General features: G+C 40.7%; 1 protein-coding gene across 4 annotated transcripts; it reads left to right on the plus strand.

The window, feature by feature from the left end:
- The first annotated feature begins 525 nt into the window (after nucleotides 1–525).
- Nucleotides 526–200,090, plus strand: lmbrd1 (LMBR1 domain containing 1). 4 transcript variants are annotated; one of them, XM_072250485.1, is made up of 17 exons: nucleotides 526–624; nucleotides 25,545–25,570; nucleotides 25,725–25,901; nucleotides 30,614–30,677; nucleotides 79,234–79,331; nucleotides 87,980–88,047; nucleotides 105,159–105,247; nucleotides 114,713–114,786; nucleotides 147,816–147,941; nucleotides 155,210–155,362; nucleotides 160,730–160,794; nucleotides 161,751–161,853; nucleotides 163,838–163,942; nucleotides 164,622–164,771; nucleotides 174,456–174,540; nucleotides 192,094–192,185; nucleotides 193,604–200,090. In XM_072250485.1, the coding sequence occupies exons 1-17, from the start codon at nucleotides 597–599 to the stop codon at nucleotides 193,724–193,726; spliced, it is 1,626 nt and encodes a 541-aa protein (XP_072106586.1). In that variant the 5' UTR covers nucleotides 526–596; the 3' UTR covers nucleotides 193,727–200,090. The 4 variants fall into 4 exon arrangements, with proteins under 4 accessions (XP_072106586.1, XP_072106582.1, XP_072106595.1 ...); XM_072250481.1 differs by lacking the exon at nucleotides 25,545–25,570; XM_072250494.1 differs by lacking the exons at nucleotides 25,545–25,570; nucleotides 25,725–25,901.
- The last annotated feature ends 25,098 nt before the right edge of the window (nucleotides 200,091–225,188 follow it).

Below are 225,188 nucleotides of genomic sequence, written 5' to 3' on the forward strand. Positions count from 1 at the left end.
GCCGTCTTGATGAATTGATGCCAGGTTCTTAATGTCATCGCCAATATTTCTTCATTTGGAGCGTTCATGCAGGGATGTTGCATTTTTTGCAAGGAGATTTTGAGAATATCCTTGAACTTTTTCTTCTATCTTATAACCTCTTATTATAAAACTCATACGAGAATAACTCTTCTAGGAGTTTAACGTCGGGCACATGAACCAGATTGCTCATTGGAGTGGATGTCATACAACTAGGACTTCGGTGCTGGGATTGTCAGTGTGGGAGAGATCCCTTTACATTTATTTACTTCATCTTCCAGTAAATTCGAAGGATTTTTCTCTGCTGAGAATAGGTCTCACTCCATGAGTTTTGTTATTGGTTTGAAGCTTCAATCTTCAAACACCACCTCCTCGTGTCGGTAGTGAGGGAGCAACCTCCGAGAGTTGCCGGCGCCACTGAGCGCGTGCACCTTTGAGGGCCGTGACGCATACACGCACATAGCTCGTCGCCGGTGCGCGAGTACGTAGAGGAGCGGTTGCGTATACACGTCGCGGTCGTTGGCAGGCGGCTGAGATTGTTTGGAAATGGGGTCGGTGCTCACCGAGGCCGTGTGGGGATGGTCCATATTCACCCTCGTCTTGCTGGTAGGCGGAGGTTTTGAGCGACGCCTTACCACGGCTGGCATGGCCTCGTTGCGCGGCTCTCCCTGTAGACTTCAGTCCAGTTCAGAGAGCGGAGGGAAGGCTCAGTCAGGGAGGCCCGGGTCTGGATCATTCTGCAGTTTTAGGTACCCGGCCCGGTGCTGAGTGTCGGCTGGCAATGGGAGGAAAAGTTTACTGAGGAAAGTAAACAGTAGTTACTCGTGGTTCTGTATATCAGTGTACTCACACTGCTAACTCTATTCTTCAAACTTCTGGGTGATGTCACTTTCAGAACCAGAAGAGTAACATTAATTAAGCAGAACCTTCCAGAAACGAGAAATTTGAGGTTAGGTGTAACTGGTAATGGTTCTTTCATTCCATTTGCCTGCGGTGGAACGAATTAGCTATAGTCGACTGAATGGGGAGCAATTCACATTGTTGAATTGATTGCACTTACACTTACAACAAATTTTCCTTTAGTTTGTTGCAAGTTAATTAGACAGTATTGAGACTAATCGAGAGAAAGAAATTGTTGTGAAGGAAGAAGACAACAACATAAATATTGTCTACTTCTAAATTAAGAGAATAGCAATCAGTTTGTGCAGAGAAACTCCTATTAGGCAGTTGTAATTACCCAGTAGGTTCTTGGGGATGTGGTTAAGGGATAATTGATGCAGAAACTTTGGAGAGGGTGTAGAAATTTACTAAGATGCTACCCGAAGGAGAGGACATGTGCTATAAAGAGAGGTTGGACAATGTTAGGTTCTTTTAGTTGGAGCACAGGAGGCTGATAGTAGACGTGATGGAGGTTTACAAGATTGTTCAGAGGCATGGATGGAGTAGACAGCTGGTATCTTTTTTGCCCCAAGGTTGAAATTTATCAGAATCAGGTTTATTGTCACTGACTTGTGTCCTGAAATTTGTTGCTTTGCATTGCCTGACTTTTTAAAAAAAAAATCACTACCAGTTATGAAATAGTGGACAATGTGAATAATGAGGTAGCTAGCATGGGTTCATGGATCACTGAGAATTTGATGGCAGAGGGGAAGACATTGTTCCTAAAATGTTGAATGTGGGTCTACAGGCTCCTGCGTCTTCTCCCTCATAGTTGTAATGCAAAGATCCCCCCCCCCCCCACAGAAGGTGAGGGTCCTTAATGACTCCTCCTTCAGGCACTGCCCTTTAAAGATGTTCTGGATGGTGGGGAGGGTTGTACAGTTTGATTCTACAGTCCTCTGTGACCTCTTGCAATTCTGTGCATTGGAGGCTCTATACCAGTCAGGATGCTTTCCACCATACAATAGAAATTTGCAAGAGTCTTTGATGACCTACCAAATCTCCTGAAACTCTTAATGAATTCGAGCTGTTCATGGCTGCCTTCCTGACTGCCTCAACATGTTGGGCCCAGAATAGATCCACTGACATTTATTTATTGAGGTACAGCATTGAATCAGTCCTTTGAGCCACACTACCGAGCATCACCTGATTTAACCCTTGCTTAATCATGGCACAATTTATTAATTTATCAATTAATCTACCGATATGTCTTTGGAATGTGGGAGGAAACCAGAGCACTGAGAGAAAACCCATGCATTAAATGCGCAGAAATGAGAAGCTGCTCACCCTTTCCATCACTGACCCCTCAAAAGGGACCAATGAGTGTTCTCCCAACATTCTGTTCTTGAAGTTCTCAATTCCTTGATTCTGTTAAATGTGAGGTTGTTACAATGCCACTCAACCAACTGATTAATCTCACTCAATTATGCTGCTATCTGAGATTCTACCAACAGTAATGTCATTGAATTTATAGGTGGTGTTTGAGCATGAGTGTCAGAGTGTAGAGAGAATAGAGCAGTAGGCTAAGCATGCATCCTTGAGCTACACCTATGTTGATTGTCAGCAAAGAAATTTTTTTAACTAATCTGCACTGAGATGGTCTGATGAGGAAGTCAAGGATCCAATTGCAAAAGGAGGTACAGAGTCTTGAAAACCTGTTGACTAATACTGGGGGGATGATGGTGTTGAACATCAAGCTGTAATCAATAAGTGGCAGATTGACATGGGTCTTGTCAAGGAATTCCAAAGCCAAGTGGAGAGCCAATGAGATTGCATCCAGCATAGACTTGTTTTAGCCTCAGCCAAATTGTCAGGGGTTCAGCTCTTTGCTGAGGCAGGAATTAATTCTAGTTATAACCAATCTCTGAAAGCATTTCATAGTAGATGTGAGTGCTACTGGGTGTAGTTGTTGAGGCAGCTCACCCTGCTGTTCTTGGGACTGGTATGATTAACGCAGATTTGAAGCCTACTGGACCTCCGACTGCAGCAGTGAGGCTGAAGATATCCTTGAATACACCAGCCAGGTGGTCAGCACAGTTTTTCAGTATCTGCCTGATACACCATCAAGGCCTGCTGCGTTGTGAGGCTTCATTCTCTTGAAGGCTGTTTTGATGTTTCTGAGATGGAGATCACAGGGTTGCAAGAGGTTGTGGGGATTCATATAGGTGTAGTGTTATTCTCCCTTTCGAAGCATATATAAAAGGCATTGAGCTTATTGCGGAGTGAAGCACTGCTGCCATTTATGCTGTTAGGTTTTGCTTTGTCAGAAGTAATGGTGTGCAAATCTTGCCATAGCTATCGTGCATCTGATGATCACTCTAACTTCACATAGCATTGCCTTTTTGCTTTCATGTCTGGGTGTTTAGAGTTCTGGATTGCCAGTCTTAAATGCCACAGATCTAGCCCTCAGTAAACTGCATTCCTGCAGATCTTCTGGTTCGCGAAGACCTGGTATATTCCAGAAGGGCCATTTGTCAACATTTCTAATGTTTAATACTAGAAGGCATGCATTTTAGGTGAGAGAGATTAAGTTCAAAGGAGATGTGCAGAGCAGGTTTTGCTTTCACAGAGTGGTGAATCCCTGGAATGTGCAGCCATAGTGGTAGTGGAAGCAAACATAATAGGGACGTTTAAGGGGTTCTTGCGTAGGTACCTGAATATGCAAAGAATAGAGGTACATTAGACGTTGTGTAGGCAGAAGGGATTTGTTTAGTTAAGAATTTAAACACTCGTTTAATGAGTTCGCCACAACGCTATGGGCCAAAGGACCTATTCTTGTGCCGTTTTATGTTCTAAATATCTGGGGCTAACCTAGCTTAGGTTTTATTGAACTAGATTGCTGTTATCACTGATTGTTTCCATGTAGTAAATTGTGTCACTCTTAGAATAGTAAAGAGTTGCACCAGAAATGCAAGTGGTTTTACTTGTGGAATGTTGTAACCTCTTGGTAAGTTTTATCACTTAGTTTTTAATTAAAATATGCATCCTTTAAAATTGGGGATATTTTTGCAAATACTAACGAAATAATATTCAGAGGCTTCTCATGAAATACTTTGTTGGGTAAACCATACTTTGCTAAACTAATGCACTGGAAATTTCCCTGCAGTGCCCAGGGGCGCTCAGGGCATTGAATAGCTTATTAGTGTAATTCAAATATAAAGTGTATTCGGAAGAAAGGATAGTGCCTGATTGTGTGAGACATTACTGAGATGAGCAATTATTTTGTTCAAAGCTGAGCAACTGATTCATACTTGAATGTTTTAGTAATGCAGTTAGCAGAAGCACTGGGGCTATATTATAGACCACCTAACAGTTCATGGTGTTTTGAAGAACAAAATCGTAGAGAGATTACATTCTGTTTCAAGAAAAATAATGTTACTGTAGGTGATTTTTAAATTTCCACATATTGGGTTCTCATACTGTAAAAGGAGTAGATGGGATTGAGTTTGTCAAGTGTGTTCAGGGAAGTTTAATCAATACAGCGAAGTCCCATTGAGAGTGCAGGAGTTGATCTGCAATTAGATAATGAGTCAGGGCAGGTGACAGAAGTTTGTAAGGGAACACTTTGCATCTAGTGATCATAATGCCACTAGTTTTAAAGTAAATATGAAAAACAATGTTTGGTCTGTGGTTCGAGATTCTACATTGGAGAAAGGCAAATTTTGATGGTATCAGAAAGAATCTGGCAAATGTGGATTGGGACAGGCTGTTTTCTGGCAAAGGCGTACTTGGTAAGTGAGAGGCTTTCAAAAGTGAAATTTTGAGTGTACAAAGCTTGTATGTGCCTGTCAGAATAAAAAGTAAAGATAACATGTTTAGGGAACCTTGATTTTCAGAAGAGATTGAAGCCTTGCTTAAGAGAAAATAAAATAAGGTGCATAGCAGATATAGACAGGTAGGAGCAAATGTGGTGCTTAAAAGAAGACATGAGGTTGCCCTGGTAGTTGAGGTGAAGGAGAATCCTAAAAGATTCTACAGATATGTTAAAGGGAAAAGGATTGCAGGGGATAAAGTTGGTTCTGTGGAGGATGAGAATGGTAATCTCTGCATGGAGTCAAGAGTTGCAGGAGATCTTAAATGTTTTTGCGTTTGTATGTACTCGGGAGACGGACACAATCTATAAAAGTGAGGTGAAGCAGCAGCGAGGTCATGGACCCTATACAGGTTACAGAAGAGAAGCTGTTTGCTGTCCTGAGGCAAGTCAGGGTCTGACAAGGTGTTCCCTTGGACCCTGTAGGGGGCAACAGCAAAACTTGCAGTGGCCCTAGCAGAGATATTTAAATCATCTTTAGCAACAGCTGAGATACTGGAGGATTGGAGGATAGCTAATGTTCTCAAGCTGTTTAAGAAAGGCTCTAAAAATAAACCAGGAAATTATAGGCCAGTGAGCTTGACATCAGTAGTGGGAAAGTTATTAGGTATTCTAAGGGACCGGATATGAGCATTTGGATAGATGGACTGATTAGAAATAGTCAACTTAGCTTTTTATGTGTTAGGTCATGTCCTGTCTAACCAAGCTTAAGAGTTTTTTGAGGAAGTTACCAGGCAAGTTGATGAAAGCAAGGCAGTGGATGTTGTCTGTATGGACTTCAGTAAGGCATTTGACAGGATCCTGTATGGCAGGTTGGTCAGGCAGGTTCAGTCACCTGGCTTCCAAGATGAGGTAGTAAATTGAATTAGATATTGGCTTTGTGGGAGAAGCCAGAGAGTGGTCATTAGGTAGATATTTTATGGATCCCAAAGGCAATTGCTGTGTCACAGTAGCATTATAAGTGCACAGATATACAAATATCAGAAGAGGAGTAGAAAGAAAAAATAAGTTGCCTCAAACAGCTTAACAGGAGTGGGTCATCACTTCCTTGGCCAAAGGTTGACTCATTATAGAGCCCAATGGTCAAGGGTAAGAATGACCTCAGAGAGAGCTCTTCGGAGCAGTGCAGTTGTCTTAGTCTATTACTAAAAGTGCTCCTCTGTTCAGCCATGAGAGCATGCAGAGGGTGTGAAACATTCTCCAGAATTGCCAGGATTTCTGTATGGTTCTTTGTTCTATCACAGCCTCCAGTGTGTCCAGTGTGACTCCTATAACAAAGCCAGCCTTTCTGATCAGTTTATTGAGCCTGTTGGCATCACTCGTGTGGATGCTATTGCCTCAGCACACCATTGTACTGGTGACAACAGACTGGTAGAGCATGTGAAGGAGAGGCCTGCATACTCTAAAGGACCTCAGTTTCCTCAAGTAGTAGAGGCGACTCTGGCCCTTCTTGTACACAGCCTTTGTGTTGGTGCTGCACTCAAGTCTGTCATCCAGGTGCACCCCCAGATACTTGTAGGTCCTTGCTAAATCCATGTCCTCACCATCAAAGGTAAGTGGGAGTAGTGCAGATTTAGTCTTCCTAAAGTCCATTACCATCTTCTTTGTCTTGCTGACACTGAACTACAGACGATTCAACTTGCACCATTTGACAAAGTCCACCAGGGCTCTGTATTTATTCTCCCATCCTCCCTTTATATACCCAGCTATTGCTGAGTCATAAGGGAGTTTCTGCAGATGACATGACTCAGTGTTTTATCTAAAGACAGAGGTATACAGTGTAGACAGCTCTGAAGCCACACAAACTGTGGCCTGCCAGTCAGGTAGTCAATTATCTAGGATATAATGGAAGTGGCAATCTGCATTGAATGGAGCTTTTCCCCCCAGCAATGAGGGCTGTAGGATATGAAGGCACTTGAGAAATCAAAAACATGATTCTCACTGTGTTGCCCTACTTATCCAATGGGAGAATGTAAAAGATTTCTGCCCCTCTGACTGGAGGCCTGTGACAAATGGAGTGCCTTAGGGATCAGTGCTGGGTTCATTTTTCTTTGTCATCTTTATCCATGATCTGGATGATAATGTGATTAACTGGATCAGCAAGTATGTGGATGGCACCAAGAATGGGGATGTAGTGGACAAGGTAGAAGACTATCAGAGCTTGCAGGATCTGGACCAACTGAAAAATGGCAAATAGAATTTAGTGCAGACAAGTGTGAGGTGTTGCACTTCGGTTAGGACCAACCAGGGTGGGTATTATACAGTGAATGGTAGGACATTGAGGAATGTGGTAGAACAGAAAGATCTGGGAATACTGGTCCATAATTCACTGAAAGTAGAGGCATAGGTAGGTAGGGTTGTAAAGAAAGCTTTTGGCACATTGGCCTTCATAAATCAGTGTGTTGAGGACAGGAGATGGGAAGTTGTGTTAAAATTGTATAAAATGTAGGTGAAGCCTAATTTGGAATCTAGTGTGCAGTTTTGGTCACATACCTACAGGAAAGATGTAAATAAGTTTTAGAGTACAGAGAAAAATTACAAGGATGTTGTTAGGGCTGGAGAACCTGAGTTATAAGGAAAGATTGAATAGGTTAGGACTTTATTCCTTGGAATGTAGAAGATTGAAGGGAGATTTGATAGAAGTAGACAAAATTGAGGGGTATAGATAGGGTAGATGCGGGCAGCCTTGATCCACAGAGGTTGGGTCTGACTACAACTGGAGTTCAGGGGTTAAGGGTGAAAGGTGAAATGTTTAAAGGGAACCTGAGGGGGAACCTGTTCACTCAGAGGGTCATAAGAGTGTTAACGAAGTGGTGCATGTGAGCTCAATTTCAACATTTAAGAGAAGTTTGGATAGGTACATGTATAGTAGTGGTATGGATGTGTATGGTCCAGGAGCAGGTTGATGGGACTGGGCAGTTTAAGTGGTTTAGCATGGACTCGATGGATCAAATAGTCTATTTCTGAGTTGGCTGTACTTTTCTCTGACTCACTCACTGCTACACAGCATCAGCAATCTTGCAATGCTGTCTGTGTGGAATTTGCATGCTAGTTTTGGTTTTTACCTACATTCAAAAACAAGGATATAATATTGACACTTCCCAAAGCACTGATGAATCTTCACTTGGAGTATTGTGAGCAATTTTGGGTCCTTTATCAAAGAAATGATGTGCTGACTTTGGAGAGGGTTCAAAGGGGGTTCACAAAATGATTCTGTGTTTGAAATGTTTATCATGTTGAGAGCGTTTGATGGCTCTGGACCTGTACTTACTGAATTCAGAAGGGGGGTGGGTGACCTCGTTATCGGATGTTGGAATACCTTGATGGAGTGGTTGTAAAGAGGATGTTTCTGATGGTGGGGGATTATTAAGACCATCTTCAGAATAGAGGGGCATCCTTTTAGAGTGGAGATGATCTTACTTAGCCTGAGTGGTGAATCTGTGGAATTCATTGCCACCGGTGGCTGTGTACGCCAGTCTTTATGTATATTTAACGCAAAGGTTGACAGATTTTTGATTAGTTAGTGCATTAAGCAATACAGAGAGAAGGCAGGAGATTGGGGCTGAGAGGAGAAATGGATCAACCATGATGAAATGGCAGAGCAGGCTTGATGGGCCATATGGCCTAATTCTGCTTCTGTATCTTACTGTCTTATTCCAAACACACAGGTTTGAAAGTTATTTGGCCATTAAGTTTTCCCTGGTGTAGTAGAATCTGGACAGAATTGATTAGAATGTAGAGAAGTACCAGAGAATGGTATTGCTCTGAAAACTGATGTGAACTTAATGGGCTGAATGGCCTTCTATGGCAAAAGGAAATCTAAGTGTTTATTTAAAGATGTTTTGTATGTATTTTAGTATAAACAATAAACGTGTTTGTGTGGTTAATATTGGTAAGGAGGAGGTACTCAATTCTGTGATTATTTACCAGGCGAGCAACACAAGGGCAACGAATGGATATGGCATCACATGGGTGTTGAATTGGAAAACATGTCTGAGTAGGGAGGAATAACCTCAGCTTATTGATTTACTTGTTAGTTTACTTAACGATTTACTGTGCATTCACAATCTGTGGAAAGAATATACTAAAATGAGCTTTTCATCATTATGGTACTGTACTGTTGTAGAATATTGTACTCTTGCTTACTATGCTGCGAGTGATTTATGTCTTTCAGTTCAATATATTTGTGTGAAGTAGGATTCTCTGCCCTAACTCATTTTAACAAACAAAGCGGGAATAAAATGACACCTTCTGACTGCAAAATGGATAATTAAATCAAACTAATAAATTTGTTAAAAAAAAAGTCGCCAGCTTGCTTGGTTTCTCATTTCATGGAGCTGAGAAGCAACCAAGTGTTAAGGATAATATTTGGCTATATATTTAACGTATCATTGGCCAATATAGAGAAACTTTCAATTTTTGTAGTAATTAAAAGTCTTAGAAATAATGGAGGGCTCCATGTTTTTACTGCTTTTCATATTTTGTTACAGTTGATGTATAAATTGACTGCTTAAACAATTAAGCTGCTGTAACTTGTCTATATACTACTAAAACTCTCATGCTCTGTCTGCCTGTTTGTGACCTCCAATTAGTGCAAACGGTGCATTACAGCGGCACTTTTTTTTGGCTAAATCGAATTAAAATGTGCTAACTTACAGAATGCAGGCAAAGTTCAGGGTTATATATTCATATAAAATTGCTCATTCGCCAAAATCAACAGGCTCCCTTTTAACCTGAGAGCCGATCAGCCATCATGGAAATCGGGACGCGACAGCCCGACACATGCGCACAACCAGCCTCAGCAGTGACACCTACCAGAGCAAAAGGGCAGGTCAGCTCTATTTCGAGGGGTCACATTCTGCTAATCACCATCAGCATGTGCAGGATTGGGACAGATCTAATTGCCTTCCATCAATAAGAGATAATTAAATTTATTGTAATGATGTACTTCGAGACACCCATAAAACCCTTCGCTGCAGTCAAAAGACAGTGGTGACTATATCACGTCCATTTAGGGGAGCGCCAACCACATCAAGAATAATTAGCATCCTTTGGTGTTACTGCTTCGTATCTTCTATCCAGCATTAGGGTAAAAAAAAAATGGTCAGCCTAATTATGCCGCATGGAAAGGGAAGGGGGACATTATGGTCAAGAGATGACGCCAGACGTCGTCGGGAAGCGGCAAGGAGAGGGAGAGAACAAGAATCGGATGAGGCCAGGGCCGCACGATTCCAGGATCAAAGAATCAGGACAAAAAAAGATTAATGTTCATTCTGGTCACATCAGACTGCACTACCCTTCTCTCAATGGGTGCCCCAATGGGTCACCCTGTTGCCTATTTGTAATAAATATCTTGGAGTGAAGCATTTCTGTGTTCTTTGTTATTCCATTAAACTATTTATGGAAGCAAAACTGGCTATTGATGTTACCATAGGCTGTATTTTAAAAATGGATGAAAACTACCTGATTTGGTATGCATGTGACTGCAGTTAAACACTGGAAAGGGGAAGGTCCCTCCCCCTTTCTTTCTCCCTTGGCCTCCTGTCCCATGATCCTCTCATATCCCTTTTTCCAATCAACTTTCCAGCTCTTAGCTTCATCCCTCCCTCTCCTGTTTTCTCCTATCTTTTCGGATCTCCCACTTTCAAATCTCTTACTATCTCTTCTTTCAGTTAGTCCTGACGAAGGGTCTTGGCCTGAAATGTCGACTGTACCTCTTCCTATAGATGCTGCCTGGTCTGCTGCATTCACCAGCATTTTTTAGGTGTGTTGCTTGAAATTCCAGCATCTGCAGATTTCCTCGTGTTTGCGTTTTTAAAAACACTGGTTAGTACTGTCTTTTGTTCCCTATAAAGTGGCTGAGCAAGCTGCTCAGCTACATAAGCAAACACTTTGACATGGAAGGTTCACAAAGTTTTCTATGCAACACAGCTGGTAGGAATAGAGAATAACTACTCTTGACAGACTGATGTATCCTCAAACAATAAAAAAAAGGTTTTCAAAGTTCCAGGCCCAGTATTTGGTGTTCAGTGGATCATGGTGTTGACACCAAAGATCAAAGCCTGAAGAATGATCAAAAGTCTGGAAGTCGAGGTCTGATGGCCGGAGCTCTGAGTTTGTGAGTGTGAGTCTAAAGGTGGCCTGTTCTAGGGTTGGAGGACTGTGTGGGTGGGTAGGAGGGAGGAACATGGCTTGTTTTGTTGTTGTTGTTTTGTCACTTGTTTTTTTTTGTTCTGCCAAGCATTGTGGGTGGCTTGCTTTCTTGGTGTTGGAATGCGTGATGACATTTGCGGGCTGCCCCAGCACACCCTTGGGTGTGTTGGTTGTCAATGCAAATGCACATTTCACTGTATGCTTTGATAAATTAAATCTGAATCTTGGTTTTGAAGTATTGTCTTCTGCCTTATTACAGAAAGGATGTGGGAGCTTTACAATGGTTGCTGAGGTGATTTACCAGCACGTTGCCTGGTTTAGTGAACATGTCTTATGAGCAGAGGTTGAATGAGATAGGGTTTTTCTCTTTGGAGCAATAGAGGATGAGAGGAAACTTGATAGAGGCGTATATGATTAAGAAGCATAGATATAATGGACAGCCTGAAAAAGGGTTCCGGTCTGAAACATTGACTCATTGTTTCCACGGATGCTGCCTGACCTGCTGAGTTCCTCCAGCATGTTGTGAGTGTTGCTTTGACTCCAGCATCTGCAGAGTATTTTGTGTGTAATGGATAGCCAGGCTGGCACCGGCCAATACCAAAGGATATGTATTCAAGATGAGTAGAGGAAAGTTCAGGGGAGATGGCAGAGGTAGGCGCTTGGAACATATTGCTGGAATTGTGGTAAAGGATGATAAAATAGGGACATTTAAGAGGATTCTGAGATTATTACGTTGATGTAAGAAATATTGAGTTGTTTTAGCTTTGTTGGAAGTAAGGATTAGATTGATTGTCGAGTAGGTTTATATAAACTGGCATAACATCTTGGGTTGATGGGCCTCCACTGTCCTGTCCTGTTTTATGTATAATTATCTTTGAAATGTTCTGTTGTTGCTTCTGAATTGGATTCTAGTGAATTCCTCGATGAGTGTAAGGCTGCTGGTCTATTTTGCTGCTTTTTTCTCATTGAATAGACTCATTGGTCAAGTTCTAATTTCCTAGAAAAGTTATAAATACTAGGAAATTTTAGAGGAAAATAACTACTGTCCATTACCTCTGCGTTACCTCTTTTAAACAATAGGAATGCAAATCATCAGGTCTCAGTGATCTGGCTGTCTTTTACTCAGTAGTTTACTTTTTCCTTGTGAATATTGATTATTTAAAGTTCTTTCTTCCCATTTGCTTCCAGATTTTATACTAATATTGGAATGCTTTCAGTATTTTCTACAACGAAAACATAAAATATTTTTTCAGAGTCTCTGCCATTCCCTTACTTTTTATTGACTCTTCTGTCATATCTACTGAAAAGAGCTGCTAAAAAACCTGGTCTTATTCATCCACCAATCATTACTGCGTTTGCTGATCTGACAGTGCATTTTAAAAAATTTAGCCTTTTTTAAACTTGTCATGGCGCGCTCCTTCCTTACAATCCTGCCAGTTATTTGAGCTTTTTCAATTTTTAGCTTCAAATTGTTTTCATCACTACATTGGTGGTTGTTTGGGGCCTAACACTTTGTCTCTTAAGAAAGTAACAATCTGCTGCGGGAACTCAGCAGGTCAAACAGCAACTGTTGGAGGAAAGGAGTAGTCAGCGTGGTGGATCACCACTCTGCTTCAGGTCCTGAAACATCAACAATTCCTTTCCTCCCATAAATGTCTCTCAACCTGCTGAGTTCTTCCAGCAAACAACAGGAATTCTGCAGATGCTGGAAATTCAAGCAACACACATCAAAGTTGCTGGTGAACACAGCAGGCCAGGCAGCATCTGTAGGAAGAGGTGCAGTCGACGTTTCAGGCCGAGACCCTTTTAGAGAAGGGGTCATCGGTTGGGGTGGAAGAGTCCTCCCCCCTCCTTCAGTTAGTCCTGACGAAGGGTCTCAGCCTGAAACGTCGACTGCACCTCTTCCTACAGATGCTGCCTGGCCTGCTGAGTTCTTCCAGCAGATTGTTTGTCACCCTAGATTCCAGCATCTGTAATCTCTTGTTTTCACAGTATCTCTTAATTTTAGAAAGTAGAGTAACAGACTAATTTTATGATCAATCATATCATATATTTCAACTTTATCACTTTTTAAAGCACAGAATGAGATAAATTGACCTATCAAATCTATGCCTACTCTTGGCAATCTCATTAACCCTAGCCCTGTGATCCTCTTATTCACTTACAGTAGTGATAATTTACAGTGGACATTGAACCTACCAACCAAGGATGTGGGAGGAAACCAGAACACAAGAAGGAAGAAGATTCAAACGACATATAGACAGCATCAGGATTTAACCCATGTCACTGGAGCGTGAGACAGCTGCACCACTGTTCTGAAAGTAGAGAAGTGTATTGAATGTGGTTTTTCACTATGAAAGCCATGTACATCAAAGTACTTTGAAATCAACCTTTAGTTCCTTAAATTAGTTGATTTACTGGGGAAATGGATATTAATCGGACAAGTATCGGAGTTTTTAAATGAATTAAGCTTATTAGGAAGAGAGAAGAAAATGGAGTCATTAGTATTTTTTGTATCATGAAACTTCCTAAGGATAACTATTGTATTTTAGCAATTACTTGGGTGGTGAAAGATTGAAATTAATGACATTTTGGTATTGTTGAATAGAATTCTTTGTAGCAGTTGTTTTAAATCTTAAAGTTAGATGTTTGCATTAGATGAAAACAAAAAAAAAATAGAATAACTCAGTGGGTCAGAAATATTGTGAAGAGAGGGGTTTCAGGTCAGTAACTTTTTGAGAAGTTTGAATATTAAATTACCTATTACAATATCAATTAATGAGGGGTTTTGCATGTGAGGAAGAGGTGTTGGAGGAGGGGAGTGGGTGGAGGCCTGGAGAAAAGAAATACTTATACCCATATACACATGGTAGTCACTTTATTAGGTACACTTGTATACCTGCAAGTTAATGTAAAAAATCTAATCAGCCAATCATGTGACAGCAGCTCAATGTATGAAAGCATGCAGATGTAGTCAAGAAGTTCATTTGTTGTTCAGATCTAATATGAGATCTAAGTGAGTTTGACTGTAGAATGAACATTGGTGTGGTGGTTTGAGTATCCCAGAAACTGCTAATCTCCTGGGATTTTCACTCATTGTAGTTTCTAGAGTTTACAGTCAATGGTGCAAACAAACAAAAAAGAACATCGAGTGAGCAGCAGTTCTTCAGGTGAAAATGTCTTGTTAATGAGAGAGGTCAGAGGAGAATGACAAGACTGGTTCGTTGATAGAGCTGCTCGTGTACACCTTCCACTTTCTTGCCTTTGTCTGCCGACCAGATACGCCTTAGTGGAACGTGTTACCATCTGGCAGTGGAGGAGGTCCCCAGTGGAAGTCTCTTTACTGGGGTGCTTCCCCTGTACATTGGGGACCTGGGGTGGCAGGTGTCTGAATAACAGGTACCTGAGCAGATTCACCGACACCCCATCCAGCTGGCCGTTCTGTGGGCGGGAGGAGTCGGTGCACCATGCATATACGGAATGCAAGAGGTTGCAGCCGCTCTGAATTCCTCAGAGAGCTGCTTTGCCATTCTGGCTGCGGTTTAGTCCCATGCTACTCATCTACAGGAACCCAGTCGGAAGGGGGCGGGTCAAGAGGAGTATCTCCTGGTGGGCTTGGTCCTGGGCCTGGCCAAGATGACCATTCACAGGTCTAGGCGATGGAAGGTGGAGGGCGCTGCCCAGGCTGACTGCAAGCCCCTTTTCTGAAGGTATGTCCGTGACTAGCTGTGCTTGGAGAGGGAGCACATTGCGGGATTTCTGTGAGCAGTGGTCTCCCTGCGGTATAGACTGTTTTAATAGATGGTAGTGACCATAGAGTAATTTAAGTATAATTGTAAATATTGATTGTCTTATGTCTATGTGTTGTTAATAAACTTTTATAGTTTTGATACAAAAAGAAAGCTGAGAGGAAAGAAACAGTAATTCAAATAACCATGTGTTACAACAGTGGTGCCTGTAAGTGTATCTCTGAATGCACAACATGTCAAACCTTGAAGTAGATTGACTACAGCTGCAGAGTCCGCAAACACACTGAGTGGCCACTCTGTGAGGTACAGATGGTACCTAATTACACTGTGGCCACTTTATTGTGTTGTTGTGGTTTTAAAAAAAAGGAGCAAGAACATTTGTTAGTATTGCAACCTTGAATCTATTTTGTGGCACATCAATTCTTATAAGTTTGTTCTGTTACACTGAGTTATGTAGTTTTAATTTGTATGTTGATGTCTAAGGGTATTGTTTAGTATGATTACTATGCAAAAAACCTGACGAAGTAAATTAATCAGCTGAAGAATATGTGATGAAGATGCAATCAGATCTTATTTCAGTACATGGTAAAAACATTCCAAGATGTTTTATGACCCTTGTACTGTATTTTAATGATTCAGCTCTGAAATGTTGATTGGAAAAAAAGTTTAATTTTTGATTTTAATTGAAAACTCAAAATATCTTATTGCTGACTGCACCTTTGTGTTAAATTGGACAAATATTTAAGGTAACTGAATATACAATGGTATGTGTCTGGCGGGAGGAGTGGGATAGCTTTGTTTTTTTTAGATGAATTGACACTTATGTAATTAATTACTGTTCTGTGCTTTGAATGGTTTGCATTCATGTGTATCCCCTGATTCATAGAAGATCATCAATTATAGTGTAAGTTCCTTTTTGAAGAGAGTCTAAATGGAAGGGCTTAATTTGGCCAAAGGTTGAGTCATAAGAGCAGCAAATATTGGAGCAGCAAAGGAAGAGGCCAAGTAATTTGCCACCTCTGGCTTGATTCCTATCCTCTCATTTGAAAACAATTCATCCTCCCCACTCCACCCTTAACCAAGAAGATACGGTGCAGCATCATATCAGAAGTAACAGGGAAACGGGCCCTGTGGCCCATCAAGTACACACCACTGATCAACCATCCATTTTACATCAACCTTGACCTCCGGGATGCTCGCCAACTTGTACACCATGTCAACTTGAATGTCCTGTATACAAGTTTCATTTGTTATTTAGTTAGCTTTGTCAGCATTCAAACAATACCATTGTGGGGCCATTACTGAAGAGGAATCCCCGCTGCACCCAGTCACCCTGTGATTCCTGTCTCAGAGGCCGATGTCGGGCTGTCTTTCAGGAGGGTGAACCCCTTGCAAAGTAGCAGGCCCCAATGGAATACCAGGGAAGGCTTTGAAAACTTGTGCCAACCAACTGGTGGGAGAAAAAGGACATTTTCAACCTCTCACTTCCCAGCTTCTTACTTCATCTGCCACCTTCTTCTGGAAGAAGATGGTGCCAGTGAACAATGCATCCAAGGGTGACATCCTCCAGATATTTCATGAAGCTACTTTCATTTTTATATCTTGCTCTTTCAAATGTGGTCCTGCTACTGTTGGGACTCTGGATCTACACTTTGGTGTGTTTTCAGGCCTATTGAGTAATCTGGTGCTTTGTTGTCTCCGAGAGTCTCCTGTGAGGTTTTGAGTGTGTGAGGGGATCCAGGAGTACGCCTATTAACTGTTTGGAGAGAGACATTTATCATTGATGATTTGTTTGAAAAGGAGAGAGAGACAGAGTTATTTACCACTGATATGTTGCTTTTGAAAAGAGGGAGAGAGACGAAGATTAATGGTTGGACTGTCACTTTAAGGCATTGGAAGTAACTTTGGATTTTTACTGAGTTTGGAGTTGGAGACAGCACCGAGCAGCTCAAAGGTTGCTATGGTGACCGAAGGCGGTGGACACTCGATGTTATGATTTTCAGCTGGTTATTGATGTTACTTCCAAGGACAGGCTGCCTGCTTGTGCTCTCCTTTACAGACAAAGGAAGGAGGGACTCTTTGAGTGACAGGTGATGCTCAGCCTGGTGAAATAAATGGGAGGTGAGATGATACAGACCTCAGGACACAGGACACATGATCTGGACACTGAATGAGCATTGTTGTGCCCGCAGAAAAAGTGGGTTTTGGAGGATCGATCAGGCGGATCGATCCAAATTGCTATTCCAGTTTGAGGAGAAGGGGTTGACTGGTGGGGAGTTGTCTGTGTCCACCCTCACCTGGGTGATAGCTCCACCACAGAAGACCGGTCCCCCTGGTTAAAGTCACAGTGGGTGACTTGTAAAGGATTTCGGAGGATGACGAGAAGATCGACAGTATCAGCTCACCTGAAGACCCTTCCCCCCCTCCCCCCCCTCCCCCCTCCCCCCTCCCCCCTCCCCCTCCCCCTCCCCCCTCCCCCCTCCCCCCTCCCCCCCTCCCCCCCTCCCCCCCTCCCCCCCCTCCCCCCCCTCCCCCCCTCCCCCCCCTCCCCCCCCTCTCCCCCCCTCCCCCCCCTCTCCCCCCCTCCCCCCCTCCCCCCCCTCCCCCCCCTCCCCCCCCTCCCCCCCCTCCCCCCCCTCCCCCCCCTCCCCCCCTCCCCCCCTCCCCCCCCTCCCCCCTCCCCCCCCTCCCCCCCTCCCCCCCTCCCCCCCCTCCCCCCCTCCCCCCCCTCCCCCCTCTCCCCCCCTCTCCCCCCCTCAACTAAATACCACAAACTGAACTGAACTTTACTGAACATCGTAAGACTGTATCTTTTTACCCCTAGACTTAAAGAAGCTTGGTTTTTCATACATATATATTCCACACACTTACTTTTATATATAATCATTGCTAACTTGTTCCCTGATTTATTTACATTTATATTACTGTATTGCGTAGTTACTAATAAATATTAGTAGTTTATAGCAATACGAGACTCCAAAGTGGTTTCAATTTCTGCTGGTTCTTTATTCCCGTCACGGGGTCTGTGACAAGTGAAACTTGTGGCTTTGAGGCCAAGAAGCCAGGAGGCAGGTCATGAGCTTACGATTGATTTTATTTCTCAGTGATTAAAGAGCTGAGGAAGATTGAAATCATTGAGGTGAGATGTGAAGGCAAGTGGCTGTTCAGTACTGTCTACCAGCTTCTTGCCGGAGGAAGATCCCTGTGTCCAACTGTTCTCCCTCTTCCCCGATGGTGCCTGATTCCATGGTTGTGGTTTGTGGGTTGGACTCTGTAGTTCATGTTGTGATGTGTTTCTGGTTTCTCATTGCCCTTTTTTTTAATATATTGCTTTTTGGGGAAATTTGATCAGGGTGCCCTGCAGCTATTGAACAACACAACCTTGGATTGGCCTGAACTGCATTGACCTGAATATGTCTGACAACACACATAAAATGCTGGAAGAACTCAACAGGATAGGCAATATCTCTGAAAAATAGTGAACAGTCGCCATTTTGTGCCAAGACCCTTCATCTTGTGTTCGTGAATATGACTGGACTCTTTTGATTTTGTTTTATATTCTGTTTTTTCTCACTCTTTTTTGCCATTTGTGCTATTTGACATTTCTTTGCACGTTGGGAGGGGATTTAATTGGCTCCATGGTTTTCTTTGTTTTGTGACTGTCTCTAGGAAGACAAATCTCGTTGGTAATAAATGTACTTTGAATCTTGATTCTGGCTTCTTTTCCCCCCTCCTTTCCAGCCCTGATGAAGGGTCTCGGACCGAAATTTTGACTGTTGTTCATTTCCATAGTTGATGCCTGACCTCCTGAGTTCCTCCAGCATTTTCTGTGTTACTCTGGATTTCCAGCACCTACTTGTGTTTGTGTTGTTAATAAACCTGATTCTGATTCTAAAGCTATGTCTAGTTCGTACTAGCACAAGAATAAAAAAAAGTTATCTTGCAGTATAAATTGCTTTGGGATTAGGCATTGAAGCAACGTGGATGACAGTGGGGAAGAAAGTATACTTTATTGCCTTTCTGATGTTTCAGTCTGAGAAGTTCAAGGTGTAAAAAAAATTGAGAATTTGCCCTTGGGTATTTGGGATTTAGGCATGCGTTACCATATCGGTGGTTCCTTGATTCCTATTCTTGTACCCAGTCAGGAGAGGATTGCTTTTATAACAAGTCCACGCTGCTATGAACAGTAATGTGATCTCATAAGCCGAACAATTTACCATGTAGTGTGAACAATGACCATTTAAACGACACATTCACAGGAAACAAAATTGTTCCCTGACTACAAATGGTACTTTAATAAGCCTTATTGTATCTCAAGCTGCAATTGTGAATCTGCTGTAACAGAAAAGAGCTGGTATAGCAGATTCCACTTGATTTAGTGTAGTTGTCCTTGATCTTTAATATTTTAATGCACTTTTCTGTTCAATAGTTCTTAACTGGTAATGCATTACTAAAAAAAATGCTAATGTTTGAAATATTTATTGCAGGTTTCCACTATTTGTTCTGCTGCTCAGTAGAGCACAGATCATAAAATTCTTTAATAAAGGGCAATAATTACAGAGATACTTCACTTTAAACTGTGATCTAAACAAAAGTCTATCAAATAATCTTGGATAGTTACTCAAATTGGGATACAAATAGGCAATCATTACTTGCAATTCAACCTAATGTTCTGTAAAGCACTCCTTGTTGGATTAAATTAAATCTGGCACAATAGATGAATGACAGTGGTCCCATTAAGATTATAATAGCTGAATGATCCAGTATTAAGTATAACTGTTCCTAAAGTAGGGTTGACTACCGCTTTTTAAAATGGTCCAGCTAAGGAAAATTTGAATAAATCATTGGGATATTAATAATGAATTCTCCATTGCAGCGACTGAAGCTGGAGCTTGAGTTAGTATATTTAGTAATTTAGAAAGTAAGAGAAGAAACTGCTGGTGCTCTGGCAGAGATTTTTTTGTATCTTAACCATAGCTGAGGCAGCAGAAGGCTGGAAGGTGGCGAATGATGTTGTGCCTTAAGGATTGCAAGACCAAGACAGAACTACAGATTTAAAGAAAATATTAACTCTGTTTGCAGTGAACCTAACATTGGTAGTGAGGATATTTGCTGAAGGTGATTCTGAGAGACAGGATCCATCTGGATTTGGAAAGGCAAGGACTTGTTGAGGATAGTGTGCATGGGAAATTGTCTCATGAATTTGATTGATTTTTTTTTATTACCAAGAAGAATGATGAAGGCAGGGCAGGAGATGTTGTGTATGTGGATTTCATCGAAGGCTTCTGATGAGGTCCTACATGTTAGGCTGGTTTAGAGTTTAGATCAAGTGAGAACCAGGGTGACTAGACTAATAGGATCCAAAATTGACCTAGTAGTGGAATGTTGCTTTTCAGACTGGAGGCCTGTGATCTGTCATGTTTCACAGGGATCAGTGCTGGGATCGCTGTTGTTTGCTATGTACGCTCAGGTTACATCCACACTACACCGGCTAATTTTAAAAACGAAGCTTTTTCTCTTGTTTTTGACCCTCCATCCACATTGAAAAGGCGTTTTCATCCCCCAAAAAAGGAGCTTTTCTAAAACACTCTCCAGAGTGTGTAAATTTGATAATGATTGTTGCGCTTTGCAGTGTGGACAGGGTAAACGGAGATATTTAAAAATGCTGTCATGACAACACCACAACAACAATGGCTTTTCTGCTTCTGCTTGGTGCTGCGCAGGTACTGCCGGATGGCTGTTATAACGCGCAGTCGGTGTGAACGGCTTGAGAGTTAAATTGTAAAGTGAGCTTTTTTGACTAGATCCCCTAAATTGATTTGATTGAGTCTATCTTTAAAAATATTAATGCCAGAAATTCTGCGCAGGTCTGGCAGCAGAAGATTCCACTCTCTTGTTGATCTTGGGTAGAGGACGGCTTGATGCGCATGTTGTTTACTTTATTGTCTACGTTTATAGCTTGTTTGGAGTTAAACATCTCCACGTTCTCCACTGCTTTGCTGACTTTGTAGTCGTTTGTAACTCGCAGAAACAGCTGGACTTCATTGTCTGTCTAAATGAAGAAGTCTGGTCTGCTTTTTTCAACTGAGGTTTTCTTTGTATTCCTCGAAGACATTGTTGAAAACTTTCTTTCGCTGTTGTTGGTACTCTAGTTTTTGGCCAATGGAACTAGCACAATGCCGCCGCGGAAACGTAAGTATTATACCGTTTCCTCTTTGCTTGTTTTCTGTAGATGTGTCTGCGCATGCCCAGTCGGAGTAGATTTGCCCAAATATCCATTTTAATGTGGACAGAGATATTTTGAAAAACGTGTGGATGCCTGTTGTTTTACTCAAAACCGGCATTTTCAAAGTTATCCGGTCTAGTGTGGACGTAGCCTCAGAGGCCGCTTCATATGTTACACATGAACACCTGCTCGATTATGTAAGTATCTAATCAGTGAATCTTGCAGCAGCAACTGGATGCTTAAAAGCATGCAGACATTGTCAAGAGGTTCAATTGTTGTTCAGACTGGAGAAGAAATGAGATTTAAGTGAATTTGACTGTGGAATGATTGATGCCTGGCAGAGTGGTTTGAGAATCTCAGAAACTGCTTATCTGGTATTTTCACACATTACTGTCTCTAGAGTTTATAGAGAATGGTGTGGAAAAACAACAAAAAAAACCCATTGTGTGTCAGTTTTGTGGGTGAAGTGCCTTGCTAAGACAGGTCAGAGGAAAATAGCCAGACTGATTCAAGCTGACAGGAAGGTGACAGTAACTCAAGTAACCAGGCGTTACAACAGTGCTGTGCAGAAGAGCATCTATGAATCTTGAAGTGATGGGCTACAGCAGCAGAAGACCACGAACATGAAGAAATACACTTGGCTCTCATTGCTATAGTTCGAAGTTCCCACATACTTCAAAAGGGCAAGAATTATACCAGTGCCCAAGAAGAGCAGGGTGAGCTGCCTTAAAGACTAGTAGCACTCTCATCTATGGTGATGAAGTGCTCTGAGAGGTTGGTTATGGCTGGAAGAATCCTGTCTCAGCAAGAACCTGGACGTACTGCAATTTGTCTATCGCTACAATAGGTCTACAGCAGATGTGATCTCATTGGCTCTTGACCCAGCACTGGATCACCTGGACAATACAAATACTTAAGTCAGGATGTTTGTTGACTGCAGCTCAGCCTTTAACACAATTATTCCTATATTTCTGATCAAAAAGCTCCAGAACCTAGGCCTCTGTACCTCTCTTTGCAACTGGGTTCTTGACTTCCCAACCAGAAGACCACAATGTTTGCTGATTGGAAATGATATCTCCACCTTGCTGACAGTCAACACTGGCTCTCCTCAGGGATGTGTGCTTAGCCCACTGCTCTACTCTCTACACCAGTGACTGTGTGACTAGGCACAGCTTACATGTCATTTATAACTATGATGCAACTAATGGCAGAGGTTCAGATGGTGATGAGAGAGCATACAGGAGTGAGATATATCAGCTAGTTGAATGGTGTTGCAGCAACAACCTTGAACTCATGTCAGTAAGACCAAAAGAACTGATTGTGGACTTCAGAAAGGGTAAGATGAGGGAACACAGGCCAGTTCTCATAGGGTGATCAGAAGTGGAAGGTGAACAATTTCGGGTTCCTGGGTGTCAATATCTCTGAGGTTCCAAGCATATTGCTGGCACAACACAAAGATGGCATGATAGTGGCTAAATTTTATTAGGAGTTCGAGGAGGTTTGGTATGTTACCAAAGATGCGCGCAAATTTCTACAGATGTACCATGGAGAGGATTATAACTGGCTGCATCATCGTCTGGTATGGGGGAATGGAGGGTACTGCACAGGATTGAAATAAGCCACAGAGAGTTGTAAACTTAATCAGCTCCATCAGGGGCACTTGCCTCCATAATATCCAGGACATCTTCAAGGAGTGATGCCTCAAAAGAACGTCTTACATCATTAAAGACCCTTATCACCCAAGTCATGCCTTGTTCTCATTGTTACCATCAGGAAGGAGGTACAGAAGCCTGAAGGCACACACTTAACGATTTAGGAGCCGCTTCTTCCCCTCTGCCATCGATTCCTGAATGGACATTGAACCCATGAACTCAACCTCAATACTTTTAATTCCTATTTTTGCACAACTTATTTAACTATTTAAAATGTATATTACTGTACTTCAGTTTTTTCTGTTATACATTGTACTGCTGCTGCAAAGAAAACAAATTTCACTACATATGCTGCTGATATTAAGCCAGATTGCGATTAGTCGCTACTTTATTGTGTATCTCCTGTATCTAATAAAGTGGTCACAGAGTATATGTTGAGTTGGACGAGAATGTAGTTTGCTTGATTCATACCTTTTTGTGGATGATATCAAAATTGCTGCTGTAGTAGATGGTGGAGAAGGTTGACTTGGATTTAAATCAACTGGGAAAGGAGGTAAAGAAATAGCGGATGGAATTTAATTGAGACAAATCTGAAGTGATGTATTTTGAGATGGTAAACTGGGACAGGACATACATAGAGAATGCCAGGGCCCTGATGAGTTTTGTAGAACACAGATCCCAGTGTTGGAAGTTAATATTTTCCTGAAAGTGGCAACACAGGTGGACAGGTAGTGAAGAAGGGGCATCAAGTACAAGAGATGCAGTATCATGTTATAGCACACAAGATATTGATGAGGCTGCATTTGGAACATTGTGTAATTCTGGTCACCATTCCATAAGGATGTGATTAAGCTCGAGGATGCAGCGAAGATTGACATGGGTATTGCTGGAAGTAGCGCACTTGAGTTTTAAGGAGAGACTGGATAGGCTAGCAGTGTGTTCCTTGGAGCAAAGAAACTGAGAGATGACCTTGTAGAGGTTTATGAAATCGTGAGGGGCATAGATAAGATAAATGGTTGGAGTATTTTTTACCCAGGATACAGGAGTCTAAATGTAGAGGACATTGGTTTAAGGTGATGGGAAATAGGTTTGAACAGAAGGGGCAAGATTTTGACGCAGAGAGTGGTGGTTGGAATATTTAGAAAATATTTTGGACAGGTACATGGATAGGAAAGGTTGGAGGGATATAGGCGAAACTAAGCAAATTGGTCTAGCAGAGGAAGGCACCTTTATTAGCATGAATTAATTGGACTGAAGAATGTGTTTCAATATTGTATAACTATGACTATGCAGTATGTGATTTTTTCCCCAATGCAGCCAATTGGAATAAAGTTAAAGATAGAACAAATGCTGATACATTGTAGATTGATAATGTATTGGACAGATGGATTACTTGTTCCTTTAAACCCAGGCATCTTGAAGTTTGAAATCCTGTATTTTTTTTCGCAAAAGATGCTGCATTTGGTGATTATTCTTTGTGTTTCCCATTTTTGTGTTCTGGATTCTTACATCTTTAGATTTTGCTTATTTATGTTGTTTAATCAGCCCTTTTGTAGTTGTGATTGGGACAAGAACATATAGCTGGTGCTGATTTGGGGTGTGAATTTGCTCTTTTAAGTTTGATTTTGTAATAATAACATCCCTTTTGGATGAATAAACTCTTTTCAGGCTTTCAGCCGGGTACAAGGATGAAGATGAAAGAGTTTATCATTGAAAAATAGGTTATAATTGATACTTATACCTGGCTGGAAGTTCGAGAAGTTTATTCATTATATACTCCAGGAAAGCACCAGATCCTTTTAAATCCCTTTGTATTTACATCTTAATGCAAAAAGGAGGCTATTTTGCATTGACAGCTGTTATACTTTTAGAATCAGAATCATGTTTATTATTACGACATTTTTCATGACATTTGTTGTTTGCTAACAACTAACGAATAACTGACCAAAGTCATATTCAAAAGTACTATTTTACACAAATAGACTGTTAGTAATACTTCCTTTTGTTTTAAAAATGTATTAACATTTTGATACTGTGCATCAGCTTATCAGCTACAGACCATAGGCACATAATATGCAGGAAAACCCTGCAGTTTGGGCAAACGAAATTCACCCCTGCAGATTTGACAAATTACTACCCAAAAATTTGAGATATGAATTGAAATTTGCTATAACAGAATTTATGTGAAGGAGAACAAGTAATTAAATACATTTTTTTTAAAAAAAACTCTCATTTCTTGATGCATACATGGACGATGCAGCTTTGAATTATGGAAATTTGCGATACAGATTCCTTTCTAGGAATCTAACACCCCAGAATGCAAGGGTTGCAAGTACTAGGTAGTGAAGTGGTTAGGTAGCTTGGTGGTTTAAAAATAACAGATCAGCAAAAGTGCTCCAAGCAAGTCTTTGAGATGTAGAAGGAGATTGGAACACCTAGAGGAAAACCTCCAGGATTTGCACTATGACTGGTAGGGCACTATGGAGAGTAATGGAATAGAGGATCCAAAGAGTACAAGAGGACAGCTTGTTGAAAGCGGCATCATAGCTGAACAGGGTATTTGAGAAGGTGTTGAAGCCTTTATCAATCAGGATTTGGGACATTATGCTATAGTTCTAAAAGTAATTTTTGTGGCTGCACTTGGAGTACTGTATCGTTTTGGTTGCCCTGTTATTGAAGAGGCATATTTAATAGGCAAAAGCCAGAATAAGAAGGTTGGGGGGAAGGGGAAGGGGAGGAGTACAAGTGGGCAGGTAATAAGTGAGACTAGATGAGGAAGAAGGTCCATGCTGGAGCGGGGGAAAAGAAATCAGAAGCTAAGAGGTGATGTGGAAGAGGTAAAGGACTGACGAAGGAGGAATCTAATAAGACAGTGGATCATAGAAGAAAGGGAGGGAAGGAAACCAGGAGTTGATGGACAGAGGAGGAGAAGGGAAGGGATAAACAAAATGATTATCTTGGTTATCTGAAATTGTTCATTTCGATGCTGAGTCCAGAAAGCTGCAATGTGCCAAGATGGAAGGTAAGGACACAAAAAAAAAGTCCGGAATTGTCAGCCAACTTGACGCTCAAGATCAAATTTGTTTTACAGCCTACATTTGGTTTCTCCAGTGTTGAGATCTCTTCATTTCCAGTGTTGAGATCTCTTCATTTCCAGTGATACTTGTGTCTTGCAGGCAATTCTAGTATTCTGCTGGATATATATCCGCCGATACCAGAGTCAACAAGAAAGTGAGGTTGTCTCCACCATAACTGCAATATGTGCACTTGCTCTTGCACTGATCACTTCATCGTTGTTACCAGTTGATATATTCCTTGTATCTTACATGAAGGACTCCAAAGGATCTTACAAGGTACATTACTTCTATTAAACTTGCTCAATAGATAAATTTAATTAGTATATAGAGACATTGAAAATGTACAGTAATTGAAATATACTTCTGGAATTATAACATCTATGGTGAAATTACTATTTCCAAAACTCAACTTAGTATTAAAATAAAACAATTACATAGAAACATAGAAAATAGGTGCAGGAGTAGGCCATTCGGCCCTTCGAGCCTGCACCACCATTTATTATGATCATGGCTGATCATCCAACTCAGAACCCCGCCCCAGCCTTCCCTCCATACCCCCTGACCCCCGTAGCCACAAGGACCATATCTAACTCCCTCTTAAATATAGCCAGTGAACTGGCCTCAACTGTTTCCTGTGGCAGAGAATTCCACAGATTCACCACTCTCTGTGTGAAGAAGTTTTTCCTAATCTCGGTCCTAAAAGGCTTCCCCTCTATCCTCAAACTGTGGCCCCTCGTTCTGGACTTCCCCAACATCGGGAACAATCTTCCTGCATCTAGCCTGTCCAATCCCTTTAGGATCTTATACGTTTCAATCAGATCCCCCCTCAATCTTCTAAATTCCAACGAGTACAAGCCCAGTTCATCCAGTCTTTCTTTATATGAAAGTCCTGCCATCCCAGGAATCAATCTGGTGAACCTTCTTTGTACTCCCTCTATGGCAAGGATGTCTTTCCTCAGATTAGGGGACCAAAACTGCACACAATACTCCAGGTGTGGTCTCACCAAGGCCTTGTACAACTGCAGTAGTACCTCCCTGCTCCTGTACTCGAATCCTTTCGCTATAAATGCCAGCATACCATTCGTCTTTTTCACCACCTGCCGTACCTGCATGCCCACTTTCAATGACTGGTGTATAATGACACCCAGGTCTCGTTGCACCTCCCCTTTTCCTAATCGGCCACCATTCAGATAATAATCTGTTTTCCTATTTTTGCCACGAAAGTGGATAACTTCACATTTATCCACATTAAATTGCATCTGCCATGAATTTGCCCACTCACCTAACCTATCCAAGTCACCCTGCATCCTCTTAGCATCCTCCTCACAGCTAACACTGCCACCCAGCTTCGTGTCATCCGCAAACTTGGAGATGCTGCATTTAATTCCCTCATCCAAGTCATTAATATATATTGTAAACAACTGGGGTCCCAGCACTGAGCCTTGCGGTACCCCACTAGTCACCGCCTGCCATTCTGAAAAGGTCCCGTTTATTCCCACTCTTTGCTTCCTGTCTGCTAACCAACTCTCCACCCACACCAATACCTTACCCCCAATACCATGTGCTTTAAGTTTGCACACTAATCTCCTGTGTGGGACCTTGTCAAAAGCCTTCTGAAAATCCAAATATACCACATCCACTGGTTCTCCCCTATCCACTCTACTAGTTACATCCTCAAAAAATTCTATGAGATTCGTCAGACATGATTTTCCTTTCACAAATCCATGCTGACTTTGTCCGATCATTTCACCGCTTTCCAAATGTGCTGTTATCACATCCTTGATAACTGACTCCAGCAGTTTCCCCACCACCGACGTTAGGCTAACCGGTCTATAATTCCCCGGTTTCTCTCTCCCTCCTTTTTTAAAAAGTGGAGTTACATTAGCCACCCTCCAATCCTCAGGAACTAGTCCAGAATCTAACGAGTTTTGAAAAATTATCACTAATGCATCCACTATTTCTTGGGCTACTTCCTTAAGCACCCTGGGATGCAGACCATCTGGCCCTGGGGATTTATCTGCCTTCAATCCCTTCAATTTACCTAACACCACTTCCCTACTAACATGTATTTCCCTCAGTTCCTCCATCTCACTGGACCCTCTCTCCCCTACTATTTCTGGAAGATTATTTATGTCCTCCTTAGTGAAGACAGAACCAAAGTAATTATTCAATTGGTCTGCCATGTCCTTGCTCCCCATAATCAATTCTTTCATTACAAATGGAAACTTACTCAGTCCGTGTAATATGTTGACTCCTGGTAAGTAATCTGGGTGGTCCCATGCCTCACAGCACGACATTTATTTTGTTTATGGTTACTTAATTCCTTGAGGCCCTGTTTCTATTACTTTTGCATTCAGTGAATTTCCCAGAGTATAACCACTGTCTGGTTTTACTCATAATTTATCTTCAGCTGGAAATTTTATAAAGGTATCTTACATTCTCTTTTGCGAATACCTTCCCCCTTTCTAAACCAGTTGTGATGTTGTATATGTCTTTTTCAAATTGCTTCTCAAGTTTTTTTTATTGCAGGATGAGCAGTTCTATGGAGAGGAATAAACAGTGCCCAACTTTGTTAAGTGCTGCATCTGGTGCATCTTCATTTGCTTTTTCTGTTAATTCCTTCTAGAGCTTGCAGGCAGCAGATTTTCTTTCCAGATTTACCCAATAGGTTGATGGATTTCATTTTTAGAATTTACAGGTTTGAGTTTGACTTATGAATTTGTATCATCCCTTTCACCCCTCTTCCCAATTTCTGGAATATTATGAGATTCATTTTTTCTTTTGTATTTAATCATATTTAGCACTGATAGTGGCATAATTTGATAACTAAAATATCTGGTTTACGAAGAGTATGGAGTATCAAATATGTTAAGCGTTGGTATAGATTCAATTATGTGTTTGGAATTCAGCAAGATATATCGTAATTGACTTTGTCATGATCTAGTTGTTACAGGCTTGGTGTTTATAATTAGAGACAACCCCAAATTTGGGGCAGTGGTAATTTGCCCTTTTGGAATTTAAAAGTCACAGCCAAAAATCTGAGATATGGAATAAAATTTGCACTTGTGAAATTTCTGGGAAACAAAGTGAATAAATAAAGTCAAGATGCAAACCATCTGCTGAGAATACAGCTCCACCCCTCTGTAACATGGGTCACCTGTACAAGACAATTTTATAAGAGGTTTGGAAGTCATCATCAGGATAAAACAGCATCACCTTTTGAGTACACACCCATCTCCCTCGTCTGCTAAACTGGCAATTTATTAGTTGTACTTAACACCACTGAGAATCATCATGTATGTAATTTGCAGAGCAGCTGAGCTTAATTAATTGGCAGAGAACATCTTATCAAGAGCACGCAACATGCTTTTGAGCTGCTGAAATATTCTGAGATACAATACTAAATGTATTATTTAGGTACTCTGCTTGTACAGATTGCAATATCTTAATTGGCTTTTAGAAGTTGCACTCAGCAGTTTACATTATTTTAACCGTCAATCAGTAAGATTCAGAGATTAAGAAGAAAATTAAAGCAAATGTATGAATGTACAAATAGCTGATTTCACCTAAACAAAGAGTCAGCAGTTAGATCTACCAGGAAGATGATGATGTTAATTTTCTAGTTTTGGTATACCATCATGAAATCACATCTGAATGTGAACCACTGAGTCAGTATGTTAACTATGGGCATGATAAAATATCTGTCCTTTTATTTTATTGTGTTTAATTTTTGTTACTGGCTTTGAGTCATTTCTTTAAAATTCAATTTCTTGTATTTTTAACGATTCAAGTTCTCCCAGGATTCCAGGCTGGTTTTAGTGTGAGGTGATAATGAGCTGTTCACTACAATGAGTCACTTTCTGTGGTGATATTCGGGTAACAATGGCAATGTGTTTTCCACATGAATATGTGAACATGTGGAAAAAGTCAGCTTTCTGTTTGTATCTGGCATGGTGTTCCAGCTGTATCACTATCTTTAGAATAACACCTCCTCCTCCTCCCTGTCATAGTGTTGTGGTAGTTTCTCTTAGTGGTGGAAAGAAAAACATCACCTAACATAAGGGAAATAAAAACACCTAAAATATTCCTGCAACAAACTGCTGGAGGAACTCAGCTCATACTCCACACCTGAAAATTCTTCTCTACCTTCATCCAAAAAAAAATTAATGATGTAAAGTAGACTTTGCAAAACAGTGAAGTTCCTACATTCTGTGTAATGCTGAGGAACTCGTCCACTGTTAATTTTCAGCAATTTATATTTTTAAATATGCCAGATTCTAGAGAGTTAATTTCAGAACATAGTTTGTGCACTCTGTGTTTCCATAACTTGTATCTGTATTCACAAGTTCTGTTTAAGTTACCCATCATTGAGAGCTGTGTGTGCACTAATCCTATTATCCTGTCCTTGGCATTTCAAATGTTAATCTGAACACAAACAGTATGAGAGTACTTGCTTCTCCAGCTCTTCAGGCATTTAATTTCAGATTCCAGTCACCCTCTGGATGAAAAAAATATCTTCCTTAAAAACCCCTCAACTTTCATTAACCGACATGATCCAGATAATTTGTTAACTGACTCTACTCGTGCAATAAGTTAAACAACTTGACTCTGGCGCTTCATGTACTATTATGCCACTTTGTTATGGAAACCTCTGTTAGGGGGAAATGTTTCTTATTAATTATCTTGTCTTTGGCTTTTATAATTTTTTAATATCTCAATTATACACACCCTTGATCTTCACTGCTCCAACTAAAACAAGCCTAGTTTATCTAGGTAGGCACATACAGCACGCCAGATATGGAATGCGTCATTCAGTATGTTTTTTCTGAGAAAATCTTTGTAATCTTGGATATCACATGAGCTTCTCTGACAATGTTGGAGATTTAACCATTATTATTGGATTCTGAGTGTGTTGGTATTTGAATAAAATAAATTTTACTGGACCAATTTGTTTCTCCTAATAACCCCAACTATTTTTTTCCTTAAAGGAATGGGCAGCAGATAATATCACGAGGAAGAATATTGAAGACACTGTCTTGTATGGATATTACAGTATGTTATTTTTTACAATATTTTTTTTACTAAATTTAACTTGTATTCTTTGAGTTCAGCACAATTGCCTTTTGTAGCACTTGTTCCGCTTACAAGGATAAGTGCCAGGAGGGAGATCAGTGGGGAGGGATGGGGGGGACGAATGGACAAGGGAGTCGCGTAGGGAGCAATCCCTGCGGAAAGCAGAGAGCTGGGGGGAGGGAAAGATGTGCTTAGTGGTGGGATCCCGTTGGAGGTGGCGGAAGTTACGGAGAATAATATGTTGGACCCGGAGGCTGGTGGGGTGGTAGGTGAGGACCAGGGGAACCCTATTCCTAGTGGAGTGGCGGGAGGGTGGAGTGAGTGCAGATGTACGTGAAATGGGGGAGATGCGTTTGAGAGCAGAGTTGATAGTGGAGGAAGGGGAGCCCCTTTCTTTAAAAAAGGAGGACATCTCCCTCATCCTGGAATGAAAAGCCTCATCCTGAGAGCAGATGCGGCGGAGACGGAAGAATTGCGAGAAGGGGATGGCATTTTTGCAAGAGACAGGGTGAGAAGAGGAATAGTCCAGATAGCTGTGAGAGTCAGTAGGCTTATAGTAGACATCAGTGGATAAGCTGTCTCCAGAGGCAGAGACAGAAAGAGCTAGAAAGGGGAGGGAGGTGTTGGAAATGAACCGGTAAACTTGAGGGCAGGGTGAAAGTTGGAGGCAAAGTTAATAAAGTCAACGAGCTCAGCATGTGTGCAGGAAGCAGCGCCAATGCAGTCGTCGATGTAGCGAAGGAAAGGTGGGGGACAGATACCAGAATAGGCACGGAACATAGATTGTTCCACAAAGCCAACAAAAAGTCAGGCATAGCTAGGACCCATACAGGTGCCCATAGCTACACCTTTAGTTTGGAGGAAGTGGGAGGAGCCAAAGGAGAAATTATTAAGAGTAAGGACTAATTCCGCTAGACGGAGCAGAGTGGTGGTAGAGGGAACTGATTAGGTCTGGAATCCAAAAAGAAGCAGAGAGCTTTGAGACCTTCCTGATGGGGGATGGAAGTATATAGGGACTGGATATCCATGGTGAAAATAAAGTGGTGGGGGCCAGGGAACTTAAAATCATCGAAAAGTTTAAGAGCGTGAGAAGTGTCACGAACATAGGAAGGGATTGAACAAGGGGGGATAAAACCGTGTCGAGGTATGCAGAAACGAGTTCGGTGGGGCAGGAGCAAGCTGAGACAATAGGTCTACCAGGACAGGCAGGTTTGTGGATCTTGGGTAGGAGGTAGAAACGGGAAGTGTAAGGTGTGGGAACTATAAGGTTAGTAGCAGTGGATGGGAGATCCCCTGAGCGGATGAAGTCAGTGATGGTGTGGGAGACAATGGCCTGGTGCTCCTTAGTGGGGTCACGATCGAGGGGTAAGTAAGAGGAGGTATCCGCGAGTTGTCGCTGTGCCTCGGCAAGGTAGAGGTCAGTACGCCAGACTACAACAGCACCCCCCTTATCGGCGGGTTTAATAATAAGGTTAGGATTAGTGCGGAGGGAGTGGAGAGCAGAGCGTTCTGAAGGAGTGAGGTTGGAATGAGAGCAAGGTGCGGTGAAGTCGAGACGGTTGATGTCCCGTCGGCAGTTAGCGATAAAGAGATCCAGAGCAGGCAGAAGACCAGAGTGGGGTGTCCATGAAGAAGAGGAGGGTTGAAGACGGGAGAAGGGGTCATCGGTGGGGGTGGAAGAGTCCTTGCTGAAGAAGTAGGCTCGGAGACGGAGACGGCAGAAGAAGAGTTCTGCATCGTGGCGAACACGGAATTCGCTGAGGTGTGGGTGAAGGGGGACAAAGATGAGGCCCTTACTGAGGACAGAGCGTTCTGCCTCCGACAGTTGAAGGTTGGAGGGGATGGTAAAGACCCGGCATGGATAAGAGCTGGGATCAGAGCGGGGAGAGGGGAGGCTGGGGGTGTCAATGGAGAGGGGAGGACAACTTAGGTACTTGACTTTGTCATTCATTCACAAGATGTGGGCATTAGTGGATGAGCCTTTTTTTTTCTTTTTTCATATACATATTTCATTAACATAATTTTATGATGAGAGCTACCAGAGTGACTCCTTCAATTTGATGTGATTTAATAATGTATTACCAGTGAGGTAAATATTATTGTTAAATCTTTGAGAACATTTAGATTTATCAGTAGTAAATGGAAGGAAAATCCTTGATTCTTGATATTGTCTTGTAGACATCTTGCCTTAGAGACCATTTGGTGGAAAAGAAGACTTTTGATGCATCTTTTATAGATAGTATGCCATTTCTTATCTATTTTCTGAATTTCTTCCTAAGGAACTAGTATGGATTGTAAATGAGAGAGTTCCTGCCACAATCTTCATTATTTGTTCTTGTTGGAAATTCACCTTACACAGTTGATGTTTCAATGTATGCAAGTTTGAAAAATGCAATGGAAGGCTAAAAATGCAGAAAAAATTAAGCTGAACCACAGAAAACCAAATGTGAAAGACTATAGCCATCAAACCAGGTTAAATTCCTTCCAGTGACATTGAATTCTTGGAGTTTCATTAATGTTAAAGGGCACTTCCCACTTTTAGAGTCATAGAAAAGTACAGCACAGAAATGGGCTGTTCAGCTAATCTAGTCTGTATCAAACAATTTAAACTGCCTTCTCCTATCGACCTGCACCTGGACAATAGTCCTCCATACATACCCCTAAGGTCCATGTACCTATCCAAAATTCTCTTAAGTGTTGAAATGGAGCTTGCATATACCGCTTGTGCTTGGTAGCTCATGACCCTTTGAGTGTAGAAGTTTCACCTCATGATCCCCTAAAGTTTTCACCTTTCACCCGTTATCCATGACCTCTGGTTCCAACCTCAGTGGAAAAAGCCTGCTTGCATTTACCCTATCTATACTTCTCATAATTTTGTATACCTCTATCAAATCTCCTCTCCATCTTCTACGTTCCACGGAATAAAGTCCTAACCTGTTCAGTCTTTCCTTATAACTCAGGTCCTCCAGAACTGGCAATGTCCTTGTAATTTTTTCCTGTACTCTTTCAACCTTATTTACATCTTTACTGTAGGTAAGTTACCAAAAGTGCACACAATACAAATTAGGCCTCACCAATGTCTTGTACAACTTCAACATAACATCCCATCCCCTGTATTCAATACTTTGATTTTTCTCGATTGTGTTTTCCTCTGTTAGTTTGAATCCAGTAGGTTTTAAAAATGGGCCTTTTGGCCCACCGTGCCCATGTTGCCCTTTGTGACTACTTCTAATCTCATTTACTAGTGAGATCCCCTTTTACTGGTTATCTCTGGAAACATGGCTCGTTTGCCCCTTGCTAACAGCGGCTGGATTCTGCAGCATTTCTCAGGCTTCGCATGTCTAGGGTGGATATGACTTTGGTCCTGCCAGATTTGTGAGTTTGGGTGTCTTGTCCACCCAAACCCCGTCCTTGTAAATGCTGTATAATTTACTAAACCCCCTCCCCCAGCAATTGCATATCAGCAAGAAATAAAAGATCTGTCCTCATTGGTATACACAATCCCAGTGAATCTCCACTCCACCCTCTCCAGCACAATCACACCCTTTTGTGTGGTGATTAGAACTCGCAAGATGTGGTCTAACTTTAATAAAACTGTGTTATGACATCCCATCTCTTACATTCTATGCCAAGACTAGTGAAGACAATAATTCCTTGCACCACCTTCACCTTTTTCAACTGTGCTTCGAATGTTATTGATCTATGGACCTGTACCCAAAACCCTTCTGTTCATCTGTGCCCTACCATTTACTGTGTATGTCCTCCCCTTGTTTACCTTCCTAAAATGTATTACATTTCAATTTTCAGGATAAAATGACATTTGTGATTGCTCTGCTCAACCTTCTGCTGAACTGTATCATTTTGTAGCCTTTTGCAACCTTCCTCACAATCTACTGCACTACCCCTGAACTCTTAATTTGTAAAATACCCATTTGTTGTATTTTTTTAACCTGAAAGGCAGCTGCTGTCAAACTACATTTGTCAAATCCTACTTTGTTTTTGAAATAATCTCTTTCTCTCAATTTAGGACCTCAACTTGTGAACCATCCTTATCCCCCTCTGTGACTACCTTGAAACTTAAAGAATTATGATCACTTTTTGCAAAATGCCCACTGACATTTCTACCATTTGTTAGCTTCATTTCCCAATATTAAATGCAGCAGAATCATTTTGGTTAAAACAAACTCTTGGATAAACTTTATAAATTCTTTCCTATCTAATCCCTTTGCATTCAGGAACTTCCAGTCACTATTAGGGAAGTTAAAATCCACAGCTGCAGCTTACTGCCATCATTTGACTTTGTGATTTGTCAATATAATTGCTCCTGTTTCTCTTGCTGATTGTTGGGGGAGTCCTGTATATAGCCTTAGCAGTTGATAGCCCATTCTTATTCTGTTTTTTCCATGGAGCTTCATTGGAAAAGTTTTTCAAGATGACCTCCCTGCAGTAATGTTCTTCCTAATCAATATTGCACTTCTTCTTTTAGCACCTTGTCTTTCATGTCTGAAGCCTCTATTGCCTGAAATGCTGAGCTGGTGTCCTGGCCTTCTTTCATTGTTGTTTCTGCGATTGTAATTACATATTTCTGTGCTGATTAATGCTCAAAGTTCATCAGTTTTGCCATCTGATTCCTTGCATTAAGTAAATACAGTTTAACCTATTTGCTTAAATATCCCAATGTATTCTTTCTACTAATCCTCAGTTGGTTTATATTCAGTATTTTACTCTCACTTTCCACCTGCAGTATTACTGTTTTGCATACCATCCCCTTGGCATTTGAGTTTCAGCTCTCCACAGCTGCATAAGCAACCTTGTTTTAATGTTGTGCACCATCTCAGTTTGGGTGCAATCTGTCCTGTTGTAACAACCTTCTGTTTTGCTCTATTAACCTACCTAACTAAGTTCACTTTGCAAGATCTGATCTCCCTTTGTATCTATGCTTACCAATGGCTGGTCTCCATTCCATCTGAGAATGTCTTGCAGCATCAAATGGCTACTCCAAGGAGGCAATATACCATTAAGAGGTCTTATGCACTGCAGAAAGGCCTTTCGCTTCCACTCACCAGTGAGTTCCCTCCCACTGCAGTTTTCGTAGTCTTTTTTTCCTCTCCTGCTGTACAATACTGTGGTGCCACAAATTTGGCCAGTGCTTCTTTCCCCAAAGGGGACCCCACCCCCCAGAACAATATCTGAAATGCTATACCTGTTTGCAAGGTGAATGGTCACCAGGTATTCTTGTTTGCCTTATGTTTGGTGATCACCCATTGCCTGTACCTAAGGTGTGACCAAATTGCAAAATGGTGCTATCCACAATGCTCCCAGTGGTGCAGACACTCTGCAGAGTCCATCCACAGTCTCAGCTGTGCTGTGATTTATTCGTCACATGCACATCAAAACAGTGAAATGCATCAACATATAGTGAAATGTGGTCAGTCAGGAGCTGCAGCTGGACACATTTTCTACACGTGTGCTTACCACCTGCTCTGAAAGTTTTCCTGATATCCCATATTCCTGGGAGCATATCATGGCCCTGACTGTTCCTGCTTGAATTCCTTAATAGATAGTGTATTAAAAGCAGAGATTTATAGGTTCGTGATTGGTAAGGGTGTTAGAGTAATGAGAATGTGGAAGGATGGAGTTGGGGGAAAAAAAATCAACCAAGATTGAATGGTGGAAGAGATTTAGAGCTGAATTGTTAATTCAGCTCCTGTATTTTATGTGGTCTATCCGATCAGCAGCATCAACAGAGCTTTACCAAGAGGGATTTCTCGCAGGTCAGCTGTGGTTATTTAAAGAGGTTGCATCGAGAGCGTTTGTCCATTGTACATAGCCTATCAGTGGCGTCAACAGAACTCAAGGAACTAAATAAAAGTTCAAAAGGGATAATTGGGGCGGCCATTGTACAGGAGTAGACCAGTGGCGAGAGTAGAAGCGACAGGCTTTGCCTCAAAGGAGGCTTCGGCTCAGAAGAGGCATCGGCTCTATGTAAAGCATCTGTTAAGGTGTCCTTTTAGTTTTTTTCCCCCTCTTACTGTACCATTTAAATGGCTGTGGTGTACTCTTCGTGCCAGATGTTGGAGAACTGGGAGACCCAGAGTCTTCCGGGGAACTACATCTGCGTGAAGTGCACTCAGCTGCAGCTCCTTGAAGACCATGTTAGGGATCTGGAGCAGCAACTGGATGACCTTTGGCTTGTATGGGAGAGTGAGGATATAATTGATTAAAGTTACAGGGAGGTAGTCATCCTGAAGTTGCAGGAGACAAGTAGCTGGGTGACTGTCAGGAAAAATGGAAATGGGCAGTAAGAGCAGACCACCCCTGTGGACATTCCCCTCAAATACAAGTATACCACTTTGGATCCTTTTGCAGGGGATGACCTTCGGAAGAATGCCATGGCGACTGGGTTACAGGCACTGAGCATGGGTTCGTAGTGCAGAAGGGAAAGAGAGTGAAGAAGGGAGCGGTAGTGATAGGGGACTTGATAGTGAGGGGATCAGACAGGAGATTCTGTAGTCATGAACGGGACACCACAATAATATGTTGCCTCCCAGGTGCCAGGATCTGGGACGTCTCAGATCGTGTTCACAACATTTTGGAGAGGGAGGTGGAGCAGCCAGATGTCTTGGTACATATTGGTACCAATGACAGAGGAAGGAAAAGTAATGAGGTCCTGAAAAAGGAATTTAGAGAACCAGGGAGAAAGCTGAGAAGCAGGACCTCCCAGATAGTAATTTCTGGATTGCTATCTGTGCCATGTGCCAGTGAAGGTAGAAATAGGATGATCTGGCAGATGAATGTATGGCTGAGGTGGTGCAGGGGCCAGGGCTTCAGGTTGTGGATAATTGGGATCTCTTCTGGGGGAGGTATGATCTCAAAATTGACGAGTTGCGTCTGAACCCGAGGGGGACCAATATTCTCATGGGCAGGTTTGTTAGAGCTGTTGGGGAGGGTTTAAACTAACTTGGCAGTGCGGTGGGAACTGGAGTGAAGGTACTAAGGAAAGGACGGATGGTAAAAAAGTAAAGATAGCGTGTAGTCACATTGTCAGGAAGGGCAGGCAGGTGATGGAGCTTAGTTGCAGCCAACTGGCTGAGTATCAAATCATTAGGGATGCAGAGTCAGAAAGGACAGCAAATACGGTACTCAAGGTGTTGTATCTAAATGCATGTATAAGAAATAAGGTGGATGATCTTGTTGCAGTATTACTGATTGCCAGGTATGATATTGTGGCCATCACTGAATTGCGGCTGAAGGAAGGTTGTGGTTGGGAGCTGAATGTCCAAGGTTACATGTTGTATCTGAGGGATAGCAAGGTAGACAGAGGGGGTGGTGTGGCTCTACTGGTAAAGAATGGCATCAAATCAGTAAAAAGATGTGACATAGGATCGGAAGATGTTGAATCCTTGTGGGTTGAGTTAAACTGAAAGGGTAAAAAGACGTTGATGGTAATTGTATACAGACCTCCCAACGTGGCTGGGAGATGGACCACGGGTTACAGCAGGAAATAGAAAAGACCAGTCAATAGGGCAATGTTATGGTAGTCATGGGAGATTTTAACATGCAGGTCATTTGCGAAAATCAGGTGGGTAATGTATCTCAAGAGAGTGAATGCCTAAGAGATAGCTTTTTGAGCAGTTTGTTGTTGAGCCTACTAGGGGATCAGCTATACTGGATTGGATGTTATGTAATGAACCAGAGGGGATTAGGGAGCTTAAGGTAAGTTTTTTACGCGGAGAGTGGTGAGTGCGTGGAATGAGCTGCTGGTGACGGTGGTGGAAGCGGATACGAGAGGGTCCTTTAAGAGACTCCTGGACAGGTACATGGAGCTCAGAAAAATAGAGGGCTATGGGTAACCCCAGGTAATTTCTATGGTAAGGACATGTTTGGCACAGCTTTGTGGGCCGAAGTGTCTGTATTGTGCTGTTTGCGTTTTCTTTGTTTCTGTGAACCAGTGATAACAATATGATTTTGTTCAATTTGAAATTTGATAGAGAGAAGGTAAAATCTGATGTAGCAGTATTTCAGTGGAGCAAGGGAAATTACAGTGGCATGAGAGAGGAGTTGGCCAAAGTAAATTAGAAGGAGCTGCTGGCAGGGATGTCAGCAGAGCAGCAATGGAGTTTGTTTCTGGGAAAAATGAGGAAGGTGCAGGACATGTGTATTCCAAACATGAAGAAATACTGAACTGGTAAAATAGTACAACCGTGGCTGACAAGGGAAGTCAAAGTGATTGGAAAAACAAAAGAAAGGGCTTACGATAATGCAAAAATTAGTGGGAAGGTAGAGGATTGGGAAGTTTTTAAAAAAAAGAACCTACAGAGAGCAACTAAAAAGTCATTAGAAAGGAAAAGATGAAATATGAAAGCAAGCTAGCAAATAATATCAAAAGTGAATAGTAGAAGTTTCTTTAAGTTTGTTAAAAATAAGAGAAATGAGAGTGGATATAGCGCTACTAGAAAATGAGGCAGGAGAAATAATAATGGGACAAGGAGATAGCTGATGAACTAAATTAGTAATTTGCATCAGTCTTCACTGTGGAAGACACTAGCAGTATATCTGATGTAGTGTGTGAAGACACTAGTAGTATGCCATATGAATAATCAGGTCATTATGAATACCTACTTTCAAAACCATCCAAGATGCTTGTGGACCTGGAAAAGTCCAGGTGACAACACTAGAAATCAAATTGACTTTATACTGTAAACCAAAGATTTAGAAACTCAGTGACTCAATGCAAAACATATCCAGGTGCAGATTGTAATAGTGACCATAACCCAGCAGTATATCATGTAAAAGTAAAACTTAAAAAACTAAAGAAGCAAATACCTGAACAATCCCTTGACTACTTGCAATTAATTAAAGAGGAAAACTTAAGACAAAAATTTACAATTGAGGTAAGGAATAGAATTCAAAGTCTAGAAATTCTATTTAAGATGATAGCAATCATGATAGCAATTTTCTTCAGTATTCACTAAGGAGAAGGATATTGAATTGTGTAAGGGAAACAAGTAGGGTAGTTATGGAAACTATGATGATTAAAGTAGAGGGAGTACTGGCGCTTTTAAGGAATATAAATGTTCTTCGAAATGGGAATGGTGCTGGAGGATTGGCATATTGCTCATGTGGTTCCGTTGTTTAAAAGGGTTCTAAGAGTAAACTTAGAAATTATCGGCCTATAAGTTTGACGTCAGTGGTGGGTAAGTTAATGGAAAGTATTCTTAGTCATGGTGTATATAATTCTCTGGATAGACGGTCTGATTAGGAGCAGTCAACATGGATTTGTACGTGGAAGGTCATGTTTGACAAATCTTGCTGAATTTTTTGAAGAGGTTACTAGGAAAATTGACGAGGGTAAAGCGGTGGATATTGTCTGTATGGACTTCAGTAAGGCCTTTGACATGGTTCCACATGGAAGGTTAGTCAGGAAGGTTCAATTGTTAGGTATTAATATTGAAGTAGTAAAATGGATTCAACAGTGGCTGGATGGGAGATGCCAGAGAGTAAGTGGTGGATAACTGTGTGTCAGATTGGAGGCCGGTGACTAATGGTGTGCCTCAGGGATCTATACTGGGTCCAATGTTGTTTGTCATATGCATTAATGATCTGGATGATGGGGTGGTAAATTGGATGAGTAAGTATGCAGATGATACTGTGACGGAGTCCTGAATTACCCTTATTAACTGTGCTTTTGAAAAGAGAGGGAGAGAGTTATTTAACACTGACAATTTGTTTGTAAAAGAGAGAGAGAGATGAAGACTAACTGTTGGACTGTCACTTTAAGAACTGGTTAACTTTTGGATTCCTGCTGAATTGGTGAGAGGTGGCACCGAGCAGCTGGAAAGTTGCTATGGTGACCGAAGACAGGTTGTTGATACTTCTTCAAGGACTTTTGCCCTGCTTGCATTTCTTTCACAGAGAGGAAGGAGGGATTATTTGAATGACAGTTGATGCTCAGCACGGGAAGATAAAATAGGAGGTCAGATGATACAGACCTCAGACTCATGTTTGGACACTGAATGAACATTGTTGTGCCCGCAGGAATAGTAGGTTTTGGAGGATCAATCAGGCGGATCGATCCGTCCTTTTTGCAGTGGAAGGAGGAAAAGGGTTGACTGGTGGGGTGTTGTCCATGTGTCCACCCTCGCCTGGGGGATAGCTCCACCACAGAAAACTGGTCCCCTTTGTTAAAGTCACAGTCAGTGACTTTTAAATGATTTCGGAGGACAACGAGAAGATCAATGGCATCAGCTCACTTGAAGACTCAAATCAATCTCTCTCTTTCTCTCTATCTCTCTCTATCTCTCTCTATCTCTCTCTATCTCTCTCTATCTCTCTCTATCTCTCTCTATCTCTCTCTATCTCTCTCTATCTCTCTCTATCTCTCTCTATCTCTCTCTATCTCTCTCTATCTCTCTCTATCTCTCTCTATCTCTCTCTATCTCTCTCTATCTCTCTCTATCTCTCTCTATCTCTCTCTATCTCTCTCTATCTATCTATCTATCTATCTATCTATCTCTCTCTCTCCTCTCTCTCTCTCTATCTATCTATCTCTCTCTCTCTCCTCTCTCTCTCTCCTCTCTCTCTCTCCTCTCTCTCTCCTCTCTCTCTCCTCTCTCTCTCCTCTCTCTCTCCTCTCTCTCTCCTCTCTCTCTCCTCTCTCTCTCCTCTCTCTCTCTCCTCTCTCTCTCCTCTCTCTCCTCTCTCTCTCTTCTCTCTCTCTCTCCTCTCTCTCTCTCTCCTCTCTCTCTCTCCTCTCTCTCTCTCCTCTCTCTCTCTCCTCTCTCTCTCCTCTCTCTCTCTCCTCTCTCTCTCTCCTCTCTCCCCCTCTCTCTCCCCCTCTCTCTCCCCCTCTCTCTCCCCCTCTCTCTCCCCCTCTCTCTCCCCCTCTCTCTCCCCCTCTCTCTCCCCCCCCTCTCACCCCCCCCTCTCACCCCCCCCCTCTCACCCCCCCCTCTCACCCCCCCCTCTCACCCCCCCCTCCCCCATCACTACTCAACTAAATACCACGAACTGAACTGAACTTTACTCAACATCGGAAGACTGTCTCTTTTTACCCCTAGACTTAAAGAAGCTTGGTTTTTCATACATATATATTCCACACACTTACTTTTATATATAATCATTGCTAACCTGTTCCCTGATTTATTTACATTTATATTACTGTATTGCGTAGTTACTAATAAATATTATTAGTTTATAGCAATACTGGACTCCAAAGTGTTTCTATCTCTGCTGGTTCTTTATTCCTGTCACGGGGTTTGTTTAAAATTATGAGGGGGATAGATGGAGTTGACGTGGATAGGCTTTTTCCATTGAGAGTAGGAGAGATTCAAACAAAAGGACATGAGTTGAGAGTTAAGGGGCAAAATTTTAGGGGTAACACGAGGGGGGCTTCTTTACTCAGAGAGTGGTAGCTGTGTGGAACGAGCTACCAGTAGAAGTGGTGAAGGCAGGTTCAATTTTGTCATATTAAAAAAAATTGGTTAGGTATATGGACAGGAAAGGAATGGAGGGTTTTGGGCTGAGTGCAGGTAGATGGGACTAGCTGAGAGTAAGTATTCGGCACGGACTAGAAGGGCTGAGGTGGCCTGTTTCCGTGCTGTAATTGTTATATGGTTATATGTAGAAATGAAATTTAACTCTCTAAAGGATGCCTTGGTAGAATCAGCAAAGTCAGTGGTTCCTAAAAAAGGAAAAAGCACAAACAATAAATGGATGACAGATGAAATAAAAAAAAATCTAATGGAAGAAAGGAGACAGAAGAAAGCAAATCTTATAGAATATAAGTCCTTAGGTAAAAAAGTTAAAAGCTTCTGTCAAAAAACCAAAGAAGAATGGTTAAACCAGGAATGTGAGCAAATAGAAAGAATTCCTATTACTGATCCAAAAAGGTTACATCAACAAATCAAGAATATCACTGGTAAAAAGCTCCTCCAATCGCTCCTTCCCCTCACTCCTCAGAAATAAAAGAACCCTGTCTTTGAAATCTCTGCCCTCAGCTATGGGAACCTCAACTTGTGATTTGGCCCACTCTGCTACATTCTCCTCCTCCCTGACAGTATGGACAGGCCATGGCCCCACCTCACCTGGGGCCCCAATAGTATCAGGCAGTTCCACTGCTGTTACGTCAATGCTAGTCTGAACTAAAACAAGGTCTGTGCCTGCCATTTTATCAAACCTCCGCCCCACAATCGTAACTTTGCCGACAGCTTTAACAGTGCTGAATTAACAGTTCATCCAGAGTACAAATATCTACCCCACACAATACATACACATTCATTATCAGTAACCCCGTGGATGCACACCACCACTCAACCCCGGCAGCATCCATACTCGCACAGACTTAAACACATGACCCACTGGTTCATGCTTGGGGCAATCACACAGCATCCAACGAAATCAATCCCGGATGAACCCCCACAATTGTAACTTTCAGATTTGGCTGGCGGGTTTAGTCCAGGGAAGACAAAAGTGTGAAATCTGAGGTGCACAACCTCTTGTTTGTGTGGATGCTGTGTGATCTGTTCCTGTTACAAATCAGTACCACGAAATAACAAAGTACACCATATGAAATTAAATGATTTAGCTCTTTAATTCTTATTTTGTTGAAAGGGTTAGTAAAGAAAAACAAAAAGAAAAGGGCCCATTTTAATGAAACAATCTAATATGCACGTTGGAGCACACGGTCTCCCTTCCGTTGGTCCTCCATCGATTTCTCTTCGTCAACTCCCGGCCCCACTCCAAGTCCACTCGGTCCTGCTGTTTACGACCTCTCCTTTCTGGTGTCTTCTTTCATCATCTCTCGCTGAACAGAAGACCCAGATCACCTCGTTCTCAGGCACACAACAGGAACACTCCCTTCATTGGATAGTGCACATTCCAAAACCCCAGTTATCTTTAGCCATAACCCAAACACTGCTGCTATAGAAAAACCATTACATTAGCAGTGCTTCTACAGAAAAACTATTACATTAGCAGTGAAGCCTTTCCCAGGGCTTTACAAGTACTTGGTGACACAGGACGAGATGGTACAAAGTCAGCATGGTTTCCTTCTGGGAAATTCCTGCCTGACAAACCTGTTGGAATTCTTTGAACAGATTACAAGTAGTGCAGGTAAAGGGGATGTAGTGGATGTGTACTTGGACTTTCAGAAGGCCTTTGACAAGGTGCCACACATGAGGCTGCTTACCAAGTTAAGAGCCCATGGTATTACAGAAAGTTACTAACCTGATTAGGGCATTGGCTGATTGGTAGGAGGCAGTGAGTGGGAATAAAAGGATACTTTCTCGGTTGGCTGCCAGTGACTAATGGTGTTCCACTGGGGTTGGTGTTGGGACCACTTCTTTTTATGCTGTATATAATTGATTTAGATGATGGAATAGATGGCTTTATTGCCAAGTTTGCAGATGATTGATGGAGGGGTAGGTAGTGTTGAGATGGGTAGGATGCACAAGGACTTAGATTGGGAGTACGGGCAAGAAAGTGGCAAATTTTATACAATGTTGGAAAATTCATGGTCACGCATTAGAAATAAATCTACGGAGTATTTTCTAAACGGGGATAAAATCCAGGAATCTGAGATGCAGAGGGACTTGGGAGTCCTTGTGCAGAACCCCCTGAAGGTTAACTTGCAGGTTGAGTTGGTGATGAGGAAGGCACATGCCATGTTCGCATTCATTTCAAGAGATATAGAATACAAGAGCAAGGATGTGACGCTGAGGTTTTATAAGGCACTGGTGAGGCCTCACCTTGAGTATTGTGAACAGTTTTGGGCCCCTCATCTCAGAAAGGATGTTTTGGCATTGGAGAGGGTACAGAGGAGGTTCACAATGATGATTACAGGAATGAAAGGGTTATCATACAAGAAATGTTTGATGGCTCTGGGCCTGTACTTGCTGCAATTCAGAAGGATGAGGGGGGATCTCATTGAAACCTTTCGAATGTTGAAAGGCCAAGACAGAGCAGATGTGGAAAGGATGTTTCCTATGGTGGGAGAGTGGAGAGTCGAGGACAAAAGGGCACAACCTTAGGATATAGGGGCGCTCTTTCAAAACAGGGGTCCGGAGAAATTTCTTTAGCCAAAGGATGGTGAATTTGTGGAATTTGTTGCCACATGCAGCTGTGGTTGGGTGTATTTAAGGAAGAGATTGATAGGTTCTTGATTGGACATGGCAATAAAGGTTATGGGGAGAAGGCCAGGAACTGAGGTTGAGGAGGAGATAGAAAAAAGGATCAGCCATGATTGAATGGCGGAGTAGACTCTATGGGCCAAATGGCCTAATTCTGCTTCGATGTCTTATAGTCTTTATGATTTTACAGATTACCAATGCAGTAACTTATAATTTGGAGTAAAAAATTAGTGACATTTCCCTGTTTCAGATCAAGTACAGTTACTCTGTTGACCTTTCCATGTTTTTAAACTCTAAAGTACTATTATTTAAGTAACCTTTCTGAAGGCAAACAAAATATTCTGATGACAGATTATAAACATGAAAAAGTTTTTTTTTCTGTTGCTCCCTCCATAGATACTTCAAAACCTGAGTATTTGCATATTTTATTTGAAGTTTTCTTTCTTTACAACAATTTATATGTTACCCCAAGAAATGCAGATAAAAGTAACAGTGCAAAATCAATTGTTGAAATATATTGGATGATAGGAAGACAAATGATGCATTTAGCATATATTTGTAAAAACTGTCCATTTCGTTCAATTTTCTGACTTCCTAGTATTCAACCAATTCCATTTTGGAAGTTATCATTGACCTCCTTCCACAACATAAAATTAGAAGTTTTTTGACACACTCTGAGTTTGTCATTATAGATCCCTGGTAAAACATCAATGGGAATTGAGGGATAAACTCTTCAAATAACTGGAGTAATACAATCATAAAGTAAAATAATTATGGTGGTACATCAAGCTCAGGACACTGTTCAGTCAAGGAATGTCCTTGATTCATCTGTCTTCAACTGGTCCAGTGTATGATTGTTGTCCAACATTCCTGAATGTTCTGTAATTCGTTTCAGCCACAACTGTTTAGGTGATGAAACAGTCCATTCTCCTCTGCAGTGTGGCTTGGATAACATTCTGACATACATTGATTGGTGACAAATGCAATGCAATAACGAACTGCAACAATAAAATGTAAAACTGCCTCTTCCTGAGTTTTAGTTGTATTATCATCGCCGAAATTCCTCATAATCCAAATCCTGTGTGGGAGTCACTCTTGTCCCAAAATTAACTGGACCAGCCAAATAAATATTGTAGCCGCAAGATCAGATCAGATAATGACTTGTCTCTGATGATTGATTCAGTGTTGACAGCCAGAAGTATTTCTATGATCTGCAAAGCATATGTGAGTCTAAAAGAAAATTCTCCAAATTCCTGGATAAGTATTTTTCTGACAATATTTGAGAAGCTTGTGATCTTCCAGGACAAAGTGGCCTGCTTAACTAAAGTTATTTCTACCTCTCTTAACATTTATTTCCTCTTCCACTAGTACACAGCAGATTCAATACAGGTGTCCCCCGCTTTTTGAACGTTCGCTTTATGAAACCTCACTATTACGAAAGACCTACATTAGTACCCTGTTTTCGCTTTCAGAGGGTGTTTTCACTGTTACGAAGAAAGGCAGCGCACGATAAAAAAATCAGCGCGCGATAAAAGGCAGCGCGCACCCCGAGCAGCCGCTCTTCCCCGGATTCTTGCCAATATTGCTTAAACACGTTGCATTGAGCAGCCATTAGCAAGATGAGTTCTAAGGTGTCAGAAAAGCCTGAAAGAGTAAAGGTGTTACACTTAGCGTGAAACTAGACATAATTAAGCGTTTCGATCATGGTGAACAAAGCAAGGACAAAGTGAGTTTGGCTTGTGGAAGCTGTTGAAGATGATGTTGAAGAGGTTTTGGCATCCCATGACCAAGAACTAATAGATGAAGAGCTGAAGCAATTGGAAGAGGAATAGATAACAATCAAAACAGAATGCAGTAGCGAAAGTGAAGTCGTCCAGGAACTGAACGTGAAGCAACTGCGTGAGATTTTCACTGCAATGATAAAGTACGACTTTAATTTTGAAAGGGTATGTAGGTTTAGGGGATATTTGCAGGATTTTTTGAGTCCTTACAAAGAACTGTGTGATATAAAAATGCTCGAGGCTCAGCAGTCAAACAAGCCTTCCACATCAGCCACAGCAGACGACGAACCTCGACCTTCAACATTGAGGCAGGCAGACATAGGAGAAGATGAGCTGCCTGCCCTGATCGACGATGAGATGACACCCCCGTGTCCCATCACCCCAACCCCCGGGCCCCGGACAGATACTGTACCGATTCACAGAGAATGCAGCGGTAGCCGGGAGGCACACACCACATCTTTAAGAAAAAAGCCGAAATAAACATGCTAATTAATTAGGTGCTGCCTAACATGTAATTGTCAGCGCAGATCAGTGCTGATGCAATCGCCTCTGGTCTGCGCCGACATTTACGTGCTGGGCAACACCTAATTAATTAGCATGTTTATTTTGGCTTTTTTCTTAAAAGATGTGCTATGTGCCTCCCGGCTACCCCTGCATGCTTCACAGCAATATATCAGTCGGCGGCCCGGAGGATGGGGGCCACTGCACCACCCCAGCCTGCGACGACTCAGTCTAACACATCATTATCAGTGTGCTCGGTGCTGTTTTCCCAATTCCCGTAAGTGATACTACACTGTACATACATTATTTCTACTTTATATAGGCTGCGTATTTTTACATGTTATTTGGTAGATTTGGCAGCTTCATAGTTTAAAGGTTACTGGAGAGCACGTTTATGCCAGCAGCGCTTGCGTGAGATTTTCGCTACTGAGATCTGTGCAGGCAATCGTTGTAGAGAAGTATTTCTACTTTATATGGGTTGTGTATTTATCATATCATTCCTGTTTTTACTATATGTTACTGTTATTTTAGGTTTTATGTGTTATTGGGCATGATTTGGTAGGTTATTTTTGGGTCTGTGAACACTCACAAAATTTTCCCATATAAATAAATAGTAATTGCTTCTTCGCTTTACGACATTTCGGCTTGCGAACCGTTTCGTAGGAATGCTCTACCTTTGGATGGCAGGGGAAACCTGTATTTGAAGAAAGTTTTAACTTGCTGAGACTTAAGCAAAAATTCCTTGACATGTAACCTTCACTACTTGGATAAGAGCAGCTTGTGCATGGTAATGTCATCTTAAAACAATTTTCCTCATGTGACTCTATAGTGACTTCAAAATATAATGCTATTTCTTCAGTGTTGGAGGCTTAGAATTCCAGAACACCTTGCTTCAGAGCTTTGGACATAAGTTCACATATAGATTGCAATGACTCCAGAGAAATGCTCAGCACACCTTCTGAAAAGTAAGGGCATTAAATGGTGGTCTTTCCAGTAACATCCACGTCTCATGATGGAATAATATGAAATTTATTTTCTTTACTGGTGTATTCCTCATTTATGAATTAGTTCTTGCAGCTGTTGTATAAATTATTTCCTAATTTATTTTAGTATTTCAAAATCTAAAATAAATTCCAAACCTATGAACTGCATGCTTAGGTACTCATTGCTTTTAGTTTTTGAGTCTATCTGAAAATTTTTGTGCTAACTGCATTTTTTTATTACCTGACTTCGTTAAAAATTAAAGAAGCCGCACAAAAATGTTTCTTCAAAGGTGGAAAAGAATTGGAAGTAATTTTGATTGGCCACTGGTATAAAATGTGTTGATTCAGCCACATGTTTGTACACCTTGGCCCAAATTTCCATTGCAGCCCATGGTATCTGATATTGATCAAAAGTATGAATTATTTTCACATGGTTTAAAGGAACAATCTCAATAACACTTAGCTTTTTTTTTTATTTCAGAACACTTGAAAAGTAGGTAACTTTTCAGCATGGCAGCATTAACAGTACACTGTTACATCAGATTACCTTCTGTTCCTTAATCCATTTAATGTTTTAGATAATACCTTGCTTTTCCCTTGGAAAAGATTGAATACAAATATTTCCCTGATGTATTTGTAGTACATTCTGTAAATAAATAAATAAAATGTTAACGGTCCCATAGTAGTAAGATTACTGGACTCTAACATCCAGAAACCTGACTAGCTTGATGAATAGACAATAGTTCAAATTCAACAACAGGAGCTGAAAGTTTAAGTTAGTCTAACTAAATTATAGGTAATAGTGAACAGGATGCTGCTGGTTGTCATAAAAATAGCCCATCTTGTTCACTCATGTTCTTCTGGGGAGGAAATATGGTGTCATTGTGACCCCAGACACACATTAGTTGACTCTAACTGGTTTCTGATGATGCTAAACAGGCTATCTAGGAGCACTTTAAAGACGGTCAATAAATATTGATCTTACCAGTAGTACCAATATCCTGTGAATGAATAATAACCAAAAATATAGCACACATTGACTCTACAAAGAAAGTACAGAGGAATTGTTAAAGAATTTACTGTCGTTAAATGTTAATAACCAAAGCTTGTCAGAGTTGGACTGTCCTGCCATGACCTTAGCAGCAATAACATTTTGCTGTTGGTCTGTACATTGAATATCACAATGTTTCTGTGCTGATACAAACTAAATTCCCAGCAGTTACTTGAGGTAAATAATTACAAATGTAAATATTGTATCAGGTGCTAATTAAGGAATTTAAACTGCGCACAAAAGATTGTCACCCTCTCTTTGTTGGCATGTTAAGTATGTTTCACGATTATACACAATCACATTTCCTTGTACGGTTTCTGTGGACAGTGTAGACAACATGGAATTTGTGATATGTCTGCCAATTTTAGAACTAGCTTATTTATACTGATCTTATTGAATACATTATTGATTCACTATGTTGAATTCCAAAGAAACTAAGAACTACTTGTTCATTTAAAGTGGAATGACATAATGATACAGTAGAAGCTCATGAGGTCAGGAATGTGCAGTTACGAAAAATATTTATGTACAATACGGAAACTGCTGTTACCTGCATGTATTGTCACGATAGAAAAGTTGCTGGAGAATTTGCAAGTGGGAAGGAGAGATATTTGGAAACTTGACTTTTTAAGACATCATTTAGCAAGCAAGTCACATATGGACAGTGTGCAAAAACTCTGGCGAGAAAATACTTCATTACCTGCTACAGGCCTGTTTTATGAGAATGCAGATGAATGAGAGCGAAAACAATCAAACCCAGAGGAGATCAAAGTTCTTATTGACAGTGTTTTGTGAGCTGTTAAAATGAACACAGGTTTCCCCCGCCATCCGAAAGTAGAGCATTCCCATGAAACGGTTCTTAAGCCGAAATGTCGTAAAGTGAAGAAGCAATTACCATTTATTGATATGGGGAAATTTTGTGAGCGTTTGCAGACCCAAAAATAACCTACCAAATCATGCCAAATAGCACAAAGCCTAAAATAACAGTAACATATAGTAAAAGCAGGAATGATATGATAAATACACAGCCTATATAAAGTAGAAATACTTTTCCACAATCATTACTCTACTGTTCTCCGTAGTGAAAACCTCACGCAAGCACCGTCGGCAGAAAATCTCACGCAAGCGCTGTTGGCAGAAACACGGCGCAAGCGCTCTCCAGTAATCTTTAAGCTATGAAGCTGCCGAATCATACCAAATAACACGTAAAAATAAACAGCCTACATAAAGTAGAAATAATGTATGTACAGTGTAGTATCACTTACCAGAATCGGGACAGCGCGGAGCACACTGATGGTGGTGTGTTAGGCTGAATTGTCGCAGGTTGGGGTGGTGCAGTGGCCCCCACTCTCTAAGCCACCGACTGATACTAATCCACGAAGCATGCAGGGGTGCAGCGGTAGCCGATTTCCGATTGTGTCATCTCTGATCTGGGCTGACAATTACGTGTCGGGGGCACCTAATTAATTAGCATGTTTATTTCGGCTTTTTTCTTAAAGATGTGCTGTGTGCCTCCGGGCTACCGCTGCATTCTCCGCGAATCGGTATCTGTCCGTGGCCTGGGGGTTGGGGTGGTGGGACACTGGGATGTCATCTTGTCATTGTCTGTTTCCATTAGGGCAGGCAGGTCATCTTCGATCTCTGCCTGCCTCGATGTCGAAGGTCCAGGTTCGTCGTCTGCTGTGGCTGATGTGGAAGGCTTGCTTGACTGCTGAGCCTCGCGCATTTTTCTATCACACAGTTCTTTGTAAGGACTCAAACCATCTTGCAAATATTCCCTAAACCTACGTGCCCTTTCAAAATTGAACTTGTACTTTATCATTGCAGTGAAAATCTCACGCAGTTGCTTCATGTTCAGTTCGCTACTGCGTTTGGTTTTGATTGTTATCCTTTTTTCTTCCAATTGCATCAGCTCTTCATCTATCAGATCTTGGTCATGGGATGCCAAAAACTCTTCAACATCATGTTCGTCAGCTTCCACAAGCCAAACTCACTTTGTCCTTACTTTGTTCACCACAGTCGAAACGGTTAATTATGTCTAGTTTTACGCTAAGTGTAACATCCTTACGAGCTCTTTTAGGCTTTTCCGATACCATAGAACTCGTCTTGCAAACGACTGATCACAGGCATGTGTTTAAGCAATGCCGGCTAGAATGCCGTTCCGAATCCGGGGAGAGCGGCTGCTCGGGGTGCGCGCTGATTTTATCGCGTGCTGATTTTTTTATCGTGCGCTGCTCTTTTTTCATAACAATGAAAACACCTTCTGAAAGCGAAAACAGGGTACTAATATAGGTCTTTCGTAACAATGAGGTTTCGTAAAGTGAACGTTCGAAAAGTGGGGGACACCTGTACCTCTGTATATAAAATTCAGTGTGCACGTATTGTCGTCACGAGGCAAAAAATTGCACAACACAATTTTTGCACACACTGGTCATTACAAATTAGAGTGAACATGGTTATGAGGTTGAACCAGTTCTAAAGATCAACTTTTGGGAATCTCTCAGATAAATGGCATCCATTTTAAGATATTCTTGATTATGTATTGGAAAAAAATAGCATCTTATTCTTTCATTCATTAAACTTTGTATAGAAGCATAAGTATAGTTCACTTTTGTCTAAATTTGAACATCTTTCATTTAATATAGGTTCATCACTTCTAATTGTTAATATCTGCATCACCTGCCATCTATGGTGGGTACAGAGTTCATCAGACAACTGTACCTGGGTTATCATTGCATTTGTCTGTCTATCATAGGGTCACTATCTAATATGTTGCTGTTGCCACCTGCATCAGCCATCATTTATGTTGGCTACAGAATTCATCAGAGAATTGTTCCAGGATCCTGCTATTATTTGCTCATCTGGAGTACATGAGATCATTTGGCCTTGTAATGCTGAGATCTAAACGAACCAAGAAATTAAGGCTAAATCCACAAACAACATTTTCCAGATATTAGATGTCTGAAAGATTATGTTGAACTACTAAATATTTTCATAATTTTTAATTTTTTTTTTGCATTTTCCATTTTTATTACTGAGTCTAAAGGTTCTTTTCAAAGGAAAACAGAAAATTCAAGTGATTACTGTATTACAGAAGGGTTATATTCCTAGATAAGTCTGCAGCATAATTTCTTTAATATGAAGCCAAATTATCAGCATGTGCAGCATGAAATACACATTGTATTTACTTATTTTTCTTCACATAAATTTCTTGAGTGAATTTTTATTCAGTGTCCTAGATTTTTTGGCAGTGACTTGTGAATTCTGAGGGGTGAATTGACCTGAACTTTTGTAACAAAGGTTGTCAATAGTAGAAGCACTCCACACATCAGGCACTATTTGTTGTTTTCAGTTATTTTCAGATCAAAGACCCTTCAACAGAACTGACAAGGAAAGAAAATATATTATGTTGCAGAAGGGATATGGAAAGGATGGATAGGACAGAGGGACTATCCATCCCTTCGAGGGTTGGTACCAGGGTCATCATGCTTTAAGTGGGGACAGAATGAAGGAGAACATGGTCCATAGATCATAAATGCAATAAAATTAGGGCAGTTAAAGAGTGAGAGTCAGTTAAAGGAATACAAGGGTTGTGAAATTCATGGCTATAGTAAAAGCCCAACTGGTCAGGCTGTGTGAATGGTGAGAGAAGAACTGAGTCAATATCACAGATAGATGACCTGGCTTCTTTTGATATGCACGGAGAAGGCTAGTTACCTGATGCTGTAGAATTTATTGTTGAGTCCCGGATGCTGTAATGTGCCCAGCTTGAAGATGATTTGCTGCTTCTCAGGCATATATTGGACTTCTTTATAACAATGCAGCATACCACGGACAGATTAGAATGGGAATGGGACAGAGCATGAAACTAACAGTCTGCAGGAGTTACTGTGAGCTTGCACCTGCCTGAACCTCAGTTCTAGAAGGATAGTTAATGTTAGACAGTCTGTTGTGTGTCTGAGTTGTTTGAGAAGCTTGAAGTGAATGTTGTTACAATGTAACCAATGGTAGTGACCCCAGAGAGAACACACTGAAATGTAGAAAATTTGGAAAGCTATAGAAGAAGGCTATTTGACCCTAGCTTCTTGTTCCACTACTTAATGTGATCAAGGCTGCTGATCAAAATGTAATGCTCTGTTTCTCAATTTCTTCCCATGTCTCTTGTTACTATGAGAATTATATCTACCATCTTGAACATATTAAATGTTTTGACACTAACTGTGTTCTGGTAGAGAATTCTCCAAATTCAGTAATATTTGGGTGATGAAGTTTCTCCTGGTCTCAATCATGTTGCACAGGGACAGGTTTATCAGCCCATTATGCTCATGCTGACCATCCCATACCCAGTCTCTCCGCCCATGCCCATCATAATTTTTTATATCAGGTCATCCATCTTCCTCCTCAGCTCCAAAGAAAACATACTCAGCATATCTATACTGAAATATTATACCCCAGGCATTACCCTGGTAAATTTCCTGCACCAGCTCCTGTGAATTCATGTCCTTTTCTGTAAAGTGGTGCCTTGAACTGCATATGCCTAACTGCCCAACACTTTTTATGAAGTTGTATTCTGATATCTAAGTTCTTCTGTTCTCTGACTTGGTTCACAAAATCCAGCACCCTGTTTGTCTTCTATGTTACTTTATCTGTGCTGCCACCTTCAGGAATCTATAAACATGTATTTTGAGGTCCCTGCATTTCTCAATGCTCTCTGGGGCCGTACCATTTATGGTTTAGGTACTACTTTTTTAGATATTCCAAAATGCATCACTTAATATTGTTTAAGATTAAATTCCATTTGCCATTGTTCTGCTCAGTCTTCCAGTTGATCATTATTGTTTTCAATTTAAGATGGTGTTCACTTATCAACAACATTTTGATTCTCATGTCATCTGTAAGCTTATTCATCATGCCTACTGCATTCGTTAAAATTAGTCACCTCTATGACAAGCAGTAAGGATCCGAGCCTTGATCCCTAGCTATAGACTCCCTGTCTCAAACCTAACTCTCTACCATAATCATCTGTCTCCTATTACCAAGATAACCAGATTCATTTGGGAAACTTGGATGTCAAGGGGTCTAACCATTTGGATAGGCCTTTTGTATTCGATCCTGTCGGGGCCTTGGTGGTATCCCAAATGACTTGACTTCTATCTTTTGACAGTGATTGTGCTTCTGGTGATTACCACCATTAGGAGCATCTTCTGGTTTGCAAGTAGTCCGTACGTTCCTATCAGATTTTTCAAGTTTCATTGAGATCTCCTTTCAATCTTCTGGTGAATGCTTGCCCAGTATTCCAATCTCCCTTCATACTCAGTCCTGTCATCTGAGGAATCAGTCCAGTGAACCTTTACTGCACTCCATCCACAGAACAACCTCCCTCAAATAAGGGATCCAAAATAGCATTAGGTGTTTATGGTGTGGTCTAACCACGACCTTGTGCAATTACATTAAGACACCTCTGCTTTTGTACTTAAATCCTTTTGCTGTAAGGGTCAACGGACCACTTGACTTGAACTGCCTGCTTCATCTTCATGTTTACTGTCATTGGCTGGTATACAAGGACCCCAGGTCTCCTTTCCAAATCTATTACCATTCAGATAATCTGTCTCCCTGTTATTGCCACCAAAGAGGATAATCTCAGACCAGTCGAATATATTGCATCTGCCTTGTGTTTATCCATTCACATCAGAGTTTCCTGCATCTTTCTGACTTTCCCACCCAGCTTTCTGAAGGAAATAATAATAAATAAATATCAAGAACATGAAATGAACAGTCCTTGAAAGTGAGTCCACTGGTTGTGGTAATATTTCAATGATGGAGCAAGTGAAGTTATTGCCTTTGATTCAAGAGCCGGATGGTTGAGGGGTAATAACTATTTCTGAACCTGGTGGTGTGAGTCCTGTGCTCCTGTACCTTCTTGTGATGACAGAAGCAAGAAGAGAGCATGACCTGGGTGGTGAGGGGGTCTCTGAAGATAAATGCAGCTTTCCTGCGACAAAATTTCATGTAGATATGTGGAGAGGGCTTTACCTATGAAGGACTGGGCCATATCCATTACTTTATGAAGTATTTTTCTTTCAAGGCATTTGTGTCCATGCCAGGCTGTGATTCAACTGATCATTAAATTCTCCACTGCACATCTATAGAAGTTTGTCAAAGTTTTGGATGTTATGCCAAATCTTCGCAAACTCCTAAGGAAGTAGAGGCACTGCCGTGCTTTCTTCATAATTGCATTTATTTGCTCAGCTTAGGACAGGTCCTCTGAAATAATAACACCAAGGAATTTAAAGTTGCTGAGCCTCTCCATCTCTGATCCTGATGAGGGGGGACTGGGTTATTTTCCTCTGGTTTCTTTCTCCTGAAGTCAATAATTAGCTCCTGGGTCTTGCTGACATTGAGTAAGAGGTTGTTCTTATGGCACCAATTTTTCGATTTCCCTCTATATGCTGATTCATCACCACCTTTGATTCGGTCTATGACATTGATGTCGTCAGTAAACTTGAATATGGCATTGGAGCTGTGCCTGGCCTCATTGTTGAAAGTGTATGGTGAGTAGAGCAATGGGCTAAGCACGCAGCATTGTGGTGCACCTGTGTTGGTGGAGATAGTCGAGGAGATGGTGTTGCAATTTGAACTGACTGAGAATAATTTATATTGTCTATGTGTACTTAAAAAAAAATTTAATTGACATGCTACTGAGTGATTCATCTTTATTATCAGAACCATTGTCTGGTAAAACATTTGCAAGTGATGGTCCTTGGTTTGTGGTTATGAGATGAAAACTAGATTTATTTCTCAAACTTTTTATCAACAGACTTTATCTTTTCCTTAGCTGTATAGTTTACAGTTTAATTAAATTCTGGTTCCTAAGTAAGACAATTAGTTGGTTTTTGTTGCAAGGTCATTCTGTCTTGTAAGCAATTCCCTGATTTGAATTTGAGAAAAACGCGTTTGCCTTTCTGCTCAGTTTTGTAACTTGCTGTTCCTTGCAAAAGAATAATTGTACAGTGCTTTCATGTTCTCTTTCATGCCAGCTATTTTTTCTGTTTTTTTTCCTTGAGTAACACTTCAAAGAATATGACATTTGGTCACAGGTGTTAATAATATCTGCTTGATCTCTCTTGATGACTTATTGCCAAACTCAATGATGGAATGTAAATAGAAAACTAACAAATCTGTGCCCTGTTCACTAATCCCAAAATACTAATTTGATAAAACATGTCTTTTATTTGTATAAGTATTGCTTCCGAATGGTGGATTAAATTTCATGTGCTGGAGTTAGTGTATTGTTTCCATATGTTACATGTTCCACCAGTAGATGGAGCCAAAGTGCTGTTTAAAAATTACATGTAACTTATGTAAACACTGAAAAAAGTAAGCACTCCAAACAGTGTTTATAAATAAAAGTGGGCTACCTTGTATGCAAAAGTACGCCGATCCTAATTGTGATTTTCTTTCTGACTACTTTTTCCTGGTGTGAATCATAACGCTCCTTAGTAATCACAGAAATAACCTGCCACTGTGTCTGCAGTGCTGCTAGTGAAATGCTGCAGATCATCAGTGAAGGAGACTCTAGACGGATAACCTTGAAAGATTACATCGCAGATCTGAAGTAGTGCTGAATTGTAGCATGGGTAACACAGCCATCAGCAAGAATAACAGTAGAAAGGTAGGTGTGCCTCATCCAAGGAACAGCTTCTCAACAATTCCCTGGACCAAATTAAGGCCACATTATAGAAAGAGGTAGAATCAGGGAAGAGTAGATTAGAATATTGAGAGAATCAAATGGAATTAATAAATGACTGCTTGATGGTTGGCATGGATTTGTTGGACCTAAAGGCCTGTTTCTATGATCACTAACTCTTGACTTCAAGCTTCCAAAGAAGCAGTCCTGGTTGCTCCTGTACCATTTTAGATGTCAAATGGTGCATCATGGTTGGGAATCCTGATTGTGTGGACAAAGTGGATCACCAATTTGCTACTTAAAAGATTGGACACCAGGTTCTACAAAATGCCCTGTACCAATTTTGTTCTGGACACTTCCATGGTCACTCACTGCAGGCTTCAGTCTAAAGGCTGCCTCTCTGAAACCACCTTCTTCAGCAGAAGCTGTATGAGCCTTCAGTTTTCAACATGTCAGCATCTGTGTTTTTCTTGATCCTTATCATGGGTGGAAGCTGTTGTGCAGTGTTGCATCAAATATCTACGAGAGGTGATTGATAAGTTTGTGGCCTAAGGTAGAAGGAGTCAATTTTAGGAAACCTAGCACATTTATTTTTCAACATAGGCCCCTCCTACATGTAACATACATCAAAGTTGCTGGTGAACGCAGCAGGCCGGGCAGCATCTCTAGGAAGAGGTACAGTCGATGTTTCAGGCCGAGACCCTTCGTCAGGACTAACTGAAGGAAGGGTTAGTAAGAGATTTGAAAGTGGGAGGGGGAGATCCAAAATGATAGGAGAAGACAAGAGGGGGAGGGAGGGAGCCAAGAGCTGGTCAGGTGATCGGCAAAGGAGATATGAGAGGATCATGGGACAGGAGGCCCAGGGAGAAGGAAGGGGGGGGAACCCAGAGGATGGGCAAGGGGTATAGTCAGAGGGAGAAAAAGGAGAGTGAGAGAAAGAATGTGTGTATAAAAATAAATAACGGATGGGGTACAAGGGGGAGGTGGGGCATGAGCAGAAGCTGGACAAGTCAATGTTCATGCCATCAGGTTGGAGGCTACCCAGACGGAATATAAGGTGTTGTTCCTCCAACCTGAGTGTGGCTTCATCTTTACAGTAGAGGAGGCCGTGGATAGACATATCAGAATGGGAATGGGATGTGGAATTAAAATGTGTGGCCACTGGGGGATCCTGCTTTCTCTGGCGGACAGAGCGTAGGTGTTCACCAAAACGGTCTCCCAGTCTGCGTCGGGTCTCGCCAATGTATAGAAGGCCACATCGGGAGCACCGGATGCAGTATATCACCCCAGCTGATTCACAGGTGAAGTGTCACCTCACCTGGAAGGACTGTCTGGGGCCCTGAATGGTGGTAAGGGAGGAAGTGTAAGGGCAGGTGTAGCACTTGTTCCGCTTACAAGGATAAGTGCCAGGAGGGAGATCAGTGGGGAGGGATGGGGGGGACGAATGGACAAGGGAGTCGCGTAGGGAGCGATCCCTGCGGAAAGCAGAGAGAGGGGGGAGGGAAAGATGTGCTGAGTGGTGGGATCCCATTGGAGGTGGCGGAAGTTACGTGTACCCCTCCTACATGTACACACTTAGTCCAATGGTCGTGGAGCATACAGATCCCTTTGTAGAAGTGGTCCACAGCAGGGGTCATATTTGTTTGTGGTTTTTGTATTGCTATATTTATACTCTATTCTTGATTGCTGCGGCTGTAACGAAACCCAATTTCCCTCGGGATCAATAAAGTATATCTATCTATCTATCGACAAATTTGTGGCCTGAGGTAGAAGGGGATGAGTTTATTAACTTCAAACTTTCTGCATTATCACTCAAAGAGTTGAACTGCACGCGCATGTAACGAGAGCGTCTTGGACCTCCAGGTGGTCCACAGCAAGGGTGATTGATAAGTTCATGGCCTAAGGTAAAAGGAGATGAGTTATACAGCTCTCGTTGCATGCACATGCAGTTCAACTCCTTGAGTGAAAATGCAGAAAGTTTGAAGTTAATAACTCATCTCCTTCTACCTTAGGTCATGAACTTATCAATCACCCTTGCTGTGGACCACTTTCTGGAGGTCCAAGACTTCAACTTCTACAAAGAAGGGATCCATATGCTCCATGACTGCTGGACTAAGTGTGTAAATGTAGGAAAAATAAATGTGCTAGGTTTTCTAAAATTGACTCTTTCTACCTTAGGCCATGAACTTAGCAATCATCCCTCGTATTTTGTGTTTATCCTTTAAGATGCATGGTAATGACAACTTTACACTTGTTGATAGATATGTAGTCAGATGATACTTCGTTTTCAGTGTTGTTCTCTTGGTGGTTCTTCCCTAATGAGTCCAGCTTGCCCCTCCAAATATCTGGAGTATAGAAGGCATACAATGTTTTTTGCTTAGTTCACCTGCAGGTTGCAATTCTGAAGGAGGTATGGGGACAAGTAAAAGGAGAATAATTAGCTATTAGAAAAGTGGTATTATTAAAAGTTGCAACACACTGCTGGCTATCTCAATAGTGGCAAACTAAGAGCTAGGGAAGACTAGTCTATCTCTCTCCTCATGTATGAATGCTGCACCTTTTTTCTGTTTGTACATGGCCTTGAAAGACAGAGACATGCACTCAGTGGCCACTTTTTTGGGAAAGCTCATGCTCATGGTCTTCTGCTTTAGCCAGTGTTTGACATGTGCATTCAGGAATGCTTTTCTGCATATCACTGTTGTAATGTGCCATCAGCTTGAACCAGTCTGGCCATTTTCCTCTGACTTCTCATTAGCAAGGCATTCCCCCACAAAGCTGCCATTCACTGGATGTTTTTCGCATCATTCTCTGTCAACTCTAGAGATTATTATGTGCGAAAATCCCTGGAGATCAGCAGTTTCTGAGATACTCAAACCATGCTGTCCAGCACTAAGGATCGTTCCACGGTCAAAAGTCACTAAGATTAGATTATGTTTGAATGCAGCTGAACGCCTTGACCATGTTGACATGCTTTTATGCATTGAGTTGCTGCCACATTATTGGCTCATTAAATATTTTCATTAATGAGCAAGTGTAGCTATAAAGTGGCCACTGAGTGTATGCTGATAAACGTTGCAATTTGTTTATTTTAACTCCAAGAGCAGTAGTGGGGGGGAGATTAGCTTTAGATAGTGTTTGCTATCCACCATTCTTTCACAAGTTAGTAATCGTCATCAGCAAAATACAATTCCTAGCTCATGCCTAAAGTTAGTCAATAATATTCAAAAACAGCACAGAAATTCATTAAGCATATTTTGTCACCTTCCCTACTCTAAATGAGAAACTGTAGAATTTTGCGTATTTTGTCTGAAGACTGGTGTGTCAAATTCTGTTGCACAAAAGCACTTTGATTGGCATCATTGTCGTACTTTTGTGATTTCCTGCGTCACGCCTGTGCCATCCGTACAAGTCTTGATATTTTTAAAACAAATTGTACAACTGTTCTGTTAAACGTATGACTTTATTCATAAGATGTAGTCATCACTGGGAACAGCAACATGTACTTTCTATACTTAATTTTTCCTGAAATAAAGGTGGCATTTAAGTCAACCACGTGGTGAATGTGGTGTTGAAAGTTGGTCAGTAAGGCTGGCAGATATCCTTTCCTGAGGAACATCGGTGAACCAGCTCGATTTACGTAATTAAATAGTTTGATGCTAACCTTGACTGAGACTAGGTGTGTTTTAAATTCGATTTATTTAATGACTTGAAGTTAAATTTTCCAGCTGTCATCATTGGAATTGCTCTCATGTCTTTGGGTCAAAGGTCCAGAGCTCTGGCCTATGGTCCAGTAAACATAATCAATGTTTTACTGCATGTAGCAATCAGTTAATGCTGAATAATTGTGCATTACAATTTCGCTGTCTGATTTGGAGTTTGTGCGGATTAGACGTTAGATTGAGTTGGAACCACCATGGTTCTGTAGCAGTATTAAATATTCCTATAAATTAGTGGCATTGGGTGTTGAACTTGAAATTCTCTTCCCATTCTAGGATCTTAGTAATGTTCTGTTTAGTATAGCTGTTTCACCACAGTGTCTGTGAGCTGGGGAAGGAAAAATCAATCAGTGTTCCTGGTATCACGCAGTATGCGGTGAATTTCAATTGAAGTGCAAATGATTGTAGATATTGATGTGTGGTATGGTGGAATGGAATGTTATGGGGATGGAGGCTCCTATGGGACCTTAATGGTATTAAAGGGGAATTAGAGAGAATGACTTGTTTTTGTGATGCATAATTTATATAAAAGTAGTTGAATTTGGTTTAGGAGGTGTTTTGTGTAAAATGCTGTACTAGTGAGGGACAAATGCAGTTGAAGTCTGGCAATAATGGCACAAAACTGCATGGAAACAAAATGATAATACTTTGGTCATAACGATTTTAGGTGATATAATCTGTTATCAATCAATTCTTTTCTTTCACCTCATTGCAGAAAGCCTGTCAAATTTAATTTATGCATTACATTGTGGTTCAAAAGAGTTGGTGATGTAGGTTCCCACACTGCTGACACTGGGAACATTTGACGTTAGACATAGACAAACAATGTTATTGCTGCTCATTATTTCCCGTTGGGTGCATTCCTCTGGTGGGCTGATTTTGTAGGTTAGAATCAGTCATTCAGTCATTTTAATAATTATGAATTAGATAAGTTCATGTTGATTGTAGGTTAAGGTGATCAGCATGAAATATCTACCTATTTTCATACATTGAGTTATCCCATTATAACTTTTATATGCTGTTTGATTGCTAACAGATGCATATGCAGACTGACATAACATCACTGATCAGTGTCAGGCCTTCATTTTCATGAAAGGCTGATGTTTTATTAATCAAGCCAATTGAAACCCCAGTGAACTCCTCTATGAAAATGTGTCAGTAACTCTTCACAACAGCTCATCCATCATTTAATTCAATTTACGATACTGAATTTTGATCATATTTTTAAATTAGGTGAAGGATTCTGTTCTGCACTTAATGATAACTCCACTGGTCTTTTAAGTAAAACTGCCTTTATGAGCATGGAAGCAGTGGGATCTTTTCAGATAGTTCATTCAGAATAGGTAGCAAGTGAAGTTTCCATTATGCTGAATAACTTGTATTTCTGATCTAATTTCTTCATTAGCTCTTTACATGGGTAGTAAACTTCTTTCATTAAAACTAGAAATTACATCTCCTCTTAAATCTGTTATCTGCACCACAAGCCAACCAATTCTAGATCGAACTGAACATTCAAGTGCTGATTTTTGATTGAATTTTTTGGTTATAATTTTTCCCATCGAGACAAAGGGCTTGAAGGTTTTAAACCGATTACTTTCTTTGATATTTTGTTGATGATGTACACATTATTAATGGATATTTTGCAAAACTCAAAAGTTAGCGTTGAATCTCTGAGAGAACAATTATAATTTAATGCCTTTGGCCTTGAAAGTGAATTTTTGGCTTGGGTTCCTGCAATTACCAATAATTTGGCATTTGTGTGTATGTACACACGTGTTTACAGTGGCATGCAAAAGTTTGGGCATCCCTGGTCAAAATTTCTGTTACTGTGAAAAGTTAAGTGAGTAGATGAACTGATCTCCAAAAGTCATAAAGATGAAACATTCTTTTCAACATTTTAAGCAAGATTAGTGTATTATTTTTGTTTTGTACAATTTTAGAGTGAAAAAAGGAAAAAAGGAGTGCAAAAGTTTGGGCACTCCAAGAAATTTGAGCTCTCAAATAACTTTTACTAAGGTCTCAGACCTTAATTAGCTTGTTACGGCTATGGCTTGTTCACAATCATCGTTAGGAAAAGTCAGGTGATGCAAATTTCTAAGCTTTATAAATACCCTGACTCCTCAAACCTTGTCAAATCAGCAGCCATGGGCTCCTCAAAGCAGCTGCCTAGCACTCTGAAAATTAAAATAAATGATGCCCACAAAGCAGGAGAAGGCTACGAGAAGATAGTAAAGCGCTTTCAGGTAGCTGTTTCCTCAGTTTGTAATGTAATTAAGAAATTGCAGTTAACAGGAACGTTGGAGGTCAAGTTGAAGTCTGGAAGACCAAGAAAACTTTCCAAGAGAACTGCTCATAGGATTGCTAGAAAGGCAAACCGAAACCCCCGTTTGACTGCAAAAGACCTTCAGGAAGATTTAGTGGACTCTGGAGTGGGGGGTGCACTGTTCTACTGTGCAGCGACACCTGCGCATATATGACCTTCATGGAAGAGTCATCAGAAGAAAACCTTTCCTGCGTCCTCACCACAAAATTCAGCGTCAGAAGTTTGCAAAAGAACACCTAAACAAGCCTGATGCATTTTGGAAACAAGTCCTGTGGACTGAGGAAGTTAAAATAGAACTTTTTGGCTGCAATGAGCAAAGGTATGTTTGGAGTAAAAAAGGTGTAGAATTTCATGAAAAGAACACCTCTTCGACTGTTAAGCACAGGGGTGGATCGATCATGCTTTGGGCTTGTGTTGCATCCAGTGACACAGGGAACATTTTACTGGTAGAGGGAAAAATGAATTCAATTAAATACCAGCAAATTCTGGAAGCAAACATAACACCGTCTGTAAAAAAGCTGAAGATGAAAAGAGGATGGCTTCTACAACAGGATAATAATCCTAAACACACCTCAAAATCCACAATGGACTACCTCAAGAGGCGCAAGCTGAAGGTTTTGCCATGGCCCTCACAGTCCCCCGACCTAAAAATCATCGAAAATTTGTGGATAGACCTCAAGAGCAGTGCATGCAAGACATCCCAAGAATCTCGCAGAACTAGAAGCCTTTTGCAAGGAGGAATGGCTGAAAATCCCCAAACAATAATTGAAAGACTTTTAGCTGACTACAGAAAGCATTTACAAGCTGTGATACTTGCCAAAGGGGGTGTTACTAAGTACTGACTGTGCAGGGTGCCCAAACTTTTGCTTTGGGCCCTTTTCCTTTTTTGTTATTTTGAAATTGTAAAAGATGGAAATAAAAAAATAATCTTGCTTAAAATATTAAAGAAATGTGTCGTCTTTAACTTTATGCCTTTTGGAAATCAGGTCATCTTTTACTTAGCTACTCACAGTAACAGAAATTTTGACCAGGGGTGGCCAAACTTTTGCATGCCACTGTAAGCTCGGTTAAGTTGGGCACAGCTCCATTGTATGCCATTGATGAGTAAACTGCCAAGGCTCATTTGCCTCAGTATGAGTATCTGATTTTAGAAGACCAGTAACACCCAATGAACCGAGGTAACATCTCTGATAATGTGTGTCAATGTATCCTGGGATGGATCTCATCAGTGCCTTCCCTCACTTGCTATAATTATCAATGCATGAAATAAGCCCTTTGAGTTGCAACTAGCCATGAACCACAAAGATCAGGAGGAAGTGGGGATGTCTGAGGGAATGTTTTTTTTATTTACAACTTTATCTAATGTTGGCTTTGGCTGTAAATTCCGGACATAATTATGTTTTCAAGTTTTTATTTTAAAAAGGATTTGTGATTATTATCCTGAGGAAATATCAGAAGAGTTGTAATATTATCTGAAATATTGGCCTGTTGCAAATACACCTTCAATCTTCAGAAACATTTTTGAATTGCCACACCACCAGAATTGCCATATCACTGTCATTTTTAATTTTTAGGTTGGTGTATTTGTATTCAAATATGCATTGGATTGAAATTAACGTGTCAATTCTGTTGATCCAAAATCCAAAAGCGATGTTTTCAGTGAAATTGCATAATCATATTTCACAAATGTCATTTTATTTTGCTGTGAATGTTGTCCAGCTATTGGGATACTTTTTGCTGTAATTATTCATATGAACTCATGCTGATATTGAAATGTTGATTACGAAGATTTTCAGAAACCAATCCTATAAAAAGAAATGGTACTTGAATTCCAGATTAACTGATCAGGAGTACAAATGTTTAGAAATAAATTACTGAATTGTTTTAAAATTTTTGTTAGTTCCTTGGAGAGAGTAATTTTAAATACATTATTTCAGCTCTCACCAGTTTGAAGTGAAGTCTAGGAGCTTTTACAAGAATTTTGGAGCAAGTATTATTGGAAAACAACGTGGAAATATAACATTCCCATATTTCCAATTCCACTTTGAATGGTGATCCTACTAGGGTAGAAATTTGAAGGAGACTTGAGGAAATCATTAATGTAAAGGTTGAAATGAGCTGCCAGGGGAGATGGTAGAAGTAAATACAGTTATAATATTTAAAGGGTATTTGGAGAGGAAGTGAAATAGAAGACAGAAGGATACGGGCCTAATGCAGGAAAATGGATTTAGCTAGGTTGGTATCGCTGTCAGCATATTTAAACTGGGCAGAAAGGGCTTGTTTCTGTACTGTACTATAATTCTCACATTGATCTTTTGACATGTTCTGAAGCTGTTTATAAGACCATAAGATGCAGGCGGAGAAATAGGCCATTTGGCTCATCGATACTGCTTTGCCATTTTATCATGGCTAATCCAATTTCCTCTCGACCCCCAATCTCCTGCCTGTCCCCTGTATCCCCTCATGCCCTGACCAATCAAGAAGCTATCAATCTCTTCCTTAAATATACAAAAAGACTTGACCTCCACAGTATACCACAGAATCACCAACCTCTGGCTAAAGAGATTGCTCCTTATCTCCGTTGTAAAAGGATGTTCCACTATTCTGCGGCTGTGTCCTCTGATCTTAGACTCTCCCACCATAGGAAACATCTTCTGCACATCCACTCTATCAAGGCCTTTCACCATTTGATAGGTTTCAATGAGGTCACCCCTCATTCTTCTGAATTCCAGTGAATATAGACTCCGAGCCATCAGACATTCTTCATATGATAAGCCAGGAACCTTTTTTGTGAACTTCCTTTGAACCCTCTCCAGCTTCAGCACATCCTTTCTCAGATGAGGGGCACAAATCTGCTCAGAATAGTCCAAGTGAGGCCTCGCCAGTGTTTTATAAAGTTTTAGCATTACATCCTTGCTTTTGTATTCTAGTCCTCTTGAAATGATTGCTAACATTGTATTTGCCTTCCTCACCACATACTCAACCTGCAAATTAACCTTGAGGGAATCATATACAAGGACTCTCAAGTCCCTTTGCATCTCAGTTTTTTGTATTTTCTCTCCACTTCCTTTTTTCTGCCTTTCTCCCTTCTTGAATTGTGAAGTGACATTTGAAATTTTGCAGTTTTCTGGAACCATTCCAGAATCTAGTGATTCTTAAAAGCATCATTACTAATGCCTCCACGATCTCTTCAGCTCTTTCAGAACTCTGGGGTGTATACCATCTGGCCCAGGTGACTGATCTACCTTCAGACCTTTCAGTTTCCCAAGAACCTTCTCTCTAGTAATGGTAACTTCATACACTTCATGCCCCCTGACATCTGGAACTTCCACTATACTACTATTGTCTTCCACAGTGAAGACTGATGCAAAATACTTAATGAGTTTGTTCGCTATTTCATTGTCCCCATTATTACCTCCCCAGTATAATTTTCCAGTGGTCTAATATCCACTCTTGCCTCTTTTGGCTAGTTGACTTTCGTTTTTCATCTTTGCCTTAATAACTTTTTTAGTTGTCTTCTCTTGGTTTTTAAAAGCTTCCCAATCCTCTAGCTTCCCACTAATCTATGTTCTATTATATGCCCTTTTTTGGCTTTTATGTTAGCTTTGACTTCTTGTTAGTCATGATAGTGTCATCTTTCCTTTCGAATATGACATTTTTTGAGATGTATATACCCTGTGCCTTCCAAATTGCTTCTAGAAATTCTAGCCATTGTATCCCTGTCAGTGTTCTTTTTCAATCAATTCCGGCTAACTCCTCTCACATACCTCTGTAGTTCCCTTTAGTCTATTATAATACTGATACATCTGACTCTAGCTTCTCCTCCTTAAGTATCTGAGTGAATTTGGTCACATTGTGATCACTTGCCCCTTAGGGTTCTTTTACTTTAAGCTCTCTGATCAATTCAAGTTCATTGCACAACAGCTAATCCAGAATAGTTGATCCTCCAGTGGGCTTAACCATGAGCTGCTCTAAAAAGCCATCCCATAGGCACTCTAGAAATTCCCCAAATTATTTTGGGTTTGGAAAGACCAGAGCAATATGACTGAGTGACCATAGGTATTTAAGTGGAGTGAATGTATGTGGCAAAATGTACGTTGAATGTCTGTTGGATATGAAGTGCCAGTGCACACATACAAGCCACGAATATGGAGATGTAGTCATGCATTCTTCATTGTGTTTATATAGAGCAGCGAGTCATTATTTTTTAAGGTCTGAAAGCAGGAGCTGTTCATGACAGAAATGCTGAGAAAATGTTGGACTGCGAAAAATCTTTAATAACTCAAATTTTTATTTCTATTTAATATTTAAGTTTCTGAAGTTGTGAATGATAGTCCATTAAACCATGTTCATAAAGCTAATAGGCATTCATGGTGTGTCATCTCTGTAATAATAGTTAAATATGTAGTCTCATCTCTAGACTTAATGTGAAGTATTCCCATTTGTAATAAAGCAGTTCAGCATGATATCTGGATTGCAAAATTGATGCCATTGATTTCAGCCAAGAAATTAAGATACATGATCAATATTATGTGGATACAGTGTTAGTATTATTCCTCCATTTGCTATTTTCCATATGAATTGATTAAAGATGCACTGCAAATGAAATTGCCTTTTTGAATACAGTCTAAAATCTATGTAGGTTTGACTGCTATGTACACAGACAATCTTATGCTCCTATTTTGTTAAGACCAGCAACATTTAAGGTGATTTCCAAGTAACAACTGGAGTGCCGCAGTAAATGATAAATGTATTTGAAAAGTGTGCTCTGCATTATGAATTTTGAGTCTCACGTTGCCTAGGGAATTAATTAGATACTTTTTTTTGGTCAGATGTGGTCTCCCAGGCTTTTGTTGTTGTTTTGGTGTATTGGATAAAACAGGATTTCATGCTGTTTCATGCATTCCCATTGAGCCTAAATATTCATACTTGCATGATGAATATCATCTGTTAGACTTCCCCAGCCATATGCTGGTAGTGCGTTGTGTGGCATTTTAGTATCCCATTTGTTTTCAGATGAGTCAGCTGGGATTGGAAAGGTTATTAACAGTGGAGAACAAGTTTTCTCCGTAGAATGCTGAATGTCAGTTTATTTAATATCCAGCATGTTGTTTAGAAGGCTTAGTGCTATGACAGATGTTATGGAATATGTATTAGGGCTGCCTCGACCTCCATAGTGGTTTGTCCATAAAATTTGTGAGCTGTGAGTATAATATCTCAGTAACCTAACTTAGATTTTTTAAATTAAAACTTAATTTCTTTTGAATTGCTTATAAGATGCTTTATTTACAGATTAAAAAGAATATTTAATTTGATAAAATTGCCTGGAAAAACAGCTTTAATTTATATCATCAACCTAATCGCTTTTAAAAGAAAATTGGAAACAAAATGCAAATGCTGGAAATATAAAATAAAAAAGACAATATTATGAAGTACTCAACTCAAGGCAACATATATGAAAAGACAAATAGTTTCTTCAACCTGAAATGTTAACTTGTTTCTGTCTACTGAGATGTTGTCAGAATTTGTGACAATTTCCATTTGTTCCAGTTTGTATCCCAGTACATTTGCAATGAACATGACAGAGTAGTTGGGTTCAGTAGTGGTTTACAGACATTGAGAATAAGTGAGGACACAGAATAATGACTTGAATGTTTAAAGCTGTAAATATGTGTATCTGGTTACGTTTCAGAGATTACATTTAATATTACATAATGGCTGATGGAAATTTGTTCTTCCAGAATTTGTAAAAACACTTCTCAAAAATTTGAGAGAATTACATTTATAGAATTTATATGGGGAAACAAAAAGTAAATGGAAATTTGTTTTCTTTTCAACTCTCATCTCCTGACAGCTGCACAGATGACACACTTTTGTGTTATGGAAAATTGCTATATAGACTGTTTTTTGGCAAAACGTGCAGTATGCCTGTTTGATTTGTATTCATCATCTGATCTGTTTGACCTGGCAACCTTTTCTACTTTGTTTCTTTAAACACTTTGCACAGGACTCATGCAGCTGATTTATTGTCTCTTGTTCATGAAGTAGTTGGTGATAATTTTAACCAGTTGTAATGCAAGAAATCGCATGCAGATGAATTGTATTTCAAGCAGAAGAACTTGTGTTTAAAATTTTTGGTTAAAGTCATGCTGTGTAGATAAAATTAATTTTCTATAAGTACTACTATTACGTAGACTCAGGCCTAGGGGGCTGGCGTCGGGCAAATCGTAAGACATTTCTGTAAGTAATCTTGGAATAGTTGGCATAATCCTTTAAGATTTAGAATGCCCTTTTCAGAGACGTGCAGCATGGAAACAAGCCCTTTACTCTATTGAGTCTGTGCCATTTGTCATACATCCATTTTACACTAATCCTAAATTAATTCCATTTTTCTTCTTGCTTTCACTCTACGTTACTGAGATTCTACCACTCACTCATACACAAGGGACAAATTACAGAGTGGGCAATTAACCAACGAACCAACACTTCTGTAGATAGTGGGAGGAAATTGGACCATCTGGAAGAAATCCATGCAGGACAGGGAGAATGTGCAAACTTTTACGTTGTCAGAATTAAAACAGGGTTGGTGGTGCTGAACGCAGCATCTCCACCAGCTCCGTCACTGTCCACTGGTTATTCACACTCTGTGAAAGTGAACCTTTCTGCCATAAATTATGTTTCCTTGCATGTTCTCACAATTTAATTTTGATTGATTTCTCAGTTCCCTAATTATTTTCTGTGACCGGACTTCAGAAGCTTCTTTTCCATACTTGAAAGATCAAAGTCTTTCCAGTTTATCATAAGAATTCAGGTTATGCACCTGACTATATGTTCATTGTTTAAGGAGCTCACTATTTTTGATGATACCCGATGCATAACGCAACATATATTTTGATTATTGATTTATGATTTTCTCTGACTTGAATGTCTACCTTAGCATTCAGTTCAGTTTTCCTGGACTGCTTTGGTAGCAAAGTTGGTCTTTTATCTTCAGATTTTGTTCATTGTATTTTCCTCTCCACATTGCAGTGTTTTACGATTACTTTAGTTAAATTCAATCCATATACATTTATTTAATGTATTCTGTCGCTTTGGGATTACAAAGTAAAGAATCAAGATCTGTATGGATAAAATCAGTTCATTGTTGTTCCTTGGTTTTGTATTGCCCCCGAATGGCTAATTTCCACTGAATTTGCAAAAATTGATATAGTTAGAGCAGATAGATTTTATACCATTTAGTAATAAACAGTGAACATTGATGGGCTGGTTGCCACCCTGAAAATTACCTTTTTTTCCCAGACAAATTAAAATTGTCATAGTGATTATATTCAAAGGCTTTAAAGGTACATATATTGTCAGAGAAATGTATACAATATACAGACTGAAATGCTTTTTCTTCGTAACCATCTGTGAAAACAGAGGAGTGCCCCCAAAGAATGACGGACAGTTAAATGTTATTTCCCCAAAGTCCACCCCCCCCCCAAGCTTCTCTTCCTTTCGTGTGTAAGCAGCAGCAAGCAACAATTCCCCCCACCAGTTTAAAAAAAAGCATTGGCACCCGCCACCAAGCACTCAAGTGTGAGCAAAGCAACAGCAAAGACGCAGACTTGCGGTACTCCAAACGCTATTTGTTCACCTGGTATTCAACGTACCGGCTCTGATAACTGAACTTGGTTCCAAAAAGTTTATCAAGCATGGTTGATACATTCTTGCAGTCTCCTATATATTTGATATTCACATTTCTTGTGATGGGAATGAGTTATTCCCTGCTATTTAAGAACTTGGTTTGACCATTTATTTCTCTGAGTATTGTACAGTTAATATTAAGATATTTTAATGGTGACCATGTTTTATGGATTCATTATTACTAGTGATATTTTGTCTGACTAAGGTTTTCATAAAATGCCACTTGTAGATTTTCAATTTTTTTGCACTCATTTTATAATTGTATTTAGAATGAGGCTCAGATGTTACTCAAATATTAAATGTCATGTTGCCATTTAAAAAAAATTGTTTCTATCTGTTTTCTTGGATTGTGCGTAATTAATTTACAAGATATGCAAACAGCTCATAGAGATCGATTAAGTAACTGTAAAATGTTGGAAAATGGATTATTATGTAGGAAAATAGGAAGTTGTTCACTTTGGAAGGAGAATGACAGAACAGGTAATTTAACAGAAGAAATACTGCAGAAAGTTGCAGCACGTATTAGGAGATATTTATATATAAAACACAAGTTTATATCTAGATGTCACATATAATTAGGGAAGCTAATGGAAAGCTAGCTTTTATTTCAAGAGGATGGAATGTTAAAGTTGGGAAAACTTGTACAACTGCACTAGGCACTAGTGAGGATATATCTTGTGTAATGCAAACATTTTGGTCTCCTTAAGGAAAGATGTTATTTTTGGATAATCAGTAGAATGATCTTGGGAGGGAAAGGGCTGCCTTATGAACGAGTTCGGTCTGTATTCATTGGCGCTGAGAAGAATGAGAGGTGAATAACTGAAACATTAAAATTCTTATGCAGTTGTACAGGGAAATGTTGGGAACATTGTCATTTTCCACTTGGAAAAGTCTAGGACCAAAGGGTACGGTCTCTGAGTAAGGCAGAGGGAGATAATCGAAGACTAAGACTATGAAGTCTTCCTTTTATAGAGTCTCAGCAATTCCTTGCCCCAGGAAGTTGTGTTAGCTGAAATACTGAATGTATAGAAAGTTGAGATTTTTGTTCAAGATTATGGGGATAGGGGCAAGAAAACTGAACTTGAAGGAAGTTGTATCAACTCAGATGTCAATGAATGGGAGAGTAGATTGAAGGACTGAATCAATATAACCCGCTTTGTATCTTAGTCAATTTTATATCCATTTCCCAGTTCTGCAGTTTTAGTAATCGGTCTTTGATGTGCTATTTTATCAAGTGGTTTTGAAAATCCATGAACACAGTGATGTCATCTGCTTTCTCTGTAACATCATCAAAATAAGCTCAATTTGGTGAAGTATGATTTGTCTTTAAAAATAAGTACTTTCTGCTTCTCAATTAGTAATCAGTGCAGCTGTTCTTTTTCTCTATATTCTTGTTTCCAAATCCTTCACCCGTAACAGTAAATATCCTGACGTGAAAGTTTCATGTCCCTAAACATTTATTTCAAGTTCAAGTTTAATGCCAACTGACTGTTTATACAATGAAATGAAACAATGTTTCTCAGACTACGGTGCATCCACATGACATGTATCACATACAAATAAACCAAAATATTGTACTATAAATTAATAAAATATAATTCAAAATGCAGGTAATAAAGTGCAGATCAGGCAAACAGTAAATAGCTCACTGTCCTAATGACAAGACCTTATGGCAGGGTATTTATTAGTCTGTCAGCCTGAGGGGAAAAAGCTGTTACACTGTCTGACAGTCCTACTCCTGACGCTTCATCCTAAAGGCTGATTTATACTTGTTCGTCAAATGTACGTCGTAGAGATGGCGTAGCCACGAACCCTACGCTGTAACCTAACGAACACCTCTCCCAAAATGTAACCGCGTCACGGCGTCGCAGACCACAACAACTGTGATTGGTCCGCTTAGTAGCATCACATTTCCTCCTACGCTGCAATAGCTTGCCATTGGGCTACTGAAGGGCAGAGAAGGAACTCTGGCTGCAATGCTTTCCATAAAGCTTTACAGACCTCCGTAATTATGGAGGATCCTGTGCTTGACGCCAGTTTGTAGCTAGCTGCTACAGCCTGTTGACTTCCACCTGAAGCTAAAACTCAAATAGTGATTGCCAGTCTCTGAGTATACTGTGTGTACACTGATGCAAAATAAACGGTTGGAGATGAACCAAATCATCAAATCTACTTGCCGACATCTGAAAATATTTGAAATGCATTTCCTCGTCCATGTCTCTCAGTGGCCGGACAAGCACAGAAAATTCACCCTCCTTCCGTTTCAGTCACCATTGTTTGAAGTTTGAGTTTCTTCGTGTTGAGTCTCAATATGAAGAAACTCAATACAGTGGCATAGAAACCCCACCGCCAACTAGCGTTTTGGTGGTGAATTGCAGAGCAGCGCAGGCACACCAATGCACAAGTATAAATGCTCACAATGGGGTAGGCCACTTGAGTAGGCTGCGGCGTAAGCTCGTACGTGCAAGTATAAATCAGCCTTAACGGTAGTGGATCAAAAAATTTGTAAGATAGGTGGCAGTAATCCTCAGCAATGGTTTGGGCCCTTTGCAGCGATCCTGGTAAATGGCCCAAATATTTAAATATTTCCTGTCATCCTGCCCTTTGGTATTATTGGTTTAATTAAAAACAGAAGAGCATACTTGGCACCTCTGCAGTTTCTATATTTTACCTAGGATGGTGCCATTAATTTTTATCTAATTTTCTCAGTAATATTCTCTTCTGCATATTGTGTACATAATGCCTACCAAATGACAACAGTCCCTATTGTTGTGTTTTTAAAGGAGGTATTTCTTATGCAAGTTTTTTTTCCTATTAAGAAATATTTGTTTTGAAGAGTAGTGTAACGAAGTAAAATCTGGTTTAAGGTGGCACTGTTGAAGCACAGCGACAGCTTGCTGGCAGCAAAAACAACTAACTATTATTAATCAAATTTTTCTTTTAAGTGATCACTGCAATCAATAGCCTATAACTTACATTTTGGAGTTGAGCTTTTGAATAGCTTATTTGAACTGAAGTCTCAAAGTTGCAGGATAGTTACAGTATGGTGAGTATGGGCCAAATCTAGGTGCCGGGGCTCAACCCCGAGAGCAAGAAACGAACCAATGTTTAGTTATTGCTGGACTACGAGGCGATTCGAAGTGGCAGAACCAAGGCAACGCAGACTCAAGGCAGTGGGGCCCGGGGTCAAGAGCAAGAATTGACCGAAGATTTAACCAGCTTAAGCACCTGGCCAGATTGGAAAGGTCAAGGTTTCGGAGCTGGAGGTGAGGGATGGCTGGTGTTCAGCTTGCTGTTCAGCGCTGAACTGAGGCTGTGGCTTGCAACTAACAGTCCCCTGGATTGGCTTTGTGGCTGTGGACTCACTTTTGTGAACTTGAGTTCTGAATGTTATTTACTTACTTTAATTGTTTGCACAATTTTTTTTCTTGCAGTTTGGGTGTTTGTCAATTTTTTTTAAATGGTTTCTGTTGGGTTTCTTTGTGTCTGCCTGTAAAGTATACATACTTTGATAATAAATGTACTTTGAACTTTAAAAATCACTGCATTTTTTTAATGTGTCGATATCAAAGATGAAAAATAGACATAGTGTTCTAGGGCTCAGAAACAACTTTGGATTTCAGTTCAGATGTATCCATCATGGATGGTATTGGAGGTAAGTTATGCCGCCACTGTTATAATACAGTTCAGCAGACAAGACACTGGCGGAACTTGATAGATTAGGCAGCATCTGCAGAGGAAAATAGTTAACGATTTGGGGCAGGACCCTTCATCTGGACTGAAAAATGGAGAGGAGATGGCTTTTATGAAAAGATAAATTGAAGGGATGCAGCATCAGCTAGTGAGTGACAGGTAGATCCAGGTGAGGAGGAGCCATAGGCAGATGAAAGAAGGAAGAGTCTAACCTCCTCCATCAGCTTATCACCTTTTTATTGCTTAAGCTTCAGAGTTGTATGTGGCTTTCCTTTTGAATAATCTAAGTGAAAAGGCATGAAAGAAAACTTACTCTCATACCATCTACATATCTCTCACAAAGATTCAGTACTCATTCAGTATTTCACATTGCCTTCAATGCTGCACTGCAATACTTCCTCCAAAGCGAAACCCAACAGCATGAATGGCAGCGGTGCTTCACTACCAGTTGAGCACAACTCTTATGTGCCTGCTTTGAAAGGGAGAAAAGCACTACAGCTGTGAAAGTCCCTGCTGCACCCAGTGATCCAGCGATCTCTGTCTCGGAGGCCAGCATCAGGCTGCTTTCACAAGGGTGAACGCCTGCAACGCAGGACCCGATTGAGTACCAGGTAAGGCTGTGAAAACTTTTGCCATCCAACTAGCGGGAGTATTCAAGGACATTTTCAACCTCTCACTACTGCAGTTGGAAGTTCCCACATGCTTCAAAAGGGCAGCAATTATACAAGTGCCCAAAAAGAGTAGTGTGAGCTGCCTTAATGGTTATCATCCAGTGGCACTCAGATCTCCAGTGATGAAATGCTTTGAGAGGTTGGTCATCACTGGAATGAACTGCTGCTTCAGCAAGGACCTGGGCCAATTGCATTGTGCCTATCGCCACACAAGTCCACGGCAAATGCAGTCTCAATAGCTATTCACACAGCCTTAGATCACCTGGACAATACAAATACTTATGTCAGGATGCTGTTCATTGACTATAGCTCAGCATTTAATTCCATGATTTCCCCAGTCCTGATCGATGAGCCTCAGAACCTGGGCCTTTGGACCTCCCTCTGCAATTAGATCCCCAACCTCCTAACCGGAAGACCACGATCTGTGCATATTGGTAATATCTCCTCCTTGCTGCTGATCAGCACTGGCACACCTAAAGGATGTGTGCTAAGCCCAGTGCTCCACTCTCCCTATACCCATGACTGTGTGGTTTGGTTTAACTCAAATGCCATCAACACATTTGCTGAGGAAACAGCCATTGTTGATAGATTTTCAAATGGAGATGAAAGGCCATACAGGAGCAAGATGTACCAGCTAGTTGAGAGGTGTTGCAGCAATAACGTTGCGTTCAATGTCAGTAAGACCAAAGAGCTGATTGAGAAAGAGTAAGACAAGGGAATATGATCCAATCCTCACTGAGGGATTAGAAGTGGAGAGTGAGCAATTTCACGTTCCTGGGCCTCAAGACCTCTGAGGACCTAACCTGGTCCCAACATATCGATGCAGCTATTGATACATACCTCGTGGGTATCTTGTGACTGTCTTATGACCATGATGTAATTGAGTATCTTGTGAGCATGATGTAATGGTCTTGTGATGGTGGGGTGAGGTAATTTTCCCACCGGTGTGAGGTCATGTGATGACATGTTCTCAATAGGTATATAACTGGAAACTCCTGTAGTTACGCATTTGATTCGTTATTTAATTCATCAGTTACTCCGTTATGCTGCGTATCCGTCTTATGACGCAGTTTCGTTTTAAAGTGGAGTTTTACTTCCTATTATACGGTAAAATTGTTGTGCCGGCAGTTTCACCAATCACTGCCTGTTTTGTTTGGGGTATCTTTGATTTACCTTTACAGTCTAGTATTGGAGAGTGAAGACCTTACTAAAATATAGGAACCCGAAGGATTGAGTAAAGTTGGTGTCGTTTGGCGGTTTCATAGAGGATCAACTGATTGAGTCTTCGTTCAGAAATAGTGACCTGCATCTGAGATAACCCCTGTAATATCAGGAAGGTTTGTGCAGTGTTCATTTGCCAGGAAAAGGTCAGTTCCTTTAAGCCGTTTTATTTCCTTCGTCGTGAATCCTTACTAACTGTGTAAATCATTTGGACTTCCGAATTTACCACTTTAAGAACTGTTTTCGAATTTACCACTTTAAGAACTGTTTCAGGCTACGTCCACACTAGACCGCATAAATTTGTAACCGAAGCTTTTTCTCTTTGTTTTGACCCTCCGTCCACACTGAAACAGCGTTTTCCTATCCCGAAAACGGAGATTTTCTAAATGCCCTCCAGAGTGTGTAAATTTGAAAATGCTGATTGTGCAGAGCAGTGTGGACGGGGTAAACGGTTATTTTTAAAAATGCTGTCATGACGTGCTGGAACAGATGGCGGCAGCGCAGCATTTCATTGTTTTCTTGAACCCAACCCCCCACACAATCTAACAATTTCAGAACAGACGGCAATGAGACTGAAGCCAGAAGAGTTAGAAATGTACTCACCAAACACTTTGACCCATAGTTTACTGAATAAATAAGTATACTCACTTTGCCCGTTTTCTGTCCTTGCTTATATGAAGGTGGTGTACCTATTTATGCAAGTACTTCTCTGACAATAGATGTGTAACAGCCTAATGTAACATTGTATGGAAATACAAGATAACACTGATGTAGACATGTTTTAGACATTTAACAAGGTGCTTTATTCACGCAACAGAGTTAGTCAGTTTTTCAATGTTCGTCGTCAGCCAGGTCATACTGTCCGTGATCTCCCTGTCGGTTGCCTCCATACACTCCAGTATTTGTTTCTTTTTTAGTTTTAAGTCCTCCTGCATGAGAGCCAACAGCAATTCCTTTTAAGTTTTTCTAGTCTGTAACTGGACAAACGCGCACCAAGTATACCGTTTCCTCTTCGCTTGTTTTCTATGTGTCCTGTGCATGCCCAGTAGAAGGAGATTTGCCCAAATATCCTTCTAACGTGAATGGAGATATTTTTAAAAACGCCTGGTGTGGACGCCTATTGTTTTTATGCAAAACAGGCGCTTTCAAAATAATCCGGTCAAGTGTGGACGTAGCCTCAGAGTTGCCGTATAGCAGTTAACTTCCAGTTAAGTTAGTCGTTTGAATACTTTTTGCTATTATTGAGCAGAGTTTAATAAATGTTTGTTTGTTTTTAAAACCTGGCTCAATTATATATTCATTGTTGCTGGTCACGTGGCACTATAAAGAAGGCAGCTATATTTCATTCGGAGTTTGAAGAGATTTGGTTTGTCACCTAAGACATTCAAACTTCTACAGATGTACCGTGGATAGCATTCTGACAGGCTGCAGCACTGTTTGCTATGGGGTGGGGGGTGGCACAGGATCGAACAAGGCTACAGAAAGTTGTAAAATAAGTCAGCTCCATCTTGGGTACTAGCCTCCATAGTATCGAAGACATCCTCAAAAAGTGGTGTCTCAGAAAGGCGGCATTCATCATTAAGGACCTCCATCAACCCTCATCTCATTGTTACTGTCAGGAAGGAGGTACTGAAGCCTGAAAGCACAAACTCAGTGATTCAGGAGCAGCTTCTTCCCCTCTGCCATCTGATTCCTAAATGGACATTGAACCCATGAACACTACTTCACTGTTTTCTTAAAAATATTATTTCTGTTTTTCCACTTTTTAAAATTTAACTATTTAATATACAAACACTGTAATTGATTTACTTTTTCTACGTTATCATGTAATGGATTGTACTGCTGCTGTGAAGTTAACAAATTTCATGACATATGCCCGTGATATTAAACCTGATTCTGAGGAGTGTGTCTGTATTATATGCTTTGATCTCAGGAGAGACTTCCGGCACTCAAAAATTTTTTTTTGGTGCCTGCCCACAAATAATTTGTAAATTCAACTCGCCATGCAAGATTTTAAGGTGTTTATGGATGCATTATCAAAAGACATACATTAGGTACTTCTAAGTGACTTCAGTATGCATTTTCAGATTCTAGGTCTCTAAGATGGTAAACCCTGTGTTCAAAATGACTTAATTTTTAAGTTAGCATTTTGCTGTAGGTTGTTGTACTATATGCTTTGTTGCATTGGTATCATCCATGTTGCTGAATACCAATGACAAGTCTTTACATTGACCTGTTAGCCTGCTCCATACATTCGACTGTACACAGAATTTATTGTGTTGTACTCAGTGGAATTTCTTCAGCATTCTCCACAATTGTGGAGAACATAGATCACAAACAAAATGTTGTGGAGAAGATTGCAGAAGTGTATTGTGGAAACTGGTTGGAAGGAATTTAGAGACAGTATTAAATCCATGCGGGTTGGGGGAGCTGTGGGTTGGAGTGATGCAGGAGTGGACAGAACCTGTGTGGTAATTGAATGAATTACTACAGAGTTGCTATTGGTAGAGCATTCTTGTCAGTCCCATTCTCATGCTCTTATTCCATATCTCTGAAAATCATTATCTCTAATGTTGATCCAATTCCCTTTCAAAGGTGCAATTTCCACACTCTTCTATGTAGTCAATTCCAGTGTTTATCCCTCTGATCCAGTTTTTTTTCTTTAAATTTCATTTTTAATCAGTATATTAAAATCAGTTTTTTTTCTGCAGCATATTTGAAGTCTTTTTAGTCAGTAAGGTTAGTGTAAGATCAGTGTAAGTACATTCTTAATGGTAGGTGTGGACTCAATGAGCCAAAGTGTGTTTTCATGCTGAATGACTATCTTACTTAAAAACAGTTAAGTGGGCAAAAAGGAAGGTGAAGTTATTGATTGTGCCACTGGGTCAAGTGTCTTGTGCCTATTAATTGAGAAAAATTGTGTCTTTGACATTTTGCTCAAGCAGTATCAATGGAATCTGCTTTATAAAAATCTGGGCTGGATTAATTGCCAAATAATATTTGTGTGACATTCAAAAGGCAGCCTCTGTAACATGCAAATGATTTTTTTTGCAGTTTATCTGAAGTTATTTTGTATCTTGTTTCTCATTACAGCCTTGTACTCCATCATCCTTTTCTGTGTCTTCCTGTGGATTCCATTTGTTTACTTCTACTATGAAGAGAAGGAGGATGTTGAACCTAACAAATGCTCAGTAAGTCTTCCTAATTGCTTATGAATTGTACATGGTGTCATCAGTATAGACTACCATTCTGTGGAATATAAATAATTAAGGATAGTTAGATTAAAGATTTAAGCTTTGTAATGTGCTATAGGATCAACAATGAGAAAGATTTTTTTGTTGATCAACAAAGCCGAAACTGGAGCTATCCCCTGGTGTCAGTCTCAAGCCATTTAAGACAACTGAGAAACAATTTTCCATTCAAAATATGGTAAGATGTGGATCACTCTTCAACAAAATTCTAACTTGAAAATGGTTTGTTTGATATTTGCTAGATGAAGGAATGATTGGATAGGAAGTCAATGTGTGAGTGAATGGAGTTATATTACAAAATAAGAGGAACAGGCTCGTTAGGATCAACTTTACCATAATATAAAATCATAGTTCACCTTCCTACCTCTGCTTGACATTCAAAGATTGCTTTTAGCATCCTTTGGTTAATATTTTACCAACAGGCTTCATTCTGGCATAAACTGGTATCTTTTGGTTTTCATAATATCATAAAACCTTTTCGGAATAAGCTCATCTATTAAGCACAAAGTCATAGAAAACTACAGCACAGAAAGAGGCCGTACAGTCTATATGACCTGTGCCAAACCATTGAAACTCCCTACTCCCAGCGACCTGTACAGGGACCATAGCCTGCTTGCATTTACCCTATTTAAACCCTCATAATTTTGTATACCTCTAAGAAATCTTCTGCACTCTAAACTATTCAATCTTTCCTCATAATTCAGATCCTCCAGACCTAGCAACATCCTTGTAAATTTTCAAACTTATCCGTGTACTCTTTCCTGTGGGTAGGTGACCAAAACTGCACACAGTACTCCAATTTAGGCCTCACTATTGTCGCATACAACGGCAGCATAATATCCCGTCTTCTGCACTCATAGTTTGATTTATGAAGGCCAATGTTCCAGAAGTTTCTTTACACTCTATCTACCTGTGACGCCACTTTCAACAAATTATGGATTGATATTCCCAATCCCTTTTTTACCACACTCTTCAGTGCCCCACCATTCACTGACCTATCCTGGTTGGTCCAACTGAAGTGCAACACCTTGCACTTGTCTGCATTCAATTTGATCTGCCATTTATTACCCATTTTTCCAGTGGATGCAGATTCCTCTGCAAGCCATGATAGCTTTTCCCACTGTCCACTACACCCCCAATCCTGGTGTCATCCACAAATTTGCTGTTCCAGTTAACCACATTATCATCCAAATCATTGATATAGATGACAAACAACAAGCCCAGCACTGATCCCTGCAGAACTTCACTAGTCCCAATCTTCCAGTCAGAGAGGCAACCATCTACTACCACTCTTCCTCCCCCAAAGCCAAAGTCTAATTGAATTTACTACCTCATGTTAAATGCCAAGTGACTGAGCTTTCTTGACTAATCTCCCATATGTGACCTTGTCAAAGGCCTTGCTAAAGTCCATGTAGATAACATATACTGCCTTGCCTTCATCAATTTTCCTGGTAGCTTCTTCGAAAAACTCTTAAGATTAGACATAACCTACCACGCATGAAGCCATGCCGACTATTCTTAATCAGTTCATGTCTATCTAAATACTAAAATGTATGGTCCCTCAGCATAGCTTCTAATGACCTTCCCACTACTGAAGTCAGCCTCACTGGCCTATAATTTACTGGTTTATTTTTGGAGCTAACATTGACAATCCTCTGATACCTCGCCTGTCACTAAAGATGATTTAAATATATCTGCTAGGGCAATGGTCCCCAACCACCGGGCCGCGGACCGGTACTGGGCCGCAAAGCATGTGCTACCGGGCCGTGCGGAAACGATATGATTTGGCAATATGAAACAATATGAGTCAGCTGCACCTTTCCTCATTCCCTGTCACGCACTGTTAAATTTAAACACAGGATTGCCAACTGTCCCGTATTAGGCGGGACATCCCGTATACAGAGAATGGTAGCTGTGTGGAACGAGCTTCCAGCAGAAGTGGTTGAGGCAGATTCGATGTTGTCGTTTAAAGTTAAATTGGATAGATATCTGGACAGGAAAGGAATGGAGGGTTATGGGCTGAGTGCAGGTCGGTGGGACTAGGTGAGAGTATGAGTTTGGCATGGACAAGAAGGGCCAAGATGGCCTTTTTCCGTGCTGTAATGGTTATATGGTTATATTGGGCTAAATTGGTTTGTCCCATATGGGACTGCTCTTGTCCCATATTCCCCCCCCCGGAGGTAGAGCATTCCTATGAAACCGTAAGCCAAAATGACGTAAAGCGAAGAATCAATTACCATTAATTTATATGGGAAAAAATTTTTGAGCGTTCCCAGACCCAAAAAATAACCTACCAAATCATACCAAATAACACATAAAACCTAAAATAACACTAATATATAGTAAAAGCAGGAATGATATGGTAAATATACAGCCTATATAAATGATATGGTAAATATACAACCTATATAAAGTAGAAATAATGTACGTACAGTGTAGTTTCACTTAACCCAAATTGGGAAGATTAAGCCAAAACCAATTAGTAAGAAACAAATCGGCACGTACATGCATGCGCACACAGGTGCCCGCGCAAGGTTTCATGGTCACAGTAGTCTTTCTCAGGGTAAATACAGGTATCCTGTATTTGGTTGCTACTTTTCTCCCTTATTTAGGAGTGAGAAAATTGGCAACCCTACTTGAACACCACCGCACCCCCCCCCCCCCCCGCCCCAGTCAGCCAGTCTGCAAGAATATTGTCAATATTAAAATCGGTCTGCGGTGCAAAAAAAGGTTGGGGACCCCTCTGCTAGGGCCCTGGCAATTTCTGCACTTGCCTTTTGCAGGGTCCAGGGTAATATCTTGTCAGACCCTGGGGATTTACCCACCCTAATTTGCCTCAGGACAGCAAACACCTCCTCCCCTGTAATCTGTATAGGGTACATAAAATTGATGCTGCTTTGCCTCACTTCTATAGACTCTGTGTTCGTCTTCTGAGTAAATACAGATACAAAAGTTTTATGTAAGACACCCCCCATATCTTTTGGCTTGACACATGGATTATCATTCCGAACTTTCAGAGGACCAATTTAGTCTCATGTAATCATTTTGCTCCTAACATATCTGTGGATCTCTTTGGATTCTCTTTCACCTTGTCTGGTGGGGCAATTTCGTGCCTTCTTTTAGCCCTCCTGATTTCTTTCTTTGGTAATTTCTTGTATTTCTTAAACTCCATAATCACCCATTTGTTCCTACCTGCCGATATCTACTCTGCACCTCCTTTTTTTTTAACTTAATCAAAGTCTCGATATCTCTTGAAAATCAAGGTTCCCTACATCTGTTAACTTTACCTTTTATTCTGACAGGCCTTGTTCTCTCAAAATATCACTTTTGAAGGTCTCCCACTTAGCAAGTACACCTTTGCCAGAAAACACCCTGTCCCAGTCGACACTTGCCAGATCCTTTCTGATAACATCAAAATTGGCTTTTCTTCAATCTCAGATCAGACCTATCTTTTTGCATTTTTAATTTTAGACTAATGACACTATGATCACTAGATGCAAAGTGTTCCCCTGCGCAAACTTCTGTCACCTGTCCTATCTTATTGCCTAATAGCAGATCAAGTATCGCACACAGGATTTCTACGTACTGATTAAGGAAACTTGCCTGAACATGTTTGACAAACTCTATCCCATCTATTCATTTTACAGTATGGGAGTCCCAGTCAATACTATAACAACCTCGGGTTTCTTGCAGCAGTCTACAATCTCTGCACGTTTATTCCTCTAAATCCCTTGGACTATTGGGTGGTCTGTAATGTTGCCCCATTAACATGGTCACACCTTTTTTATTTCTGATTTCCACCCTGAACGCCTCATTTGAGGAGTTCTCCCGTCTATGCTGATGAAGCACTGCCATGGCATTTTCCCTGACTAGCAGGCAGCCCTCCTCCTTTAATCCTTCCCTCTAAAACAAGTGAACCCCGGAATATTGAGCTGCCGGTTCTGCCCTTCCTGCAACCACATGGCTACAATATCATAATTCCAGGTGTTCATCCATGCCCTGAGCTTATCTGCCTTTTCTACGATACTTCTTGCATTGAAGTATACAGAGCTCAGCTCATTAGGCACACCACGGCCTGCCTTTTGGTTCCTGACTTTGCCTGAGGACTTAACAATATCTGTCTCCACAACCTCTCCACTAACTGTTTTGGCACTCTGGTTCCCATCTGCCTGCAATTCTAATTTAAACCCCACTCTGCAGCACTAGTACTCCTTCCTGCTGTGGTCCCCTACCCATTCAAGTGCAAACTGTCCTGTATGGGTCCCACCTTCTCTGTAAGAGAGCTCAATGATCCAAAAAATCTTAACACATTCCCTCCTACACCAACTCCTTAGCCATGTATTAAACTGAATAATCTTCCCATTTCTGGCTTCACTGGCACATGGTACAGGTAGCAATCGTGAGATCACAACTGTGGAGGTTCTGCCCTTTAGCTTAGAGCCTAACTCCCTGAACTCTCTTAGTCATCTTTCCTACCTATATAATTGGTACCTACATGGACCACAACCTCTGGCTGTTCACACTCCTGCTTAAGAATGCTGATGACTTGATCTGAGATGTCCAGTATCTGGGAATTTTGTTCTTGTCCACAGAACTTCCTTTCTGTTCCCCAGCTAATGAATCCCTTGTCACCACAGCTTGCCTCTTCTCCCCCTTCCTTTCTAAGTCCCAGAGTCAGATACAGTGCCACAAACCTGACCGCCTTGACTTTCCTCTGCTAGGTCATCCACCCCCTTCCCCCAACAGAATACCTGATGTTAAGGGGAGCGGCCACAGAAGTACTCTGCACCAGCTGTTTGACCCCTTTCCCCTTCCTGACTCACGAAATTTCCTGTATCCTGCATCTTGAGTATAACTACCTCTCTATATGTCCTATCCATCATCCTCGCAGCCTCCCAAATAACCAGTTCATCCAGTTCCAGCTTCAACTTCAGCTCCTTAACATGGAGTTTTACAAACTGCAGCTGGATGCACTTCTCATAGGTGTATTCGTCAGGGACACTGGAGGTCTCCCTGCTTTTCCATATCCCACAAGAGGAGCTTTCCACTGTCCTGCCTGGTATCTCTACTGTACTGATTGAGAAAATATAAAGGATATAAATCTCTACCTACAGCTTTTTTGTCTTTTCTGACTGAAACCTTGAAGAGCAAAAGCCTCAGAACCTCCATCTAACTCTGTCCACTCCAATGATGGCCACTATAACAATAGCTGCTTTGCATGGCCCTGCCTTACTTTGATTTGTTCTTGCAAATCAATCTCGAACACTGGTTGGCTGCTCCTCAACGCTCCAAACTGCTGCAAGTTGCTGCCTCTTCTACTCAATCAGTGAACCTGAGTGAACTGTGTCTTAGGCTTCCGATTTCTCTGATTGATTGATGCTCAAAGTTCTTCTGGGCAAAAAATTCCACAAGTTCTTCACCATTCTTCTTAGCTCTATGCATAATTGTAAAATTTTGAAACAGGTACATGAATTTAGGCAGCCCAGCTAGTAACATCAACCCTGCATAAATCCTTTTAAGTGCCTTAATTTTTTGTAATGTTCAGTGGGATCACTTCTCATTCTTTTAAATTGCGAATTTTGACCCAATCTGCTAAATCTCTTCTTGTAGGGCATGCTACCATCAGAGAAGTCGGATTCCGTTGTGACGCATGTTACTTGACTTGATGGGTATTTCAGCCTCTCATTTTTAAACAGTTACACCTTTTTTTCTAGATTCTCCCATGCAAGAAATATCTCCACGTGTACCTGCTAAGACCTCTTTGAATTTTGTATGTTTCCATCAAGCCTCCTTTCATTCTTACAGTAAATACAAACTTGATCTGTCCAGCCATTCTTTCTAAAATTAGTAATTGAGATGTACAGCACAGAAATAGGTCCTTCGGCCCATTACATCTGTGTCAACTGATATGCCTATCTGTATAAATCTCACCTACCTGCATTAATTCCATATCCCTCTATATAACCATATAATCATGTAACAATTACATCACGGAAACAGGCCATCTCGGCCCTTCTAGTCCGTGCCGATCACTTACTCTCACCTAGTCCCACTGACCTGCACTCAGCCCATGACCCCCCATTCCTTTCCTGTCCATATAGCTATCCAATTTTACTTTAAATGACAAATGGAAGCTAGTTCCACACAGCAACCACTCTCTGAGTAATGAAGTTCCTCCTCATGTTACCCTAAACTTTTGTCCCCTAACTCTCAAATCATGTCCTCCTGTTTAAATTTCCCCTACTCTCAATGGAAAAAGCTTATCCATATCAACTCTATCTATCCCCCTCATAATTTTAAATACCTCTATCAAGTCCCCCCTCAACTTTCTACGCTCCAAAGAATAAAGACCCAACTTGTTCAACCTTTCTCTGTAACTTAGGTGCTGAAACCCAGGTAACATTCTAGTAAATCTTCTATTTTGTTGACATCTTTCCTATAATTCGGTGACTAGAACTGTACACAATACTCCAAATTTGGCCTGTACAATTTCAACATTACATTCCAACTCCTATACTCAATGCTCTGATTTCTAAAGGCCAGCATACCAAAAGCTTTCTTCACCACCCTATCCACATGAGATTCCACCTTCAGGGAACTGTGCACCATTATTCCTAGATCTCTCTGTTCTACTGGATTCTTCAATGCCCTACCATTTACCATGACTAGTCCTGACGAAGGGTCTCAGCCTGAAACGTCGACTGTTAGAGATGCTGCCTGGCCTGCTGCGTTCATCAGCAACTTTGATGTGTGTTGCTTATCTTGTTTGAATAATTTACCAGTCAGATTCATAAGACCATAAGACATAAGAGCAGAATTAAGCCATTCAGCCTATTGAGTCTGCTCCGCCATTTCATTAAGGCTGATCCTGGATCCCACTCAACCCCATATCTTCTCGACATTTCCTTTGATGCCCTTAACAATCAGAAAGCTATCAACTTCCGCCTTAAATATACCCATGGACTTGGCCTCCTCCGCAGCCTGTGGCAGAGCATTCCACAGATTCACCACACTGGTTTAAAAAAAAAATTCCTCCTTCTGTTCTAAAAGGTTGCTGCTCAATTTTGAGGCTGTGCCCTCTAGTTCTGGATACCCCCACCTGAGAAACATCCTTTCCACATCCATCATATCTAGTCTTTTCAGCATTTAGTAGGTTATCAGGTTCTGTGCTGTCAACATACTTTGATAATAAATGATCCTCTATAAACATTTTTCCATCTCACTTTAAACCTATGTAGCCTTGTTTTAGACACCCCTACAATGGTAAGTGGTCCTCTGCTTCAGTCCCCTTTGCTCCAGAAAACGAAGATCTAGCCTTTTCATGGTCTCCTGAAAACACAAGCCTCCAATCCAGGTAACATCCTTGTGAATCTTTTCCGTGTCCTCTCGCGTTTAATCACATCCTTCCTGTAATCCACACGTGAGTTATTACTTGAGTAAACTTTCACTGAACTGTTTCTAATATATTAATATTCTGCTTTAAATGTAGAGACTTAGTACTGCACTCCAGAAAACATGTAGATCCTCCCTTGGGTGGGGACATTAGACCTGTGCACAATACTCCTGATGTGGTCTCACATTGCTGGGTATGATTAGAACAAGATGTTTCAACTCTTGTATTCAAGTCCTCTTCCAATTAAGGTCAGCTATTGTTTTCCTAATTGCTCACTGTACCTAGATGTTTACTTTTAGTGATTTGCATACAGGGACAGCCAGATCCCCCTGAACATTAACGCCTTTTACTTAACCCATTTAAAAAAAAGTATCTTTCTAAACTTTTCTACCAATGTTGAAGATTTCACATTTTAACCCATTGTACTCCATCTTCCATTTCCTTGACCATTTACTCAACCTGTTTATATCCCCATGAAGCATCTGCAATCTCTTCATATTCCATGCTGCCACATAATTTTGTATCTTACAAGCTTGGACAAATGATCTATCATAATAATTGATTTAGATTGTGAGCAGCTGGGTCCCCAGCAATGATCAGTGTGGCACCATACAGGTCACAGCCTCTCAATTGTGCTACTTAGCTACTGTGAAACTAGTGAGAGCTGAGTAGTGTGATCATGCTGTTGGAAAAAAGTTTCCTCCTTTGAAAATTGAATATAGTACTCCTGGATTGTTATGTGATATTCATATCACCAACTGTTACCGATAAGTGTTTTATTATCCTATGCATTAGTATGAGTTCTTTTGGGTATTTGAAGAAAACAATCTTTCATTTGAGAAAGGAAATAACATTCCTATCATTCCTTCACTCAAAAAATCTGAGCTCTTGGAATGTTGATTTCTGCAGTTAGCTACATTCTTAATATGTAATGTGATGAGGAATTGAATGGAAATCAAAAATGTATATCTGAAGTACTGGAAATCTGAAATTGAAAACAGTTTGGAACCACTTAGCAAGTCTGGCAGTTTAGTAAAAAAGGGAAGACATAACATTGCACATGGATATTCTTGTCAGAACTGAAATAGAATGCTTTTAGACAAAATGTTAGGTTTAAGGAAGCTGTGTGTTATCTGTAATAAAATTGGATGTATGCAACTCTATTATTTGCTTATTTTCACTTTGTTTCTTAAAGCAAGTGAAGAATGCATTGATGTATACCATGGGATTTGTGTTTGTCTGCTCCATTCTTCTCTTAATTGGGTAAGTTTTTCAGAATAAGATGCAGTTTTGGAGCAGTGTTTGGAATGATAAAATGTTACTTAAATAGTTAGAGTCCCAGTGAAACTGCACAGAAACAGGTCCTTCACCCTTTGTGGCTGTGTTGGCTATCAAAAATGTATGTAATTTTCATTTTCTAGCACTTAGCCCATAGAGTTTTAAACAATAATATTTATGTGTTCATCTAACTACTACTTAAATTAGTCTCTATTACCCCCTTGAGCCTCTGAATGAAAATTTTTTCCTTAATTACTGTCTTAATATCCTGTTCTTTATTTGAAATTGACTACTTCTGGTTATAGACACCTCTGCCAAACGAGAATAATTCTCATTGTTTACTCTGTTCCTTTATAATTGTGATACTTAAGGAGACAGGTCAGGTTTTCCTTAGCTGCCTCTGCTCTTAGAAAAACAACTCCAACAAAACATAGTTTTTCCTAATTGTTTAATCACTTAATTCTAGCCAACATGTCCTTTCTAGTGTGTTCTATCATTATCCATTTAACCTCATTCCACGAATCAAATTCAGTGTCCAGTCATAGCACCCTCTAGGCAAAATATTGTTATTTATGCACGGTCTTTTTGTGTATTTGGTATTGCATGTGTCCATATTTGAAATGCAGTCTCTTGTGCTGACAGTTTTAGCTGCAAAAATATCTGCAGCAAAATTCAAGGGAGGGAGGTCTGTTAGGCAAAATTTAAAGAAAAGTCAGTGCACCTTTACAAACCTTAATGTTGAGTAAGCAATAGGAACCTCTTAGTTTAATTCCTCACATGACATATACCTTTTATAATGCTTTATTCACCATTGTTGAGTTACATACTTAACTCCATCACAAGGATGAAAGTTGGTGGTTTTCAGTGATGAAAATACCAAATAACTACATGATCAGCCATCAGTCCTGAAAAGTAAAGGAAATCAGCAATATAAGTGTCCATCTGCTGCTTATCAGTTGCAGCTTGGCTTTCAAATACATCTACCCTTCACTACTTATCAACAAGCTTCAAATCCTGGACCACAGTACTTCCACCTGCAACTGGATTTGTAATTTGTATTTGCCCGGCAGAAGACGAGCTCTGTTGTGGTTGACTGGAGATTTCGATGGACTAGAGGCTTTGGACTATATTCATGTATATTTGTGTGGTTGTATTTTAAGAATATTCTATATGGGCTTGTCTTGTAAATGTGGGGACTGAGCCTCAAGCTGCGGTGTTGCTGCTGGGGGAGGAGGGGTGAGTTTGCTTTGGGGATGGTGTGCACCACTTGGGGCAATGTTGTGTGGCGTCCAGGCTGAAGTTGGTGCCCCCCCCCCCCCCCCCCCACCATCAGTGTTCACTCAACAGGAGACGGGCTCTATTGTGGTCAACTGGATTGATGGCATGAGTTTTAGTCTCTTTTATTGTGTGATTGTAATAGTCATACTTTATTGATCCCGAGGGAAATTGGTTTTCGTTACAGTTGCACCATAAATAATTAAATAGTAATAAGACCATAAATAGTTAAATAGTAATATGTAAATTATGCCAGGAAATAAGTCCAGGACCAGCCTATTGGCTCAGGGTGTCTGAACCTCCAAGGGAGGAGTTGTAAAGTTTGATGGCCACAGGCAGGAATGACTTCCTATGACACTCTGTGTTGCATCTCGGTGGAATGAGCCTCTGGCTGAATGTACTCCTGTGCCCAACCAGTACATTATGCAGTGGATGGGAGACATTGTCCAAGATGGCGTGCAACTTGGACAGCATCCTCTTCTCTCTGGTCAGAGAGTCCAGTTCCATCCCTATTTATGCTTGCTACCTTGGGTGTGCTTTGTGCAGTGTGTAACTGTTGATACTGTGTTTTGTACCTTGGCCCTGGAAAACGCTGTTTTGTTTGCTATTTTCATGAGTATGGTAGAATGACAAATTTGATTTGAATAGTGATTACTGTCAGTGCAGGTCAGTAGTAACATCTCTTAGCTGACAATTGACACAGGCAATCTCAAAGATACATACTTAGCCCATTGCTTTACTCTCTTTGCACTCATGACTGTGGGGCTAGATGGAGCTCAAATGCCATCTGTGAATTCGATGATGACACCACCGTTGTTGACAGAATCTCAGATGGCAATGTCACTTCATATAAGGTATTGACAATAAGCCAGATTCTGAAGTTAAATTATGTTTGACATATTTACTCAAATTCTTTGAGGATGTGACACAGTGTTTATAGAGGAGAATTTGTAGGTCCAGTATATTTAGATTTTGGGTTCAACACAAACAGTAAAGTTGGAATGTTACATTAGGGGAATGAAAATTATGGTGAATGCTGTATAAATACTGCTCTGTGCAAAAGTTATTGTTCTCCATGAAATAACAGAACTTATGCTGGCATAAACTTAAAGTAGAAGTATATCTGGAAATATTTCAGCTTTAACAGACAGTTAACAGATAAAGGTTCATTACAGTTAAGCCCATCTATAATGTGCCCACAAATGTTGGAGCTGTGTAGTTGTGCACTTCACTTCAATTACTTTTGGCGCTGAACCCACGTATGGTATTTTGACGGTTGACCATGATGAAATTAAATCTTTTCAAGAATTTTATACCAATCAGAATTTCCTGATGATTCTACCATAATACATGAATTTTTAAGGTAATTGAATATCCCGAAATTACCAGTTGATGAACGTTTAGCACTAGACGCACCCATTACTGAAGAGGAAATAAAGAAAGCAATTTTTTCGATGAACTCTGGTAAAGCACCTGGTCCGGATGGGTATACAGCTGAACTTTTAAAATCTTTTTCAGATTTACTTTCTCCTTGGTTATGTAGAAATTTTAAAGATGCCTTATTTGTAGGTAAATTAGCACAATCCTTTTATGAAGCATCTATTTCTTTAATTCCTAAAAAAGATAAAGATCCCACTGAATGTGCATCATACAGACCTATATCTTTGTTGAATGTGGATCCTAAAATCTTTTCCAAAATATTAGCAATTAGATTGGAGAAGGCATTGCCACAAATTGTCTCTGAGAATCAGACAGGATTTATTAAAAATCATTATTCACATTTTAATGTTAGGAGGTTAAGGAACATTGTATACACTACTTCATCTAATATTTCAGAGTGTGTTATTTCGCTTGACGCCGAGAACGCGTTTGACAGACTTAAATGGGAATATTTATTTAATATACTTGAGAAATTTAATTTTAGCCCAAAATTTATATCTAGGATCCAATTGCTATATCATACACCTTTGGCTTCTGTATTTACCAATAATCAGAGATCCCCCTTTTTTAGGCTTTTTTGAGGTACTAGACAGGGCTGTCCTTTAAGCCCTTTACTATTTGATATTGCCCTGGAGCTCTTGGCAATCGCTCTTCGTGATTCACCCAATATATTTGGCATTATTCGTGGGAATGGGACGCATAAAGTATCACTATATGCAGATGACCTGTTCCTATATATCTTGAACCCAGAGAAATGCATTCCTGCAGTAATAACACTACTTGCTCAGTTTAGTAGTTTTTCTGGTTATAAATTGAATCTTAATAAGAGTGTGCTTTTTTCATTAAGTATGCAGGTTCCAATTTATAGACAATCGCCATTTAGATTGGTTACTGATTATTTTATTTATTTGGGTGTTAAAATTACTAAGAAGCATAAGGATCTATTTAAAGTTAATTTTTTTTACACTTAATTGATTGTTAAACAACTGTTTACTAAATGGTCCCCATTATCCTTATCTTTGATTGGTCAAATTAATGCTATTAAGATGATTATTTTACCTAAATTTCTGTATCTATTTCAGGCGGTATCAATTTTTATCCCTAAATCTTTTGAACAATTGTCTAATAAACATAATTTGCCTCAATCACACTTTTTCCAGATATTTATAGATTAGAAACTTTCTGAATGTTATTTTACCTACCTTTCGGATATCACATCAAATTGAAGTTACAGAAAAATTTTTAAGTTTAAACTCCTATCAGAAGAGTTTAATAGCATTTATTTATGATTTAATTATGAAAATATGCTTAGGTACTTCTGATAAAATTAAGAATGAGTGGGAAAGAGAACTTCAGGTATCTTTACCTACAGAGAAATGGGAGAAAATTCTTCAACTAGTTAATACTACTTCATTGTGTGCCAGACACGCTTTGATACAGTTTAAGGTGGTTCATAGGGCTCATATGTCCAAGGGTAAGTTGACTTGCTTTTACTGCCATATAAATCCTGTTTGTGATAGATGTAATTCTGTTAGCTTCCTTGACACATATGTTCTGGTCTTGCCCTCTTCTAGAAAAATATTGGAAAGGTATTTTTGATATTATTTCAGTAGTTCTGCATATTGATTTACAAACCTCATCCTATTACTGCAATTTTTGGACTACCAGTGATAGACTCCAGTCATTTATCCTCATCAGCTTGTCATCTAATTGCATTTGTTACATTAATAGCCAGAAGATCCATTTTACTTAAATGGAAAGATTCCAATCTCCCTATTACATTTCAATGGTTTTCCCAAACAATAGCATGTTTAAACTTGGAAAAAATTAGGAGCAGTACTATGGATCCTTCGGTTAATTTTGAAGGAACTTGGAGGCCATTCATTCAATATTTTCATATGATGTAAGTTCACCCTTTCTGAATCCTTTGTAGTAATTTTTTGTTCGTGTATAGAGGAGCGGAGTTAATGACAAATAATAATTTTAGCCGATGAAATATGGCAGCCCAATCTTTGTTTGTTTTTTTTAGTTTAGGGTTTTTTTCTCTTAATAAAACATCTTTTTCATGGTTAGTTACTAAGAGATTGGGAGGCTAAACTACATTTGTTACTTGAAATCTGTGCTTGTACATGTTAACCATTATTAATGTAATCCCGATCTCTTTGCATCATTATTATGTTTATTAATTTGAAACTTAATAATAAGATTGAAAATGAAAAAGATGTTGGTGAGGCCATTCCTGGAATTTGATCTACAGTTTTGATCATCTTATTGAAGAAAAGGATATGGTAGCTTGGGGAAATCAATAAGATTCATCAGGATAGTTCCTGACATGAGAGGGTAGGCAGGGGTTCATTTATTATCAGAGTATTCAACTTTGTAATTCTTCAGTTCTCTGTGTAGCTGTGAAATCAAGAAAGAAAAGAAAGGCAGCACAATCATCAACCCCCAAATCCCTCCTCCTGCCCAAAAACTGAGCAAAACAGATCAGGCACATTAACTCCCAAACCCTATTTCAAGCAGTTTAATTCTGTATACTGTAGAGCTTAGAAGACTGAGGTATAAGCTAATAGAAATATGTAAGATCCTAAGGAAGTTTAACAGGATGGATACTGAGATGTTTTCACTAGTTGGAGAGTCACAAAGTGGGCATAGCCATGAAATACGTGGAAATTATTTACAACTGATTAGAAAATATCTTCTGTCAAAAGGTAGTGAATCTCTCTACCCTGAAGGTGGTAGAGGCCAGATCATTAGATGTATTTAAGGTGGTGGTTGATATATATTTGAAAGAGGGATAAAAAGAACTGGGACTGATGAGTTGGGATCAGCATATAAGCTGATTATATCAAGTTGCACAGCATGCTGATAGGGCACTGTGGTCTGTTCCTGTTCGTATTTTTATCTGTTTCTTGTGCTTGGTAATGACAAGCATGAAGATTGTTTTGAAAGTCTCTTTCCTGGTGACTGTCCTGTCATTTGCAGCTCAGAGTGATTGGTTAATAGCTTCAACCAATACTTTCATTGCTGAATAGCTCTAGTGGAGAACTGAGCATAAAGCGAAGCAGAAGTCAGGTTTTGTTTTTGGTCTGCTTCAATAATGCTGGCTTAGCTCTGCCCAGCAACTGTGGAGCTTGAGGTAGAGGGAAGAAGGAAGATAGATGATGACATAAACAGCTGTCTAACCTGTACTTTGAATGAACAAGATACCAATTCTCATCAACAATAACTGTTGCATTGCCTTCCCTCTTTATCAGGATGTTTGCTAAGAAAGAATAAAAAAACAGCCACTTGTCAATGTTCTAAACCATTTGTACACATTCAGTTATTAGTAAAGAAATGTAAGAACATCAGAACATTGCCCTTTTATACCCCTTGGTGTCAGTCTTTGTCTACCCCAATGCTGCTTTATGACATGTTAATTTTTCAGCATATGAACATAGCTGGCATAGCCTGCATTTATTATTTAACCCTTAATCACACCTTGGGGAAGTGATGGTGAGCTATCTTGAACTGCTGTAGTCCTGCTGGCAAAGGTTATCACTAAATTCTGGTCATAACAACAATGTAGGAGCAGCTATATGTTTCTAGGTTGGGATGTTGTGTGACTTGGAAGGGAACCTGTTGTAGTAATATTACTGTAAGCTGGCAACAGAGTTTAAAACTTTGCAGGTGACAGCAGTGCATAAAGTCCATGTCGACCACAGTGCCCACCAGTGCAGAGTCCATGTCGACTACAGTGCCCACCAGTGCAGAGTCCACGTCGACCACAGTGCCCACCAGTGCACAGAGTCCATGTCGACCACAGTGCCCACCAGTGCAGAGTCCATGTCGACCACAGTGCCCACCAGTGCAGAGTCCACGTCGACCACAGTGCCCACCAGTGCAGAGTCCATGTCGACCACAGTGCCCACCAGTGCAGAGTCCATGTCGACCACAGCGCCCACCAGTGCATAGAGTCCATGTCGACCACAGTGCCTACCAGTGCACAAAGTTCATGTCGACCACAGTGCCTACCAGTGCAGAGAGTCCATGTCGACTACAGTGCCCACCAGTGCACAAAGTTCATGTCGACCACAGCGCCTACCAGTGCAGAGTCCATGTCGACTACAGCGCCCACCAGTGCAGAGTCCATGTCGACCACAGTGCCCACCAGTGCAGAGTCCATGTCGACCACAGTGCCCACCAGTGCAGAGTCCATGTCGACCACAGTGCCCACCAGTGCAGAGTCCATGTCGACCACAGTGCCCACCAGTGCAGAGTCCATGTCGACCACAGTGCCTACCAGTGCAGTCCATGTCGACCACAGCGCCCACCAGTGCATAGTCCATGTCGACTACAGTGCCTACCAGTGCACAGAGTCCATGTCGACTATAGTGCCCACCAGTGCAGAGTCCATGTCGACCACAGTGCCCACCAGTGCAGAGTCCATGTCGACCACAGTGCCCACCAGTGCAGAGTCCATGTCGACCACAGTGCCCACCAGTGCAGAGTCCATGTCGACCACAGTGCCCACCAGTGCAGAGTCCATGTCGACCACAGCGCCCACCAGTGCCGAGTCCACGTCGACCACAGCGCCCACCAGTGCAGAGTCCACGTCGACCACAGCGCCCACCAGTGCAGAGAGTCCACGTCGACCACAGCGCCCACCAGTGCAGAGTCCATGTTGACCACAGCGCCCACCAGTGCAGAGAGTCCATGTCGACCACAGTGCCCACCAGTGCAGAGTCCACGTCGACCACAGCGCCCACCAGTGCAGAGTCCACGTCGACCACAGCGCCCACCAGTGCAGAGTCCACGTCGACCACAGCGCCCACCAGTGCAGAGTCCACGTCGACCACAGCGCCCACCAGTGCAGAGTCCACGTCGACCACAGCGCCCACCAGTGCAGAGTCCACGTCGACCACAGCGCCCACCAGTGCAGAGTCCACGTCGACCACAGCGCCCACCAGTGCAGAGAGTCCACGTCGACCACAGCGCCCACCAGTGCAGAGAGTCCATGTCGACCACAGCGCCCACCAGTGCAGAGAGTCTATGTTGTCCATAGTGCCCACCCAGCTAGTTCCAGTTTCATGTATTTGGCCTATATCCGTCCAAGCCCTGCCCCTCCATGTGCTTACCCAAGTGCTTCTTTAGTGATGCTGTTGTTTCTGTCTCAACAAGTTCCTGTGTCAGTTTGTTCAGTATACTCACTGCTTTGCTTGGAAAAAGTTGGCCCTCAAGTCCCTTTTAAGATTTTCCCTTCTCACCCTAAGGTTATGCTCCTCTCCCCTCCTCCCAGTTTTCATCCATTATGCTGCTGGTGTTTAGGACAACAATGAAGGTCTTCCATCTCTGGTGGTGTTCAGGGAAGCCAGTAGCTTCTTCCCCTTGGTTTTCACCGCTGTCAGCCATGCAAGTCCCGGGTGGAGACTCAGAAATACTGTAAAAGGATTCTTCGTTGCTGTTTCTGTAACAGTTTTGTTGAGCTGAACCCCCAGGATCAGTGTTTGATCAGAGCCCAAAACTGCTCACAATACTCCCAAGTGAGGCTTCACCAGTGCTTTATAAAATCTCAACATTACATCCTTGCATTTATATTCTAGTCCTCTCGAAATGAATACTAATATCACATTCGCTTTCCTCACCATTGACTCAATCTGCAAATAAACATTTAGGAAATCCTGCACAAGGAGTTCCTAATCCCTTTGCACCTCAGATTTTTGAAATTTGTCTCCATTCAGAAAGTAGTCAACCCTTTCATTTCTTCTCCCGAAGTGCATGACCATACACCACCCGACACCATATTCCATCTGCCACTTATTTGCCCATTGTTCTTATCTGTCAGTCCTTCTGTAGTATTTTTACTTCCTCAAAACTAACTGCCTCTCCAGCTACCTTTGTATCAACTACAAACTTTGCAGCAAAGCCATCAATTCCATCATCCAAATCACTGATATATAAAATAAAAAGAAGTACTCCTAGCACAGAGTGCTGTGAAACACCACTAGTCACCAGCAGCAACTGCTTTATCCATGCTAGTATCTTTCCTGTAATACCATGGGCTCCTAACTTGTTAAGCAGCCTCATGTTTGGCATCTTGTCAAAGGCCTTCTGAAAAGCCAAGTATAAAACATCTACCAAATCTCCTTTGTCTATCCTGCTTGTTATTTCTTCAAAGAATTGGGAAAGATTTATCAGGCCAGATTTCCCCTGAAGGAAACCATTTTGTACAATTTTATCATGTGCCATCAATTACCCTGAAACCACTGTTGATTTTTCATCAACAGAACAAGGTTAGGAAATTTACTACGCGACTCATAATTAATTAGCTCCCACTTTATTTTCTCAGTACAAACAACAACGTAACTATGTTGATCCCGAGCCAACAGCTTAGAACATGAATTCTTCTGTTCCCACCGTGCCAGTACTTTCTAAAACTACTTTTCCAATTTTATAACACTGAAATAGGGGATCTCTTTTGGCTGGATGATCGATCCTTTCTTCACCCAGCCACTGGCATGGGCAGTTCTTCCTTACGATGGTGGGTCTCTTGAGAGAGTTATCGCTGATAGCACACTCGAAGTGTCCACTTTTATACTTGTTTCTTACTAATTCAAATATTGCATTCCAGCGTCATTGGCTGTAGGTAATCTGATTGACCTTCAACACCTTTTTATTGGCTCTGCTCCAGGCCAGCATCCATTTACAGGTGGCCCCCGTTTTCCGAATGTTTGCTTTACGAAACCTCGCTGTTACGAAAGACCTACATTAGTTACCTGTTTTCGCTAACAGAAGGTGTTTTCACGTTACGAAAAAAGGCAGCGTGTGAAAAAAGGCGCCGCGCGCACGGACAGCCAAGCTCCTCCCCCGGAACGACGTTCTAACCGGCATTGCTTAAACACATGCTTTAGCTCGATTTATTTTGTGCATCCATTAGCAGGATGAGTTCTAAGGTATCGGAAAAGCCTAAAAGAGCTTGTAAGAGTGTTGCACTTAGTGTAAAACTAGCCATAATTAAGCATTTCGATCGTGGTGAACGGACATTCTCCACGCGTTGAACTTGCCTGTGTCCACCATTCGCACTATTTATATGCAGAGAGAAAGAATTTTGAAAGCTGCCGATGTTACTGTTCTGCTCGTAGCAAGGTGGTCTCTTAGTCGGCATCCAATAATGGATAAAATGGAAAGTCTGTTGTTTGAGTGGATTGATGGGTGTACAAAGCGTGGCGTTCCGTTAAGTTTTCTTATACTCAAGGAGAAATCAGTCAGTCTTTTTAATAAACTGAAACAGAAAGCACTGGATGATGGTGGTGAAAATGCAATTTAAAGGTAGTCATGGGTGGTTTGATCGGTTTCTGAGGCGAGGGCAGCTTCATAGTTTTAAGCAGTTGTCCCCAACCTTCAGGCTGCTGACCGATACATTGCTGTGATGAATGCAGTGGTGCAGCGGTAGTTGGAACGCACCCAACACATCTTTAAGAAAAAAGCTGAAATAAGCAAGCTAATTAATTAGGTGCCGCCCAGCATGTAAATGTCGGCCCAGATCAGAGGCGTTTGCCGATTGCGTCAGGTGGTTATTCGTATAAGCAAGTGTTTAACTGTGACGAAGCTGCAATTTATTGGAGTCTTCCTGATTCCAGTAAGTGAAACTACACTGTGCATACATTATTTCTACCTTACGTAGGCTGTGTATTTTTGTTATTTGGTATGATTTGGCAGCTTCATAGCTTAAAGGTTACTGGAGGGAATGTTTCTACTGAGAGCGCTTGCGCTGTGTTTTTGCCGAGAGTGCATCCACGAGATTTTTGCTGTGCTAGACAGTGCTGCAGAAAAGTATTTCTACTTTATATAGGCTGTGTGTTTTATCATATCATTCCTGCCATTACTATATGTTACTGTTATTTTAGGTTTTATGTGTTATTTGGCATGATTTTGTACGTCATATTTTGGGTCTGTGAACGCTCAGAATTTTTTCGCATATTGATAAATGGTAATTGCTTATTCACTTTATGACATTCCAGCTTACAAACCATTTCATAGGAACGCTCTACCTTCGGATAGCGGGGAAAACCTCTATTGCCCTCTTCCCAGCAAGTGACAATCGGTAACTTATGGCTCTTTGTTCTCTTCAGAAACCAGCTCAAATCACTCCACGCAGGCACCAACCCTGACATTCACAACCCTGCATGTTTTGTATCAAAGAACACCTCACAAGTAACTTCTTTGGAAATGATCTCTATTTCAGCAGATTACCTGAAACATCATAGTCATACTTTATTGATCCCGAGGGAAGTTGGGTTTCATTACAGTTGCACCAACCAAGAATAGAGTATAGATATAGCAATATAAAACCATAAATAATTAAATAGTAATATGTAAATTATGCCAGGAAATAAGTCCAGGACCAGCCTATTGACTCAGGGTGTCTGACCCTCCAAGGGAGGAGTTGTAAAGTTTGATGGCCACAGGCAGGTCCTATGACGCTCTGTGTTGCATCTCGGTGGAATGAGTCTCTGGCTAATGTACTCCTGTGCCCAACCAGTACATTATGTAGTGGATATTGTGTCTACTTTAAAACACAGAAAGGAAAACAACTTCATCTCGCGAAATGGAGGATGTAAAGCAGTTCCACAAAATGACAGCCTTCATCTCCAAGCACATGACAGGAACTAAGACAAGTGATTTGTCTGCTTCCACTATCCTTGACCCATTCGAGTTCGACATTTTCTTACATATTTTAAATTCTCCATGGCCAACACCACATCCTTCCTGAACAATCAACTCCCAACATCTTCTCAACCACTGAAATCAGACCAACTGACCTATAATTTATTTTCTTTGGCTGGTCTCCTTTCTTCAAGAGTGGAGTGACATTTGCAATTTCTCATTTCTCTGGAACCATTCTAGAATTGAGTGATTCTTGAAAGTATCATTGCTAATGCCTCCACAATCTCTGCAGCCACTTTTTTCAGAATCCTTTAAGGCATTGATCATGTGGATAGTCAGAGGCTCTTTTCCAGGGCTGAAATTGCTAGCACGAGAGGGCACAGTTTTAAGGTGCTTGGAAGTAGATACAGAGGAGATGTCAGGGGTAAGTTTTTTTACGCAGAGAGTGGTGAGTGCGTGGAATGGGCTGCTGCTGATGGTGGTGGAGGTGGATACGATAGGGTCTTTTAAGAGACTCCTGGATAGGTACATGGAGCTTGGAAAGATAGAGGGCTATGGGTAACCCCAGGTAAATTCTAAAGTAAGTACGTGTTTGGCATAGCGTTGTGGGCCAAAGAGCCTGTATTTTGCTGTAGGTTTTCTATGTTTCTATGTTTGTCTGTTATACCATCTGCTCCAGGTGACTCATCTACCTTCAGACCTTTCAGTTTCCCAAGAATCTTCTCTTGTCATGACAAATTCACACACTTCTACCCCCGACTTCTCGAACTTCCACCATACTACTATTGTCTTCCACGGTGAAAACTGGTACAAAATACTACTTCAGTTCATCCACTATTTCCTTGTCCCCCATTACTACCTCACCAGCATCATTTTCCAGCACTCCAATATCTCCTCTCGCCTCTCTTTACACTTTGTATATTGGAAAAAACTTTTGGTATCCTCAATATTATTGCCTTCGTATTCTATCTTTTCCTCCTTAATGACTTTATTTAGTTGCCTTCTGTTGGTTTTTAAAAGCTTCCCAATCTTCTAACTTCTGACTAATATTTGCTCTATGATATGTCCTCTCTTCAGCTTTTATTTGGGATTTGACTTCTCTTGTCAGCTATGGTTGTATCGTCTTGCCTTTAGAATACTACTTCCTCTTTGGGATGTATACGTCCTGCACTTTCAGAATTGCTTCCAGATTTCCCAGCCTTGCTGCTCTGCTGGTATACTGTTCCAATCACTCTTGGCCAGCTTCTCTTTCATGCCTCTGATTCCGTTTACTCCACTGTAATACTGAAACATCTGACTTCTTCTCAAGTTGCAGGGTGAATTCTATCATATTATGATCAATGGCCCCAAAAGTTCCCTTTACCTTAAGCTCTCTTGTCAATTTCGGTTCATTACACAACACCCAATCTAGAGTAGCTGATCTCCTGGTGCTCTCAACCACGAGCTACTCTAAAAAGCCATCTTGTTGGCATTCGAGAAATTCCCCCTTTTGGGATCCAACACCAACCTGATTTTCCTAATCTACCTGCATATTGAAATCCCCCACGACTATTGTAACATTGCCCTTTTAATATGCATTGTTTGTCTCCCATTATAGTTTGTAGCCCATGTCTTGCTACTGTTTGGGGTCTTGGCATAACTCCCATCAGAGTCTTTTTGCAGTTTTTTAGCTCTACCCATAACGATTCAACACCTTCAGATCTTATGTCATCTTCTCTAATGATTTGATTTCATTTTTTACCAACAGAGCCACACCACCTCCTCTGCCTACCTGGCCATCCTTTCAACACAATGTGCATCCTTGGATATTAAGCTCCCAGCTATAATCTTTTTTCAGCCTCAATTCGGTGATGCCCACAAAGTCATACTATCTGTAACTGTACTGCAAGTTCATTGACCTTATTCTTTACACCGCATGTGTTCACATCATATCATAGCTTCGGTCCTGTATTCATTACCCTCTTTGATTTTTGTCTGCTTTTAGATTGCAACTCATCTTGTTGACTGCAATTTCAGAATCAGAATCAAGTTTATTATCACCGGCATGTGTTGTGAAATTTGTCAATTTAGCAACAGCAGTTCATTGTAGTACATAATATAGAAGGATAAAAGATAGTAATAAATAAATAATTAAATGAATTACAGTATATGTATATTGAATAGATTAAAATCGTGCAAAAAACAAACAATACTGGTCGACCTTCACTAATCCGACTACCTGTAATCCGGTTCCTTCGATAATCCGGCACTGATTATGCTTAATGTGATCCTTCTTTAATCTGGCATTTTTCACTAATCCGGCACTCCTCATGTCCCAATGGTGCCAGTTTATTAAAGGTTAGCTATTGCTTAATGCGATCCTTCTGTAATTCGGCATTTTCACTAATCCGTCACTCCTCAGGTCCCAATGGTGCCAGATTAGTGAAGGTTGACCTGAATATATTTAAAAAGTAAGGTAGTGTCCAAGGATTCATTGTCCATTTGGGAATCGGATGGCAGAGGGGAAGAAGCTGTTCCTGAATCACTGAGTGTGTGCCTTTAGGCTTCTGTACCTCCTATATGGAAACAGGGCATGCCCTGGGTGCTAGAGGACCTTAATAATGGAAGCTGACTTTTTGAGACACCTCTCCCTGAAGATGTTCTGGATACTTTGTAGACTAATACACAAGTTGGAGCTGACTAAATTTGCAACCCTCTGCAGCTGCTTTGGGTCCTGTGTAGTAGTACCCCTCCCCCCACCCGCATACCAGACAATGATGCAGCCTGTCAGAATGCTCTTCACAATACATCTACAGAAGTTTTTGTGTATTTGTTGATATACCAAATCTATTCAAACTCGTAATGAAGTATAGTCACTGTCTTGCCTTCTTTATAACTGCATCGATATGTTGGGACCAGGTTAGATCCGCAGAGATCTTGAAACTGCTCACTCACTCCACTTCTGATTCCTTCATCTTACCCTTCCTGAAGTCCACAATCAACTGTTTTGTCTTACTGATATTGAGTGCCAGGTTGTTGTTGCGATACACTCCACTAGTTGGCATATCTCGCTCCTGTACGCCCTCTCATCACCATCTGAGATTTTGCCAACAATGGTTGTATCATCAGTAAATTTATAGGTGGTATTTGAGGCTGGTGGCATAGTGGCATCTGTGCCGGACTTCGGGATAAAAGGTCCCGAGTTCGAACCCAGCCGGCTCCTATGCATGCTTTCCATCCGAGCTGGGTTACGAGCTGGTGATCTCTTTGGAAACTCACCCGGCAGAAGGCAATGGCAAACTACTACTGTAACTTGCTTCATACGCGGTTTCCCACTATGTCAGAGAGGCGTGGAGGGAAATCGTCCGCTAACCGGAGAAACTCCGGATGCAACATACCTTTCCTTTTCCTAGCCACACAGTCTTGGTTATAGAGAGAGAGTAGAGCAGTGGGCTAAGCACACATCCCTGAGGTGCACCAGTGTTGATCATCAGTGAGGAGGAGATGTTATCACCAATCTGCACAGATCCAATTGCAGAGGGAGGTACAGAGGCCCAGGTTCTGCAACTTCTCAATCAGGATTGTGGGAATGATGGTATTAAATGCTGAGCTACAGTTGATGAACAGCATCCTGACATAGGTGTTTGTGTTGTCCAGGTGGTCTAAAGCCGTGTGAAGAGCCATTGAGATTGCATCTGCCGTTGACCTATTGCGGCGATAAGCAAATTGCAATGGGTCCAGGTCCTGGCTAAGGCAGGAATTCAGTCTAGTCATGACCAACCTCTCAATGCACTTCATCTCTGTAGATGTAAGTGCTACCAGGCGATTGTCATCAAGGTAGCTCACATTATGGGTTCAGCTACAAAACCCATCCATTTTGTATAGGTCGTATCCCCAGAGGAGATTCCATTGATACATATATTTGAGCCCCTAAACCATTTGCCAGTTTTTCAGCTATGTATTCATCTGCCAAATTGTCCTGTAGGGTAACATAATTGGTGGAAGTGTACAGTACATAATTCAAAACTACTGGCATTGAGTTGGGGTTTCTTTTTAAGAGGCTGCTCTGACGTGATGACGCAATTACGTAAAGGGTTTATAGCGTGCTTTGTGTTCAAAAATGTGCTGCCATGGCTTTTCTGAAACATAAAACACCTCCACAATTTTATTCGTGAAAATCACATTCTTATCTTCACTGCACGTGACACGGGCAGCAAGCCAGAGATTACTACTACCCAGAAGATCCTGTTTTTTTCAGCTTTCTACGTAGTTCCCTAAAATCTCTCTTTGAACTTCCTCACCTTTCTGACTTATATAATTGGTGCCAATATGTTCCAAGACTGCAGGCTGCTCACCCTCCCCCTTGAGAATGCCGTGGACCTGATTCAAGATATCTCTGACCCTGGCACCTGTGAGGCAACATACCATCCAGATGTCTCTATCACACCCATGGAATCTCGTTTCTGTTCCTCTGACTATGGAATCTCCTATCACCTCTGAAGTTCTCTTCACTTCTCTTCTGAGCTGTCACAGAAAAGTAGTATCCATTATCTGATATCCCCACCACCCAGGTCACGGTCTGTTCTCACTGTCATCAGGTAGAAGATAGAAGGGCCTCGGGACTGGCACCACCAGGTTCAAGAGCAGTTGTTATCCCTCAACCATCAGGCTCTTGAATAAAAGGGGCCAATTACATTCACTTACCCCATAATTGTGATTTTTTTCAACAACCAGTGATTTCCTTTTGAGGACTCTATTTCATTACCTCACATTTTTGTTATTTATTCCTATTAATTTATATTTACATTTGCATAGCTTGTCTTCTGCATTCTGATCTTTCATTGTTCATGTCCACAAGAAAATAAATGTTACAGTTTTATAAGGTGATGTATATGTACTTTGGTAACATAATTTACTTTGAACTTTGAAGATGCCTGAGTTTCTCCTTTCAAAAACTATCCAAGTGTTGAACACCTCTACAACTCTATTGTGATAATTTCTGTGAGAAGGTTGAAGATCAGTTGCCCCAAGATTGTGTAATGAATGACACTAACAAGGTTTATCAATGGGCATAGTTGCGGACTGAATAATTGGGGAGTGTTCTCCTTTGTGTTTGAAGATTTGAAAAACCACTCCAATAGCCCTGAAATAAATAAAAGGAAAAGTGAGCAAAGTACTACAATGAATGACTTGAATTCAGGAAATTAAATATTCTCTTGAATATAAATCAAATTTGATATTTTTTAAGTTTTTATTTAAATGTACACTGTATTCTCATATTCATCCTTGTCTGATGAAATGCATTAGATTTCAATTGATCCAATGGATGTAAAGAATTACCACTGAGTTCTTTTATTTCACACTACTTAGAAAATGTTATGGATAGCACTGGGTTAAATTTAAATGGTTTCCTTTTAATAACGTACAAATTATTTTGCGGTAGTACAGGGTAGATTTTTCAAAAGCTGAGATCACTACAGTTTTTTCTGTTGAAATGTAATTTTAAAATTTGATGCCATGTAGGTTTCTGTACAATTAGTTACTGTTAATTATTTTCCCAAACACTTTTAAGTTGTGTGATTGAAGGAATGAAATTGAAAAATTAAAGATAAATTTTAAATCCATTATCCATAGCACTTTGAGGCACTTTTATTTATATTAATAAAATGTACGTTTGTTTTAGAATAGTCCATACGGTGTTCATTATGTAAAGTAAGTAAAGTGTCTGAAATTAATCTTCTTTTCTATTGTAGTGCTTTTGTTCCTTTGAATATTCCAGCAAATCAAAACTCTACAGAATGGGAAAAGGTGAAATTTCTTTTTGAAGAGCTAGGAAGCAGTCGTAAGTAGAACACTCATTTTGTATTGATAATTGATGGTCATAGAGTTTTATTGCATAGAGACATGTCTTTTGACCCACCACATTTATGACATCCAGCATGTTTATTATTTTAAAAAAAGCACAAGACCGTGGGAGTAACAATGGTTGATAGGTTACATTATGTTCATTCCACTCTTAGGATGTTGCCATTCATCATGATCTTCCTCCTTGCAGACTAGGTGTACAAAATTAATTCTACAGGTCAGGCTTGATAACAGAAATGTTTACTTCCATCTCTTTCAAAACAAAAATAATAATAAGGAATGTAATGCTTCAATAATCACTAATTCCTTAATAATTACCAATTTAGATCAGGATCTGGAAAAAACAATCCAGATTCAGATTCATTTATTTATCGCATGTGCATTAAAATATACAGTGAATGAGTCATTTGCATTGACAACCAATACAACCTAAGGATATCCTGCGTGTTGCCCGTAGGTGTCACCACCTGTTCTGCTGCCAACATAGCATCAATACTGATTTACACAACCGATGGACTCACTTTCAAGAACTCCACAATGCATGTTCTCAATCTTATTTACTTTTTGTATTTTCGCTGTCTTCTTTTGCTCATTGTCAGTCTTTGTGTGTAATTTTTCGTTGATTTTATTCTTCTTTGTTCTACTGTGAATGCCTGCAAGTAAACGAATCTCATTGTGTATATGGTGACATGGATAATAAATTTACTTTGAACTTTGTAGGATTTGGACTTTGTTAATGTTCAAACTGCGAGTGGAGGTACAATCCAACAACGCACGACATTACAAATTCAAGACAGATAATGAAATTAAATACTACGTGCTGAAAATTTCTGCGGGAGAACAGAGAGGCAGAGATCTTCCATGAAAATTGGGTCAATAAATATTGTTAATGGAGCAAATATGTAAATATTTAAATGAATAAAAGTCAGTAGCTGAGTAACATAGGTGTCATTAAATCACAGAGTACAACATAACTACACACACCAAAAAATGCTGGTGAACGCAGCAGGCCAGGCAGCATCTACAGGAAGAGGTACAGTCGACGTTTCAGGTTGAGACCCTTCGTCAGGACCAACTGAAAGAAGAGATAGTAAGAGATTTGAAAGTGGGAGGTGGAGGGGGAGATCCGAAATAATAGGAGAAGACAGGAGGGGGAGGGATGGAGTTAAGAGCTGGAAAGTTGATTGGCAAAAGGGATACAAGGCTGGACAAGGGAGAGGATCATGGGATGGGAGGCCTAGGGAGAAAGAAAGGGGGAGGGGAGCCCAGAGGATGGGCACGGAGTATTAGTGAGAGGGAGAAAGAAGAGAGAGGAATAAATAAATAAATAAATAAGGGATATAGGGTACGAAGGGGAGGTGGGGCATTAACGGAAGTTAGAGACGTCAGTGTTCATGCCATCAGGTTGGAGGCTTCCCAGATGGAATGTAAGGTGTTGTTCCTCCAACCTGAGTGTGGCTTCATCTTGACAGTAGAGGAGGCCGTGGATAGACATATCAGAATGGGAATGAGACGTGGAATTAAAATGTGTGGCCACTGGGAGATCCTGCTTTCTCTGGTGGACAGAGCGTAGGTGTTCAGCGTAACGGTCTCCCAGTCTGCGTCGGGTCTCGCCAATATATAGAAGGCCACATCGGGAGCACTGGACGCAGTATATCTCCCGAGCCAACTCACAGGTGAAGTGTCGCCTCACCTGGAAGGACTGTCTGGGGCCCTGAATGGTGGTGAGGGAGGAAGTGTAAGGGCATGTGTAGCACTTGTTCCGCTTACAAGGATAAGTGCTGGGAGGGAGATCGGTGGGAAGGGATGGGGGGGACGAATGGACAAGGGAGTCACATAGGGAGCGATCCTTGCGGAAAGCAGAAGTGGGGGGAGGGAAAGATGTACTTGGTTGTGGGATCTCTTTGGAGGTGGCGGAAGTTAGGAGAATAATATGTTGGACCTGGAGGCTGGTGAGGTAGTAGGTGAGGACAAGGGGAACCCTATTCCTAGTGGGGTGGCAGGAGGATGGGGTGAGAGCAAATGTGCGTGAAGTGGGAGAGATGTGTTTGAGAGCAGAGGAAGGGAAGCCCCTTTCTTTAAAAAAGGAAGACATCTCCTTCATCCTGGAAAGAAAAGCCTCATCCTGAGAGCAGATGCGATGGAGGCGGAGGAATTGCGAGAAGGGGATGGCGTTTTTGCAAGAGACAGGGTGGGAAGAGGAATAGTCCAGGTAGCTGTTAGAGTCCGTAGGCTTATAGTAGACATCACTAGATAAGCTGTCTCCAGAGAGAGAGATAGAAAGATCCAGAAAGGGGGAGGGAGGTGTCAGAAATGGACCAGGTAAACTTGAGGGCAGGGTGAAAGTTGGAGGCAAAGTTAATGAAGTCAACGAGCTCAGCATGCGTGCAGGAAGCAGTGCCAATGCAGTCGTCGATGTAGCGAAGGAAAAATGGGGGACAGATACCAGTTTTGGCTTGGAACATGGATTGTTCCACAAAGCCAACAAAAAGGCAGGCATAGCTGGGGCCCATACTGGTGCCCATGGCTACACCTATAGTTTGGAGCAAGTGGGAGGAGCCAAAGGAGAAATTATTAAGAGTACGGGCTAATTCCGCTAAATGGAGGAGAGTGGTGGTAGAGGGGAACTGGTTAGGTCTGGAATCCAAAAAGAAGTGGGCAGCTTTGAGACCTTCCTGGTGAGGGATGGAAGTATATAGGGACTGGACATCCATGGTGAAAATAAAGTGGTGGGGGCCAGGGAACTTAAAATCATTGAAAAAATTCTTTAGATTCTGGACTAGTTTCTGAGGATTGGAGGGTGGCTAATGTAACCCCACTTTTTAAAAAAAAGGAGGGAGAGAGAAACCAGGGAATTATAGATTGGTTAACCTAACATCGGTGGTGGGGAAAATGCTAGGGTCAGTTATCAAAGATGTGATAACAGCACATTTGGAAAGCGGTGAAATCATCGGACAAAGTCAGCATGGATTTGTGAAACGAAAATCATGTCTGACGAATCTCATAGAATTTTTTGAGGATGCAACTAGTAGAATGGATAGGGGAGAACCAGTGGATGTGATATATTTGGATTTTCAAAAGGCTTTTGACAAGGTCCCACACAGGAGATTAGTGTGCAAACTTAAAGCACACGGTATTGGGGGTATGGTATTGATGTGGATAGAGAATTGGTTGACAGACAGGAAGCAAAGAGGAATAAACGGGACCTTTTCAGAATGGCAGGCAGTGACTAGTGGGGTACCGCAAGGCTCAGTGCTGGGACCCCAGTTGTTTACAATATAAATGACTTAGATGAGGGAATTAAATGCAGCATCTCCAAGTTTGCGGATGACACAAAGCTGGGCAGCAGTGTTTCCGTGAGGAGGATGCTAAGAGGATGCAGGGTGACTTGGATAGGTTAGGTGAGTGGGCAAATTCATGGCAGATGCAATTTAATGTGGATAAATGTGAGGTTATCCACCTTGGTGGCAAAAACATTAAAACAGATTATTATTTGAATGGTGGCCGATTAGGAAAAGGGGAGGTGCAGCGAGACCTGGGTGTCATTATATACCAGTCATTGAAAGTGGGCATGCAGGTACAGCAGGCGGTGAAAAAGGCGAATGGTATGCTGGCATTCATAGCAAGAGGATTCGAGTACAGGAGCAGGGAGGTACTACTGCAGTTGTACAAGGCCTTGGTGAGACCACACCTGGAGTATTGTGTGCAGTTTTGGTCCCCTAATCTGAGGAATGACATCCTTGCCATAGAGGGAGTACAAAGAAGGTTCACCAGATTGATTCCTGGGATGGCAGGACTTTTATATGATGAAAGACTGGATTGACTAGGCTTCTACTCATTGGACTTTAGAAGATTGAGGGAGGATCTTATTGAAACGTATAAAATCCTAAAGGGATTAGACAGGCTAGATGCAGGAAGATTGTTCCCGATGTTGGGGAAGTCCAGAACGAGGGGTCACAGGGGAAGCCTTTTAGGACCGAGATGAGGAAAAACTTCTTCACACAGAGTGGTGAATCTGTGGAATTCTCTGCCACAGGAAACAGTTGAGGCCAGTTCATTGACTATATTTAAGAGGGAGTTAGATATGGCCCTTGTGGCTAAAGGGATCAGGGGGTATGGAGGGAAGGCTGGTACAGGGTTCTGAGTTGGATGATCAGCCATGATCAAACTGAATGGCGGTGCAGGCTCGAAGGGCCGAATGGCCTACTCTTGCACCTATTTTCTGTGTTAGTCACCGGTTCCCCACAACCTACCCTTTATTCCACTGTACATCCTGGCAGATTCCTCCTTCAGCCCCTTACCTCTTGCATCTATTATCTCCCAGCCCCTCACATTATTGCTCTGCCCCACCTACCCACCTTCCCCTTCACTTGGTCTCAACTATCACCTGCGAGTTTGTATCCTTCCACTTCTCCTTGCATTATTTTGGCTTCTGCCCCCTTCCTTTCCAGTCCTGATGAAGGGGCCCACCTTGAAATGCAGCAACTGTTTATTTCCCTCCACAGATGGTGCTGACTTGCGGAGTTCCCCCAGCATATTGTGTGCTGGCCAACACAGGCTCTTCAGCCCACTGTTGCAGATGGTGTGCTGAAAAATGACAATTAGTGTAGCTAAGCATTCAAGACTGGCAATTGTTATGCCATCTGTTAACTACTTATCTGTACTAATACCATTTTTCATCACTCTGCTTGTAGTTTTCTTTGCCTTGATGTTTCATTTTTTCATCCAGATATAGTAAGCCCTTGTACATGAAACCATATTACCAAGAAGGAAGTGAAAATGCAATGTACAGTGCCTATAAAAAATATTCACCCTCTTGGAAGCTGTCATGTTTTATTGTTTTACAACACTTAATTACAGTGGTTTTAATTTGGCTTTTTGACGCTGATCAACTTAAAAAGACTCTTATGTGTCGATAAGTGAAAACAGATCTCTACTAAGTCATCTAAATTAATTACAAATATAAAACACAAAATAATTGATTGCGTAAGTATTCACCCCCCCCCCCCCCCAATATGACACACCAAATCATCACTGGTGCAGCCAATTGGTTTTAGAAGTCACACAATTAGTTAAACTGTGGTCTGTTTTGGGAGACTTGTGTGCAGTTGAGGTGTTTCAGTTGATTGTAGTAAAAGTACACCTGTATCTGGAGCATCCAACTACTGGGCAGTCAGTATCCTGGCAAAAACTACACCATGAAGACAAAAGAACACTCCAAGCAACGTCGTGAAAAGGTTATTGAAAAGTACGAGTCAGGAGATGGATACAAGAAAATTTCCAAGTCACTGAGTATCCCTTGGAGTACACTTAAGTGAATCATCAGGAAATGTAAAGAAAATGGCACAGCTGTAAATCTGCCTCGGGCAGGCCTTCCTGAGTGACAGTACAAGAAGGGGACTAGTGAAGGAGGCCAACAAGTGACCAATGACAACTCTGGAGGAGTTACAAGCTTCAGTGGCTTAGATTAGAGAGACTGTGCATACGATAATTGTTGACCAGGTGTATCAGCTTTACGAGAGAGTGGCAAAGAGAATGCCACTGGAAAAAGAACTCACATGAAATCTCAGCTAGGGTTTGCTAGAAGGCATATGGGATACAGCTGAAGTTAGCTGGAAGAAGGTTCTATGGTCTGATGAGACCAAAATTGAGCTTTTTGGCCATCAGACTAAACACTATATTTGGTGTAAGCCAATCACTGCAGATCACCAAAAATACATCGTCACTACTGTGAAGCATGGTGGTAGCTGCATCATACTGTGGGGGTGCTTTACTGCAGCAGGCCCTTGAAGGCTTGTGAAGGTAGAGGGTGAAGTGAATGCAGCAAAATACAGGGAAATCCTAGAGGAAAATCTGGTGCAGTCTGCAAGAGAACTGCAACGTGAGAGAAGAATTTTTTTCCAGCAAGACAGTGATCCCAAGGATAAAGCCAAAACTACACAAGAATAGCTTAGATACAACGAAGTTAATGTCCTGGAGTGGCGAAGCCAGAGACCAAACCTCAATCCAATCGAGAATTTGTGGCTGATCCCCATGTAGTCTGACAGAGTTTAAGCAGTTTCTGAAAAAGAATAGAAAAAAATTGCACTGTCCAGATGTGCAAAGCTGTTAGAGACCTATCCACACAGACTCAAGGATGTAATTGCTGCCAAAGATGCATCTACTAAATACTGACTTGAAGGGAGGTGAATACTTAAGCAATAAATTATTTTGTAATTTATTTAGATCACTTTGTAGAGATCTGTTTTCACTTTTTGACACGAAGGAGTCTTTTCCTCTTGATCAGTGTCAAAAAACGCCAAATTAAATCCACTGTGATTCAATGTTGTAAAACAATAAAACATGGAAACTTCCAAGGGTGGGTGAATACTTTTTATAAGCACTGTAATAACTTGACAATGAAACATGAAAGGGTGGATTGTGCACAGGATTTGGAATTTAAGATTTGTGGTCAACATTAGATGATTATTCACAGTTACTAAACAATCAAATGAAGACCAATATTGGTGTATAAAATTTGGCTAATCTTTTATGTATTTAATTCATCTGGATCCGTACTCTTTTTGGATAAAGTAATACGTTAGTATGAATTGCAGTTAAGGCTGATGCAAGATTCTAAATTCATGTGACTGAGGGGAGGGGCTGAGGTCTTTGGGCCAACATATGATGGAAGAGGATTTTAATGAAGAAAAATGATTAACCAAATGAAGCATGTATTTCAATGAGGCATACAATGTATGGCAGATTTATTCACAACGCATCATTCTCCACGACTTCCACCATCTCCAAAGGAAACTTGCCACCATACATATCTTTACCTCCCCCACCCTGCTCCACTTAGCACGAGAATTGCTCTTCCCTTGTCCATTTGTCCCTCCCCACTGATCTCCCTCCCAGCACTTTTATCACTGCAAGCAGCCACTTCACCTGCTCATTCATCTCCCCCCTTACCTCCATTTAGGGCCCCAAACAGTCCTTCCAGGTGAGGCAGCACTTCACCTGTGAATCTGCTTGGGTTGTCTGTTGTGCTCAGTGCTCCAGAAATGGCCTCCTGTCCATTGATGAGACCCGTCATAAATTGGGGAATGCTCCATTGAGCACCTCTGCTCTGTTGGCCAAAAGTGGAACTTCCCAGTGGCCAAATTTTTTAATTCCCTTTCCTGTTCCGACTTGTTGACCCTTGGCCTCTTCTTCTGCCTTGATAACGCCACCCTCACGGCAGAGAAGCAACACATGTTGGGTAGACTCCAACCTGATCTGCTGAATATTGATTTCTCCTTCCAGTTTGGGGAAAAAAGATTTCCCTTCCCTCCCCTCTTCTATTCATCACTCTGGACCTTTACCCCTTCTCACTGCCTGTCACCTCCCCTCGATCCCCCTCCTCCTTCCCTTTCTCCTATGGTTCACTCTCCTCTCCTGTCAGATTCTGTCCTCTTCACCCTTTACCTTTTCTACCCCCTTGGCTTCCCCTATCACCTTTTAGCTATCCTCCTTCCCATTCTCTCACCTTTTTATTTTGTCATTTTCGCCCTTTCTTTCCAGTCCTGAAAAAGAGTCTTGGCCTGAAACATCGACTGTTTAGTCATGTCCATAGATTCTGCTTGACCTGCTGAGTTCCTCTAGCATTTTGTGTGTGTTGCTTTGGATATCCAGCATTTGCAGAATTTCTCATTTATTAAAACCAGATTAATTTCATGCCCTTATTTCAAAATTTTGGTGTCCTATTATCTGTTTTTGAAGTGCAATCCAATCCTTCACAATTGCCAAAAATCCACCTGCAGATGATTTACTGTCACATTAAGTTTGCATGGAAATGTACTTAACACCACTGTGGCATTTTTGATGCAGTAAACATTAATTTTGTAGTCTTTGTAATTTTTCTTGTTAATTGCTAATAGAATATGCTAATTGCTACTATTTCCTGACTAATACATACAATGAAAAATTTTTAACCTTAATGTATTTTCAAGAATTTTTATTTACCTGCATTGAATTTGCAAATCTAATTATGGAACTGTGTGTATCACCTCCTTTACCCCATGAAATCAACAGCATCCTCAGCCATCGTCATGTGCCTAGCTGCAGGAATAAATCACAAATTGTTTTTAGTGATGACACAGAAGATCCTCCTTCATCCGGTAAATGTATATTAAATCATGAAGGATTCAGTGTACTTAACTCACACTAATCTCATTTTATCATTTGTGGGATGTGTGAGGAAGCCAGAGCACATGGAGGAAACACTTGCAGACACAGGAAGAACATGTAATCTTCACATTGGCAGAACCAGATGTCAGAATACCTGACTTCCCTATTGGTAAATTTATTCAGATTTTGCAGTGGATGCAGGGCAGCATCTAGATTCAGTGAATGTACACTATCCTTGCTATAAATGGCAAGTTTTGTTGATTGAGTTTTTAATGATATATTAAGTCACAGATGCAACCTTTCAAATTCTGACAGTTGTTTCTTTGCATTTGAATTGTTACTCCCTCAGTACAATATTGTAGTGCTCATGATTTTTAAAGTTTTGGTTTTCCTTGTTGTTTAATACTTTGCAGAATTTCCCCAGATTACGAATGCCCTTCTTATGGACCGCCTGTATGTTTGATTTGAGTGCTTGGACCGCCAGCAGGATGGATTTGCTAGATGTTGCAGGGCTGCAGGCATCTTTTGCTGGGTGGGAACTGGGCACTTCTGTGAGCAGAGCTGGGAGTGCTGAGCTGAGCAGACTAACTCACTTGCCCACTGAATCAATGAAGCCAGCTGTTCTTCCCTCATCTTGCTCTCTTCTCACAGTTGTTTCTGCAGTCCTCTTCCACATACTGTTTTTGTTCATTTTCAATTTACAAACAGTTCAGGTTACAGGCAGTTCTCAGGAACAGAACCATGTCTTAACTGGGGACTGTCCATATCCCAAAATTCTTATGTATAATCTTACCTTTATTTCACCTTCTGCAAAATGGTTAATGAAAGATAAAAGTTGGTGCTTCTTACATGGCTGCTTGTCTCTTAAGGATTCTTTAATATGATGGGATGCTCAGCTTCTTGTTAAATACTAATGATCCTTAGTAAAGGCAGTTGACAAATGTAATACGATAAAGGAGGAAGCGTGTGCCTCAGGGGCTACTAAATCATTATGGATGTTTGCTTCAAGGTCAGCTGTGAGTCCAGTTCCTCAGAAATAAAAACAGAACATACTGGAAACATTCAGCAAAGTGGCATGTGTGGGAAAAGAAACAATGAATGTTTCATAGAACAGACCCTTTGTCAGAACAATTTCAGATTTTCAGCCTTGTTCTATTGAGCAGAAAACCTGGATTAATGTTTAAGCCAGCTGACCCTTAATATAATACTAATTGATATACTACACATTTTAATGATCTCATCAAGAAACTAGCTGCTGCTAATAAACTTGTGTTTTTGTGTCTTTTGCTCACAGATGGTCTGGCTGCCTTGTCTTTTTCCGTAAGCACACTGACCTTGATTGGGATGCTAGCGGTTATAACATACACAGTATGTACTTACCGTCTCATTAACATTGAATTACATTCAGTTCAGTGAAATGTTAGATTCAACAACTTTGTGCTCACATACAGACTTAAGCATAGCAAAAAATATTTACTTACATTGTGGAAGAGTTAGCAAAAAAAAATTGAAACCAAGCTTGGATATATGAGGGCATATAATTTAAAACGAAAACAAATCTTGAAGGTTGTAAAGTGAGGTGGAACAGCAGTGAGATTTAAAGGATGAGATTCCAGAGCCTAATGTTAGGTACCTGAAGTCATGGACATTTCATTGGGCACTATAATGAGAGCAGGAGAAGAGGGTTACAGATCACTTGGAGGGTAATAGGTTTGGCAGAATTTTCAGTCAAGGGGCATGATAATGGAGAAATTGAAAACATGAAGAGTTAGATTTTGAAGTAATTGAGTAAAAAGTTTTAACTCAAATTTAGACATGGCAGCAGAATTGCAGAAGACATCAAATGTGCAGAGTATAGATTGGAGGGTGGGTTAAATAGTTTATTGGAATACAACAGTACATGGATGAGGGCTTGAAGACAGTTAATCATATAAAGGCAGACTGAGTAATAGTCTAAAGCTCACCTCAGTGTCGAGCATGATACAAGTTGCCAACAACCTGATTCAGCTCTGCATAATTGTTAGCGAGAGCAAAGAAGTCGCTGCCTCAAGTCAAAAACTCAGTTTTATTTTTCCAACAGTTAGTTATGATGTTTGATAAGTTGCTTTTAGATGATGGTGCCAAAGAGCAGCATGCAAATAAGAAAAATGAGGAAGATGCAAGGAGCAGCCCTTGAGTGACATCAAGAATAATGTCTGTTTGTGGAAAGAGATGCCTCAAGTTCAAATTCAATTTTATTGTCATTCAACCATATTTATGCATACACCAAATGGAAGTCCATTCCTCTGGACCAAGGTGCACAATACAGTACATATAACTCACACATAACACATAATGTAATATTACCACAAATAAATTAACAAATAATAAAATGTATTCCAGGTGATTGACGTTTAGCATAAGGTGCATTTACAACACAAGTTAAAAAAATAAACCATATAATACTACTGTCGCTTTGTAAGTGATGGGACCTGGTTTGTGGCAGGGTGTTAAGTAGTCTCATGACCTGGGGAGGAGGCCTAGCAGAAGGATTTCTAAGGACAGAAAATGGAAACTGATGGGCACAGTTCCACTGCCCTAAATGATGATGGAGAGGTTTTAAAGGTGCATGACATGCTTTATGTTGTAGACAAGTTAAGCATGAGGAGGAGTAGATTACTTTCATCAGAATGACAGAAAAGGATGTCAAGCAATTCATAGTGTTCCTGAGGTAGAATCAGAAGGTTGTAGTTGAAACTGCAAGATTTGAGTGCATGATTAGATACACACTTCACTAATCTCAACAATGTGCTGAATCTACTGAAAATCACGATCCTAAACAGTAAGCAATTTGACTAACTGGTTGTTACTGTTGATAGTACACTTGCGCTCTCTCTTGGTCTCACAGTGTTTTATGAATGATGTTGAATCAGTGTTCTCATTAAGACTGGGAAAGAACTTGAATATTTAATAAAGTGAGATGATTAATTAGAAAACCCCAAATTTATGATGCCAATAATTAGTGTGAGAAATATAACTGAATTTTCAATTTGTTTGGCACAGCTTTAGGATACACATGATAATTAGCTTGCCTTGACTTGGGTGCCAAGCCAATTATGTTAAGAAAAATTCTTTTCGTAACTTGAGTAGGACGTACAGTGGTTGAAAACCATTATTCTTTCTCTTGAGAGTAAGGCGTGGTTGTCTAAATAGAAAAGGACTTCGTAAACACAAGAGATTCTGCAGATGCTGGAAATCCATAGCAACACACCCAAAATATCGGAGGAACTCAGCAACTCAGGCAGCATCGATGGAGTGGAATAACAAGTTGACATTTTGGACCAAGACCCTTCATCAAGACTGGAAAGGAAGGGGTAGAAGACTGAATAAATGATGGAGGGAGGAGAACCAGGGCTTGATTTCATGGCAAAGATCGAATATTTCTAATACTGTTTAGCATAATATATTGGCTTAGCTATTCCTGGTTATGGTGCATCTTGAAGAATGCCACATGTTCACTCTTGAATCCTTTAGCTTGTAATGTTTTTGGTGAGCATTTTTTTTGAGGTGAATTATGAGCTGATACTCAGATGGCAAGGTCTTTGGTTCATCTAACATGATGGGAAAGTTTGGAGTAATGAAATTTAAAGATTGGAAAGTGTTCCTCCAAAGTCTCCCCCATTATTCTTGTAACTATTCAGCACAACAGTGTTCAGATCTTTGCCTTTATGGCTGTGGCTTTCATCTGCAAAAGGTGACTTCTGGAAAATCTTTACTAATCCTTTACTGTTCTTGGCTCCTTTTAAGAAGCTCAGTAAAATCTTCTCTTTCACTAAGATGTTGATTATCTGAAAATCAGTGTTTTTGAATCTCTCCTGTGCAACATCTCAGGACATGCTAATCAACTTAAAGTGTTGTAGTAATGGAAGTTGACCTTGCAGGTTGGAAATTATAAGGATTGATATCTATATCAGGGGTAAACTGTGGAGGAGTAAAAATAGAGAGTAAGGTGAAAACATTCTTAAAAATTACCTTTATTTCACAATTCAGACTGAAACTTCGACCATCAATTATCAGACATTGCCATAAACATTTGCAGGCAATAAACAATATTTCATCAGGGTTAATTATGTTTTAATGTTTTTCAGTGGCTAGTTTCATATCTTGTTACTCAGAGAAAAGTGGCGTTTTAATTTCACAAGGTTAAGGGTGTTCATGAGAACTGAGATTTCAGAAATTTAGCATCTTAATACCTCTAGTAATTCTATATCACTAAACAGGCATTTCAGACAAAGAACAAACCTGTTCAGAAGTACCTTGTTCAAGCAACATCTTGTACATCAGAATCAAACAATCTTTTCACGATACACAAAGAGAAAATGTTGTAAATTTGCAACAGGTCAGGCAGTATCTGTGGAACAAGAAACATTGGTAACATTTTATTTCTAATGAATTACAAAATCTTGCATTGGCTTACTTCTATGTAAAAAAAAAAAAATACGTACAGGTGTCCCCCGCTTTTCGAACGTTCGCTTTATGACACCTCGCTGTTACGAAAGACCTACGTTAGTTACCTGTTTTCTAACAGAAGGTGTTTTCACTGTCACAAAAAAAGGCAGCGCACGCCCCGAGCAGGCACTCCTCCCCCGGAACAGCATTCTCACCGGCATTGCTTAAACACGTGCCTGTGATGAGATAAGTTCTAAGGTATCGGAAAAGCCTAAAAGAGCTCGTAAGGGTGTTACACTTAGCGTAAAACTAGACATAATTTAAGCGTTTTGATCATGGTGAACAAAGTAAGGACAAAGTGAGTTTGGCTTGTGGAAGTTGACAAAGATTATGAACAAGAACTGATAGATGAAGAGCTGATGCAATTGGAAGAGGAAAGGATAACAATCAAAACCGAATGCAGTAGCGAATGGACCGAAAGTGAAGTCATCCAGGAACTGACGGTGAAGCAACTGCATGAGATGATAGAAAAGTGCGTGAGGCTAAGCAGTTAAGCATATTGGCGTTTTTCAAGCCTTCTACATCAGCCACAGCAGACGACGAACCTTGACCTTCGACATCAAGGCAGGCAAACATAGAAGAAGATGACCTGCCTGCCCTGATGACATCCCAGTGTCCCACCACCCCAACCCCTGGGCCGTAGACCGATGCATTGCCGCGGAGAATGCAGCGGTAGCCGGGATGCACCCAGCAAGCACATCTTTAAGAAAAAAGACGAAATAACCAAGTTAATTAATTAGGTGCCGCCCGGCACGTAAATGTCGGCCCAGATCAGAGGCGATTGCCGATTACCTGGCCTCTCATCTGGGCTGACATTTACGTGCCAGGTGGCAGCTAATTAATTAGCTTGTTTATTTCGGCTTTTTTCTTAAAAATGTGCTGGGTGCGTTCCGGCCGCCGCTGTACCACTGCATGCTTCGCGGATCGGTATCGGTCGGCAGCCTGCAGGGTGGGAGCCACTGCATTACCCCAACCTCCGACGACTCAGCCTAACACACCATCATCAGTGTGCTCCGCGCTGTCTTCCCAATTCCGGTAAGCGATACTACACTGTACATAACATTATTTCTACTTTATATAGGCTGTGTATTTTTATGTGTTATTTGGTATGGTTTGGCAGCTTCATAGCTTAAAGGTTACTGGACAGAGTGTTTCTGCCGAGAGCGCTTCTGTGAGATTTTCGCTACGGAGAACAGTGCGGCAATGATTGTAGAAAAGTATTTCTGCTTTATATAGGCTATATATTTATCATATCATTCCTGCTTTTACTATATGCTACTGTTATTTTAGGTTTTATGTGTTATTTGGCATGATTTGGTAGGTTATTTTTTGGGTCTGCGAACGCTCACAAATTTTTCCCATATAAATGAATGGTAATTGCTTCTTCACTTTACGACATTCCGGCTTACAAACCATTTCATAGGAACGCTCTACCTTTGGATGGCGGGGAAACCTGAATTACCATCAATGGTATCATTCTTTACGGTCTTGAATACCATATACTCTGTCTTTTTAGCGTTTAGGTGAAGTCCAACTTTATTGCACTGAATTGCTATGGTTTCTATTATAAATATAGTTTTATTTTAAAACAGCAATGTAGTCTTTGGCTGTTTGCAACTTGATGAATGATCACTTATTTGCACTAGGACATATGGAATCTATAGTCCTACTTCAGATTATTCAGTTTCCAAGTCTTTTCATTTAATACTAGTTTAAAAAATAGACACCAAGACTTTTTCCTGTAAAGCTTTCGCAGTCCTCTTTTATTCTAAAGATAATTTATAAAGTAAATATACTAATAATTCATTCATAGCTCCCTTTATCCAGAATAGAAAGCTGGTTGATTGAAAGAGTGAAATGTGTTGTTTGCATCAAATGTTTACACACCAGCTGTGTGGTGGAAAAGGCACAGTAGTGCCTCTTTCACCTCAGACAGTTGAGGAAGTTTGGTATGGGCCCCCAAATCCTAAGAACTTTCTAAAGGGGCACAATTGAGAACATCCTGACCTGCATCACTGCCTGGTATGGGAACTGTACCTCCCTTAATTGCAAGACTCTACAGAGAGTGGTGCAGACAGCCTAGTGCATCTGCAGTTGTGAATTTCCCATGATTCAGGGCATTTACAAGGACAGGTGTGTAAAAAGGGCCCGCAGAATCATTAGGGATCCAAGTCATCCCAATCACAATCTATTCCAGTTGCTACCATCCAGGAAACAGTACCGCAGCATAAAAGCCAGAACCACCAGGCTCCAGGACAGCCCCTTCCACCAGGCCATCAGACTGATGAACTCACGCTGATTTGTGTGTACTCTATATTACATTGGCTGTTCTATTTATTATAAATTACTATGATTGTATATTGCACATTTAGATGGAGATGTAAAGATTTTTACTCATGTATGTGAAGGTTGTAAGAAAGTCAATTCAAATCCAATCAGCGAGGACAGCCCATAAGTGTTGCCACACTTCCGACACCGACGTAGCTTGCCTGCAGCTCATTAACCCAAACCTGTATGTGTTTGGAATGTGTGGGGAAACTGGAGCACATGGAGGAAACCCACCCAGTCATGGGGAGAATGTACAGACTCCTTGCAGGCAGTGATAGAAATTGAACTCCAATCGTTGTAAAGCAATGTGCTAATTGCTACACTACCATGGCACCCCCTCACCTTCCTGCTTAAACTGGTGTACTTTATCGTAAGCACTGATCACTTCCCAACATGTGCCACTACCTCAGTCCTTCCCTTCACTGGCAAATAGTCAACACCTCCTCAGCTGGTTCCACCTGTCACTTGCCAGCTCTTGCCTTGGCCCTCCTCCTCACCTCTTCATACTGGCTATCTTCCCTCTACTCTTCCAGTCAATATTAAAGGTCTCATCCTAAAACATTGACTTGTCCATTTCTCTTTACAGATGCTGCCTGACACACTAAGTTCCTTCAGCAGCTCATTTATTGTTGATTATAGTCTGGTTAGCCCAATATCTAATATTGGGAAAATGTTAGAAACTTCTTTTTTTCCAAGAGATAACAGAACATTTGATCAATGTTCATATATTCTAACAAAAGTTGTATTCTGATCAATTGATATTTTATTGTCAAATTTTGCAGATGAGGCAAAAGTAAGAGTAAGGCTATGAGGACGATACAACCAATTTACAGAGAATCAAAGAATAAATGTGTGTGTTGGCAAATAGAGTATAATGTGGAAAAAGGTCTTTTGTTAGGAAGAGTGATATAGCAAATTATTTATTGAACAAAGATTGCAGAAGTGGATTTTCAGGGACTTTGTACATAAAACAGAGAAAGTTATGTGCAGCTACAATAGTAATTGTGTTGGCGCGTGGCCAAGTGGTTAAGGCATTGGTCTAGTGATCTGAGGGTCACTAGTTCGAGCCTCAGCTGAGGCAGCATGTTGTGTCCTTGAGCAACGCCGTTAACCACACGTTGCTCTGCGACGACACCTAGTGCCCTTCCCTTGGACAACATTGGTGGTGTGGAGAGGGGAGACTTGCAGCATGGGCAACTGGCGGTCTTCCATACTGCCGGTTTTTACTTCAAGGGGTTGGGATATAATATCGGGAGGTCTTTCTGTATCAGTACAAGATAGTAGTGAAGTCACATTTGGGGTATTCTTCACAGCCTTGATTCCCTGATTTAAGGAAAGATAAATTATTGCTGGAGGCAGTTTAATAAAGTTTAAGGAGGATGATCCTACATAAGAGGAAATTCTCTTATGAGAAGGAACAAGTTAGTACTGCATTCACTTAAAGTTGAGAGGCAGCTGTATTTAAACATAAAATCCTGGGAAGGGATGGGGATTGGGAATTGAACAGATTAAAATTTGGAAGGAACTTCTCCCCTCATGGGGAGAGTCTGGGGATAGATAACATATTCTCGGAATAAGGGGAGCTATTTAGGAAGAATTTCTTCTCTTAGTTTAGTATTTGGAATTCTCGACCCAAGTAGCTGTGGAGGAAGCTAAGGTAGAGGGATTTTTAATCAGTACAAGAATTGAGAGTTATGCGGAGAGGAGATAAATGTGGACAGCAAATTGTATTAGCAGTAATCTTGTAGGATGGTGGAGGGATGATCAAGGGACCAAATGACCCATTCTGCTCTCATATTTATAGTCAGTGTTTTCTTAGAACAATCATATTGAAGAATACTTTCCATTTGAATACAAATAGTGCAGAAAGTCTATGAGTTCCTTCAATTTGGTTAATGTAATTTTTTTCAACTGCTGAAAAGGTTTTTTATTCATGTGTTTTATTCTTCATGGTTTGTAAATGTGTTGTTCCAATAAAGCTTCCATGAAATTATTTGGGCTGCATGAGCATCTTTTAACTTTAATTATTTTGGCAGTGCTTCATTTCATTAGGCACCATACAGTTATAAAACTTTATTGAAAAACTTTAGTCATCAGTAGTGTGTTTTTCAGATGGGGAAATGCAAGATTTTATTCAACTATAATGTCAGTCCTTGGAGAGCAATACTGTAATTGTTTGAAAAGAAATCATGTTTAGTTTCATGTAAAAGTACTTCTTGCTTTTTGTTGATCTGGAGATGGACATAATCATAGAATATTATGGCACGGAAAGTAGGCTGTTTGGCTCAACTCTTCCAAGCTGACCATTGGGCACCCTCTATATTATTATCTTCAAAATTAATCCATAATCTTATATGCCTGAATTATTCAAGTATTCATTTGGACACCTCTTAAGTGCTATTAGCAGCCCAAATTCAACCATACTCTTTGACCATGTATTCTCAATACTTATTCTTTGATAATATATCCTTCAAAATCTCCCCCTCCATCTGTTATACCTACCTATGACCATCAAGTAGCGTATGTCATTATATCTCCCAAAAATACCTAAATATGAAGAGCGTTTCTAAGTAAGTTGTTGATGTATTTATAAAATTTGCTTGAAAGCACTTGCAGTCGGCTTAACTACTGTTGAAAACTTATGCCATATCCTTATTACTTACAGATTATTGGCTGTTTTACAGTTATAGCGAATTGACCTTGTCTGTTGTTGGGGAAGATACATTGACATAGTCTGTTCCCCAGAAACTTCACATCTCGGTATTTTCTTCCTGTTACATTTTCTTTCACATTCGATCCTCTTATTAGTCAACGGGAATTTTGATGTGAAGAGTTTATTTCACTTTGCTCATCTAAGTGACTATACCAAAGCCTACTTAGGATGAGCCAGTTAATTGGTGTGGGATTTCAGTGTGTTGCTTGAAATTTTGTCTTGCTTCCCCTACTAATATGCATCATTATTATTATTGAGTAGCATACTAAAAGTGGTTTTTGATATTTGATTGTAGTTTGCAATACTTTACAAACTATCATAAAGATGAGGATCAAAGCTTGCTCTGGCTTCCTTTGACTTGCTGTTGACAGCTGTCTCAGTCGAAAATGGCAAGGATTTATGTGGCAGCAGTGTATTGAGTAACATGACTACATTACCTAGTTAACAGTGAGAGTGATAGGTTGGGAAGTTGGGCTGGGAAGCTGAGATGCTAATGTAAGACCACTTCACAAAGAGTAAGTTTGGCTCAGTCATTCCTGCTTGTTGCAAACTTTGAAAACTTCTGAATGTCGTGAATTATCATTCTGTCTATCTTCTGGTCAGGTTCGACTTCCAGATTTCCTTCATGTCGTTCATAATCCTCCACGCCAGTGCCTTCCGTATCTTTGTCCTTCTCTGAACTCATCATTCTTGGCCCGAGGTACTTGAAGTCAAAGACTTTCTTAATGGTATCATTCTTCACGGTCTTGAATGCCATGTACTCTGTCTTTTTAGCGTTTAGGTGAAGTCCAACTTTATTGCACTCAAGTTCCACTTTTGTCAGTAGCTGCTGTGCTTCCTCCATCTGGTCAGAGAGCAGATGTCATCTGCAAAATTGAGATCTGTGAGCATAACTGGTCTGACCCTTTTGGTTCTTCCTGGTTTTATGGTAAAACCAAGCTTGTCATGATCTTTGGTAGCTTGATGTAGAGCGTAATCAAGGATGATTATAAAGAACCGCAAGGCCATAGTGTCTCTTTGCAGCACACCAGATGGAGCTCGAACACTGCTGTTTCTCCATCTGGTGATACAACTTTCGCCATGGTTTTGGTATAGCTGGACTCTATTGCTCTCAGTAGACGGTCTGGTACTCCGTAAGCTTTCTGGATCTTCAGTATTTTACCTCTTTGAATGGAGTCAAAAGCTTTGCGAAAATCGATGAAAGTAAGCACGGCTGGTAGGTTGTTCTTCTTGACTCCCTGGGTGATTCTATGGAGAGCAAGTATTTGCATTACTGTTGTGCACTTCTACCGAAAATGATTCTGATTGAGTTTTGGCTTAGGATCAGTGGCGGTGCGAATCCTGTTCAAGATCATCTGATTGTATAGCTTTGCTAAGATGCAGGTCAAGCTGATACCGTGGTAGTTATCTGTCTTTGTGAGGGATCCAGACTTGGGGACTGGGATAATGTTTGAGAGTGACCACTGTTCTGTTTTGTCGCTTTTCATCAGTGCGTATTACATATGTCCAGCAAGATGTCGTCCAGGTCGCAGTTCTTCAGGACATCTGGTGGTATCCCATCTGGTCCAGCACTCCTGCCTTGTTTGAGTGCATATTTGGCCGCCTTCAGTTCCTTAATGGTGAATAGGCCGTCATCGATGTCGACTTGCGTTAGTATCCTGGGTATGTCCTCTTCTTCTTTTGTGATCATTGGAGGACTTCCCAGCAGGTTCTTAAAGTGGGTAAACCATGTCTGGACATGGTTTACTACTGCTGTTTTACCACTTATTTGACCTGATGGGGACGACTTCTTTCTGCTGATCTCGTTGACTAGGCCCCATGCTTCTCCATGCATCTAGTCTTCATTAGCAGCCTCAACCTCTCTAATCCTCTCAGCTAGTTCCTCTTCCTTTAGTTGGTCATAGGAGGCAAAGGGATTCTTCTTTGCTGTCTTGAACTTTTAGCCCTTCTGTTTCGCTCCTTCTTAGTTCGGCATGACAAGCATTGACCACACTTCTTGCTGTGACGACGTTAGGGTGTTTCGAGATCTGGCTCTTCTTGATTCGCTTCACAGTAGGCAAACTCTTTGTTGCATCTGTGTGTGCGTCTATGACCCGTTGATAGCGGTCAGTGGCAGTCTCTTCTTCCCCCCTTTCCAGGGGGCTGAAGAGATTTCTCACCTCCACTGTGTACTGGGCTTGAAGAACAGGTTGTGAGGAGAATTCCTTCCAGTCAATCTTCTTGGGACCTGTGGCTTTGGGTTGCCACAGGCTCAGTCTCACTTGCATTGACACTACTCTGTGGTCAGAACTGATCAAGTTGAAGGTGCTGTAGGCTTCTGTGTTGATCACGCAATTATGCCATTTTGTTCTTACAAGGATGTAGTCGAGCTGTTTCCTGTAGAGAGAGGCTTTGTCTGCAAGAGAGTTTACCAGCTCGCTTCTTGAATTGTGTGTTGGCAATGAGACTTGTGTTCCTGGATGAAATCAACTAGATATTGTCCATTTCTGTTGGTGAAGTCTTGGTATGAGTATGGAACATCTTCGAGTCCGACCTGGGCATGAAAATCGCCGAGCACAGCCAGGAAGTTATGTGCCAGTATTAAAGTGACAGTTTTGTGAAGTTTACTATAGAAGGCCTCCACCTCCTTTTCCTCGCTGCAGTTGTGCCGGAGTAACAGATGATGACAGAAGTTGCCGGGTTGCCATCGAATTCCGCAGTAAGGATTCTGTCACTGACTGAGACTACGCCCCTCAGTGCCTTCTTCGCCTTGCAGTTCAACATCAGCCCAACTCCACCTTGTGCCGACATCGTTGTCGGCTCTCTCCATGCGGATGAGGTGCATTCCCTCTACCTCTGTGAACCTTATCTCTTCATCAGGGTGTACATGACGGTGTTCTTGGATCCCCAGGATGAAGATCTCGTCGCTGCTTGTCTGTGATGCCAGCTCTGTGCATCGAGATGAGAGGCGGATGGTGTTTGCATTGAAGGTTGAGATGATCGTTTTTACCTTACAGTGCAAAAGAGGCACAGTTCGCCCAGCCCCCTCGTCGGACTTAACCCTCCCCGTGGGGTTTGAAGTTGCATCTTCATACTGCCTGTCTCGGCCAGGGTCTGGGCGTTCCACAGAGTTCCTGAGCACTCCCAGCTCTGGAAGTATAGGGTTTGTTGGGTTATCTGTCATCATAATGCCTTACAAGGATTTTCATAGCAGTCATAGAGTCCATTCTCATGTATGGATGCGAGACGTGGACACTCATTAAGACTATGTGAAAGTCTCTAGATGGTTACTTTACACGAATGCTCCGGATTGCTCTTGACGTGAGTTGGCAACAGCACATGACGAACGTCGAGCTCTATGACGACTGACCGATGCTCACCACTAAAATTGAGGCCAGAAGACTGCAACTAGCGGGGCACCGTCTACACCAGCCCGAGCTACCTGCCAGCCTTGTCATCATATGGGAGCCCAAGCATGGGAGGATGAACCCTGGGCGCCCTCCCAAGACTATGGTCAACATGCTCCTAGAAGATAGCGGCGTGGCTAATGTAGATGAACTGAACACACTGATGAGGGAGAGGGAGAAGTGGAAAGTCTGTCATCGTGCCAGATGCTGGCCCCCTAGGCCTGAATCAACGAAGTAGTAGTAGTGTCTATCTTCTGTATTTCTTTAAGATAATTTTGAAAAATGCAGTATCTTTTAGCTGTTGATGAAAAATGAGAATCAATTAAATTGAATCTCAGATTCATCTTGGGCTCAAAAGGGGAATCTCTGAAATACATTGTTACGTACCCTGTAACTGGGTTGCCAAACCAGCAGAAATGGACCACTTAGTTGGAGTCTGGTTTAACAGAAACTAATAAAGTTTTATTAAAGAAATAAGTAACACAGTACTCTAATCGTAAGGATATAAATGCAACAGGTTAGCGATGATAAAACACACATGTACACAGAACTAGGGTAATAGGAATCAACCAAGCTCTAGGGGTAGAATGATCAGTCTCAAGTGACGCAGAGTTCAGTTCAGCTTAGTACAGTTCGCAGTAATCGCTGTTGTGCCGTTGGAGAGAGAGAGATAGAGATATGTAAATCTGATTCAGCAGACCTTTGAGGTTCTTTGCAGTTAGCTTTCGGGCGGACCCTTTTTTATGTCTTCTGTGGTCACTGACTGTGACCCCTCCGCTCCGGATACGACCGTTCTTCCACGGTGAACCCGGCACCCAGGCAAGGGTGGACACACACACCAGGCTCCCACCGATTGTACCCTTCTCACCCTGTGCGTCTATGGTCAGTTCCCGCAACCAGACCTCCAAACTCCCACCAAATTGTGGGGGCACACCGCTCTTCCAGGGTCTCGTTATCTCGTGATCTCGTGGTGTGTGTCGTGCCTTAGCGAACCTGTTCTTTTTATCCCCCTGCTGGGGTATCGCCTGTCCATCAAACTTCAAACAGTTCAGGTTCAAAGCAATCGGTCTGTCAATATTTTGAAGTGTGTTTCCTTCTCGTTAATCTCTCTCTTCACTCTTATTAGCCTTTTGAATGTTTCTCCATTGTCTCTCTTATGTCTCTCATCAGCATCAATCTTCTGATAATTTGGTTTGTCATCACAACATGAAAAGACCAATTAAATTACTCTTACGTGAAGCTAGTACAAACTCGGTGTACTGAATGGCCTTCTACTTATTAATATATGGAAACAGCCCACCCAAATCTATTCTGTTTATAAAGCATCCATTTACAGTAATCTACATTAATCCCATTTTAGTTTTGCATTTTTCTCAGCTCTTAGATTTCACGACTCACCTGCATTCTTGCTGGGGGGGGAGAATTGTGAGCAGTCAGCTAGCAAATCTTTGAAATATAGGACAAAACTTACATGGAAACAAACAGAACATATCAACTACATTGACAGCACTGGAAGTGAGGATTTTACCTGAGTCACTGCAGCTCCAATAGCTTGAGGCACTGTCCCACCTTGTACTGTAACCTTCCTTTAATTCTGTCAGAAGATTGGGTCAATGTATGTCATCCCTGAAAGGCATCAGCTCCAAAATATGCTCTGAAATAACTATTAAAATGGTGTACTTTTTTGTTTTGTATAAAGATGTGATAAATGATTCGGTACATCTGGATAAATGTCTCTACATATATATGGCAACCAGAATACATCCTGTTCCTTTTAGCAGCACCATGGGGCTGAACAGATGTAATTATTTTCAAGGTTGATAGATCTTTACTTACAAAGCTTCAACTGAGGCCAGTAGCAAATCAGAAGCAAGTGGGCAGCAATTTCAGAATCAGAATAAGGTTTATTATCACCGGCATGCGACGTGAAATTTGTTAACTTAGCAGCAGCAGTTCAATGCAATACATGATCTAGCAGAGAAAAAAATGTAAAATAAAAATAATAATCAATAAACAAGTAAATCAAATATGTATAATGAATAGATTTTAAAATGTGCAAAAATGGAAATAATGTATATCTTTTTAAAAAGTGAGCTAGTGTCCAAAGATTCATTTAGGAATCTTTGATTCTTCATTTAGGAATCTTTGATTCTTCATTTAGGATGTCTATTTAGGAATCGGATGGCAGAGGGGAAGAAGCTGTTCCTGAATCACAGAGTGTGTGCATTCAGACTTCTGTATCTCCTATCTATCTGATGGTAACAGTGAGAAAAGGGCATGGCCTGGGTGCTGGAGGTCTTTAATAATGGACGCTGCCTTTCTGAGACACCACTCCCTGAAGATGTCCTGGGTACTTTGTAGGCTCATACCCAAGATGGAGCTGACTAGATTTACAACCTTCTGCAGCTTCTTTCGGTCCTGTGCAGTAGCCCCTCCATACCAGACAGTGATGCATCCTGTCAGAATGCTCTCCACGGTACAACTATAGAAGTTTCTGAGTGTATTTGTTGACATGCCAAATCTATTCAAACTCCAAATAAAGTATAGCCACTGTCTTGCCTTCTTTATAACTGCATCGATATGTTGGGACCAGGTTAGATCCTCAGAGATCCTGACACCCAGGAACTTGAAGCTGCTCAGTCTCTCCCCTTCTGATCCCTCTGAGGATTGGTATGTGTTCCTTCATCTTGCCCTTCCTGAAGTCCACAATCAGCTCTTTCGTCTTACTGATGTTGAGTGCCAGGTTGTTGCTGCGGCACCATTCCACTAGTTGGCATATCTCACTCCTGTGCACTCTCTCGTCACCACCTGATATTCTACCAACAATGGTTGTATCGCCAGCAAATTTGTAGATGGTATTTGAGCTATGGCTAGCCACACAGTTATGTGTATACAGAGAGTAGAGCACCCCTGAGCTGCGCCAGGTTTGATTGTCAGCGAAGAGGATTTGTTATCACCAATCCGCACAGACTATGGTCTTCTGGTTAGTGTTATGTACCCCGTAACTGGGTTGCCAAACCAGCAGAAATGGAACGCTCGTTGGAGTCTGTGATTACTAGGAACTAATAAAGTTTTATTAAAGGAATAAGTAATACAGTACACTAATCATAAGGATATAAATGTAACAGTTTAGCAATGATAATACACGCATATACACAGAACTAGAGTAATAAGAATCAACCAAGCTGTCTCGCAGTCTAGGGGTGAAATGATCGGTCTTAAGTGAAACAGAGTTCAGTTCAGTTTAGTGCAGTTTGAAGTAATTGCTGTTGTTGTACCGTTGGGGGTGGGGGGAGAGAGAGAGTGAGAGATGCAGTTGGTTTTGGGCAGACCTTTTGATCTCTTCTGATCCTGCTGCGGTCACTGACTGTGACCCTTCCGTTCTGGATACGATCGTTCTTCCGCAGTGAACCCGGCACCCAGGCAAGGGCACACACACACCCCAGGTTCCCACCGATCCTACCTTTACACCCTGTGAGCCTTTGACCAATTTCCCACGAACCGGTCCTCCAAACTCCCACCAACTTGTGGCGGCACACTGCTCTTTCCAGGGTCTCGTGGCATGTCTCGTGCCTTTTCAAACCTGCTCTTTTTATCCCCCTGCTGGGGTATCACCTGTCCATCAAACTTCAAACAGTTCAGGTTCAAAGCAAACGGTCTGTCAATATCTGAACTGTGTTTCTTTCTTGTTAATCGCGGTCTTCTCTCTTATTAGCATTTTGAATGTTTCTCCATTATCTTCCGTTATCTCTCTCATTAGCATCATTTGTCCGGTAGCTCTGCTTGGCGTCACACATGACATTAGGAAGTCGAGGATCCAATTACGGAGGGAGGTACAGAGGCCCAGGTTCTGCAACTTCTCAATCAGGATTGTGGGAATGATGGCATTAAATGCTGAGCTACAATCGATGAACAGCATCCTGACATAGCGTTTGTGTTGTCTAGGTTGTCTGAAGCCGTGTGAAGAGCCATGGAGATTGCGTCTGCTGTTGGCCTATTGTGACGATAGGCAAATTGCAGTGGCGTCAGGTTCTTGTTGAAGCAGGAGTTCAGTCTAGTTATAACCAACCTCTCAAAGCATTGCATCACTGTTGATGTGCGTGCTACTGGGCGATAGTCGTTAAAGCAGCTCATATTATTCTTCGGCACTGGTATAATTGTTACCTTTTTGAAGCAAGTGGGAACTTCTGCCTGTAGCAGTGAGTGGTTGAAAATGTCCTTGAATACTCCCACTAGTTGGTTGGCACATGTTTTCAGAGCCTTACCAGGCACTCCATCGGGCCCTTCCGCCTTGCGAGGGTTTTCTCTCTCTAAAGACAGCCTAACAGCGACCCCTGAGACAGAGATCACAGGGTCATCAGGTGCAGCAGGGATCTTCACAGTTGTAGTTGTGTTCTCCCTTTCAAAGCGTGCATAGAAGGCGTTGAGTTGATCTGGTATTGAAGTATCGTTGCCATTCATACTACTGGGTTTGGCTTTGTAGGAAGTAATGTCTTGCAGTCCCTGCGAGAGTTGCCATGCATCTGATATCACCTCCAACCTAGTTCGAAATTGTCCCTTCGCCCTTGAAATAGCCCTCCACAAATCATACCTGTTTTTCTGATACGGGCCTGGGTAATCAGACTTGAATGCCACATATCTCAACTTCGGTAGACTACGTACCTCCTGGTTCATTTTATTTATACATGTGCACTGCAACAACACACCAAAGTTCCTAAGGCAGCACCTTCCAGATCCACAGCCACTACCATCCAAAAGGAAAAGAACAGCAGACACCTGGGAACACCACCACTTGGAACTCCCCCTCCATCTCACTCACCATCTTGATTTGGAAAAATATCGCCATTCCTTCATTGTCACTGGGTCAAAATCATGAAATTCCCTCCCTAACAGCACTGTGGTTGTGCCTACACCTCAGGGACTGCAGTGGTTCATGAAGGCAGCTTATCACCAGCTCCTCAAGGGCTACTAGGGATGGGCAATAAAAGCTGGCTTAGATATCGATGCCTACATCCTGTAAATGAATAAATAAAAAATGGACAATCAGTATGCAAAAGGCAACAAACTGTGCAAGTATAAAAGAAAGAAAATTAAACAAATAGACAATAAATATTGAGAATATGAAATAAAGAGTCCTTGCAAGTGACTCCATAGGTTATGGGAACAGTTCAGTGATAGGCTTATTCAGAAAGTCAGAAAGCATGGGATCCATGAAAGTTTGGCCAGGTGGATTCAGAATTGGCTTGCCTGCAGAAGGTAGAGCGTTGTGGTGGAGGGAGTACATTCAGATTGAAGGATTGTGACTAGTGGTGTCCCACAAGGATCTGTTCTGGGATTTTTTTATTAACGACCTGAATGTGGGGGTAGAAGGGTGGGTTGGCAAGTTTGCAGATGACACAAAGGTTGATGGTGTTGTAGATAGTGTAGAGGATTGTCAAAGATTGCAGAGAGACATTGATAGGATGCAGAAGTGGGCTGAGAAGTGGCAGATGGAGTTCAACCCGGAGAAGTGAGAGGTAGTACACTTTGGAAGGACAAACTCCAAGGCAGAGTACAAAGTAAATGGCAGGATACTTGGTAGTGTGGAGGAGCAGAGGGATCTGAGGGTACATGTCCATAGATCCCTGAAAGTTGCCTCACAGGTAAATAGGGTAGTTAAGAAAGTTTATGGGGTACTAGCTTTCATAAATCGAGGGATAGAGTTTAAGAGTCGCGATGTAATGATGCAGCTCTATAAAACTCTGGTTAGGCCACACTTGGAGTACTGTGTCCAGTTCTGGTCGCCTCACTATAGGAAGGATGTGGAAGCATTGGAAAGGGTACAGAGGAGATTTACCAGGATGCTGCCTGGTTTAGAGAGTATGCATTATGATCAGAGATTAAGGGAGCTAGGGCTTTACTCTTTGGAGAGGAGGAGGATGAGAGGAGACATGATAGAGGTGTACAAGATAATAAGAGGAATAGATAGAGTGGATAGCCAGCGCCTCTTCCCCAGGGCACCACAGCTCAATACAAAAGGACATGGCTTTATAAGGTAAGGGGTGGGAAGTTCAGGGGGGTTATTAGAGGAAGGTGTTTTACTCAGAGAGTGGTTGGTGTGTGGAATGCACTGCCTGAGTCAGTGATGGAGGCAGATACACTAGTGAAGTTTAAGAGACTACTGGACAGGTATATGGAAGAATTTAAGTTGGGGGCTTATATGGGAGGCAGGGTTTGAGGGTTGGCACAATGTGGGCCGAAGGGCCTGTACTGTGCTGTACTATTCTATGTTCTATAGGGCAAGTGGAGTTATCCCCACTGGTTTAAGAACCTGATGGTGAGGATCCTGAGGCTCCTGTACTTCCTCCCTGAAGGCAATAGTGTGAAAAGAGCATTGCTTGGATGGTGGAGGTCCTTGATCGTCAATGCTGCTTTCCTGTGTAGATGTGCTCAATGGCTCAAAGGATTTACCTGTGATGGACAGGGCCATATCCAGTACTCTTTGTAGGCTTTTCCATTCAAAGGCAATTGTGTTGATCTGTGATGCAACCAATCAGTATATTCTCCTCCATACATCAATAGAAGATTGTCAGAGTTTTCGGTGTTGTGCCAAATCTTAGGAAAATTTTAAGAAAGTAGAGGCACTACGGTGCTTTCTTCATAATAGCACTTATGTGCTGGATGCAGGACAGATCCTCTGAAATAATAACACTGAGGAATTTAAAGTTGCTCAGCCTCTTCACCTCTGATCTCCTGCTGGAGAATTGCTTCTTGCTGAAGTCAATAATCATCTCCTGGGCTTGCTAACTTGAGTGAGAGGTTGTTGATGTGTACCACTCAGCCAGATTTTCAATTTCCCTCCTGTGGTGTCATCAGCAGACTTGCATTGGTGCTGTGCTTAGACTCACAGGGATAGGTATAAAGAGAGTAGAGCAGGTGGCTAAGCATACAACCTTGTGGTGCAATGGAAACCCTGTGCTGATGGAAATTGTGGAGATGTTGCCAATCTGAACTGATCAGGTTCTGCAAGTGAGAAAATCCAAGATCCAATTGCACGAAGGTATTCAGGCCAAGGTCTTGAAGCTTATTGATTAGTTTTCAGGGGATGATGGTTTTGAATGCTGAGCTGTAGTGAATAGAGTATCCAGACATATGCAACGTTACTGTCCAGATGTTCCAGGGTTGAGTGAAGACCCAGTGAGATGGTATCTGCTGTAGAGCTGTTATGCTGGTAGACAAATAGGGGCAGATCCAAGTCGCTTCTCAGGCAGGAGTTGATATGTTTCATCATCAACCCCTCACTCTATATTTAATTGCTACTGAATGATGGTCATTGAGGTAGATTACCATGTTCTTCTTAGGCTTTGCTATAATTGAAGCCTGCTAGTAGAAGTTGGGTTCCTAAGACTGCTGAATTGAGAGACTGAAGTTATCAGTAAATACTCTGTCCAGTTAATCAGCACAGGTCTTTAGTATTCAGGCCAGATACCCCATCTTTCCATGGATTCACCCTCCTGAAGGATTCATGGACTGCAATATGGTCTCTGATGAAGTAAAATGAAATTGCCATTTAACGATGTTACGTTTGTCCTTTGGAGTTTGTGTTCTAACATTTCCTTTTCTGTCAAGCTGGTATTGGATGCATGTTTTTCCTATTATACCACTTTTTTTTTCCAGAGCTACCTTTGTGGCCACTAACTCTCTTTTTACCAGATGCCAAACTATTATCAGGTAGCTGATACAGAACTTGCATTATTCTCATGAAGGCTTCAATTTGATATAAATTGGAACTGATCCTTGGACAATTTTAATTTTATTATTGGTCTGTAGAAAATTGTGTACAAACTTCACCTGAAGGAATTGCTTATCTATACAATAGATTTTAAAGTTCTATTTGGTGTACAAGAGGTGAAAGGCTTTTGCCTTTCAGAATCAGGTTTAATATCACTGGCATATGTCATGAAATTAGTTGTTATGCAGCAGCAGTACATTGCAGTAGATTAATAAATGTTAAATGGTGCAAAAAGTGAAAAGCAAGTTGTGAGGTAGTATTCATGGGTTCAGTATCTATTCAGAAATCTGATGGCAGAAGGGAAGAAGCTATTCCTGAATCATTAACTGTGTGCCTTCAGGCTCATGTACCTCCTCCCTGATAGTAGCTATGAGAAGACGGCATGTCGGGGGGTGATGGAGGTCCTTAATGGACGCTGCCTTTCTGAGACACCGCTCCCTGAAGATGTCCTGGATGCTGGGGAGGCTACTGCCCATGATGGAGCTGGCTGAGTTCACAACTTTCTGCAGCTTATTTCAATCCTGTGCACTGTCCCACCCCCTGATGGTGATGTAGCCTGTTTGAATGCTCTCCATGGTACATCTGTAGAAATTTGCAAATGTCTTTGGTGACTCAAACGCCTAATATACCTGCTGCCGTGCCTTCTTTGTAACTGCATCAATATGCTTGGCCCTGGGTAGATCCTCAGAGATGATGGCAACTGGGAACTTGAAATTTCTCACCCTTTCTACTTCTGATCCCTCTGAGGACTGGTGTGTGTGCCCTTGTCTTATCTTTCCTGAAGTTCACGGTCAGATCTGTGCTTATAAGTTTATGGAAGCAGGCCATCCAAAGATATTATCTTTATAAAGCATCCATTTACAATAATCTGCACTAATCTCATTTTAGTCTCACATTCTTACCTGTCTTGCTCTTGTATGCCTTTTCATCACCATCTAAAATTTTGCCAACAAGAGTTGTGTTGTCAACAAATTTTTAGATGGTACTTGAGTTGTGCCTAGCAAAACAGTGATGTGCGTTGAGAGAGTAGAGCAGTGGGTTAAGCACTCATCCTTGATTATCAGCAAAGTGGAGATGTTATTTCTGATCCCAACATACCGTGGTCTTCCAGTAAAGAAGTTGAACTTCCAGTTGCAGAGGGAGGTACAAGAATCCCAATTTTTGGAGCTTTTTGATCAGAACTGTAGGAATGATTGTTTTAAATGCTGAGCTGTAGTCAATGAACAGCAGCCTGATATAGGTGTTTGTATTGTCCAGGTGATGCAAGGCCCCATGAAAAGCCGAGATCACATCTATCGTAGACCTATTGTGGTGATAGGCAAATGCAGTGCTTCCAGGTCCTTGCTTAAGCAGGAGTTGATTCTAGCCATAACCAACTTCTCAAAGCAGTTCAGTGCCATAGGTGTAAATGCTACTGGATGATAGTCATTAAGGCAGCTCACCCTGTTCTTGGGCACTGGTATGATTGTTGCCCTTTTAAAGCAGCTAGGAACTTCCAGTTGTAGCAAAAAGTGATTGAAAATGTCTTTGAATCCACCCACCAGTTGTTTGGCACAGGTTTTCAGAATCCTACCAGGTATACAGTCAGTATCTGTCAACTTGTGAGGGTTCACCCTCTTGAAAGACATTCTAATGTGAACCAACAAGTCATAAATCACAGGGTCAATGGATGCTGGAGGGATCCTCATAGCAGGAGGTTCACTGTCCCTTTAAAAGTGTGTATAAAAGGCGTTGAGCTCATCTGGGAGTAAAGCATCACTGCCATTCATGATGTTAGGTTTCACTTGTGGGAAGTAACAGCCTGCGAACCCTGCCAGAGTTGACGTGCATCTGATTCCACCTCTAACCTCAATTAGAATTGTTCTTTTGCTCTTGAAATAGCCCTCCTTCAGTTATACTTGGCCTTCTTGTACAGTCCTGGAATACCATACTTGAATGCCTCACATCAGCCCTCAGCAGATTTTGAATCTCCTGGTTCATCCACAGCTTTTGATTTGGGTATGCACTGTTCTGGGTCTGACTGAAAGACACATTATTAAGAGTGCATGATATACAGTGGTTTACTAGTTTAGGGATATTAATCTTGTACATTTGCAGCAATAGTGGTTATATTTTTATAATCATTTTATCACTCTTTAATCTGACAGTTTTAAATATCTTTTAAATGAAAAGTTAGTTCTGTACAAGAAAGCTTTGTAGAACTTGTATTGTGTGCACCTTCTATGATATCCCTGTGTACTTTTTATTAAATCAGAGATCAGCTCTGTTACTTTATTTAAAGTAAAGGAAATGGATTTAAATCGGAATAAAAAATCTGAAAATAATCGGTACATTAAATAAATGAATTTTCCAGATTTGTGATCAGAAATAAACAGCAGATAGAAACCTTACTAAATTAAAGCAGAAAATTAGTGCATTTATTAAGTAGTACAGAAATGGGAATAACAGCATTGTGCAAGAATGAGGAGAAACTTGTACTTAGAAAAAAATCGTAATTCAAAGCAAAAATTGTAGATGTGATTCTGATGTTTGCTGAAATGAAGTCAATTAACTTGATGGTATTGAAATTTTAAAAAGGCATGTATCACCGTAAGTCTTTGCATCTTGTCCATTGCTTAATCAATGGCAGTCACGTATCAAGAAGCTTGGAGTTTTAAAGGACAGAATGTATAGTTTTTTAATAAATAGACAAAACATCTCCATATGCCCTCCTGAAAAAAAGTGTTACTTTGATAGGACTCTCTGAACCCCAGTAAATGCTTATATTAGAAATTACTTTTCTATCCATTATGTTTCAAGAATTCCAGACCTCGCTTTACAGACTAATCCCTCCTGGTAATGTTGTCCAGTGATATCGCAGTGTAGATCAAGTGAAAAGAACCAGAAAAGTAGAAGTATGTCAGAGAATAAAAATTTGTTGTAATCATTTGGAAGAAAATGGAAAGAAAAACAGGTTGGAAATCCTGTCAAAACCTGTAACTTTAACTTATCCTTGTAAGCGGAACAAGTGCTAACTTATCCTTGTAAGTGGAACAAGTGCTACATATGCCCTTACACTTCCTCCCTTACCACCATTCAGGGCCCCAGACAGTCCTTCCAGGTGAGGTGACACTCCACCTGTGAGTCGGCTGAGGTGATATACTGCGTCCAGTGCTCCCGATGTGGCCTTCTATATATTGGCGAGACCCGACGCAGACTGGGAGACCGCTTTGCTGAACACCTACGCTCTGTCCGCCAGAGAAAGCAGGATCTCCCAGTGGCCACACATTTTAATTCCACATCCCATTCCCATTCTGACATGTCTATCCATGGCCTCCTCTACTGTAAAGATGAAGCCACACTCAGGTTGGAGGAACAACACCTTATATTCCGTCTGGGTAGCCTCCAACCTGATGGCATGAACATTGACTTCTCTAACTTCCGCTAATGCCCCACCACCCCTTTGTACCCCATCCATTATTTATTTTTATACACACATTCTTTCTCTCACTTTCCTTTTTCTCCCTCTGACTATACCCCTTGCCCATCCTCTGGGTTCACCCTTCCTTGTCTTTCTCCCCGGGCCTCCTGTCCCATGATCCTCTCATATCCCCTTTGCCAATCACCTGTCCAGCTCTTGGCTCCATCCCTCCCCTTCCTGTCTTCTCCTATCATTTTGGATCTCCCCCTCCCCCTCCCACTTTCAAATTTCTTACTAACTCGTCCTTCAGTTAGTTCTGACGAAGGGTCTCGGCCTGAAACGTCAACTGTACCTCTTCCTCGAGATGCTGCCTGTCCTGCTGCGTTCACCAGCAACTTTGATGTGTGTTGCTTGAATTTCCAGCATCTGCAGAATTCCTGTTGTTTGAACTTTAACTTTATTTCTTTTTCCTGATGTGCTGTATATCCTCAGTGCTTTCTGCTTTTGTTACAGATTTCCTGCATCTGCTGTCTTGGTTTTTCACTCTGCTTTTGTGCATTCTTTCGTGGTTCAAGCTTCCTCTATTCACTTCACAAATGTGATTAGAGATTTCGGTTCCTGTCACTTTAAATCTTTGTCTTACTCTGACCTCTCTGTACCTTGCCTCCTACGCTATTTCAGTAAAACTCAAAAGTAAGCTCATTTTCTGAACTAGCAATTTGCAGCCTTCTGGACTTGATGTTGAATTCACCATTTTGCATAACATGCTTTTCAAACTGCATTATTCCATATTTCATAGAGTGTAGTTATTAATTCACTAAGCATGGAAAGAAGCTATTTGGCCAACTGCATCCATGCTGTATTAATCCCATCTTCCAGCACTCGGCTCATAGTCTTTAATACCAGGATGATTCATGTGTTCATCTTTACACCACTTAAATGCAGAGTAGATTTTGGAGTGCAATGATCATTGCCATGGGAAAGGTACATTATAAACAATAAAGGTATAGGAAGGCAACATGATATCGATCTATCTGTCACCAAATCAAATCAGTGAGGAATGTACTGGGTGCAGATGCAAGTGTTGCTGCGCTTCGAATGCCAACATAGCCTGCCCACAATTTACTAAACCTAACCATATATCTCTGGAACGCAAGGGGAAAAAAAAGTTGCAGATGAATTGGTGGTTCAATAGAGCAAAGGAATTGAGGATGACAATTTTTGAGATAACATTTCCAGAGGAGAGGAAGGCACTTAAAAGGTTAGTTAGAACAGAAATGGATGAGGAAGTTGGATGGGTGAAAAATTAGATGAAGACTCAAGGCAATGATGGGAAATGGCCAAACAAGAGGTTTGGCTTCACAGGCAAGGGGAGTTCAATTACAACTCAGCTATTCAATCAGCAGTAGTATAAGATAACGAGTGATACGGTAGTGTGGCGACTAATGCAATTGCTTGACAGTACTAGTAATCACCAATCTGGGATTGATTCCCACCGTATGTAAGGAATTTGTATGTATGAGTTTTCACTGGGGGCTCTGGTTTCCTTCCACATTCCAAAGATGTATGGTTAGGGTTAGTAAATTGTCGGCATGCTATGTTGACATTTGAAATACAGCAACACTTGCAGCTGCCCTCAGCACAATCCTGGGTGATTTGACTTGGCGCAAACAACACATTTCACTGTGTTTCGATGTACATGTGACAAATGAAGTAAATCTCTGAAATTTCTGTCTTTGTTACAAATGTAGCACAAGCAAAAAAAAGGAAATGCATATGAGCATTTGAGACGGAAGACACCAGATAAATACACAAATCATAGAGGAGACTAATGTAGCAACTTCTTATTAGAGAGGCAAGTACAGGTGTGCCCCGCTTTTCGAACGTTCGCTTTACGAAACCTCACTGTTACAAAAAAAAAGCAGCGCGTGGTAAAAATTCAGTGCGCGATAAAAGGCAGCTCTCCCCCGGATTCGGAACTGCATTCTAGCCGGCATTGCTTAAACACATCTCTGTGAGCAGCCGTTTGCAAGATGAGTTCTATGTATCGGAAAAACCTAAAAGAGCTTGTAAAGGTGTAACACTTAGCGCAAAACTAAACATAATTAAGCGTTTCGATCGTGGTGAACGAAGCAAGGACAAAGTGAGTTTGACTTGTGGAAACTGACGAAGGTGATGTTGAAGAGGTTTTGGCATCCCATGACCAAGATCTGATAGATGAAGAGCTGATGCAATTGGAAGAAAAAAGGATAACAATTGAAACCGAATGCAATAGCGAACTGAACATGAAGCAACTGCGTGAGATTTTCGCTGCAATGATAAAGTATGGCTTTAATTTTGAAAGAGTACGTAGGTTTAGGGGATATTTGCAAGATAGTTTGAGTCCTTACAAAGAACTGTGTGATAGAAAAATGCGCGAGGCTCAGCAGTCAAGCAAGCCTTCCACATCAGCCACAGCAGACAACGAACCTCGACCTTCGACATCAAGGCGGGCAGTCATAGGAGAAGATGAGCCGCCTGCTCTAATGGAAACAGACGATGATGAGATGACACCCCAGTGTCCCACCACCCCAACCCCCAGGCCACGAACAGATACCGATTCGTGGAGAATGCAGCGCTAGCCGGGAGGCACACAGCACATCTTTAAGAAAAAAGCCGAAATAAACATGCTAATTAATTAGGTGCCGCCCGGCACGTAATTGTCGGCCCAGATCAGAGATGACGCACTCGGAAATCAGCACTGATCTGGGCCGACAATTACGTGCTGGGCGGCGCCTAATTAATTAGCATGTTTATTTCGGCTTTTTTCTTAAAGATGTGCTGTGTGCCTCCCAGCTACCGCTGCACTCCTGCATGCTTCATGGCAATGTATCGCTTGGTGGCCTGGAGGGTGGGGGCCACTGCACCACCCAACCTGCGACGACTCGGTCTAACACACCATCATCAGCGTGCTCGGCGCTGAACCAATTCCGGTAAGTGATACTACACTGTACATACATTATTTCTACTTTATATAGGCTGTGTATTTTTACATGCTATTTGGTATGATTTGGCAGCTTCATAGCTTAAAGGTTACTGGGCGCTTGCTTGAGATTTTCTGCCAACTGCGCTTGCGTGAGATTTTCGGTACAGAGAACAGTGCAGTAAAGATTGTGGAAAAGTATTTCTACTTTATATAGGCTGTGTATTTATCATATCGTTCCTGCTTTTACTATATGTTACTGTTGTTTTAGGTTTTATGTGTTATTTGGCATGATTTGGTAGGTTATTTTTGGGTCTGCGAACGCTCACAAAATTTTCCCATATAAATAAATGGTAATTGCTTCTTCGCTTTACGACATTTCGGCTTACAAACTGTTTCATAGGAACACTCTACCTTCGGATGGCGGGGGAAACCTGTATTTGTTAAATGATCACATCAGTGAGATGAAAATAAGATCATTCTTTCCAAATTCAGTTGCATTTCATTCCTCGATGATGGTTGTGATCTTGATTTATTGTCCTGATTCATCATGTGCTGACAATTGTAATGGCATGCAACATTTGACAAATTGTGAAGAGATGCACATAATGACCTGTCAGCTAAGGGAAGACCTTTACACCGATTAACCACATAAGCCCAGGTCTGTATTTTCAACCTTCGCCTGTACAACATTTAATCAACAGATGTTTGCAATTTACCTCTAACAATAAACACAAGGAGTTCATTTTTTTCCAACTGGAATTTGCTGGTATTTTATGAAATTTCTCTATATAACACTTCAAACAGGATTATGTTGCTCTCAAAGCTAAAAAGGTGTCTACATGTACTGTAGAACTACCAGACCACAGTTAAATCCATTTGTAAGTTGTAACAAATTTACTGTTCAGAACCCTTGAATTTTAGTGAAATGGTTATAACTGATTAAGTTTCCGGAGTCTTTCCAAGATTGCTGCCAGTGCCAATTTAAGGAAGTAACTTTGGATTAGGCAAGGCACAAGAGAGCCCATTCTGAAGATGGCACAACTTAGAAGCCATCAGCCTCGGGGTTATCAGTATTATCAGTACATGCATCCAAAGCAAAATAGGCTATGATTGAACTTAGTGATTCAAGTGTTGTAAAGAAAAATGATGTGAATCATGTAGTGTTTAAATTAGATTCTATTTAAATTGTAACTGATTTATGCACTGTTTGCATTAATTTCTGCCACGAGAGGGGGCTGTAAGGCAGCTACGTTCAGAGTGATTTTCAGCTGGCACACACAACACTTCATTGTGCTAAACTTTATTTTGCTATGGAGCTATTTCTTTGCTCTTAGTGGTGTATTATTCATCCTTATCTAAAGTTTATATCCATTACATTCTTTTCATATTAAAACAATTAGTTCACAGTACACTTACTGTATTTCAGTAAACATATCCTTTGTGAAACAGCCACAAACCTTGAATTCTGCTCCCAAATCTGTATGCTTTGCTATTTCAGTGTGTGAATTCTTCACAGTGCTACATTCTAAAAACTTAATTCATAACGCTGATTAATTCTGAAAGCCAGTGGCTATTTATTTACAATCACAAAAACACAGATTCTTTGAGACACTTGCTGCTCCATGTTTATTATATGGATATTCCTACTGCCTTGATTACAAGTAATTATTTAAAAGATACATGGGATCTAAACTTACTTAAAATGCAACTGAGATCTTAAAATAGTCCCAATCTTTTTGACAAATAAAATGCAAAAAAGTGTTTGCTTCAAGACTCCTTGAGATATTTTGCTTGGATACAGATGTTCTTTAAAGAAGCAGGTTTGGCATATGTTTGTCTTCCTTATTTTAATTATTCATTTATCTAATTTGGTTGATATGTTTGTATCTTTATGTAGGACTTTATGAAATGTTTAATGTTTTGTTTTAAGTAGTTGGTGTAAGTAATTTGATTTAATTTTAGCCTAAGTAATTGTTTTCTGTTTTGTTAGTTGTCAGTGAATGACTCAGTGAAACTAATTATATTTATAGCACCAGGTTTAATTTGCAGCATCCTTAACATTATGGTGCAATTCAATGGAAAGAGGAGAATAACAGTTCACACAGACTAGATGGGCTGAAGTGCCTGTTTCTTTGCCGCAGTTTTAATTGAAGAGGCTGCTGCATATGTCAGTTGGTGACCCTTGCTGGCTTTGAGTTTCTAATTTACTTCAGATGTTGGGTGATGCGGGAAGTAGGATTTAAGTTGCTGAATGTTGGTAAATCTATTTGGCAACTAGAAGAACATTGCTTAAGCTTCCTTGAATAGATCTTCAAATGTAGTATTGTGTATATGTGCACTTCTCCTGAATAATATGCTCACTTGGAAACAATGCAGCTTTCTTACTGTGACGAGAATACACATAAATTAAGATGTTTGCTGGCCTGGGCTAGCACCAGTGGCATCAGCAGTTGGTCTGCCACCTGTCCTCAGGGGAGGGAGAGATAAGGAACACAATGAAGCAGCATTTGGGGATGTTAATGATGGAGCCATCAGTCTGGGTATTGGCAAGATCGGCTCCCCCTTTGAACCCTGAACTGTCTGAAGTGATGGACAGGCGATACCCCAGCAGGGGGATAAAAAGGGACAGGTTCACTAAGGCAGGATACACACGACACCCTGAGGTAACGAGACCCTGGAAGTCGGTGGGAAGCTCTTGGACGGCTGATCGCGGGATCAGCCTTAGACGCACAGGGTGGAAAGGTACGATCAGCGGGAACCCGGTGTGTGTCTGCCCTTGCTTGGGTGCCGGGTTCACTGCAGAGGATCGACCGCATCTGGAGGAGGGGTCACAGTCGGTGACCTCAGGTGACATCACAAAGGACTCGCCCGAAAGCTGCTTGTGAGCAATATCACAGGTCTGTGTGTGGAAGCCGTTTTGAATGATCATTCGTTCTTGTTCTCTCTCTCCTTCCCCCCACATTGTCCATTGCCATGGCAACGATTACTGTGAACTGAACTAAATTGAACTGGACTTTGTGTCACTTTGAAATTGGTCATTTACCCCTAGACAACGATAGAGCTTGATTGATCCTGTTATCTTAATTCTGTGCACATGTGTGTTTATCATTACTGAACTGTTGCATTTATTATCCTTTCGATTACTGTGTTGCTTGTTTCTTTAATAAAACTTTCTTAGTTCTAGTAATCCAGACTCCAACTGAGTGATCCATTTCTGCTGGTTTGGCAACCCAGTTACGGGGTACGTAACATTACCATGTAACTACTGGATGGAATGTTGGATGAATGGCCATACTGAGAGCTAATTACAAGCAAAAAGATTCAATTGTATCACTAATATTCCTTGAAATACAAAACCTGCTTGAAGGCCTTTTCTGTATTATCAAATTGCTGGTTCAGGAATATCTGGATAAATTGAGTGTAATTATAAATCTTTAGTGCATCAACCAAGCCCAAACTGTAAGCTCTTTTGTAACTCTAGAAAATATAAAGTTACCTCATTGAAAAAACTGAAGATTTGAGTGCAGAAATATGACATAACACAATTGAAGCAAAAATGAATAGCTGTAATCAATGTTTTTGTCAGACTGGGAGAGAAAGATTTGTGTTTAGTTGACAAGGTAGAACATGTAAAATGCTTCAATAAAAAAAATTGATTCATTTAGTTTGAGAATTCATATTTGCACAACCAAACATAAGATGTTGTACACAATCTAAAGTACCTTCCTTCTAGATGATAACAATGTGTTCAATATCTTAGAGGTGACTCTACAGTTTTGCTTAGTACTGTCAGTGTCGCTTGTGCCACAGAACAGATTTTCAGAGAGAAGGAAATCCAGATAGATTACCCATGTTATCCAATAAGCATGTTATCCATATGTGAAGTGCTTCATAGGTAGTTTATCTAGATCTAAATGAAAGTTAACTAAATGAGGGAATGGGCTTTGGAGGTAGGATTTTACCGGTTATCTGTTTATGGTTGAAATGTGTATCTTGAAGTAGTACCTCCACCCTTCAGTATTTGATCAATTTGACTCATACTTGTGATTCCTTGGAAAAAAAAATCCAAAGAATGAGCTGCTGACTTTAGGCCATGTGATAGATATACCAGCATGCTTTTATTTTTATTGTACTGTATATGTTAATCCCCATAAAAATTCCTTTACTTTCTTCATGGTTCCCAACAACAAAATTTTCTTAAACACTAGGAATTCTGCAGATGCTGGAAATTCAAGCAACACACATCAAAGTTGCTGGTGACTGCAGCAGGTCAGGCAGCATCTCTAGGAAGAGGTACAGTCAATGTTTCAGGGTCCCGGCATTGACTTGGCATGGAGGATGAGCATTCCAGCTTGTGAACAGTCGTGAGCATCATCAGTCAATAGAGAGAGATGGTTAGGTCGTCTTGTGATCAAGCTTTGATGTTTTTATAGGTTTTCCAGGTACATGGTGTGACCAAACCAGTTATCAGAAGATTGATGCCAATTAGAGGACAATGGAGGAATCTTCAGAAATGTTAATGAGAGACGAGAGGGATTAACGGAAAGGAGACACGGTTCCGAGTATTGTCAGAGACCGGGGCTTTGAACCCTGAACTGTTTGAAGTGTAATGGACAGGCGATACCCCAGCAGGGGGATAAAAAGGGACAGGTTCGCTAAGGCAAGGGACACACGACTCCACGAGGTAACGGGACCCTGGAAGCGGTGTGCCCCCCCACAAGGTGGTGGGAGTTTGTGGAGGTCTGTTTGCGGGACCAGCCATAGACGCACAGGGTAGAAAGGTACGGATCGGCGGGAACCTGGTGTGTGTGTCCACCCTTGCCTGGGTGCCAGGTTCACCGCAGAAGAACGATCGTATCTGGAACGGAGGGGTCACAGTCGGTGACCTCAGAAGACATTACCAAGAGCTCGCCCGAAAGCTAACTGCGAGGAATATCGAAGGTCTGTGTGGAATCCGTTTTGAATATTCATTCGCTTTCGCTCTCTCTCTTTTCCCCGCCCCAACGGCACAACAGTGATTACTGTGAACTGAACTGAACTCAATTGAACTGAACTTGGCGTCACTTGAAACTGGTCATTTACCCCTAGACTGCAATAGAGCTTGATTGATCCTATTATCCTAGTTCTGTGTACATGTGTGTTTTATCATTGCTAAACTGTTGCATTTATATCCTTTTGTTTAGAGTACTGTGTTACTTATTTCTTTAATAAAACTTTGTCTCTGCCACATCTGTTCTCAGGATTAGGCTTTCCTTTCCAGGAAATTAGCGATGTCCTCTTTCTTCAAAGAATATTGTCTCCCTTCCTCCACCATTGGTGGTACCCGTACCTGCATCTCTTCCATTTCCCAAACATCCATATTCACCCCATTTTCCCACTGCCTTAACAGTGATAGAGTTCCTCTTGTCCTTACCAACCACCCCAAGAGCTTCCACATCCAACACATCATTCTGCGCAACTTCCGCCATCTCCAAGGAATCCCTCAAACATATCTTTACCTCCCCCTTTCTCTCCCTAGTATTTCTCTGTCCATCAACAGCTTTATTCCCTTGTCCATTCATCTGTCCCCACTAATCTCCCTCCGGCACATCCCTGCAAGCTGCTAAGGTTCTACACCTTCCCGTTTACCTCCTCCCTCACCTCCATTCAGGGCTTCATGCAGTCCTTCCAGATGAGCCAACACTTCACCTGCAAATCTGCTACAGTCATCTATTATGTCTGGTGCTCCTGATGCGGCCTCCTCTACATCGATGAGACCCATCGTAAATTGGGTGACCACCTCATCTCTGCTGCATCTGCCAAAAGAGGAACTTTCCAATGGCCTAATATTTTAATTCCCATTCCTGTTCCAACATGTTGATCCATGGCCTCCTTGTGTGCCGTGATGAAGCCACCCTCAGGGTGCAGGAACAACACCTTATATTCTATCTGGATAGCTTCCAACCTGATGGCATGAATATCAGTTTCTCCTTCCGGTATAAATAAATTTACCTCCCCCTCCCCTCTTCTTCTATTCCCCACTCTGGCCTCTTACTTCATCTGCCTGTCACCTCCCCCTGGGTCACCACCTTCCCTTCCTCCTATGGTCTGCTCTCCTCTCATCAGATTCCTTCCTCTCCAGCCCTTTACTTTTCCTCTCCACCCCTTTACTTTTCCTCTCCACCTGGCTTCACTTATCACTTTCCAGCTATCCTTCTTCCCCTCCCTCTACCTTTTTTATCTAGCATCTTCCCTCCTTCCTTTCCAGTCCTGAAGAAGGGTCTCAGCCTGAAATGTTGACTGTTCATTTCTGTAGATGCTGCCTGACCTGCAGATTTCCTCCAGCATTTTTGTGTGCGTTGCTTTGGCTTTCCAGCATCTGCAGAATTTCTCATGATGATGAAATGTACAGATCGTCTCTGTTGGGCATAAAACAAAATGCCATGGGGGAAGAGGCAAAAGATCTATTGAAGACTTCTATTTTCCAGAAGATGCCTGGTCTGCATTTGCTGGAGTTTAGAGGAATGAAGGGAAATTTCATTATAAGCCACTAGATATTGAAAGGCCTTAATAGTGTTGACATGCAGAAGATGCTTCCAGTAGTGGGAGAGTTTCGGACTAGAAAGCATGGTCTCAGAAGAGAAGGATGTCCTTTTAGAACAGAGATAAGCAAGAGTTTCCTTAGCCAGAAGGTGGTGAATATGTGGAATTCATTGCCACAGATGGAAGTGGAGGCCATGTAATTGGGTGCATTTAAAGTGGAAATTGATATGATTTAATTAAGGTTATGGGGAAAAGGCTGGAGATGAGATTGAAAGGAAAAGTAAATCAACCAGTGCAGTAACTCATGGGCTGAATGGCCTAATTCACCTCCTTTGTCTTAATGGTCATCTGTAATTGACGCTAAAAGATTTTTTGTCCAAATCTTTGCAAAGAAGGTACTTATGCAATGAAGAGATAAGAAATTTCTTTGATCTCTTAATAAAATCTTTATTATTTATCTACAACATTATATTGTTGTGATTTCCAATAAGAACCAGTTTAGAGCTGCATTTCTTAATGGTGAATTATTTCTTACGATTATTCATCAGGATAATGAATTACTCTGTGACTTCCCTAATTTAATCTATAAATAATCTGAAATTATGTTTTGCCAAGTGAAAAGCAAGTCATACTGCATTGCTTCTAGGTATTTCTATTCTGTATTAGTGATGTCATATGTTGTTAATCACGTGAATTTCCAGTGTTGGTATCTGCTTTCAAATTATATTAAAATTAAACATTATTAAAGTACTTTACAAGTCCTTCAGAAAAGGACTTTACATGTGTTCCTTTTGTATACTCATCCTGTGCATTTTGTTTTCCAGGCTTACGGCATGTCTGCATTGCCACTAAATCTGATTAGAGGTACAAAGAACGTGGTGTATGAACGATTGCAAAATACTGAAGACCTTGAAGAAGTGGAACAGCAAATGGAGAAAATTAAATCCAAGGTTAAAATGTTAAATGTCAATAAGAAAACTTTTTGGATCTTTTCAAGATTTTGGCTGAACATTGATTAAAACCAAAAAAATTCTAGAAATACTCAGCAGGTCGGCAGCATCTGTACATAGAAAAACAGATAGTGTTTTGGGTCAATTACCATGCATTGGATTTTTCGGCTGGTTCTGGTGAAAGGCCAGTTACCAAAAATAATCTCTCTTTCACCATTTGCAGCATGACCTGCTCAGCATTTCTTTCCATTTTTATTTGGAGTACAAATTGCTAGCTTTCTAAAAGCTGAACAATTAAAACAGTGGTAAATTGAATTGTAAACTGAATTGAATTTCCTGTATTTTGTTAATATTAACATGAAATGAGATCCTAACAAAATTCTACATTATTTTTAATCTTGCCCATACTTTGCAGCAGCCTAACTCTCAGAGCTAAAACACTTCAGGTGAAAGTACAAAAAAAACTGAATTGATATTGTGTATTGGCTTGATTTCCACATAGAACTTATATGGAGAAGAAGAACTTTGCCCACCCAGTTTTTATCTGCCTGTGGCAAAGAATTCCACATATTCAACACGCTCTGGACAAAGGAATTCTTCCTCATCTCTATTTTCAAAGGATGTCCCTCTATTCTGAGGCTGTGTACTCTGCTCTTATGCTCTCCCACCATAGGAAATATCCTGTCCACACGTCCACTCTATCAAGGCCTTTCACCATTTGATAGGTTTCAATTTGGTCACCTGTCATTTTTCTGAATTCCAGAGCACGCAGACCAAGAGACATCAAACGCTGTTCATATGACAGATGATTCAATCCTGGAATCATTTTCATGAACAGCCTTTGAATCCTCTCCAGTTTCAGCACATCCTTTCTGAGGTAGGGGCCCAAAACTGCTCAGAATACTCCAAGTAAGGCCTCACCTGTGCTTTATAAAGCCTCAACATTACATCCTTGATTTTATAATCTAGTTCTCTTCAAATGAATGCTGACATCGCATTTGCCTTCCTCACCAACAACGCAACCTGCAAATTAACCTTTAGGGAATCCTACACAAGGACTGCCAAGTTCCTTTGCATCTCAGTTTTTTTGTGTTTTCTCTCCATTTAAAAAATAGTCTGTTCTTTCATTTCTTGTACCAAGGTGCATGACCATAAACTTCCAGACACTGTATTCCATCTGCCACTTTTGCCTATTCTGCTAATCTATCCAAATCCTTCTGCAGCCTCTCTACTTCCTCAAAACTACCTGCCCTTCTACCTCTCTTTGAATCGTCTGCAAACTTTGCAACAAAGCCATCAATGATGTCATCCAAATTATTGACCCATAATGTAAAAAGTATCGGTCCCAACACAGACTCCTGTGGAATACCACTAGTCATCAATAGTCAACCAGAAATGGCTCCCTTTATTCCCATTCTTTGCCTTCTACAGGTTAGCCACTACTTATCCATGCTGGAATCCTTCCTGTAATACCATGGGCTTGTTAATTTGTTAAGCGGCCTCTTGTGTGACGCCTTATGAAAGGCCTTCTGAAACTCCAAGTACACATAATCAACCAATTCTCCTTTGTCTATCTTGCTGGTTATTTCTTCAAAGAATTCCAACAGATTTGTCAGGCAAGATTTTCCCTTGAGGAAACCATGCTGACAACGGCCTATTTCATCATGTGCTTCAAGTACCCCAAGATCTCATCCTTAACAATTGATTACAACATCTTCCCAACCACTGATGTTAAAGTAACTGGCCTATAGTTTCCTTTCTTCTGCTTCTCTCCCTTCTTGAAGAGTGGAGTGACATTTGCAAATTTCTGCTCTTTTGGTACCATTCCAGGATCTAGTGATTCTTGAAAGATCTTTACTAATGGCTCCATAATCTCTTCAGCCACCTCTTTCAGAACGCTGGGGTGTATATATCTGGTCTAGGTGACTCAACTACCTTCAGACCTTTCAGTTTTGCCAAGAACCTTCTCCCTAGTAATGGTAACTTCACACACTTCATGACCTCTGAAACTTCCACCATACAGCTAGTGTCTTCCACGCTGATACAAGATACTTGTTAAGTTCATCTGCCATTTTCTTGTCCACCATTACTACCTCTCCAGCATTGTTTTCCAGCCATCCACTCTCACTTCTTTTACACTTTACGTATCTAAAGGAACTTTTGGTATCCTCTTTAACAATACTGGCTAGCTTACTTTCATATTTCATCTTTACCTTAATGACCCATTTCATTGCCTTCTGTTGGTTTTTTAAGATCTTTCCTATCCTCTGACTTCCCACTAATTTTTGCTCTATTATATGCCCTCTCTTTGGACTTTTGTATTGGCTTTGACTTCTCTTGTTAGCCACAGTTATACAGTCTTACCATTAGAATATATCTTCCTCTTTGAGATGTATATAGTGTGCTTTCTGAATTGCTTCCAGAAATTCCAGCTATTGCTGCTCTGCTGTCTCTCTTTTCCAGTCAATTCTGGCCAACTCCTCTCATGCCTCTGTAATTCCCTTTATCCCACTGCAATACTGATACATCTGACTTTAGCTTTTCCTCAAATTTCAGTGATCACTTTCCCCTGAGGATTCTTTTACCTTAAGCTCCCTAATCAATTCTGGTTCATTGCACAACACCCAATCCAGAATTGCTGATCTTCTAGTGGGCTCAACCATGAGTTGCTCTACAAAGCCATCTTGTATGCATTCTATATACTGTAATGAGCTTCTCCTTAATTAAATCCATTCTCTTATTTTCATTCTATAGATCCCATTTCATACCTTATTTCCTAATAGTTGTCATATCAGTTAGAAAGTTGCATTGAACTAATTGAATAACATTTATCCTGCCTTCTAAAGTCCTAGAGTCATAGACTAATACCACATGGAAACAGGCCCTTTGAACCAAATGGTCCATGCCAATTGCAGCATCCTTCCTGCTAATCCCAGTTGCCCATGTTCAGTCTATAACCCTCCCCTCCATGTACTTATCCAAACACCTCTTGCACATAGCATTTTGTATCACCTCGACCACTTCCTCTGGCAGCTTATTGTAGGTAGTCACTATACCCTGTGTAATTAAGATATCTCTCAGGTCTGTTGTCAATCTCTCCTCGCTTACCTTGTATCTGTACCCCAACTCTGGGAAAAGACCTTAATTGTCTACCTTATCCATACCCCTCATGATTTTGTAAAATTTTATGTCACCCCTCAGTCTCCTGCACACCAGGGAATAAAGATCCAGTGTAGCCAACCTTTATAAAATGTACAAAATACTCCCAAGTGCAGCCTCACTGACAACAACTTTAACTGTAACAAAATGTTCCAGTTCGTAAACTTAATGGTAAAAGCTTTCATCACATCATCTCCTTGTGCACCTGCCATTCAGTGTTTTGGTCCTATTCCATTTTGAATGTCCAAATTGCATTATCTAAGTTAAAATCTATTTGCCTAAGTGATGAAGATCACTTTGCAATTCATTGTAACCTCCTTCACTGTCAAAAAGACCCCCTTAGTATTCAAACTACAAAATAGAGAAAATCTGCAGATGCTGGAACTCTGAGCAACACCAACAAAATGCTGAAAGAACTCAGCAGGCCAGGCAGCATCTATGGAAAAAAGTCCTGGGGAAGAGCTTCGGCCCAAAATGTCGACTACTTTTTTTTTCCATAGATGTTGCCTGGCCTGCTGAGTTCCTCCAGCATTTTCTATGTGTTGTACTTATTTAGTATCTTCAGCAAACTTGCTGGTCATGCCATGCATCCAAATCATTTCCATAACAATGAATAACTGTGGTCCCAACACTGACCCCTGGGCCCTTCACTTGTCGTAGAGTCATAGCACAGGAACGGGTCCTGTGGCCCGTCTAGTCTGTGGCAAACTTTTAATCTGTCTGGTCCCATCGAATTGCACCTGGACAGTTGTTCTTCATACCTTTCCCCTCCATGTACCTTTCCAAATTTCCCTTAAATTTTGAAATCAAACCCACATCCACCACTTCTGATGGTAGTTCTTTATACACTCTCATCACCCTCTGAGTGAAGAAGTTCCCCCTCATATTCAACTTAAACTTCTCACCTTTCGCCCTTAACTCATGACCTCTCATTCTAGTCTTACCCTTAACCCATGACCTCTCATTCTAGTCCTACCTAACTTCAGTGGGAAAAGCGTGTTAAATTACTCTATTTATTTTCCTCAATTTTGTATATCTCTATCAAATTTTCCCTCATTCTTCTATGTTCTAGGAAATAAAGCTCCAACCTTTTCAACCTTCCCCTATAACTTAGGACCTTGAGACCCAGAAACACTCTTGTAAATGTTCTCTGCACTCTTCCAATCTTATTGAATTCTTTGCTATAGGCAGGTGACCAGAACTGCACAGAATCCAAATTAGGTGTCACAGGCCTCCAGTCAAAGAATCAGCCTTCAACCATCAAATCGACCTTCATTTGTAAAGCTAAGGAATGATGATTTAATGATGTCATCAGTGTTGGTGACAGGTAAATACAAAGCTAAGCACCAAAGCAAGTTGAGAGGAGGATGGTATAGCTAGTGTAAGTGAAAATGTGAAGTATTTTTTTGAACTGTGAGAGATTGAACAGCTTTCAGTAAGATCTAGATGTCCTCGCTCATCAATAACTGATAGTTAAAATGTAGGTGTAGAAAGTAATTAAGATGATAAATAGTATGTTAAGCTTTTAATACAAGAGGACTGAATACAGCAGTATAGATCCCTCCCTAAAATTACATAATGCCCTGCTGAGATATATCCTATAATATATACAAGTCTAGTCACCAGATGTAAAGGAGGATGGATTGGTGATAAAGGAAGTGCAATAGAGGTGCGTCAGAATGATTCTTACGTTGATGAGGTTTGTCTTGCAAAGAGGGAATAAGCATATGAGAAGAATGAGAAAAGATCTCAGTAAGTGATATTAAATTCTTATGAGGCTTGACAAGGTATTCCCTAGGAGGCATTACCCTTGTTGACGTGACCAGAACTGGGTGTCAGTCTCCAAAAAAAAAAAAGGAACAACTATTCAGCACTGTCAAAAAAATAAATAAATTTCTTCACCTAGAGGGCGGTGAATCTCTGCAATTCTCTGTCCACGTGAATAAACTCAAACCAGATGGACGTATTTTTCAATATGAAGTAAATAAACAGACAGCAGTTAGTGTAGCAAACTGGCACTCTAGTAAAATATCAGTCAAGACCTGTTGAATAGGAGAGCATGCACAAGTGCATGAAAGACAGTCATCACCTCCCTTTAGTAGTTAAAGATGAGTGTACCCTTGATGTGTAATAATATTTTGGCTTCATTCTCAAGTTATGGCTGATGTGGATTTAGCAACTATTTCTTTGTGCTAGAACAGTGAACTAATCTATCTATATAATTCTAGGATAGCATAACCCATTATTTAAAAGAACTTTTTCAACACTATTATCAGGTGTCTAGCTGATGCAGCTACATTGTAACTGCAGAGAATTTATTTTTCCTGATTTTGAGGACATAATCTGAACATTTTTTCACATCAAATCCCAAGGAGTTTATATGCCTTTAAGAAACCTGTGTTAAATTATATTTACAGTGCCTATAAAATGTAATCACCCCAGAAGTTTTCATGTTTTATTGTTTTACAACATTGAATCACAATGGATTTAATTTGGCTTTTTTTGACGCTGATCAACTTTCATATCAAAGTAAAAACAAATTTCTACAAATTGCTGTAAATTTATTACCATTATCAAACATTAAATAATTGATTGCATGATTACTCACCCCTTTCAAGTCAGTACTTAGTAGATGCACCTTTGGCAGCAATTACAGCTTTGAGTCTGTGTGGATAGGTCTCTATCAGCTTTGCACATCTGGACACTGCAATTATTCCCCATTCTTCTTTATAAAAATGCAAGCTCTGTCAGATTGCATGGAGATTGTGAGTGAACAGCTCTTTACAAGTCCAACCACAAAATTCTGAATTGGATTGAGGTCTGGACTCTGACATGGCCACTCCAGGACATTAACTTTTTTGTGTTTAAGTCATTCCTGTGTAGCTTTGGCTTTATGCTTGGGGTCATTGTCTTGCTGGAAGACAAATCTTCTCCCAAGTCACAATTCTCTTGCAGACTGCATCAGGTTTACCTCCAGGATTTTCTTGTATTTTTGCTGCATTCATTTGATCCTCTACCTTCACAGTCTTTGTAGGCCCTGCTGCAGTGAACCATCCCCACAACATGATGCAGCCACCACCGTGCTTCACGGTAGAATAGTGTGTTTTTAATGATGTATGGTGTTTACCTTATACCAAACATAGCATTTAGCCTAGCTCAATTTTGGTTTCATTCGACCAGAGAATCTTCTGACTTCCAGCTGACTTCCGAGTCTCCTACATGCCTTATCGCAAACTCTAGCAGAGATTTCGTGAGTTTATTTTCAACATCCTCCCATAAAGCTGCGACTGGTGAAGCACCTGGGCAACAGTTGTTGTATACGCAGTCTCTCCCATCTCAGCCACTGCAGCTTGTAACTCATCCAGAGCTGCCATAGGTCTGTTGGTGTCTTCACTCACTAATCCCCTTCATCCATGGTCACTCAGTTATTGAGGATAGCCTGCCCTAGGCAGACTTACAGCTGTGCCATATTCTTTCCATTTCTTGATGATTGACTTAACTGTACTCCAAGAGATATTCAGTGACTTGGAAATTTTTCTTGTATCCATATCCTGACCTTTTCGCAGAGTTACTTGGAGTGTTCTCTTCGTGGTGTTGTTTTGCCAGGATACTGGCTCACCAGCAGTTGGTTCTTCCAGATGCAGGTGTATTTTTACTACAATTAATTGAAACACCTTGACTGCACACGTGATCCCTATTTAATTATGTGAGCTCTAAAATCATTTGGCTGCACCAGTGATGATTTGGTGTGTCTTATTAAAGAAGGTAAATACTTACACAATCAACTATTTTGTGTTTTATATTTATAATTAAGTTAGATCATTCTGTAGAGATCTGTTTTCCCTTTGACACAAAAATCTTTTTCTGTTGATCAGTGTCAAAAATAGGCAAATTAAATCCGCTGTGATTCAATGTTATAAAAAATAAAACATGAAAACTTGCAAAGGGTGTGAATACTTTTTATGAGCACTGTACAAGCAACCTAATTTACCACCTGATAAAACTTAAGAACTTACTTTTATTCATAAGTTGTAAACCTGCTTGACTGTAGGATTAGGTCAGAGAAAATGGTTACCTGAACCTCATGCATGTCTTTGATATTTCATCAGTGCAAAGATGGTCGCCCGCTGTCCACAAAAGACCGTAGAGCTTTACAGAAGCTAGAAGAAAAGTTACGAACACTTAGAAGAAGAGGCAGACATCTGGAAACTGCTGAGCAAAGTTGCTGGTTGAAAATTTGTTGTGCTCTTCGGCCTCTAAAGGTACATAGATTGGATATATGTATCTTATACACCTGATCTCAGTGCTGTCTACATTTTTGATGGTGTTATAAATTCTGATAGTTACAATGCTATCTATCATATTGATATAGCTGAGAAAATGGTCCCTGTGTGCATTCCTCAGCAAAGCTGAATGTCCACAAGGGAACATGTTTCTACAAGAGAGAATTAAATTGTTTCAATATGTTACTGCAGACAGCTGTATCGATACTAAACTTGTTTGAAAATGCCTGTGGACATGTAGATCTACACTACAATATTTAACACAACATTAATTGCAGAATTTGCATGCTTTGCATGGGGAGTCTTGTAACCTTACTGAGGGTTTGGGAAATCTGGAAAATTAATTTGCTGGTTTAATGCACCTCAAGTTAATGAATACCTAAAAATTTTCCCATTCTAACCCCTAATAATCCTTTTTGAGTGATTGCTTGTTAGTAAATGTTTCTCTTTTTCCTCATTTTCTTTCCACCCACAAATGCATCAAACAATGATTCTCACAGGCTGTATTGCCTTTTTATTTTGTAGTAGTAGGGGGTATTACATACTGCATCTGTGGTAATATTACTCCACTATTCTAACTGAGAAGAACAGTTTCAATATTAAGCTTACCCTGGTAAGTGAATGAAGATGGCTTCAGAGAAAAACTTCCAACAATGAATAAATCTAAAAGGTCATAGATATCAAAGCTTGCTTATTGAAAACAAAATCATATCTTATACACACAACTTGATCTATTTGCTATTGACAATTAAAATGTTATCCTACACTCTGATCATTTATAATCATAAGGCATTATTTTGATGAGTACATCATGTTCATCCACAAATTACAATTTATTATTTTCACAGTATTTTGTTCAGATATTTGTATCATATTTTGTGCAAAGGAATCTGTAAATGTTGATTGCTGCATTTAATGTACATTCTTATCTTTCATCACTTGTTCTATTCTTGTTTCTCTCCATGCATATTAAAGAGAACGTTTCTGCTTTGTTACAAAAAGAACTTCATTTCAGTATTATTATTTTCTGGCAGCTAAATAATCAGTTTATAGAATCTGGAAATCTTTTTAGGGTTTTACCATTCTGATAAAGGTTAAACAAGTTATATTTCATATGCAAAGAATTTCTGCTGTAGATCCTCTTGAACATTATTACTGATGACAGCAATTTAAAGTTAACAATTTTTGAATACTCTGTAATATGTTTGATGAGAGAACTATGAAGATTTAAGCCAAAGTGCTTCTGAAAGACATAGTCACTGTGCAAATGCAAGTAATACAGGTTTTCCCCACTATCCAAAGGCAGAGTGTTCCTATGAAACAGTTCATAAGCCGGAATGTTATAAAGTCAATAAGCAATTACCATTTATTAATATGGGAAAAATTTTTGAGCGTTCCCAGACCCAAAAAATAACTTACAAAATCATGCCAAATAACACTTAAAACTTAAAATAACAGTAACATATAGTAAAAGCAGGAATTATATGATAAATACACAGCCTATATAAAGTAGAAATACTTTTCTGCAGCACTGTCTAGCGTAGCGAAAATCTCGTAGAAGCGCTCTCAGCAAAAACACGGTGCAAGCGCTCTCGGCAGAAACACTCTCTCCAGTAAACTTTAAGCTATGAAGCTGCCAAATCATACCAAATAACACATAAAAATAGACAGCCTACATAAAGTAGAAATAATGTATGTACAGTGTAGTTTCACTTAACGGAATGGGGAAGACTCCAATCAATTGCAGTTTCATCACAGTTAAACACTTGCTTATACGAATAACCACCTGACGCAATCGGCAATCACCTCTGATCTGGGCCGACGTTTACATGCTGGGCGGCACCTAATTAATTAGCTTGTTTATTTCGGCTTTTTTTCTTAAAGATGTGCTGGGTGCGTCCCGACTACCGCTGCACCGCTGTGTCCTTCGCAGCCCAGTATCAGTCGGTGGCTCGGAGGTTGGGGACTACTGCTTAAACTATGAAGCTGCCCTTGCCTCAGAAACCGATCAAACCACCCATGACTACCTTTAAATTCCACTTTCATCACCATCATCCAGTGCTTTCTGTTTCAGCTTATTAAAAAGACTGACTGATTCCTCCTTAAGTATAAGAAAACTTAACGGAACACCACGCTTTGTACACCCATCAATCCACTCAAACAACAGACTTTCCATTTTATCCATTATTGGATGCAGACTAAGAGAGACCACTTTGCTACGAGCAGAACAGTAACATCGGCAGCTTTCAAAATTCTTTCTCTCTGCGTATAAATAGTGCGAATGGTGGAGGCAGGCAAGTTCAACATGTGGACAATGTCCTTACTTCGTTCACCATGATCGAAATGTCTAGTTTTGCGCTAAGTGTAACACCCTTACAAGCTCTTTTAGGCTTTTCCGATATCTTAGAACTCATCTTGCTAACAGATGCGCAAAATAAATCGAGATAAAGCATGTGTTTAAGCAATGCCGGCTAGAATGCAGTCCAGGGGAGGAGCTTGGCTGTCCAGGCGTGAGGCACCTTTTTTCATAACAGTGAAAACACCTTCTGTTAGCGAAAACAGGTAACTAATGTAGATCTTTCGTAACAGCAAGGTGTCGTAAAGCAAACGTTCGGAAAATGGGGGCCACCTGTATTGCTTTTGGATGTCGCCAAATTGTTTTCACATGTATTTATGAAGTACAGTAAATCTGTCTGATATTAAATAATTCTCATACAATCAGCAAAAATATTTAAGTATATTAAGTAATTTCATACTTTTCAAAATCTGAGGTAACGCTGGGTTGATGCAATTTTGTTTATGCACTGTTTCCCATCAGCTTACACCTGCCCTCAGTCCCTCACTTACCTTTCCAAGTGGTGTTTGGTTCCAGTTCTTTTCCATAAACTGTTGTATCCCTCCCATCTATACACTATGTTAAATAAGAATGCCCCCAGCAAAGGGTTGAAGCAGAAATTTGTAGCACTGTCATTGAAACAGAAAAATGGAAATGTGCAACAGACTGAAAAAGGAATCTGACATTGGATGAATTCAATGATTTATGACAAATTGCAAAATGCAAAGCCTAAAGAGATTTTTTATGAGCTTGTGATAAAATACAGTTTGGCAATTTTTTAAAAAAGTTTATGCACTGGGTTCTGGTCTGATGTACAGAAATTTTTTTTAAACATTTTTCTCAGCAACCTTCATTTCCTGTGCAGGCCGGATGGATACTGCTGTACTGTGAACCTTTTGTCAAGATGCAGCTAGTGACTAATGGCAACATCTTACAGTTAACAAAACTACTGGATACTCTTCTAAAATGTACTTGTTCGTCTTCTGAACTGCGGTCGATTGCAGTGTGTAATTTTCCGTTTCAGTATGTATTTTTGGCCCAACCGATGCTTCTACAATCTTCAGGGGGATTTGCCGTGGAGTGAGGCTGTGGTTGTCATTGTGGGTGTATGCTGCCTGAATTCCGAATGGTGGAGCACAAACCTGTGGTCGGCTCCATTGATCCATGCCAATTAAAGTGTTGAGCAAGATTAAAATCAACACCTCCCTGCTTTTGACTAGATTCCCTGTTGTTACTGCCAGCTGAAGGTGCAGGAGTCTTGGGTCCCATGCTGCAAGGTTCAATGGCCTCAGCAGCTAGTCGCTGTGGAGTCACTTTTGGTTTTAATGGTTAACGTCCTCAGTGTGAACCCATTTATTATTTACGCAATCTGATGGAGACGCTTCGGCGTGGAACTGGATCTGAGGCTGTGGCCTGCAGCCATCGAAATAGTGCTGAACCAACTTTGACTCCGTGGCTGTAGCCACGGCCGATCGGTTCCTGGACCAGCTTCACTCGCCTCGGTGGCTCATGGCTGTGGACTCACTTTTGGGGGACTCTCTGGTTTGATGTTTAATGTTTTGTGTGTTTGTGTTATTTGTTGGCTGTTTGTTGTTTGCACAAATTGTTCATTTTTTTTTGCATTTCTGATGGTCTTGTGTGGGGATTTTCTTTAAACTGGTTCTATGGTAGTTGGTTGTTTAGTGGCTGCCTGCAAGGAGATGAATCTCAAGGTTGTATACAGTATACATACTTCGATAATAAATGTACCTTGAATTTTGAACCATGAGAGGCTTTGAATAGGCTACAGTGGAATCATTGTGGCTAGAAATTGCAAAATCTTCTTTCAATCATCTTAGGATAAGAGATAACTAAGAGTCATACAGCATGGAAATGGGCCCTTCGACCCAAGTCATCCCTGCTTACTGTGTTGTCCAGTGACCTAGTTCCATCTGCCCATGTTTGGCATATAACCACCTAAATCTCTCCTATCCATGGCTTTTAAATGTTACTAATTTGCCTATCTCATTTCAAATACACACCACACTTTGCATGAAGAAGCACCCTAGTTTTCCCTTTTAAATCTCTTGCCTCTGATTTCAAACCTAATGACCTTTTGTTTATAGCACCCCATCCCTAGGAAGAAATCCTGGCTATGCCAGATCCTGTTTGGTATGTAGGAACTTATGCTTGATATCCTAGAAAACTATGACAAACATAATCTTACTACTTCTTTCTAGACCTATCTATAACCTTTACAGTTTGCTAATGCCAGTCCTATCATCATCCCGGGCCGATATGCACACCCCCCTCCAACCACCCCACCCCCACCCTGTTCTGTGCTTACCTGGTCAGAGTAAAGGCTATTTGTCACAGCTGCACTTACTCTGCTATCTCCCCAGGATCAGTGCCTGCTTCATATTTTTTTTTGCCTGCATGCTGTTCGGTGGCAACATCATTTAAAAACAAAGCTTTATTTTCCACATGTATACTGATGATGCCTAGCTCCACCTCAGCACCATCTCTCTCCCTTGCTTCATTGCCACTAATCTTTCTGATCCTGAGCAAGATATTTTTTTACAAAAAGTTGGGGGGAAAACATGCCATTATGTTGAGTCCCTGTCTCAAATGTCACAAGTTCATGTTCCTTGTGTACGAACGCGATCACTTTCTCTGTTGCATTTGGCTGAATATGTTTTGATAATTAATTGATTTTCAAATTCTTCCATTTAAAACATCCCTGTATAATCTCATTTTTGCAGCCTCATGAGCAGGTTTTCATTCACCAGACTCGTAATCTGCAGAACCTCAATCCCCATACACATTTTTCTCTTTTATGTATTAAAGACTGAAAGAGCAACACATTCATCCTCATCAAAGTAGTACTTGAAGAACCATAACTTATATGATGATTGGCTAGGATGTGGGAAGTGGATTAAGTGATTTCCCCTACTGCTGTTATTTGCTTATGTTGTAAAAGAAATATTTTAGGTATCCATGGCATGAACTTAGAAGTGTTTCCTATTTTACAGATTGTTCTGGGAACAATTTTCATCTTGGTGGCTCTTCTATTTGTGGTTGCTCTCTTTCTTTCAAAGTAAGTTTATCATTGCAATTTTTAAAAGAAAACACTTTGAACAAAAAGACTATTTTAGTTCTTAAACCTGTTGGTCTTCTGTACCCCCTGCCCAATGGTAGCTGCAAAAAGATGGCATGGCCTGGGTGATAGATGTTGCCACCCTGTGGCATTGTTTCCTGAAGATACTATTTATGATCGGGAGGGATGTGCTGTGATGTATTCGGCAGGTCCACTACTCTGCAGTGTCTTCCTTTCCTGTATATTGGAATTGCTATACCAAATCATGATGCAATCATCAGGATACTTTCAACAAATTGAACCTCCTTAACCTTGTAAGGAAGTCAATATGCTGACATATGTGACAGTCGTAAACTAATTACCACTTGACCTATGATAAGCAACTAAATAAATTAGAATGATTCCTTGGAGTTTGGAAGGAATGAGCTTATTAGAACACATAAGATCCTAAGGATGTACGACTAAGGGTGTTCAAATGATGAGCTGTGTCCACAAATGGGATAATCTTGAGTGCAAGGACTTCATTTCATGATTAGGGAGTAGTCATTTAAAAACAGGTGTACAGTTATTTCTTTTGTATCGAACTGTGTCCCCAAAAAAGTTGTGGAAGACAGATCACTGAGGTATTTAATGAGGAAGTAGATACAGTTTTGAGAGGTCAGAGAACTGAGGGCTGTGGAGGGCCTGAGAGGAGGTGAGGGCTGGGACCATGATCATATTGAATAGTAGAATATGCGTGGGAGGTTGAATTAACAACAAAGTTTCTGTATTCTTATAAGCTTTGGATAATTCTCATTGCTCCTATTTTGGCTGCTTCATTAACTCAACAGCATCTCTGAGTTGTGTTTACCATTATCTTGTGCTCTGACATGTATTTTAGGACAATAAACAACCCCCTCTGCTCATTCATTTGTGGAGATGTAAACAGTTCTTTGTTTCTCTCAAATTTTTTGCAGCTTGGATAAAGCACTACATTCGATGGGTTTTGATTCTGGATTTATAATATTTGAAACTAACTTGGGAAATCCTTTAAATGAATTATTGCTTGTTCTACAGACAGTAAGTATGAAATTTGAGTAATTTTACAATTTGATTGTGTGTATTTTACTGGCTTGTATGGCAATATATCAGAAGTCCCAGTAGAATTGGTTCTAGAACACAGGAAGTTAAAAAAGATACTTGTGCTTAAAAAATGAGCAATCCAGTACTCTGAAATAGATGACATTTTTTAATAACATAACAAAGAGGAATAAGTGTTAACATCTGCATCATCAGTTCATTTGAATTAACCAACTTTGAGTTAAGAATAGAATGCACAACACAACGTATAAATGTTTTGCACTATCAAACTTCAGTTCACTGAATCCTAGTAAAAATGTTAAAACAGAAATTCCTTCCATACTCTAGGCTGATGCGTATCAGTTAGCACCTGTCCAGGGTGCTTCACAGTACTTGTCCTGCCCATAGCCTCACTATTCAGTGGTACTTTGAATTAGTCTGTACACTTTTTAAAGCTGTCCCCTAGTGTTCACTCAGCAGAAGACAAGCTGCATTGTGTTCGACTGCACATTTCTGCAATGTTCATGGACTCAAGGTCCTGGACTCTGTAATTTTATTTTGTGTGACTGTGTTTACTGATAGCTTATATGTGCTTGCTGCCTTATTTAGGTATGTGCTATGTAAGCTTTGTACTGCCTGTTGCATCTTGACCCCAAAGTAATGCTGTTTTGTTTGGCTATGTTCATGGGTATTCATGTATGGTTGAATGACAATTAAACTTGAATCATCATTTGAACTAAAGATTACTATTACTTTAGTCTCCAATTCATAGCCATACACCAATTTCAAATGATTGATTAAGAATTGTGTCATGGATGATTGATATTTTCTACGCATTCTTTAAGCTGCAAGATGTTGTACATTTGATTTTGGTGTCTTCTATTTATTTAAATATATTCACCTTCAAGTTGAATTATATGCCATAGCTTACATATTTAAAATTTTAAAAACAAGCTGTATAATTGTATTGGGACTGCTGTCTGATCATGAGTAAAAGTGTGTCAAAAACTAGTTTCTAAATGTCTTCTACTCTGTATAATGTGCAAGGATAATGGGTTGTGTTTAAAAAGATGAAATTCAAAAGTTGCAGATGCTAGACATCTGGAATAAAAGTAGAAAATGTTAGACATGCTCAGCTAGTCGGGCAACATCTCTAGAGGGAGACACATTATCAACGTTGTGGTTCAGCTGCCATCCATCACAGTGAAATAGAGTTATTGAAACTGTCAGTAGCTATTAATTTAAACGTTTTAATTGTCCAATGCATGTGAAGGTTCTTACTTGAGATTGGGGCAGTTAAATGTATTGTGCTTTAATAAAAACATATTTACATAAAGTATAAGATCTTATATACAGTACTTGTTGCATGTGTCAAGCAGCAATGTTCCCCAGATGGGTGCAGCAATCTGAAATGCCACTAAATTGATTTTTTTTTCTGTTGCTAGTTAGATTGAACTTGTGAATGTTCCTGGAAGGTTTAGAATCATTCATCAGTTTAATTCTTTGGCTCTATAGATGTTCAAATTATTGGCTGTATAGAAAGCAGGGAGTTCTCATTGTTACAGATGTCTGTTTATTTTGACAATTACGTGTAGGATTTCAATTCTAATAATTTCTCTATTTATTTGTTTTTTTCATTGTTACAATGTTTTTCATTTTTAGTCCCATGCATCTTGAGGGAGCATGACTTTCTTGAAAGTATTTTGAGCTTCAGGTTATTAAAGGGGATCCAAACCATCCACTGGATTTGCAAATAAAATTGTTATTTTCTCATAGAATCTTGTGTGTTAAAGGACTGTCCGTGTAATGTTATATAATTGCCTCAAAAATCAGATTCTGAATTGGTAAGCATGGTGAAATGGTTTTAATTGTCTTGATAAAATTCTGAGCTACCTGTACTTTTTTTTTCTAGTTCAATTATTAATGTTGAAAATTGTTTATATAAACATAGCATTCACCTCCTGTCTTTAAACTTCTTCCTCAGGTATTTCCATTGGATTATATCCTGATTGCTATCATTACGATGTACATAGTCTTTACATCCATGGCAGGGATCCGAAACATGGGCATCTGGTTTTTCTGGATAAGGGTAAGTTCGTCTCTTGAGAATCCGTGTTACATGTCCGAATGTTAGAGTGTGAGAGAAGGATAATCAGAACGTAGATGATGCTAGAATTTTCAAAGAAAAAGTAAATAATAATAGATTGCTTTTCATTGTCAATTTTGTTAAGAGCACTGTAAAATCCAGAGGATGAGACATACCCCTTTACACACGTGACTGACTAGTAGCATTTTCAAAATGCTGATTTTGAAAAGTTAAGATTTGTTAATGGTAGGAATGATTAATTTTAGATTTGGTGGCCTAGTATTGTTTTGAGCTCAGAAGGTTAGGTGCTTGATCATTGATTCTCCCACATTAAGTTGGTATTGTTTCAACTACTTGATGTATTTACATTTTTACAAAAAAAATCTGAAAATACAGATAATCTAAAGAAATAAAATTCAAAAGAAAATGGGCAAAAGAAAAGTTTTGAAAAGCTAAGGTTATTTAAAACTTGATAGGATTGTAATTGTTCAAGTTTATGGCATCATAAGAAACTTAAAATTTCAGTAGATTAATGCAACAATGACCGTGCAAAATTTTTTCCTGTGCTTTGAGAAATCATGTCATCAAGGGTTGGGTTCCAGCAAATTATAAAGACTCTACACCACCATGCAGAGTTTTAAGTGGTTTAAGTTGCTCTTTGTTTCTTTCCTTTTTCAAATAGCTGTACAAGATTAGACCAGGCAGAACACGCCCCCAAGCTCTCCTTTTTCTTTGTATGATTCTGCTCCTGATCGTTCTTCACACAAGTTATATGATCTACAGTCTTGCACCCCAGTATGTTATGTATGGAAGCCAAAAGTATCAAGAGCATGTAAGTATTGTATAATTATTTCTTTTAATCCTGGAATTAGATAGTCGTATGTTTTGTCATTTCACTTTGAGTCTGAAGACAGTATAAATGTAGTTGAAGAAAATAATTTAACCTATTTCATGTCATCCATCCAATACAAAAGACAGTTTGCATTTCCCCATTACTCCATCTAATTAAATTAATCTGGTGCATCAACCAAAAATAATTCCAACTGTTGATCACTGAGTTTTCCGGAAGTATCAACTTCCACCACCTCGAAACTGGCAGTATCACTCTGAGGCACAGGGTGTTTCTCCTGTACTAATTAATTAATGGTGATAGAGTATATGTCATTATTTAATATGTAAATTTAACTTGGAGTAATGGCTTTCTGTTGGTCTTGATTTTGGCATTGAGATCAAATGGATGTTGTAATAAAGAATTGGTGGAAATATTTCTGAACTGTTCCCCTCCACTTCACCACCACTTCTCTTGCATCCTGATTCTTCTGCTCTGCCTTTTTGTTCTGCTGCCCTGCCTACTTGCATTTCTCCTTCCTTCCTTTCCATGACAATCCTCGAGCCATTTTTCTTTTCCTCCCTATCCCTCCTCCTCCTACTTTACCTTCTTCTCCCTTCTCCTCTCCCCCTGTCCTCCAGTCATCCTTCATCCTCTCCATTAAGTAAGTGATAGAATCTGGATTAGTTGAGGGGAATGTGGGAACTAAATGGTATTAGTGTAGATTGGTATCTGAAGCTCAGCATAGATACTGGGCTGAGGGTCCTGCTTCTGTGCTGTATGGCTCCACTGTTTTTAGGGAGGTGCCTTTGCAAATGGCTCCCACGGAAAGAGAAACTTCTGTTAGAGGCATTTGATCTCCTGTACTTGCATTTAAAGAACAGTAGTTGAATCAGAACAACTCAGTAAAAACTTAATTAGGAAAAATATTGCAGGTAGTTAATATATTAAATGTTGCTGATGAGGTAATTTTCTGCTGCTGCACGCATCTTTACATGTTTTCAATTAATGTAGCATTAACTTAATGTTGAGTTTCAGTTTGAAAGCACAGTGTTCAAATCAACAAGTCTTGTTGAAGGATGACAGGATCTCCCAACTCTGCATACTTGAAACAATTTTCACAGTTGTCTGTCCCAAATTGCCCTTGACGAGGAGATGGTGAGCTACTTTCTTGAAGTATTGCAGTCCTTCTGAATAAAGTGCTCCCATCGTGCTATGGACTAGAGAGTTTCAGGATTTAGATAAAGTGAAAGTGAAGAAGTGATATATTTTCAAGTCATAATAAGTGAATGGGAGAGAAAAGTGCAGAAGCTGATGTTCTCATCTGGCTGCTGTCCTTGCCCTTTATTGTGATGGAGTTGTGTGATCGGGAAGTGCTGACAGAATAGCTCAGAGGAATAACTGCAATGCTTTTTGTAGATGCTCCACACTGCAGCCGTACAGTTGGTGATGTAGAGAATAAGGTTTATAGCAGGAGTAGGTAGATTTAGTCTTCAACACAATTCAGACTTAGAAACCAATCAGTTGAGCTGCTAGGTCCTGAACTGTGTCAACTTCTTAAAAATTGCCGAAGTGCATTCATCCAGCTTAGTGAAGAATAAGAATAATATTCCTTTCTGCTTTTGTATTTTGTAGATGGAGGGAAGACTTAGGGGATCAGGAGATGTGGCATTTTCCAGAGGATACCCAGCCTCTAACGTTTTCATGTATCCGTGGTATTATGTGGTTGGTGTAGTTGAATTTCTGGTGATTAGTAATCTCCAAGGTGTTAATAGTGTACTGGGTGATAGTACTGACATTGAACCTCAAGGTAGGCAGTTAGATTCCTATCAGCGGTGCTTTTATGGCATGAATGCTATTTGCTGTTTAATCAGCCTTGCCTGAATGTTGTCTAGGACTTGCTGCATGCTTCATTTCCTGAGAGACTGTTAAACATCATGCAACTGTTAGCAAATGTTGTCAGATCGCCGGTGGTAAGAGTGGGCTCCCTCATCTCTGCCCCTCTGACCCTCGACACAGGTGGCCCTGAGGGCTATGTCCTCAGCCCCCTTCTTTACTCTGTGTATACCCATGTCTGTGTTGCCACACACAGCTCCAATCTGCTAATTAAATTTGCTGACAACTCTACATCCATTGGCCCAATCTTAAATAATAACAAGATAACCTACAGAGAAGAAGTCATCACCCATAGTGGTGTCAAGAATACAATCTCTCCCTCAATGTTGCAAAAACAAAGGAGCTGGTTATGGACTACAGGAGGGATGGAGACAAGCTAACCTCTGTTAACATCAATGGATCTGAGGTTGAGAAGGTTAAGTTCCTCAGCATACACATCACCAAGGATCTCACATGGTCTGTACATACCGGCAGTATGGTGAAAAAAGCACAACAGAGCCTCTTTCACTTCAGACAATTGGAGGTGTTTGGCATGAGTCCCCAGATCTTAAAGACTTTCTACAGGGGCACAATTGAGAGCATTCTGACTGACTGCATCACTGCCTGGTGTGGGAACTGTACTTCCCTTAATCAACTGTACTTCCCTTCGAGCTCTGCTTCCCTCCCTGATGAGCTCAATTACTTCTACACTCGCTTTGACCGAGAGAACAAGGAGGTCACCCTCAAAGCGGATCTCCCACCTGGTGAACTGCCTCTCTCACTTTCCACCTCCAATGTTTGCACCACCCTGAGCAGGCTGAATGTATGGAAGGCAGCTGGTCCGGATGGAATACCTGGCCGTGTGTTCAGAGTCTGTGCAGGGCAGTTGGCTGGGGTCTTCATGGACATTTTAAATCTGTCCCTGGCCCAGACAGTTGTCCCCACAAGCTTCAAGATCGCCACCATTGTGCCAGTGCCGAAACATTCCACCTCCACGGGCCTGAATAACTTCCGCCCAGTTGCACTCACCTCCATTATTGCAAAGTGCTTTGAGAGACTGGTTCTATCTCATCTGAAATCCTGTTTGCCCACTACCCTGGACCCCCATTAATTTGCCTATCGCACCAACAGGTCAACAGAGGATGCCACCTCCACGGCACTTCACTCTGCCCTGACCCACCTGGACAGCCCCAACTCTTACGTCAGAATGCTGCTCATTGACTTTAGTTCAGCATTCAATACTGTGATCCCCTCCAAGCTGATCGCCAAACTTCTCCAGCTTGGTATCAGCTCATCCCTCTGCAATTGGGCCTTGGACTTTCTGACTAACAGACCCCAATCAGTTAAGTTAGACAACCTCTCCTCCTCCACTCTCACCCTGAACACCAGCGTGCCTCAAGGCTGTGTGCTGAGCCCTCTTCTGTACTCCATTTTCACCTATGACTGTGTTCCTGTACATGGTTCTAACTCCATAATTAAGTTCGCAGAAGACACCCCGGTGGTTGGCCCGATCAGAGGGGATGAAGAGACAGCCGACAGGGATGAGGTCCAGCACCTGGCTGCATGGTGTGCCAACAACAACCTGGCCCTTAACGCCCAGAAGACCAAGGAGATCATTGTGGACTTCAGGCATGCTAGGAGCCACACTCACGTCCCCATCTACATCAACGGAGCTGTAGTGGAGCGTGTATCAAGCTTCAGATTCCTTAGTGTCCACATTTCTGAGGATCTCACCTGGTCCCTGAACTCCTCCATCCTGATCAAAAAGGTGCATCAGCGCCTTTATTTCCTGCAGAGCATCAAGAAATCTCACCTCTATCCCAGGATACTGACAGACTTTTACTGCTGTACCATTGAGAGCATACTCACCAACTGCATTTCAGTTGACCCGTAATGGCAATTGTCCCGTATCAGACCGCAAAGCACTCCAGCGTGTGGTGAAAACTGCCCAGTGGATTATTGGCACCCAATTGCCCACCATTGAGAACATCTACCACAAACGCTTCCTGGGCAGGGCGAAAAGCATTATCAAGGATGCATCTTACCCAAACCATGGACTTTTTACTCTCCTCCCATCTGGTAGGTGCTGCAGGAGCCTCTGCTCCTGCACCAGCAGGCACAGGAAGAGCTTCTTCCCTGAGGCTGTGACCCTGCTGAACCTCGCATCACAGCGCTAAGCAGTATTGCACCCATATTGTACTGTCTCAGTACTTTTATATTTGTGTGCTGTAGCACTTTTTATTCACAGTTATTTTGTAAATAACACTATTCTTTGCATTTCTGGTTAGATGCTAACTGCATTTCATTGGCTTTGTATCTGTACTGGGAAAAATGACAATAACGTTGAATCTAATCCAATAGTTCTCTGCAGAGAGTGGTGCGGACAGCCTAGCACATCAGAAGATGTGAACCTCCCACTATTCAGAACACTCACAAAGACAGGTGTGTGAAAAGGGCCCAAAGGATCATTGGGGACCTGAGTCACTCCAACCACAAACTGTTCCAGCTGCTACCATCTGGGAAACAGTACCACAGCATAAGGGCCAGGACCAACAGGCTGCAGGATAGCTTTTTCCACCAGGCCATCAGACTGATTAATTCATGAAGATACAATTGTATTTCTATGTTTCTATTGTCAGTCCTGTTGTACATACTATTTATTACAAATTACTATAAACTGCACATTTAGATGGAGACATAACATAAAGATTTTTACTCATGTATGTGAAGGATGTAAGTAATAAAGTCAAATCAAATCTTACATTGACTTTGGTGAAGGCATAGTTATTGATGAAGCAACTGAAGATGGTTTTTCCTAGAGCATTGCTATAAGAAGTTCCTGCAGTGATGTCCATCAGCTTGGGATGCTTGACCTCCCACCACCACAAAGTGTGGCCCCAACCACTGGTGTGTTTTTCTCATTTGCTCAATAACTTCAATTGTACCAGTGCTCCTTGATACCATACTTGGTAAAATGCTGGCATGATGTTAAGGGCAATTACTCTTACCACACCTATGAAATTAGCTCTAAAGTCCATATATGAACCAAGGATAAGGTGAGGTTGAGAGTTGAAGAGGACTGGCCTGATCTAAAGTGTGCATCAGTAAGGTGGTTGCTGGTGAGTTGGTGCCTCTCGGTTAGCACTGTTGCTGGCACTTTCTATCACCTTGATGATTGAGAATAAAACTAATTGGATTTGTCTATTCCTTGAACATAGCAAAGCAATTTTTGTTTCTGTCAAGCAGATGCCAGCATCTTTCAACAGAGATGCAGGTTGTCAGTGCTAGATTCTACTTATGTTACATATATGTAAGTGTGCATGTTTAGCAAGCCAATATGAATGAAATTGAACATCTTAAGTTCTCAGAAAATGGATTCTGCACTGCTGAATTCTGCTTCCTTGAGTTCTCTTGTGAAACACAAAAGTATTAATATTTCTCAAACTTCCTAGTTGTGAAAATACCAATTATGATATGAGCTTAATCCAACTTTCAAAAGAGCAAAATTGTTATTTTCTCGTGTATAACTGTTGATGTTTGGAGTGTTCAAACACTTAACTTTGTCTTAAGCTTGTTTCAAGATTGCTTTCCACCAGTAGCTTTAAGTTTTGTTTAAGGTTCTATTAGATGCAGCATGGATTCAGAAAGGGCAGGTCCTGTTTGGCAAATTTACTGGAGTTCTTTGGGGACATAATGAGTGCAGTGGATTGAGGAGAACAGGTGGACATCATGTGCTGGGATTTCCAGAAGGCGTTCGATAAGGTGCCGCACAAGAGACTTATAAATAAGATACAGATGCATGGAGTCGGAGGAAGTGTATTGGCATGGATAGTGGATTGGTTAACCAATGGAAGGCAGAGAGTTGGTATAAATAGGTTTTGCTGATTGGCAGTCGGTGGTGAGTGGGGTGCCGCAGGGGTCGGTGCTGGGCACGCAGCTGTCTACCATTTACATTGATGATTTAGAAGAGGGGACTGAGTGTAGTGTAGCAAAATTTGCTAATGACACTAAACTGAGTGGAAAACAAATTGTACAGAGGATGTGGTGAGTCTGCAGCGGGATATAGATAGGTTAAGTGAGTGGGCTAAGGTCTTGCAGATGGAATACAACGTTGGTAAATGCAAGATCATCCACTTTGGAAGGAATAATGGAAGAGCAGATTATTATTTAAATAGTGAAAGATTGCAGCATGCTGTTGTGCAGAGAGACTTGGGAGTGCTTGTTCATGAATCGCAAAAAGTTGGCTTGCAGGCACAATAGGTTATTAAGAAGGCAAACAGAATGTTGGCCTTCATTGCTAGAGGGATTGAACTCAAGAGCAGGGAGGTCATGTTGCAACTATACAGGGTACTGATGAGGCCGCACCTGGAATATTGTGTACAGTTCTGGTCTCTATACTTGAGGAAGGATATACTGGCTTTGGAGGCAGTGTAGAGGTTCACCAGGTTGATTCCAGGGATGAAGGGGTTAACCTATTAGGAGAGATTGAGTCGCCTGGGACTATACTCTCTAGAGTTCGGAAGAATGAGAGGGGATCTAATAGAAACATACAAAATCTTGAAAGGGATAGATAATATAGAAGTAGGAAAGTTGTTTCCATTGGTAGGTGAGACTAGAACTAGGAGACATTGCCTCAAGATTCAGGGGAAAAGATTTAGGACGGAGATTAGGAGAAACTGTTTTTCCCAGAGACTGCTGAATCTGTGGAATTCTCTGCCCAGGGAAGCAGTTGAACTTCCTTACTAAATATATTTAAGAAACAGTTAGATCTTAGTAAGGAAATTAAGGGTTATGGGGAAAAGGCAGGTAGATGGAGCTGAGTTTACAGACAGATCAACTGTGATCTTATTGAATGGCGGGGCAGGTGTGATGGGCCGGATGGCCTACTTCTGCTCCTATTTCTTTTGTTCTTATTAAGTACAGGGCTGAAATTGAGAGTAAGTGCTGGCCTCCCATCCAGATAGTGTTTGAGTTCCAGAACTATTATATTTGGTTTGTTGCAGTTGGCATTTTATTAATTCTAGGTCAGGCTACTCAGTTGAAAAGTGGATCATATGCTCAAGGTGATTCAACTGTACTGGGAAGAAATGGTGTCTTAATTTTGTTAAGTTCTGCTATAAATGTACCATAACATTTATCAATTACATCAAGAGTACGAATAATGGAAATGAGCAGAGATTATTTCAGAGGCTTTATTTATATGGAAGAGTATTTATTTCAGTTTTGCGTATGTGCAAAACACTACGACCTCATACTTTTGTATGACCTCATACTTATCTCATATTAAACCTCACTTGCCAGGTTTTTGCCATCTAAGTATATCCTGTTGCAGAATACAACCTGTGATTATTGCCGCATGCCCTTCTGTTGATTTTCATGTCATCACCATATGTGTTTTATTGGCCTTCACTCCATTTATAATACAGCATGGTTAATGTGTGAAGTTTCAGTGATGATTCCATGCCAGTGAACATTATTCTTTACTCATTAATGATTTTTGACTACTAATGTCAAGCCCACTCAAGCTGGGTCCATATGCTTTAAGATAGATTCCCACAGGACTGATTTTGACTCTGTCTCACTTTTGCATCGATATAAATGCTATCTCTGTCACAATAGCAAGGAAGTTCATGCATGCTGACAAAATAGATGAACAATAAAGATAACCTAGCATCACCTTATCCATTGCTTTTCTGACTGTAGACTTTAGGAATTTTTTGATTCATTTTTTAGGATGTGTCATGCTGATATGGCCAACAATTATGCCTCATTGTCCTTGGGAACCAAAGGGGAACTTGCTAATCTGTGAAATATACCAGATAGATTTTTATAATGCATAAGTTGTTTTACGTCTGAATTATTAATCTGAAGTGAAATTCTACACCTACTATAATGGTTTGTACTCAGCTCTCTGGATTGCCTGTACATTAACAGATGTATCACTGCTGTACATGTAATTATTGCTGATCTCTAGTCATTCTCAGCAGGTGATTGGGAAATTTAGGCATTCTATAAAATGTGCAGAATTTTTTTTTTAACAATGCCTTTAGAAAGGGAGTTCTATGGTTCTGCTCAATATTACTGAAGCAATTGTAACATATAGGGAGAATCATTGAGAGATGTAGCACGAGAATACCCACTTACACAAATCCTTTATTATCTTTTTATTATTCTTCATCTCAGCCCAGATTCTGCCACTCTCCTTTGCACTAGGGGCAATTCACAATAGCTAATTAACCTACCAGCTCATATGTCTTTGGGAGGCGAGTGGAAACTGAAGCTTCTAACTCAGTCACAGGGGGAGCATGTAAACTCAGAGTACCCAAGGTCAGGATTGATTTGCGATCTCTTCTGCTGCAAGGCAGCTATACCACTGTAACACCTGATATACAGCAGTTTCATGTGAAGAAAATGTGCAACTTGAGTAATGGTGGTGGTCCCATTTTACTGCTGTCTTTATGCTAGGAAGTAAGAGTAATTTGTTTTGGAGATAGTGGAATAAATCATGGAGAATTGTGTTGGCGAGTAAATCATGGTGAGTACATTGTCAAAAATAAAATTGCTAAATAATACAAACTTTAATTGCATTGAAAAGTTTGCATTTTCATTATCTGGTTGTTTTGCAAATTGTATAAGAGTTTATTATATTAAATAATTTTTTAAAACCTTACACAAAATACTTGGTAGTGGTCCATTTTTGCTCCTCTTGAAGTTTCAACAAAATATTGTTACTATTTGCCAAATTATAGTTTTCTTTACCTGAATTTTATCAGTGGACGTCCTTAATTTCACGATCTGTCATTGAAATATTTGTTCTTGTGCATTTCAATTATTGTAAATTGAGAACAAAATTAGTGTACAGATAGTAAATTGGGGTAAAATATTATAAGAATGTATCACTACTTCCTTTAAATCCTTGGCAATATTCTAAAAACTGCTTCTGTCTGATCTGTCATTAACATATTTTATAAAATCTTCTTAGTTTATTTTTATGTCAAGGCAGTTGATAATCAAATCATTATTGAATTATTTGTGTAACCTTTCAAATTGTAATTTGTTTTGAATAATATTGGAATGCTTTAGTTGTAATTATTCTGCTTTTTAAACACAACTGCAATTTGCTTCTGAATTTTTCTTCATTCATTTAGTTTTTATATGCAAATCAACTATTTGTCATGACATTTTAAATTTTAAACTCTGAACATAATACATTTGCAGAATAAGCATTTATTTAGAAGATGGAGTACTTGTATGGATGCAATGGATATCAGTGGATTACAGTGCATGTGATTCACTGGCTGCACCAGCATTTGTTTTAAGAAAGTGTAAATGAGCTTGCTTTTTGAATTGCTCCACTCTTTCTGGTAATGGTGCTCTGAGAGTGACATTATTATATTCAATATGACTAAGTTGCGACCAAAGGTAACCCTATAATGTGTTTTGCATTGTTAAATTTGATTGAAATTAGTTGAATCATATTTCTTGGTTCAGTTCTATTTATACCCTTACTGTATGTTCTGGTTGTTGCTTCCTCGTGTTTATAGTTCTACCTTTTAATATCTATGTGATGAGGTAATATTTTCATGTTGAGTCAACTATTTGGGGATCAAATTAACTTGGTGGTCTGAGGTCTTACACCAGGAGATACTTGGAGAAGTGGACTCCAATCTCTTTCAATCAGATAAGGTTTCCTATAAATTTGAATCTTGCAGCCTTGGCCTAATAGTTTGCAGTAGGAGGGGAATTTATGACTAGTATGTTAGATTTTGTATATCCATGGTAATAAAGATTATTTTTGATTTGTGTATTCAGGTGAACCAGACAGTATCCAACTCAAAGCAAGAAGATTCAAATACAACCTGGCTAACAAAGATGTGTGATGCAAAGGCACCTGAGGGTGAGTTGAGTTTTAGAGAGATCCTGGATAAAAATAGGCCCTCCACCTCCCCGAATTTATTCCAAACATTCTTCATCCATTTTATATTAAACTTGCCCTTGCCCTTTTTTCTCTTCTGCATATTCCCATGAAGTCCCTAGATTCTACCACTCATTTACACACCAGTGCCAATAATCTACCAATCTGCACATTTTTGGCCTGTGGAAAGAAACCAAAGTAGCGGAGGAAATCCACGCGGTCACAGGGAGAACATGCAAACTTGGTGTAGACAGGACTGGACATCAGCATTAAACTTGGGTCTAGAGCTATGAGGCAGCAACTCCACCATCTGGAGCACTGTGCCTCTTCCCTTTAACCCTTTGTTTGGCAGGTGAACAAATAGAGTTACTTTAAAGACAAAATAGAATATGAAAACTAAAACAACAGGAATACTGCAGATGCTGGAAATTCAAGCAACACACATCAAAGTTGCTGGTGAACGCAGCAGTCCAGGCAGCATCTCCAGGAAGAGGTACAGTGGACGTTTCAGGCTGAGACCCTTCGTCAGGACGGAGGGTCTCGGCCTGAAACGTCGACTGTACCTCTTCCTAGAGATGCTGCCTGGCCTGCTGCGTTCACCAGCAACTTTGATATGAAAACTAAAGGAGGTTTTGGAACTTGCTAAGTTTAATATATACAGTGTGTATTGAATGGGACCTGGTTACAAATGAGACAATATATGCATCTTAATATGGCTAGGATAAGTGGGAGTGCACTGTATATTCCCTGTTGATATTATACTTTTAGCCACTCTCTCCAGTTGAACCAGATTAAATTCAGGTGTGACCCTGACCCTGAACCCTATTACATCAACTTTGTACTTTTAGAATGTTAACTTGTGCCAATGCACTGAAGTGTTGAAACTCAAGTCCATTTTCTTGCTAATACCAAACTCAATTACTTAAAGCTAGTTTATCTTGAAAGATTGAAGCCCAATAATATTTATCTATCCTATCCTTGATAACCAATTGAAATCTCAAATTTATGGTGATATTCTCATGCTTTGTTCCTGGTGACGAAGTTGTAACTGAACATGTTAAAGTGCTATACCAAATCAGGTAAACTTGTGCTCTCTTCAAGGCCAATATATGCCTCCCATGCTGCAGTACATTTAGCTGAGAACTCTCCTGTAGATTCTCATGGAGTCATAAAATTGTACAGCACAGAAACAGGCCCTTCGGTCCAACTCGGGTCTTGCTAACTAGTATGCCTTCCTGAGCTCGTCAGGTTTACCTATATTTGATCAATATCCATTTAAACCTTTAAACCTTTTCTATCAATATACTTTTTACAAATATATTTTAAATATTATAACTGCACCCACCTTTACCACTTCCTCTGGCATCTAGTTTCACTTACCCACCACCGTCTGTGTGAGGAAAAAATGCTCTTCTCAGGTTCCCTTTAAATCTTTACATCTTCAAGTATGCTCTCCAGTTTTAGTCTGCCGAATTCTGGGAATCCTATCAGAGTCATATATCACTGGTATATATTATGAAATTTGTTAACTTTGAGGCAGCAATACATGATAAATATAGAAAAAAAACTGAATTGGAGTAAGAGTGTATATGTACATGGAAGTGAAGTTTAAATGAGTAGTGAAAAAACGGAAGTTTAAAAAAAGTAGTGAGGTAGTGTTCGTGGGTACAATGACCGTTTTAGAAATCTGATGGCGGTGGGGGGGGGAAGAAGCTGATCCTGAACTGCTCAGTGTGTGCCTTCAGGCTTCTGTACCTCCTTCCTGATGATAACAATGAGAAGATGGATGTACTGGGTGGTGGGGGTCCCAAATGATGGACATTGCCTTCCTGAGGCACCGCTCCTTGAAGATGTTAGGTACTTTGGAGGCTAGTACCTATGACGGAGCTGACTAATTTTGCAAGTTTCTGCAACTTACTTCGATCCTGTGCGGTAACCACCCCCTCCCCCCCCTCCACCCCCATTCCAGAGCCAGTCAGAATGCTCTACACAGTACATCTGTGCCCTTCGTGTTGTTAAAAATGTCTTTTTTTTTTTAGCTTTTCCTGCGTTTTTGTTTGAATTTAGAATTCCAGAGTGTGTAGTTTTTTTTTTCTTTTTCTTAAAATTATCATTTTCTATGATTTTTGTATGGCCACTTGAGTCTCCATTTCTAGTTTTCTTTGTCTCTGCCTTATCTAAAGTATATTTGTATGCATTTGGACTCCACAGGTTTAATGTGGTTAGTTGGTCAGTCTAACCACTTTTGAAATAGGGAAGCTTCTCCAGAAATCCTTTATGGTTTGTTAGTAACAATATGCTTATGTCTCTGAGTATTAAATTCCCCCAAATCTTTTTCTACATCTGTACCATCAAGCCCTTTTATAATTGTATTAAGTTGGTCTTGAACCAGCTCTTTTCATTTTGGTCTGCTCAGCTTTTTTTTTATGGTTGCAAACGTTCTTTGCAGAATGCAGATGTTACTAGAAATGCCTGAATTTATTGTCCGATTTGTTGCTAAATTGACGAGGTTTGGTGGGAATTGGTAGATAAGGCTTGAATTTATATGGATCATTTTTTATCATCTTTCTTGTCTGTCAACTATTTAATTCAGTAAATATTTTGAATACTACAAAAAACTGGTTCGGAAGGGCTCAAAGGGTTCAATAATAATAATCTAAACTTGTCCATGAGTTGTACAAATCCAGTAAAGCATATGTCACACAAAATGCTGGAAGAACTCAGCAGGCCAGCCAGCATCTATGGAAAAGAGTATAGTGGATGTTTTGGACCAATACCCTTCATCAGGGTTCTGATGAAGAGTCTCAGCCTGAAACTTAGACCGTACTCTTTTCATAGATGCTGCCTGGCCTGCTGAGTTCTTTCAGCATTTTGTGTGTGTTGCTCAGGTTTCCAGCATCTGCAGATTTACTCTTGTTTGTGAAAGCACATGTCATATTGGGGAAGACAGATGGGCGCCAGAAAATTGAAGGCTGATCAGAATCAGATTTATTAACTTGGAAATATGTCATGAAATTTGTTGTTTTGCAGCAACAGTACAGTGCAATATATAAGAATGATTACAAATTACTATAAATTATGAATAAGAATATATTTTAAGAAGTGCGTAAAGTGGGTGAAATAATGATGCCACACCCGATTAAATGCTGTTTTGAAGTCTAGCGCAATCATGTTCACCTCACCACTGGAATTTAGCTGTTTGGTCCAAGGCTGAGGTCTGGGACTGAGTAATCAGGAAAAATCCAAACTACGCCTTGGGAACAGGTTATTGGTGAGGTGGTGCCTCTAAATAGCACTGTTGATGAAAACTCCCATTATTTGTTAAAGATTGAGAGCTGACTAATTTTGTGGTAATTAGCCAGATTTGGATTTGCTTTTGATGATAATACCATACTTGAGCAATTTTCAATTTTATCTGTATGGACAGTCATTGCCACAGAGGGCTGTGAATGCCAAGTCGTTTGTGCATTTAAGACAGAGATTGATAGTTTTCTGATAGGTAAAAGTATTTTGGAATATGAGGCAGAATGGAATTAATGAAAAATAATCAGGCATTGACCAGACTCAATGGGACAAATTCTGCTTCTACATCTTAAGGACATAATAGCTGGTGTCTTATTCCACTATCCCCACATATCCACCAAACTGTTAGGGGGGTGGGGGAGAGAACTTGCCCTCAGATCCGCTTTAAAACTCTCCCCTTCTTATTTTTTGACAATTATTTTCTCAAAAAAGGACAAATGCCACTGGAACCCTATCGTTAGTTCAGTAGTAGGTTCCCAACTAAAGGTGAGAATGGGATAAGAGCATGCATTGTAGGCATAGCAGGGAGTGAAATGGAGTTCAATCACAGGGGTTACTTGAATTAGAATATAAAAGAGAAGTGGTAGGAGGTAAGTAAGTTAGTTTCTGTATGTAAAGGAAGTTGTTGTACTTTAAGACATTCAATTTTGGTAAATAAAAGTATACACTTTATATAGAAACAAAAGTGAAAATGGGGGACACCTCCCTCTCTCTTGCCAGGGAGAGAAAACCTGTGGGTTGTCAAATTTTGGGTGAAATATGAAGCTTTTGGGTTAACTGCACGGTCTGTGTCTTTGCTATCGCTGAGCACACGCTTGGGCTCGGTAATTGTACCAATGCACACTTAATTTTGCTGGTGGGGGGAAGGGGGATCATTGCTCGCTGCTGCTTAAGCATGGGAAGGGGGTGCTGGGGGGGATTTTGGGGTTCTCACATTTAACTGTCATTCATTCTTTGGGGCATTTCTCTGTTTTCGTGGATGATTTATGAAGAAAAAACATTTTAGGATGTATATTGTATACATTTCTCTGACATTAACTTGACCTTAGAAGCTTTTGAACCTTTGAAAACACTATTGACCAGGTATGGCACGAGGAGGCCATGCCATGTTTTGGAACATAATTCCAAAAGATCCCAGAGCAGACCAGATAAATATTGACATTTTTAATACTGGCATTTTAATATCTATCTTTTCTGATAATATTTATTGTTATCTCACTGGAAGCAAAGATAATGTGGACCTGAGCCTCAATACTCTCCCCCCCTTGTGCAATTGGATCCTAGATTTCCTCACTTGCAGACCCCAGACATTTTGGATTAGCAAAAACATCTCATCCACAATCTCCACCAGCACAGTAGCACCACACGAATGTATATTTAGTCCCCTGCTCTACTTGCTTTACACTTATAACTCTGTGGCTAAGTATCACCATATACAAGTTTGCTGATGATGCCACTGCAAAACACAGTGGATTTGGCCCAGTATGTCACAGGTAAAACCCTCACAACTATTGAGCACATCTGCATGATACGTTGCTGTAGAATAGCACCATACATCATCAAAGATTCTCACCACTCAGCCATGCTCTTTACTTGTTGCTGCCATCAGGTAGAAGGTACAGTTGCCTCATTCGCACCACAAGGTTCAAGAACAGTTAATACACCTCAGATGTCAGGCTCTTGAGCAAAAGGGGATAAGTACATTTGTTTAAGGACTCTTTTAACTTGTTTTTTTCATGCTCGCTTATTGCTATGTATTTATTGGTATTTGTACAGTTAATAGCTCTTGATGTTTACAGTTACTGTTCTATAGATTTGCTCAGTATGCCCACAGAAAAAGACTCACAGGATTGGGTATGATGACATGGATGTACTCTGGGATAATAGATTTTACTTTAAACTTTGACTCCCTTGTATTTTGAATGTCTGTCAGTCTCTGCTTTGAATGTATTCAATGAATCAGCCACTGCAGCTCCATGGGGTAGAGAATTCCACCACTCTTTGGTTCCTTTATTTAAATAGAGCAGCAGAGAAGAACCAGGTGACTGCAGGTTCACAAATCATATATCAGTGTATTGGGGCATGATGGGGAAGAATTTTAAGGGACTGTATTGATATACACTTGGAAAACAGGGATTAATTGTTCTTGGGAAATCCTGCCTCACCAATTTGAAGATAATACAAACGTATTAATGCTTAGATTTAACAAGGTATATTGACAAGGTATTTTCTATATGGACTTCATGGAAGTTAGTGACAGAATCCCACATTTAGGCTGATCCAAAAGGTTAGATTGCAGGGTAAATTAAATCTAAAATTGTTTTGATAATTGAGGATGGAGGATTGATTTTCTGACCAGAATTTCTGGGGCTGAGGCGCTTGGTGAGTCCTGATCAAGGGTCTCAGCCCAAAATGGCAACTGTACTCTTTTCCATAGCTGCTACCTGGCCTGCTGAGTTCCTCCAGCATTGTGTGTGTGTGTTGCTTGGATTACCAGCATCTGCAGATTTTCTCTTGTTTGGAGGTGAGGCTCTTGCGGTTTGTGATATGCATTAAAGACTTGGATGTGAATGTAGGAGGAATGATTAATAAGTAGACATTTTGTAGTGTTATAGATAATCAGGATTGTTTTAAACTACAGCATGACACTGATCCACTGGCAAGTTGGGCAGAGCAATGACAGATGGAGTTTAATCCTGACAAGTGCGAAGTAATCCATTATGAAAGGTCAAATAAGGGAAATACATACACAGTAAATAATAAGGTCCCACAGAGGTTGTAGAATGAAGCAACTGACTGTAGTGTAGCTCTTCTGAATGAATAAAGTGAATTTGAACAGAAGTCTGCATCCTTCATAATACCTAAGAACATTATTGTAAAAGAGTGAATGTGGGATGAAAAGAGAACTGGATTATCATCAAATTTATGACCAATACCCAGAACAAGGAAATTTTTATTATGGTGCGTAAGTGGTAATCAGCAAGCCATTATTAACCCTAATAGAAGGAGGGTTAGGCAACAGAGAGTTACTTTAAGTAATTTGAGCTCAGGTAGTTGTGACTAATAGGGTACTGCAGGAATTGGAGCTTGAGGTTCAGCTTTTCCAAATCTATTTCAATAATTTGGATGAGGGATATCAAATGCATATAGCCATGTTTGCACACAAATCACTGGAAGGTAATATACAGGTCAGTTGCCTTTATTATGAAAGGCTTTGAGTAAGGTTATCTTGGTGAAATGACATAGGCTCTGGTGAGATTGCATTTGGGGTAATATATACCTGCCTGTTAAGTTATGTGGCTCAGAATTTTGGACAATATCTAGTAACATGAGGAAACGAATTGTAGCGGCAGAGATGTGGTTTTTGAGGAGGATATAAAGAATATCATGGATGAGGCGAATATCTAAGGAGGATGTCATGAACAGAGCAAACACAAAAAGAGAAATAATGCATGAGATCATGACAAGGCAACGTAACTTCATTGGACATGTGATTAGGAAAGAGGAGTTAGAATGCATGGGAATTATGGGAAAGATAGCAAGAGGAAGACAAAGACAAATAATGATGGAGACAGTAGCCAGAGAACTGGAAATGAATACCAATGAATTGATCCACTTGACCCGAAACAGGAGTGTATGGGCCATGGCAGTCAAAGCTCAAACTGGGCATGGCACCTGATGATGATACCTGCCTGATTTCCCTTGTGTTTAGAAAGTGGAAATGCAGCAAAGGTTCATCAGGATGATTCATCAGATGGGTATTGTCTTGTGAAGAAGTATTAAGAAAACTGGAACTGTACTCTCTAGAGCTCTGAAGAATGGAAAATTTTTCTCTGGAAAAAAAATGTCGAGCTTGACAAAGATAGATGCGAGATTACTGAAATCAGAGAACAACCTTAAAATAAAAGGATAGCATTCAAAATTGGCACAAAAGAAGAGCTTTCTTTCAAAGGGCACTGAATATTTTGAATTCTTTATCAAAGAGGATCATAAGGGTGCAGTCCCTGAGGATATTCAGGTCAGAGCAATGGATTTATGGATCTTAAGGAAATGCAAGGATATTAAGAACGCAGCAGTGAAATGAAAGGTCAGCCTGATCTTATTGAATAGCGGAGCAGACATGGGTTCTGATCTATCTATCCTGTTTTTTTTCTTTTGTTCTTGTGCCACTGAAACATTCATGTGGAAGAATAGAACAGATACTTAGGCTGTCCACTCGCAAAATTTAACAGGATTTTGATCACGTTGAATTTGATCGATTATTACAAACCTTGTCAATTGATGTTATCTCAGTACATTTGATATGGATCAAAGTAGGTTATTTAAACCTTACACTTTGGCATTGTGGCCAGAGCTCATCTTGATTTGAATTATAAATTGTTCTTTAGTGGAAATGTAAAGTGGCCTATGTTCATTGATATTTGTTCAGAATCAGGTTTGATATCACTGATATGTGCCATCAAATTTGTTGCTTTGTGATAGCAGTACAAGATAAGACATAAGAAATTGCTTTTGGTTGCAATAAAAATAAATTAATAAATGGTTAAATAGCACAAATATGGAATACTTAGGTAGTGTTCATGGACTGTTCAAAAATCTGATAGAAAGGAAGAAGCTGTTTCTAAAACACTAAGTGTGGCTCTTCAGGCTCCTGTGCCACCACCTTGAGGGTAGAAATGAGAAGAGGGTGTACCCGGGTGGTGATGGTCCTTAATGATACTTTTACAATCCTAAAGAAAATAGGATTCTGCAAAGCAATGCAAATCAAATTTTCCTGTTGAACTTTTAATATTTTGTAGAAAAGCTCAACAACTTCTCACAAGGCATCTGTGCTTTGCAAGTAATTAATCTTTCAATTATTAGACAATATTTATCAGTTCCAAAGGATAATTATATAACAGTGATAACTTAAAGTATGTAAAACATAATTCATTCACCCTTTAGCTTTATGGTAAACATTCCTTCAGCGCATGCATGCTGAATTTACAAGCATCAGTTTATCTTTTTTTAATCAGCTTAGTTCCTTTCTCAACCAATAATATTGATTTATGAACTGAGACTATTTATTTTAAGAACATTTTCCCATTTTTAGATTTTAAAAGGTCAAGCTAATGCTAACTCCTCCCAACAAGAGGTCAGTTTGCCGTTGGCTTATTTTAAGTATTTAACCGAACTGTGCATGCCATTGCTAGAAAGTGAGTATTCTTTTATCTTAAATATGGTAAAGCTTTGTCAATTTGAAGTTGAGTGTTTTTTTTGTTGTAATGATATGATGACTGGGCTGCTACAGTGAACCATTTGTAGATGACACTTAGCTGCCATGTACTTCAGGTGTGCTGTGAGAGAACTGCAGATGGTCTGCAATGCGGCTAATTTGTCTTTGTGTTTGTTCCACAAATTACGAGCTTTCGTTGCTTTTGCAATAACACCTTACTACTAATGTTTTTTTAAAGGATAGATGAAAGGGTGGAGTAGAATTATGCAGGTGATAATCCCAACATGGTAATGAGTAAGAAATGAAGGTCAAAGTCATCACCAAATAGAATGTAGCAGAATGAATGCACCTTGAATTCCGGTAAATTGGTGGCGCTACTCGGATGCAGTAACTTCTACGGGGCCAACAGAAGGTGTCGTTTCTCTTTTTAAATGTATTTGTTACAATGGCAAGACCCTGCTGGACATAAAGTACTGTAGATCTACCCCATTAGCGAGTTGATCGTAGGGGGAAAACTGAAGGAGCTGGACCTGGTGCAGATCCTACTGCTGCCTGCATTGGAGAGGCATTGGTGCAGTCTAACGGGCGAGTGATTGTCTTAGCTGCTTCTCTTGCAATGGCAAGACCCTGTTATTGTTAATATGGAATGCTGCAGGTCCAGTTCACTGTTTTATTGGCAAATGGTGGGAGAGCTGTGTGGCCTTGGACATAGTGAGTCCTAGACTTCAAACCGCTGTGTTGCTCGTTTGCAGCCACCCAGGAGAGAGGCATTGAAAACCTGGCGCTCCACCAGAGACCGTGTGACACAGCGCAGCATCCATGCTGCTCTCCTGTGTTCACTTGGCAGAGGACAAGATGTATTGTGTTCGATTTCAGATTGCTGCAACACTCGTAGACACAGGACTTGGACTATCTTTACTTGTGTGTCACTGTATTTTACTACTGTCTTGTATGTTCTGTGTGTGCCTTGTGTGAATGACTGTTGGTACTATGTTTTGCATCCTGGCCCCAGAGTAACACTGCAAAGTGTCACTTAGAAGATGCTGTAAAGATGTGTGAGAGTAGTCGGATGAGACTAAAATGAAACTTTTTGGTCACTAAGCGGTTTGTGTGATGTAAATCTAATACTGTGCACCAGCCAGTTAACACCATTCCTACTGTAAAGTATGATGGAGGTAGCATGCTATGGGGATGCTTTTTAGCAGCAGGGACCAGAAATCTGGTCAGGATTGATGGGAAGACGAATGCTGCTAAATTCAGAAAGACCCTGGATAAAAACCTGCAAGCTTCCCTCAGAAAGTTTAAACTCGGGAAGAAGTTGATAAGCAAGTGAGTCAGTGTCCTGGCAAAAGCTACACCATGAAGACAAAGGAGCACTCCAAGCCATTCAGTGAAAAGGTTATTGAAAAGCACAAGTCAGGAGATGGATACAAGAAAGTTTCCAAGTCACTGAATATCCCTTGGGGTACAGTTAAGTCAATCATCAGGAAATGGAAAGAATATGGCACAACTGTAAATCTGCCTCGGGCAGGCCATCCTCAAAAACTGGGTGACCGTGCAGAAGGGGACTAGTGAGGGAGACCACTAAGAGACCTGTGACAACTCTGGAGGAGTTACAAGCTTCAGTGGCTGAGATGGGAGAGACTGCGCATACAGCTGTTGATCGGGTGCTTCACCAGTCGCAACTTTGAGAGAGTGGCAGAGAAAAAGCCACTATTGGGAAAAAAACACGTGAAATCTCGGCTAACGTAAAGCCAAAGCTACACAGTAATGGCTTAAAAACAATAAAATTAATGTTCTGGAGGGTCCAAGTCAGAGTTCAGACTTCAATCCAATTGAGAATTAGTGGCTGGACATGAAAAGGGCTGTTCTCTCACAATACCCATGCAATCTGACTGAGCATAAGCAGTCTTGTAAAGAAGAATGGGGGAAAAAATGCATTTTCCAGTTGTGCAAAGCTGATAGAGACCTATCCACACAGACTAAAGGCTGTATTGCTGCCAAAGGTGCATTTATTAAATACTGACTCAGAGTAGGTGAGTAGTTATGCAATTAATTAACTTGTGTTTAATAATTGTAATAAATATATACCAATTTGTAGACATTCGTTTTCACTTTGGCACGGCAGAGTTTTTTTGGTTGGTCAGTGTCAAAAAAAAACAAATTAAATCCAGTGATTCAATGTTGTAGCACAATATAATATGAAAACTTCTGGGGGGGGGGGCGGGGTAGGGGTGTGAATACTTTTTATAGGCATTGTACAGGTTTCCCCCGCCATCCGAAGGTAGAGCGTTCCTATGAAACGGTTCGTAAGCCGGAATGTCGTAAAGCGAAGAAGCAATTACCATTTATTTATATGGGAAAATTTTGTGAGCATTCGCAGACCCAAAAATAACCTACCAAATCATGCCAAATAACATATAAAACCTAAAATAACAGTAACATATAGTAAAAGCAGGAATGATATGATAAATACACAGCCTATATAAAGTAGAAATACTTTTCCACAATCATTGCCGGCACTGTTTTCCGTAGCGAAAATTTCACGCAAGCGCTCTCAGCAGAAAATCTCACGCAAGCGCTGTTGGCAAAAACACTATCTCCAGTAACCTTTAAGCTATGAAGCTGCCAAATCGTACCAAATAACACGTAAAAATACACAGCCTATATAAAGTAGAAATAATGTATGTACAGTGTAGTATCACTTACCAGATTGTCGAAGGTCGAGGTTCGTTGTCTGCTGTGGCTGATGTGGAAGGCTTGCTTGACTGCTTAGCCTCACGCATTTTTAGATCATACAGTTCTTTGTAAGCACTCAACCATCTTGCAAATATGCCCTAAACTGACGTACCCTTTCAAAATTAAAAGTCGTACTTTATCATTGCAGCGAAAATCTCACGCAGTTGCTTCACGTTCAGTTCCTGGACGACTTCACTTTTTTCCTGAATTCGGTTTCGATTGTTGTCCTTTCCTCTTCCAATTGCATCAGCTCTTCATCTATCTGTTCTTGGTCATGGGATGCCAAAACCTCTTCAACATCATCTTTGTTAGCTTCCACAAGCCAAACTCACTTTGTCCTTACTTCGTTCACCACGATCGAAACGCTTATTATGTCTAGTTTTACGCTAAGTGTAACACCCTTACGAGCTCTTTTAAGCTTTTCCGATACCTTAGAACTCATCTTGCAAACGGCTGCTCACAGGCATGTGTTTAAGCAATGCCGGCTAGAATGCAGTTCCGAATCCCAGGGAGAGTGACTGCTCGGGGCGCGCGCTGCCTTTTATTGCGCACTGCCTTTCTTCGTAACAGCGAAAACAGGTAACTAATGTAGGTCTTTTGTAACAGGTTTCGTAAAGCGAACGTTCGAAAAGCGGGGGACACCTGTATTCATTCGGAAGTTGGAGTAAAAATATATACCAAAATGAATGTGTTGTACATGTGACTGCTCATTTACATCATAATTTCTAACAATTCTAGGTTGTTAATAGTTCTACAGTTCAAAGTGGTTGTGGATTTTTCAAGTGTAACTTAGTCATGATTTTATTTGATAGCCTCATATTGCTAGGCTCTCCTTTCCTCCCTGACCTTCATTAGCAGTAGTACGAGGAAATAAATTCAGTAATCCATCTCTAATAGAATATTTGCATTTGCTAAAATGAAAATGTTAAGGGGTCAGTTAAATTTCTTAAATCGGAACTTGCAGTCGCAATATTGTTCAATGACTAATTATAAACAAAGCTTGAATGTGGAGCAAGCTTCAAATTCCATGTTTAAAAGACACCAGTACACCTTTAGGAATTACAAAGGGATGATGGGACTCAGAGTTTTATTGTTAGACATTCACACAGATGAACTTCATTTGAAGAGAAATAAAGAGTATAGGTTTCTGTAAATAAGTTAATTTACTTGTTCTGTATGCAGAAGCCAAGAAAACTGATTCCACTTAATAAAGCCACTCATATGAGCATCTAGCCCCATTATCCCTCTTCTTTGCCTATTCCAAAAGAGTGGCAGACATGTTGAAAGGCTATTCATTATAAGAAGCTTGTGTGAACCGGCTGTCTAATAAAAAAGAAAGATAATGTTCATAGACGCAAATAACAGGAATACTGCAGATGCTGAAAATTCAAGCAACACACATCAAAGTTGCTGGTGAACACAGCAGGCCAGGCAGCATCTCTAGGAAGAGGCATCTCTTCCTAGAGATGCTGCCTGGCCTGCTGCGTTCACCAGCAATTTTGATGATGTTCATAGATATCTGATAACATATAGAAACTGAAGTGTATAAGGATCAGATCACATTGGGGGGAAAAAAGCTGAAATTTTAATGCAGATTAACATTGGACGTCCTGGTGTAGTGGGTCATCTAAAGCTATGAAACTTGGAATTATAACAAAGACAGTCAAATATTTATGATGGAAACAAAATGTATTATCGATAGATTACATTTACATTTTCCATAAGATAATTTCTCCCCATCCTCTGGGACCCCATCTCTTCTCTTTTTCATCCTAAAATGCATATTTTTTGCTTTATTCATGCTTGACTCGGTAAATTAATTTGCAGCACGTACTCTCAAATCTAATATTTCAGTAAATCATGAATATAAGGAACCCACTCTGTGGAGAGCATTAATTCATTCAAATGGAAATTACATTTTGACAAAATAACAAGTTGAAATACATAATAGCAATTTGGAAAAATGATGTGGTGACTATAGCTGGTTTTGGAGGATGAGATCACTTTGGACTTCTGATTCCCAAAGCTCTCCACTGCCAGGGTTCTGCTTGTTCTTTTTCCACTTTCCCTGGAGCTTTCTCCTGAATGTTTCCTCTGGTCTTCATCTGATTGATTCATGCCAATTCTCTTGCAAAAGATTTTCTTTCCCACTGACTGCATTTTATTCATGAGTGCAATACACCCCTGTATCACTACACCAGCCCCTGGCTAATTACTTTGAGTTACTGTTTCCTCCTCCTCTTTGCCCTGTGCACTTATCTCTCAGGGTGCTGCAGTGTTACATTCTGGTGAGCTCATGTGATAAGGGCAGAAGCAATAAGCTGGTCCTGAGCACTAAAACATTCAGATTATCCAGAGGGTTGAGGAATCAAGTAGTTTATTCCAAGTGAAAACAATTCATCTGTCTCTTCACAGCTTTTATAGTTTAATCCTTGCAGTGTTTACGATGGAGTCTTGATATTGGGTTCGCCTTCTCCTTGCTTTTACCTAATTATTGGTCTGGACTGCCAATTATGAGTCAGCAATATACAGTATAATATAATCACTACTTCAGCTATGCCCACCACCTCACTTGCCCAATTTCGTAAGCCAGCTAACCTGATAGTTCTTGCCTACCTCAAATAAGCACTCCTTAAAACTTGCTTTCTTTAGATATCCAGTCTGGGGCCAATTGACTGAATAAGTAATTCCACACATTGTCATTTCTAACCACTTTATCAGACAAGCATCTGTTCCATCAAGGCCAGTGTTCCTGTTCCAAATAGAACTAATAATTTTGAACCTTTTAGGACCAAACTGGGGAAGGTGAGATACCTGGCATAATCATAGGACATTCATTTCTTCAAACCTGCTCTGCCTTTCTGTATGTCATGACCGATTTCCTCTCTTCCACCTCTCCCACCCTCGTCCCCCCACTCCCTCTCCACTCTTCCCACCCCCACCCAGTGTAGGATTTGAGAAGATAAAACATGCCATCTCATGTATTCACATATTGTTAAAGAAATCTCCCTGTCACTTAATACAGTTTGGGACATCTGTTTTGCCACTTAAAATTATGGATGTTTCTATTTGCATGGAGCCATCCTTCAGCAATGTGACAAAGAGAGGTATATATTGGGTGTTTGGTGTTTTGTGCTCAGGTGAGGCTCTGGTACTTGGACGTTCAAAGTGGATCCAGCAATTGGGATGTGTTCCCATTGTAATAGGAATTTTGGAATATTAATGTGTCTAAACTCAAGATATTAAAAGTAGGTAATTATAGCCATTTAAACTGCAGTTAATCACAGAGAAATAGAGCACAACATTGTACTGTTGTGTGTCAGGAGAAGAGGAATAGATTCTGTAGAAGATCTGTTTATGTTAAATAAAGGTCTTTTATATCTACCATTTCTAGTTTCCAGTGACGCCGTCACAACCACAACAGTTCTTGTTTGCATTAACTATCTACATAATTTTATAACTCATGAATAGCTCCATTGCTCTCCAGAAAATTTCCTGCTATCTCAGATTTCCTTACTTATATTTGAACTCAGTCATAACAAAAGTGTTTTTGTTGTTCACCTTTCTAATTACTCACCACCTGCAAGTTTGCTTTCTTCATTCAGTGAACCAGCACACTTCAATTTCTCTGTACAGAAATATTTATTGTTCAGTCAATGTTTAAAAAGACAAGATCTTTCATGTTTGCACAACAGGGTATAATCTCACATTTTCCCCTCATTATGCTCCATTAGTACATTTTGTCACTTAGTAAACCTGAGTAAATTACTTATACTTATCTGAGACCAATGTGCAGCTCAATTTCTCATGGTGCTTTAGTAGTCTTGAATATTTCAGCTCTATCTGTCCATTAATTTTAGAAGGATGTCTTTTAGGATTGGGATAGCCTCATAACTACAAGCTTTAAAGTAGGAATGAAAAATTAATTTTCTCTTGGAGTTCTGCAGTGAAGATTATATCTCTTAATGAACAGAATCTACACTATTCAGAGCAACTGTGTCGAGTAGCACTTGGGTCCCCTGTAATATTCTCAGTTACAGACAACAAAGCTATGGATTTGTGACTAAAGTTCTTCATTGCTACATTTTGCTATTTCAGGAAAAATGCCATCTTGCTGCCAGGGCTTTATTGTTTTTAGTTGGGATGTAGCCTTTTCATTGCCTTGATGTTCAAGAATATTGTTGAGGTGGGCCCAGATAAAGTCATATGCACTCAAGGTGAAGGAGAATGTTGGAGTTGAAGAAGACTTCTAAGTGTCCTTTCCAGCAGATATTGACTTCCTGCCTTTCAGTGATATGGGGCTTTAAGAGGAGTCGTTGCCCAAAATGTCAGCTGTTTATTCATTTACATAGATGCTGCCTGACCTGAGTTTCTCCAACATTTTGTGAATGTTGCTTTGGATTTCTATCATCTGCAGAATATCTTGTGTTTATATGGGGCCTTGGATGTTTGGACTCTACATTGTGTTTGCGTTGTTGAATAACCCAAGTGTGTCATGATGGTCAGCAAATCGTTAAATCTTCTGCATTCTCTCTCATTATCATCATTTCCTTAGGGTCCTTGGATCTCTGCCTTCAGGTGCGTCTAAAGCTGCTTTACTCCCCCTGAGGCATGGTAGTTTTTTTCAACCTAGGAAGGTTGTGTGTTTGTAGTTAATGAGCTCCTGGATCTCTTGTTCATTCTCATCAAATCAGTCCTGATTCTTACTGCTGGAGAAGCCAAGAGTTTCTTCACAATTGCCAATTAAAGTGGACTTCACAGCAACCCATAAGCTATGGATACCTTTACAGCTCCTGTAGGTTTGGAATTGATGGGTTGTTTGCGAGGCAGAAAGAACCAGCTGTGTGGGTCTCTGGAGCCTCAGCCTTTAAATTCTTGCTGAAGTACTTCATTTGTAGCACAGGTAATTGTGGGCATATTTTTACAGAAAAAGCTCAACATACTCAAGGTGATCAATTGTCCTGTCTATAATTATGGACTTCACTAATTTCCTGACAGTATTTCTTTGGTATCTTTCTTTCATCTTTATTCAGTGCCAGAGTGACGCATGCAATTGTCCAATCTAAAACACAAGTCCCCAGTCCTCGGATATTGTGATGAGGACAACTGCATTTCTTTGATTTAATTTTCAAACCATGAAAGCAGCTTACATGGGAGATTTGTAACTTTTTCTTTTCATAGAATATAGAACTGTACTGCACAGTCTGGGCCTTCAGCCCATGTGTTGTGCTTACCTACAGTATATAAATCTGCTCCATGATGGATCTAACCCTTCCCTCCTACACAGCCCATGACCCTCCATTTTTCTTATATTGCTTTTGTCTGAGTTAATTTCAACAATTCCAGTGTTTGATTTCTTGTGGTGTGTAGAACAATATTTTGACCAATCGGATTAGTTCAAGGATGGAAGATAACTAAGGAAGTAAAATATATTGTTCACTAAAAATATTGTAAGTTTTGTTATTGCATACCATGTAATCAATCTGATGTCTTTTCACCCATTTCAAATAGCATTAGTCAAATTGAATTAAGGCTACACACTATTCTGATGCTTATGTGCTTATAATGGGAAAACAATTCTAATGCATTATTGCAATATTTGTTCATCTTTAATAGTAAAGTATTATTTAGCACAAGGATAAAAGAAAGGGAAATGGAGCGTTATGAGCAGTGTAGGAGGGAAGGGATAGACCATGGAATGGGTTAAAAGGTGGCACTACCCATACATACTGTGCTGTACTATTCTCATGATCTGTTTCTGAAACAGCTATCCAGTTACAGGTTTTTACTTCAATCGCAAATATTTTAAGCTAAAAAAAATTAAATTGATAAAATACTCAGTGAAAATTAATAAAAATGTTTTTAGATTAAAACTCTCAAACTGATTTATGTGGTTTCAGCAGCGAGCAAATATTCCATATTCAAACTGCTTGAATTAACAGATGTTGAGATGTAAGCTTATATTTGGTTGCACCTTGAGGGAAATCCATTCAGATTCATTCGGTAGTATTTTGGTGTCATCAGGTTAGAACCTTTTGAACTTGAATGCGGTGATGCTGGAATCTAATAATCTCTCATTTAGGCTTGACTGAACGTTTGCACACTATGCTCAAGGGTGTTCAGCATGTTTAGAAAATTCAGGGCAAGGGAAGAAATTGAGACTGGTAAAAAAAAATTTAATACAGACAAATCAAATTGCTCTGTGATATAATTTAGCCAAGAATTATTGACCCTTTTCATTTCAAGCCATTGAACATGATTTCTGTTCTGAACTTTAGATCAATGCACAGTGACAAGAACATACCTCTTCCTTCACAAGTTCTGGTTCTTCAATGTTGTTTACTACTTTGGCAACTGGGCATTTATTGCAGTAAGTTCATTATTCTTGTTAAGATCATAATTTGACTGCTGGAAAGTTTTTACGTTTGAATTGATCTCTCTAAAACTTGCAGTGAAGTGTAGACCGACGGAAGGTATTGCTTTTCCAGTGATGTGATGTCACACTTTGTAACTTTAAGGTGTAGCTGATGTCTTTGTATTTTTCCTTCTAAATATGAGTGGATTTTCCAGGAAACCAATGCAACTCCAGAGCAGTGAAGTGGAAAAGACACCAGAAACCAATTTTCTAACTGCCTATATTTTTGTCACCTTTGAGATTTCCTGTCAGAAGCAATGCAGTATTTAAGTATACTTACTGCGGTTCCAGTTTATTCATGTCTGTCCACAGAGATACTCTTGTTTTCTTGATGATTATTGTCTGTAGCACCATAAGTTGTTGCATTACTGGTGACCAAGAGCAGTGATGAGAGAAAATTTTCCCTACCAATACTGATTTTCATCAGCAAACCTTTAGCTAGATTCCTGAAATAACGTACATGTGAAGTACTTATATTAATAATTAGATGGAATAAAGCTAAAATATCTAAAATATGATACTCAAAACAATTGCATCTGAAAAGTGACAATGTTAGATTGAAAATCTTTGTTGTTTTAAGCCCCTTCCATCTTTATGCTCCTTAAATTAGGTTTCATGTGCATTCCTCCAGTCTACTGAGATTGACCCTGAGAGAAAAAAAGTGTTTCCTAATGTTACATTGCAGGAAATGATGACCCTTCATTCCAGACTCCTAAACCATGAAAAATATCCACATAGTATCTGCCTATCAAACTATCAATGATCTTTATATATTTCACAAGAAGATGTTATAAATTTATACATTAACAAAAATTATTCTAATTGCCCTGCCTAAATTGCCCCCTCCTCCTTGGATGTTCTTTTAAACCCCAGACATGAAGCAAGTCTCAACTCAAAACATTGACTAATCCTTTGTCTGCACAGATGCTGCTCCACCTTCGGCAGTTCATTATTGACTCAAGATTGCAGCACCTGCAGTCTCGTGTCTCTTTTTTAAAACCCATCACTGAGTAACACTTGAAATTTTTCTTGACATTTTTCCCCCCTATATCTTGGCTTCAAATTTTGTTTTGATATCATTTGGTACTTAAAGACATCTGATTGTGGTACAAGTCTTATTGTTATTCATGTTGCTGTTCTTGAAGGTATTATTTGGAGAATGGATCTGCACTGTGACTGTATTTACGTTGCTTGGGAATTCTTGATGATAACATTGTTATCCTTAATCACAAACTCAACATTTAGTTTTATTCCTAATGGTTACACTGTGATTTCTATGCCTCACAGAGCATTGTAACCATGAAACATCTTGTTTGAAATGCCACCTTTTAAATTTACAATTAATGCTTTGCATTAATGTTCTTTGTTTGCAGGTCTTCTTAATTGGGCTAATTGTCTCTTGTTGCAAAGGAAAGCGATCAGTCATTGAGGGGGAAGTAGATGATGATGATTCAGACTTCAGTGATGACGATTTCATGGAGAGGCAGCAAGTTTAATTCCTTGATGCATATGTGTGAAAAGAAACTTCATATTCTAGTATTTATCACAGTATGGAAAATCTATTTCATTTGTTCCTCTTTTGAGTGAAAACTTTGAAAAAGGGGTCTAGGTGGTGTGTGGAGTTAAATAAAATTGAATAAACATTAACTTCAAAACTTAAACAAACTGTCGCAAAGGCATCGGAATGGGACTCTATCATTCTTAAATAGCCTCAAATGAAGCAAGATAATTTGCTGATCACTGCACTCAATCTCTGGAATTACATACGAGGGGTGATTGATAAGTTCGTGGCCTAAAGTAGACAGAGTCAATTTTAGAAAACCTAGCACATTTGTTTTTCCGGTGGTTGTGGAGCATACGGATCCCCTCTTTGTAGAATTCGGCACCTTGGACCTCCAGAAGTTGTGCACAGCATGGGGTGATTGATAAGTTCGTGGCCTAAGGTAGAAGTAGATGTTATTAACTTCAAACATTCTGCATTTTCACTTAAAGAGTTGAACTGCGTGTGCATATAACGAGAGCTCTATAACTCATCCCCTTCTACCTTAGGCCATGAATTTATCAATCACCCCTGCTGTGGACCACCTGGAGACTGTCATTACATGCACGTGCATTTCAACTCTTTGAGTGATAATGCAGAAAGCTTGAAGTTAATAACTCATCTCATTCTACCTTCGGCCACGAACTTATCAATCACCCCTGCTGTGGACCACTTCTACAAAGAAGGGATCTGTATGCTCTACGACTGCTGAACTAATTGTGTATATGTAGGAGAGGCCTATGTTGAAAAATAAATGTGATAGGTTTTCTAAAATTGACTCCTCCTTCCTTAGGCCATGAACTTATCAATCACCCCTCGTATATTGTGTTTTTTGCCACGTACCATGAAGTCACAGACTTGGGTAAAATATGCTCTTTTTAACTTGGATGCATACAAAACTAACTAATGTAATGTATGTTTTGGTTAACAGTTTTCCTGATAAATTTAACTTGGGTAATCACTGACTGCCAAGTTCAATTGAGCAGTTTACAAAGGTTATCTAATGTGATGTAGGAGTTAAGTTAATTTTATAATAAAACTACTACAGAAACGTATAGGATTTTTTTTGATTTTGTTTATTTTTCCTTTTCTGTCAACCATGGTGTTACACAGACTACCTCCCAATATCCCTCGTACTTTAGTCATTCTGTTGCCAGGTGTCAATCCTTGTGGTGTAGCATCATGTATTGGAGTCATACACCACTTAAAAATGAAGCACGTTGCTATGGTTTTTGATCTTTTGTTTCTCAATTTTATTTCACCTAGAAGTGACATTAAAATGAAGGCAACAAGTTGAAATGTGGCCACAAAAGATAATTTACATCTCTGATCTCTGCATCAAAATGACTAGAACAGTTAACAAAGTTCCATATTGCCTCCTTGTATAAATGTAATATGTGGAGGAAGCTCTAACCTGGAACAATCATAGCCGATAACATTGTAAATGTTTTTCAACTTGCTGACATTTTCAGTTGAGCTTCATTGTAATATTATTTGTATATTAATGCAAGGAATCATGTAGAAAGAATCAGAATTAAAGTTCAAATTTATTATCAAGATACTGTATGTATACCATATACAACCTTTAGATTCATCACAAACAAAGAAACAACAAAATCCACGAAAAGCCAAGTACAACAAAGACCGATAGATGTACAATGTACAAAAGAGGACAAGTCGTGCAAGTAGTTTTTTTTTAAAGAAAGGAAAACAAGTGATATATAGAACAAGAGCTGCAGAGTCCTTGAAAGTTAGTACCTCGGCTTTGGAGTCAGTTGAGCACTGAGGTGAGTGAAGCCAGTCCAGGAGCACAATGGCTGCAAGGCAACAACTGCTGTCAAACTTGGCAGCGTGGGACCCAAGATTCCTGCACCTCCTGCTCAATGGTAGTAGCAAGAAGAGAGGGAGATGGGTCAAATGCAGGCAGACGGTGCTGGATACTAGTTTGTTTTCCACTCTCCTGCCTCCATGCTTTAATCGGCGTAGGGTAACGTAGCTGAGCATGGGTATGTATTCGACTTTCAGGCCTTGATACAGTATTCGCCTCCAGCAATGGCTGCCCCATCAATGGACATAACTGCATTCTCAAAGTTAAGTTCACCACATCCTTCAGCAGATCATAAAATTACTAGTTTGTTTAAACAGTTCAAAAGTACATTTCTTTAGGGAAATTGCAGTGATCATAGTTTAGAAGAAGTGTATCTAGTAGAGTATCGAATAGTTTTGTGAGCTGCCTGCAAAATGTTACCCACGCCATCTTGCTCAGGTTTGTTGTCACTAATGTTAGTGTGGAATTTGCTGTTTTATTTCAGCAGTGCTGTGCAGGCATAGTAATAACTATAAATTACAATAAAAAATTAAAATAGTGCCAAAGTAGAACAGTGAGGTAGTGTTCATGGACCATTCAGAAATCATATGGCAGGGGGAAGAAGCTATTCTTGAAACATTAGGTGTGGGTCTTAAGCACTTGTACTTCCTCCCTGGTGGTAGTAATGAGCCATGTCCTGGATGGTGAGAGTCCTTAATGATGGATGCTGCCTTCGTGAGCTAGTGCCTTTTGAAGATGTTCACAATGGTGGGGAGGCCTGTGCTTATGATGGAGCTGGCTGAGTCCTCAACCCTCTGAAGCCTCTTTTGTTCATGTGCAGTGCCATCTCCAGACCATAATACAACCAATCAGAATGCTTTCCATGGTACATGTATGGGCATTTGCGAGAGTCTTTGGTGAGATACAAAATCTCCTCAAATTCCAGATGAAGTACAGCTGCTGGCATGCCTTTGTCAAGGTTGCATCAATATGGTGAGCCCAGGATAGATTCTCTGAGATGTTGACACACAGGAACTTGAAACTGTCCTATGAAGGGTCTTGACCCAAAGCATCAACTGTTTACTCTTTTCCATAGATGCTGCCTGGCCTGCTGAGTTCCTCTAGCAGTTTGTGTATGTTGTTTGGGTTCCAACATCTGCAGATTTTCTCATGTTTATGAACTTGTAACTGTTCTTCATTTCCATTGCTGACCCTTCAATGAAGATTGGTGTGCCTTCTCCAGATTTGCCCTTCCTGAAGCCTACAATAAGTTCTTGGGTCTTGTTATGTTGAGTGTAACTAATAGATATTGTTTCCATAACAAGCAATGTCTACCATAACTGATAAACACATCAAACAAAATGTTACAGATATCATTGCTGTATTTTGTTAAAGTTTTGCTATATTAAAAAAGCTATTGAAGGAACTTGGTGGGTCAAGCGGTAGATAGATATTTTATTGATCCCAAAGGAATTACAGTATCACAGGTACAAGTGTACAGATTTACAAATATTAGAAGAGAAGTAAGAAAGTGTAAAAGCTAAGTTGCCTCAAACATTCTTAACAGGAGGGGATCATCACATTCTCAGCTATTGGTTGACTCATTATAGAACCTAATGGTTGAGGGTAAGAATGACCTTATATAGCGTTCTTTGGAGCAGTGCAGTTTTCTTAGTCTAATACTACAAGTTCTGTGGAGACATAGGGAGAACCCTTATAAAGGTTCTCAACCCAAAATGTTGACCATCTCTTTGCCTCTACAGATATTGCTCAACTCACTGCATTCCTCCAACATTTTGAGTATTGTTTTCTAAAGTTTTTGTTAAGATGGAAATGACTAGTGGCTTCCATGCCAAAGAATGGAAGCTGTTTAATACAACCAAGATCAACAAAATCAACAAAAGATGTTACTATTCAATTATCTAGTATATCTGAAAGACAGTACCTCTGACAGTGTTGAGTTAGCACCTATCAATGCTGCAGCCACAAGTAGCGAAAAGCCAAACTCTATCATGAAGAGAGGACAACTCAAATTGAAAATTTTAATCATTTAGTTGCACTCAAAATCTGTTTGTTAAAGCTGTTTCAGTCACAGATGCTCTGATTAGAGACCCAGAGCCCAGGATAAAAAAACTCTACCTTGGTAAACTTTGAAGCTGAATTCAGTAACATCAGGTAACTAATGTGCTGTCCCCAGAGAAATTTGTGAGATAAGTTTCAAACCCAGCTGGATCACTAAGATCTAATGTAACAAGTTATCACATTGCTAACTGTCTTCGGTATGGTGAGATGATATATTAATGTAAATGTAGTTTGAAAAAATAGTTAATTTTATAAAGTGTAAACATAATGAGTGATCTCATCCTTGTCTATATCATTATTAAAAGAGTCCAGCAAAGTACTCAGCATCTTTATTCTGAATGCTTAATCAGACTACTGGGACATTACTGCAAGATGGAAACTACGTTCCTCCAAATTTTCTATTACACCTTTCAATTCCCCTACAAGATGTCCCAAAGTACTTGGTAATTAGCAAGGTATTTTTGAAGTGTAATCTTGATCTTACCTTAAGAATTAGAGCTCAGATTTACCTTCATGGAGTGCCTATGTCACAATATAACACATACACTTGCTTTATTTTTGAATTATGTATATGAACTATATAATATTACCACAGCCCAATTATTGTGATGTTATGTGGGTTCATGTGTTTTACAGTTAATTATACTGAGCTGCAATTGCTTTACAATGTCTATAGAAAGTGGATGACAAAACATGAGATTTCAAAAAAATGCCTTGTAAAAATTGGTTGGTGTCTTGTTGGTTCCCTGTTAGAATTACAGTGCCTATAAAAAGTATTCATCCCCCTTGGAAGTTTTCGTATTGTTTAACAACATTGAATCGCAATGGATTTAATTTGTATTGAAGGTCCAGCTGCTGGTGAGTCAGTATCTTGGCAAAAACTACATCATGATGAAAAAAGAATGCTTCAAGCAACTCCATGAAAAGGTTTTTGAAAAGCATAAGTCAGGAGATGGATACAAGGAAATTACCAAGTCACTGAATATTCCTTGGAGTACAGTTAAGTCAATCATCAAGAAATGGAAAGAATATGGCACAACTGTAAACCTGCCTAGAGCAGGCCATCCTCAAAAATTGAATGACCATGCAAGAAGAGGACTAGTGAGGGAGGCCACCAAGAAACCCATGGCAACTCTGGAGGAGTTGCAACCTTCAGTGGCTGAGATGGGAGAGAGTGCACGTACAACTGTTGCTTCACCAGTTGAGCTTTAGGGGAGAGTGGCAAAGAGCAAAAAAAGACACATAAAATCTCAGTTAACATAAAGCCAAAGCTACACAGGAATTGCTTAAAAACAGCAAAGTTAGTGTCCTGGAGTGGCCAAGTCAGAGTCCAGACCCCAATCCAATTGAGAATTTGTGGCTGGACTTTGCTGCAAAAGGGTTGTTTGTTCATAATCCCCATGCAATCTTTGGCAGAGCTTGAGCAGCTTTGTAAAGAAGAATGGGGGGGGGGGGGTGGAGGTGCGGATTGCAGTATCCAGATGTGCAAAGCTGTTAGAGACCTATCTGCCCAGACTCAAAACTCTAATTGTTGCCAAGGAGGTGAATACTTGGGCAATCAATTACGTTGTGTTTTATATAGGTAATTTAGATCACTTTGTAGAGATCTGTTTTCACTTATCTGTTGTCACGAAAGAGTCTTTTTCTGTTGATAGTATCAAAAATAAGCCAAATTAAATCCACTGTGATTCAAAGTTGTAAAACAATAAAACATGAAACTTGCAAGGGGAGGCGGTGAATACTTTTTATAAGCACGGGAAATTGGATAAAATAATCTACCTACAGGTGGATAGGTTAAGAGTATGTTGATTTAAAACTTCTCAAATATCACATTTGCCAGTTAATGCTTTAAATGTTAAAGAAGTACAGTGTTTGAAGATTGTTTGAATGGGAACCATGACACCTGGAAAATTAATATTCTGATTTGCATTGTAGGTATATGTTCTTGTGTCTCAGTGATTTTTGAAGAAACAATTCAAAATTACACTTTATTTTACTGACGTTAATGATGTGCTTAAAACCCACCTGAAGGGAAAAAAGTGAAAACTAGCCCTTTGTAAAATGAGATTTATACAAAAGACCTTGTCAATCTGTCTTTTTACTCCACCAGGTAATCCTTTATAATCTGAAATAATGAAGGATCTCTCTTGACATCTTCAATGCGATAGAGGAAAACAATTCAGAGTAATTAGATTTTGCATTGTGATTATATTGGATGCTTTAGAATTAAAGGAAATTGATGTAGAACCAGAATAATTCTGCACATGTTGGTGAATTTGCTAGACTCAAGATTTTTTTTATCAGAGATTTAGTAGCTTCAAACTGAATTTTCATTTTATACAAATATAAAATAGTAATTAAGTTAATAACAAAGTGTGTATATCTAAACTCATTCAAATGAACAAAACTGTTCTGTAAATCATCAGAATAAAAATATGGGAAACTGACCTATTAAGAGCTTTTTTTTGTGCAGCTATATTAATGATGTTAGTTTCTGTTGCCTAGTGCATTAGCTTTCTGACAACATAAAGAGTGCTAGTGTAGATTATTTTTCAACATCTAGAATTGAAAATGTTACTAGACCCATAACCTATATATATAATAGTTTGTAGTTGTATAAAGAAAATAAATCCTGCAATGTCACATCTGTTTAAAATTGCAGGACTTGTCAAATCCAGCCCTAATCATAGTGTTCTTTGGAGGAACAAGACCTGGGAGGTGTCCCAGTCTTTGTCAAGAGTTTTGGATAGTCTTCAGTCTATGAAGAGGTTGATAATAAAGACAAAAATAAGGGCTTAAGTAAAGGTTCAACTAGACTAATATGGATCCACCAGCACCATTTGGGGAGATTATGTGCCCTTCAATAGGAAGTTCTATTGTCATATTTCAGGGTTCATTGCTTTCTTCAATGTTTTACTGAAAGCAGAAATGTCAATTAATTGGCATACAGAAACAGAATTGGGCCTTTCACGCTTTGAGTCTGTTCTGACATTGTTGATTCATGGTTGACCTACATGATAATTTGATCTATTCATCTTAATTAATTTGCCTCATCTCTAATGTAGTACTTCGTTTAACATCAGTCTTTTTGGAATCTTTAGTTTTGTATCGTCCCTTACTAAATATCAAGTCTTTTTGAGTTCACCTGCTTGGATGATGACATGGCTGCATTTTTTGGTTTGGCCTATGCGCTCCAGTCCTTAAAGCAGAGATTTTCAGATTGGTGTGGGAAATATGTTATGACAGTAAGCATTTTTTTTTTTTTGCAAAGGGTGTGCATTGGCAGCGTTATTATCAAACCTTTTCCTGTCCATGTTTTCGTGGCATACGGGCAACATGACAGCACAGCAGTTAGAATCATGCCTTACATGGGTTCAGTTCCCACTGCTGTCTCTAAGGAGTCTGTACATTTTCCCCATGACTATGTTTTCTTCTGGGTGCTCTAGTTTCCTCCCACATTCCTAAAGGACGTACAGATTTGGGTCAGTAAGTTGTGGACATGCTATGTTGGCAATAGAAGCGTGGTAACACTTACTGGCTGCCCAAGCACATCCCTGGACTGTGTTGGTTGTTGACGCAAACAACTCATTTCACTGTATCTTTACAAGTTTGATTGTTGTTCATACAAATGGCTGAAACAAATCTTAATGAAGGCAGAAGCAGAGATAATGAAATTTTATATTTTAACTACTGTGCTTCATTGCTAATAAAGTTTGTCAAGATGCTGAGGTTACATAGCAGAACCTAAAATCCCACTAGATTTTGTACGTGCTGATTGTGCGAACTTAAGAAACTTATTCAACTGGGATCTAGCTTTATCCATAAGTCTGCAGTTAGAGACCATCTTCATAATGGATCAAATCAAATGGTTCATTTTAATATCAGAGAATGTATACAATACACAACCTGAAATATTTACTCTTCACAGACATTCACAAAACAAGAAACCCTATAAAATGAATGACAGAAATATCAGAACCTCAAAGACCTCCTTCTCCCAAGGGTCTCGGCCTGAAATGTCTACTGCACCTCTTCCTAGAGATGCTGCCTGGCCTGCTGTGTTCATCAGCAACTTTGATGTGTGTTAGTTCTGAACTGATATTGGTTATTCAAATATAATTCTGCCTGCCAGAAAACAAAAATGCCACAAGGTGAAGTTAAAGCATTGAAGGAATCAAAGTACATTTATTATCAAAGAATGTATGTTGTATACAACTTTGAGATTCTTCTTCCTCATAGTCACGAAATGAAGAACCTGTTCAAACAACATAAAAAAGCCATCACCCCCCCCCCCACCAAAAAAGAAATAAATTGTGTGAATAGCAACAACGAAAAAAGTAAAAACCCAATCAAAAGGCATATTTCGGTTCCGCTCAGTGTTTATTATCTGCAGGCTGACTCAATTCAAAATCACTCAAAAAAGAAACCAGAAAACAAGAACACATCTTAAATGGGAATTAGAGTCCACAGTCGGCAAACTGCGTTGATTAAACCTTGTTCCAGCACCATCCTCTGACAGCATTGATAGAGAAAGGAGAGAGAGAGAGAGACCATCACATGCAGATACCTTCCTCAGGCGGCAGCAGACAGTGCTGAACACTCGACCTCCACACCTACCTCGATGATTTCAATCTGCCTCAGTGCTTAGATCAGCGAGAGATGGAGTTGATTATGCACCCATGCCCCGTCTCCAGGCTTTCTGGCCTCCTTGCCACACACTTAGCTCACAGCGTCGCGGTACTGTCTCAGAGACAAAGCACCTGATCGACCTGAAAACACACTTCCAGAGATTAGATAACAGGCTCAGACAGTAGTCGAACCACATCTGAAATAAAAAAGCATAAAGGAATTGCTCCACGACCCATCTTGAGGATGTTGCCCTTGGTAGTGTTGTTCACTGGCACCATCTTTAAAAAACCTTTCAAGCCCTAGATTTACTAGAACTGACACTGCTTTACACTGCAACTGAAATTACTGGCAGTTCTATGTGAAAAGGCTGGTATTTTCTAGTTTAGCAGTTAGTCTGTATGATCACAGATCACCTGAACTTGCTAGCAGCTCCTCACCACGACTATTTTAACTATGCTGTTGTGAAGCTTTTTTTTCTCCTCGAAATAGGCAGTCTCTGGGTTCTTTCTTCTATTGATGAACGAGTGGCACAAAGTCCCAATCACACATGAAAATTCTGTGGTTTCAGTGATGATAGACAACATAGAGGTTCATGGTGAATTGTTGACAGAAACTCCTGGATTTCATTGTCACAACATATGGGAAGTGAAGAACAGGAAGAAATACTTGTAGGTCTTTTTAGGTTTGGAAATCAGTCACTTGGGGTGCTATAGGTATTAGTGCTGGGTTCTCAAATATATGCTATCTATATTCTTGACCTGGTTGACAGAACCAAATGTACTTTAGCAAATTTGCTGATGATACAAAGAAAGATATTACAACTGCAAAGAAGCTGGGAGGCATAAGGAGAGAGCAAGAAAGCTGATGTTGAGATCAAGATCAGATTAGCCATCAGGTTACTCAGTAGTGGAGCAAACATAAGGAACCAATTAGCCTACTCCTGTTCATTTTCTTACATCCTTATGAATGTTTCTCTCAGTTCCTTGGAGCTCAGGACTAAGCCAAGTATGAAATATTAAGCTGTTTCCATATAGACTGTTGATATGAGCAGGTTCTTTTAGTTCAATCAGTGCAACATGCCTTCACATAATTTCTGCTAAACACAGAAACAGCATGTTTTAATGGAGATAAGAGCTCCCACAAGAAATGGATCTCATTAACGTTCTGCAGTCTAGCCACATCCAGCTGTGAACAGTAGTGAATCATTATAAAGCTAACAGGGAGTGAGGGAGTACCAGAAAAACCCCATGCAGAGCCCAACAGGGTGAAAACATAAGGTGAGACTGAAGTATTTTCAACCATCTTCAGCAGGTAGGTGTGATCAAAAGTTTCAGTTGTGACAAGGCTCCCACCTCTCACTCTGCCTCCTCCCATATAGCTATACCACTATAATCTACCCAGTGGAATGTTGCTGAAAATACACTACTCAATATAAACAGAACAATTCTAATCTAATCCTTCGCTACTTCTTAGCCTTCTCCCAACCATCAGCAAAGGGACTGCATCAGTGATTGATAGTGCTTTGAAGTCCTACAAACTCACAAATAACCAGTCTGTTTTGCTAGGACTACTTGACTTCAAAACACATCAGGTAAACCTGAACTCAAGAGGCGATTTGGTTGTAAACTCTTCATGACTGGAATTGTACCTTGTTCAAAAGAAAATGGTGGTGATCGTTGGAAGTTAATGTCTGATGATATATATGCACCTTGATAATAAATTTACTTCGAAGTCAGGAGTGGGATGGCTCACTCCTTACCTAGATAAGTGCTTCTCTGGTAACGCTTAACATAGTTACACAAATTGCTGGCAGAACTCAGCAGGTTAGGCAGCATCTATGGAAATGAATAAACAGTCTGCATTTCAGGTCAAGACCCTTCTTCAGGACTGGAAAGGAAGAAGGAAGATGTCAGTATAAAAAGGTGAGGAGGAGGGGAAGAAGGGTGAGCTAGAAAGTAATAGGTGAAACCAGGTGGGTGGGAAAAGTGTAAGGGCTGGAGAAGGTCTTTGATAAGAGGGCAGAGTGGACCATGAGAGAAAAGGAAGAAGGTTGGGCACCAGGGAAAGGTGATAAGAAGATGAGCAGGAAAGGTAAGAGGCTGGGTGGGAAATAGAAGGAGAGGGAGGGGAAAAAATTAGCAGAAGGAGAAACTGATGTTCGTGCCATCTGGTTTTAGGCTACCTAGATGAAATATGAAGAGTTGCTCCTCCACCCTGAGAGTGATCTCATTGTGGCAAAAAAGGAGGCCATGGACTGACATATCAGAACAACTTAACATAGTTGACACTATCCAGAGCAAAGCCTTGTGCTAATCACGGCTCCATCTGCTTCCTTGAATAGTCACTGTCATTTGTGCACTTTGGAGACCTTCTAACAACTTGCCATTAATCTCTCACTATGGAATCAAATGTTGTTGATTTGATGACTCCATTGTCATAAACAAGTTATAATTAAATGAAATGAATTCAAAGGAACGTAACACTCCCACCTTTTAGGAAGAATGCTTGCTTTGAAAAAATATTCTCAATTTATGAATTCTGTTATCTCACTGGAAAAATTTGACAGTAGTTGATGGATGTGTGTTGTTATCCAAAACTATATTGTAATGTTAATACATTTACTAAACCAATACCTGTGGTGTATAAGCAGAGATTGGGTCAGATATGTCTCTGATCATGGAATTTAGAAGAGTGAGGAAAGATCTCATAGAAGTAGGCTAAAATGTTTGTTTCAATGCTACGAGTACTATGTGTAAGGAGATGAACTTAGAGCCTGGATTACAACATTGCCATTACAGACACTGAGATTGGCTACTCAGTGTTCCTGAGTTATGCTTTAGACATGATAGTGTTGGGGGGGGGGGGATGTTGGAGAGAGAAAGGTGGAAGGGTTGTGTACCTGGTAAAGAAGGATGTCACAATGGTATTCAAAGAGGACATACTGGAGGGCTCATCAACAGCTAATTTGGGTGGAGCTCAGAAATAGGGGCAAATGTGCTGACAGTATTGTAATACAAACCTCCCAATAGCCACTGACAGTTGAAGGAACAGGTATGTAAGCAGATTATGGAAATATACTGAAGCAACAAGATTGACATAGTGAGGGACTTTAACTTCCCCAGTATTGATTGTAACTTAACACAAGAAGGTGTGATTGGGTGGGATTTCTTTAACATACCCAAGTGGAGTTCTTGAAACCTTATGTGGAGAGTCCAACGAGACGAAAAAACATACTGGATGTAGTTTTGGGAAGTTAGCCAGGCCAAGTTACAGACCCAAATTGTGGTTGACCACTTTGGGAATAGTTATCACAACTTCTCATGTTTTAAGATGGTTATAAATAAGGGTAAAATTGGACCTTGAGGAAAGGTACTAAGTTGAGGGAGGGAAAATTATGACAGGACAACAAGAACTAAGGGGCATCTCCCACAATCCTCAACTTCTGTGCCCTCCGTGCCTAGCTCCGCTATGAAAACCTTTCACCTTTCCCCCAGTTCTGAAGAAGGCTATTAACCCAAAAGATACAGTCCTGCTTCAGATGTTGCTTGACTAGCTGAGTTCATCTGACTTCTATTGTAGCATTCTCTTCATGCACAGTTCACATTTGTAAATATGTTCATAGAATTATATAAACAGGAAGGTAAGATTGCTTACAGCCTTTTACAATTATTCATGAAATCACCTTCCATTACATTTTTAGGCACCATTTCTATTCCTAGTTATAGGGTCATGCTACACAGAAACAGTGGCTTTGCCCACCTTGTCAATGCCACTGTTGTACCTATCATCACTAATCCCATTTACCAATGTTAGGCCCATACCCTTCTAGATTAGATTAGATTCAACTTTATTGTCATTGTGCTGAGTACAGATACAAAGCCAATGAAATGCATTTAGCAACTGACCAGAAATGCAAAGAATAGTGTTATTTACAAAATAACTGCGAATAGAGAAAGTGCTACAGCACACAAATATAAAAGTACTGAGACATTACAATATGGATGCAATACTGCTTAGCGCTGTGATGAGAAGTTCAGCAGTGTCACAGCCTCAGGGAAGAAGCTCTTCCTGTGCCTGCTGGTGTGGGAGCGGAGGCTCCTGTAGCGCCTACCGGATGGGAGGAGAGTAAAAAGTCCATGGTTAGGGTGAGATGCATCCTTGATGATGCTTTTCGCCCTGCCCAGGCAGTGTTTATGGTAGATGTTCTCAATGGTGGGCAATTGGGTGCTGATAATCTGCTGGGCAGTTTTCGCCACATGCTGGAGTGCTTTGCGGTCCGGTACGGCACAATTGCCATACCACACTGAAATGCAGTTGGTGAGAATGCTCTCAATGGTACAGTGGTAAAAGTCCATCAGTATCCTGGGACAGAGGTGAGGTTTCTTCATGGTCCGCAGGAAATATAGGCGCTGTTGCGCCTTTCTGATCAGGATGGAGGAGTTCAGGGACCAGGAAATGTGGACACCAAGGAATTTGAAGCTTGATACACGCTCCACTATAGTTCCGTTGATGGGGACGTGAATGTGACTCCTGGCATGCCTGAAGTCCACAATGATCTCCTTGGTCTTCTGGGTGTTAAGGGCCAGAATGTTGTCGGCACACCACACAGCCAGGTGCTGGACCTCGTCCCTGCAGGCCATCTCATCATCCCCTCTGATCAGACCAACCACTGTGGTGTTGTCTGTGAACTTGATTATGGAGATAGAAGCGTGTACAGGAACGCAGTCATAGGTGAAAAGGGAGTACAGAAGAGGGCTCAGCACACAGCCTTGAGTACGCCAGTGTTCAGGGTGAGAGTGGAGGAGGAGAGGTTGTCTAACTTAACCATGACTGGATGATTCAGTTATTTGTCAAGATGCTACTTAAATGTTGTCACATTATCTGCCTCCACTACATCTTAAGCATCACATTCCAGATTCCAAATACCCTCTATTTGGAAAAAGCTTATGGCACCTTTGACACCTCCTACCTTTCACCTTATACCTATACCCACTTTCTTCAGACACCTCCGCGAAGGAAACAAAAAGTGTCTTTCTTTTCTTTCTCATTTCCTCTCATAATTTTACATTCTTCTCTCAGGTCACTCAACAGCTTCCTCCACTCCATTGAAAAGAAAACAAATCCGGCCTGTCCATTCACAAACAAGAGAAAATCTGCAGATGCCGGAAATCCAAACAACACACAAAATGCTGGAGAAACTCAGCAGGCCAGGCAGCATCAAGGTCTTGCTTGAAGGGTCATGGCCTAAAATGTCGACTGTATTCTTTTCCATAGAGACTGCCTGGCGTGCTGAGTTCCTCCAGCATTTTGTGTGTGTTGCCAGTGTCCATTCTTGCTTTATAACTGTAATGCTCTAATCTAGGCAACATACTGGTGAATTTCCTTTGCAGCTTCTCCAATGCAATTAAATCCTTCCAATACCGTGGTGGCCAGAACTGCACACAATACTCCAGGTGTGGTTTAACCAGTGATTGAAAAAGCTGTAATATGATATTCTATTCTATGGGATCCCCTTCTCCACCTTATCCAGCCATATTACCACTTTCTGGGATCTATGAACTTGTATCCAAGTTTTCCTCTGTTTATTCTACTCCCATGGGTCCTACCGTTTACTGTGTACATCCTATTATTGTTTCCTTATCAAATACATTGCCTTGCATCTTTTCATTATTCAATTCATTTGTTATTACCCCTCCCAATTTTCCAGCTGACCTACATCATGTTGCAGCCATAGACAAACCTCATCACTCAATTACTTCAATATAATGAATAACCTCATTATTTATCATAACCTGTACATTCACATCAAAGTTTCCCATGGGTATTACAAAAATCAAGATTCCTAGCACTGATAACTGTGGTACACTAAGGTTACAGACTTCCAATTAGATAAACAATCCCTCACTGCCACAACCTCTGCCTCCTATTACCAAGCCAATTTTGGATCTGATTTGCAGCTTGTCCTGAATTCCCTGGGGTCTCACCATCTGGACCAATCTACCATATTAAGACCTTGTCAAAAACATTACTAAAGTCTACGTAGATAATTTCAACCATGCTCCCTTCATCAATATCCTTAGTTATCTCAGGAGAAATTCAAATTACAAATCAGGATCTCCTTTGAATAAAGTTATAGTGACTGTACCCAATCAAACCCTGCATTTTCAAGTGAAGATTATTTGAAAAAATTCTGAGGGACATAAGTAATTTTCTTACCACAGGTGGAAGACTCACTGGCCTACAGTTATCTGGCTCATCTATGCTTCCTTTCTTGAACAAATGAACAACCTTTGGGTTCCTTCAGTTATCCAGTACTTTGCCCATGGCTAACCAAGATACAAGAATGTCTGTTGGAGCCCCAGCAATCTCGTCCATTATCTCCAATAATAATGTTGGGAATCATCTCTTTTGAGCTCTGGATTTATCCATCAAGACATTTATTTCTCAGTGCTACCATGCTTCAGTGTAACATGGCCCCTGCCTTGAACTTTCCTACAATATCCTTCTCCCTGGTGAATATAAATAAGCATTCATTGAGAACCTCACCCACATCCTACCCCCTTAGATTCATGTGCAGATTGCCACATGATCTATTAATGCCTACTCTTTCCTTTGTTACTCTCTTTCTCTTTCTAATTGAATGCCTTGGGATTCACATTAACTTGTCTGCCAGTGATACTAAATGGCTCTTTTACACTGCTAATTTCCTATTTGTGTATTCTACATTCTCAGTATTCCTCTATGGATTCTAAAACGCAAACACGAGGAATTCTGCAGATGCTGGAAGTTCAAGCAATACACATCAAAGTTGCTGGTGAACGCAGCAGGCCAGGCAGCATCTCTAGGGAGAGGTAGTAAGAGATTTGAAAGTGAGAGGGGAAGGGGGAGATCCAAAATGATAGAAGAAGACAGGAGCAGGAGGGATGGAGCCAAGAGCTGGACAGGTGATTGGCAAAAGGGATATGAGAGGATCATGGGACAGGAGGTCCGGGGAGAAAGAAAAGGGGCAGGGGGGGAGAAACCCAGCGGATGGGCAAGGGGTATAGTGAGACGGACAGAGGGAGAAAAAGGAGAGAGAGAAAAAGAATGTGTGTATATAAATAACGGATGGGGTACGAGGGGGAGGTGGGGCATTAGCGGAAGTTTGAGAAGTCAATGTTCATGCCATCAGGTTGGAGGCTACCCAGACGGAATATAAGGTGTTGTTCCTCCAACCTGAGTGTGGCTTCATCTTTACAGTAGAGGAGGCCGTGGATAGACATATCAGAGTGGGAATGGGATGTGGAATTAAAATGTGTGGCCACTGGGAGATCCTGCTTTCTCTGGCGGACAGAGCATAGGTGTTCAGCGAAACGATCTCCCAGTCTGTGTCGGGTCTCGCCAATATATAAAAGGCCACATTGGGAGCACCGGACGCAGTATATCACCCCAGCCGACTCACAGGTGAAGTATCGCCTCACCTGGAAGGACTGTCTGGGGCACTGAATGGTGGTAAGGGAGGAAGTGTAAGGGCACGTGTAGCACTTGTTCCGCTTACAAGGATATGTGCCAGGAGGGAGATCAGTGGGGAGGGATGGGGGGGGAACGAATGGACAAGGGAGTTGCGTAGGGAGCAATCCCTGCGGAATGCAGAGAGAAAGGGGGAGGGAAAGATGTGTTTAGTGGTGGGATCCCGTTGCAGGTGGCAGAAGTTACGGAGAATAATATGTTGGACCTGGAAGCTGGTGGGGTGGTAGGTGAGGACAAGGGGAACCCTATTCCTAGTGGGGTGGCGGGAGGATGGAGTGAGAGCAGATGTGCGTGAAATGGGGGAGAATTCCTCCATCTCCACCGCATCTGCTCTCAGGATGAGACTTTTCATTCCAGGATGAGGGAGATGTCCTCCTTTTTTAAAGAAAATGGTTTCCCTTCCTGCACCATCAACTCTGCTTTCAAATATATCTGTTTCTTTGGATTCATCAGCTGCGTAGGGGTGTGGGGGCTCCTATATGTGCATCAGCTTGCTCTCGGGTATCATACGTCTCTGGCTTGTGTATCATGTAGGCAGCTGAGACACAACATCCATAGTTGACCCCAATCATCAGATGTTCTCAAGAGAAGCCTAAGTGCCCTAAGGACAGATGGGAAAAGCAATAAATCCATCCAGCTCATCAGTGGTGTCAGTATTTCAGTAAACTGTCTGGACTCTGGTTTGACAATAATGGCAGCATCATTGTAAGGGCATGATCGTACAGTGATGAGACCTTATTGTAAGACTGAACCACTGTATAATGCAACCTTTCCAGAGGGAATCACACTCTCAATGTGATTCCCTTGTCCACTTGTCCCTTCTCACTGATCACCCTTCTGGTACCTATCCCTGCCAGTGTGATAAGTGTTCCACATGCCCCTACACCTCCTCCCTCACAATCATTCATAGCCCCAAACACTCATTCCAGGTTAGCAAGCACTCCACCTGTGAGTTTGTAGGGTTTATCTACAGTATCCAATGCTTCTGCTGTGGCTTCCTACACATTGGTGAGACCTGATGCAGATTATGGGATCACTTTGTCAAGCACCTTTGCTCTATCTGTCACAAAAGGCAGGGTCCCCTGGTGATCGCCCATTTCAATTCAACCTCCCATTTCGTTCTGATATGTTGAGCCATAGCCTCCCCTACTGCCAGCACCTCATATGGACTCCAACCAGATGGGATGAACATCAATTTTTCTTACTTCCAATAATTACTCCTCCTCCTCTCTTTTTTTCATTCCCCATTCTGGTTCCTATCTCACTCCTTTTCTCCTCACCTGCCCATCACCTCCCTTTGGTTCCCTTCGTCCTTCCCTTCTTTCCTTGGTCCACTGTCCTCTCCTATTATATTCCTTCTCCTTCAGTGCTTTATCTCCTTAACCTCTTCAATTTATCCCTCTCAGATTCCTACTTTACCCTCCTTCCTTCACTGACTCTCTCACCCACCTTCCCCCTCTTCTGGTCTCACCTATCATCTGCCAGCTTGTACTTCTTCCCTTCCCTCACTTTTAATTTTGGCTTCTGCCCCATTCCTTCCCAGTCCTGATGAACAGTCTTGGCACAAAATGTTAACTGCTTATTCCCCCTCATAGATGCTTTCTGACTTACAGAGCTCCTCCAGCATTTTGTGTGTGTTGTTTAACATTTGCAGCATCTGTAAAATCTCCTGCTTGTAGTTGTTCTTCACCTCTGTATGTTCTAAAAGAAATTATCGGCACTTAACCAGTTTTAAGAATATTAAATTTTGTTTTATGTGCACTTGCAGGAGGGCTGCATGTTCTGTGGGTGACAGCTAATTATTTCTGCGCTAAGTAATTGTCTTCAGCTCGTTAATGTTAAACAGGACAAATGTATTCACTGCAGTGAGTCAAAATGATTAGCATTTGCAAATCAATGTAGCATTCTGGTTGGTCAGATGTTACTTCCCACATTAAAACCAACCTGGGCTTTCCAACAAGAGGCTTTGTCAACCAACCTATTCATCTCTGGGATGTCATGTGCAAGTGTATTTTGTAACCGCTTGTGAATGCAGATTCAATTGAAGAGGATCAGAAAAATAACATTTCAATTTCTAAACAATTCTCCAAGTGGGAAGAATCTTTAAACTTCGGATGGAATTTGAAAACAGCGAACAGAGAGTTAGTCCTCTGCAGTGCAGTTTTTTTGTTGTTGATCATTTTATCTTTTCTCTTGTAGTACATAGAACATAGAACTGCACAACACAGTTCAGGCCATTTGGCCCATTATGTTGTGCTGATCTACTCCACGAGGGTGGCATCCATTATCAAAGAACTCCCATCTGAAACATGCCCTCTTCACGTTTTTACCATCAGGAAGAGGTACATTAACTTGAAGACCCACATTCAGTGTTTTAAAAACAGCCTTTTTCAATTCTGCCGTCAGATTTTTGAACAGTCCATAAAGCCATGAACACTATTCCCATTATTTGTCTTTTGCACTGCTTATATATTTTGTAATTTACAGTAATTTTTACATCCTGCAGTGTACTGCTGCTGCAAAGCAGCACATTTCAAGGCACATGTCAGTAACATGAGGATTGTTGATGGACTTGTGTAAAAGTAGATGAGTTATAGGGCTCGAAAGAAATAAGGAATGAGGGAAAAAGATACTAATAGCATTGCACTCTGGGCAGATATCATGGACTTATTGGCCACAAAAGCATGTCCTCTGTTGCTGTAAGATTGTTATTGTTAATTTCATTGAAATCATATCAAATTTGACATCTAGTGATCTATGTGCACTTGAGAATTGCTAAATGCTGAAATGGCAATTTTTATTGAAATTAAACAAAATGGATGAGGACCTTGGTGGTGAAGTGAAGGACAGGAATTTGCATTCTATTGTGGTTGCTTTATAACCATATTGGATGAAATCAGCTGATTTTTGTTGATAAATATTTGTGCATGGAGAAGCTGTTTGCTTAATTAGCAGCCTCAATTGTGGTGCTGTTAATTGAGTATCCTCGTACAAAATGAGTTAGGGACTGCAGGAATTTGATTTCAAAGAATGTTTGTAAAATTATCTATAATCCACAAGAGAGAATTGTGCAGCGAGTAATTGTAATTTGAAAAGTAGAAATTTCTGATAACTTTAATGGACAAATTAAGATCTGCAAGCTTTGGCAGAGTCATTTCAATCTGGTCACGATCTCATTTAAGTCAGTTTCTTTCCAGCAACATATCTAATTGTCACTTGTATAATTGTGTCCTTTTTGCTTCAGTTGCTCTCCTTAATAATTCACAACATAGCCCTTGCGTTGAAGACATTCTTCCTAAGCAATGAGGTAGGAAGGAACTTTAGAAATCTACACAGAGTGGCCACTTGATCAGATACAGGAGGGAACCTTGTGTGGTCATCTGCTGCCATAACTCATCCACTTCAAGATTCGACATGTTATGCATTCAGAGATGCTCTTTTGCTCACCACTATTGGAATGCATGATTATTTGAGTTACTGTCACCTTTCTGGCAGCTGGAAGCTCTCTGGCCAATGTCCTTTAACCTCTTTCATTAAAAATGCCTTATTATCTACTGAACTGCCAATTAACTGAATTTTTTTTTACTATTCTCTGTAAATCCTGGAGACTGTTGTGCATGAAAATTCCAGAGGTCAGCAATTCAAACTAGTCTATATGGCACCAGGAGTCATTCCACAGTCAAAGGCATTTAGATCACATTTCTTCCCCATTCTGATGTTTGGACTAAACAACAACTGAACCATTTGACCATGTCTGCATGCTCTTATGCATTGGGGTGCTGCCACATGATTAGCTGATTAGATATTTGATTTAATGAGCAGGTGTACCGAATTGGGTCTATGTCCCTCTTGAGCAACCTCCCATCCCCGTTTATTTAATTATTTCAAATGACGCTATTGCTCTCTTACCTGGAATTTAACAAAACTAGGGCTGAAATGGCTAGCACAAGAGGGCACAGTTTTAAGATGCTTGGAAGTAGGTACAGAGGAGATGTCGGGGTAAGTTTTTTACGCAGAGAGTAGTGAGTGCGTGGAAAGGGCTGCCAGCGACGGTGGTGGAGGTGGATACAATAGGGTCTCTTAAGAGACTCCTGGATAGGTACATGGAGCTTAGAAAAATAGAGGACTATGGGTAACCCTCGGTAATTTCTGAAGTAAGTACAATTTGGCACAGCACTGAGGGTCGAAGGGCCTGTATTGTGCTGTGAGTTTTCGATATTTCTGTGTTTTCTAAATTCACATTGACTGTGTTTTTTTGCAGTAAGAGCCCCATTCTAATGATATCTTCTGAATAAAGAAATAAAAGCAGAGAAAACTCTTTTCCTCTGGCTTTCTCCTGGTGCTCCAGTTTCCTGCCACATTCCAAAGACGTGCGAGTTAGTGCTAACAAGTTGGTGGCATACTATGTAGGTGATGGAAGCCTGGTGATACATGTGGGCTCCCCCCAGAACATCTCTGATACAAACAGCATTTCACTGTATGCTTCGATGTTTTGATGTATCGTACATGTGACAAATACAGCTGATCTAAATGCAAGTCAGGCAGCATCTGTGGAAAGAAACACAAAGTTAATATTTCTGAGCAAAAGCCCTTCATACTCCACCCCAGTATGGAGTGGAACTTATTCCTCAATAACCTCACTCACCAATGCTTGGTTTAGGTTTCTCTTGCATTACTGTACTTCGGATCTCATCACGGCTTTGACCTAAACATTGTTCAAAGAGCTAAATCCTGGAGTGACTGCTTTGAAAGGCAACATTTGACCAGGTGTGGCATCAAGGAACTCGAGGAAGTATTAAATCAAAGGTTGTAGGCATACTACGTTGGTACCGAAATGTGTGGCGACACTTGTGGGTTGCCCCTGGCACAATCTTGAGTGTGTTAATTGTAAACACAAATGACAACTTTCAGTGTATGTTTCCAGGCATGTGCAATAAATAAATCTGAATCTACATGGCAGATTGTTGTTTTGGTATTGGTTTGTTATTGTCACATGTTTGAGGAGATGGTGAAAAGCCTACCTTCCATACTGTTCAGACAGTGCATTGAGCTCGATGAAGGTAAAACAATGACAATGCAGAATAAAGTGCAAAAACTATGAAACAGTGCAGTGCAGATGAGAGGAAATGAGAGGCAGTGAGAACGACCGCAGAGAGAGGTGACAGTTGATCTCAGCTCAAACAAGACAGACAATGAAAACAAAGAGCAGGTAAAATGTCTGACTGTATAAGATGCGACAAGTCTTCATTCCACATCAGTGCTCTGTCCAGCAAAAGAAGTGAAATGCCACCTTTGCAATGGAGTTAGCCCTTATAAAAGCCACTGTCAGCTCAAAAACAGCCATTCAGGGGCTCAAGGAAGACCATGATTCAGATGTTGAAAGAACTTTCCTTTGGCTCTTTAATTCAAATAGACAAGGCTGATGTACCACAGTTCAGTTGCAATATGACATTCAAAGTGGACGCTGGGGCAGATGTCACAGCCATCCCTAAATGTCTGTTCACAAAACTGGTGAAGAAAACAGACATTACGCTAAACCCAACCAAGAAAGTGCTCATGGGGTCAGGGAAAGAAGTCAGTGTAAAAGGAATGTGTATTACTTCCATCCGTAAAAATGAGAAGCAGTTAGAAGAGGATGTCTATGTTGTTCAGAATCTCTTCGCTCCACTACTGGGACAACAAGCCATTGAGAAGCTGAACCTCACTGCAAGGTTGAATTCACTAAATAATGTTCAATGGCAGGAGAAGTACCCGGAGTTGTTCACAGCCTGGGATACTGAAGGAAAAGTACCTTACTCAACTGAGGGCAGGAGTGACCACAGTGAAATGTATAGCAGTCCCATTGATGAACAAAGTCAAAGCTGAACTTGAGAGAATGGAGGCACCTGACATCATAACTAGAGTGAATGGATCTACTGGCTGGTGTGTTCCTGTTCCTAAGCCAGATGGTACGGTGAGGAGCTGTGTTTGTCTAACAAAATTGAATAATGCAGTGAGGCAGGAGAAATTTGTTCTGCCCTCTGTTGAGCACACATTAGGTATGCTGGGTGGAACAAAGTTTTTCACCAAACTATATGCAAATTCAGGGTTCTGGTAGATCTGTTTAGCTTCTGAGTCACAGAAGCACACAGCCTTTGTCACACCATAAGGATGCTTTGCCTTCAAGAGACTCCCTTTTGGCATCTCCTCAGCCTCTGAACTCTTTCATATGAGGATGAAATAAATTTTGAAGGGACTGGAAGCTGTGGTCTGCCCTATGGATGATATACTCATCTTCGAGATCTCAGGTGAGGAACATGACAAAAAAGTGGAAGCACCTTGGAGAAACTGAAACAGGCTGGAATCATCCTGAATGAAAAGTAATGTGTAACTTGCAAAGTTGGAGATGAAGTTCTTAGGCCACCAACTGTCCTCAGACTGAGTCCAACCAGATTCAGACAAATTGGCAGGAGCTTGGAACATGGAACAACCTACAAATGTATCAGAGCATGGTAAACCAGCTGGGAAAGTTCATTCCAGATTTGGCAGAGAAAACAAAGTCACTATCTGACCTCCACTCTCAGAGAAACTTTTGGACCTGGGACACACCACAGGAAAAGTCATTCTCATCATTTAAAAGAGAGCTTATCTCTCCACCAACATTAATATTCTTTGCTCTAAACAAAGCAGCTAAGGTCTCAGCAGATGTCTCTTCCTTTGGTCTAGGGGAAGTAAATGCGAAACTGCAGTGGTGTATGCATCAAGAGTGCTGACTCCTACTGAACAGCATTATACTCAAATTAAAAAGGAGGTGCTGGCTCTCATGTGGGCTTGTGAAGGCTTCAGCTGCTACTTGATAGGCACTAAATTCCTACTTGAAACAGACCACAAGCCACTTGTCAACCTCCTTGGCTCGAAACACTTGGATGACTTACCTCCATGTCTGCAAAGATTCAGAATGGGCTTATGCAATAGTGTTATGACATTGAACATGTCCCTGGCATACCTTTCACAATACCTGACATTCTGTCAGGGATGCCACGCAAAAATGAATGGATGGTGGCTGACTCTGCCCTCATGGAAGGTACTAACATCTTCTCAGCTCAATTACATGAAACCTTTTCTGCATCACAGAGTAAACTGGATGAAATTCGCGTTGAGTTGAAATAGGACAAGTTTTGCAGCAAGATCTTGCAATACTGTGAGCACGAATGGCCAGCTGTTCCAAAATTCCTTACTGGTTTGAAAGAGACACACTCACCATTCCTGATGATTTGCTGCTAAAGGGCTTCAGACTCATCATTCCTGCTTCTATGCACGCCAAAATCATTAGTCAAATCCACCAAGGTCATCATGAAGGCATCAAAAAATTTTGCCGAAGAGCAAGGCAATCTAGTTGGTGGCTTGGTCTGAGCACACAGCTGGGAGATTATGTTAAGCAATGTGAACCATGCAGAAAATTGAATTAAAACCATCCTGAACCTCTCTGTCCTACAGAATTCCCAGACTTTGCATGGCAAATTGCAGGCATGGACATTTTCGAGCTGAAAAGGGACAAACATATTCTCACCGTGAATTACGACTCATGGAATGTCGAGGTACCCAAATAGTCCTCTACATCCTCAGCAGCAGTTACACAGCACCTGAAAGCTCTATTCGCTTACCATGGTATACCAGACACTCGTGTCAGATGACAGTTCACAACTCAGCTGCTGGGAATTCAAAGCATTTGCTAAGGACTAACACTAGACAGCAGTCCATGGTACTTACAGGCAAACAGAGAAGCCAAAAGCACAGTGCAAACTGTTAGGAGTCTCCTGCTGGAGGCAAAAGACCCCTACAAAGCACTGGCTAGCTTATCTTGTGAATGGCTACAGTCTATCAGAGCTGTCAATGGGCCAGAGACTGTTCTTCCTTTCCATCTCCAACCTCACTTACCAGACTTGGATAAAGTGAGACATTTTGAGATAACACAGCGTGAGAAAATGAAGAGCATGTATGGTCTCAGACACAGAGCAAAACCTTTGCCACTGCTCAGGAGTGGTGAAGCCGTATGGGTTTCAGACCAATGCAGCAAAGGAAGAATAGACAATAGGTGCAGGAGTAGGCCATTCGGCCCTTCGAGCCAGCACCACCATTCACTGTGATCATGGCTGATCATCCACAATCAGTATCCAGTTCCTGCCTTATCCCCATAACCTTTGATTCCACTATCTTTAAGAGTTGTATCCATCTCTTTCTTGAAAGCATCCAGAGACTTGGCCTCCACAGCCTTCTGGGACAGAGCATTCCATATATCTACCATTCTCTGGGTGAAAATGGTTTTCCTCAACTCCGTTCTAAATGGCCTACCCCTTATTCTCAAACTGTGGCTTCTGCTTCTGGACTCACCCATCAGCGGGAACACGCTTCCTGCCTCCAGCGTGTCCAATCCCTTAATAATCTTATATGTTTCAATAAGATCCCCTCTCAGCCTTCTAAATTCCAGTGTATACAAGCCCAATCACTCCAATCTTCCAACATATGACAGTCCCGCCATCCCGGGAATTAACCTTGTGAACCTACGCTGCACTCCCTCAATAGCAAGAATGTCCTTCCTCAAATTTGGAGACCAAAATTGCACACAGTACTCCAGGTGTGGTCTCACCAGGGCCCTGTACAGCTGCAGAAGGACCTCTTTGCTCTTATACTCAATTCCCCTTGTTATGAAGGCCAGCATGCCATTAGCTTTCTTCACTGCCTGCTGTACTTGCATGCTTGCTTTCAGTGACTGATGTACAAGAACACCCAGATCTCGTTGTGCTTCCCCTTTTCCTAACTTGACTCCATTTAGATAATAATCTGCCTTCCTGTTCTTACCACCAAAGTGGATAACCTCACACTTATCCACATTAAACTGCACCTGCCCCCTCACCCGGCCTGTCCAAGTCACCCTGCATTCTCACAACATCCTCTTCACATTTCACACTGCCACCCAGCTTTGTGTCATTGGCAAATTTGCTGATGTTACTTTTAATTCCCTCATCTAAATCATTCATATATATTGTAAACAGCTGCGGTCCCAGCACTGAACCCTACGGTACCCCACTGGTCACCGCCTGCCATTCCAAAAAGGGCCGATTAATTGCTACTCTTTGTTTTCTGTCAGCCAGCTAATTTTCAATCCATGTCAGTACTCTGCCCCCAATACCATGTGCCCTAATTTTGCCCACTAATCTCCTATGTGGGACTTTATCAAAGGCTTTCTGAAATAGTTCGGCAGTATGCATCACAAGTGTTTGTGATCAGAATATCACAAGGGGAAATCAGATGGAACAGATGTGTACTCATGTTCCTTCAAATTCTACGAATGGGAGAGGAAGAAATAGTGTCCTAATCCTTATGATGAGGACCACTCACCTGACGTGAGTGAATTGCTTACAACAGTGTCCCAAGTTCAGTCATCTTTACTTGTCTCAAAAATGACCTTCCTTCCATCGAAAGATCAGAATGGGACATTCAATGGTGATAACTCAATGCTCAATTTAATTGACATTAGAGAAAGGCAGTATGGGTTTGTTAAAGACAAACTAGATTTAATTTAGTGGAGAAATGGATGAGAAGTTGATATGGTACACACAAACTTCCAATGATACTGGATGAATTGCTCCATAGAGGCTGCACAATGCAGCCAAACTGATGCTGGAGGAGCAAGACCTCAAATTCCCCCAACCTGATGCCATGAACATCAATTTCTCTAACTTCTGATAATCGCTCCACCGTTCCCCCTCCCCCTTTCCCACCTCTTCTCTTCTCCTCAACTGCCCATTGGCTGTGTCTGGTTCCCCATTTCCTTTCCTTTATTCCATGGCCACTGTCCTTTCCTACTAGATTCCCTTTTCTTCAACTCTTTACCTCTTCCACTAATCGATTCCCAGCTTTTTACTTCATCCTTCCTCCTCCATCTACCCACTTTACCCCTCACCTGGTCTCACCTATCACCTGCCAGCTTGTACTCCTGCCCCTCGCCGACCTTCTTATTCTGGCTTCTGCCCACTTCCTTTCCAGTCCTGATAGAAAGGTCTCAGCCCAAAAGGTTGACTGTTCATGCCCCTCTGTAGATGCTACCTGATTTGCTGAGTTCCTCTGGCAGTTTGTGTGTGTTGCCTATAATGGGTTTGTTGTTCAGTCTGAAGGTCATAAACAGGGCTGTGCAGCATGGATAGAAGATTAGCCAAGTAACTGGAAACAGAATAGTAATGGAAGAAGGGAAATATACTGTGGGGTTACCCAAGGATCAGTACTTTTCTAAATGAAAATTAATATTTTTGACTTGGGTGTTCCTTATCTGCAAACGAAACCAAGCTTTAAATGTAATTAACTTTGAGGAAATAGCAATCGGACCAAAAACAGTTGATGCTGACAATCCAAAGGAAGAGCACAAAACCTCTCTGTAAAAGCTGACTCATTTTCTTCCCCCATGAATACTGCCTGATGTACCACATTCTCTGTTTTTCTGAGGTGTATAGTCAGTAACTTCAAGCTGGGAAGGACAGGCTGGTGGAATGGACAGAGAGGAGGCAGGTGAAACTTAATGTTCAGCAGTGGGAAGTGTCGCATTAGGTTGAGGAATAAGGGGGGGAAATCATATTGGAGACATAGCTTAAAAATGGTACAAGAACGGAGATAGATGGGGCATTTGTGCATGGTTCATTTGGAGTCAGAGGGCACATTGAGGAAATGTTTAAAAAGCATGCAAGATCCAAGACATTATAAATAGAGGCATAGAATACAAGAACAAAGAAGTTATGACAAACTTTTATAAAGAATGGTTTGCCTCAGCAGGAGTATTATGCTTACCTCTGACGGCTATACATGAGGAAAGAGGTTAGAGGGTATAGAAGTAATTGACAAATTGGTCCTGGAGGTGAAGGGCCTTAGTAATGTTGTTAGAATTTCAAAGGTTTGAGTGGGCACAGGCTGTGTGACTCAATGGATGGCTGATATATACAGCCAGTTCGGAGTGACAACTGAACGGACCCCTTCTTTGCTGAAGCCATTCTGTGTTTCAGCCCCGTCCTTCCCTACCAGTTAGCTGCAGATGCCTGTGATGATGTGTGAACTGTTCCCATAAGCAAGAAGGGATTGAAGTACCCTGACATGTACAGTACCTGTTATGTTTGGACTGTATACAAGCTGTGAGGGGAGCTGCAGGGCTCTGTGAAGTGCAATGGAGCTTATGGACACTTGCTTCGATTCCTAATTGATAGCGATCTTTTGGTGGGTGGCAGGGGAGTGATGCACTGAGCAGCCTTTGAGGCTGCTGATGCATTTGGTCAGAGATGGCTTCTGGAGATGATCAATGGACATCAACTATTACACATAAGGCTATTGAACTTTGGAGTTTGGTGGTGCAGTGTGCCACAGGTTCCTGAAACCTGGTTTCTGCCATTGACTGTAACTATGAAAATGGACAAGGAAGAGCTAGTGGATGTAGTGTACCTGGACTTTCAGAAAGCCTTTGATAAAGTCCCACATAGGAGGTTAGTGGGCAAAATTAGGGCACATGGTTTTGGGGGCAGAGTACTGACATGGATTGAAAATTGTCTGGCTGACAGGAAACAAAGAGTAGCGATTAACGGGTCCCTTTCAGAATGGCAGGAGGTGACCAGTGGGGTACCGCAGGGTTCAGTGCTGGGACTGCAGCTGTTTACAATATACAGTAATGATTTAGATGAAGGGATTAAAAGTAACATTAGCAAATTTGCAGATGACACAAAGCTGGGTGGCAGTGTGAAATGTGAGGAGGATGTTATGAGAATGCAGGGTGACTTGGGCAGGCTGGGTGAGTGGGCGGATGCATGGCAGATGCAGTTTAATGTGGATAAATGTGAGGTTATCCACTTTGGTGGTGAGAACAGGAAGGCAGATTATTATCTAAATGGAGTCAAGTTAGGAAAAGGGGAAGTACAACGAGATCTAGGTGTACATCAGTCACTGAAAGCAAGCATGCAAGCACAGCAGGTAGTGAAGAAAGCTAATGGCATGCTGGCCTTCATAACAAAGGGAATTGAGTATAAGAGCAAAGAGGTCCTTCTGCAGCTGTACAGGGCCCTGGTGAGACCATACCTGGAGTATTGTGTGCAGTTTTGGTCTCCAAATTTGAGGAAGGACATTCTTGCTATTGAGGGAGTGCAGCGTAGGTTCACAAGGTTAATTCCCGGGATGGCGGGACTGTCATATGTCGAAAGACTGGAGCGACTGGGCTTGTATACACTGGAATTTAGAAGGCTGAGAGGGGATCTGATTGAAACATATAAGATTATTAAGGGATTAGACACGCTGGAGGCAGGAAGCATGTTCCCGCTGATGGGTGAGTCCAGAACCAGAGGCCACAGTTTAAGAATAAGGGGTAGGCCATTTAGAACAGAGTTGAGGAAAAACTTCTTCACCCAGAGATTGGTGGATATATGGAATGCTCTGACCCAGAAGGCTGAAAAGGCCAAGTCTCTGGATGCTTTCAAGAAAGAGATGAATAGAGCTCTTAAAGATAGCGGAATCAAAGGTTAAGGGGATAAGGCGGGAACTGGATACTGATTGTGGATGATCAGCCATGATCACAGTGAATGGTGGTGCTGGCTCAAAGGGCCGAATGGCCTACTCCTGCACCTATTGTCTATTGACTGCTGCAGCTCTCTCACTCCTCCACAGCCATCTTGCTTCACCTAAACAGAACATTTTTTCCCCTTTGTACATCTCCATCAATGCCTCTGTAGCTTGCTGCTATCCATCCCATTACCTAAGGTCTGAAAGTCAGTTTGAATTCACTGTTTCTTTCAGCTGTTGCTACAATCACAATACATATATAACCTCATTTTTCCAGACTCCAGGCATATTGGTTCACTTAACTCAAACCTCTCATCCTAGTGATGAAGATCATCCAAAGAGAAATTGTTATGGTGCTAATCAAACTGGTAAAAGAACATAACTAAACAGCAAAGATATATGTGTGGATATTGATATAGAAATTGTTTTCCTATTTCCCCAGTTTTAGTGAAAGGCCATTGATGTGAAATGTTGACAGATGTTCCACAGATACTGTTGAGTTTTTCCAGCAACTTCTGCATTTATTTCCAGTTTCCAGCATCATTTTTTACATTAATTTTCACTTTATATCATCTGGCATTTAGAACAGCATGAGAGGATTTGATTGAAACATAAAGGAAACAGGGAAGATCGATTTGGAAAGTGGCAGAACTAGTAGAGATGCTTCTTCACAGCTTCAGTGACGTAGCTTCAGTACTGAGCTCGATGAATGCCTGTGCAGAGACTGCATACTTTCTCAGTGACTGCACAAGCCTACATTAGGTGCTGTAGCTTCTTCTCTCATCCCAAAAATAGGCTGGTTGGTAGATTAACTAAGCCGGAAGATTTGAAGTCTGCTGAGAACTAGATCTGTGGCATTCATGACTGGTGTTCCAGATCTATACAAAAAGTCCAGGTATAACCTACAAAAGGATATTTTAACAACAAAAAAACTATTCCAATTGAGGTTGGAGACAGAATTGGATTATGTCAGCTCTGGCAAGGTTTGTAGGCAATTACTTCCTTCAAGGTGCAACCTAACATTATGAATGGCTGAGATGCCTCACTCACAGATGAACTTAACACTTTTTATGCTTGCTTCGAAAGAAAGAATAGAAGTACACCTGTACAAGTGCCTGCTGCACCTGATGATCCTGTGATCTCTCTCTCAGAAGCCAACATCAGAACATCTTTCAAGGGGGTGAATCCTCGCAAGGCATCAGGCCCTGATGGTGTACCTGCAAGGGCACTGAAAACCTGTGCCAACCAACTGGTGGGAATGCTCAAGAACATCTTCAATCTCTCTCTGCTTCTGTCGGAGGATCCCACCTGCTTCAAACTGGAGACAATCCTACCAGCGTCCAAGAAAAGCAGAATGAGCTCCCTCAGTGACTATCACCCAGTGGCACTCATATGTACTGTGATGAGGTGCTTTGAGGGGTTAGTCATGGCTAGGATCAACTCCTGCCTAAGCAGGGAGTTCACCCACTACAATTTCTCTATTACCACAGCAGGTCTACAGTGGATGCATTCTCTTTACTCACACTTGGATCATCTGAACAATATTAATACTGTTGTTGACTGCTGTTTATTGATTACAGCTTGGTGTACATTATACCCCCAGTTCTAATCAACAAGCTCCAAAACCTGGGTATTTGTACCTCCCTCTGCAAATGGATCCTGGATTTCCTCACTGAGAGAGTACTGTCTGTGCAGATTGGAAATAACATCTCCTCTTCACTGACAATCAACTCTGGTGCAGTTCACGTGTGCATGGTTAGCCCACTGCTCTGCTCTCTCTACACCAATAATTGTGTGGCTGGGCAAAGCTCGAACGCCATTTATAGATTTGCTGATGACACATCTGTTGTTGGCAGAGTTTTAGTTGGTGACGAGGAGGCGTACAGGAGCAACATTGATCAGCTGGTTGACTGGTGTCACAACAACAACATGCATTCAATGCCAGTAAGACCAAGGAACTGGCTGTGGATTTCAGGGAGGGGGAGTCGAGGGAACATGCACTAGTCCTCAATAAGGGATTAGCAGTGGAAAGGAAGAGCAGTTTCAAGTTCCTGCGTGTTAACAGCTCTGGATATTTATCCTGGTCCCAATATTATGATGTAATTACAAAGGAGGCATGACAGCAGCTGTATTTCAATAGGAGTTTGAGGAGCCTTGCTCTGTCAGCAATGACACTCACAGATTTCTACAGGTGTAGAGTGGAGAGCATTTGAACTGTTTATATGACCATCAGTATGGAGGGGCCACTGCGGTATTGCAAAAAGCTGCAGAAAGTTGTAAACTCAGCCAGCTCCATCATGGGACTACCTTCCACAGCATTGAGGACAGCTTCAAAAGGCGGTGCCTCAAGAAGGCGGCATCCATCCTTAAGGACCCCCATCACCCAGGGCATGGCCTCTTCTTATTGCTAGCATCAAGGAAGTGGTACAACAGCCTGAAGATACATACTCAACATTTCAGCAACAACTTCTTTCCCCTGTCGTCAGACTTCTGAGTGGACAGTGAACCCATGAACACTGCCACACTACTTTTCCCTCTCTTTTTGTGTGTAACATGCTGTAGGGTTTCACTGCTGTGTAACACGCTGTAGGGTTTCACTGATAATGTAATGGTTTCTCTGTAGCAGCAATGTTTGGGTTATGACTAGAGATAGCTGGGTTTGGAATGCTGTTGTTCTTTCTTGTGAGCTGGAAGAGAGATTTTCGCAGTCTTTTGCCGGGGAGAGATGAGGTGAGAAGATGCGAATGGAGAGAGTTGGTAGACCACTGGATGGGGTGGACTCGGAGTGAGGGTCTGAAGGGCAGCGACAATCGAAGGATGTCGATGG

This window comes from Mobula birostris, chromosome 2 (assembly GCF_030028105.1).
Source record: "Mobula birostris isolate sMobBir1 chromosome 2, sMobBir1.hap1, whole genome shotgun sequence".
Classification (NCBI taxonomy): Eukaryota; Metazoa; Chordata; class Chondrichthyes; order Myliobatiformes; family Myliobatidae; genus Mobula; species Mobula birostris.

Coding starts and splice junctions, on each gene's coding strand:
- lmbrd1 (XM_072250481.1), top strand. CDS start 565: ATGGGGTCGGTGCTCACCGAGGCCGTGTGGGGATGGTCCATATTCACC. Junction 625..25,724: donor TATTCACCCTCGTCTTGCTG/GTAGGCGGAGGT, acceptor TGTGTCTTGCAG/GCAATTCTAGTATTCTGCTG. Junction 25,902..30,613: donor ACTCCAAAGGATCTTACAAG/GTACATTACTTC, acceptor TTTTCCTTAAAG/GAATGGGCAGCAGATAATAT.